This window comes from Camponotus floridanus, unplaced genomic scaffold (assembly GCF_003227725.1).
Source record: "Camponotus floridanus strain SB8 unplaced genomic scaffold, Cflo_v7.5 scaffold121, whole genome shotgun sequence".
In the NCBI taxonomy this organism is placed as follows: Eukaryota; Metazoa; Arthropoda; class Insecta; order Hymenoptera; family Formicidae; genus Camponotus; species Camponotus floridanus.
In genome coordinates, this window is record NW_020229239.1 from 1 (window position 1) to 242500 (window position 242500).

At 36.8% G+C, this 242500-nt stretch overlaps 20 protein-coding genes across 43 annotated transcripts; 14 read left to right on the forward strand and 6 right to left on the reverse strand.

Moving 5' to 3' along the window:
- Nucleotides 1-11201: 11201 nt before the first annotated feature.
- On the forward strand, nt 11202-15076 carry LOC105259230 (methylcrotonoyl-CoA carboxylase beta chain, mitochondrial). 2 transcript variants are annotated; one of them, XM_011271054.3, is made up of 9 exons: nt 11202-11583; nt 11861-12114; nt 12191-12462; nt 12544-12691; nt 12760-13175; nt 13262-13396; nt 13466-13602; nt 14718-14803; nt 14877-15076. In XM_011271054.3, the coding sequence occupies exons 1-9, from the start codon at nt 11470-11472 to the stop codon at nt 14992-14994; spliced, it is 1680 nt and encodes a 559-aa protein (XP_011269356.1). In that variant the 5' UTR covers nt 11202-11469; the 3' UTR covers nt 14995-15076. The 2 variants fall into 2 exon arrangements, with proteins under 2 accessions (XP_011269356.1, XP_011269358.1); XM_011271056.3 differs by having other exon boundaries at nt 11861-12080; nt 12319-12462.
- Nucleotides 15077-15370: 294 nt separating this feature from the next.
- Nucleotides 15371-38234, reverse strand: LOC105259229. The gene is made up of 8 exons (XM_011271053.3): nt 38162-38234; nt 21965-22066; nt 21775-21884; nt 21418-21593; nt 17564-17794; nt 16834-16981; nt 16558-16702; nt 15371-16463 (listed from the first exon to the last, which is right to left on the reverse strand). Exons 1-8 carry the CDS (start codon nt 38232-38234, stop codon nt 16216-16218), a joined length of 1233 nt encoding a protein of 410 aa, XP_011269355.1. The 3' UTR covers nt 15371-16215.
- Nucleotides 38235-41179: 2945 nt separating this feature from the next.
- On the reverse strand, nt 41180-49620 carry LOC105259234 (chaoptin). The gene is made up of 12 exons (XM_011271060.2): nt 49385-49620; nt 45600-45854; nt 45193-45480; nt 44725-44962; nt 44404-44650; nt 44075-44329; nt 43654-43970; nt 43288-43585; nt 42723-43203; nt 42346-42609; nt 41904-42132; nt 41180-41784 (listed from the first exon to the last, which is right to left on the reverse strand). Exons 2-12 carry the CDS (start codon nt 45847-45849, stop codon nt 41445-41447), a joined length of 3207 nt encoding a protein of 1068 aa, XP_011269362.2. The 5' UTR covers nt 45850-45854; nt 49385-49620; the 3' UTR covers nt 41180-41444.
- A 1053-nt stretch (nt 49621-50673) lies between these two features.
- On the forward strand, nt 50674-51686 carry LOC105259228. Its single transcript, XM_025415513.1, has 4 exons — nt 50674-50774; nt 50855-50892; nt 50982-51247; nt 51386-51686. Exons 1-4 carry the CDS (start codon nt 50738-50740, stop codon nt 51510-51512), a joined length of 468 nt encoding a protein of 155 aa, XP_025271298.1. The 5' UTR covers nt 50674-50737; the 3' UTR covers nt 51513-51686.
- Nucleotides 51687-52397: 711 nt separating this feature from the next.
- Nucleotides 52398-59945, reverse strand: LOC105259233. The gene is made up of 3 exons (XM_011271059.3): nt 59933-59945; nt 55007-59863; nt 52398-54917 (listed from the first exon to the last, which is right to left on the reverse strand). Exons 1-3 carry the CDS (start codon nt 59943-59945, stop codon nt 53098-53100), a joined length of 6690 nt encoding a protein of 2229 aa, XP_011269361.3. The 3' UTR covers nt 52398-53097.
- A 2332-nt stretch (nt 59946-62277) lies between these two features.
- On the forward strand, nt 62278-63943 carry LOC105259227. Its single transcript, XM_011271051.3, has 3 exons — nt 62278-62615; nt 63050-63190; nt 63664-63943. Exons 1-3 carry the CDS (start codon nt 62393-62395, stop codon nt 63834-63836), a joined length of 537 nt encoding a protein of 178 aa, XP_011269353.1. The 5' UTR covers nt 62278-62392; the 3' UTR covers nt 63837-63943.
- Nucleotides 63944-65223: 1280 nt separating this feature from the next.
- LOC112639956 lies at nt 65224-66668 on the forward strand. 2 transcript variants are annotated; one of them, XM_025415511.1, is made up of 4 exons: nt 65224-65769; nt 65965-66199; nt 66262-66347; nt 66429-66668. In XM_025415511.1, the coding sequence occupies exons 2-4, from the start codon at nt 65995-65997 to the stop codon at nt 66642-66644; spliced, it is 507 nt and encodes a 168-aa protein (XP_025271296.1). In that variant the 5' UTR covers nt 65224-65769; nt 65965-65994; the 3' UTR covers nt 66645-66668. The 2 variants fall into 2 exon arrangements, with proteins under 2 accessions (XP_025271296.1, XP_025271297.1); XM_025415512.1 differs by having other exon boundaries at nt 65224-65649.
- Nucleotides 66669-69607: 2939 nt separating this feature from the next.
- On the forward strand, nt 69608-71055 carry LOC105259232 (protein lethal(3)malignant blood neoplasm 1). Its single transcript, XM_011271058.2, is given in 6 exon segments — nt 69608-69662; nt 69665-69726; nt 69797-69926; nt 70049-70180; nt 70263-70472; nt 70556-71055. Coding segments are annotated over 6 exon segments (948 nt in total). The 3' UTR covers nt 70915-71055.
- Nucleotides 71056-73243: 2188 nt separating this feature from the next.
- LOC105259225 lies at nt 73244-76472 on the forward strand. The gene is made up of 2 exons (XM_025415530.1): nt 73244-73726; nt 75954-76472. The coding sequence occupies exons 1-2, from the start codon at nt 73399-73401 to the stop codon at nt 76286-76288; spliced, it is 663 nt and encodes a 220-aa protein (XP_025271315.1). The 5' UTR covers nt 73244-73398; the 3' UTR covers nt 76289-76472.
- A 2220-nt stretch (nt 76473-78692) lies between these two features.
- LOC105259224 lies at nt 78693-79994 on the forward strand. The gene is made up of 3 exons (XM_011271048.3): nt 78693-78923; nt 79024-79230; nt 79423-79994. Exons 1-3 carry the CDS (start codon nt 78819-78821, stop codon nt 79651-79653), a joined length of 543 nt encoding a protein of 180 aa, XP_011269350.1. The 5' UTR covers nt 78693-78818; the 3' UTR covers nt 79654-79994.
- A 1557-nt stretch (nt 79995-81551) lies between these two features.
- LOC105259223 lies at nt 81552-88559 on the reverse strand. 2 transcript variants are annotated; one of them, XM_011271045.3, is made up of 5 exons: nt 88143-88559; nt 83641-83887; nt 83123-83317; nt 82634-82780; nt 81552-82229 (listed from the first exon to the last, which is right to left on the reverse strand). In XM_011271045.3, the coding sequence occupies exons 2-5, from the start codon at nt 83767-83769 to the stop codon at nt 81711-81713; spliced, it is 990 nt and encodes a 329-aa protein (XP_011269347.1). In that variant the 5' UTR covers nt 83770-83887; nt 88143-88559; the 3' UTR covers nt 81552-81710. The 2 variants fall into 2 exon arrangements, with proteins under 2 accessions (XP_011269347.1, XP_011269348.1); XM_011271046.3 differs by having other exon boundaries at nt 88129-88559.
- Nucleotides 88560-92433: 3874 nt separating this feature from the next.
- On the forward strand, nt 92434-96078 carry LOC105259222. The gene is made up of 5 exons (XM_011271044.3): nt 92434-92620; nt 92859-92930; nt 95126-95248; nt 95596-95697; nt 95796-96078. Exons 2-5 carry the CDS (start codon nt 92859-92861, stop codon nt 95871-95873), a joined length of 375 nt encoding a protein of 124 aa, XP_011269346.1. The 5' UTR covers nt 92434-92620; the 3' UTR covers nt 95874-96078.
- Nucleotides 96079-98843: 2765 nt separating this feature from the next.
- On the forward strand, nt 98844-119328 carry LOC105259220 (zinc finger CCCH domain-containing protein 13). The gene is made up of 8 exons (XM_011271042.3): nt 98844-99191; nt 107792-107838; nt 110699-110829; nt 111869-112084; nt 114781-115460; nt 115598-115797; nt 115870-116038; nt 116421-119328. The coding sequence occupies exons 2-8, from the start codon at nt 107799-107801 to the stop codon at nt 118252-118254; spliced, it is 3270 nt and encodes a 1089-aa protein (XP_011269344.2). The 5' UTR covers nt 98844-99191; nt 107792-107798; the 3' UTR covers nt 118255-119328.
- A 2145-nt stretch (nt 119329-121473) lies between these two features.
- On the reverse strand, nt 121474-128621 carry LOC105259219. The gene is made up of 3 exons (XM_011271041.3): nt 128113-128621; nt 122360-122581; nt 121474-122025 (listed from the first exon to the last, which is right to left on the reverse strand). Exons 1-3 carry the CDS (start codon nt 128189-128191, stop codon nt 121844-121846), a joined length of 483 nt encoding a protein of 160 aa, XP_011269343.1. The 5' UTR covers nt 128192-128621; the 3' UTR covers nt 121474-121843.
- A 294-nt stretch (nt 128622-128915) lies between these two features.
- LOC105259218 (protein abrupt) lies at nt 128916-130355 on the forward strand. The gene has a single exon (XM_011271040.3). The coding sequence runs from the start codon at nt 129154-129156 to the stop codon at nt 130309-130311; it is 1158 nt and encodes a 385-aa protein (XP_011269342.1). The 5' UTR covers nt 128916-129153; the 3' UTR covers nt 130312-130355.
- A 379-nt stretch (nt 130356-130734) lies between these two features.
- Nucleotides 130735-131907, forward strand: LOC105259231 (tetratricopeptide repeat protein 12). Its single transcript, XM_020029974.2, has 5 exons — nt 130735-130870; nt 130949-131152; nt 131249-131641; nt 131721-131742; nt 131871-131907. Exons 1-5 carry the CDS (start codon nt 130735-130737, stop codon nt 131905-131907), a joined length of 792 nt encoding a protein of 263 aa, XP_019885533.2.
- On the reverse strand, nt 131828-133629 carry LOC105259217 (UPF0415 protein C7orf25 homolog). Its single transcript, XM_011271039.2, has 4 exons — nt 133447-133629; nt 132699-133131; nt 132084-132610; nt 131828-131996 (listed from the first exon to the last, which is right to left on the reverse strand). Exons 1-4 carry the CDS (start codon nt 133594-133596, stop codon nt 131910-131912), a joined length of 1197 nt encoding a protein of 398 aa, XP_011269341.1. The 5' UTR covers nt 133597-133629; the 3' UTR covers nt 131828-131909.
- A 249-nt stretch (nt 133630-133878) lies between these two features.
- Nucleotides 133879-138315, forward strand: LOC105259216 (zinc finger matrin-type protein 3). 2 transcript variants are annotated; one of them, XM_020029984.2, is made up of 8 exons: nt 133879-134064; nt 135896-136387; nt 136566-136639; nt 136792-136944; nt 137036-137130; nt 137404-137711; nt 137781-137846; nt 137954-138312. In XM_020029984.2, exons 1-8 carry the CDS (start codon nt 134025-134027, stop codon nt 138103-138105), a joined length of 1380 nt encoding a protein of 459 aa, XP_019885543.2. In that variant the 5' UTR covers nt 133879-134024; the 3' UTR covers nt 138106-138312. The 2 variants fall into 2 exon arrangements, with proteins under 2 accessions (XP_019885543.2, XP_019885542.2); XM_020029983.2 differs by having other exon boundaries at nt 137404-137846; nt 137954-138315.
- Nucleotides 138316-147689: 9374 nt separating this feature from the next.
- LOC105259214 (ephrin type-B receptor 1-B) lies at nt 147690-237376 on the forward strand. Of its 20 annotated transcripts, none has more exons than XM_011271026.3 (16): nt 147690-148861; nt 180000-180404; nt 200233-200312; nt 222403-222688; nt 222931-223467; nt 223761-223921; nt 224054-224318; nt 224437-224625; nt 224723-224834; nt 224997-225100; nt 225633-225650; nt 226280-226345; nt 227316-227492; nt 227615-228084; nt 228199-228536; nt 230222-230972. In XM_011271026.3, exons 2-16 carry the CDS (start codon nt 180275-180277, stop codon nt 230511-230513), a joined length of 3225 nt encoding a protein of 1074 aa, XP_011269328.1. In that variant the 5' UTR covers nt 147690-148861; nt 180000-180274; the 3' UTR covers nt 230514-230972. The 20 variants fall into 20 exon arrangements, with proteins under 20 accessions (XP_011269328.1, XP_025271300.1, XP_025271299.1 ...); XM_025415515.1 differs by having other exon boundaries at nt 227343-227492; XM_025415516.1 differs by having other exon boundaries at nt 147691-148861; nt 225030-225100.
- A 2005-nt stretch (nt 237377-239381) lies between these two features.
- On the forward strand, nt 239382-240701 carry LOC105259213 (60S ribosomal protein L34). The gene is made up of 4 exons (XM_011271022.3): nt 239382-239447; nt 239612-239683; nt 240077-240274; nt 240493-240701. Exons 2-4 carry the CDS (start codon nt 239619-239621, stop codon nt 240587-240589), a joined length of 360 nt encoding a protein of 119 aa, XP_011269324.1. The 5' UTR covers nt 239382-239447; nt 239612-239618; the 3' UTR covers nt 240590-240701.
- Nucleotides 240702-242500: the final 1799 nt, after the last annotated feature.

The window sequence follows — 242500 nt, forward strand, 5'->3', positions numbered from 1 at the left end:
ACGATAAAACACAATTATGACTAGTATTAAAACATAATTCGTTAGGATAATTATAATTAGTACTTGCTAAACTTTTAATTGTAATTATTACGCGATCGGGAATGCCGTGCAAAATGTCTCGCGATTTTTGTGTATACTAATATTAATTAACTAATCTTAATTAATCTTGTTTTCAGGAGTGAAAGTGAGTGCAACGAAAAAATAGTGAAGGAGAGGAAAAGCAAGTCTAAAAAGCACTGGACCACGTACTAAGCAACATTATCCGGTAAATAGTTTATAAATTATTTATCATTTATATTTATCATTTATATTCAGATTATATATATATATATATATATATATATATATATATATATCATTTATATTCAGATCATATTATATATTGCATGTTTTCTCAATAACGATTCTCTCTCTTTCCCTCTCCCCCTCTCCTCACCCTCTCTCACTCTCTCTCTCTCTTCTCTCTCTCTCTCTCTCTCTCTCTCTGTCATTGTAAATTATTTAAATTATTTAAGTTTTTAAATTATATTAGTATAACATATATATAAAATATTCTGGATTATCTTATTTTAATATACTTAAAATATCTATAATAAAATATTCTTATATTATTTAACACTTTTACATAGATAGTAATATTTCATAAACTGCTTCACAATAATATATTTAAATATTTTATGCATAAAGGATTCCATAATGAATAAATTGTTTAATAAATAATCAATTTTAATCAATCAATTAAAATACTTCTATAATTCAATATTCTATGCGTGTGTATTTTATAGTACATAAAATATTTTGACAACGAATTATTAATAAAATCATGACTTTGGCAAGAGTAGTGCGTTGTTTATATATTACAGTTTTGCTATCATTTGCTCGGTGATATTCAAGCAATAAATAATGATACGAAACGATTCGTATACTAATTAATTGTTTAAATAATAAATAATCATTTAATTAATCTATAAATATAAAACTTCTACAATTTAATATTTTGCGTTACAATCGAACAACTAAACTTCAAATTTTTCTAAAATGTGAACATAAATTAATTATTAATTAAATGACTGCTATCACAACTTTATTTATTATTTTAATATTTTCATTCTTATAATTCGTATTACACAGCATATAATATGCGTATCAGTAGCATACGCATTGCTGTAGCAAGTAGCGAATGATTTTAATCTCGTGTAAAGGTCATGTTGCTCTTTTATCATTTAAGTATATAAGTATAATTATTTTGTATGATTATTGAGAGTTTCGTGCAAAGTGCGCCACGTATTTGATTAATTATAATTAAATCGTGTTTTCGTGAGTGAGTGAATGCCACAAAAAGAAATAACGAAAGATACGTAAGAGAAGAAAGGAAGTTTGGAACATACGGAGTAAAATGAAGTAACATGAAGTAAAACAATCGAATAATATATGCAAATAATTAGCATAACGAAAGACCCCGTGACAAATTGTTTAATAAATAATCAATTTTAATCCATAACTTAGAATGCTTCTATAATTTAATATTTCACGTTAATGTACAATATATTTTATAATATATAAAATATTTTGGTAACGAATTATCGATAACACGATGTTCGAGCAATTCGATGTTTTTGGCAATGTAAAATATAAACAGTAGCGCGCTATATTACGGCTTTGTCATTATTCGCACGGTGACTCTCGAGTAAAGTAGTGATAAGAAACGCTTCGTATACTGTAATTTTTTTACTAAACACGATTACGGTTAGTATCGAAACATAATTTACTATAAATATTGACAAAAATTAATTAATTAAAGATTAATTAACGACATGAAACTGTATCGCAACGATACAGTTAAATCTTTATCGAATCGTAATCATTCATTACCGCGATTAAAAATTGAAACAGAAAATACATAAAAAGGGATAGGAGAATTAAACATAATCTTTCGATCATCGATGCTTATTATATTATTTCTTTAATAATATTAAACTTAAATATATTTCGATCAATGCTTTAAATTTTCTCAATCCTTGTTAATTAAACAATATACAATTTAATTGAGAATCGATTAAATGATAGTAATCCAAAATATTAAATAATCATTTCGATGATTGCGATCTTTACGGACAACAATTATTATTTCAATACTTAGAGTCACAAATATATTTCATCCGTGTTATTTTATCGTTCTTCAAAATCTAAATATAATTTGGATTGTGAGAGAAGACGAACTAAAACAATTGAATTATACGTAATTATATATGCATAACATAATTATATATGCAAATAATCAGCATAACAAAAGACTCCGTGAATTGATCGATAAATAATCAATTTTAATCAATAAATTAAATTCTTCCATAAATTAATATTCCACGTTAATGTATATTTTATAATATATAAAATATTTTGGCAACGAATTATCGATAACATGACATTCGACTTTGGCAATATAAAATATAAACAGTAGCGCTTTATACGTTACTGCTTTGTCATCATTCGCACGGTGACTCTGGAGTAATAAAGTTGTGGTGAGAAACTCTTCGCTATATTATAATTTTTTTTGTTAAACACGATTATGATTAGTCTTGAAACATAATTTGCTAAGAATATTAATAAATGTGAATTAATTAAAAATTAATTAACGACATGAAACTGTATTGCAACGATAAATCTTTATCGTATCGCAATCATTCATTACTGGGAACAAAAATTGAAACAGGTTATACATAAAAGAGGATAAGAGATTATGTTGCGATATTTCGATCATCAAAACTTATTACAATATTTCTGTATAATATTAGAATATAATATTAGAATTAAATATATTTCGACCAATGCTTTAAATCTTCTCAATCATTGTTAATTAAATACACAATTTAATCGAAAATTGTTTAAATTATAGGGATCTGAAATATAAAATAATCACTTTGATAATTGCGATTTTTACGGACAATAATTATTATTTTAATATTTAGAATCACAAATATATTTCGTCCGTGTTACTTTATCGTTCTACTTGATAATCTAAATATAATTTCGATGTGAGAATACGCGATGTAAAACAATCGAATTATAAATGCAAATAATTAGCATAACGAAAGGTTCCGTGATAAATTGTTTAATATATAATCAATTTTAATCAGTAAATTAAAATACTCCATTATCTTAATATTTTGCGTTAATGTATATTTTACAATTTATAAAATATTTCAGCAAATTATCGATAATACGGCGTTCGATTTTGGAAATACAAAATATAAACAGTAGCGCTGTATATGTTACCGCTTTGTCATCATTCGCACAGTGACTCTCGAGTAATAAAGTTGTGGTGAGAAATGCTTCGTATATTGTAATTTTTTTTTGTTAAACACGATTATGATTAGTCTTGAAACATAATTTGCTATGAATATTAATAAATGTTAATTATTTAAAAATTAATTAACGACATGAAACTGTATTGCAACGATAAATCTTTACGATAATCTTTATCGCAATCATTTATTACTGGAAACAAAAATTGAAACACGGGATACGTAAAAGAGGATAAAAAAATTAATTATGTTATGATATCGATCAATGATGCTTATTGTAACATTTCTTTAACAATATTAGAATTAACTATATTTCGACCAATGCGTTAAATTTTCTTAATCATTGTTAATTAAATACACAATTTAATCGAAAATCGATTAAATTATAAAGATCCAAAATATTAAATAATCACTTCGATAATTGCGATTTTTACGCATAATAATTAATATTTTAATATTTAGAATCATAAATATATTTTATCCGTGTTACTTTATCGTTCTACTATAATATATACGATAATCTAAATATAATTTCGAATGTGAGAGAACGCGAAGTAAAACAATCGAATTATAGATGCAAATAATTAGCATAAGAAAAGACTCCGTGAATTGATTGATAAATAATCAATTTTAATCAATAAATTAAATACTTTTATAATTTAATATTCCACGTTACTGTATATTTTATAATATATAAAATATTTCGGTAACGAATTATCGACATCAAAATGTTCGTCTTTGGCAATATAAAATATAAACAGTAGCGCGTTATACGTTGCCGCTTTGTCATCATTCGTACGGTGACTCTAATAAAGTAGTGGTAAGAAACGCTTCGTATATTGTAATTTTTTTGCTAGACACGATTACGATTAGTATCGAAACATAATTTACTATAAATGTAATAAAAATTAATTAATTAGAAATTAATTAGCGATATGAAAGATATCTTTATCGAATCGCAATTATTCATTACTGCGAATAAAAATTGAAACATGGGATACGTAAAAGTGGATAAGAGAATTAATTATATTATGATATCGATCATTGATGCTTATTATAATATTTCTTTAACAATATTAGAATTAACTGCATTTTGATCAATGCTTTAAATATTCTTTTTAATAATTATATCTTTTTTAATTAAACAATAGTTATGTATGACAACATGTAATTATTTGAATCTTTTAATCTTACGATACATTAATACGTTAGATATATGAGATACATTAATATGTTAAAAATTTCAACAATGAATTAACGACAATATAATATCCGACATAAACAATACCGCGCTAATGATTTTGTTTTACGGTCTTTTTATGCAAATTTAAATTTATGTACTATATTGCAAAATAAATGTTGCAATTGTATATATTATATTATATATAAAATTATATATAATATAACTCTCCCATGGGGTACACCTTGTCGTGGTGGGAGGGCTTAGTACTTGGATGGTTCCTTGAGATTTATTTTAAATTTTTCTATTTACGATAAATCTTATGGTTCCTGAAAGGGAAGCGAAGTACCCTTTCGCGTCGTCGGTGCCGTCAACGTGCCGCGGACGGCTGCGCTTCGTAACCGCGTTTTCGCGTTATAGTATTCTCGCGTTATCGCGTTTTCGCGTTTTCAAAATCCCAATTTCGTTTTTGTCAACGAGTCTCTCCTTCCGACGCCAACTAACTGGGATGTTTCATCGAGTCGTTGCTTTGCGACGTACTCGCGCCTTGTGCAACGTGGCACTTGGTGATGCCGGCCGCGCAGAACGTAGGTCCAGTACAAAATGTACATGGGCGCGCGGGTTCGATGCTTCGCGCTCGATCGGCTTAGTGATGAACACGCTCTGCTTCGTCAATTGATTTGGCCCGAATCGGTTAGAACTCGATCGATTGTTCGAAATGGTCGTCAATGGGTCCCTTTTCTTTGCTCGTCTACCTTACAGCCACACGCCTAGCGTGTGTTAACCCTGTCGAGGAGTCGAGTGGATTCCCCTAGGCACGATTTTCGCTCGGTAAAAGGGGTTGCCTCCCCATTTTCTAAATTGCTGAATGTTAGCTTTTAAAAAATGTGGGTATCCTCTTCTTTTACCGTCTATCAGCCTTGTGTACTGCGCTAGTGATATAGCATCCGTGCGGGTCACTTGAAATCGTGCTTAGCGGGTCCAGGTTCGATATGAGATAGGATAATTATGCGCGAAAAAGAGCTGGTGAACTTTATTTTCCTCTATTTCGTCAATCGTTTCGTCTTCTTTCCGGTTCGGGCCTAATCTTTGCTCGTTGTATCGTTGCATTCCCGACCTGTTGGCTCGAAATTGATTCTCGCGAAATGAAATGGGATTTTCGCTCGTACCGAAACCGGGAGTGTCGGACAAAGTATATATATATTAAATATATACATCGCGCGACCAAATTTTTAATCCGAATACCGAAGTAGTGCGGGAGTGCCGTTTAGTATCGCGCGTAAAATAACGAAAATAGCGATATAAAAATATCGCTCGTGAGTGCGGGAGTGCCGTTGAAAGTATCGCGCGTCAACAACATGAGAGGAGGAGGAGGCCTGGGAGAGGCATCTTGCATCGGCGGAGCAACCTGATGGTGAATATTTATTATTTGTATATCAATTGTTATAAGTCGTACGCATAATAATTCGATCTTATTATTTAAATGAATTAAAGAGAAAATTAGAGAGAAAGATTTTTATAAAAGTTATATAAAACTTTTTAAAAAACTTTCTTAAAAAACAGTTTTAAAATTTTATAAAAATTTTCCACACGTGTTATCTCTGCTTATTATTTTTCACATCGGATATAAAATTCCGCGCGATAAAAATTTTTTGAAATATTGATTGCATTTTGTGAGCATTAATATAAATGAATTTTATATTTGTATGTTACAGACAACTAGCTTCGATAACAACAACTTCGCTGTTGCGCATCAGTGCCGGTGAGTGAGAAAAACTTTTATTTAACTTTAAGGTAACGGATTCGTAGAGATTGTAGATGTAGATTGTAGATTGTAGATTGTAGATTGTAGATTGTAGATTGTAGATTGTAGATTGTGAATTGTAGAGTAAGTCCGTTGCCTTAAAATGGATGAGCTAGGATAGATTAAATTAAATAACTTTTAATAAATTCTTTCGAAATGCTTTGCATCTATTGCGAAAATATATTGAAGTATTAATTTAAAAAAGAGAATCAAGAAAAGAAAATTTTTTTTGTAAAGACTTGACTAGTTTATTAAATCAAGAGCACGCATTAATAATTTTAACAATTTTATCAATTTTTGATACTACTTTATTCTTATAACGCGCACTTATTTTATTCTAATTTCTTATATCATAGCTCATCCATTGTAGAATTTGTTTGTAGATATTGTTTTTAAATTTTACTTTAACTTAAAATAAAGCCAAACGATTAATTAATTAAATAGTTTGTAATATCATAAAAGTTATACACATACATGAATTTTATATTTTATTAGAAAATATAGTATATAGAAATTTGTAGTAGTATTTTGGCTTTATTTGAGTTAAAATAAAGTTATATTCAAATATTTAAGAAACGATCGTAAAATCGTTACGATGAGCGTGAAATATTTACGCTCATTTGCCGGTAATTAATCGGCAAAAGAAGGAGTGTTTATCTCCTTTTTCGATCTCTGATTAGAGATCGAACGAGAAAGTGGCCAGAATCAACGAAAAGTAAGTTCAATTGGCCTGAAGAAAAGCTTTACGTACAATAGTACGTAATGTCGGACATTTATTCACGCGGTTAGGGCATGCGGTTAGAGAATGTAATTAGGGCACGTAATTAAAATATACGTGATTAGAGATAGGCTTTCCTCGAATAATTTCACTTAATCGAGAAATAGGATTGTTAGAGCTATTAGGTGATCATTAGGTTTTTTTCCTTTCAAATTCCTTTCTATTATGTCATGCTATTAGATCATCATTAGGTATTCCTTTCTGTTATGTCATGCTATTATGTCATCATTAGGTTTTTTTCCTTTTAATTTTCTTTTCAAAAAGTAGAGGATTGTTAGTGCTATTATGTGATTAATTTAGCTGATTTTATATTATATATCTTTTAAGGAATCAGGAAATGTAGGTTTAAATAATATTAGGGAAAACAAATTAATAAATATTTCAATAATTATATTATTAATATTAAGAATTTTTAAGGGATCAATATTTTTTGAGTGTTTTTTTATAGGTATTTTATTTATATAAGAATGAAAATTAAATTGTTAACACTCAATAATTTGTATAGTAATACGAATTCTTTTGCGAAATTTTATGTACTTATGTAATATGAAATTTATGTACTTTTATGTAATACGAAATTTTATATGAAAAATTTAAAATATAAATTTATATATTAAGCTATTTTTTAGTAATATGAATAACAAATTTCGTATATTTATGAATTTATAAGTTATTTTTAAATATAGAAATTGAAAGATTTAAAATAGAATTAAGAATGAGTAGATATTAAAGAATGAATAGAATTTATAGAAAAAGATTTATTATTAAAATTTCAAAAAAAATTTTAATTTAAATAATATTTATAAATAATAACTTTTCAAAAATTTATATATTCATTTATTTATATATTTATGGTTTTAATTTAAATAATATTTTTTACAAAATTTATATATTTATATACTTATATATACATTTAAGGTTTTAATTTAAATAATAATTTTTATATAAAATTTATATGTTTATTTTTTATATATAGATGTTTGTGTATTTATGTATTTAAAATTTTAATTTAAATAATAATTTTTATAAAATTTATATATTTATATATATTTTGAGATATATATAATTTCATTAATTGTATTTCATTAATTTTATTTATATAAATTTATCTAAACAGCTTATATTATTAAAGTTTAATATCGAAGATATTAAGAAAATAATTTTTTTCAGATATTTGTGAATATATATTGAATGTATATAATATTGAATATAGTGAATATTATGAACATATAATAGGATAGTAGTTTGTTAGGGCTACTCCATATAATGCTCCTTATGCACATGGTTCCGGGGACTTGCGCGTTGGAAGACTAAGGAAAGGCGTGTGGGGTTTTTAGTTGGTAGTCCCTGCCGTTAAAATGGCGGCGGGGAGAGCCCAACACTACCCCGACGGGACCGCTAAATAGGTCCTATTTAGCGGTCCTGTCGGGGTGTGCATAAGGAGCATTTTCCCCACGTAAAAAAAAAAAAAAAAAAAATTGTTAAATTATGTTGTATTACATTTCAAATTATATTATATTTTAATAATGAATTTCAACAATGAATAACATAATATCCGACATAAACAATACCGTGCTAATGATTTTGTTTTACGGTCTTGTTATGCAAATTTAAATTTATATACTATATTGCAAAATAAATGCTGCAATTGTATATATTATATTATATATAAAATTATATATAATATAACCCTCCCATGGGGTACACCTTGTCGCGGTGGGAGGGCTTAGTACTTGGATGGTGTCTTGAGATTTATCTTAAATTTTTCTATTTATGATAAATCTTAAGGTGCTTGAAAGGGAAGCTAAGTACCCTTTCACGTCGTCGGTGCCGTCAACGTGTCGCGGACGGCAAGCGCTTCGTTACCGCGTTTTCACGGAACTTTTGGACCTTATTTTTATAAAATTTTTAATCGCATCGAAATAGTGCGGGAGTGCCGTTCAGTATCGCGTGTAAAATAACGAAAATAGCGATATAAAAATATCGCTCGCGAGTGCGGGAGGGTCGTTAAAAATATCGCGCGCCAACAACATGAGAGGAGGAGGAGGCCTGGGAGAGGCATCTTACATCGGCGGAGCAACCTGATGGTGAATATCTATTATTTATATATTAATTGTTATAAATTGTTAACTTGTTATAAACGAACAATAATTCGATCTTATTACTTAAATGAATTAAAGAGAAAGAAGTCATATAAAATTTTCTATTTAAAATACAATTTCAAAAATTTATAAAATTTTTTCATACGCGTTTATCTGCTTATTATTTTACACATCGGATATAAAATTCCACGCGATAAAAATTTTTTTAAATATTAATTTGTGAGCATTATTATAAATGAATTTTATATTTGTATGTTACAGACAACTAGCTTCGATAACAACAACTCCGCTGTTGCGCATCAGTGCCGGTAAGTGAAAAAAACTTTTATTTAACTTTAAGGTAACGGATTCGTAGAGATTGGAGATGTAGATGTAAATTGTAGATTGTAAATAATCCGTTGCCTTAAAATGGATGAGTTAGGATGGATTAAATTAAATAAATTAAATTAAATAATTAAATTAAATTAATTAAATTAAATAATTTTAATAAGTTTTTTCGAACTTATGCTTTACATGTATTGCGATAATATATTGAAATATTAATTTAAAAAAGAAGAGATCAAGACAAGATTTTTTTGTAAAGATTTTGTCTAATTTATTAAATAAAGGACATTAACAATTATTAATTTTATCAATTTTTAATGCTAATTTATTCTTATAATACGTACTTATTTTCTAATTGCTCATAGCTCATCCATCGTAGAATTTGTTTGTAGATATTATTTTTAAACTTTACTTTAACTTAATATAAAGCCAAATAATTAATTAATTAAATAATTTGTAATATGATAAATATACATACATTAATTGTATATTTTATTATAAAATATAATTTATAGAAATTTATAGTAATTTGGCTTTATTCAGTTAAATATATTGGCTATATTTTAGTTAAAATAAAGTTATATTCAATATTTAACGAGCGATCGTGAAATCGAGCGATCGTGAATTCGAACGATCGTTACTAAATGAGCGTAAATATTTCATGCTTCTTTGCCAGTAATTATTCGGCAAAAGAAGGAGTAATCATCTCCTTCTTTGATCTCTGATTAGAGATCGAGAAAGAAAGTGGTCAGGATCAATAAAAGATAGATTCAACTGGCCTGAAGAGTACGGTTAGGACATGCGATTAGGGCATGCGATTAGGGCACGTGATTAAAATATATATGCATAATTAGGTGAGGTGATGATTAGAGATAGGTTCCTCAAATTTCGAATAATTTTAGTTAATCAGGAAGTAGAGTTGTTAAGGCTATTAAGTAATATCATTCAGAATTCTTCTATTAGGGTTGTTAGAGTTCTTAAGATTATTAGAATTCTGTAATAGTAGGATTGTTAGGGCTATTAAGTAAGATTCATTCTTTCTTTTAATATTCCAATAATCCTAATTAAAATTATTTTAATTAAGTTGAACTTATTTTTAAAAACATTGTAAAAATAAATATAACATGTTTTAAAAATAAAAATGTTTTAAAAGTGAAATTTAAATTATTAAAATTATCTTCAGAAATATTAAAGAAATTGCATAATTATTAATGTTTAAGAAATAATATAACATAACATGTTATATCTTATTTTAAAATTTAAAAATATATGTGTATTAAATCAAATATAATATTAAATTCAAATGTTAATGCTATCAATATCAAATAATTATATCGATGTTATTAAATATTTGAATAAATCGAATATTATTATTTGATATTGATAGCATCATAAATTTATAAATTGTAAATTATAAATTTATTAAAAGATTAATTAAAAGATTACAGTATTTTTCGCGATTGAATAATTTATTTACTATCAATTTATATACATGAGTGTCTTGTTATACTCTGGTGCTACTGGCATTTCGTGCACATAGCACGGAACGAAACCAGAAATTGTGCACATTATATCCTCTGAGAACATTCGTGGTCTTTGGCTTTGTAGTTTATGTCTACATTTTCAATGTCCATAGAGGGAGTATCGCTTTCAGGGATCACCTAAAAGCAGGACATCTCTCTGTCTTCTCTCTGATTCACAATTCGATATGAAATCTCGTTGTCTTTCTCGCACAGCGCGTGTTGATATCGTTGTATCCTTGCGCTAGTACGATGAATGTATTATTGATTATATATCAAAAATGCCTACTTCATTATAAACATACAAATGTGTGTTGTGATTTGTGATTGCGTTAGTCAGATAATGCCTCAAATAGCTTTCGAGGATTTTTCCATTAACCTCAAGTTACGTTATAGCATATGTTAAGTGTCTATTGTTGATTTGTGCATTATATTGTAATAGAAAAGTATTTATACATAATGTTGTACAGAAGTCGTTACATGCTGAGGCAATTTCAACCTTTCATGAGATTTTATCATGAAGAAGCGTCTGTTATTGGTAGTACACCAAATTCTAGCTCGCCAATTTATCAGGTCAGTAAAAAATATTCGTGTATTTCATCATTTGTTTCTTCTAATTCTTGTATTTTTAATAATAATATATTTCTGATAAAGATATATTATTACTAAATAGTTTTTATTATTTAATAGTTTATAAAACTTATATATGTGAAATTGTTAACATCCAATAAATATATAATACCAGGTACATATATTACAATACTAGTAATATTGTAATATATATAAATTTAGTATTTATTTATAAATATTTTAAATATTGCATTATTTACATTTTACATATTGTGTACAGGAGAATTATGCGCAAATGAAAATCCTTGTTGATCAGTTGAAGAGCACTGTGGAGAAGATAGTTGAAGGTGGTGGACAAAAAGCAAGAGATAGACATATAAGCAGAGGAAAGCTTTTACCTCGAGAACGAATAAATACCCTTTTAGATAAAAATTCTGCTTTCTTAGAGTTTTCACAACTGGCAGGTTATAAGCTGTATGATAAGGAGGAAGTTCCAGCAGGTGGGATTATCACTGGTATTGGAAGAGTAGAAGGGTAATCTCTCTCTGACCAAATCAATATTATAATCTTTTTTTCTAATGTCATTTTTATATGATATTTTTCTTTTTAGTACTGAATGTATGATAATAACAAATGATGCTACTGTAAAGGGTGGCAGTTATTATCCTATATCAGTTAAGAAACATTTACGTGCTCAAGAAATTGCGGAAGAAAATGAATTACCTTGTATATATTTAGTTGACAGTGGAGGTGCAAATTTGCCTAGACAAGCTGATGCATTTCCTGATAAAATGCATTTTGGCAGATCTTTTTATAATCAAGCAAACATGAGTGCTCAAGGAATAGCTCAAATTGCAGTGGTTATGGGAAGTTGCACAGCAGGTGTGTCATAAAAATTGATATATTTTTATATATTTTTCTTATATTTTATATACAAGTTTATCATATATAATCATATTATAGGTGGTGCATATGTTCCTGCTATGGCAGATGAAAGTATTATTGTCAATAATCAAGGCACAGTATTTTTAGCTGGTCCACCTTTGGTAAAAGCTGCAACTGGTGAAGAAATTTCAGCAGAGGATTTAGGAGGAGCTGCTCTTCATTGTCGGTAATTATTTTAGATATTATATTGATCTCTTACAATATAGATATTGATTTATAATTCTTAAACTCCAGTCAATCTGGTGTCATTGATCATTGCGCGATAGACGACACTCATGCTTTGCATCTGGCACGTCAAATTGTGAAAAATTTAAATCGGCAACGAGCTATGGATGTAAAAATAAATAAAAACATTGAGTTGCCTGTACATGCCATCGATGAAATCTATGGTATTGTTGGGACAAATATGAAACGCTTGTTTGATGTGAAAGAAGTTATTGCAAGAATTGTGGATGGATCAAAATTTGATGAATTTAAAGCACAATATGGTGAAACTTTAGTCACGGGATTTGCTAAAATTTATGGCTATCCTGTAGGCATTGTTGCGAATAATGGTGTGTTATTTTCCGAAAGTGCCCTGAAAGGCGCTCATTTTGTGCAACTTTGTGCTAAAAGAAAAATTCCTCTCATTTTTTTACAAAATATTACTGGTACAGTTAGAAAGTTATGCATTATTTATGCATTATTTTGTACTTTAATTTGTGTTATATACAATCATACAAATTTATCAATATAGGATTCATGGTGGGTAGAGATGCAGAGTTGGGAGGTATTGCCAAAAATGGTGCTAAACTGATAACAGCAGTATCTTGTGCACAAGTTCCGAAAATTACAGTAATAATCGGGAATTCTTATGGAGCTGGCAATTTTGGTATTTTTTGTTACTGTAACTATTTTAATTATTTTTGGAAAAAAGAAATGTAATATGAATTTATGATAGGAATGTGTGGCCGATCTTATTCTCCACGGTTCCTTTATTCTTGGCCAAATGCTAGAATCTCAGTAATGGGAGGAGAGCAAGCAGCTAACGTATTGGCTCAAGTTAAAAAAGACCAACGTGCAAAGGAAGGCAAACAGGTATGATTTAATTTTAATTTTTCTTTTTCTTTTTCATATATCCATATATATATATATATATATATATATATATGGATTTTATATATATATATATATATAAAATCCATATATATATATATATATATATATGGATATATGAAAAAGTTTAATTTAATATACAGGGTCTACCAAAAGTGTGGAAACCCCTAAATATCTCGGAAAATATACGTTTTACAGAAAAGTGTTTCCAACAAAAGTTGTAGGGTTTAAGAAGATCTATATACTGATTCTATCAGTTTGACCTTGGATGGCGTCGTCAAGGTCAGGTCAAGGTCACATTGACTTTTTTAAATGACACCCCCTACATTTGATTGCATATTCTTATAGCTTAATTCAAGAGCTTTCCAAAACACTATAATAATGTTTATTTTTATTAAGTACTTTGCGAGTTATGAGGGTTGAAATAATTTCTTAATTTTACATAAACCATAAAATATCTAGTAAACCATTCATTTTTCGATTATCTTACCTTCATACTTTTATGTACAAAATAATGAAAGGAATCAATTGGTGTAAAGAAAACATACAGTTGTTTTTAAGAAAAAATATGGAATTGTTAATTGCAAATTACATATTTTTTCTTAGAAACAACTATGTGTTTTCTTTACACCAATTGATTCCTCTCATTAATTTGTACATAAAAGTATGAAGGTAAGATAATCGAAAAATGAATGGTTTACTAGATATTTTATGGTTTATGTAAAATTAAGAAATTATTTCAACCCTCATAACTCGCAAAGTACTTAATAAAAATGAACATTATTATAGTGTTTTGGAAAGCTCTTGAATTAAGCTATAAGAATATGCAATCAAATGTAGGGGGTGTCATTTAAAAAAGTCAATGTGACCTTGACCTGACCTTGACGACGCCATCCAAGGTCAAACTGATAGAATCAGTATATAGATCTTCTTAAACCCTACAACTTTTGTTGGAAACACTTTTCTGTAAAACGTATATTTTCCGAGATATTTAGGGGTTTCCACACTTTTGGTAGACCCTGTATATATATATATATATATATATATATATATATATATATATATTAAAAAATTCATATTGTATCTTGATTGTATAGTGGACTCAAGAAGAAGAGGAGAATCTCAAGAATCCAATTATAAAACAATTTGAAGAGGAAAGCAGTCCATATTACTGTAGTGCTAGGTAAGAAATAATCGTCATTGTATTAAAAAAATTAATATTTTATCTTTATAAATATTATTCTGATATCTATTAGACTGTGGGATGATGGTGTGATCGATCCAGCCGACACGCGAGTTGTGCTCGGTTTGAGCTTATCTGCGAGTCTTAATGCACCTATACATGACACCAAGTTCGGAATTTTCCGAATGTAATGCATACAAAATCTTAATGAAAGTATACAAAAACACTATATTAATGTTAAATTTTATATGACTTTATATCTAATATCTTACCAAAGATTTTATATTTTATAAATATAATATTTTTTTATTGTTATACTATACATTCCAAATATATGTTTTTGTTATATTTTGCATAAATGATTTTTTATGAACTACAATAATGTTTCCCCTTGATGCATCTTACTATCTAAGAGATCTATTTAGAAATATTATTTATTTAGAAATTTACTATATTTTTCATCAATACATCAAAGCAGTATACATTTGAAATCGGTTTAAAAATCTTCCAATACAACTTAAATTTTTCATATATATCTCCATTATAATTAATATTTTAATTAATGAATATTAAGAGTGTTAATTATATGATCACGGTCAAAGAATAATCACATCGCATCTGTTATCTCGTTTTATTTAATTATTTTACATTTATTTATGTAATAATTAGACTGAGATTACGACATACGCAATTAATAATTACTTACTAAGTAATTAATTAAGTCGCATTACAATATTACACCTCGTCGCACGACTAGGTATTCCGCTTTCTCCGCTCGCAAAGGCCAATTTTCTTTTGGTTTCATCAAGAAATACGGCAGTCACTTGAGATACATAATAAAAAAATATAGTAAAACTGATGTCACACATGACTGAAAATTCGGCGGTCGCAAAGCGGAGAAATCATATGTTATTGCTTATTATATTACGCTAAGATAGTATATTAATTTTTTAAGCTTTTTTCGGATTTCAAATTTGACAATTTAATTTTGCCAAATTTCTCGTTTGATAACTGAATTTTTCTTAAATGTATTTTTATATCACAAAGTACTTTAATGCGGATAATTTATATTTATATTGAGATTTTATATTGTCTGGTATACATATAAATTTTTTTCTTGAAAATGGAAATTACATTACTTTAAAGTATTACAAAACAAATTTCTTTCAATGCTCTTCTATATAGGCACATTTTAACTGTATACAATCGATGTATGTGATCACCACTATGCATATATGTACGAATAATTGATGATCCATTGCCATCATGATCGATATTCCGATTATTAGTGAGCAAGTTAATTATCAAGTTCTCAGAAGCGATACCTTTCGCTTCCTTCACGCTTTTAATGTCAGACTGCGTCTTATTTACAATTAGTAATTACTTTTCAAGAAGCACGAATTTCAATTTCTCTACAGGAATTTGTAGAAGCACAAAAGAACCAAGAGAAGGCTCAAACTCAGCGTACTACACGAAGAACAATTGACGACCACCTCGGTGACCTTGTATTTGAACTGTTCTTTGATTTCTTCCGCAAGAAATGCTCTCTCGTGCGTCCTAATTGTCGTCGGGTCGGGCTGCTCTCTGATTTCTTCGGCAATTACTGCCCTTTCCTTTGTGTGCGTCCTGTTTTTGCCCTTCCTAATGAACTCCGAGAGTACTAATAACATAATTGCGGAACAAAAACCATAAACATGATGAATATGTAGTAATTATTCAAACGTTCATTCACTTTGCGGGATGATGAATCTTACCTTGATCGATCATGACGTCATCTGAGGAATCGACCCTGATGAATGTCGACATGGTTACCTCGAATAATTTGTTCTTATCGGTGCTTGACATCTCAATAGCTCGCCTTTTTCGGCCGAAACCGACTTGGCCGTTGCTACATTCAATCTAAAGTATAATTGATCCATTTAAATACACACATTTTAATAAACTTGTTGAAAAATATTAACGGAACGAAAAAGAACTATATTTATCATTGACTTAATAATTACGCGTTTTATGAAAAAATGAAGCCATACCCCTGGACATTTATCTAAGCAGACATTGACGGTCCCGCGAAACTGGACGTAAGTACTTTCCGGAAATTTGAAAGCTCGAAATTTCGCCGTCAGGAAATCGCCATCCACGGTATTAAAGTTTTCGAACAAGTAAGGATCGACGGAACACCTAAAAAAATTTCATATATCATCAACTCGTTATAAATTATTGTAACATTTTTTCAATAATTGAAAAAACGCTCTATTCTCGCTAGTCGAACAATCAAAGGATTATTAAAGAATTGTAGTCGACCAAACTAGCCAAGAAACCATTAATTTATTTAAAAATTACGACGTTTCGACCATATGGTTGTGGTCCTTATCAAGTACACGATGGAAAGATAAAAACAGGCATGGCACTTAAACCAGCACAAGTCACAAATTACAATTTTGAGAAATAGTTTTTTGACGAAGTCTCACACGGACACATCAGTTCTCTCAATTTCGAACTTTAATCAAATAACGTCTTTTGTCTAATTAATTTTGTAATTCTTAATTTCTCAAAATTGTAATTTGTGACTTGTGCTGGTTTAAGTGCCATGCCTGTTTTTATCTTTCCATCGTGTACTTGATAAGAACCACAACCATATGGTCGAAACGTCGTAATTTTTAAATAAATTAATGGTTTCTTGGCTAGTTTGGTCGACTACAATTCTTTAATAATTTTTTCAATAGTTTAGTTATATCTGCAACAACATTGTTGGTCAATTACCCGTTAATAATAATTGTTTCCTCCTGCGTCTTGGTATCGGTAACCAGCATGTAAGTCACAAGGAGACCGTATATTGGAGCTGAGTCATTGTCTAAAAATATTTCCATCTGCAACGGCGTGCCAGGACTAACGTTGAGTTCGCCAGTCACCAAGGCTCCACCCTGCCTTACTCCAACACCGAGGATCGGAACTGGCGCCGTTCCCGAAATTTCTTCGCGTATATCGATCGATCTAAAGTAAATAAAATAAATCTCTCTAGTCTGTCTCTAGAACCATTAGACATAAGAAAATTATAGGAGCTTGCTTGTCACGGATGTAATGTATGCCATATGTTTTGAATTGCGCGATCAACTCTTGTGAATCATTGGAATCTATCGGATTATCGCACGTCACGAATTCGCTACGGACTACGCGCTGATGGAATCATAAACCGTATAATTCGCAATCGCCTACTTTTCAAAATGAAGTCACCAGGATGAGCACCTGGCCGGTACGATGATGAATGTTGCGTGTCCAAATATGCAATTCTAATAGAGCGTCAGTTTATGCACGCCACACCAAAACGCAAGAACAACACGATGACCTGCGATTATCCGTTGCCGCAGTTATCTCCGTAGGAAGATTCGACCTACTTTACGGTCTTACAGAAATCACGGAAAATTATGCGTGCGGTCGCTTATCGCGATCTATTTTATTGAAAAAAAAAAAAAAGAAACATCTCCGTAATGCGTGTCGCGTTCATCGAACGCATAAATCAATTTCAAAGCCAGTGTGTATGCTCCAGTTTTCTGCAGACTCATCTTTCGCTTCCACGACATTACGGCCTTGGATCACGAAGACGGGCGACATAGATCGTCGTCCAGCGAAATCGCGTAACGACGACAGATGAAGTAATGAAGACGAATGTTTATCTTGGAATGGGTAGACCATGAAATTGCTAGCGGCAAAGAAGTCAAAGGTGGCGATGAAGCGCGATAGAAATGAGAGAGATAAGTTGTGTTTTAAAATAAAAAAAAAACATGCGTACACGTATATAAATTCACACACTCGCGAACGCAATTCGATAATAATGTATGAGGGTCCAACGCGAGAATTATTAGTTATTATCATGACTATGACTTGTATTATGCGATTCCATTCATCTAGCGATTTCTTTCATTTATTTCCTTTTTTTATTAACTCCAAAGCACAAAGAACACTTCATTAAATCTTTTCGACTTATATAACGACCTTTCATATACGCGCTTACAGTGATGTAAGAACTACTTCATTACACGACTTATTCTGTGAGGAGATACGCAATGTATCAGACATCCTCGGAGAAGAAAACTACCCGAGTGTTCGAGCCCGAAAAGTTCCTCATACTCGGGTACCTCCGCAGTTTCTCTTCGAAAGAACAACACTAATCGAATGATCGTCTTTCATAAATCAGTAACAGATTCATCTTAGAGCAGGTTGAACATGCGCAATAAGGAAATCGTGCAGTTTCATTGACAGGTAGAAACAGTTAGAACAGTTGGGGAGACTCTACGTCGCGTGACCAGGAACTCATGACAGCGCTCCACCACGTGCGATAATCCAACAATAAAGATTTCATTCTCGGTAAGCGAAATCCGCGGAATTCACGCAAAATCCAATGCCAAGATATACGTTCAATTAATGCCAATAAATTAGTGCCATGGCAGCTGGCACGACGCGCGATAAAAATTCCTGTCGTGCTTCCTCGAGAGCACGTTGTCCGCAAAGGGTACTTGAAGAATGTCCGACTCGCGGAGCGACTTTCGTCGGCGACAGAGGGGAAAGAACATGTGAGATCCACCGACAGATCTCTTCTTTCCGGCAACCTTTGTACAACGCGCTAAAATTGCGCGCGGGTTCCGTGACTTTTCCACCATCTGTGAAGGAACCGTTGCACAAAGGAATCAACTACTTTGTAGCGCTATAAAATCGAATCTCGTATTGTTATCGTGTATCTTAACTATCCGCAGAATGTTCCGCTATTAAATTTCTCGATAAACCTTATGTCGATCTCATCGAAAGAATTTCGATGGAAGGCTGTCATTTGTATTGTAGCTCTTAATATTCAAATTTCTTTTCCTAAAATTTGTTCAATATATGTCTATTCAAATTCTAGGAAAATAAAATTAATTCGAATTTAATATAAATAAACCAAAGTGTGTGTGATTTAATTATATTGCAGACATGCAGTTCTATAACATTTTCTAACAACGATTTGATTAAAATCTTCCTATGCCGTAAAGGAAGCGCGTAGATGATTAAATTTTCTTTTTTTTTTACATTGTCAGATACAATTTTCTTCGTATCTCAATTTCATTTCTTGCCGATTTTACATATTTGTTTTCTCGAGTAAACATAGACTAGCTGGAATAGATTCTCACGAGATGTGAGTGACTCGTCAAGTGATTTTCGACGTGAAGAAGGAAAAAGCAGGAATACTGATTATAGGTCTCACGGATTGAATTATATTACAGGTTTTCCAGCAGCTGCGCGCACATTCGACCGTTGTGCAAATAAATCAGACGGCGGCATCTTGACTTGTTTGCAAATTATAAACTTCTGGCGATAACTCCCGTAGTCGTCTAGCTGGCTTCTACGTGCGTATTCAGGTCAGGTTGAACGATTTATTTACTCGAATGTAGATCGGCCAGTCGGTTGTTCCGTAATCATCGAATTTTCCGCACAATTTTGCCGTCCTCGATAAACTGTCCTCGCATTTGTTTTTTCATCGTTATATATATTTGTATAGATCTGTTAACCAGTTTTACTTTTTCGTTAATAAATCCAAATCGTCGCTCAATTTTCGAAAGAAATGTCGATGCGTGTCACGTAAAAAATTACTCGATTGCGAATTTAATAAAAATAATATGTCTATCTAATTAATTTCTATTTTGTGAAATTAACGACGAGATCTATACATATACTTATGATGACACGATAACGTTAGTATGCTTCGATGCCGACTGAAAGGAATACTGTGTAATTACTGCGTTATACTCAGTGATCTCAAACTCATTTGTTACATGTCATCGTCAAGGTATGAAATGTTGAGATAAGAAACGTTGATATGAAATACTTTTCGACTTCTCTTCTTCGGGGATGAACGGAAGAAGTATATCACTTGGCAAATTATATTCCCACCTTACGTTTAGCAAACATAAGTAATTGCCAATAAATCGACTAACAGGAAGGCAAGTTAATGCGATAATAAATTTTCCTGATTGAAACTCTATTCGTAGAAAGTTCTTTTCTACATCTCAGCTCGATAAGAAACACCGCTCTTTGCGCAACGAATCGCGCTCGTTGATCTGGCAAGACCGATTGTTGTATTCACCAAAATGATGAAGCATCTGTGTAAAAAACGAAGAAAAGTTTTTCTCTCACACTCAAAGTCGTATAAGAGGCGCAACTTCCGGGTAATTAAAACTACTCGTTTGAATGCCGAGGGATCGTTTCGTAAAGAGGAAGTGTGAGAGGTTCTTGTCTATCGCATCGTACAACGACGCGATTAACGCTGTCGGATGACTAGCGAAATGAAAAGCCGCGGTCCAAGAATCTTGAGACTGCCAAGTGAAGCTCTTCTACTCTATCTAATAGATTTGATAAATATCACGCTCATTAGCACGATACCTTCTTACGCGATCTCTTCTATTTACGTTGCTTATAGAACTTACAATCTCCAACTTTATTGGACGTCATTACTTCTGCCACGATGAATTATAGATATTTATCGTAACAACAAAATGAATGAGATTGCATTCATGTCACGACGAATGCCGGATATTTTATGTATTGCAATATCAAATACTTAATATGCTAAATGATTGATGACTTACTCAGGTTCCTGAAAGCCCGCCGGAAGAACGCTCCGGCGTACCATCGTATGATTGGACGCGATGGCGATTTCTGGCTCCACGACAACTTCGGTGATTACACATTTCACGGTGAACGTGTGTTTGCTGGAATCTGCTGGCTCCTCCACTATTACACGATGATAGTACATCTTTTGACCCTACATCAACAGCCAAAACTTATAATTCTGATACAACAATTTAATGCCTCATTACGTTTAATGAAGAAATTTCAATTTATATAAACGCAATATTACGTTATGAAACGTTATAGAACGTAATAGCTCAGAATAGTTTGAAATTAAAACCAAGATTCTTTCGCAATGAAATTGAATAGATTACCGTGACTTTATTAAGAACTCTTGTAATACCGCATCGCAACATGTCCTGTTCCAGCAATGATAATTTGAACGTGGCAACGCCATCGTGAAATTGCGGTTTACAAGCCTCATCTGTAAAAGTAGAGGATTTCATTATGAGCTATATTTTTGATTTATGCGCGGCGCGTAAAGTATTTGAAGAGATATTTTACCCGGAAAATGTTTAAATTGTTGAAGATATATTTTTGCCTGCGGACTACTTCTCACTATATCCACTTCCATCATCTGCTTGGTACATCTCACTTTGCTTTGCACTGAAATGTAAGTATAAAATATTTTATAAGAAATTGAATCAAATGAATATGATTTAAAATATTGAGAGAAAAGAATAAGAAAATAATAAATAATCTTTACAAAAAACAAAGATTTTAATAAATTTTTTATTTAAGAAAATGTATAAAACGTTTCGATATATTATATTACTAAATAACACAAAATATACGATACACATTAATATAAATATTAATATAAATTAGCCTTTTTTCGCGATCGAAACTTTTCTTTCACTATTTCACAATTTTTGTATATTTTTATAATAGTATACTGTTCATTTATGCGATTAATTTTCGACTTGGGTGAAAAAATATATTTCGAGTATATCTCTCAAGACAATTTATGATTTCGTCTTATAGAAGAATGAATGGAAGTTAGCTTTATCCGTAAAGTAAGTTGCAGTATATCACGGTAATTGCCCCATAAAATCGTAAACGTCTCGACCTTGAAAAGCGAAGAATACAGCTCGGGAGATGCATTCGCGGTGATGTACATCCCACTGGGTTAGGCACTGTTTATTCGCGGAGCCTCATGATAGGTACTTTCACCGTTATTGGCTGACGTCAAGCGGTATATATCGAAAGGAACATATCTTTGATGTTGAAGAAGAGAGCTTGAGTGTTAAAAAATTTTACATAATTCACGAAATAATCCACGTCTCTATTGCGTTTTCTTTCACACGTACATATTCCTCTAATGATTTCGAAAGGATTTTTCCTGAAGAAAAATACATAAGACAAGACTTGTAATCAAGAGTTACGTCTTCGCAAACGTCAAAGTAGGAAGCGGCGCGAGAATGATTCCGAGAAGATATCGTCGCGGGTATAATTCAACATTAATCTCGAAAGATACGACGCGAGGTGGCAATATTTTCTTCGCACTTAATGTACGCACTTCTTGGCAAGCCTTGCGCGCATCGAGCAATAATTTACAGTGAAATATCATCGTCACGTGCGCAATGCGCAACTGTTGGAGAACGTGGCGAATGTTCCCTACGCGGATAAGGCAACCCAAGAGGTGAACCCATGCAGTTCACGCGATGCATCCGACTCGGCCGCGTCCGCGAATAAACAATCGGCCTCCGACAACCAAGCCTTCTGTCATGTCACGATTCTCGATAATGAATGACAAGGCAAACAATCGCAAGCTGTGACGTTTTAATAATGTTCTGCAAACGTTGCTGGCATCATTAATTTTGTAAAAAGAATCAATATTAAATTAAAAGTACATTATTAAAGTGCATTTTTACGTTTGATATATTTTATGTGAGCGATATTTTTTGTAGCTTCTGAACTTTTTCCCATGATTTTATGTAGTCGCGATGAAACAACACGGAGCCGTAATAAAGGAGGATAAATAACGCAACTAGTAGCTAAGATAATTCAATGAGAAATAACATCGAGTTGAAGTTTTTCAGCAGCTTATTTGATCGCTCGAGGCGATACCCCAGAAACCGGACAGGGAGAAGACAGCTTCAACATATGTTCCGCGCAGAAGCTCCGCAGCAGCCGTACCCGCTCGCGAGAGGCAAAGTTAAACAAGCGTCGACTGACGAGCGTTGAACGACTGGTAGAATGTTTAATATACATTGTAGGCCAGCGCGCCTGCATCAGGAAGTGCAGGCCGGGGAGAGACTAGCGCGTTTCCTTTTATTACCTCGGCAGACAAATTGATGTTCAGCGGCAGCCGGTCGGGAGTCCGCTGCGCTCACTGCGCTCGGCGATTGCAGCACTACGGAGGATTAGCAGGTACTGTCTGACAGGCGTTGATCAAGTCCTCGACGAGTCCGTGCTGCGTCGTTTCCGCCGAGACGACCGGACGGAACGAAATGACACCGAGTATGAGACCGCGCGGAAATCTTGGCGATGTTTTAACCGCGGCACCATCCGTCCCTCGTTATGTCAGAAAACATGGAGAAAAGAGATTATCTCGACTCGCAAGCGTCGATTTTCATCTCTATCCACGCGATATATTCACGTCACGTATGAAGTGACGGCTACCGGCGAGAGAGAGACAGTCGAGAGAGTTTCTTCTCTCCTCGTCTCGTTGAAATTGTTCTGTCTACTTAATATGCGACAACTCGTTTTCATCAGCATACTCGCCGGCTCGCCAATACTAGCGGTGCGACGCGACGATGTCGTCGCTCTTTTCTACGTTTCGCGAACCAGCGAAAAGAATCATTTTCTTACTTCTTTTCGCGAGGTAAGCGTCATCCTTGACATAAAACGTGCTACGAATTAATGACTTCCCTTCTGCCGGTCGTCACCCCCGAGCCTAGACCCTTATCTAGACGAGCTTTATGCAACGTCGGTCAGTCAAGTCGTATCCCGCGCGCGCAGTTAACGCGTAAATTACGTGACTGTGCAACGTGTCGCTTTTAAACATCGCTAAGAAGGCACAGCGGTCTTTTACATTAGCAAGTTTAAGCGAAGTCTCGCGAAGGTAGCAAAGGCGCGAGCCGCGGCCGATCTTCTGCCGATCTCGGAGAGAAGAAGGTCCGTGACCTTAGTTTCTCTCCCTCGGCCGTCGCTCCCCGCCGAGTTGGCTACCACTCTTCTACTTCTTCTTCTTCTTCTTCTTCTTCTTTATCTTCTTTCACCCACTGTTCTTCCCTTCTTCCTGTCATGGCGGCGCGGTTTTTTTCTCGGCTTGGTCACCGTCGTCAAAAGCAACAATCCAGTATTACACTTCCGCACTTGCATTGTTCTTCTACGAAGCTATAAATTGGCTGCTAGATTGACAATTATTGAGCGTGCAAAGAAAATTCTGCACTGAGCAAGCTCGAGCGGATTCTTTCTTTGGAGCTTCTTCTTATCTCGATATAAGAAATTTTCAAAAATTTCAGAAAGATATTTAGAAAATGTAATTTAATTTATGTTTTTTTTTCAATTCTAGTTCCAGACAAAAGAGACTTAATTAAACTGAGACTGAAATTAACCGACGTTGGCGAGATCACTTTCAAATCAATCAAAATGTGTCAAGGTAGAGCAGAAACTCTTCACGTATTATTATCTGCCGCCCTGTCTGTCCCGATCGCGCCGCATCTTCCTCGCACATTAACTCCGCCCGAGATTATTCGCGGCTATACTCACGTATTATCGGGCGTAATTATCAGCTTCAAATGTGGTGCACTTGCTAATCCCTCGATCTCGGCCGGAGGTCCGTGAACCTGGCCCTCTTCCTCCTTTTTTTCCACGTCTCTCCTCGCGCCGCCCTCTATCCCTCCTTATTATTCGATGTTTCTTATTTTTCCCTCCTTATTTCTTCCTGCACTTCTACCATTAAACTCAAAGAAGGTACCTACATACACCTCTGATCCTCCCGTCGATCCTGGGAGAGTTCCACTCCTTCCTCCTTCTTCCATTATTTCTTTCTCCTTCTCCTTTACAACATGCTTAGTATATTACCATGGCCACCCCCATTGCCATTCGCGCACTCTTCGATGCATCGTTTCCTTCAACTCTTGCAAGATTAAGATTTCCGCAAGATAACCGATAATGACCTACGCCGACTAATGAGGAAGATCCGCGACCTCCGACCTTCTCTTCTTCTTCTTCGTGTGTCTTCAATGCGCAGACTCTCGCTTTTACATACTTTTTGACTCGTAACTCGATTCGTTATTCACCTCGCCAAGTCGATTAATTTTCCACCGATTCCTCGTGACCTGGTTCACTCGACCCACTCTCTTATACTCGCTTCCATTATCTTCGACGCGGTTTTTGCTCGACAAGCTTACCTTACCACGTTGCCACTTTACTTTCATTTTTGTATTCCCGTTAACGCGCCTAAATCCTCTCAAGAGTAACGAGTCCATCGCGCCATAAAACATCGCTTTTTCAGATTCAAGCCTTCCTCAAGGTGGATAGAAATCAATGATGATCCTAGGAAAAATTCGTGCCCTTCCTTTTCCCTTTGCTTGCCTTGTTGAATGTCATTTTTCATTCTAGTGATAAAACCAGCAATCGACTACTCGATTCTCGGTTTCGCTGATAACAGTCGATTTCTGACGATATTTTCTTTCTCTTGAATGGGCGAGTGGCTACCTTGTTGCGCTACCAAGAAGAAGCGCGGGTAAATTGCGCCAATTTACGATCGAAATTATAATAATTTGTGGCTATTACTGCGATGTGTTAAGATGAGAACCGAGAATGCATAATTACATTCCTGCGCGGTTGCGTTCGAGCTCTCGCGAGGATCGAACGCGCAGGATCGACGGTCCGTACGTGCTAAGCGCAACTTTTCCGCTTGCCATGACGATGAAGCGAAAAATCAACACGTTGCCTGACTATTGCATTTGAATATTTTGTTGCTGTAGGAAGTGATTAAGTTTTAGATAATGTAGGCACTAACACTTAAATTGGTTGGTCCTTGGGGAACGTAAACATTCGCGTTTGCGAAGATGCGGCTTCTTCTTCTTCTTCTCAAAGTAATTATTTTTGTACTAGCGGCGTAATAATGGTCCGCGTAATTTTCTCTCTCTTCATACGTACGAAAACGAAGAAACCGGACAACGGTAATCACGACGGAAGGAGACGATTGTATATTACAGTAATCAATTAGTATTCACACGGGGAGTTATCGCGTACGCATGCTAGCGGTGCATAACAGTACCGAAAGATTGGAGAAAAAAGAATGGGCAGCGGGCAAGTTTTTTCTGTAAGTTTTTCGCGAGATCGACCCAAAGCGATAAAATAAACGGCGCAGGAAACTCTCATCTCGCGGATGATATGACTCGGCGCGTTATCGATTAATATTATTATAATGTTATCGATTAATGTTACTTATTGTACATATATTAAATGTTAATCACGTGAACCGGACCGCACTTTGAAAACCCATCATCTCACACAAATAGAAATATGACAGTAACTGTGGAAGATAATCTTCCATAGTTACTATTATATTTTTATTTATAAGTAATTTTCATAACGGAAGAAATATTTTGCTATACGTGTATATTCAAAAACTATGATTATGCAAAGAATATATGATTATCACATCATTTTTTTATAATTATACGAAATATGTTTCCTCTAAAATAATACTGTAATAATAATTGACGTTAATTAATTACTTGACACTTTGTAGATATACAAATTTTTATGCATAAACGCCGTATAAGTAAGCTATTAATCAATTTTTTTGTGACCTCCGTTGACTTATTTTTACTCACTCCTGTTATATCTGGTGTTTCGAAAGAATATAAAAGCATCGCGAATCGTTAAATGATATGCCTCCTCTCGTAGCGTAATTACAAACGCTTCGCATTAATCGGTGTAATCTCCAGCCGCTACTGTTCCGCTACTACTTGTATTTATCCTCTCCTCTATGACCTTGCTCAAGTAGTACGAAAATCATAGACCCGTATACCGGATCTTATTTCTTACGCTTATATATTCCATCTCATTGACTTAATTGTTCACTGATTGTAAGCGATGTGCAGAAAAGGTTACCTTTTAAAAAATTTCAAGCTTCTCTTCATTGATTCTGATACGAAATTGTTAGCAATTGATAAAATCACTTTGCGAATCATGCGCTAATTTTGCTATTGGCAACAATTATTCATTGCTATACGTATGATTTTAACATCTATATATCTCTGTCAGCAGGAAAGTTAGATAAAGTACGAATCATATGCATTATTACTCATGGAGTGTTAAGAAGATGATCGAACTTTGTGAGAGGATATATATCAGTAACGATATAACAGGATCGAAAGTTCTTTATCAATGCAACGCGTCGAGTGATAAAAGAAGAACATAGACGAGCATCGGCGAATATCCACGCGGTAACGGTGATTTCATTCCGGTTGCTCTTGCCTGCCGCCATTAATACGCCAGTTACAAGGGCTGCGAGCACAGTAAATCACTGATCATCAGTGATCATTAGCGGTTCACAATTCTGCCGATCGGAACTCGTAGAAATGACGGAAATCGCAAGACTGCAGGGGGAGGAAGACCGGTACAGATCGTCGGGGATTAGTGCGCGCGGAGCATGAGGTACATCGATAAGTATCTTAGTTAATGCCCCCTTCGGTACTTTCGCTGCCGACTTCCTGGATCCGACTGGATTATTATGCCCAGCAGGGGAACGATGTTTCGGTTGCAATCGGATTGGCACGCCCTGACGGCTCTGTGCAAAACGCTTTGCAAGGCAAAACTTTCTGGGAGAATGATAATTATGATGCAAATTATTTTACACAAATAGGAAAATATAATAATTTTGCTTGATTAAATTAATAATTATTAATTTTTTTCAAATATATACATGTATATGCATATAAATTAATTTTTTAGTATGAAAAATTTGTTATATTGGATTAATCAATTTATTTTTGTGATTGTGTGTTATTTTTTTGATAAAAAATATGCATTACAATATTTATATTTTATTTACCAATATATTGATCGTTACATTTTGTAAACTCTACGTATGAAGCATTCTTACATGTTTCTTTAAAGTAAAATACGTTGAATCCTTTGTGCCTTGATATGCGAGTCTCGTGTTGCGTGTTATAATTTTTATTTTTTGAGACATGTGCTGCATGAAGGGCAAAAGGAATCGCTAATAGAAGCGAAGACGCGTTCAGTGACAGTAATATAAACGGATATCACGATCGAGGATCGCGAATCTCGTGAGCATCGACTGAATGATTACAAATCGCAAGAGAGCCATTTCCTTTAAAAGCGACGTTCACTTTCACTTTTGGAATTCGGTATTTCGATTTCTTTAGTAGTGTCGTTTATATTAACATTACGTACATACTTGCTGTCGTGAGTAATCGATAACACGGAAGCGACCGATCGCGCATTACATATCGACTCTCTCGGGAAAGCTTAGGCAAAGAAAAAATGGACGAGTTAAAACGAGTTGCAATAAATCCTCAGGAAATTCTATATACATTATATAATACCTTAATTATATAATATCTCTCGAGTTTGAAATTATCGTTGTCTTTTAAATCTGATAATCAATTTTATTCTTGGCAAATTATTTTTGATGTCTTTTTTGATTTTTTATATTAAAATTAATTACAGAAAAATATTTTATATTCTGTTATTATATACTCTATATCTTATATTCTGTTATTTCGTGGATCACTAAATATACAAATAATATGTCTTACAGAAATTGAAATATTTTTGACGAATTCATGTATTTTTGAATTGAATTAGAATAATAATTGGAACGTATCTTAAATTCTGTTTTCTGTTGGAGCGCTCTTATTACTCGAAGCGTGTCGATGCAAGAGATGCTGCGAAAAAGCAATGAATTATTTATAGCGTCACGCGGTATACAAATTATACGCACTATTCAAGAATTACCGTTATGCAAGCATTTTCGGTAATCTTAAGAAGATAATTAAATCGATGTCCCGCCACAAACATGACCACGTGATTATTCAAATAATTTTATGGTTTGTCACATAAAACGTTCGCGCGTGTTGTTATTTTATTATCGCTCATTATGCACACATACATACATTTTTTTTATCTGCATTCCACAGATATTACCCGCGAATCATAACGAGCTATGCAAACTTTTTTCCTATGAAGTTCCGTTCCTGATAATCATGTTATAAAAATTATTAATTTATTTATTTTGATGTTATTTCAATTTATTGTCAAATTATATTCTATAGAATGTAATTTATTTATTACAAAAAGAAATGATCACGCATATATAAAAATCATAAGTTTTACTTTTAAATTCGCAAATTGCATAGTGTTTGTCTTATTTCTTGAAACATTATATGATTCAAGACTATCTATCCTACGCATCTCACGATAGCTATGGTTGTAATCAATTTTCATTTACTGCTTCATAATTATTGATTATTGACATTATGCTGACAAATATCGCTCGGCAATTAGTCATTTAGTATCGATTTATACTCATGAAGCAACCGGAAGGAAAAGAGAAGACAAAGAATAAGATCTTTTATTATCCCAGATGCTTCCTTGCGCGTGTGACTGTCATCTTCGAGATATTAAAACGAGTCCCAAGTTTATCTGTACGCGACTTCCGGTAGTCCGCTCTATTATCCAGACTGTGCTAGACACAACGAGCACGGAATACATTTTCCAGAGGATACTTCGCACAGTGCACGGCGCTATCTGATCACAAGATTTAATTGTTTCCTCGAGTCCCTCTTTCCCTTGAAGGGGCTCGGCAATAATGACGTAGTACCGTGGATTTTTAATCTCGTTAAAAAAGATGTATATAGATAAATTATTTGATAAGCAATCAGATCAATCGGATCTGTAAATAGTATCTTTTCCATTTGTCGACAATTTGCAAACAAAGAAAGATAAAAATAGATAAATATTCTTTGCATCGAAATTCGAGATAAAGAAACTCATATAAATTAATTATTGCTGCAATGAAATAACTTTCCAATTATTTTAGTTATTTAATTAGGTCCATCTAATTAATCATTATATGATAGCTGCTCGAAGTTAGTTTGAAAAGTATAACGAACGAAAGTCGCGGTTGATGGACTAATGTTAACATGTAAAGATAATTATAAGATGTGAGTCAGAGAAAAGATAAAAAATGTTGCAATTATAACGAATACATCACGTAGGGAGGAGGAGGAAGGGAAAAAGTCCTTCTTGCGCGCAATGCAGCGATAGTCGCGTATCCACGTAGGTGCAGCAACAGGTGCAAACGACGAACGATAATAATAATTACAGGTAATAAAGTGAAATGATAGACTATAACGATCCGCACAGATCCACCGTTCGTTTAACATATGATAATCAATAGGTATATCGATAGAAAATAAATTTGTGGTGGAAAGAAAAAACTGCGAACGAAGCGTTGTCTTCTCGATTATTAAATTAAATCAAGATTCAGTCTAGCATGTTGTTTTCGTTTCATTTAATAATTTTTTTACCGATTAAGATTAATGCAGATCAATATACATAAGTGTTTGCTTCGCTTTGCACGCTCGAGTTTTTACTTTTACTTCTACATCATTAAGATCTTATTTCATACTTTACAAGATCCATTAATGAATCTTCCTTATCAAATAGCTGTATGGTTATTTTTTTTAGCATTAATTTTCGAATATTCTACATGTTTGTATGTTTAATTTATCTATATGTTTACTTGGTTATATTAAAAATAATCGTGAATGCTGCCAAATGCAATTATGTTGAAACGCATCCTAAACTTTTACAACTGTGTGCACTCACGCACACATCTTGTAATTTATTGCACACAAACATGGTCATCATGGTGCAGTTTCTTAGTGAGTTTTCTCCTTCGTTGCTCTTACTTATGTATGAATATTAATGTTGAAGCAACTAACCGAGTTAATGGCTTATTAAGTATAACCTGCATGTTGGAAGTATAAAATTCCAATCTTTTGGTAATCAAGCTTTTGCAATTAATCGAACGTACATTATCGAGGATTTTGCACTTGAGTGTATATTTAATTAAGATATTCACGTCATGGGTGCGATGTCGTTTTTATTAATAAAGCAGGAATGAATAACGGATTTTTCAAGGATCGTCACTCCCGGTGTGTGGCATCCAACAAAATAAAAGAGCACATATGATTGATGATTAACTGATTATACATGTGTCTAATGACGAAGTTTGCGTGTAACCTGTGGCTCGCTGCTCACCGGATCATTATCAATCACGAAAATGAACGCTCCTGACAGCGAGAAAGAGAGCATGGGGTATAGAGGAAAGAGCGATTTATATGAATTACTTCTTTTACCGAGGGAGAAACGAACTGAAACCGCGGGGAAAGTAGCAGGATAATATCAGGATTATCACTTCGTGATAAATGACGCGTGTTCGATGAGCAAACAATTTTGTTCCACGCATCATTCATCGTCACATTGAGCGCAATTGATGCTCTACGGATGCGGAACAATTCATGTAAAGCCAAAAATTTTTTTCTTTCGTTACCGTATCCTCACCGTATCAAATTGCCAGATATTACGAAGAAATTATGTTGCCAATGAAAAAAATATCATATATTTAATGACCGTCATTAATTGTGCATTATCGAAAAACTGATTCCTTATGATGAAAGTTTGTAAAGTCTTGATAGATATGATACTCGGATGGTTCAAGACGCGCTATTTCCCTGGCAGCCTTAATGATATAGTAGAAGAAAGATTTCATTCGAATCTTTTTATAAGACGATTACGAATTACCATCTTAATGCATCTCAGCACAATTCTTCAGGTAAATTTATCATAAAATTTTCTATTGTGTAATTAATGTGAAATGGGAAAAAGTTTTTTATTAATTTCTTTAATATATGAACAGCATTAAGAAATCTTGCCTCCGCAAAATTATACGCAACATTTCTCATAAACGATGCATTATCGAGGTGGAAGAAAACCATAAAAAAATTATCAAAAGTGTATTTATTAATTTAAGACAGAAAATTCGTTCATATATGCTCTTGTCTTTCATGTAGACATGCACGATGCGTGCACACGCGTTCATCCGCAACGCTACGCATGTACCGGGTGACACACGTGTGCACGAGTGGTTCGACCGGTATCCGCCATATTTGGCTGGGCCCCACGCATACACGCATAAAGTACAGACGTAGAAACCTCTGGGAGAAGAGGTCATGCTTACGAAAGATATCGACGTAAAGATACGATATTCCGCAAGACGATGACCTGGCGATATCTCACAAATCATCAAAAAAACCTCGAAAAATGCTTGATATCCGCTCTTTTATAAATATCTAACTGGTATTACGAGATCTTGGATAAGTTATCAATAAATCAGTGAAGGAAAAATACATTGCAATGCACATTAAACGGATATAATTTACATACATGACAAACATATAAACTTTGCATAATTACAATCCACATTAAAAAAGTAAAATTAATTCGTATTTTTTAAAGTTAAAAAAGATTTTTTATATTTCTTATTTAAAATAAATTAAATTTGCAACTAACGGTGAACACATTAAAATAATATTTATCAATTTGAAGGGGAATTCCTAGATTGCGGGTCTGAAGGAACGATTATGAAAAAATGATGAGTTTATGGTTTAGGATACGTCGAGATAATCGTTAAAGACACTATAAAGTTTGTCTCTCTCGATGGGTTGGGTTGCTATTCATAAAGCTATCGCAAAAAAGACATGTCAGGATTCACTATCCATCCACTTCGTTCTTTTCTACTTATCACATCGAAGTAACTGTTCAAGACGTTAGTTTAATTTGTGACTTACAAGAAATTGAACGTTTACTGTCGTTGCTTGTTTCAGGCGGATTCGACATACCATATTGACCTTCGGTCACTTCCTTTTTGATGTCTTTACACTTGCGGCAAAATGCATATTATTATCTCTCGCTTATAAATAATCATACGCGGAGATGCTTGATCAAATCAAACTAGAATCGCCGAGCGAAAGAATATTGAAAGGTGTTACGAGAAGCGCTAAGAGGAAGATACGGTACATAGTGAAGAAACTATGGTTTTAATCGAAAAGAAAAAAGATCTTTGCCGATAGCACGTCTGGATAGCTTGACAGAAAAAAACGTGGCCGTTACATCAAACACGCACGTTAGTGCACATCGATTACCTAGTACATCTATGCCGGCAATCGGTTCTAAGATAGTTATCTTAGGGCTTCGAGTCCTCTGATTAATGGCATTTTAATAGATCAAGTCACGCATCCCTTTAGCGAACAATCACATCTCTGTTTAAACATTTTTTTTATTAATATCACGTAATTTATCGGCACATTATGCACAATTCAAAGACATTGACTTGCAAATACACATGCACAAACTGTTTCATTATAAATTATTCATTTTTTGTAAAAATGAAAACAAGCGATGTGATATTTCACAAAATAACTTTGCTATCATTATTACATATTTCTATCTGTATTGCAATTTAATTAACTTTTTTATGTTGTTTATATATATATATATATATATATATATATATATGTATATATAAATGTGAGATTTTAAAAATTCAAACAGCAGTCTTTTTTATCGATAAATATTCTTTGCCGATCCATGGGTCCGTGTCGGACCTTCGTGTGTCGGGAAAAGCTCCGATCCAGCTTTGCTGGAAACCGGAGCTCGGTCTTTTTGGCCTTTTCTCCACGATACGCTGTCCAACGCGTCCGTGCAGATCGGCAACCGGTTTTCCTATAGCCTCTCCCAACCGATCCTTCACTCCTACTCTCACTCCCACTTGTGTGTTTCTCATTTCAGAACTGTGCGCATTCTCCATATTCTACATTCTCATCCCTCGCAGTGCCATAACATTACGGTGCCAACACATCTCCCCAAATTTATGTCTTCGAGGATGAGTACAATCGGCAATGTATTTTGTATTGTGAGTATATTATATATTGTGTTGAATCATCGTAAACAAATGTAAATATATGTAATCTCATGATTTTAATTATCCATGCATGAGAGAAAGGAAAGAGATAAACACTGATGATTGAGGGCATTTACCTGATTCACTTTTTCATAAGTACTTATTTGGTACACAAGCGTCATCATTTAAACATTAAAATAATTTAAAAAAATTAAGAATTTTTGTAAATATTTTTACACGTGCGCGAAATCACCAAATTTATACAATTTATTTGAAAAATGATCGCGCTATTACTTTTTCCATACAAACCAAGAGTGACTTAAGCAGGGAAACTTCGTTTATTCAAACCCTATATCTTTTTATCATTCACAGAAAACTCGTATATGCACATAACGATGTTATGCATGTTGAAATGCAATTTCTTCCTGTAATCTTCCAGTTAATTTTTTTAATTTGAAAACACATCTAAATATTTCAACGTTGGACTTATAGCGTCTAATTAGCATGCTATGCAACTGGCTACTCCTCGTAATTCTCATTATATTTTATTTTACGCATTGGAGAGCGATCATGAAAAGCAAAGACGACTTGGTGAAACTATTTTGCCTTATCCTTTTTCCACTCGGCGAACGTTTTCGCTTTCTGATAAAACTCCTTGCGGTTTCTAGGCTGGATAATGAATAAATAATAACTTTATGACTCGCACATGGGAAAAATTCCGCAAGTAACAGCTATACAAAAACACTAGGAAGCAAGTGGTTTTGAAACCGCGAGAAATCTCATTATCTTTGAACACGCGCGAGTGCGGCCTGACGCTTCATTTTAACAGAGCGCGCGTCAATTTTCTGCATGACTCCATTCTCTTCACATTGTCGACTTTTTTAATCCACCATTGATAATATGCGCATAGCTTTGTGACGAAGATACTATGAAGAATCTGCTCGCGAATCGAAATACTTGCGGTTCGCACATTTGCGATCTAGCAATTAAGTATAATGTTAATAGCCGTGATATGACGAGGAAGAAAATAAGAGGATAGGCGCAGCAAAAGTGAGCTACTTAGATCGAGAATTCCACCTTCTCTTTCCTCGTCATCTCCTACTCGCACACATTGGCCATATGAGCGGACCGAAGTGTTCCCGCACCTCCTTCTGCAGAAAACGATGCAACTTTTCAAATATTTAAAAAAAAAATCTGGTTAATGAAGAAAAAGAGGAGTAGAACTTTTGCGATTCTACAACAAGCTGTCTTATTCATTACTCTATAAATTGATATACTTTTCCAAATAAACCCTCTAATTAGAAAATGATTATTATATAAATTATAATAATAATAATAATATTATTATTATTATTATTATATTAAATATATTATTCGTAGCTCTACGAGAGAACATAGATTTCTTTTATTGGCACACAATAAAAATTGGCGCGACATCGTTAAGATAAGAATGACAGATTTAATATTAGAATTTATTTTTTAAAATCATTTTGGATCACAAAAGTTTAATTTTTTATATTATTTATTAAAATTGTATTTATTAAAATTTATTTAAATTATAGACTCGGATACGTTTCAAAAGAAAGAATTGCCAACGCATAACCTTTAATCTTCGTTCTTTCCCGTTAGGAACATTAATGCGGGAGCTACCTTATATTGTTCAGTTCTCCCTTTAATTCCCGGACGGTAGCCAGTTAAGATCACAGCGCGGATTCTAGCAGAGAATGAAGGGTGAGTGAGAATATAAGTGCGTAATCACAAGCATGGAAAATTGTATTCCCGCTCACCTTCCCTTTCTTTCTGTGGCTCTCTCTCTCTCTCTCTCTCTCTCTCTCTCTCTCTCTCTCTCTCTCTCTTAGTATATTTTATTTTTTCTCTCTTGTATCTGCAATTGTAAGTCGACTTAATTACGGCTATTACATATGTGCCTGAATAATCAATTTTGCCGACTAGCGAATGAGAATTCAACGAAACCCTCGACGGGGGGTAGAATGATACGAGAAATCAATCGTAGTCTACTTATTACTAAGAGAAGTTAAACAAACATGCGAGTTACAACGAAGAAGAACGGATAGGTGACGAGAATACGAGATCGATTTTCTTTCTTATTAAAAATCTATTAAAAATTTATTAAAGATTTATGTTAAAATTAAAATTAATCAATATAGAATTGATTTCTTAAAATATCACAAAAGAAGCATAGCGTATTTTTTACTAAACCTTGATACGTTACACCGGACATGATTTCATTAATCACTTTAATTTACGTAACGATTGGCAATTTTCTAGTACAAATATAGTCATGGCAATGTTGAAAGATCTCGATAGAATGATTCACATCGCTGTTTGATTATTCAAATACGACGAGGTAAGTCATACGAGACGGGTGCACAAATTTCCGTGAAGGAGAGAAAGAAAGAATCGACACGCGGAGTAATTATTTTCCATCGCATGTTTTTTTCTTATGCAATTCTGCGCGCAATCGCTCTAATTTCACTCTTGTGAAATCACACAATTCATTCGACGTATCTAGCTATTATTAGGATTAATTAATTGTACGTCAACACGAAGATCCAGTGCAAAATATTGGAGCAATCTTGATTCCCAAAGCAATTGAACTTGCAAATGGGTTATTGCAACTATTATAATGTATGTTAATATAATGTGCATAGAATAACACATCTAATAGTATGTAATTAGCATTACTTAATAAAATATTGATAGTTTTCAGTCCATTTTTCGTCTTATTTATCTTTTTATTTATTTTAAACAGTGCTGTCCTTAACGGATAATTAACCCCCGTCTTGTTCTAATTGCAAATGTCGCGCGATTACAAACTTCGTTAACTATGGTTATTTTTTAATTGCACATTACACCAAGGATGATGCCATGTGAGCGCGCATTGTTTGTACAGCTCGCAAGAATTTCACTTCCGACAAAAGTGTCTTAAACAAGAAGATATGCCTCGTAATATTGCGTGACAAACATGAGGAAGGTTTTTACAGCTGTTAAATATGATCCGGAAACATATCAGTGAATTCATTCTCTTTGCGCTTGACTATTTTTAAAACGCGATATCCGCGCATGTCACGTCGTGAAGAGAAGTTTCTTAGGTAGTTGCAAAACTATCTGCATTCTTTGTGCAGTTTCTTGGTTGTCGGTTTGTTCTATCTTTGTCGGACATTATGTATTTTTATAAATAGTCGAACCGTGAAGCGAGTAGAAAAGAAACGTCACAGTAACGAGCTTAAAGTCAGTCATAACGAGCGCATTGCGCGATGCATGAGAGAACGTTTTAACCTTGACTGGCGCTTCAGGTAACTATGATCCTCGTGATACTTTGTGGGCATCGCAATCTAGGACATGCTATTTAGATGCGCGCACGTCAGGTGCTTCGAAACTTTACGATGTATTCTGACAGCTGGATTATACGGCTTATTATTCCCTACCGCGATTGGTATTATAATCGGTAACAAAAAGAAGTATGTCACTTTCACATTCACAACTGTCCTAGAAATTCATATTCCTTATTATCATAATTTCCTACAGCTAAGCGTGGCTATAAGATCTGTTAGCTGTAGATAAGTACATATGGTTTCGATATATTTCGCACAAATTATTTATTTCATATTTCTTACAAAATTCCTCCGTTTAAAACTTTTATTATTATTAAGTTAAATAAAATCATCATAAAGAATAATCACAAAAATTACTATCGCTATTAAACTTAGATTGCTCACCATTGGCGCGTGCTAGTCCGACGATGCATATCCAGCACAGGGCCAGTCTCCAGAAACGGTCAGCCATGTCCATTCTCCGGATAATTACGAAACGCTCGCGGACTGTGTACTCGCGATCGAGGACAAGTAAATAAAGAGAAAAGAAAGAGGAAGATGGGAGGAAAGGAAGAGGATTCGAATATTTTCGTATTATTCGCGAGGAACTCTCATTTAGTTGGGCATGCTCGCTTCTCTGTAGGAGCGGCTCTCCTTTCTCACCGATCGCGGGATCTTGCGTCGCGAATAAGCCCGTCGGTGGAAAGGATCGAAGACCGGAATGGGCCTTGATAAAGACGCGCGAGCGATGTTCCCCGTGCGAGCACGCGAAAGACACTGACGGGCCCAGCGAGTGGCGGAAGAGTTTGAACCGTCAGCGGACCCAGACTGCAGCATCGGCCAATGGCGTAGAAGTATAGACACATTAGACACATTATGGTACAACAGATAACTTTATATAACTTTAATTGAATATTAAAATTTATTGGTGCAAATTACCAGATTGAATCTCTCACTCAGCTTCAGAAATTCAACAGAGATTTAAATAAAAATGGGATAAATAAGTAAATATCGATAAATTGATATTATGCTTGAAGATAGTTGTAATAGTGATAATTTCTTATTGTTCTTCATTTATTACAAAGAAAAATAATTAAAAATATAGAATTTACTTCGCTTTTGGATCCCTCATCAAAAATTGGATCACCATTTATTAGAATTAAATTACTTCTTTCTATAATAATTACATTAGCTAAATTAAATCATTGAGCATGTCTAGAATGCCATTGTAATGGGCATGATGGATCCCATACCACGCCATTGTCATTGAGAAACAAAAGATACATGAATGAAAAAATGGCAACCGCGAACCAATTGCAGAGGTAGAAATCGTGCGAATGTGTATGTGCTGGCATGTATTAGTATACGCTTATCTGATAACTGGAATGTGCTCGCGGGGCTCTAGAATAATTACAATAAGATATAACAAATCTCACGTTAATTGATTTATAGACCGATATATCGAGTAGAATTCATCGATGTATCCTGAATAAAGGCGGGTTCTTCCATCCTGCGGTCGATCGCGCAGATAGAATAATACGGGATCCCATGGTTTCGGGCCTTAGAGAGAGACGCCGTCTTAATATACTACGATGAGTCGAAAGTCGACCCGGCAAAAGAACATTTCACACAGACTCGTACTCAATTCTTTTTTTATCCTCGAAGCACGAACAGGCGATGTTTTTAACGTAGGCGTGTGGGGCCAACGGCACCTCTCGCTCTGGGCCTTACATGGATGCATCGTGAGTCACTGCCCAAAGCGGCGTATGTAAATGTATTCTGCTTACTTTATTCATATGCTCAGGGTATGACGACTGTCATAAATAAAGAGCGAGTTTTAAAAAAACATAAGAATGATATATATCATGATAAAGTAGCATAATTTATAATAAATTAAAAAAGTAATCTCCAAAAGTATAAATTAACTTAACACAAAAGAAGATATAAAAAAATATATAAATGTATAATTTTTTTTTATCGACGGAAATAATAACCACGTAAAATCTGAGTGTATTTATCTTCCTCGAGTCACATCTTTTTACAACAAAAAGTCAGTAATGTCAACGTTACCGTAGCAACGTTCTCTCAACAAGAGAAGAGGCAAATGTAAATTTACTTGTGCCTCAAGGAACTTCGAAATCTCCGAAGTCACAATGAAGGCCAGACAACGTCTGTCTCGAGAATATCATCGATTCATGGGAATACCATTTTGTGGTACACACACTTTGTGAGAGCTCGCAAAAGCTCATGTACTGTATTTTTAGCCATTATTGAGTCTCGGGTGAAAGTGTTCGACTGCATGTTTCGCAACTTATACGATATCAAAACCGCAACGAGAGACCTCGAATCAATACAAAAAAAACTTGTTTTCTCAATGTTATTTATGCTTCCATTTCGGATTCATCCTTACGATAATTTACCGTAAATGGAAAAAAATAATATAACAATTACAATTTATATTTTTCACGTAAATATATATCAATCAGAAAAAAGATAATCTCAAAAAAGGGAAAAGAAAGATAGATATCTATTATTGCCATAAGATTATATCTTTAATTTTAATGAATCCCTCCTCCGGAAGATGTTTAGTGCTTTGTGCCGAGAAGAACTTGGTTAATTAAGCATTAAACCAGCGTTAATCTCGATCGAGAGGGGCAGCCGACCGAGCAGAACGCCCAGCAAGCGGCGGCGTGTGTATAGTTTATTGTTTTTTTTCAGTATATTTGACCAAAGCAATATTAATCAAACACGTCGTGCGTCGTACAATTTAAATTCCCGTTAATCTGCTAGAGACTTCGAGCGAGTATTGTCTTTTCTCCTCTCGCAGATATCTAGCCATGCAGGGGGTAATCGATAATTGTTATTGCGCGACGGCGTTAATGAAATGCTAATAATCGACGAAATGAAACGAAAAATCTCCAACAACGTAATTGTCTCCGATAATGCTAATAAATCCACGATAATGGGATATTCTTTGCGGAAATAACTTCCACTGTTTCTCGGCCTCATTAGAGAATTCTCCCCCTTCTTCTTTCACTGCGACGGAACACTCTGTGCTTAATCGTGGATACTAATTACAACCTTCACAGGATAATGAAATAATCTTACTACGCGTAGCTCGGGAGGCTGCTGACTTCCTTGAGAATTTTTTCAGCGCGTCGCACGAGCGTTTTATTAGTCGCGGGATAGAAACAGGTAGACGACGTGATGGCGAATTAATCTCGTGGGATTATAACGTGGATCGTTATTAAGACGTATCATTCGCTAATCAACTAGTCTTTTCATTCATTTAACAATCATAAATTATTGGCACGAAGCTATTATGCACATTTTCTTTATGTATCAAATCTCGGTTAATCAATGTGAAATAATAGAATATGACTTGAACAATATGTATATTTTACAAAAATAAATACACGACGTTCAACGTCCTTATCTTCGAACGATATATAATACGATTTATGTACAATCTCGACGATATTCACATATATATATATTAATTTATTTTGCAATCATATCGTTTCGAACTTCAACGTGACATAAAGCGTATGATAGAAGCCTAAAATAGTTGAAAATTTTAAACAAGCTAGCATACATAAAGGTACTTTTGTACATTTTACTGTTTCTGCTGAACGTAAAATATCTCTTTAAATATTTTAAATATTAATTTTATCACATTAATAAAATTTCATAATATAAATATGCAGAAGGAAGCAATAATTATCACGAAGTACAAACTTGTCCTAAAGCTAGCGGACGAATCGGAGCTATGTTGATTCAAGATCTGACACTGCGAATTTCTATAGTGCTTGACATTTCCCTCGGAATCGCGTGCGAGCACGCAAAGTTCATATTTGATGTTCGATTCGGTGAGATCATGGATCCTGAAGGAACGGTCGCTATAAATGACGTCCTTCTCGATCATGGATTTGCTGCTGCCGGATTCTCGAACCACTACGTAAAAATCACCGATGTCCTCGCGGGACGTCACATACCACGTCGCTTTCCAACTATTGTCCTCATTATTGCTAAAGAGAATTATATAATTTATAATTTTTAAAAAATTATTTATCAGAAAATAATTTTAATTTTAAATAATAAAATGAAATAATGAAATTAAATAATGAATTTGACTGAAATAACATACTATTCGATACTTCGATATTTCACATCGGGTGTAATATCGAGTTCAGGTTTCTCTTGAATGTCTCTCTCGTTGCAGCTCATAAGATCCTCGGTAATCTCCGAGATAGGCTTGTTTGCGAGATAATTTGGACTCTCGCACGTCACGTTCGACCATTCTGTCGGGAGCAGCGTTTGAGTCTTCAGCCATCTCTTTAACGGCCGCGCATGACAATCGCAGTGCATGGGATTTCCTAAACATAAAATATCTATCTTAATAATGATAAAAAAATTTCATCAGTACGATAATTCCTTTTATTAAATATAATATTAATTTTTTAATATTAATTTAATATTAATCCCTTAATATTAATTTCTAATTTTTCAATTTATTATTAATTAATCACATATATATAATTACTAGAGTCTCATTATACTTTGTCAAATTTAATTATTTAATTTTTTACCAAAATATCTGAGCATTGTGCCATTTTTGATAATCTTCATAAATCTCTCATCGAAAACGCCGATTTCGTTTTCTTCCAGATTGAGAATTTTTAAGTTTGGTAATGGTAAAATTTTATCAAGAGGCACATAACTTAGATGATTGTTACTTAGATGTAAATTGGTTAAATTTAACGGCGGTAGAAAAACATCTTGATCAGAGATATCACTTATATCGTTGTACGACAGATCCAAAGTCTCCAAAGCTGTTAAATTTCCGATTACATCTAAAACAGAGCAATTCTCTAATAAACGAGTTTTGGCGAAAAATGTAAATGGTAAAACGTTACATTGCTAACTAATTAATTATCGAGACTATTAAAAGCAATTTATTACTCACATCTCCTAATCTCATTAATATTGTTATGAGAAAGATTCAAGTATTGAATCTTCTTGGCACCGGCGATAAGGTCGAAGGTCACAACCGGCATTGTGTTATAAGATAAGTCGACTTCCTTTAGCCTATAAGGGATCCAGGGATCGTTTGGCAAAGTTTTCCGAGTAATAAATGAAATCTTGTTGTGGCTAAGATTGAGCCTCTCCAGAGACAAACAGTCGTCGAGCAGTCCATGCGTCTTGTTGTCCAGTTTCTCTAAACTATTGTGCGATAAATCGAGAGTCCTCAGAGACACGAGACCCTGAAATGCGCCGTTCGGTATGTGGCTGATATTATTGCTTGTCAGATTCAGTGTCAACAGCTGCAATAAACCCTCGAACGCACGGCTCGTTACATTATTTATCCTATTATTCGCCAAATTAAGTTCAAACACTATTGGCAAACGGCCGAAGGCAGCTTTCTCTAGCTTTGTCATATAATTATCCTGCAATATTTTCATTAGATTAGAATTTGCAAAATTATTTGTACTAAAAAAAAATCAATTTTCTATGAAATTTTTTTGTCTTACTTGTAGATAAAGATACTGCAAACTACTTAAACCGCTCAGCGCTTGCCAGGGCGGTTTCGTGATATTGTTAGCTTGCAGATTTAATATCCTCAAAGTCAGCAGATTTTCAAAGCTTTTTTCTTGCAGATTATCGCCTAGTTGATTATGCGAAAGATCTAGCGAGAGTAACGCGTTCATAGTAGGCCATACATCGGTGCTTGGGATTTCTTCCAGTAGATTCTCCGAGAAGTCCAAATGACTTAGAGAAATTGGCAGTTGGAAAATCTTTGTCAGACGATTGTTTCTCACCGTCAAACTCCTAAAATTTAATACACATTTATAATATGTAAAGATATTTTTAAATCTCATCAATGTACGATGATGCACCTGCAACTAGCCAGTCGAGTAAGACTCCCTCGCGAGACATCGTTTAATTGATTATAACTCATATCGAGTTCCAAAAGCGTCGGCAATGGCCCGAAAGTCGACGGTTTTATCTTCTCCAGAGAATTATGCGACATATTTAAAAATCGCAGACTGAAAAGCGTCTGAAATACGGCATTGTAAATCTCAGATAAATTATTGTGGGAGATATCGATCGTGTGAAGCTCGTACAGCTTAGGAAATGTCTGCCGTGGAACGGAATGTATTAAATTGTAAGAGACATTTAGTACTTTCAATCCCGTCATATTGTGCAATGGAATCTGCAAAAAAATACTTTTAACAAAGTTAAATATAATAAAGTTGGATATAATAAGTATGTCTCGATAGGAAAATCGTCCAATCGCTTTTAAAGAAATGCACTCACTTGATTGAGAGACGTAAATAAATTATAACTGAGTTGCAGCTCCATAGCGTATGACACGCTATCGAAAGCATATTTCGAAATATTCTCGAGTTTATTGTGGCTGAGATCTAATGACGTAATATTCACGCAATTCTCGAAGGCACCTGGTTCAATCTTTGAAATTTCATTATGAGACAAATTTACTTTTGCCAAGTAAATGTCTTTGAACGCTAATTTTTCCACGATCGTCACGAAATTCTCGGAAACATCTAGAAGCTAATAATAAATATATTATTAAGAAGAAATGATGAAACATGAATATAATTTTTCGAGTACTAATGTACATATACCTCAATAAACTGCAATTGATTAAACATTTGGAAATCAATCTTCTTGATGAAATTCCGAGAAAGATCGATGGTGCCGATCCTTGTAACAGAACCAAAGGTTCCACGACCCACGTCATTGATTTGATTGTCGCTCAAATACAATCGCCTGAGAAAACGCATGCCACGAAAAGTATTGGAATCCAATTTTCTGATTTTATTGTGACTCAGATTCAGAACTTTCAAGACGGAATTTCGGGCAAAGGTTCCTCTAAAACGAAAATACTCTTAGATATTTCATATCGTAAAAAATCGTAAAAAATTGTTCGTTTTAAGCTTGTCAACCTCTTCAAGTCGGAGATAGCATTATGCGACATGTTGCACCATCCCATCTTGACGAGATCTGCCAAGTGAGATGTGTCTAATTTGTCAATCAAATTGTGAGAGAGATCCAGAAATTCAGTATCTCTTAGACCTTTGAATTGATTCTTTTTTAGATCTTTTATTTTATTATCGTGGAAATCGAGCGTTTTCAACTTTTTGAGCGGTGTCAGTGCTTCGGCGGGCAAAGAAGATAGCGTACCTGAAAAATATAATCTAATCTGTCAAGAGTTATGATTAATTAAATAATTTATATTTAATTAAACAATCTCTATAAATACAAAAAATTGATATTAAATGCAAAGTGTATCTCTCGCAGCATCACATCAAAATTCAGAGCTTGCAAATTTATGTTGTCTTCAAACTCTGCTAGGATTCATCTAGAAAATTGTATTTTCTATCAATGATACTTTACGATGAAATCATATTTACCGTTACTAATCTCCAATTTTTCCAATTTTGCAGCCGCCGCGCTTTCACTGAAACTATTTCCCGGCAAAGTAGACATCCGGTGGCCGGTGATGCTCAACAAGCTAAGATTGCCGAGAACTTGCAATGCTTCTCGTGGAAATTTCTCTAGGTTGCTGTTTATTATATGGAACTCCTGAAGAGTTCTATTTACACCGAGAAAGCTGTGCTCCTCGATCAATCTCAATGGCGTGTCGATAAACCTCAACACTCGTACATCCAACGGATACAGAGCGGGTCCGTAAAAACGTACTATGAAATCGCAAAAGTGGATTAATTAATTCTAATTAAATTTTTCCATTTTCCACGATATGATAATCATATTTTCTTCGCGCACGTTTTTCTTTCTTCAACATGAAATTAAATCTCACCTATGTTGCATTTATACAGAACCAGTTCTTCGATCGGCATGCCCTCATTCCCCAGATTTGTGAAGGCGAGGCTGAGACTAGCCAGATTCGTATTTTCACAGTAAATGTATAAACCCCTATCGCTACCCCGAAGACAAATGCAGGGGTAAATATAAATCGGGTCCTTGGGACATGCGAATCTTGGTCCAGGTGGCACGTAGCCGCCTATTACGGACAAGGCCATACCCAGTAACAATAGCGGCGATAGCATTTCACCTACACAAGAAATGTAAAGAAAATAAGATTTTACTAACTCTTTTATAATTATATTATATAATTATAATAATGATATTGATGTATAGTGCAAATGTATACCAAAACATTTTAAATTTTGTGGAAAAAGTACAAGTTATATATATATCGTATGAAAGCTGCATTAGATTTTCTCTAGCATAAATTAAAATCAACAAGAAGTTACGTTGGGAACCTTTTGTTACATCTACACCATATTATTTCTTATATACATTGCTTATATAAGATTAATAATGATATCTTTCTCCCTGTCTTATACAGAAGGTACAAGTAATATCTTTACTAGGACGAATATTTCGATTAGTCATACCATGATGCAATGCATATGTGAAAAGTGGGAAAGTTTTCGCTGTATGAATAACTTCCTTGGTTAATCGAATACGCAACAGACCGATAACCATACAAATAAAGATTTTCTTGAAAATCGCAACTGTTCCTTCGCAAAATCTTTGGTAAGCCGACAAATCATTAAATCGCTCTTTCAAAGTTCTTTACCCCGTGCCTGCTTTTTTTTTTAAAACTGTTATATCGGTCGCTTAATTCACGATCTGATCTCACCGTCTATTATCCCACGCAAGCTAACGAGAACCCGCGATTTTCTCGATACGTGAGACGCGGAGGTGACTAACCGCTAAGATCATTATGATAGCCCAAAAGTGTCCTTGAAGAAGAGTCTCCGTTCTTTTCAGCCGTCGACGCGACCTACGCACGGCGTGATCTACGCATTACGGGATAAGGTGACGCGAGAAATTGAGACTTCATGGACGACATACTAGCTTTACCGATTCATTATTCAACCATAATTAATTCCACGTATCGATGGCGATATCACGCGATCCCAATGAAGGAAAGCGTGTAGCTGCACGATCACGTTTTCGTTACGTCGCAAATTATAAACTACTGTAGCAACATTTAACCTGTGCATCAAATGATTTTGCTTAATATGTTGCTTACTTTACGTCAGAGAATTATGAAAGCGACATTTGTCCATCCGGAAATGTTAATGCAATTAGTCGAATTATTAGTTTTCACTGTACACCTACACAATATATTATTCACAACGCGAAGAAAACATCCGTGAAGCTACCCGTGTAACCGTGCATGAAATTTCGATAGAAAATCAACTATTACGTGCAACGGCGCTACGTTGCAGTTATTGCAAATTGATCGTTTTTCTTTCGAAACTTGTCGACGATTAGCAAATACAATCTCCGTATAATAACTGTCCTCCTTTCGAAGATCATCATCTGGCCTTTATGCTGATCGACAATGGGTGGATTTGGAAAGATCATTTAGCCATGCAGAAAAAATATAATCATCGTCATTTATTAATTAGATCTTGATGCAACTGTTATAGATCATTATTTCCAATTATTTATTTTGTTGAATTCGAATAAATTCATATTTCCTTTGCTAAGGAATATTTGATTTAATCTCAGTTTTATCACTTTAATTAAAAATTGCAGTAGCATAGAAAATTAGGAATTATCAACTTATACTTTCGATAGCCCAGTATCTGCTAATCGAGATCGTAACAAAGTTCTCGCAATTAACGGCAGCGTGCAATTAAAGTAATTGTGGGATCCACCGATCTGAGACATGGAGAACTATGCCTTATTATAGCCCTAGTAATTCAGCGAGCAAGAAAATAAAAAGAAAGGCACTATGATCTAGTTTAAGCAACATTTATGCAACGTTCGCGATATAATATACTGACGCTATATGTAGAAAACACAATAATATCTGCATTACATTTATAAGCGAAAGAGATTCACACATTGTTCTTATAGATATCAGAAAAGATATATCCTTTTGAATAAAAGTATGCTTACAGAATTATGCAAAGCTTTTATTAAGCTATTGTCGCACAAATCTGCAAATTTAAGAGACAATGTAATGGTAATCTCTATAAGCAAAGTAATATTACTGAGAAAAACACATGCGCCTTTCACTTATTTCAATTGATCTCTTTCCCTCGTAAATCAAGGAACTAGTCGTTGAACCGAATCATGTTGATCTCTCGTGATTTCAAACTCGTAAGAAAACTTGGACCTAAGAAAAATAAGCGTCATTGACGTAAGACACTGGTAACATTCGATATCAGTTATCTCATATACCTGAATCGCAACTCGAAAGGTTATTCCTAATTTATATCTGTGGATGCGAGAATATTTAGAAATTCGATGAAAAATTATTAATAATAAGGATAGACTTAAGAACGTGAGATAAACACGACTTCCGTTTCTTGAAAACGGAAAGAACAACGGCAGAGAGAAAAAAAACTTGTGCCACGCTCTACTTTCTGAAAGTCTATCAATTAGAGCTATTGTGTTAGCGTAACGAAGGTAGTCAACTTACGTAAAAAATGCACGACTACCTTAAAAAGTACTATCGTATTATCACAATTAAATATTATAAAATTAAATTTTATTACGAGAAATCGAGAGATCGCACTTTTTCTATCATCTTTTTGATGTAGCAGTTGTAGATTATTTTCGTGTTTTACCACTCGTCCTTGTGAATACCGTGCTATCTACAGTATTGTCCATATTTTTTTATAATATGGAATTTATTCCTAATAATAAATTTTTATAAATTGGAAATAAATTAAAAAAGAAATTTAATAATTAGAGATTTGGCTCAAATAATCAAAAAATCAAAAAGAAAATGGCATAAGCGCCAATGCGCGGTAGTTGAAGCGCAGAGAAGCAACACTTCTTTCTTTTCTCAATACCAGTTTATTAAAAACATATTATAATAACAAAAAGCGAACGTTTCGGATCGCTTTTTGTTACTATAATATGTTTTTAATAAACTGATATTGAGAAAAGAAAGAAGTGTTGCTTCTCTGCGCTTCAACTACCGCACATTAGCTCTTATGCCATTTTCTTTTTGATTTTTAAAGAAGAAATCTTTAAAAAATAAAAAAATTTGTAAAATTATGTTTATAAAATATGTAAACAATATTACAAAATTCTAATCTAAAAATTAAAATATATATACACTAAATAATGAATATAATAAATAAAATATTTAACAATTTAATTTTATTTACTTGCATAAGAAAATAATTACAAACAGTAACAGTAACATTATTATAAATAAATAAAATTTTAAAAATTGCGCAGAATTTGTTTTTTCAACTAAATATTGAAGCTATTTCAAATAATAGGTGAAGAAATATAACGTTTTGCAGTGATTAAAGTCACCGTACGGTGAGAAGCGGAGAGCTGACGCACCTAACAATACACGTGGACGCTCAACCGAAAAATGTCACGGAGTTAGCACAGCATTGTATTTAAAAATATAGCAAAATTAATGAATCGCTTAATTGATCATTTCTCATCAATAATAAGAAGTGAACAGTATATTTGATTACTTCAACGATAATCGATAAATTGAGAAATTTCTAAGAAATGACATTTCAACATTTTTTAAACAATTTTAAGATAATGGGAACAAGTTTATTAATCGTCAAAAATATGTCACATTACCTTATTGTGCACTTTCCCCGAGAATCCTCAAAAATACGAAAATCGTCTTGGTCTTTTTTTTAAATACACTGCTGATATCTTCAAGGTTACATGTTTGCCTGCGAGCGGTTTATCTTTTTTCTTCTACAATGCAAGGATGGAAAGAATGAGAGAAAGAGAAGAGCAGAAAGGAATACACACGAGTGTTTTAGCCGCGTATCTTTAGGACATTCTGTATGTGGTTCCCGGGAGAAGCTGTCGTGAAAACTGAACCGAGGCTCGGAGGCGAAGAGAAAGGCAGCCTGAGAAGTAAGGCCTCTCTCATTGGCAGTTGATACCTGCTGTCCTTTCGTGGACGTCCTATCTTTTGCTACCGACTTGCCGCAAGCGCGATCATATTTTGATAAAATATGACCGTATCTCGGAAGGTCATGGTTGATTAGAGCTGCATTTTAATCGATCTTATAAATTTCCTATTAAAATAATAACTATGAAAAATACACAAAATTCTATCATTTTTATAAATAACTTAAAAAATATTAATTTATATATTTCTAATTTTTATTTTCTTATAAAAAACTGATAAAGATTATTGAACACAAAGAATTATTATAAATTTTGTGAATTTTTTTGCTCTTTTAAATTGTTTTTCTCTCCTTTTCTTTGCCCATTTTATTTAAATTATAAATTTAATAAATGAAAAAATTGTGTAATTTTAATATATTTATATACGATATACGATTCTGGCAAAATCTCATATAAAAGAAAGTTAATCATATCGAATAGTATGTGCTTAGGATTCGTTGGTGCTAGTGGTTGGTGAAAGTATCTTTAGAGCCTGGTGATATCCAATTGAATCAAGCTATTCACAGCATGAAGCTGACATCTGTTGGTATATAGACAAATTGAAATAAACATTTTCAACCAGAAAGTTTAAATAAAATAATAAATTTAACAAAATTTTTGTAAATATTGTTTTCTTAATATTACAAAATTTCGATAAACTCATTTTATTAAAAATGCATGTTCTTTATTTTCCTCTTTTTTTCTTTTTTTGGCTAATTTGTTTAAATATCTTTGATCTCTCCTTGAAATTATATTTCTTGAAAATTTCTTGAAAAGAATATTCTTTAAAAATACCCATCAACACAACAGGATATAATAGTTAAGCATCGTTTAAACGATAATGAAAAAGAAGGAGAAGTCTTTTAAGAAATTATACGGTTATTAAGATCATGGAGCTCTTCAAGTTCTGCAGTTTCAAATAAAGAGCTCACAATGCAGTCGGTTATATTATCCATCGAGTCCGGTAACATCCAACTATAATTTCGGTGTTAAGCAAAACTTTGTATTAAAAATCGCGAGTTTTAAAAAATGAATTACTTTATATTCATGTTAAACTTATTATTAAGTGAGTCAAAATTATATAAAAAAATCGTATAATATTTGCTTAAATTTAAGAAGTTTCGTTTTGTATATTTTTCATTACAGGTGCAAATGTGACAAATCAATTCACTTTGGGTTATTTTGTAAGAATCTTCTTTTAATATTGTTCTGAAAATATTTGCAACAAATTTTATTGTTTTACAATCAAAAATTATGAATTGTATTGTAATAGGATAGAAATCATTTGGAAACTTACGAGGAGATATCGAGTGAACAGAACGATATTAATATCTTTGGCAATTTATCTTTTCGTTTTACCTGCGAGGGTATGCCGACTGGCTTTTATGCAGATGTGGATTACAACTGTAAGATATTTCACGTTTGCGAAAATTCCGGCGATGGATTTCCAGTGATTTGCGCTAACAATACAGTGTTTGATCAGAAACAACGAATTTGCACGGATGAAGAAAATATTGATTGCCAGCATGCTCATGAGTGGTATATGTTCTACTTAACAAAATAATAAAAGAAAATTGTACATTTCTCTATAAATATAAATAATTATTATAAATAATAATTATAAATAATATATAAATTATAAATAATAATTACAATATTAATTATTCATTATTACAGGTATCACTTGAATGAATTAATTTACTCAACAGAAATCGAATCAAAAACTGAAATCATAGAGGAAAATGAATCAAAAGTGGTTCAAGAAGACGCAATACCTTCCGTTTTGCCACTTATAATTGACTAAAGATATTCTTGTTTTGCTATGAGCTATATTCACATCGTTTTAGCGCTATACAAATCAATTTATTGCATGCTAGAAGCGTTTTATGTATGTGTAATGACAAGCATTTAATTCTTTTTGCTTTATTCAACATAAAGATACACAAGATAGTCAATTGCAATTATGCAATTCTACATTATTTGCAAAACTTCTTTCTTGGTATCAATTACTAGTAGAATTTTAAAAAAGAATAAATATTTCTTTAAGAGTCTAGAATAATATTTTATTTTGCTTTTGTATATTGATTCAATGTTCCAGTGATCGCGTGTACTCCTATAATCTTGACTCTGGTCTCCTTTGTGCTTGTGTTCCGATACTCCTTTTGCTACATGCAACGCGTAGAACTGAAACTGGTAAAAAAGAAAAATTAAAAGAAAGAAGATATGCACGAAGAAAACCTTCGATGTGGTAGTTCGAAGTAATCTCGAGTCTATTCCTGACCGTTTAAACCTGGCTTCTCAAGGTTCTTTCTTGAAAGTTGTAGAGCCAGTATTTTTGATATCGATGCAAATACATATGCAAAATTTTATTATATATATTTATTTATATATTTATATTATTTTAATTTATTATTTTAATATATTTCTTAATCAGATTCTATAAAATTCTTTATTACCTGTATTATAAATATCTACCTTTTTGTTTTTTTTAATAGTTTAAACAATTTATAAGAGCAAGAAACTATATCAATTACAATATAATTGTATTTTTACAAAACTTTGCAAATTCTAATTAAAGATTCATATGATATTAAGTCTAAAAGTGAAATGACTTATTAATTAATTAATAGTTATATACATAATATGTGTGAGGAGAGGGACAATAGCAATTGTACAAAATAGTTACACTTCATTTATTTTCAATCAAATAGCATAAAGAGCATATTTCGTCAGTTTTAAAATCTATGCTAATAGTTCAATATCTATTCTGTAGTATAATCGCATCATTTTTAATGCCATACTTGTTATATGATCTTTAAGAAAGAAATGTCACCCTCCACCGTAAAACCCCATGACAATGAAATAAATACTTCCTGCGAAATGGTATATATTTTTCCTATTTCACAATTCATTTGCGAGGGATGTTTCCACAATTATCTAGGAAAAAAATACCGTTTCTTCAGGTTTTAAATTATCTATATTCTAACTTTAAAGAATATATATTCTATTTTCGAAGCTTGTATTACTATGTAAGATTAACTTTATCGACAACTTATAAGACATATACGCATAAAATGCGTACAAAATTTTATGTCTAATTTTGTCTGATTTTATTTTCAGGAAATAATAATGCAAATATTTGTTAACGCAAAGATTGCATTGAACTAAAACATATAATTATCTCAAAACTATCTTGTGATATTAATGTGAAAGTTAAAGCTAATCCAATATAAAATTCGATTTGATTTAAACTGTGAGGAAACAACAGTGATTGTATTAATGTATTAATAATACTCTTATAACGAGATACTTAGTACAAGATTTTAATATAGTTTACATCAAAATAGGATAAATGGATTTAATCAAGCGAATCAATACTATTTTCCATACTAATTTCCATTATGATAGGATCTATAATGGTGTGGCCATGTAATACCCGGACCGGTCTTATCATTGTCGTAGACGTATTTAATCTTTTGATTTTCATCTCCAAATAAATTTTGGCGAAGCATACCGAATATAGCCGATGCAAGGGCCATATTACTAATCATTCCAGCTATAGAAGCGGCGGCTCTCGCATGAGCTAAAGCTGTTTGAATGAGGAAGCTTATTATAAAACCGATCCCAGGCATCATAGCGGTCATCTTCATCTTCAGCTCTCTTCCGAGATGTATCATGGCGCTCGTAATTTTCCTGGACATAATGTCTTCTCGCAAACGTGGCAACTGAATTCTCAATTCCGAATGCGTTTTCTTGTCGAGGAATGGCTCAGTGATCTTATTTTCGTTTTCTGAATTTTCGATTTTCTCCAATTTCCTTACAAGCTTATCAGAATACTTATTGATGAAAGATCTGAATTCCTTTGCGCGATGTTCTCTTTTGCGTTCTTCATGACTCTCTGTAGACTCCTTTTCGAGATTGTAAGCTATCTCTCCTTTTAAGGGTATTACTTTTAGTTCTTCTGCGTTTAATTCCGTCACATGGTCCTCAGGATTATTTTTCTTCAAATTTTCCTCGGTGAAAATCTTTAATCTGTCTGCAAACTTTTCGTTCAAGCGAGTTCCAAAGAGTTCGCCAAAAGCATTATAAGCATCTTCCGCATTGAGGAATTGAGCAATATTACCATCAGCAAAATCCGTCGCATTGGCCTTGATCTTATCCAGAAACATTGTGATTATCTGATCATCATTTATAGATCGCTTAATGTCCGCGTACTCGTCGCTGTCTTTCAAAAATTGAAAGTCTGTTTCTTGCACATCGACTAGGCTTCTCTCTCTCTTTTCCTTCTCCTTTTTAAGTTTTTCATTGTCCGGTCGTTGATCCAGTACTTCCTCCATGATGTCGCTAATAATTGTCAGTATACTCGGTAAATTCTTGTTGTCTTTGATCTTCGTAGCTCTACCCTCGCGGAATCCACTGAAACTGATGCCCAGTTCGCCATTTCCATAGCCCTTGATTGTCAGAAAACCTAGATTCGTCTGAAATTTATCCTCCATCGCTTTCTTATACCAATCTAAAAGAATATTTTCCGTGGATTCTTTTCTCATTAACAGTTCCTTCTCGAAATTATTCGTGGACATGCCAAAGAAACGCTCTACTTCGGTTTCTGTTGATCTTCCAAGAAAGCCGAAACCAGGCAATGATGGCAAGGACGGTAAACCGATCAAAGATGGCACGGCATTGACAATCATGGGCCAAACAAAAATACCTACGCATCTGATGAAACTCAAGCTGAGTATGCACTGAGCTACCTGAGTCATAAAACCTCGATTCGCGGTGTGCTCGTTAAAATCTTCTACCATTTTTAAGATCTCGTATTGATCGGCTGTCAGAGAATTCTTGACCGTAGAATTTAATGTATCCACGAAATATTCCTTTGGACTCTCGGGGGGTTTGTTTTTTAAAGCTTTCCTAAAATTCGAAATATTAACTAAAAGTTGAAGAAATTCAGATTCTGTGATATTCGGAAACGTGTTATTTATCATCGTTTCTGAGATAGGTTCAATCTCTTCGTCGATCTCGTAGTAAGAATTTAATAATTGATCGGCATTTCTTTTTTTTCTTTCATGTTTCTTGAACGATAAATCCGCAGGAACAAATTTCGAATCTTTTTGTTGCCGAATATCGGATAATTGGATTTTCTCTTTAGAAATATCTATGAGAATGTCCGACGGTTGTCCCAGATATCCAGGAACGACTCCTTGTTCGCCTGAAAAATAAAAGAAAATTAAAAATTGATAAAAATTTAATACTGAGAAAAAAAAGTCAGTCTATGTTTAACGGATAAGATTGATTCACCTACTGACGGAGTGTTTGCAGCTCTCGATATTCCACTTATCTGGTTTGTCTTCTTATCATTTGCTACTGTCGATTGAAGAATCGTCTGTTCTTGTGACTTTGGTTCCTGTGATGCATCCGATAAGATTGTAAACTGCGGGTAACTTAAACTGCCAAAGCTAGAAAGTCCTGGAACCTGAGGAACTTGAATCCCACCTGGTAACATTTGAGGGGGAAATGAAGGAAAATTAGGTAAGTTAGGCAAGCTAGGTAAGCTAGGTAAATTAGGTAAGCCTTCAGCGAAAGTTCCGGGAAAATTCGGAATTTGACCTGCCACGCCAGGAAGTTGACTTATGCCTGGAATCTGATTAATACCTTGACCCGATCCGGGAATTGGAAGTTGACCGAACAGCTCTTCAAAGTTCGGTAAAAATTGTGAAAATTGTTTCAAGGTCGGCCAAGTAATGTGCTGAGTGCAAGTTATAAAGTTATTATTCCTTATACACTCCAGCATGTTGGTTATATATGTGGGACGTATCGAATCCGGTATCGCTCTCTCTGTTAATCTGACGATGTTTCTTTCTCGAATAGTCAAAAGATCGTTTATTATAGGATTATTGATGTCTAAATAAGAGCCTTCAAAACGAAACGTCGAATCTTTGTTCAATTCTTTTAATATACTTTCTATTCTATCTTCGATCGCGTCAACATCAATCTTCGATGTATTTTCGTTAGACGTTGCTTTCTCTGAATAAGTATTTCGTAGCAAAATCGACGATGAATCGAGTTTCGATCTCAGCACGTTTTGACTTCCAAAGTCGGGGAAATTCGGTAGTCTTGGAAAGAATTGAGCGATAGTTGGCCAAGTTATGTCTCGCGTGCAATGGAGAAATGAATTTTCTCGAACGCAATTAACTATTCGCTCTACGAAAACTGATCTCACCGATTCCGGCAGTAGGCTTTCCGCGACATGAACAATGTTAACCTGCTCTTCCGTAAAGTAATTCTTCGTTTCCGGCAATTTCGAGGTAATGGAGTACAAAGTGCCCGATGTGGAGCTCTGTACGGCCTTGAGAATTTTCAGAATCACACCTTCCGGATGTTCCGAAAAAACGGGATAGAATCTGGTGTCAGTGATAGTAACAGTAGCGTCTCCGTGCTGATTAACCTTAACATCAGTCTCTGAAAATGGTGATGAATCAGTCAGATTCTGCGGTAAGACAGGCTTAACATTGCTCGTTTGAGGTTGCGCTCCGAAATTTGGGAAGTTGGGCAACCTAGGGAAATATTCCAATAAAGCAGGCCACAATACATTTCTTGAGCAAGTCAAAAAATTATTCTTGCGAATACATTCTGTCATCCGATTGACGAAGCCAGGACGAACTGCATCCGGTAACAAGCTTTCTGTTGTATTAACAATATTCAACTGCCGATCGTTAAGCAAATCTGCTAATCGCAACGTACTAGCAAGCTTGACATGGTGATCATCTCGTACATTTGGCGATGACAGCTGGATTGACCTGAGAATGTTGAGTATCACCGACTCGGGATGTTCTGTAAATATCGGCACAAATCGAGTACCGGTCACGCTTATCACAGGACTATTACTTTGCGGAAATTTCGTTCTAGAAATAATCTTCACGTTAGAATTCGCTTCGTTTTGCAATTTATCCCATTCCTGCTGGCTTTTTATATTCGAATGCAAAGCGTTCTTGTCCTTTAACGACGTTTGATCTTCTTGTTGCGGAGGTTGTTGCAAATCAGGAAATTCTGGTAAGTTAGAAACATAAAGAGCAACTGCAGGCCAAATTACGTTCTTTGTGCAGTTGATAAATTCATTGTTCTGAAGACAAGATAAAACTTGTGCAACGAGAGCAGCCCGTGCTGTAGGTGGTACAAGACTTTCCGCTAACTTTATTATGTTGATCTGTTTCTCGGTAATGCTCGTTAAAATTATTATATTTCCGCTAATGATCACAGGCGTATTTTCCAACGTTGACATTTTCAAAGATTTACGTACTCCCGTTAAAATTTCCGTGACTTTGTTCTCTAATTCGCTGGATGCTTTAGAAGATGCTTCCTTTTGACGTAACAAGATTGTGGAAAGACGACTAGGCGATCCTTCTGGAGTAGTATTACCCGATTCCGGTGATTGCTCAGTGGTTGTATCTCCTCCGCTACCAATTCCTGGTAATGATGGTATAAATGAGGAAATATTAAATACATTTGGCAGCTGAAATTGCGACAGCTGAAATTCCGGCAGAAAACCGATAACACTGGGCAACTGCCAGTTATCGGTTATCCAACCGGAAATGTCTGGTAGACTGGGATATAACTGTTTGATCGTTGGCCACGTAGAATATTTGATACATGTTACATAATTTAATTCCTGAATACATTTCACGGTTTTTTGAACAAATTCTGGTCGATAAGGAATAGGAAGAAGCTGTTCGGCCATCTGAATCGATAATAATTGTTCTGGAGAAAGTAGAGCAACGTAATCAGCGTTATGAACAATAGAAGGAGGCGGTGCCTTTGCGTGTTCCTTCAGGGTATTTTGAAGAATATTGATAATTACCGCTTCCGGTTTTCGCATTCTCGTAGCGTCGGCCTCTATGACTTCTGGAAGCTCACCTGAGGTTTCCGCGAAACTTGGAAACGGAACGATGGGATATTGCGGGTACAATGCTATAGACGGATACCAACTCTGATAATCCGGGAAAGCCGGTAGAGCTGGATAATATTGCTTTACCATCGGCCAAGCGAAATACTTGACGCAGCTAAAATACTCGAATCTGCGCACGCATGAGAACATCCGGTCGGAGTACTCGCGGCGTATTTCACCAGGTAGAAGTTTCTCGGCCATCTGAAGAATCTGAAGCTGACCGATAGTGAGAAGTCTTCTCAGAGTTTCATTTTTCGGATCGATAAAAGTCGGTGCTAGATCATAGGTGGCTATCGATTCCAAGGCTCCGCTCAAAATACTGAAGACGACAGACTCCGGTGTTAACAATCTCGGATGATGGACGCTGCTTTCCGATCTCGCAGACTTTGTTCTGTTACCCTGAAACAAATCGATCAAGTTTATCTCAATCGGTAAATTGTTCAGAGACTGGCTGACTGATTCCGGAAGATTATCGAGTACGATAGGCCAGACAAAGATGCGCAAACAATTAAAAACACTAAGATTGCGAATGCACTCTGCCACGTTCGCCACGAAGGACTGTCGCTGCTTTGTTTCTATCAACTGCTCGGCACATTTTATTATTTCTAATTGATTCTTGCTTAGCTCAGTTGCGTTCAAATTGGCAAGATACGTTTCATTCGATGCTGATTTCTGCGATAGTGCGATATTTTCCAAAGTTGCCAACAATTGGTTTTCCGTGAATTTCGGAATATCAGAAAACACCTCAGTTGTTTGAGCCCTTAAATATTGAAGAAACGTTCTATTCTTGATTTGTTCCTGAAACAACGTTGCTTGAACCTTCCATTTTTCAAGACGGTTAGGCACCTCTATTGATTGATCAATATTCTCACTTTGACTCGATTTATCTTTCACTTCACTGCTACGTTGATTGCGAATCTCTTCGTCTTTTTCAACGATATCAATCTCGATTAATTTTTCCGAAAGAAGACTTTCTTGATCAACTTTTTCCGATTGTGTCGCATTATTATCAACAGATTCTAGAGCGTCGTCTCGTATGGATATCAATTTCTTTATCTGACCGTTCACGATCGATTCTTGCTCTTTACCAGGCGAATTGCCTTCTTCAGCATTCAAGTAAACAGTTGAACTCTTATACTTGGACTTAGCCAAACCACTAGCTAAGTGTCTATCCTCTCTGTTTGGATCGAGATTTTGGACACTGATATTCTCATTATTTGGAGTCTCATCGGCGATATGCTTCTCTTGGCTCCTTTTACTTTCGTTCGCATGGACAAGTTTCAAGCTTCGCAGGTCATTATGTATTTCCTCGTTTGCGCCATCAACGTTCTCGATTTGTGCTGCATTTAAATTATATTTCGCCGAATTTTCGATTCGTCCCGTCTCTTTTTTATTTAAATCTACTTTCTCTGTCTGTTCCAAACTCGCGACGTTTTCCAAATTCTTTCGAAGGTCGGGGGAAATCTCTGCATACTTTTTTCCTTCTTCATCGCTAGACTTTACGTTCTTCTCCGCGTGCGATTGCTCGACATTGACTAGTTGCTTCTCACGTTCAATAGCGTCTCTTTGTGAATTCGGGACATTCGCGATGATATCAAAAATCTTTCGTTGACTCGGTTCCTCAATATCATCGGACTCGATCTGGGCATCAAATCGTCGAATACCTTCGTCCTTTTGCACATTCTCCTCCTTATCCTGCAACACAAACTTACCAGGAAGACTCACATCATTCCTCCGCCGTTTTTTCGCCACGCTACCTTCATCACCAACGGCTTCGACTTGAATCTTGTCAGGATCCTCGATGAATATCTCTACCGCTGGATTTTTCCTTTCTTCCTCACTAACATTCTCGTCGTTAACGTATTCTTCTGTTTTTATCAAGGTCTTTCTTTGCGCTTGATTCGCGTTCTCCACGCCGTCAGACTCGGGGTCACTCACCTCCACGAAAGGCTCCGAAATTTGACCGTGCACTTGATCCGCAACGATGTCGCTGTCATCATGAAGCACACTTCGCGCTTGTACGTCGTGAAGGATGCAAAGCAGAAGAAGAAGGTAGATAGTATAAGGCACGAGACGATGGATGCTCGTGGATGACCGTGGGCGTCGAGAGTTGAGTGCTCTCATGGTCGCGGCCGAGAGGCGAATGTCTCGGCCACTTCTGAGCCGGTCCATGGTCAGCCATACCACACGTATGGTGATACACATACCATCTCCTAAAGCACGGCACTGAGATCACCGGTTAACTCACAGACGAAGAAGTGAATCTGTAGATGAATAACAACCTGGCATTTCCATTTTTGCGATGCCCCTCTACGTGCCTCTTCGGGGTTGCGGAGTAACGAGCTTCGCGCAGCGGACGAGTTCGCTGTCGCCGACCGGTTGTGTTTCCTGCGCGGAAATGGCAATGGAATGCATCGATCGCTCGATTTATTCAAACACGCGATTTCCGCAAGTAATATGCGCAAATGAATGTGTATTTATGATATGAATTATCTATCCTCATTAATCTGAGAAAGTTTATTTCAGATCGTTCGAGAGACAATTAAGTAGATTTAATAAATTTAATACAAATGTACATATAATAGGAAGAATGATATTTATAAGAGAATGAGAAATGCGCATCGTATATATAGTTAGCTATCCAGCATTTTTGTATGTGAAGATCGACTTATATACGCATCAACAAACATACAAATTTAGAATAAAAATTCAAATACAATATTTTTGCTGGTATTTGAATAAATCTCGTATTTTGTTTTATAATAATTAAAATAAAAAATGATATTAATTATAAATTATTATTTATTATTAATAGAAAATTAGGAAAGATAAAAAGTATTGTTTTGGATGTTTACTTTGTAATATACTTTTAATATTCCCTATATTGATAAATAAAAAATCTTGTCTATATTTTTCAAAATAGGATGTGAAGCTATAATTTGCATGCAAAAAATCAAATTAATTGATGATGTGCGAATATCTAACATAACTCTTTAAATAGATAAGAGAAAATCGAAGACGACAAGATGAATCTGTAAATTTGGGTGGTATCACATAAATAAACCAAGTTTCAGATTTATATTTAATATAGTTTCATTCGCCAGTTTCCAATGCTCACTTTGTAAAGGGTTGAATTTTTAGTCCTTGAAGAAATCGAGTCTGGAAGGAATGGCCAGAAAGAAGGGGCATCCTAGTAGAGGTGGCTGGAGAGCGGAGAGCAATGCATTTTTATAGGAAACTTTATTTTCCAAGATGGTCGGCGCGATGCTCCCTACTTTTTCCCTCTCTTCGTTCCTTCCAAGTACTGGATTCACTATACAAAGACGATGCAATAAACCTGTATTGCATTTCTTAACTTTACCGTCTGCTTGCTTACGGTGCGTCCACAACGTTCAAGGCGATTTTATTACTCCAACCATGATTGTTTTGCATAATTAATTCTATTTTATTAATAATTTTATGTCATGACATCTCTATTTTTGTTTTTAATTTCCAAAATTTATATTCTGTGTTACAAAGAAGACATTGCAATTTCTTTAGTAGTAATTTTGACTTTTTTCCCTTTTACATATTATTTTTACTTACAAATAAGATATGTGGAAGTAACGTAACTAGTTGAAAGTAAAAAAAATTCTATTACTTGATAATATTAAATATATTGAGGTAATCTGTGACGTCAATCATTGACCATGACCATGACCATGACCATTCTTTGAGCCACTTAACGTCAGACCGTTAATAAATTTTATCAAGCACAACGCTCTTCATATTATCTCGTTATGAGGTCATGTCAATAAGCAATTTTTAAATTCAAAATCATCCCTGTCATTCTCATGCATTATTAAGGTAAACCACTTATTTCTACAGTTACAGTAACAATAAATTCTACAGTTACAATAATATAGCACATATGAATAAATGTTAATAACGCGCTTATAGAACCTTGCAATATTTGAGAGAATAAAAATACTTAAATAAAGTTAAAAAAATGTAATTAAAAATAATATTAAAAAATATATCTGCTCATTGTTTGCGATAATGGATTGTAAAATATTTTTACAATAATGTATGTGAAAAAAGTTACAAAAATTTAGCGAATTTCATCGGAAAATTGTGAAGCGATGCATTGCTTCTAAAAACATGCTCTTGGCATTCCTACATACTCTTGTAATTATTCCTTTTCTAGGTGATAGTCGCACATGATCGGTCATTGCACGATAACCGTGACACTGATGAAATGAAAGTCTGAAGAAATAAAAGAGAACAAATTATTCCCAAAATTTCTTCTTCTTCAAGATATAATATTGCTCAGATAAAAATAATATATTAAAGAAATGAGAATTAATAATTCTAAGTAATATTTTACATCAACAACAGATCGGCGAGAATTATTGTAAAACGTAGTTTTATTATAAAAAAATAGATGATATTAAGAGAATGCCTCCTGACATTACATTGCAGGTCGACGATTTTTAAGTTCTCCAATCACTCAAAATCGGCACCGAAGAAGTCGAAAGAGCTGCGCAGAAAGTTAATGCGCAGCGCGAGCGGGCGATTCTCTTTCGAGTTCAAACAGCTCGGTGATTGTTGGAGGGATTCACACTGTGAGGCGTACGGGTCCGAATAACATTTCGTGTAGTCCGGCACGAGAGATTCAAGAGGAGACAGAGCGAAAAAGATCGGTCAAAAGAAAAAAGATCATCAGTGTCGATGAGTCCGGATGGTGGAAAACCGGTCTGAGAATGAAGGCGATTGGCCGGATCCTGGCGTGCGTGCTATTGGTACTTATAATAACGAAAAATGTAATTGCAACGAGTGCCGCGAATATTAAATTTTCAACGGGACAGAATAACAAAATCGTGCGATTCAATATTACGAGACTAAAATTAGTTTCGAAGCCATCGCTGCTGAATCCTGAACATTCTCGAGATATACTGGATAGCGTATTCAAAAATAAAGATAAAGGTAGGATATAATTTTATTTATATCCATTATAATAAGACAATATATTATGTGTAAATTAGAAATATTAGTCTGTGAGTTAAAAAAATTATAATTATATGTAATTTTATTATTAGTTTCTTTTATATATAATTTTATATGTAATTTATATTCTTTTATATGTAATTTATATGTAATTATATGTAATTTTATTATTAGTTTCTTTTTATTAAAATCATTTTTGTGCAAAATATATAATTATTTAGTACAGTATTTACTTTTTTTAGAATGTATTAATGTATATTATATATACTGTTTAAATTATATATATATATATATATATATATATATATATATATTGTAAATAATTTTTAATTATCAATTATTCTTATTGCTATCGCAGCTATCGTGTAAAATATATTATATCTCATTATTAATTATTAATATTTTTATTACAGATATTGGGAGATTTGGAGAAGCTCGTACTTTTGGGATCAGAAGATTGCAGTTGATGTTGATGCCAATGATATATAAAATGGGAGTAATGATGACAATGTTGATGGTATTGACAGCGATCTCTGTAAAGGGACTTTTCGTCGGTAAGCATCGTTACTTTCGTGCGCAGTGAAAAGTGTCAGCCACAGAAATGTATAACGGTATCCGTGATATCTTGTGGATAGCGTAGCCTGCATACATGATTAGGTGATATTGCTGGCCCATTTTTTCCTATGAGTTCAGTATCTGAATAAGCATTAGATTTGCCAAATAACTCTGCTCCTTCCGTTAGTTCGTACAATTAATGATAAATTGTTTCAATTAAGAATATATCTTTTTACGTTGCTCATTTCTTATTACAAATAATAAAATATTAGATTTTATTATCATGAATTACAAGACTGTATCATAATCTTGGAATTTTTTATTTTAATTTTTATTTTTTATAACAATTTATTTTACGTGATATTTAAAAAAAATTTATTCTTATCAAATAATTTTAATTTTCATGAGAATATTTCACTTTATAAGAAAAATTTAATAGCTTATTTTAATATGTATCATATTTTTTTTACAGGCATTATACTGCTGATACTTAAACTCAGTACTTTTCTAGCGAAATTTCATTCCGGTTGGCACACATCATCGCAACCAATTCACCTACACATTCATAATAGTCCTCCATACGTTCACCCACAAATGTATCATAACTGGATACCGGCAAGTGATTCCGAGAGTCATTATTATTAAAAAGGATAAATCATATAAAATTTTTTTTTCCGTTATCAAGTCTTTATATTAACGAATCCGTTATCAAGTCTTTATATTAACGAATCAGAACAAAAAGAATATTTTAAAATCAATAGTACTCAATAGAATCTACATTATTTGTATAATTTATTCTCGTTTTTTTTATTTATTAACTTTTATTCGAATAATTTTATTAATACCTGATAAATTTATGAATTAATATTTATCCTAGCCATATTCTTCGTTATCCAAAATATTTTTTGCAAATATTTATTTGTACATATTTCGTCTGAGAAATAAGTACGTGGATATACATTAATTTAAATCTTAGATTTTATGCTATAACGACGGCTCTTTTGTGTGTTTTATTTGTGTGTAAATGTAAGCTACACTTTTATGAATATACCAAAGGAATCTCATAATTTACTAATATAAGATCGCCGAAGAAAATAATTAATCATTATAGATTTCTTTTCCTAAAGGAAATACAAATAACATTTTTATAACACGATAAATATTTGATTTTTAATAATTTATTAATAATTTATAATACAATATAATATTTTTGCACACATAGATTTGAAATATGCCACATAATAAATCTTCAAAATACGTAAATATCCTATGCACTTTGCATGACGAATTAAAAAATGTATATATCAAACAGTAATTTAATACAGCAAATATTATAATTTGGTTTGTAAACAATCGTGAAAAATATGTATAATTTTAAATCTCAAATTTCTTACTACATATATGTATACCAAAACCAAAAATATTTATATATTTAGGAATTAAAACCGCATACCTCACATGTTACCAGTAAAAATATTTTTACCAGAAACCAAGCTGTTACACAACACACGTTGACTTCCTATATTCGAGATGCAATCACCATATTTTGAATTTTAACACTTCGTGACTGAAGAGATGCAAGTAAGCATCGAAACGTCTCACTTTTAGTCGCTCTCTTAATAAATGCGATTTATCGACATTTTTCTACTTTTTTGTTTTTTTAACTGACCTATCATCCGCAGTTTAGCTCGTATTAGGCTGATTATTGTATCTATGGTTTTTTAATTCTTATTAACGAGCTATATCATTAAAGAATTGTAATTTATATCAGTAAAAATATATTTATTGGTCACATTGTAATAATATGTTCTCGAATATATTGTAATATATTTATTATAAATTATATATATTTATTTATTGTGGAAACAAAGAAAATTATTATTATACCATATATGATAAAAAATTATATATCTTAAGGAAATATATCTTAAAATATTATAATATATAATATATATAATATTTTAAGATATATTTTTTAAGATCAATAAAAGACTAATGGAAAATTTTATAATTCGTAAATACAATAGGAAGATCTTAAAAATTATATAAAACATACGATCTTTAATAAAGTCTTACCCAAAGATTATTAAAAACGATATGTTTACCAGCGAGCGGTTACTGTAGCGAATCACTAAGTATGATATATCCACATTTCTTCTGATAAATAGCGTTCTCTAGTAAAGGGGACCCAGTTTTCCCAGCTTAGTGGGGTACCTGAATAAAAAAAGTAAAATATCTCTGCTGCGCTTCGCGTAGCATAGTGCAGTCTGCGTGGCAAGCGAATACGAGAACAACGCATTTTATATTTGTGCGAATCAAAGAAAAGATCGTTTAAATATTTTGTGAAAATCGTCAAAAAGTTTTTCGATATATATGATTTCGCATATTAGTGAAATGTTTGTGTAATTAATATAAGCGAATCTCGTAAAAACAATAGCCTCACTTTAATAATGTTATAGTAAGTTAATAATAATATAATACACACACAAATGTATGATAATTGTGGAAGTAATGTGAGTGAGAATCGTCTATCATATCTAAGCTTTGTTGTAATAAGATAACATATATTTCATATAAAGTAAGTTGTAAAATTTTTATTATAGAATAATAATAAAGCTAAATTATATAAAATTGCATTATATTTCTTATAAATAATTATTTAAGAAAACATAGAATTGTTATTTTCTATAAAAACTTGCAGATATTAATATTTTTAAATTTAATTAGGAACAAATTATCTTTTCTGAATATTATGTAATATTCATTATTTCAGTCAACATAAATCCATTCTAAACTCGAAAACATGGTTGGGACAAAATTATTCATTTACAATATTATTATTTGGCTGGTAACATCACCAAAACTGTTAATTCAGGCTGAAGAGAAGCTAAATAACACACAAATAGGTTTTAATAAAACGCAAAGTTTAAAAATCCTCCCGGGAATCAAATTTTTGTTGACGGATGATAAAATCATCATCCATGTGAAAATTCAAGACTTATTACAAGGTATTTGCTCTATTTTTTTCTTGTCATCTGAAAAATACCTAGAGTATATTTTTCTTTTTTAGGGACGGAAATACAGAGTTCAAGAAGCAAGAAAAATTCTTTAAAGAAATTTGGATACATGATGATGATGGCGCCGTTTGTTATGCAGGTTTCTTACTTTATCTTTTAATATTCTCTGTTAGAAAAAAAATAAAATCTGTGATGATATAATCTAAAACTTTTTTTTCAGATATTTTCCCTACCGGGTGCCATAGCATCTGTCAAAATGTCACTCTTAAAGACTATTATGGTGGCGCAATTAGCAATCGCAATAATGATTTACAATTTGATCAGAAATGCGCAAAATTCGGAGGTAGTTGTGATTCACAAAAAAAAGCATCCAGCGCATTATCATCATAATTACAATTATCAAAAAGATGACGAAGATGAATGGTTTGGTAGATGAAGTATATAAATGAATGTACAATAATATAAGAACAGAATGCATATTTTCATCACGTAAGACTGATCAATTGTGGCTTTTGAATGTTTCCGAATATATTAAAATATATAAAAATTAAATATTTAATATATTCAAATATATAAAAGACATCTGTGATATAGAGAGCAACTCGTCTAGCAACAAAGAAAAACTAAAATTAATTAAATTATTATATTAAACTGGAACCCCCTTTCAAAAATAGACCGTACGGGACTCTGGTATACTCCAATGGGTTACCCTCACTACTGTTAAATTCAGGGCCGTAGAAGAATCATTTTACGGAAGAGTTCCTCGCGAGATTTGCATGAATATGTCCTTTCTAAATGGTTAGGAGTGATATTGCACCCACAGTTTAATGCATTGCTACGTGAGTGAGTCGTTTCTCCTACTCACATCCCGGAATGAATAGTGGAAGGGATGTAATATACTTTTAAGAGGTATATTTTTGAGAGGTTTCAGTGTATCCACTTATACATGCGTTTATATATAAATTATTTATTATATATTGATATATATTTTATTATTTATTCGTTTTCAAAATATAATTTGAAATATAATTTGAAAAAAATATATAATAATCTCTCGCTGTTTGCATGTTCATCATTTTACCTCCTATTAATGTCGGTTGGTCGGAAGGTAAGTACGATATCAAAGTGCCGGCTGACCTACTTTGAGCCTCACATAACGGCATTTTGGTCCAGATTCTTGCAGATATACAGACGCGTACCCATTCAAGTTTTCTCATTTCTCTTTCGGTAAATTCGACATCGAAATCGAAATTAAAATTCCACCGCGCTTCCCATCAAACATGTCGTAAAAACTTTCTTAAAGACAAACAGAACTCTGACGCGCGAACAAGAGGAATAAACAAACGATTAAACACGTTAATTATAGCGTGTATTAAAAGTTCCGTCAACGGTGAATTGAATCTTCGAAACTTCGATATTCGCGAAGCGTATACGTGCCAGAAACCCACCTTCAGCGAACAATGCTTTTAGTATGCTGTGATGATCGTCGTTCGTAAATCGACACCTTGTCATACAAATCAGATCGGTATGTCGTTTTCTAGAGTATATAGTGCACGATGCACAAGGCATACCTATGCGACAACTGAGAATTAAGCGTTTGCTCATCACGGAATAGTCAGATCGGGTAAACATCGAGTTACAATACTACGTGATGGTATTTGGATCCATTGATTTTCCATCGATTCGATATTCCACGATCGAATGTCTCATTTTTTTCACTTTGTTCTAGATTGTCGCGAAAAAGTCGAACAACAGGCGAATATATTTTTATAGATTAAATATCTCGAACAACATTTCACTTAATACAAGTTTTAAATGTTTGTATTAAAATCTCTCTTTTTCTCTTAATATTCATCAAATGTAAATTAGATTTAATTACATTTTAATGAGAACAATAATTTCTTTTCGCTTCTTCGCATAAACACATTATCAATTTGTGAGATATTTGATATGTCTTTTAATATGTCTAATTTGTGAGATATTTGATATGCCTTTTAATATGTCTAATTGTATTATCAATTTTGATTACGACATCGAAACTTTATTTCCGAAATTGTAATTCATCATGATTAAAAGGATATAACGGTCACTTTCGATAATGGTGCGATTTCTAATCTTAGTCACACATATACATATATATCTCGTGTGTCATATATTCAGGAACAAATTTTTGAAACACAATTTCTGAATTAATTCGACTATTAACATTGATGTATATCAAACGAGAGAAAGATTCTTTCCAATAATAAAAATCTCATATATTCATATATATATATATATATATATATATATATATATATATTTCATATAATAATAAAAATATTATCATCTACTTATTTATATATGTATGTCAGATGATTTCATTCAATATTTATTTCAATCAGAGCCAATTATTTATAACGAGATTTTATGTATATATTATCCATGCTGCACACAGCATTAAAAATTCCAAGACTCTGACATTATGTGGCAACATGTCGCATTAGTTGACCTATACGTATTTGAACGTGCATTAATTTAATTTAATCTTGCATTTAATCTCGTTTATCCGCACAACATTCCTACAAGTATAGTGTTCATTCTTTAATAAGATATGTCTATTGATTTGTCTATTAATAAGATATGTCTGACAACGTTAAATGTAAAAAAATAAAACGAAAGGTCATTTAATAAATACGAGCTTATCGCCATATAATTATCTTTTCACGCTATGCTTGTTAATATCTATTATAAAAAAAAACATTAGTTAATCTCTATACATCTGCAGCAATAATAATTTTAATTAATTCCATACGATAAATTAATTTGATTGCAGTAATTAATAAAATTTAAATAAAAATATTATATATTTGAAAATATTCAATCTTACACTAATAAATATTAATATATATTATCATCAATTTATTATATCTAGATTCTACAATTTAAAGCAAAAATTTTGATATTAATAGAAAAAAAAATATTGCGTTTTAAAAATAATGAAAAATAATGAAATAGTACGTCTAACAATTTCTAAGAGGATACGAAGTGTTATGTCTAATAACTTGTACAAAGAAGATTGATAAATATTAACAGTTTTTTTCTTGCATATTTGTGTCATTCATAATTTTCTATGTGTTTGGAATGTCATAATCCAATATTGCATATGAACAATAATATATAAACAATAATAAAGTTTTATAATCCAGAATTGCCATTCGCACTGACAATACAATTTGCGATTTACGACCGTTAATGATCTTCATGTAATCATTTCTCAGCCAGATAGTGAATCAGAAAGCATTTGCTTGAGAGAAACGTTAAAGGCCTTCTGATTTTTCTATCTTGTCGATTCCTTTTCTCGTTACCTCTTCTCTTACGATGCGCGTCATCGAATCGTTTCATAGATCCATGGAAAAGATGAGAATCTTTTTCTCGTTTGTTGCATCACCAATGCATGCTCGAAGGATTCGCTCGACCATCATTCAGTCGCGCGAATTCGAAGCAGCAGGAATCTCCGCGGGATGTCGTCCGTCGTGGTAAGGATCTAAGGCTGGAGAAGATTGGAAAATACATACATTTTCACGCCTAAAGCGATTTTTATTGCAGAAGAAACGATGCATCCTTCTGTGCTTGCTGTGTTATATGCTCGCGCAATATGGGATTCTTGCGGATGATAACAATCCTTATCAATTCTCCTTCAATATTGTTGATTTTCAGCATAGATATGAAGAGAAAGGTATATCAATCAAAAAGAAGTATTAGAAAACAAAATTTTTATCATGCAAAACAAATTTATATTAAGCGAATCTTCTCGAATAACTAAATTAAGTGTGACATTTCTGCTTAATTTTCATCGAGATGCTGAGGGGCTTATTAACGGGGAGTATGGTTTCATTACGGCCGATGGTGTTTATCATGAGACTGGATATGCCACGGATAAAAATGGCGATTTTATTATCACCAAACAGAGACACCGGAAAATAACGAGTTGTGAGTTTTAAAATGATAAACCGAAAGTTTTCACGTGACTCTCATCCTCAATTTTTGAACATCTTTGTCTATTCTTAATAAGTGAAGGATGCACAAGAAATATTCAAGGATAGACCAGAAGCGGCAAAGAAATTGGTGGAAGCTGTGATGAAGGCTTGTGGAGGATGTAAGATTCCAATTGTGGATGAACAACCAAAACCTGCAAAGACAATCACAGAAACGCCGTTGCAAAAAAAAATGGAGCCGATATTGAAACAGATGATAAAAATATTGTCGGAAAACGTAAAACATGGTAAGATAAAAAGTAAAACAAGACTATTAAAATTGAATAAAAATAAAAAAAACTTAATTGTACATTTCCCAAAAACATTTCAGAAAGGAAGCAACCAGCGGAAGACATTGTGAAAAGCATGATACGAGCTGCGAAGTTATTGCCTGAAGAGAACAATCCGAATAAAATCATGAGTGATCGAGTGCTGGAAAATATGGCAAATGATTTGTATTATCGATTCAACTATACAATAACGACGCATGGTCATCACGAGGATGGTTATCGAAACGGAAGAAAAGACGGCAACTATCAGTCGCGAAATGAAAACGGTGTCGACACGCAGGTGAAGTATCTGTCGAATGAATTCGGGCATCAGCCTAATATCACGTTCGTCACGCGGACGAATACAACCGAACAAAACCATGCTTTCAAAGGATACTTGTTTCGTTGGTACTGGCCGTAAATTTGATTTTATATAATGTGAATTTTTCTAACTTTATTTTAAATTTTTTACAAAAACTGTACTAACATTTATTTAAATACATAATATAAAATACATAATCAAGCTATGTTTAAGAATTCGTAAAATTTTAGATTTTATAAATGTGACCATTCAGAGATAAAAAAATAATAAAATATACAATTAATAATTACAATAAAAATAATTCATATTATAAAATATAAATTGCACATATAAATTAATAATTTATCATTTTTTTATTATCTCCTGGATATTTTTCCTGGCTCTTTATAATATTAACTTACATCTGTGCAAAAACTTTTGACTCAAATTAAGTTTTGTTATAAATTCAAAATAAATTAAGCTATGATAAAATAATTTGTTAAATTCAAGTTTTCATTTCCTTAAAATTCTCGATACGTTTCGTGGAACAAATTGTATATGAGTGGATTCTTTCTTTACTTCCTAGCAAGAATTCAAACAGGCACAAAAATCATAAAAATGTATCTAGACCGGATAAAAAAGCGGTAGGACTAAAAATATATTTGCAATTAAAAATATTTTATCAAATTTATACATATTTTTAAATTGCTCGCAAAGAAAAATCATCATGTTCACGAAGCATGTATCTTTCTCTCTTTAGCCATATAAAGTAATAATAAATATATATCATTTATACAGAAAGAACGAATATGCTACTTGCATCGACCAGATGTTTCAGAGATTATTATTATAATAGAATGACTTGAAATTCATCTTCGCGTGATTGAATTTAGTTATAGCGATTTAGCTGTCACGTAAATAACGGTTACGATAGTAAAATTTACACTGTGCACTGGCATTTCTGTTGCATCAAATTTATTCTTAGTTTATAGTTTACATGATTATCCTCTTTTTCTCGAATTGCCCAAGTATTGATTACATTTCTGGAAAAAAAAGTTTTAAACGAACGTATAATAAATGTTTGAGTGATAGGACTTTTACATATTACACGTCAATTTCGTCTTATTATATGACAGGTTTCATATACACTCTCACGTACATACGATTTATCATAAGCTATGATCGCACATCGCAATGCCTATTACGTCTTGTAATTGAGGATTAAGGCGACGCGAGCAAAATACGTAAAGGGCGAATATAATCGTGCAGTGAAAGGTAAGACAAAAATTCTCAAAAGATTGATACATAATTCACGAAACGGTTGACTACATGTTCCACGGTTCGTGTTCGCGGTTAATTAACGGCACAAAAGTCATTGAGAAACATTGTGACAGTCGAGCTGTCAGACGCGTGCGCGTGACTACGAAGTTTTGAAGAGCGGTACGCCATTCTTATGATAATCGAATTAACGTTGAATAATATTTCACTCTTTCTAATAAGAGGTTGAAGTAAATTTAAAATAACAACGTACATCTCGACATAATCGAATGATAAATCAAGCGGATTAAACCCGATTAAAAATATAATCGAAGTATAGTGAATATATTTACAGAAACGTTCAAAAATATATTGAATGCATGCAATCTGCGATTCTTTTTTCGAAAGTAACGTTTCACTGCGATTTGATATCTTTTAAAGCGATAAAAACAGCCAGAATTGGGTTGTATTAGCATACGCCGCTGTCTAGAATTTCTGTCTTCGATCCACGTTCAGTTTGTCGAACACATGTGCCAAGTCACTTGTAAACTATTTTAAAATTGCCATTAGAATTAATTAGAGATGCAACCAATTATTCAATCTTTAAGAAAATTGTTGTTTTAAAAAGTAAAAAATATTTCATAAATTTCCTAAGATACCTATTTGTCAATGATGATTAAATAATAATAATATTAAAAGAAACGCGTATAGATTTATTTTGATTATTCTCGTCTTCATATTAAAGATTAATAAAATAGAAAGAATATTCAAAGATAGAAATTAAAAAAATATAAATATTGAGAGAGAAGATAAGAGAAATGTAGAAGTGTCTGAAATAGTGTCGTGAAATCTAGTAAAATAATTATATAGAGAAATATTGAGAATGAAAGTTGCCGAGACTTTATTGCTGCTGTATAAATCATTTACAAAGCCGTGCCGCATTAGCCGACATTTATAGCGGCTATATCCGATCCGACTCGAATTCCTTTTCATTCACATCGCGGACCCACGATAAGACCCAGAGTCCCTCCAGGATGATGACTTACATTTCGTCGTGACGTCCACAAAAGTCCACCATGGTGGAGGGGTTTTGCCCGCTAGACTTGCGCGAAACCAAACCCACTATTGGCGGAAGTTGGGATGGAAGGGACACCAGTCTCATATATGTTCGACCACGCACGCTCCATAACCACTTTGAGACTGTAATACACGACCCAAGGCCACGATCAGCGGTCAAGATCGAAAAAAAACGGAGCACGAGAAGGTGACAGTCAGGAATTTTCGTGGTGATCCTCAGTGCGCCTCGATCTTGGTGAAAATCGAACAAATTCGGTGGAAAAAAAAGCCATGAGAATAATCGCGTCAATTGTTTTGATCCTCGGACTTGCTCTGTATGTTCACTGCGAAACGACGGAAGAAAGCAACCAAGAGGAGGATGGCGTCAGCATTCTTGATTGTATGTTCGTAAACAACGCCGGAAGTTGCCTAAGGTCGAGACTGGCTCGAAACCTGGACCAAATCGAGTTGGAAGTTACCGGAAAAAAAAGCGAACCGCCGATGAGCGCGGTGGTTGCACAGGCTGGCAATATCATCGCGGAGGTCATTGATGATCTGCAGGAGACTGGCACCGAAGGAATTATCGAAGAGGACGATGGTGGTCAAGACGATAACGTGGGTAAGAATCAGAAATCGAACAACAAAATATTAATAATAAATTAAATAATTTTATTTATTTATAATTTTTTTATATTTTATCGACATATTAATTCGTTATCGTTTTTTCTTCCAATATATCGATTACATACATATATAATTCTCAATATCAAATTTTCTCATCTTTCTTATCATTATTCCAATAATATATTATACTTGATATATATGTTCAATATATGTACAATATCATTATATTAATTTATTATTTCGAATTTATATAATTATTATATTTATATAATTTCTTGTAAAATTTTTATATGAATATAAAACATTATAATCAATTCGCTGAATAATTAAGTTATCGTAAATCAAAATCGGCAATTTTGCGATTCAAATTTTTAATTAATGAGCACGGAAATGCAAAACGCGTATCACGCGTATGTTCGTCTTCTCTTGTACTTTCAGAGAAGCACCGTTGAACAAGGCTAGTTAGCTCTTGTTCGTCTCGTAGTTGCCTTCTTTATAGAAGATGTAACGACAGGAAGTCAGTTCATCTAGGAGTACTAAAAATTACTGTGACGATTTTCACTTCTTATGTATCTTATTTTCTTAGTTTCCCCAAATGCTATTGTAATCGACTTCCCATGAGTCTTTAAGTAAAACGAGAGAAAGCGGATGTGAGAATTGAAATAATTTTAACGTAAACTTCATCTATATGATAATTAGCTTTTTCTGCGATTTCTATTTACAGTAAAGCTTACTGCCACTATTAGTAAAATATTAATTGACATCATATAAAAATACTGTACAAACTCTAATACAGCAATAAATGTTGTTAATTAAAAGTATCGTAATTCAAGTAATAAATAACGTCGTGAACGCGGAATGAAAATGTCATGCAATGCCATCGCAAATGATTCCAATAAAAGGAGATGTGCTATCGATGATCGTAAATGGGATCTATAAATAAATAACATTCAATTGCGCATCGTATTTTAGATCACGCAAATAATAAAGCAAATCCTATGGCAAATCCTATATATTGATAACAGGAGTGAGTTTCGCGGGTTCGGAGACGTGGATATCGAATATAAATTATAAAGGTGAACGAACCATGTCCCGTGTATTTTGCATAACGTTAACGTCGGCTGGACGCGATCGCGTGGTAAACGTAAAAATTAGAACTAACGCTCCGAAGAGACAAGGTGAACCGCAAGTTAACGCGTGATCGGTCCCACAAAGTCTCCCCGTCTGGGTCAATAGTGAGATGTTTAAATGTTTTGCACGCGATTGTGTTCGCGTGCGCGTGTCGATATTGTAACGCAGTTTACTCTAATTTAATGCTATGCGACACTTAGGCAAATCGATGGTAACGGTACCGATTGCATTCGTTCACCTGTCTTAGTTATTTTTTCCAGCAAAAGTCAACAGACACAAATCTTACGAGAAGAAAAAATGTCGATCTGGAGGGGACTTTTATTTACCGAATAGCCGCGACGCCACGATTGTATTAAAATCGCTCTTTCTCTCGTCTCTTTATCTTTCTAAGATAATTATTTATTTTCCCAAAAAAATCTCAATTAGTCAAATAGACAATAACGGTACCGCAAACATTATCTTTGTTATCTTTTGGAGCGTACAAAAAATTGTACGGTACTTCTGAGCAAATTGTCGACGACAAATTGAGTAATTCGACGGGGACATTATGCTAATTCGCTGCGATTCATATCGATTTAATATTTTGTCAACGAGCGAAAATGGAACGGAGATCAATTATGACATTTCGCAGATTATCCTTTGATCGTTGCATATAAAAAAAGAGAAATATTTTTAACATTGTGAAAAATTTGGCTACGACAAAGCGATCTGCACGACTCTTTTCAAGAAAGTCATATCGGTTACGGACGATTGCATGACCCGAAAGTCAGACAAAATCTACTATAGGTTAAGGTGGGTATAGGTTTGTGGGTCAACCGACACGGAGACTACGTTCCCATATTCTTGCCAGATTGCGTCTTGTTGAGGTTTGGTCAAGGAATTAATATATAAGTCCATATATTACAAATTCAAAAATAAAATAATCATTATTGAAGATGCTAGAATATCACTTCTTAAAAAAATGTTACTCTTTATATTCACTTTTAATTTGATTTCAATTATTTGCTTCCATGTTCAAATTACTTTTTTCATGTGTAAATTTGTGTTGCAAAGGAATTGTATACTCTAACAGAGAATATATAATTTTCTAGAAGAGGCGCGTAAAAAGAAATATGGCAAAAAGAAGAAGAAGCATATACAGAAACTCATGGGATTGATGATGTTGATAAAAGCGAAGATTGGCCTGCTGCTACAACTCATCAGCACGCACTTCCAGCTCAAGTTTTTCGTAATTGCCGTCATCTCGCTGATATTAAATGCTGTTAGGTTCTGGATAGAGATCAAGAAGAACCAACCCTCTAAAGTTATCTATTACGAACACGCACAACATCAGCATCACTACGATCACGAAGATCACGATTGGGGAAGATCGTCGAATGAGACACCTCAAAATCTCGCTTATCGTGCTTACGTACCCACGAAATGACATCAAAATTGCATAAATCTGACCGCAGAGACAAGAGATTTTGCGCGAAAAAAATCAAACAAGAATAAAAAATAACGCAAATCTCATTGTAAAACAATTACAGTCAGTCTTTATTTTAGAACTAGCGAATTCTCAGTCTGAAAATATTTAAGATACAATGCGCGTCATGCAATATTTATTTTTTGTATTCTATACATTTATTTATTTATTTAATTTATTTATTTAATTTATTTCGAAACGAATTATCCGATCGTTTCGAGTTTATTTAATAACAAATGATAGCAGATTTGTAAATCTAAATTGTAATTATCAAAAATTATTACAAAAAGAATATTTCTTTCTTAATTGCCTTAAGTCATACCAAAGTTGCTTACGAGTACCTGTTCTATCTCGCTACACAGAGATTTTTTTTAGAATCAGCTAATTATAATTAAAAGAACATGCGCTATTATTCATATTATGACTTAGTGAACACTATTAAATATAAGTTTAACTTTCTGTATGTGAACACTTAGCGTAAGATAATAATATAAAATTATACAGCCTCTCACAAAAAATAATTTTTCGTTACATAAGAAAATAATAATTTATAGTAGCAACCAAATAATTTCTATAGAAGTGTGTATGTACTAAAATTTTTGATAATAAACTATACGAGTATATGATTTTTTTCTTTCCTTTTAAAATACAATTACAGATATTGTATTTACCAACGAAGGAAAATGAAAAATTATCGTTACTATAAAGAGAAACTTTTGGCGATTTCGATGCACGAATTGCACGACCTTCTTTAGACGCACTGGTGGACCATTTTGAAATCTTTGTATTCCTCATCATAGCATAGCGGGCAATGCGACTGGAATCTTTAAGGATGATACTTTCAGGGTGTTCACCTTGCTACTGATCGATTCAACGATAGGCAGACGAAATTTGTGCGGCGATTGCGGCCCATCGATGCATCATCCGATCACAGAAAAATAAAATTTTTGGAAAAAACTTTAAAAGTATCTTTGAATTTGAAGAGAAAAGTATCATATACAGGATATATAAAATTAAAAGTAAAAAATACGTATGTGTAAATTTATTAAAATTGTTAAAATATCATGGAAAAAAGAGAAGAAATTATATATACATATAAATAGATGAGAAAGAGAGAGACTTAGTGGCAAGCTTATTTATAACAAGTTAATACTATTGACAATTTGAATCTTGAGATCCGAGGCACTGTATATCATTTTTACCATTTTTATCACGTTTTATCATTTTCATATATATTTTTTTATGTATTGTGATTAATGAAAATATACAAGTAAAATAGCATGTTTTTTTTTATAAAAATCTTTTAACTATTGAAAAGCTATCGAATCCTGAGAAAGAACGTATCAAATATTATTCGTTATCTCTATTGTCAATTGCCAAAAGCAGATGCGATTTCGTAATCGGATATACATCACCGTGGAAACCATTAAGTATTCACATCCCGAAGAAATGCCACTTGCGATGCGACCTTAACAAAGATAAGGCCCGATTGGGACTGCCCTCGAATTTCGACGGCCGAATTTGCGCGACACATCTTTGAAGTCTCAATTGGAATAAAGCCAATAGCGGAATGAGATCAATGTGTTGAATTTCAGATAGAATAAATAACTACGATCTAAAGAAGAAATTCATGAGATTAAAGAATTACGAGAAAATTTGAAGCGTTTCGTTATCTTTTAACACACATTTATTCTCAACGCATATAATTTATCCGGCCTTCGAGCCGCACGTCTTTTTGAGATCCTCATAGATTAAATATACTTGATTCTTTTCAAAAATAAATCCTTTTCAGCAAAAGAACTTGTCTGACTACTTAGTGTTTAGATAAATTATCAGTTGTCGTTATTTGATGTCTCGCAAAGACAATTTTCATGAACAGAAACTATTTTCTTTGTTTGAGAAATTTTAAAAACACAAAAATGCAATAAGATATTATGCATGATAATATATTATAAAAGCATTTCCGTGCACAATTTAATTTCCATGCATAGTTGTTCAATTAATTTGGAAATAGATTGAAAATAAAATAATTTAAGAATCAATAAATTTTAAAAAATACTATTCTTTCGCATATTATATATAATTATGCAAAAAATTGCAAGCGATACAAGAAAGTATTCATTGTGAATATCTTCAGGAATAAAATAAATAAAAATTGCCAAATGAGTACATTAAGCCGTAAGCAGCATTTGCATCGGGCCTTCGATGTTGATGTGAACGTCTGATGATGGTCATTGGCAGACAAAACGTGATAAACTTACTGATTTCAATTTACCGAGAATCTACCATTCATACAATATTCAAGATCCTTACGCGCAGTTTCGCTATATAATACCCTTCTGCAGATCACATCATCAGTCTTCTCAAAATCTTCAAACAGAGCTCCAATAAAACGTCACAGTCGCCGAAGAACTAACCGCAGTAACCAAGAGACCATCGTCTCTCGAAGAAATACCATACGAAGACACGTACTTTATACCTCGTTAAAATTATGACGCGAGAGAAGTTCCTCGTCGTGCTGTTCCTTGGTTTTATTGCAATAGTCCTGAGCTTGCCTCAGCAATCGAAATCGAAGAGACCCATTCCAGTGTTCAAGGTTTTTAGACATCTATTTCTGCGCTATTTTATATCACAACTTTTCAAAATTTATAAATGCAATTTATAAAAATATCAAATTTGTTCAATTACATTTCTAGCAACCTAAAATTGGTGGTTTGCTGCTTCCCGATAACGCGACGCTCATTCGCGAGAACATCGTCGATACATTTTCCTGCCAGAATAGAATTTATGGATATTACGCTGATATGGAAAACGAATGTCAAGTGTTTCACGTATGCTTACCGCAAACTAGAGGCTCGATTAGATGGAGTTTTATTTGCCCTGCTGAGACAGTTTTTAATCAAGTAAATTAATATTTGCTTTTTATACATATATATAATTATTCTTTTATTTTCGAAACAATAGAGAAAGATAATGCTTCCCGATAACGCTGAAGAAAATGCTGATGTTAAACAATGGCTATTTATTTATTAACATGTTGTGTTCAAAAAAAGATCAATAATATTATAAAATCTCTCTTATTTTTCGATTTACAGGCGACATTTGTATGCACACAAACGGAAAGTTCGATACCATGCGAGGACTCGGAGAAGTATTATGTTTTGAACGAGGAGATCGGAAAGGAAATAGAAGAAGAAGAGGAAGCAGATCAGGAACTAGGAAAAGAAAATACCACAAAGATTTCTGAATTAGAAACGGTGTCGAAGAAATCATTTTCGAAAAATTCTAAATTATTAAATCGAGAGAGATTGTTCCGGCGTAATTAAAAAGAATACATCTTTTCTACCCTTATTTGTAAGGGACTGCTCTATAAAATACCGTGATTATGACTAGCCAACATCTCGATTTAAGAATAAAACAAATTTTAGCTTGCCCAATTGAGATTGACTAAATGCTCATTTAGTCTTTAAGATAATCGCTTATAGATTGCTTATCGTCTTTGTAAGAGTGCTCATAATAACAAATAGTAGGGCTAAAATTTAAATTATTGTTAATGTAAAATATAACATTACATGTATAAAATAAAATTTCTGTACAGTGCCAGTCAAATACGAATAGAATAAGTCGTATATATTACGTAATTGTGTGCAAACATATTAAACGCTTATATCTGTAATTATTAATTGAATAAAATAAAAGATGCGTAGAAAAAATAATAATTGTTTTTATTTTTATATTTGCAAAAACAATAAAAATAACGGTGAAGCACTTATATGATTATTGTCAAAAAGAGTTTTTTACAGTAACGCAAAAGAGTTTTTTTTATAGTAACGGAAAATATATTTTTAATTAAAAATTTTTAATTAATTGTTAATAATATATAAGTACAGACCAACAAATATAATTATTTAATATTGATCTAGAATACAAGGCCAATAATTATATAAGATTATACAAGAAATTGAACCAATGATTATACAAGAAAAAGCGTTACACGAATGTCCCAAGCCTAAAGTGCACAAGAATCGTGACGCGATAGCCTCGCAAACATAATAAAGAAAAAGAATAAGAAGAAAATTATTAATTAAAATGAAGCAATATATACATAGCGATAAAAAAGTGTCGTTAACAACATTACGCACTTGCAGCGATTGATATGTGTCGATATTGGTCTCTTGTGAACTTAATATAAAATAACTAAAATATATAAAAACGCACTAAATAATAGCAGAAAGTTTTCTGTTGCTATTATATATAGCTTTTGCACTAATATTAAAATGTAGTTTCGGAATATAGAACTTAAACTAGAAACACACACACGTAAAGCGACTAAAAAATAAATCCAAAATCATCGTCCGATTCGTCGACCATCATCATCAAATTTTCGTGAAATCGCACAAGTCGCGACGCTTGAAACATCATCCACAACTCCCGCGCATTCCATCGTTTTATATTCGATATCTTTGGATATCTAGCTATTATCTCAGACAGGCAAAGCCCATCTAGCTTTTCGCAATGCCGATAAAATAATAAAATAAGCAACAATTGTACACGAACACTCATATCCAGATAACAACACTCTAAATATCTCTCTGTTATCGGATTGGAATATCAAATCGTAATATGCATACAATTTAAACAATTGGGTACAATTTAAAACATTAAATAAACATTAAGTATAAATCCAAAATATCTACATCATTAATTCATATTTAAAAAGAATTATATGTTGTAAGACATGACTTTTTATAATGTAACAACTCATTTCTTTTCAATCAAGTTGAAATTTTAAATAGAATATGTGTTATGCGCGCGATATTAGTAAAAAATGTTGCACTTATATATATAATTATTTACTTAATATAATGATTTCGATTATATCAACAAATGTATATAAACTTATTTTAATTTTTCTCTATATTTGTATTAAAAATATATATAATTATTAAATATATGTTCTCTTCAATAATCTATTTCCATGCAAAAAAAAATATATATTAAATTTTCTGTTTTTTATGTACTTATATGTATATAATATATATATATATATATATATATATATATATATATATATCGAATTAACTTTTCATTGTAATGCATCAAAAGATAATGATGTTTGTTTGGAAATTTAATTTTTTACCCTGTATATTATTATTTTCAAAAAAATCTTTTTCGAATTATAAAATAATTACCTATAAAATAGTTATAAAATAATTATTCTACATCGAGTTAAAACTTTCCGAAGTAAATTTCCAATCAGATTTGGATCGAATTTTTTTTACTTCTTTACATAGATCGAAGATTTTTCAAAATTTTTTGATTAAATTAATACCTATTCATACCTATTTATACTTTAGTCTAAATCAACGATGGACTTTTCAAGCTACGCCTCGGAATCCATCGTAAGATCCGCTTCGATCTCTTCAGGGCTTCTCAAGTCGATTGCGAATCTCTTTTTGGCGGTGTTATTTCCGGTCATCTCGGAAAGTTTCTCCTGTGCCTTCACAGTTTTGGAGTAGATCTCGAAGGCCGTTGCGAGGGCATACGTTAATTGCCTTGCGTAGTATTTGGACTCGCAAACGAAACCATGACATTCAAACGGTGAGATCCTCCTGAAGTTCTCTGTCTCGCGAACGACTATCATAGAGAAGACCCTAGTATAAACGAGATCTTGTACTCCATAGGAGATCGTCTCGATAGGATACATTCTGGTATTGGCATCTTGCTTCCTCTTATCCATTGGTAGCAAGGCAACTCCTTCTTGAGAGACCACCAGCTTGATAAGAGGAAGCATTGTGTTGGTCGGCAAAGCCTTTGCAGCAGAAACCATATTATCGACGGGCCTTCTCGTATGCTTGATGCCCCAGAGGCCTCTTGCATCGTGGGATCCCAAATATTTCACCTGAAAACGGTCCACTTAAAGTCTCGGACATTCAACGAACTTTTCAAGGACCTTTAATTCTTGACGATGCGCCCTTTTAATACATTCTTTTAAACAAAATTTTAGCCTTCAAGAATTAAAACGTTAATCATAAAGACATTTTACGAAAGAAAATATTTGCAAATATTATAAACAATTAATTAATGAAGTTTAATAATTTTTGCGTAGAAAATTTTTCTCTTTCATGATTTTTCTATATTATTTTTATTTTAAACAAAAAAATATATTTTTTATGAAAATGTTTATATATGTATATATTACAGTATGATTAAATTAACTAGCCGTATTTTATTGAAGCAGGTAGAATATAGATATTAGTGCAAGACTTTTCAAAAGATTTAAGACACCTTGCTTGAAAATTATACCTGAAATACTTGCGGTAGATCGGTGGAGCCTTCAAAGACATTATTGTCGATGGACAAACGCGACAGCTTTGACACGAAATCTTTCTTTTTGTCATCGAAGGATACCGGGCTCTTTTCCTTCTTCATTTCATCCAAAGACTGGTCCCTCTGTTGCAAATTTATATTTTTTAACGTGCGATCCAGAATTATAATTTAGGATCCAATTATTAAATAATCCATAAAAGCGATCGTTTATCTAATAATGCAACAGAAATTTTTTTAACAAAAAAGGACGATATAAATGACGCATATAAATGACAAACAAGGGAGACATTGAGTGATAAGATCAGAGATAATTTGCGACGATACTACTTGACATTCTTGGCATATATTAAAATTAATAGCGACACTGATATATATGATAGATCGATCTCTTCTCGCGATTTATGTGATTCCAAAGCACGTTTTTTTACCTGCGCTCTCCGCGAAAGAACCTTAAGCACTACTCACAGGAATGTTATCGTGGCGGCAATATTTCGTCGTTGATCTAGGCTTGACTTTAAGATGATACTCCACCACGTTCGGTATGTTTGGCGTGTCGGGCACGACTGAGTCGGCAGCGGTTGACGCGCGTTCACGACCCTCGCTTCCGGCCCTGGTCGGAGGCGCTGATGTCGTTGATCCACCACCACCAACTTCCGACGTCTAATGGCATTTTATCAAGCTGTATAGACGTTAATCTATTCTCGTATCTTCACAACATGCATCTTAAAGCCTGGATTTATGCACTTTGCGTCACCATATTACGAGATTGTGCAATCTTTGTTTTCGTATTCAAATACGTACTATTTTAGTAATTTTTAAACATTTTCAAGATATAATTAGATTTTATAAGATTTTAGTCTGGGTCTTTATTAATGTTAGTAGAAATATTTTAATCGTATTTTGGAAGAGTTGTGATCATAAACAATTTATACGAAAATAAACGTACAAAATAACAATTCTTCGCGACATAACAAGAAACCAACCTTAGATGAAGAACAGATTCGTTGTTCGTTACGAATTATATTGTCGTCTGTTTGTTCATTGCTAACAGTGTGGATCTTTCTCATAACGTTATCGGATCTTTTCGCAAAACCAAAGTCCTCGTTTTCCATGACGGTCGGTTAAATCAGCTTCGTGGTTAATAGGAAATTTATCGCTTCCACCGTTTCTCCTTTTATCTTTTCTTTTTCTCGGTTCTTACATTTATCTTAGATTGAAGTAACGGGCTATCTGCAAATAATTCGTCGATACAGAATGCATTATTTTCTCGTGCTTTAAAATTCCATTGAACAATATAATACAAAAACACAAGATCTGTAATTCTTATGATGATCTACTTCCTCCGACATGTTTCTTGAAATGCGATCTCTATATATGAATAAACCGCGAATTTCAATGAATGACTTTGAGAATCTATGACAGACATGAATTTACCCCCTGTTACATTATAATTATTGCTATTTGAAGATGCGCCCGGGCGCGAAATTAAAAATGGACTTAACGTCTGAATTTCGACCGGAAAACAGCTGTCGAGCAGCACGTGTTGCACCTTGCATCGGCCTGCTTCTACCAAGCTTTTTTCTTCCTTTCTTCCACTTCAACGGATATTTGTGCTATTTATAATATATAATTGCTTGGATAGAAAATTTTTATTCATTTTATTGTTAATTCGATGAAAAATTAGTAAGAAAAAATTACATCTGTAAGTCCTTGAAAAAATTCGTGCGATTTTGAAGCCATTTTCATTTATTAATAATAATAATGTTAATAAATGGATTTAATAATAATAATATAAAATGATATATAATATTTTAAACAAAGATATTGACCATATTATCAACAATCTTTTGTCTTTCAGACAATAGTTTTAACCCGCACCGATAAAATGACTCATCTTTTAAGATTATCTATTCATTGACTTATTTTCATGCTTTCTCAATTATTTAAAACATTTTTTCTTTTATGATTTAGTGTAAATATCATAATTGTTGACTGTAACTCTTCTGTGATTGTCTATCTCGATGATAATAGCTAATAATAGCACCCGGTGATAGTAGAGCTTTTTGATCCACCAGATACGCAGAAGAATTTTATAATAATGTATGTTATATTTTGCAATGGATACCGATGAGTGGCCAGAGTGATCAATTATCATGATATTTTATATTTTAAATTGTCAAAATAAATCCATTTTTCCATCATCCGTAACTATTCACAAAAAACTTTTTTCTTATCTGGTAAACAATAAGAAACAGATGCTGAACCGATTCGCAAGCAGAAATGGCGTCATGCTGAAGTTATTTATTTTCTTTCACATTTTTTCGCCTTCCTTTTAAATGATACTGGATTGATTAGATACTGGATTGATTCATCAACTCCAATTTGCCTCTTTTAATGTTTGCATTTGCTGAGTTTTCATTGAACAATGTTTCCAATTCGTCATTCTTTATCTTATTTGAACAATCATAACATAGATTGTCATAATTACCATTTTTAAATCTTTTAAATCATTTTTCGCAAACAATAGCGAACACGACATTTTTTTTCTTTCATAGATCTGATAAATTATTCTTTTAGTTGTTGTAATTTCACCTCGATTAAAATAATAAAATATGCAAGATGAACTTTATCTTTTCATTTTCAATTGCGCTAAAAATTTAATATTTTCTTCAGAACTATAATTTGTCACACATCAATTGAGTTCGAGTATCAATACTTAAAAATAGAAAAACTTAAAAAATATTATTAAGTAATTATTACATCATCTATTTATGACTTTACGATCTTTTGCGAGCACCTATTAATTCCAACTATTATAGCACATAATATTTTCGATTATGCTAATTATACTTGTTACAACTTTCAATAATAATTATTTATACTTTCTTTTCTTCTTCGAATCACGTTCTTTGAGACAGTCACACATTTTTACATATTTTTACATATTGGTATATTAATTTATTTATGAGAAATCGTAAACTTTATATTTATTAATTTACAAATAAGTAAGAGTAAATGTATGAATGAATTATACGACGGACGGATGTTCACTGTTTTAACTTTCGCTGTTTTCTGTAAACGCACAGTGACAATGACAGGTTTTTGTTCACGTCTGTGATTACATCTCGACAGCGGATGCGCGGAACGCAATTGTATCGGCGATTTTAAACTTTACCAAGGGGGGGCTTTTCAGAGCCGACAGGAAATGACTCAGGTGACCGATAGTCAGGTGAGGAAGGATTCATTAATGTATTCCGTCCGTTACAGGTGTGGCGTGTTTCGGGTGTTTGGCTTTGTGTTTACGAGGCATCCGCGTGTATAAACGTTATTTCGAGAGTATACACTAAAAGCCTCGATGTATACATGCAAAAATGGAGATTTGAAACTAATAAATAGCACGAACAATAACTTCGGTGAAACAGTTCACGAATATATATCATATTATATTTTAAAGTTCAACAAATATTATTTTTTTACAAAAATATTTTATAATTGACAAAACATATAAATATATTTAAAAATATTGCAGAAGAGAATTTTTATTCAGATATAACAATTGTCTGTGCATCTTAAAAAAAAATAATTTTAACTCTCAGGAAGAAAATATGTGTGCGAAAGCGAAATGGAACACCAGGTACGTAACCGCATCTGTACACCTGTCGTCGAATTACACCCGCGTACAATAGCAGAATTGTTAATATGAACTACTATTTAACGGGTGTCTATTATAAACTGAAAGAAAGATCTTCTTTTAAAAAACATTCGTTTTACACAAGTATTTTATCGATATCAATAAATCGCGATTGCCTAAAATGGACATTTGCATGTTAACATTACGATTGTGTATAGCATCGAGAAATTGAACGACACGTCGATAATCAATCAGCACATTGCACTGTGCATGTGCATAATGTGAGAAGCAATAGAGAAGGTTCGGGATGTGTCCGATAACGGTAGCGTTAGCAGATGAAATAGAATCGCTGCTCGTTATTACGGTTTCTCCTAGATTTCCGTTATATTCGATGTTATACCTTGCAGAATCTCTCAGAATTTTTTACGTAATAAAGGAAATTGCAATGAAGCGTAAAAAAAAGTTTTGATGTAGCGAGCACACACAGTAGTGCTATTTATATAATATTACGCGATGGCGAAGCGCATTCCTCATCAATATCGATGCGACCGTCGAAGAAAAAATCGCCAACGTCGAAAACTTCACAGACATTATTCGCGACTCGTGATTATATCTGACAACGCGAAATCAGCTAATTCCCTCTTTTCATTTGCAGCTCGTGGAAGGGTGGAAACCGGAAGCGAGCGTCGCTGGATGTCTGACCGGAAGTTATTATGGTCATGTCACGAAGGAGCTCCAACGATGCGTGCCACGCATCCGTCCTCACGGAATTCGAACGGAATTCAGCGGATTGTGAATTCGTTGAGGGAAATCTAACAGTCGTGTAACGATTAAATCGCCACTCATTTCAACATAAATTCCTAAAAAAATCACATATGTTCCCTTATATCTTTTATACATATCAAGATCTTTGATAAAATAAGATTGATAAAAAATATAGTGTCTGATAAAAATTATCTGACATCCATCCTTCTATTTGCGTATGCATATGTTACTTTATTCCATCAGTACTCGCAATACTCAACGATAAACAAGTCAGGTGAATAAAATTCGTTTAAGCAGAATCATCGATTCTTGTAATTAAGATTCTCTTAATTCGATAAATAAAAATTAAAGAATAATTAAAAGTAGCATTTAAAAAAATGAAGTTTAAAAGCAAAATATTATATCAGCGAATTTATAAGCTTATTTACATATATAACTATTTCGAGTAAAAATTTTGTCTAAAATTTTGTCTAAAAATTAAAAGAAGCTTTTAATTATTTCGAGTCGAAAATTATTTAATTTATTTCATGTTATTGTGTAGGTCTTATTATTTTTCTTGAAACAATAATTAGGGACGCCATATATACATCTGCATGTATTATCATATCTCAAGATTGCTCAGTCAACCTTTGATAAAGATGATACGTCAGATGTCACAAATTTACGATCGAAAATCATTGTTGACAAGAAAACATACGCAATTATTCTCATAATCGCGAAGTGACTTATCGTTTGGCGATGCAGGGATGCGTGCGATTGCACAAGCACGACGGGAGACTATCAGCAGGCGAAACTATCGGGCGAGGAATTTACGACAGCCACGCCAAGCGCGGCACCGATCGTTAATTTAAACAATAGCCGCATGCTAATTACGACGATCGGACTCGCGGCGATGGAAATCAACTGCAACAAATCGCAACGAAATACAACGGATATTTTATCGGGAGAATCACGATCTCCGCTCGAAACGAAAAGGATGGATCGATTTATGGAGATCGCGATGAATCGGTCCGCCATCAATTATGATTCACGGGCGATCGGGACCGATAAATATATCGCAGGCGGCGAATCGTACCTTCGGCTATTTACCTTCACATTTCCTGAGGCGGTTGACATGATCGGCGAAACGCATACGCACATACACACGTAATAACACGCGCGCACGTTCTAAATCGAGATGGATTCTATGGCGTGCACTCCGCCCAGGTGCGATCGTTCGATCTCGATCTTACCGTTCGACGCACCTGCGGCGAGCGACGACGACGGTGGCGGCTGAAAAAGCCCTCGCTTCCGGAAACATCGTCGCATCGACGGTGCATCCGCGTGCGACGAGGCTCGCAGCGGTTCTGTCCGATCTCTCTGCGCGAATCCGAAACCGGAATATATCTAGGGAAACGATTGACAGGCACCTGCGGTATGCACTGTCGCGTACGTGCGACTGAAAATGTGGGACAGCGCGTTCGCCGCGCCGTTCGTTCGTTCGTTCGTTCGTCCGGAGTCGCGCTACTGATAAAACGGAACGAGCCTCGATAGAGCTGTATACATCCATACACGTACCCACACGAAGTGGCGTCAACTTGCGTACCGGCATACCTGTAATAAACTTGAGGTTGACACGAGCGATAAGACACGCACAAGCGATGCCGCTAGAGATTAATTGTATAATCGCGCGACATAAAAAAGAAATTTTTTCAGGTGCTCCGAAATTGGGGGATCTCTTATTTCGAATAATTATCATAGAATGCGGAATCGCATGAAATATTTCGATTAATCGTAGAGTAGAAATTATAGCTGTTGTATAAATTACAACAATTTCGATACCTAAAATTATATCTTCTTAAGATTATTCTTCTGTATAAATTTAATGATAAAAATGGGAGTCATCAACTCTGTTGCAGAACAAAGTGCGGCAAGAGCTTCCGACATTCACTCTCATTACGATCTTTAATGTATTACTTACGTAAGTAATACAATCAAATTCATGCGACAGAAAAGTAATCTTACGCAATAACGTTGGCAACTTTAATCGCGAGAAACAAAACTTATGTCTAAAAAATATTGCTATCATTCGACAAATCTATGCATCTATCAGCTCTCTTTCTCTCTATACTTTGTTCCGGATATCAATCACAATTGCATTGCGTAACATGACGTAATAAAATACACGCGAGAGCTTGTGATTAAATGAACATTTACATATGCAATTAATGTGGATCGGTGCCGCCATCGGTGCAAACAATGCGTCTCCCGTGAGTTCGTTTCTTCTCCCAAGAGAGAGAGAATTTAAGATATATTATATAATAAAACGGTAGGTTACACGATATCCTCATTTATTTTATACCATCGAATTTATCGTCGACGATCGACAAATCTTCAAAGAATCTTTTTTCTCTCGAAGCTGCCATCTTGATCCATGATGAATTATTTGATTCGCTCAGTGAACGATAAAAACGTGAGAATAGCTTTCGTGCTTCTTTGTTGGCATCTGACGACAGGGAAAGAAGATGCTCGGAAGTCAAGTCGTTATGAAATTACGGATTATATTGAATGAGTAGTCGTGCGAAGATGCTGGGCCGTTTTAAGAATGTCACGAAAGTGAAACGTTTCTTTGGAAACTTCTCTTATCAGATACATAACACAATATAATATTTCAATATAATATTTTAAATATTATTAGAAGCGAATGTGAATTATTTTTAATTGAATTATTTCGAAGCTAATTTGAAGGTTTTAGGAGATTGCTAATAAAATCTTGTTAATATAATTATGTTTCAACAAAAAGCTTTCAAATAACGCTTTCTTACACTTAATTTAAAAGTGATGTATATGAATTTTATCTTTCATTGCAATATTTTATTTGTTCTTACGCCAAATTCTTGCGAATAGATCGTTAAGTTCTCAGTGCAAATTTAGATTAGGAACATTTTCGAAAACGACACGCTAATGATGAGTTATTCAATAGAAGAGAATAGAAGAGACATTCTCCAACAATGTGTGTCGGTGTTCTTTCAAAGCTGTTTCGTTGGCGCCTGGTCGCAAAAGTAATAAACAGACCTTCCCACGATTGCCGCGTATATTTTGCAATCGCTCCGATATGTAATTAACACAAGCAGACAGATAATTTAATTAAGAACAATATTCTGCACCCGCGCTCCTCATCCGCACGTAATGCGCGCCGCAATACGATCCGTGCGAAATCGGCCGTAAGGAGAGAGGGATGCGTTCTCCAAACACTTGTTTCCTGTTGTTCTTGAAATGCATCACATTGACGCAATGTTTCAATAATATAAAATCGACGAAGCATAACGCACGCAATTAAGAAATTTATTCATGTAGCGTGAAAAATGCGTTATTTTTTTTAGAAAATCTGTTATTTAATCTATTTATTTACTGTTAAAAGAAAAGTTTTCGAGTTAAATTAATTTGATAATTTTAATTATATATAATTATTTATATATAATGTCTTTTATAATATATAACAATCAATGTAATATAAATGTAAAGTAATGTAATTATAAAAAATTTAATTAAAATGAAAAATTTAATTTTCTTTTGCTCCAAAGAAAATAAATATAGTTGTACGGTTCAGTTCATGATGTATGAGTCATTGACGACTGGGCATCTAATTATCTCAAGTGTTTGCATGTCAATATGGAAAAACTTGTAGGTGCCAATTATACATCGTTAATTGGCATAAAACGTGTTTCGAAAATTAAGGGTTTCGGAACGGAAGATGCGATGCGCTCGCGCAACAGAATGCAAATGAACGACTCAGCTTCGCGCGAGATGCGATTTGCGATTCTTAATTCCGCGATGTATCTCAAGGTCGCATCTTTCGCGAGCACACGAAGACTTTTTCGTGTGAAATTCAAACGTCAAGCTCATAATAAATGTCATCGTTATCCCACAGGCAAAAAAAGAGAGGCCAGCATTCATCCCCTCAAAGAAGAATTTTAGAGGTTTTGTTATGTCTTTACATCGCACGAATTTATGTGATCTATCGCGATGCCATAATTGCGCGATATAAAGCGAATCGCGCAATTACGGCATCGCGATAGATCACATAAATTCGCACACTGTCGCGACATCCATCATGGTTATTAAAGGATCATTAAAGGACCGCGTTAGCGGGTCACAATAAAACGCGTAATTATCGCTCATTGTGATTCAGGGTGAAAGCGTTAGTTGCCAAAATAAGAATTGTATGTCACATCACGCCATTGTACGATCGCGAGAATTTCAAAGGATGATAAAAGATAGACGTAGAATCAAATTTGTTGAAGCGTGATATGACAAATAACTATGAGTGTTGAGCGACAGCGCAACCTTGGATCTATTGCAGGATAAAGACGAATCATTTCGGAGTCCGCCCTGTTGACGAGCATTTCCGTTTCATGGAAAAATCTAAAATCAAAAAAGAAAAAAAACCCATATCTGATCGAAGAAACCGACGCGGTGATCTCAACCCCTCCAGCGTAGATGCACAAAACAGTAATTAACGATACGATCACGCAATCTAAGAATATTCGATTGCTTATGTAACAAATTGATACGTCAATCATACTTTAGCGAAGTGGAAAAGTGTTGAATTCTAATGTTAAATATTACAAGAATAAAAATTTGTATCTAATATAAAAGTTTTTTCTATTTTTTTTTGTTTCAATTTAGAATCTGTATTTATGATTCCACTAAAAATTTCGTTATCAGTTGGAAAATAAAATTATAAAATTTTTATTGCGAGACGATTTTAATTATTAATTTTATCTCTCTCTGGCATAAACTATACTTATAATATAGTCTTATATAATCTTATAAACTTATTATATAATCATACGATATTTTTCTTAGTTGTTTGCAATTCGAAATAGCAGCTGGAATAATTAGACACATAATTCTCAAGAAAAAGTAGCTAATTTATTGAACACATCTTGATCGAATAAAGATCAAATGAAGCACATACCGAATTCAATTAAATTCCATTGATTAATTATGAGAATGATCTCTTCTCTCTTTCTCTTTAAATATGGGTAAAACTTTAGCAAAGTTTTATGCAAAAATTTCAAATATAAGAGAAAAAATAAGAATAAACATAATTGCTTAGACTTTCTTCTATTCGGAGAGAGATAAGAAAAAGAGCAAATACATTACAATGGTTCAAGTACAATGGTTACGAATATTTTCACGGGTGTTAGACCACGAGACAACGATTGTGTAAGAACAGAATCTCTGCTGCATCACAGGGGAACATCCCTCCTTCCATCGCTCTGGGATCTTCTCTTTCTCCGTTCGTCTGATGTGGGAGCCCCAAGAAAGAGAGACTCTCAAGAATCCCCCCTTTTTCTTGATCGAAGTCTAAAGCCATATATATACCACCACTTCGTAGAACAATCCTTTGAGAAAGATACTTTGGAAGTAGCATCGCCTTGCGAACCTAAAACACTTGGGATAAGTCATCACCTTTCGTAAGTGCAGTGCACGGAAAACTGGAAAGACAAGGAACACGAAAAGATAAATGATCACCACGCAGTACGATACTGCGGATTAAGGAGACCAGCTTTTTCGAAAAGGTAGGCACCTGTGACTGTAATTCTCTATTTCATCTCTCGTTAACTTTTCGTTACTTTTTGTTCCTAAAAAAATATTCCATCGCAATGCCTTGAAATTATGTGACAGAGAAATTGACAAAGTAAATATATTAAGTATTTAAATTTCTCTTACACATATAAAATCAAAAAGGATTCTAATGTATTTTTTATAATTTTTTCCTAATTAATTATTTAGTACTTAAAGATCTTGCATTTTTAGATGATTTCGAGGTATCAAGTAGTCTGCGCTGTTTTGCTTTTTGGCGCGGTTTTAATCTATCAAACAATGGCGGTAAGTTAAAAGTTTTACATATTAAATTTCTCAATTCAAATCATCCCCTTCAAACCTGATAAATAATATCGTAAGAAATCTTTTCATAAACTAACAAAAAATTATATCCTCAAATGATTGTGTGCATGTGCGCAACATGTATGACATTGGTGGGAAGGTATTTCGTAAATACTTCACTTTTACAAAACTAGTACGTTGAATTAAAGCACCAAATTATTATTTTCATCGCAGCTTCCCACGATGTATCGCGTAACAATAACAGTGAACCATATCTGCACGCATCATCTTTTTCCAGGTGGTAACATTAAGTAATTCATTAATTAACCTATGTTACGCGGACGTGCTTTCTCGCTGGCATACGAAATACCTTGTTAGGTAAAGTCGCCCAAAAGCACTTTAACTCATGAATACTTTCATCATTTCAAGATTCTGAATAAACACTGAACTTTCAATATCGTGTAATAGTTAAAGAAAATTTGCCGCGTAAACTTTTTCTTATTTTAGTATCACGAATAATCGTAGAGAATTCATACATATTTTTATAAAATATTAAAATATTAAAATATCAAAATAAAATATGACATATCCTACTATATTAATAAATTTGAATAAAAAATAATGTACGAACATCCAGATTCGCTGTATTCAATATTGCAGTTAAAAGACATATTTCACCGGAAACGACAACCGTGGAACCGATGAAAATCGGGATAGAAAATAATAAGCTAAGAAACACAGCTTCAATGCCGCGAGGCTAACAAACGGAAAGATAAGATACTTAATTAATTTCAGCTCGCGTAGTATCCTGCTTCCACGCGACTAATGCATCTTTCACCACATTATTTTACAGCGCGATAAAATAATTATTTATGTTTACGAGTAAAATTTAATGTTTAAGACATATTTTTTTTCATATCACGTAATAATTTTCATCAAAACAAGATATAATTATAAATTCTACTACATCCAGTAAAAATTAAAGTATACAAAAGCTCGATGAAAAGAAAATACATGTATGTATTTTCTTTTCATCGAGCTTTTGTATACTTTAATTTTTACTACTTGCATACTACGTACATGCTTTAATTTTTGCACATGTTAAGCTTTACAAGTAAAAAACACAGTATAATGGAAATGGATCCTTTCGATGCCGTTTTCTTTTTAAGCGTTAGAATCATCTATTAAATTCGATGCGAAGAAAGAAGGGATATGGATCATATATCTGCATACATACACGTGAAATCGTAAACAAGAGATCGTATACAAAGCCGCAGAGATGCGCATCCGCTTGGGAGGAACAATGTAACCCAACTTCCGGTCAGACATTGGCACGTGCACGCACTGAAGGGTCTCGAGCCGGCGCGTTGTGTGTTGCAATCGCCTCTTTATTCCTTCTCGTTTTGACTGATGGTCAATTGCGAAAAAGATCGCGCCCTCTTTCTAAGCTCGATGTAAAATACAGAAAAGGACTGCACCTTAATTAATGTCATTTGATAGTGTTCATTAATTGTAGATATTGATTGCAAACAAATTATATTTGTATAATAATATGATAATATTTACTCCAAAAAGTGCACATAAACATAATCATTATCTTATTAAAACTTATATAAAATAGAATGTGAAATTAAATAGACCATTATACATAAAAGGCAATAATCAAAGGATATATATTATTATATATTCATTACGTGCTGCGAGCTATTAATAATAAAATAATTAAATTTATGTGAAATAGATATATAATATATAAATAGATATATATTATATAAAATTTATTGACATATATAAATTTTATGGCTCAATGTGCGTGCTCGCGTTAAAGAAAGAGGAAATACAATTTATGGCGCGTATCCTCATTCGTGCCACATTCCATTGTCGAGATGATACATGTTGAAATGTATTGTTATTTGTTCCAACGAAACAATAACGGCGGCTATGTGATTATGCTACTCCAAGTTTCACTATTTTCGCTAATTGTTTCGACGCAATCATTGAAATTTGCAATGGAAATTGGTACGCAAATACAATCCACGAAAATGATGTAATCGTTGCGCGATAGAATAAAATTATAACAACATATGTTTAAATGTTAACAAAAGTTTTTCTCTGGAAAATGGCTTTCAAGTCTATTAATAACAACTTTATAAAAATCATGGTTATTTATAACACGCATAATCATTGGTGCATTGCAGCAAGTGGACGGTTATACACCTGGCGTGGACTATCCAATTTACAACTCGGTGCCGTTCGGACTCGCGTTTACCTGTGGAGGAAAGTTACCTGGATATTATGCCGATCCCGAAGCCAGATGTCAGGTGTGTCCATATGGTCACCGAACATAGTCTCATTTCAATAATCGAGATTATTCAAATGTGTATACGCACACGTGCATACCATCATATTCCTATCTGTTGAACTCGTTAATAAATATAAGAGCGAGCTCGTATAACAGATCATTCTTAAACAAACAATTTACAAGCTATTTTAAAAATTTAAGTATAAAATGTTAATTGTAGATTATTTTAAGACATATAATTTTCTTTTGTGCGCTCGCAAGTTTAAAACATGAGAAGATTATGAGAATTTATTTATTTGGAGAAAATTGTAAAATTTGTTATAATCTAATAATTGAAAAAAAATAGATATTGATATTTGATTCAAGGTATGGCATTGGTGCTTGCCAAATGGACGTCAATTTAGTTTCCTCTGCCCAAATGGTACAGTCTTTAGCCAAACAACTCGCGTTTGTGACTGGTGGTTCAAGGTATAAGCGTATAAAATATTTGACATAGATATTGCTTTCTTAAAGATAATTATTTTTAATTGACTTTAATTCTCTTCATTATATTTTTGACACTGTAGGTTGACTGCAGCGATTCACCGAGACTTTACGGCAACAACGATGAACTTTATAGAGATGTGAATGGAAACAAGATCTAACAACTCCTATATTTTAATTAATAGTTGATTGTGTACATTAATAAATTTTTTATACATAATTTTTCGCGAGCACAACGCTATCCAAGGTACTATTCATATTCTACGAAATATGTACTGCGTACTGAATTCCTAGTTTGCCGATGCAGGAAAGTAACAAGGATGTCTGCTTTATTTATCGCTGTTAAATAAAATAGAATTTGCTCAAAAAGAATTAAAAATTTCTTGTAGCTATATAAAATGAATGCTAATGTTTTTTAAGAAATATCTTTTTTTTAGAAACATATGTTTTTGCTTCCTAGTTACATGCTAAATATGAAACTTTCGAGGATTGTTAATCTCATATATACATAGATGTAGTATATAAAGAAATTATAAATTAATTACCACACAATTTCTATTTAAAAAAATAGCAAATTAATTGTAATTAAAGAAGCGCTATTTAGAGCATTAAATAAAATTCACGTCGGGCAATTTCTTGGCATGATTGGACAATAGAAAGTGAGAGCTCGTCGTGGCTGACCAGGCGAACCCCACCCTCTTCTCTATCTTTCTCCCTCAGATACTAACTTCGACACTTATTGCTACACTTTTCTATTTGCGTTTTGCATGCGTGTCTCGTTACGCGAAACAGCTTTTCATCTTGTTTCGCAATTTTGTCTCACCTATCCAAGAATGCACTTAACTTTACAGCACGTTCGTGCATCATGTTTTAAAGATCGACACAACTTTTACCGTTATCAATGAAGATTTATCAGATTCGATTATAAAGTCTTCCGCATAAAAACATATATTTATAGAACTCCAAGGATAACATGATAAATACTCTCCTAACTGATCTTATAAACATGATGATAATAAAAGTGAAGAAGAAATTAAGTGGAGAAGAAATTAATCGGCTTTTATGATTTCCCTTTCGATCTGAGGAGATAAGGAAATCACAAAGAAAACTGAAAAATAATAAAATACAGATATATAACATAAGATTTATATATGTTAAGATATAAAACCGCGAATGCGCGTGATTTCTGACATTTTATATATCAGAAATAATATAACGCTCTGGCATCGAATAAGTCAAATAAAGCTGCATTCATAAAAATCATTAAGGATGGCAATCTTTCAATGACAAAATACAAAAAAATCAAAAAAATACTAAACCTGATTCCGTATATTCGACCTTTCACGCGAAGAAAGATCACATTCGCGAGCAAATGTCGAGTCTTAAAAAGAGGAAAAAGAGAAAATGAAGAAAATGAAAAATGACGTCCTTGGTTATCGATAAAGGAAGACAGGATTCGTTGACCTCTTAAAAGATTAAGAAAATGCCATGGATCTCGTATAATGAACAAAACCTGTGACACGAGGTCAGACACTCCTTTCTTTGTAGTAAACAGGATCCACCTCACTTAACCAATTATTGATGAGATCCTTTCAAGTATATACAATTAAAGTTTATTTTAATATTTATATTTCATTTACTAATTAACAATCATCTACTTTTTATCAAGAATTTATCCTTAACGAATAAATAAAGCTGTAAATATGTAAATTAAACTGCCAGAGTTTCCCTATTTAATTCATAAGGAAGGAATAAATTTTATGCAAATATAAATGTCTCAGAATAAAATAATATGGCCTTTTTTCGTCCATTATTGTGTAACCAATGCAATAAATTTTTCACAGTTATATGATGTAACATCGAGATATGATAATTCTTATAACCAGTTTCTAATGATTATTACGCTTCCCACATATAATACGAAGGGGAAAATCTTCCCACGTATAACGCAATTGACGTATCGCTATTTTCTTCAAATGTCATTAGAAGTCTATGATAAGTGACATATAAATCCTATGCTTAATGTCGTGTTAGCAGCGCTTTAATCCCATAGTCCACTGGAAGATCCGGTTACTTTCCTTGATATCGACGACAACATCCATTTGATCCGCGACCGTGATGATAATTTATTTTAAATCCAAGGAGATGAGAATCCATGTGTGTAATGTCTCTACGACTATTACGAAAGACTCGTCCGCGGAAGAAAACCAGCTTCCTACATTTCGCTAGGATTCATATGATATTTTTATCGATTTAAAAACTCGATTGAGACGCGTACATGTCATCTGTGCGACTATTTCTGGCATCTATTGTTAAGATATTAACGTTCGACGTTCCACTTTCACTCGACGCATCTCTGATTGATCTTTCGTATGTATATTCTTTGAAGTAGACAGGCTGAGTTTATTCGGTGACAGATGACGAAGGGATCGCGGCGAGCTTGAATCCCTGAAGGCAACGAAAGACCTTTGAGATCAAAGTCTCGATATTTGTTTCCATTTCATTTGATACACGCATATCACCTATTCATCATGACAATAGGTGTCGAACCGCTCGCGTTACAAATGTCATAAAAATTTAAGTGTGCTCAATTTGACCGATTCCATCCACTCCCATTTATCATTCAATTAAACCTGGATATCACAAAGTTCGAACATAACAGTGACACTTAATACCTCGACCGTAATGGATCAACAATAGAAATCAAACGATCGCGGCTATAATCATATCCATATATATGTCATACCCGTGATAATTATACGTCATGACGGTTCGTTGCAAAACGGAGTCGGAGATTAATTCTGCCGCAGTGCGAGAACAAATATCATCGCACGCAGCAATGACCTTACCAATTCGATATCGAGCCCGCTTTCCGAGTGTGTATGTGTGTGTGCGGGTGCACACGTCTGTATGTTCTTCTCGTTCTGTCAGGTGGCGACGCAGGTGTCTGTCTCTCTACGTGTTGGGCCTATTCGCGGCGTGCGTGCCTTTCTCTCTCGACCTGGGGCCTCAAGTCTCCGGGAAGATTACGCCAATGCTCGGATCGGACCCCAAAGACGCCAATGCGCCGTTCGACTCCCTCCTTCGCCTTGTCGTCGGTCGTAGAAAGCTCTCAACCAGACGACGGTGGTCAGAGCACAACGCTCCTGCTGGTGGCTTTTCCACTTCCATCGTGCAGTCTTCTGGCCGGACCGGACGCCGCGATCTCGCCCCGCACCCGCACGAAAAGCCGTCTCGCGCGCGTATCGTTTTGTCCTGTCTCGTTTAATTTTCGCGGTCCCACCGAAAAAAAATCAAACGGCGAACATTTTCCCGGGGTATCCGTCACAGTTTAGCACGACGAAAAGTGCATCTGCCCGCTCTTGTTCTCGTAATACGCTAGAATATACCTGTGAATTTGCATTTCAAGTGCCAAGTCGATGTGAGGACGGTGGTTTCATGAGGAATTAGCGAAGAACTAGCGGAGCCGAGAGAGACAGGTTTGGTCCTCTTTTCATCCTTCGTTTAATTTTAAATACGCTATAAAATATTAATTGTATTTTCCGCTCTCCCAAGAGCTGCATAGTCGAGAAAATGGAGCAATTTTACAAAAACGCGAACTTCGATCGTTCTCCATTTCGAAGTAAGGCTTTCGCGGCTCTCGCGATCTTGCGAAATCTGCATAGTGTTAAATCGTTCGTTCAATCTCCCGGTGAAACGCACCATGTGTATACGTGTTTTATTAATTTCAAGCGCGCAATATTAAAGTTTGTTTCATATCTGTATACGCGTTTTGCTATTAAAAAGAAAGCGAAGCGCCGCGATGTTTCGACGAACTTAATGAAATTTATGTTACCTCACCGACCCTAATCACAGTGTTTATTTAGAAAGAGTTCTCAGCTTCTGCCCGCGGTCAGAATATCATTGTTCTCTTGCGACAGTTCATGTAAGTTGGCCCGGGGAAATAGCCTTAGGAGAGAAATCTTTCGAAAATCCAAAGAATAAAAGATACAAAAGATTTGAAAACATTATTTGTGCCTGATATTTTTACTCATTTTACATATTTAATTATACAAATATAACAATCTCTGCTTATTTCTGTCTACTTAAAAAAAACTGACACGCGTATGGTGAACACGAGTCATCCGAGTGAATCGAAGAAAGAATCTACAAAAACGCGAGCATTAAACCGAGCCGCTTCGGAGATCGCAATAAAGGCAGGACTTTCGCTGCTCGTCGCATCCTGTGAGTCTTCCTGCTCGATCGTTTTTTGCATCACGATAGCGAGATGATAATGAGAGCGAACTGGTTTTATCATCGAATTTGTCATATCCGATTTTCCACTGAACCGATGAGAGCGAAATCAACGGAGCCGCACGAAGTGCAGTCTAAAAAAAATAGCGCAATATCCTAGATCCTTTTACGCGATATTTTCCATCGCGAGTAATCGAGCGATTGCGTTCTCCAGCAGAGTCACGAATTTCTAATCTGCTCGTCGAGAATCGCGAGTAACGAGAAGAGAGTTCGTTCAGCTTAAAGAGAGACGTATACTCGATCACGCCGCACACGTGCATGTACCTTCACACATGCAACGGCACGCACGCATCGGGCACGCACGATGCACTCGCTCCACGAATCTTATTCCCGATGGAAACTTTCGTCGGTCTTATGGTAATTTATTCGTATTTATCACAGCACAGGAAATAAATCATACGCTACTGCCATGAAATTGCGAGAAAAGTTTTTTCGTCGACGAAAGATCTTGAAGATAAATGGACGACTGAAATGATTAGCTAATTTAGGCGATTGCATAATTAATCCATGAAAAAATCATAGAAAGGTAAAGATTTTCAAACGCTAACAATCTCTCTATCGTCAATCTGTGTGATAAAATACGATTGAGATGATAAATATAAAGACCTCACTGATTTGTTTAAAACAAGACATTCCGCGAATGAGATTTAATTTTCAATCAAGTCGTAATAGATCGCTACGATTCTTATCGCACATTTATCTAAATCGAGAATTCATTTCGCGCGTATGCGCAAGTTGCCACAATCGACCACTTCATCGATTGGGCGGAATAAGTTTTCCGTAACCTCGACGGTACCAATCGGCCGTTCTCTCTTTCCTCGCCTCTCTTTTACTCGTATAATTCATCGTCTCGCTTCGTCCAACGCGTTCTAACGCGTCCACCACGTTCACTTTCAATCGGTGGATTCCGCGAGGCGATTGTATACACGTTCGAAAGTGAATTTAATTTGCGAGAGAAGCGCGTTAGACGAGACACGCCTTGCCAGCTCTTCCTAATGAAATTCGTTCATTTTTCTCAATTCCTTCGACCAATTCTTGCATTCAAAATGGCGATCTTCGTCGCATCTCTCGAGAAAATTGCTCGATTTCAATTACTAAAATTAAAACCTCATCGCCAGAATTGATGATATTTTAATCAACTTTCCAACGTTTGTTCAACTCGCGTAGACTCTTCCTATTCCTGTAAGGATCTTTAGGTATCCATATGCGTCTTCTCGTAATCATTTCGGACTCACAAGGGGCAGGACCGATACTCGCGAGAATTTTCGCCACGAGAACGTCGTCTCTCGTTATGTAATTAAAAAAGTTTCATAATCATGCGGTCGGCCCATTTTCTCGGCGCGTCGAAGGATCGACGAGGGAGGAAGGGTGCAGCAACAGCAGCGACACGTGGTCCCCCCGATGTGGCGTTTGCAGGATCTTTTTCATAAACAATATTGCACAGCTCCACAGCGTTACGACATAATCCATGTCCGCCGTCGCGAGCAAGCGCGAGCGACGGTCGGCTTTCTCCCGATACGCCGGCGGAAAAATAAACCAACGACTTGGCCATAATCGAACGCCCGGATAGTTTTGCGATCCGCGCGATTTGCGACGACGGCGACGGAGCGAGCGAAATTCCATTCCGATCCATCATTAGTGCCAGACAAATTTGCGCTAAAAGGGCACGACGATTAACGGAGAAGATATACACTTGCGTCTAAATAGTAAAAAAAAAGTGTGCTGAAAAAATATAATATATAACGGTAAAATATCTTTCCCATTTAATGTATTTAACGCACTATCGCAGTATCTTTCAAATAATTGAACGGTTACAAAAGAGAATAATTAAAATTCTGATCGCGTGTGTTAATGATGACATAGATGGCTTAATTAAAGCCTCGTTAATTATTATCTTATATTTTCCAGCACACACACACACACACACACACACACACATCTCATTGTAAATAATCTCTTAGAAAATATAATTATATTGACGAAGAAGAGGATAAATAAACAATTAAGATGATAATCCGAGCAAAGATGTATGAGAATAACATGGAAATAAAAATAGAAATACGCACCTGAAGATATCGCTAATCATTAGTAAAGTAAAAAGTCATCATATTGATTCAAAGTAGAAAAAGCCAATATTCACGAGTTTAATGAATGCTTAATGAGAATGATTATTATATGTTAATAATCATTCTTTCTGTTTGATCGTTTTTTGCCACTTCGATTGTTTTAATAGATGGTGTCGTAGAAATTTGAGAAATGAATTGTTGATGTAACAGGCGAATCTTAATTGTTTGATAGAAATCAGACTTTTGAAAGCTCGTGACGTATTGCCCGAGGACAAAATGAAATTTGACCATCAGCACTTTCATAGAGTAAGAAAACCAGACCAGTGATCGAATGCGTCAACAAGCAAAAAGTATGTCACACCTTATTTGCGCGACATGTGATATTGCGCGAGTTTACTTTCGATAAATATATTTATGTTGTTATCAAAATGTGGCCGGTAAAAGTAATAAAATAATTTATAATTATTACTATACAAACGAGCGATACATATGCATATATTTTTATGAGACTTGTTATAACGACGTCTACTATTCGTAAAAGTTACATAAAAGTTACAAAAGTTACATATGTAAAAAGCTACAAAAAGCTACAATAACTTACATAAATTTATATATTTATATAACTTATATAAATTTATAGCGCGATAGGAAGTGCCATCGAAATGCTATAAAGCATCTCTTATATGGGTCTCCATTGATCTCATTGTGCTCCAACAAACAATTGTTCGCACGGAATAGGAAGAGCAGGAAGAAGATGATGGTGAAGCACCGGCTTCACGACACATTAATCGCGTTAATTATACACAAAGCACAGACCTCTCTTCTTAAGGGAGAAATTCGTAGGAGGATTCGAAACGCCGGATTCATCCAATTTTTTCCTCCGCCCGCTCTTAAATAATAACTTTCGAATAGTTTCGCCGGATATATCAAAATGATATCTACCACGCGTTATTAGCACCTCGCACTTATGTAAAAGTCTCGTAATGAAGCGTGCAGAATTATTAATCATGTTTATGTTATATTAATGCCTGATTCTTGAAATTGAATTGACGTATGTTGATGACAAACAAATGTCTAGTTTCTACCATGCATATTTAAAAAAATTTGCAAAATTTCATTTTTTTCAATAGTTATTATCTACATATTTTTATATTTGTTGTGTAGATCTTACACAATAAGTCAATAAAACGATGCGGATGATGCTTTACGGTCAAATAAGTTTTAATCTCAGCCAAGAGTGAAATTGTTTTTTCCGAAATCTCTCGTCTAAATCAATAAAAACAGCCAAAACATTTTTCGATTGAATCGACCGAATGACTTCTGAATCATTGCCCAAAACTGCAATTTCTAATAAAAATTAAGATATGCTTTGCTAATGTATTTGACTAATGACAAATTCGAAAACAACATTTTAAATGTCAAAATAGGAAAATAGAATTTTACAGTTGATAATATTTTAATCAAAATAACAATTAATTAAGAACATGAAATATCACATTATTGCGCAAGCAATCGATTTATAATAAATAAGCTTGACTTTTTTAGTCTGATCATTGGAGTATGCGAAACTTCGTTGATGTGGATATTAGAAACTAATTTACGATATACCACTACAACTAAAAGCTGTACGCGTATATTTACTCGTTAAACTTGTTTTCCTGCGAGAAAAAAGTTTTTTATATTTTCTTTATACATAAATTAATAATTAAATTGTAATTAATAATTAAATATGTTATTTACAAATAATATAACATTAACGAAATATACACCCTTGCAGAAAAATAACTTACAAAAAATTATTTAAAAATTTCTAAATTCTAATAGGAGAAATCCTTCTAGCATTAGAACGGAAGCTTGGAAACGCGATATATTGGCGAGATAGAACGAAAATTATAGAACGTTAAGAAAATCTAGCAGTTCATGGAAAATTCATAGCAAAATTAAAAATTCAAAATGAATAAAGCTTCATAATAGAATCTCTTCCTGTTTATCAAATAAAAAAAAATAAAGATATATTTTATCAAAATAATTTTATAAATTTAACTGCTTACAAATTCAACTTTTCTAATTTAATTTACTCTTTTACTTAGCGTTAAGAAATGCGAAAGAATTCTGATTTATTCTGATAGTAGCATTACAAACTTTGTTTTCCACTCTACTTATTATACTTTAACACTCTCGAATGTAGAGATCATTCTATATAGACGTTTTTTACATTTAAACATAAAACGATCTAGTTTATTGCTTTATTTAAACATGAAGCCATAAATCATTCGCAAATATATATTCGCAAAAAAAAAAGTCAAACTCGATTCTGGCGATGCATGTTTACTTCACTTTGAACACAGCTGTGCAGAATTTCGTTTTGCTTCTATCTCTGGAAAAATCTCGATGCGGCCCTGGCGCTCGTCCAAACAAGTTCAACGTTTCATATTCAACTACTGTAGCAATCTACATAATTTACGAAAGATATTTCTTGTGCACACGCACGATCAACAGCTCCCGTTGCGATTATTAACATTTGCTCTGCATATGTTTGTCTTACACAATTGCACACTTTCTACCTACAAGGCAAGCGATGCTTATAACTATTGTAACGGATACCCTACGTGCAATGGCATAATATGATATGAAAATTACAATAGCGAGAAGCGTTATGTTCATGATCGATCCATTGATTTGACGAATCACGATAAATATTTCAAACTGATCTGCTTCAAGATCTATCCCATCGATGCTCGTTATGTGTCTGACTTAATCTGGTTTAGTTCACTGTTTTATACGAAAGTGGGCAAAACTTCTTGCAATAAGATCAATAATTTTTCCAAAACTTTCGTTATTTTATTGCAAAAAATGTCAATCATCATTCATCCTTTTATTAGAAATTTTTGCAGAACAATAAAAGTTAGATAGTAAGACTATGTCCATAAAATACATTTGTATCTTGGTTTGTCGTGATATTCAGCTTCTAAATGTCAATCACCAGCTAATTATGTAAATTACGTCTTATCTATATAGTTTTTTCCATTATTATATTTACAGTACATATAATATATATAATCTATGTATACAATCTTATTTTATTTCTGTGTGTAAATCACAGCAATTTTCGTTAATGAGAAAAAAATGATATTCTCGAAAAATAATGAAAATTTCCACATCAATCTTTCGCAACTTGCAACATGTAATTAACACATCATTTAATTAACGTTTTTCTCATCGCATTGCATTCGACATCAGTAACATAGTTTTTCTTGATTATCGATTAATTTAATACGCCTCGAAGCGAACATTCGAATAGCACGTAGGAAATGAAAGCCTGTTATTTCGGCATACTGTGCTTTTGAAGGCTATCGAGTTTTGTAACCACACCTTAACGCAACGCTCATTCGAAAAATTTTATTTGACACAACTGCAAAAACGAATATAAAAGTGTTATATAAATTATTGTAAAATAGAAATAAAATAACTAACTCAGAATTGCAAATATTGCTCTCTGAATGTTATTGCTTATTTTATAAGAATATTTGTTCTCTTTCAATAATTCTATCTTAAATTATTCAAGTAAAGGATTGAGAAAATCTTTCAGAAATTTTTCACTATATAAGATTGATTTCACTCGCCAAGATTGATTTAAGACGTCCGATGATCAAGTGCCTCATCGTACGAGCTATCACTTCCGGTGACCTTTAGTGAGCATGGATGACCGTTATTCGTATGTCGTAACATAACGTAATTTACCGTAAGATAATGTTATGCGAGTAACGCATTCCGCACACAACTCGACAAAGAAGATATCTCAACATTCCGTCGAGAAAAATGTTAAATATGTGAAAAGCAACGGATGCACTTGTATCTCTCTCTTATTTTTCACATAATGCATAAACTAAAATCTTTTTGCACTATGATATTTCTTTCTTCGGCTTATATGTTTTTTTCTTCGCCAATGTGCATCAGTAATAATCATAAATATAATAGATAAAGATTGTAAATGTTGTGATGAAAAATCAGATAAATAATAATAAATTATATTATTTATTACGAAACGCAGTAATATTTTGCTGAGCAAAAGTATGCACATCTATTAATATTCATAGATATCGTTAAGATGCGGGTTTTCGCAGCTTCCGGATATAATTAATCTTTAATCTGAGGAAGGGATGTTTCCCATGCTGCTTGAGAACTTGTTCGCGTTGTGACACGAACATGGGGAACAATTATAAAAACTTGTGTAACCGAATAATGTAGTCTTGTATAGTTTTTTGCCAGTGGGGGAAGCATCCTCTCTCTTTCTTTCCTACTTTTACAGAAACGATAAGAATCTGTCTGAGAACTAGAGCGCGATAGCGCACTTAATTAATGCGAGCATGTACGCGGTGCACTGCGTGCGATTGGCTCGAGCGTTCCACATTTCTGTGCGGAAATTGAGAAGAACGTGCACGGAATCGCGTGTGTGTACGCTTGAAAATCACATGCTGCCTTTCTGCTTAATTAAAGGCGATAGATCGGAATTAAATTCTGTTGTGCATTTTGCTTAAATCATTATGTTGGATTCATTTATATAATCAAGATGCATTGTATGTATATAGGGTGATCTGTTATATTTATTGTCGAGAGTATCAAACTTATCAGATTCACTGATTCAAATCTCATTAATCAATAAACAAATCATACAAATTTTAATAAGTACATAATTAAGTAATATATATAAATCGATGTAAATGCAAATAATTACATCAAGTTCATAAAATTGATAATCTAATTTAACGCTGAAAGGTTGCAAAATTACTTTCACTAGACAAAATAAAAGAAATAAATTTTAAAAAAGTGATGCCAGTATGTGGTATAAATTAACAACAGTGATTGATAGTCCGATAAATAAATGTCATCTACGAAATAATTTAAAATAGAGAGAAAATATGAAGAATATTTTTTTTAACTTCTTAAATAAATAAATTTTACAAGTAAATTGCGTGTATCTATGTATGTGATGTATAAGAACCATGTACAAAATTTAAAAATTCTAATGCAAAAAAATTCAAAGATTGAGAAAGCATACAAATCCGATATTTCTATCAAGAATACAATACCTATTGCAATATATACTCGTGTGATTATCTAGCGTAATGTGTTATTGAATCAACAGACATTATCATTATTATCGCATCAAGAATCTCTTCCGAAAGATTTCCCTAAGCAAATGCGTGCGCTGCAAAAGTACACCCTCTAGTAATTAGACATTCGCAATTGCTACTACAAAGTCACACCCGATATTACGTGATCGCGCATTTATATAACACTCGCATTATCCTTGCATTATATGGTTAGCAGTGGTGACAGCACAGAGAAAGTTCCTATCCATTCCCATATGCTCAAGCACCTCTACAATCTACGGCTACAGTGCTAAGATTCTTTGCTTTGATTATGTTCGCCATTTACAGTGTCGTACGATTGACTTTCAACACTCTAAAAAATTTGACCGATATTTTACAAATAGAAATTTTTTCATCTCTCACGATTGCGTAAAAAAAAAATAATAGCAAGAGGATATCAATGGAGATAATAATGGAATTTTAGTAATTTAAGTCTTATATGAGAGATTTACTCTTTTCTTTTATTCTGCATCAAATGATTCAATTTTTTAATATCTTAACACATCTTTTAAAATAATGTACAGACTATTCCAGCAGCCAACACGATTAATTTATTATTTTTTACAGTGCCAACATGCGGGAGAAACGATGGCTGCTGCTGCTCGCTCTGTACGGTAAGTATAGTTTCTGGAGGATGATTCTTCGTTTCTCGACGATCGTGTTTCCCCAATACTAAGCGGAGCTTGTCAGCGGGACTTTTACTCGATTTCTACTATTTCTTGAAATCCTGTTTGTGCCGCTCCGTAAAAGAAAGAATCTCCCTTTGTCCATCTCGCGAGTCCCCCTTGTGTCTTTAGTATTTTTGGACTTTTCACGGCCGTAGTGGAATGTCGAAGGGGCAGTGGACGACCTTCTACACCTGGGAATTTTAAATCGCGCACGTAGATCGATTCTCACCGCAATTCCTCTGTGCAATACAAAACAACGACTACTTTCCACGACGAGCGCATTACGTGTATGTGTCTATGATGGATAATTTAAAAAAAATTAAATCTCTCAATATCAAAACTGAAGAGAACGAGATTGAATATTTGAAAGTATATTTATAATTTAAAAGTATAATTACAATTTAATTGTAAGATAAAATATTTCTCTCTTATTTTGCTTAAATGTCAATCGTTAATGTTAATAAAAAGCTTACAAGAAAGTTTTGAAAGTTTCGAGTTTTATGGATCGTTCATTAAAAAGTACCGAATGCAAAGACTGAACACTGAATTGTCAAGTGAGGCAAGTTTCTTATTAATTTCTTTCACCTTACATCAAACACATATTTAGTATTCGTCCTGCGATCACGGCCGTATGTAATTCGCAAAAGCATTTTACAAAGAGGTTCCACGAAGAAAGGGGGACCTGTTGTGAATGTCAAGAGAACCATTTTCTTTGTCTCGCCGTGAGACATGTGACGAATAATCTTAAGAGAAATATATTCGGTAAAACGAATATTAATATCAATCATTTTATTTCGATAATAAAAAATTCAAATCTAGTAAAAATAAAAAATTTCGTAAGATTTAATGTAGCGGAAAAGATTATTTTGCGATTGCTTACGGCATAGTGCAAATGAGTATCACTATCGACTTCTTTCCCATTTATTAATATCCATTAAAACAGTTAAATCAATCATTATTAGCATTTAAAATGTTTCCTAATATTTTCTGCTTTTCACGAAAAACGTTTAATTCAAGATCTTTAAAATTTCGCTTTAAAATCACGGAATAATAAAAGACTGCTATTCTTACGACATCGTAAAAATTTTACGGTAATCATATGATGCTATATAAATTTTACGACGATAAAACTAATGTTTAATCATCATTATATCAGATGCAGTAATATATTTCGTAGCATCACAATTTCTCAATGAAAATCACCGATAAGGTACAAAAATATGATAAAAAAACATGGTCACGCCCTTCGAAGAAGGAAAATGTCAGGTCATTCCCATTCAATCGAGATTCCGCATCGCCGAGAGACAATTGGATGGAGCAATTTATTTATATGCGGATACAGAGAGAAAGAGAGAGAGAGAAGAGAAGAGGTGTAATAGTAACAACGATGATTTCGTCATGAAAACAGATTTACCATAACTATGCATGGAAAGAGAGCACGCCCACATTAACATTTCCCACAAACGGAATGCGAGAATTCTCATAATTCATTTTTATACAATGTCGGGGCTTGTGCAGCACGATTTCTTATCGATCGCGTAGCCTGGAAAAGTATGATTCCGTTATACGATCGGTCTATTGTGCACATTTTCAACATCACTTTCGAGGACATCCACTTTCCGGTCCATAAGGCCGCATTCACGCAGCCCTAATCGAGGCGCACGAACACGTTTTTCCGCATGTATGCACACCATATTCGAGAAATTAGAGTGTCGAAAATAACGGGAATGAGGGACATAAAATGATCGTAAAAATAATGATTAGCATTAGAAAAATGTTTACACGTTACTTGCTTGTAATTATTTCTTCATTTTAAATATTTGTTAATTAATCCGATAAAGTATGTAGCATTTATTAGTTCTTGCTTCTCTTTCTTCGAAAAACGTACCAGCGTGTTGATCGAATATATTCTTACATGAATTATTGATTACATTCATGCATATAAAAGATATGCGACCTCGGAAAGTAAAATGTAAAAAAGCGAGAAACAATATTTACCTTAATCACACTTTACAAACTGTCCTTACGTCTCAATTTCCTTAGCTATTAGCTTTCAAAACAACCTTGAACTACTTCAAAATAGTTACAAATATAATTCAGTAACAAAATTTACGGAATCTAATAATTGGAAATAGCCATTAGAAATTTCAATTTTTTCGCTCATTTTAGATAATTAAATATTAACATAATATAATACAATATAAAAAATAAAAGAATAAAAATAAAAGAAAAATAATTTTTAAAAAATGAGAAAAAGAGAGAAAGAAAGAGAAAAATAATATAAATTAGACGAAAAAATAAATAAATAAGAAAAAATTAAAAAACAGATTAAACATTCATGATGTATATATATTGATTGTAGATTTGTAGATTGATATAATATATTATAAGCTTATTATGTTAACACATATATGGTTCAGTATGATTTACAAATCAACGAAATATGGAAAGGAAACGATCAATAGACAGCCTTGATCCGTTTAAGAACAATTACCCAACCGAATGCACTCGCTCTCGGCGAGAGAAAATTACAACACTTATGTTAGATTCTCACAACGCTTCACGTCCACGTTTTGCAACGCCGACGCTTCTCCATGTTTTACGTAATCCGTGGATGCGTAGTGGCCTTTTTCCTTAATGTATCAGACAGCTCATAGAGAACTATTCGTCGATACTATTCAGGCAGCCTAAGCAAATTATATTTATACTTCGAATCGATTTGTAATTATTCAGTCATGGCGCCAATCTTAAATTCTTAAGTCAAAGTTCTCGACAACGAGATTGGTCTATTGTTTTATATTTGTAGGAATATTATTGGCCCACGCGGTCTGCGCAGCACTCAAGACCAGACCGAAATTCAAAATTGCGACAACCTCCACGACGACGACCACAACTGAGGAGCCTCACGTGGAGGAAAATGAAAATGCAAATTCGGAGGTATAAAAAACTACCATATTTATAATAGCTCACAAAAGAGTAAGGTCGTTAATTCCAATAGTCCTATAAACTCGAATTTTAATTAAGATTTACGCTCGATCGATTTAACTTCATTATACAATTCTATATCCGCGATTGAAGTTGATAAATTCAATGAATTCAATTTATGACACTATAAATATTTCATTATTACTTAAAATTTCGTATTAAAGAACCAATTAAATCGACATTGTGCCCAATTCTGATGCTAGATGTAGCAATGTTATTCACGTAACGCATGCGAAATACAATTCGTTTGTCATTGAATGTTGTAAAACCGATTCCACAGTTACTATGAACATTATGTATGTATCAAACAAGTTCTGATTTCGCAAAACAGCGCTTCTTTGTGTATAAAAAAGGAATCTCGCGATATATGTATGTATATACGATACGAGTGCAGCAAATAAATTAATCGCTAATTAAACATCTTGCACAGGGTAGCTGCTTTCTGACAAGATAATGATAAGATGAACATCGTACATCGTAATCTAAATAATAAAAACATCACTGTATGTTGCATAAATTTAATTTGATCGGTTCATCAGTATCTGTATCTGCGGAGGCGTCGAAACACTTCGATTAATTTATGCCGGCGTCAAATTAATTAACGTTAAACTCAGACGCGCGCGACGAGTTCACCTTCGCACACAAACGAGACATCAAATGTGACATCATCAAATCGAACTCATCGTTAAACGTTATTGCACGGCGGCTTCTTGGAGCGTAAAATAACTTTTCTATCAGATACTAGTCTGTCGGACGTGAGGGCTTTTCCGTCTACGATGTACGGAAATTGTTATTATGACAAAATCGAATCGATTTCCTCGTATTTCCTGCAGAGAATGAAAGCTATTTTCATAAAATATGACATACAGGCATAAGTTTACATATTAATGTCTTCAAACTTTCGAAATACTCAAGCCTGTTAATTTTGTAAGATTAAGAAATGAAAAGTTGGAAGTCTCTTTTAGAAAAATTGTAACATTTATTCTTCCAGACGACAACTGTCGCGATCGAAACAAACGGGACGACAGGACACACTCTAACAGGAATTCCGCAAATCGATTACATATGGGACCCAAATCTACCGCGCGAGTTAAATGGCTATAATCTCAGTGATTATCCATTCTATAATAGTATACCCGAGGACATTGACTTCAAATGCGACGGCTTACATGACGGATTCTACGCCAGCGTGCCGCACAAATGCCAGGTAATTAATTTAATGACACTTATGTTGTAAAAATAATCAGCAATATCAGCGTTTCTCACATGTTTCTTTAGAAATAAAAAAGAAAAATATACACAATCGTAGTGTGCGATTTTACAAATGTCAAAGGATGCCTATTACACCAAACGACAATCTGACCAAAATCCATTTTTTAAAGCTTTACCACTATTATTTTGTAATCAGAAATATAATTAGAAACGAATGACAAACTAGAATTATTTTTTGGCAAAAAAACTGATGCTGTCAACGTTAACCGCAGTGACAGGAAAGTTAGTGTTGCCCGAATAAATTCAAAGAAAAGATCTATTTGATACGGCGATGTCTCTGTCGCGTAATAAGCAGGTGTCAATGATCTGAGAGCGTTACCTCGAGTTTATTGACGTTTCTAACGTCGATGAAAAACAATAATCACGATCCGATTTGTACCAATAATAGTATTTACGAAGAACTTGATTGATAAGCATCGACACCGACGCGAGCAGCCATGAACGAAAGCGAATTCTCGAACGAGATGCGAATGCAAAAAATGCGTATCGATTGAGCACACTTTTACCAATCATCGCTGAGAGCGATCGTTTCACCGTGAATCCTGGCATGACGGGATCGGCCTGAAAAACGACCAATTGAGAAATCAGTTGCAACGACGCAAATTTATTTGCCTCGTTTGAACAGACTCGAACTATTCTTCCGATGCAATTACGATATACAAACGAGTGGCAATTATTGCAATATACGTATAAAAGGAACAAGCGTAGGCGAAATCTGACGTAATATTCATTATATAAAATCAAGAGAAGATTAATTGTTTATCCTAACTTAAATCATCGATGACAAATTCTATAATGATACATTCGCATAGACTAATGTAGGCTATTTCGATGATGGTCAACACGAGTTTATAACAAGTATAATAACATATATTATAGTTGTGCACTCTCTAATTCATGCTATGATAGAATGATCGATATTTTCGAAAATTGTCGAATAATCGGTAAATATATCGCGTTGGTTATAAGCAACGGGGCAATATGAGTAGAAATCGATATCGAAAGTGAAAAATATTTTACCGGCCGCAATAACAAGGTCGCCGTGGAAGAGAACTTTCGTGGTTCGCTACGCTTCCCGTCCCTGACCGTTCTGCGATTCACGTGCGCGCGAAAATCCTACGATTGTGAAAGCGAAGGATTGCAAAGCAGCCTCTTTTCGACTCGGCTTGATCATCTCTTATCGATCATTTTCACGGGGCTGTAGAGCGAACGTACTATTGTCATGCAAATACCGTAAGCAAGATTCGCCGGCCGAGACGCGTGTGACTAAAAAAAAAAAAAGACGTCGAAAAGACAATTTACATCGTTGTGCAGCTTACAAAGGATTTGTCGCGGAAGAGAAATTGGGAAATGAGCAATTAATTTGCTGTGCCGGCTTCCTGCCAGGAAATCACTCGTGATCGCTTAGATTATTTTCTGATCTTTCTCGTAACTCCGAGCGGATTTACAATTGTAATGTCCTAGTGATTAATGTTTCCAAGCCTGAACGATATAAAGATCGTTGTAACGTCTACGAGTTAACTTAAAGTTTGTTAAGTTATTAACAAAACTAAGGATATGAAAAATTATACGGAAGAACTTGACAAATAAGAAGAAACGTTCTGAATAATTCTAACATCAGTTCTAATGCAAATAACCGCAATTTGTTCTCAGCATTCGGCATAAAGCAAGTTCTGACAAACATTTTACCAACTTTCCACCATAAATTCTTCACAGAGTTGAAACCGAGAACCAGAATTTCCCGAGAGAATTGATGCTTCGTATAAAATAAATTTCGCCGAAAAATTTTATCAAATATTTAATAAAATGTATTCTTAATAATGCAGCTAAAAGATAAATTGGGATAGGGATATATTTTTAACACAAGTTTTATATAATGACTTTAACTATACTGAAATTATTCTATACCGCACGAAGCTCATTAAACACACGATTAGGCATTCAATGATCGTCTGACATTTACATGGTGAGTTGAGTAAGATTCATGATCTATTATTGAAGAAGATTAGCAGCTAGACGCTTCTTTTTACGAGAATCTCAGTGAAACGGTGTCGAACGCTTACCGAAAGGATGTGCTCTGAATGATTCTAGATAATTCCCCAGATAATTCACTGATGTTTGTATGTTCCAGATAATACGGCGAGCCCTCGCACATTAACAACTCCTTTTTTTCTCTGTCTTTCTTTTTCTCATATCGCAGGATGCACATTTATATGACTCGATGCAATTATTTACTGTCGCACACATATAACCGTCGTGTGAAAGCTACGTGATGGCGTGCGGTAAGATCGTTCGCGTTTGTTCGCGGTGAAAAGTGTGCTAAATTGTCATGCCGACGTTTCTTTATGAAGAAGATGTAACAAAAGTCGGGAGTAAAAGTCGCGAATAAAAATGGAAAAAAAAAAACGTCTTCAAAAATCTCGAGAATCTGACATGTGGCGCCAATTCGTCGCCCACTTTCACTCATCGATCGATACGATTTCATAAACATCCGTCCATCCATCATAATTTATTTCGCCGATCTTAACGATCGTCGTTATAATTAATACGAAGCTAATTTTAGAAATCAGTTGATAATGACCGGCGTGTCACGCAATCATTCTTATATCTTGCTTGAATCTCTTTTCCAAGGTCTACCATCACTGTCTCTTTGGTACTCGCTACGACTTCCTGTGCGCCAATTTCACAGCATTCGACCAGAAGACCTTCATCTGTCACTTCGTATCCGAGGTCGATTGCGCCAACTCTAAGAAATACTGGCACAGAAACGATGCGCTTTATCAAGCTATCACGACTACGACTACTACTACGACCACCGTGGCGCCGGTTACCGTATCAACCAGTCGACCGGCTGTACGCGATCGAATTCCACCCAGGAGAAGACCACCAGCGAGAAGGAGACCCTACGATTACTACGAGGAAGACTATTACGACGACGAGTACGGTCGTCCGTCGCGAGATTTTGGTCGAGACGAATACGAGTACGAAGACTGGAAGTACAGGCGTGACAGGGATCGCGAATTCAGAGACCGTGATCGTGATCGCGACTTTCGGGAAAGAGATCCGCCATCGCGCAGCAGAGACGATAGAGAGCGAGATGCCACCAGAGATAGATATCTGGGTAGAGGCAACAGAAGAGATCCACCAAGATCGAGAGATCCGTTGGAGGATGATGACTTGAGACCGCGGGGAAGAAATCCAGATCAAGGAGTCAGAGCGGCGTCGAGGGAGGTCGATGATTTAGATGTGTACGATAGACGAACGGAATCGAGAAACAGAGATACCGATGATCGAAGATATTCCGATAAGAGGTGAGAGAGAAGCGTTGTTCGTCTCATCTGAAAAATCTCTGATATATATTTTACATGTGATAATATTTACATATGTCTTTTGATATCTCGTATTGTTTGAGTAACATTTACAAGATTTAATACGTTATTCACCCTAGGTATAGAGATGATTACGATGATAAGGAATCTGCAGCGCCTTCGGCGAGTGCTTCATCCAACGCGGAAGGGCTGGTAAAGCCAGCTGCGCCCAGCAGTTCGGTTTATGCAAGACCGAGAACACCGCCCAAGATTAGGCGACCTGTACCGCTCTCGGAGCAAGATAAATATGCATATAAAACCACTCCTGCACAACCAACAGGTAAAATTTATTTTTCTTGGAAAAATATTATTGAATCGCTGTTTTAAAAAAATAATAAAATTATAATTAAAGAGGAACCACGACGACGACCGGCAGATTTGACGGAGGATGATTATTACGATGAAGAAATAGAGGATGTTAGACCGATCAGAAGACCGCTCAGAAGAAGACCTTCATATAGAGACAGAGATAGAGACAGGGACAGAGATTTTTATGAAACTCGAGACAGAGATCGTTCCAGGTAAGATGACATTCACAATACCCTGCTACAGTTATATGTAATAAATTACTAATATAAGTTATATTCATATAAAAAGAGTTAAATTTAGAAAAATTAATGTATCATAAATTGATTGAATTGTAATATCATCAGCAATGAATCACGATAGTTATAAAAATATTTTAATAATGTAAATATCAATTCAATAACACCAAGATGGACATTCTTAATATATAATCATCGATATTTTTCCATTAAGTTCTAAAAAAATTTTAAAATTATTTATTAACTAAATGCGGTGATTGCAAAAATCAATTTATAAATCTTTAACGTGACCATTAATTTCACATTAATCATTAATTAACTAATAATTATTGATTATAGTAATTAATAATTTTTCTAGAACTCGTTATCATTCATCGCCGGAAGAAGTACGACCCAGAACACATCAGGATCGCTCCAGGGATCGTTATTATGATCGAGATAGGGATCGAGGTAGGGATAGATCTCCCGATCGTGGAAAAGATCGCGGTTCCGAGAGACCCTCGGATCGTGATCGAGGAAAATCGCAAGAGTCCGAAAGACTCTCAGATCGTGATCGAGGAAGATCGCAAGATCCCGAGAGATCCTCGGATCGCGATTTGCGCGGACGATTGCAAGATTCTGACAGGCAAGAACGACCACATTCGCCTCGGCTTCTTGACCGCGAAAGAGAATCCGAACGATCGCGATCGTCCTCGAGATCGAAGGATCTATCAGACGCCACTGAAGTATCCAAACGACCGAATTCGTACGATCGAACAACAGAGAAAACAACAACTACTACCACAACTACTACTACAACAACCTGCTTACCGGAACATCTTATTCATAAGTCCGAAATAGATGTCAAGGATGCGGTGACTGATCGATCGGAAAAGCCATCATATTCTGAACGACCATCCAGACCTACTCAGACCCAAAGCGATCGCGTTGCGAGTGATATTCAAGATTATCAGAGAAATTTGTCTGAGCAATCTCAGAGAACGTCTCAACAAACAGATTATCAAGACAGAGATCTGGAAAGTAAAAATGAACAGAGTCAGGTAACATATACGGATGAATACTTGTCGGAATATTACGATGAACCACTGGAAGATCCATCTCCGTCTCCTCCTCCACCTCGAACTGCCGTTCGAGTCGTAAAGAGGCCCTTCTTACCGTCTCGAGGTGGTAATCCTAATCCGAGAGGCTTGTCGCCAGTCGGTTCCAAAGCGCCGCATTCATCTAGAAGAGAGGAAGAAACAACTACTGATCATCAAAGCGCTGTAGACGAAAATGAGCATAAGACTTATTATGTACAAGAGGAACAAGAAGATGACAGAAACATCAATCATCAAGAATCACACCTGAAATCAGACAACAAACAGTACGATGCTTACAAATCCATTCAAAGTGATCAGAAGAAGCAACAGCAAGATGAATATGATAGCGCGATATTTAGACCTGTGTTACGAAGACCGGTCGAAAAACACAACGAAAAAGAGGAAGAAGAGGAAGTTTCAAGAACTCCGGAAGATCCATCAAATTTCTCCAAAGGATACTCCACTCAGAATCAATCTTACGATTTACGGAATCATCAAGATGAAAGTCTAACATCCAAGTGGACGGAGGATTATTCGAGTGACAAGTACGCGAATGCCGGCAACGTACAGACCAGTTCTCCGATTCGCAGTAAAGTCAGAGCCGAGACCACGCCGAACATCTATAGCTCGACGTACAAAAACGAGGACATGCCGGACCACCTGCCTTCGGGACCTGGCAATAATTACAGAGTCAAACAGAGAATCAACGAAGTAACGCATCGACTTCAGGATATCCCCGAGAGTGAATACGACGTTACTCTAAACGATGCCCTGACGCCGACCTTGATTCAGGAAACTAATTTACCAAGCGGATTCGTTCTACCTATTCATAGACAGCATCTGGGTAGAGACGCTGTGCTACAACCTTCCGAAAACAACTACAAACTGTCCAGGCCGATTAATCATCATCATCAGCAGCAGCAGCAGCAGCAGCAGCAGCAACAGCAGCATTCGCATCAACAGAAATCGTTCGTTCCGAGTCCTTCATTCCTGCCAACAAACAATAATAATGATCGAGCTCGAACGACGTATTACAGAACACCGGAAGCTATACAGGTCAATGGAGCGCAATACAGACAGCAGAGACAATGGCAAGACTACACCGTATATTGACAGATTATAATATCGAATGATGTATCGTATACGAAGGAGATTTGAAATTTTATCTTGTTTCACGAGCGACAAACGATTAATTTATACTGCCACCGATCGACTTACCTAGGAAAGGCACTTTTGTGAAAGAAATGCTGCTCACTTCTTTCTTTTATGAAACTGGCTTTCCGCAGACAGACACCGCGCGTTCGACACTTAGACTTGTTGTAATTAAAGATAATCAGTATCATTTGTTCCAAGACGTGCGACGTTTATCTCGACGCGTCGCATTGTTCCGAGGGTAGGAAATAATCTGTAAACGATTCAGTTAGTTACGCGATTCTGATCGCGAGGTTTCAAAATGATAAATTATTAATTAAAATTTAAAAATGAATAGAAATGAAAGAGACAGATTATATTATATGTAAATCATACCACGCTATTTCAAAAGGAAAGCATAATTTAAATATGGAATACAATGAGATATTAGTCATTCTGATACTTATCGATATTCATTATTATTCATGCATATCGCAATAAGAAATAAAAGCAGGATTAATGTTCAATAATCACATAGATAATTTGATCAATAATATTCTCCTCTTTCTTATTGCTAGTTGAAGAAATTCTATATGATTATATGATTATTAGATTCAATTGTATAATTATGTAAATGCTACAGAATAAGTTCGATGTTTCCTGCGAAGTAACGTGATACAGAAATTAAAGTTAAAACATGATATAATTTAATAATGATTTTTGCGATAATAATGCATTATTAATGATACTTGATCGAAATCGAAATCTTTATTGGAATGTTAGAGGTGCTGAAAACATTTATATAATATATATATAATTCTATTCTTCCTAATTCAAATAAACTTGTAAATAATTGTATGATTTTGTCCTATGTATATTCGTTATATACTGCAAGTTGCAATTCAAAATATAAATATGTTTCCCTGAAATACTGTATACATTAAATCCTATCGTGTTAAATTTGGATATTACTAGTAGATAAGTCTTCCTGAGCGTGTATCTTGTCTTAAAGCTATGTCGATATTTACGTATGATATAAAAGAGTGAGAAAATATACGTACCATTGTGTTATTCATTGTATTACACTGCCTTTCTTCATATATCTTAACACCAGCTGTAATACGTGAATATAAAAAATAATATCTAAAAATATTCAGTTGCAGAGAATTTTGAATACCTTTATTATTATAATACAAATGACATAAATTATACAACGGAATATCTGATACTACAAGAAACATTCATAGACATTATAAGACCGAGTCGAAAAATTTTGCAATCGTAGAGGCCACCAAATAATTTCATACTAAAGTTTCAAGCGACAATCTCTTTTTCCAGATAGCCTTAAATAACTGCTACTTACACTGCCTGTTAATGTGCGAGAAATATATATAGAGCAAAAATAATTATATATCGAACATTGGTATCAGTAACAATATGTAATATTTACATGAGAGAAAAATACTTCAAGATTAAATCGTTCATTGTGCCAAAGAAAATGCAGTGGTTCGCGATCAACGATAAAAATTCAGTCGATAATAACATAAAATACATCACAGAATCATGATTTAAAACTTAACAGAGCCACGCATACACAAATTATAATCGTTGTAAATATCTAGTTTTCCGACGAAAAGAAAAACATCTATAAACATAGATTTCTGGCGAGAAACCAGGATATTTAACAAATATCTACTATGACTTTTTGTATAAACGTGGCTGCAATATATATAGTAACAGTTAGATATTCAGTCAAATCATTGAAATGCATTGACCTCATAACAAATAAGCAGACAGTACTAGCCATACTTTGGATATGGTAAAAGTTAGTTGTCGCCGTACTAAAATGCAATAATAATTCGCCAGTACTACTCGTCATCCTTAGATTTGTACTTGCGAACTATAAAAATATCAAATCTCGATCGAGATGATTTGATCAAAGTCACTATACATTGAATAATTACTACGATTTAGGTTCTAGTGCATAATTCTGTACAAAAATGAGATAGAGTACAAGAATAGGATGCGTATACAATATATATATATATATAACTCTCGAAAGTTTACTTTGTGTATTAATCTTTCACGAGTCAGGGCTCGTACGATATACAGATAATATCTTCCTATATATCACGATTAGATTAAATTACAGGAAGAAATTGTTGGCAAGAGTTAGCATTCATGTGAATAGCGAAAAGTATTTACAAACTTTATTACATCGAAGAGATTAAAAGGTGCAGCATCGATTCTTTTGGTATAAATACAATCGCTTCCAAATTTCTTGCAGTTTAAAAGGTAACTCTGTCAAATTCACACGTTCATTATAATTTATTAGAATATTTCATATTACATTATCTTAGATAGCAAAAAGTAAGTACTAATTTAGATTCACAAAAATTTTGATTCAGAAAAAAATTTGGTTCATTCCATGATTATTATAAATAAAAAAAAGAATTAGAAAAAAATATTCAAAATAAGAAATTAACTGAAATATTATTAATATATGAAAAATTAATTGAAAAATTGTGTCGCCTGGAAAATGCAAAAGATCTATTCAAAAATTATTCAGTACTTATCATATATTTTAAGAATACTTTCTAAATAAAAAATTAAAATTATAATTTAAGAAAATATTTTTTTAATAGAAGAATTTAAAAAAAAATAAATTGACCCGTGCGTATAATCATATTACTACATCTAAATATTCCTGCAAAGAAGAATAATAGTATTCTATAAATGATGACAATAATAACGCAATGTTTAATATACACAAAATTTAGGAAAATTTTGCATATATAAGGAAGATAGTGACACAAAAGGAATAACCACTGAATTATTATATACCTATATTAATATTACGTAAAGTTTACTGACCAGCTTAATATCAATGTAAAAAATTATGCTCTCAGTGAATGCTTAAAATTATCATAAACGCAGTCCATTATGCCATATTCTTTACAACCATCACATATAAAAATTTGACGACTAGTGCGAGTAGCAACATTTTATATATCTCCGATAAATGAAATAAGTCAAAGTCTCATGAAAAAATATTTCTTTACCTTGTAATTAATTCAAATAATTAATTTAATAATTAATTTATTATAATTATGTATATATATATATATATATATATATATAATTATATAAATTATGTAATTATAAATATATAATTATATATTATTATAATTATGAATTTTATATCAATCAACAAACTTGACAGTTTGATCCTGCTTATAAAAATGTAATTACTCGCGCGAGTGCATCTTTGCATTTGGCCTCGTAATTCATTTCACTCTCCATCTCTTATGTAGTAGAACCTTTTCCGCTGATGCTTGCACGCAATTACATGGTAATGTTTCTTAAAAGTAAAACACACAAGCGTCGTCGATCAAATATATGTACGTGTATCAAAGTTTACTAGAACTCATCACACCCGTAACTACGTACATATTATCAAGAGAAGCGTACATTGCTCTCGTTTATTCCCGCGAGTTTTGGTCAAGTGCCTTTTATACACGTTATATGTGCATTTGTTCGCGTTATAAAATGTTTTCTTTTCCTTTTTTACTTATGCTATCGGCGGATCGTCGTCGTCGTCGTCGTCTCTCGTGACTAGGACATTACCGTAACGATTGTGACGATACTGCCGAAATCGTTGTAGCCATTTGTATCGTCTCGCACCAAAATACAGTAGTACACCGACTACTATGAGGAAGGTTGGTATTAGCAAACCTGCCGCTACGGAGTTACCTGAATTAATTGATTGAGATTTTAGTCACCAGCGATATTGTCCAATTGCTGCTGATTTATTTTTAGTTTGTATCAGCTTTTCTATTTTCCTTATCATATCAATAAATAAACAGTGACGAAGCTAAACAAAATTATCTAATCGCGAGCTAAGATATCCATAGGGGAACCAACTATGTTGCTTCCTAAAGAATATTTTTGAAAAAATAATAAATTTTAAAACATCCTAGCAATGGGAGAAAGCCTTTAAATCTTTCACAAGATCTACATTTTAGGAGCAAAGGAATATTCAACGACGCATTAATTTGCTTCAATGTGTTTTTCGGCGTGCACGTACCTCCTGACTCGGATCTATGCTCAGGCTTAAGGGTGGTAGCATCGACACTCGCTGCCGCAGATGTAATTCTAATACAATCGCCGTTAACTAAATGAAAATCTCGCTGGCACTTGCATTGCGGCTTCTCGCTGTTGATGGTTACACATCTCTCATTCTTACCGCACTGCACATTCCCCAGCGCCGATATATCGCACGACTTCAAATGCGTTCCATCGTCGCTTTCTGAAAAGAATCGCCGTCAATACATTAAAGCTGAATGAATCGCTGAGAAGGAGTTGCGACCCAAGCGCGGCGCCAGCATTCTTTCAGCTTGCATGTGAACTGAGACTCATGATTCAGATCTTCATTTCATGTACTGCTCTGTACGTATCTCAAACGAATTAATAAAACATTAAAACATTTCTTCTCATCATCTCAATACAATTTAACATTTTATGAAAAACTACAGAATCTCAAAAATATATATACTATAAAAATATATTATAATGAAATAATTGTATAATGAATGTATAAATAATATAACTCTCTTAGACGTACCATTTATATCTAAATGATAAGAAGAAAAACATTAGATATCGGCAACATATTTCAAAACAGGAAATAGATTTCCGAAATAGAGAATAACAGGAAATAGATTTGTGAAATCAAAAATTACAAAATAATAATCAATAATATGAGTCATCACGTTCAAATTATATATAGAACTCAATTCAAACATTTTAACTAGTTCACTGGTAATGGCCCATATATGTCCAAAAAAAAGTGCCACAACTGGTAATGGCCCACTATGAATAATTTTGCCAATTTTCAATGGATTTGCATGAAACTTGATACACTCACATTTTTCGGGTCGCTGATGACAAATTTGGGATCAAAATTCTAAAATTCAAAATGGCGGATTTAGTATGGTGAATTAATTTTGTTATTCTATTATTATATTTGTTATTCCATTAGAGAAGATTCAAATTCGATATGTTCAAGTTTGAATGTTTTAAACTAATCCGTTATCTGCTACCAAAAAACCTGCCGAGTGTTGAATTTTGAAATTTCGACTCTTGATTCATCACCAGCGACGCAAAAAACCCCATATAGATAAATTTTCATGTAAAATATGAATTTATTTACTCTCACCAGTTTTGGCACAAAACATTGATTTCGGGTGTACTAGTGAACTGATTAATGCCTTAATTTATTTAATATGAAGCACTTGTTACAACTAGCTGTTACGGAACAAAAAGAAATCCGCCTTGTTTATTATATGTTGTTTATTATATGATGCTATTAAATATGTTATATGATACTAGAATGATGTTATTAAATTAATCACAAATCATATTCAGATAATTATAAGCATAAGACAATTTTAAAATTATAATTGCAATTTTTTTAAGGTAACTTGATTTTTTAGTCCTATATTATTATTATATTACCCTACATTATCCTATATTATTATTTATAAAATAATAATAAATAATAATATAAGGAACAATTAAAGGAACAATTTGATAAACACAACAGAAAGAGAAAATTTGAATCATATTCTGGTTATTGCACACCCTATTCTTGTAAGAGATTAACTATTCCAAGAAAACATTAAACACATCATTTCATAAAAATATTATTAAAAAATCTTGCATTCAGTATATACAGGTTTCATGAAATGTGTGTCATACAAAAGCTTTGTTTAAATTAAACTTCGTAAGAAGATAAAGCGAACAATTACTAAGCAATACAACATACATCCAAACATACATCAATGATTGCATGCATCATGCTAGAATTAATCAAACGTATCACGTTTCTTATTTCTTATCGCCGACCAACTGTTTCGTTATCTAATCCAGAAGACACAAAGAAGCACGAAGATGAATGACATTTTCATACTACTCTATCGAGCCCGCGTGATACATGATTGGCTGAATCAGTTAATTGAGACGAATTCGTTTTATCAACAGTATACACGGAGGTTAACTGAGGCTGAGAATCAAGCGTATTAAGGGACCTGTTTTTGATTTAAGATGACTGGTGTGGCATTAATTCTATAACATCATTCCCGACATGATTTGCTTCGTTGAAATATTGACAAGGAAATATGCGGAAATAAACATTGTTACTGTTACCCGTATAAATATGTCCGTCGTAAAATACATTAAAAAAAATTTTTAATCATTATGTCAATATTTTTATCATCGCGAATAATTTAATATTACATTATAAATACTATTCACATTATAAATATGATTTTACAATGCTATCAGATTTTACATCAATCAATCACAAAACACGCTAGATATAACTGCATAATTCAGATCGAAATTTCTGTCATCGATGTCAAGTTTTGACAATTCCGGAGGTTCAAAGTATCGTATTCGGTTTCGATTCGTTTATTATTCTGTAGAATCGCGTCATCAATACAATAGGAGGGAGAAACGAACGTTTTTTCGCGATAACGTCGTAAAATCGGACTGCGTGAGCACAAAGAGTCTGTTCAGGAAATATCACAACGGCGAATCTTTGTTAAACTACTCCAGAATCGGAAGTTTCCGTTCGAAAAGATATTACTCTTTACCGCGAGTTAAGAATAATATATAAACACAGATATATTTATGTATGAGAATTATTTAACTCCATTCTCTTTTCTCTAAAATAAAATCGGATTTAAAACGATATCAAAACAAAAAATGAATAATTGTAATCATTATGAACAAATAATCGTTTAAAATCAAAACTCTAAAATCAAGACTCTAAAATCAAGACTCTAGATTATTTGCGTACAAAATAATTTACTATAAAATCTTACAATTAGTCCATATATCAGAATCGGAATTCCCAAAGTAAATAAAAAAATTACAAATACTAATATTAAGAAAAATATAATTAATATAACAATAAAGTGATTATGATTATGTATATAATATTTAATGCCTATTTTTATACAATTTGAACGATAGTTATTTTGAATTATTATATTGAACAATGTATTGATAACAATAATATCAATACAATCAATATCAATACAATCAATATCTTAAATGTATATTTCGAATAAAATGGAAGATATAAAATCATATCAGTTTATTGTTATTATTATCATTTGACATTTTATTATTATCATTTGACATTTCTAGATAAATAATTCATTGTCGCTGATACAGTAAAAAATAATTAAAAAAATACAAAATAAAGACCCAATGCCTTGGCGCGCGGATTCTTAAAGTAACGCGTTATGACGATAAGACTTTCAAACTCTCGAAAAGAAATATTCCTCGCGTGTTTTCGCTCAATTTCAACTATCCAATTTCGCCGGACCGAATTTCGCCACGTAAACGCGAGTTCGCCAAAAGATTTCATGTGTGCAAGCGTAATACAATACTCCACTATATACTTATCTCGTTTATTATGCATAAGCCATACACGCAAATACAGTAGTACATGTACACTCGCGTAAGACAAAAATTTTGACTTTTGAATTTAAAATATCAGGACATATTTTACATATGCATATTTTCTTAAGAAAATTAATTGAAGAAGAAATACAGGAAAAAATGCGAAAGACGCTCTGCATCGACCGATATTATTAAGTAAATTTATTTTTAACCGATGATTATATTTCGCGTTATTAATACTTTGTATATTTTTTTATTATTCCGTACAAATGCGTAAGGAATGGGCCACGTGTGGTACGTGCAATTTAAATAAACCAATGTATATAAGAGTGCAAGGTGGGCGAGGGAAGTCGCGCATTTCTTCGCCTACTGAAGGCACTTTAAAATATGCTGCGAAATATACGAACCGATGTTTGCACACTCGCGAATACCGTTATGCCAGTTTTCTTTTCGATGAATTCTTTACGTATATACTTATATAATCTTCCGGTTATTTAAATTAATAGAAGGAGTTTCGCGCTGCAACGTGTAAAAAACGTGTGCAAGAGCGTCGCTTTCGATGATGATTCAATCGACACAAATATCCAATTAATAAAAGCGAATAAAACAAGATGATCGGCATTATAAAACCATCTACGACATCCATCCTTATTGTTTTCGAAAAAACATTTATAAAAGAACAATTTTTTAAGATGAAGAACAAATTTTCTTTGATACATCATAGCATTGATGTGTATTGAATAGTGCAAAATGTATATATTATATCAGTATGCGTATAAATATATGTATGTATATGTATGTGTGTGTGTATTCTTAATTGAAATGCGTATATTTAAAATGTAATCTCATCTCTATTAGAAATATTTTTTTGTTATAAAGTGTCAACACAAAATAGAGAGTGAAATAAAACAAAACAACCATAAAAGATTAATTAATTTATCTTACAGAAACTATCATGTATCAAAGTATCAAATATCAAAACTGACAACATGGAAAGAGAAATGCATGCAATAATATATATATATATATATATATATATATATATATATATATATATAAGATAAAAATATCCAGCTCGTAAACATAATTAAGCAGAAATAAATATAATTCGATATTTCATAATGAACTTATGCATCACGATGTCGATTTCTACCCCGAAGCTATTAACGATTATGTCATGCGAGCAAAAGGTATATCAGATCGATGGATCGACAACGCAACACAAGATAAAAGAACACAATTCGTCTTTTTAAAGAGAAAATATTACTTGTATTTAAACGTCATTAAACGTCATTAAAAGTCATTTAAACAAAGTTATTCGGGAAAATACGCTTTTGCAACGAAGCGTTTCAAATTAATTTTAATTTCGCAATGCGACTGAAATGTAAAGACGCAAGAAATTCTTAATTGATATGTGTATAAGTTAGTTCTAAGCATGATGCAATAGTTATTTAGTTGATTATTTTAAAAAATTGATATGAAAATGTATGCATTTAATGGATATTTAATTACAAAAACATTATAATACAATATATACATATTTCTCTATTTATATGTTATTATTTATATATAATTTATATATTAATATTTATCTATTTTGCTTCGAGATATTTTATCTTGAAATTCAACGGACATTATGTCAATAGCGACTGTCGCTACTCAAACGAAATTTCCATCGATATCGAAGTTTTTCAGAGTAACTCGTATTTTTAGTTTGACTTTGTCAACCTTGGCGCCAATTATATATGTACATTTGCTCTTCTATCATATCACATGCAATTATTATAAAGCGCGATATCGCTAAATTATCGCTACATGTATTTCCTGTAATTCCTTGAAAAAAAATGCAAAAACTACATATATTAATATATACTAATATATACGTAAGACGTATTTCAAATAACTTCGAGGAAAATTACCAGAAGTGTATTTCCGTGGAAATTTTTCGCGTAGCAAAAAGTACATTCCCGACGCTATATGTGAAATTACCGGAAAGAGAAATGCGTCACGTGTCGATCTCGATTCCGCGTAATAGCGCGGAGGGTGCTCTCTCGTTTCTCGAATCGGAGAAAGACAGAGATGAACCGTAGAAACGGGGAGATGAAAGGGACAAGGGGAGACCGAGAGAAAGAAGGAGGGAGAGACAGAGAAAGAACGACGGGAGAGAGAAGCAGAGAGAAAGAGAAAGAAAGAGCGGAAGAAGATTATTGTGACTAAGTTGGGGTGACTGCCGTGGATTGCACGGACGAGCTAATTTCGCTTCAATTTACCAACGAGACAACAGAGAGGCTCGACAGAGTCTCTCGCAATTTTATGCGGGGATATTTAACGAAAATGAATATTATTCGCGCTTATGCGTGTACTCACCTGCACGGTCGAGCGCAGACAGAACAACAAGAATCGCCACGATGAGATAGCGGAAAACGTTGGTCCGCGTGGTCTGCATTTTTCCTCGACTTTCTTCCTGTTTTCCTTGCGTAGTTATCTCGGGGCTCGCCGATCACATAATAACAAACGCGGTTATTCAAAGGTCGCCCGCTACGCTCACTCGCGTCACGCTCTCTCTATCGCTCTCTCTGTCGCGCACTTGCCGCCGCCGCGTCGTCGTTGCCGTCGTTGTCGCCCCGTCGCCTCGTCGGGAAAACGGAGTCGCGCTTCTCGAGTCTTACGCCACGCCGGTTCCAAGCTCAACGGACGCGCGTCAGCCGGCGGCGCATCACCGTTCGTCGGCCGGCCGCCACCGCTTTTGACAGATAAATGCTACGCCGCGCGCCGCGGAACGCGTTCAATCATCTGTTATTAAACGACCATTTGCAATTATTGAAGCCAATTGCTCCGAGGAGTCGCCGTCGTCGCCGCCGCCGTCGCCGCCGTTGCCGGTCGACTGTTCGTTCCGTGGCTTCGCGACTGCAGCGCTCGAGATATCAAAACACGCCGCGCCGCGGCGCTGCGCGGCAATTTCGAAATCGCAAAAGTATCGCGCGGATTCGCGACTCCAAATTCCGTCTACATCGTTTAACTTTCTAATTCGATGCATTATACATTCGCTTTCTAATATCCGCGAAATGCTAAACGATCCTTGAAAATGCACCCTCGATTCGATTTATAGTCTCGTGTGCGAAAAACAATAAACATTAAAATTAATTGTAAGAGAATGGAAGATTTTATATGCAAATTGTAGGGTTTAGAGGATGTACTGATGTCATTTATAAATAGCGACATTTTAAATGTATATATATTATGTGCTTTACGGAATCCACCTATATACGTTGACAAGGAAGTAGCTTGTATAGAACGACAACAGCGGCACGTGTGTGTCATGGCGAATGCTGTTGTCAGAAACGCCGCAAAGTGAGTCTCGCGTTGCTTGGTTGTAAAATTGACGTAAACTGACTTAAAAGCGTCGCTATGAAGGAGGATTCCGTATTGAGTTTCAAATGGCAGAGCTTTCCCTCACATATGGTGGTTTCCCTTGACACATGTTACGAAAAACAACAGTTCGTCGACCTTTCGCTGGTATGTAAAGACAACACGATCCTGAAATGTCACAAGATGGTATTAGCTAATTCCAGTTCGTTCTTCCACCGATTAATCATGGCCAACGATCATCCGCATCCGATGATCGTCCTGCACGACGTCGAGGCCGACGACCTCAAGACTCTCGTAAACTTCATGTACTGCGGCGAGATACAGGTAGTTCAGAGCGAGGTTAGAAGACTGCTCAAGCTCGCCGAAACTCTGGAAGTTACCGGATTGCGGCATATCCCATTGTCAGTACTATCCGGAGAAGATGCCAACAACACTGTGAAGGAGCACTGCGATATATGGAAAAAAACTGCCACGGTGTCACGATTAAAGTTGGAGGAAACTAGAAGCTCGCCCAGCAAAAATAACAGTTCTGAACAGGACATAAACACAAAAACGCAGAGTAAAGTACCCGTACAGCCAAAGCTTATTCCGAAAATAAATCCTCACAAGACAGCGATTAAAGTTCCTCATGATACGACAAAGAAAAAGGAAGAGATCAGTATAAATGAGCTATATCAACGACTGGAGAACAGCAATTCTGGTATCAGCATCATAGACATTAATGATATGCCGAGTACAAGTAAGGGATTACCAAATATACCTACATTACAAAAAAGAAAAGAACCCTCGGATTCTGTAATCAATTGGCCGCATGTGTTATCCACGATTGATAAATCGCTACCGTTCAAGAAATTACGTTGTATCATGGACGAAATAGAGATTACAGCGACAGGAAAATCACCTGTTCCTGTAGTAGACAGTAAACAAAATGACCCTTTAGACAGAAGGAAAATTAAGAAGAGTTCCAATGAAGATCACAGTATGAACACAATTTATATAAAGGATGAAATCGACATATCTTCGGATATGGAGGAAGATGTGGATATGGATCCTCTTGAGGTTGACGATAATGACAATGAGAATTCGGAAAACAGTAAAACGCCCACACAACAGTTCTTTCCACAGATATTATACTATACATTAAAAGCTCCACCTCCTTACCCAGAATATTCTGCCAGAAAAGGTCCAAACAGTTAATGCAAAATTTCATAAACTGGAAAAGAATTATATAAAAGTTTCATTTATATATTACGTGTTGTCATATATTTAACATTTACATGACAATGATATGACTTTGATTATTTATATGATATTGCTCTCAATTGCTGTTATTTTCTTCAATGTTTTGTTATATCGTAACTTTTCATAATAAAATTATACAAGGTAAAATTTGTTTTACAATCCAAATCCTGTTTAAATAATAATCTACCAACACTTGCAATAATTTAATTAATTAATACTGGTTAGTATAAATATATAATAGATACATATGTAGCACAACAAATCATAACTATGACAACATTGTTATGTTTCTATAGAAACAAATTACTTGATATTTCTTCCTATATAGTGCATTTGCCAGCTTTCCTCATTGTTTATACAATTTTTATATAAAAAGAAATGGATGTGAATACAAAGAATGAAATAAATTATGATAAAATAGAAGAGACAAGTCATATTATTAATAATTTAAGTTCTGATAAAAATGTAACTGAGGAAGAGTTTCAAAATTTCATGCATCGTGTTACCGAAGTAGGTAGGTGTTCAGGTGACTGCGTGTCACAAATTTATATTTTTCAATAATATTCCTTATTCAATAATATCCATATTCAAGAAAAAATAGTTAAGAAGTTAGCATCTTCTGATCCAAAGGAGCAAGAATATGGAAAAATGTTAGCCGATGAAATTTTAGAAAAAAATATTCAAAAGGAAATTTATGAAGATGGAGAGATAAAAATTAAAACTAACCGATCAATAATTAATAAACATTCTTCAAAAGAAGATAATTCCTCCAATGATTCAAACAAAATGTCGCGAGGTAAGTTTGAATATTACAGTACTATCATTAAACAAATGCAATTATAAATCGATATTCAATTTACATATAAAGAGAAATGTTTTATAATTTATGTAGAAACGTTTATAAAGAGCATAGAAGATGACGCTAAAAAACGGACTGAAGATCGCAAAATTAGAAATGAACGAGCAGAAACATTAAAGAGAATTGCAAACGGTGCATTCAAAGAAGGGGATTACGAAAAGGCTGTGACTTATTTTAGTAAAGCTTTAGAACAACGTAAAGATTCGTCTGTACTGTGGAATAATCGCGCGTTATCGTATATACGTCTCGGATTATTCGAAAAAGCCTTGCACGATTGCGAATGGGCGTTAAAAGTGAATAATTCAAATTTAAAAGCTCTTTTGAATAGTGCTAAGTGTTATATAAATCTTGGAAACAAGGAGAAGAGTAAAGAATACATACAGATAGCCAAAGAAAGGAATCCTCATTTCAACAAATTTATTAATGGTATTGTTGAATATATATAATTTTTTTAAATAACTTAATTTCATATCACTTTATATAACAACTACTTTGTATTTTACAGAATTTGAAGAAAATTTAGAGATGCAAAAAATTTAACCAATTCAATATTCATATAATTAATGAAATATAGTAGAATATCTCAAAGAGATAATATCAAATATTGTTTCGTATAAAGTAATATAATAAATTAGCAATAAAAATATATTTGTAGCATATACTTTCTTTGTAATTGCCTAAATATTAAGTAATATCAAGATGGTTCTGTTTTTACTGCATTACTTTCTTTCATTTCTGATAAAGATCTTGGTTCATGTAAAAAAACTGTACACTCAATGCCCTGGAAAAGCATATAATGTGGTTAATATAGTATAAACTTGTAAAAAAATAGACAAAAAGATTATTCCTATATGATGCATATGTTTACCTGCATACGTGCCGCTCTTACAAATCCTTCATTGGCAGAAACAGTGATACTTTTCATATTTTCGCCCGTTGCGAAAACCAATCGCGATCGATCTTTAATTTTGCCGCCTAAACGCAGTTGCATAACTCGACCAGTAGTTATATCATCAACAATTCGAACTTTTTTTAACAATTCGTGAGCCCGCAGCGTCTCTTTTGGACCACCAATGACATCGATGATATTCATAAAATTACTGTATGCTGTCTGACAAATTATGAGTTCCTTCTCATGAAACAAATTTTCCAGGATTGGTTTTATGGGACGTTTTCTTTCCATCTCAGATTGTTGCGTAAGCAGTGGTTCACGATAAATATAATTATTACATCCATTAGACATATTTGTAACATAAGCCAATAGCGTCGATACATCTAGATTTAGGAGTTTAATCTCAGTTGAGAGTGCAGATGTATTTAACGAATGTAAATCCAAGTCCTGTTCGGAATCATTCACAGAATCTTTTAGCAACTCCAGTTTATCGTGTTCTACCTCTAAAGAATAAATATATATTAGTCAAATTATTTTCATACACTATATATAACTGACTTTCTTTGGATATTTATCATATATTATACTGACTGTTTAAATTCTCATTATCCACATCTATTCTATCTCCTTCAACTATAATGCCCATTTGTTCCAAACGTAAAGCTAGAGGAATCTCTATGCCATAAGCAAAGTGGAATATCACATCTGGTGGCTTGTAGCGATATAGATGATATTTGCTAGACATAAGATACGAATTAGCTTGATCTAGAACAGATTTCTGCCCATATTCTCCTTTACCAAGGGATATCAAAGTTAACGCTCTAGCATTTCTCGCTATGACTTTTATCCATGAAGCACCATTATTACATACTATATCAACTTCCAGACGTGACTTTTGATATTTAAAAGGTCTCATCACACTGATGAGATCCTTAGCGCAGAATAATCTAGTCACTATAGCGTTAAGGTGAATCAGATTTGTGCTCTGTAAGTGTTTCTTCTTCAAGTTCCCTGCACAATGCACCTTTCCAAAGAGAAGATAAAATTATTATTAATTATTAATCTGCTGGATAAATTTGTACTGATTCTATTCCATCAGCATAGCTTCTGGCTTTTTATCTATGTCTATATATTACAACAGATTTTACTATTATCTTAAATACATTTGTCCATTGTCTGCATTTAAAATAAATAATGTATGTATACAAGCTTTACAAAAAGTAAATTAAAAAAAGAGAGCAACATATTTAACATTGATAATAAGATATATAGACAATTTAGTCAGCGATTTAACGCTACTTAATTTTTAGCAAAATCGACAAAAATATACGTATCTTACTTTCTCTAGAAACTTTATCTCTTGTTGAATCTTTCGTATCAGTTTCTCAATCCCGTCAATCTTATCCTCGAGCTTTAATCGCTCGATCATTTTGCGGCCATTGGCGATTTTCTCCTCGAGGCACTGAAACAGCTCGTCCTTGTCTTCCATGGTCGCGGAGTCCCCATCGACTGTCCGAACGAGCGAGTCCTTTCTATCGTCGCACGTGACAATTCCGTGCGGTGTGCGAGAACGTCGGCGAGCGTAGTGCGCGCGGCCATCTTACGCCGCAGGTCAATATCACGCGCCGCGTAATGTCGTCGGTTTATGTCAAAGGTAGCTGAAATTAACCTCACAACTTTTTCGCTCCGACAAGTGACAGTCGATGCCGACGTGCGCGAGTCACGGTGCGACGTTACGTGCCGTTGCAAAACGGTGACGCGGGGCAGTGTCAGTGAGTGCGAGACGACGACGCGCCGACAGCTGACTTGCTCGAGCGCGACGGAGTCACAGTGTCATCGTGAACCGCGCCGCGAGCCCGTCAAGCCTCTGGCCGGACGGAGATAGTTATCGCTCGAACATAAAATTTCGCGGAGGAGATGTCCAGCGCCAAGATCATAGAGAATCCAGAAGTACCGGGTGAGTTGGTCGGCTCCGGAACGAACCCTTCTCTCCCCCTCGATTCGTTCCGTCGCTTCGCAATAGCGTGCGCCTGTGTGTGCGACACAGCGGAGCACAAAAACGTCGGTGTCACGAATAAAACGAAGTAAAAAAAAATCGGCTCCCGGCCGTGACGAGATTATTCGTGGAATATCTTGTCGGTCTACCAGATGTGCAAGTCGGGAGATCGACAAGCGTGGTGCGGATTTAATCCGCCATCAGTTGGATAGTACTCGCTATGAAACTGCCATCGTGATCCGCCGGACGATTAGATGATTAGCGTGTATGCATTGACGAGTAAATTGTGAGCATCGTACTCGCAGGAGCGCACGTAGATCACGCGATATGCGAACGCGTAACACATTATATACATTTATATAGATTTGACCTGTAATATGATTTCCGGTTTCGGTCAAGGTTTTATTAAGCATAATCACAATATTTACTAACGCTTTACGTCGATTCATAGCAGAAGTTTATCAATTAATCCAAGGCATGTTTAAAAAATCCAGATATCCAAATTTCAAGATAAAAATAAATTAATATAAAATTTCAAGTTTATATGTGTGATAAAATACTTAAATATGGATATACAAAATATGTATAGGCGTATATATTTAAATTATAATTAAAATTAAAGTATAATATAATGACGTTTAAGTAACAGAGTCAGCAAAAAATCATGCTCAATAATTGTAAAATATATTATATAATTCTAAGTATAAATGATAATAAATAATGATAATAAAGTGATAATAAAAAAGATAATAAGATAAATAAGATAAATAATAAGATAAATAATATAAATAATAATAAATATTAATCATATCATTTAGATTAAAATAATATAAATGATAATAAATATTAATTTGCTTATATCAGAATATTCCAAAAATGAAAAAAAAATGCGACTTGGAGTCTTTTTTGTCTGTCATCGTACAATATTCATATTTATATAGAAGCTGTGCTATAAAATATGTATCTGTTATGTACATTAGTTTGCAAATAATATTCAAGTCATCAAGCATTTAACAAGCGTTCAAATAAATTATGCTATAACTATGACGTAAACGTGTGATAAGCTAAATATATACAGTTGTCTGGACGCTCGGGACGTATTATCGGTGAAAACTTTAAAGAATGTAACGTCGTGTTGCTTTTGTACTTAGCCGATCGCGAATTAACACTACGTGAATGTATTGCGGGCAATTAAATACAATTCCCTCGTAAATTATAAACGCGCGATAAAGCATCTCGTCTTAATCGCCATGCAAAGCCATCGCTTGTTTCCTCAGTCACTTTTACATTTTTCCGCAAAACCGGAAGCAATTTGCTCGCCGTGGTAATTAACGCGATCGTAAATTTCTCGAAATTTTGGCAGATTGAGCACCGGTTTGTTGTTGAATATATTATAATCCGGATGCACTAATAAACTCACTGTTCGGATGCACTCGATCAAAGTTAAACAACTCTCTTTATTCGCTTATTTTACTGTTAGAGGCTAAATAATGGCGGAAATAAATTTAAATAGCAGCAAATAATACAAAACGTGGACCGCTACATAATTATTTTACGTGTCGTAAATTTGAGAACTTTTTACGTGTCGTAAATTTGAGAACTGTTTTATGAAAAGTTTGAAAAATTGTCGCACTAAACAGCGGGATACGATTTTCAAAAATGGCTAGCCTTTTTCCTTTTTTTAAGCGAGAAAAATGTGCTACTGTTCCGGGATGAAGAGCCCATTTTTCTTGCCTCGAGACTCAGATGATCCTCCAGAAAACTTCCGTTTATTTCAACTTTCTCGCAATAGGATTCGAATGTTTTCTGCCACCGCCACCGCCACCGCCGCCACCGCCGCCTCCCCCGCCACCGCCACAGCCTTCTTCTTGTTTGAATAAACCCTTGGACAACAACAATGGGCACTCGACAACGACGCAACAGCAACGAACGACGAGCGAGAACGTGATGACCGCTGCAACAGCACCGATAGCGACCGGCAACGACGGGGTTCCTTCGACCCTTGGTACGTTCCCGAATGTACTCCCTGTGCCATCGAGTCCGTACATGCTGCATCCGACGATGCAACCGCAAACTCCCGGACAGACGTCAACCCCAACCCCATGGTGGATACCCACCGACAACGATACCTCGGACATTTACGCCCAATGGTACGATCCGACCTATAAGGGTGCATCAGCCGCGACAACGGTCTCCCCCGTGGCGACACCAGCTATTGGGAAAAACAAGAGCAAGAATTTTTACAAACGCAAGAACGAGTTTATCGATCCCGCACAGGATGCAGGTAACTAAAGGCAGTAGTGCGTTTTGAAAATATATCCGACTATGTTGTATGATGTAAATTTAAAAATGGAGAAAATAACGAGTTATTATATATATATATATATATATATATATATATATATATTGTACTATATAAATATTTAAGCGAATATTAACTCTTTTGCATTGATTTCTCACAGAAAAAGTGGCGAGTGCGCAGAGGGAATTGTCGGGACTGATGAAACCGCTCAAATGTGATCTGTGCAATGCAGTCGTAAGGCTCGGTTGTAATCATAATTGGATAATTAAAATGAATCTTTCCATTTAAATTTAGTTTAAATTCCAACAATAAGTTCGCGATGTATAGATCTTTCACATTGAAAAAATTGAGTATCGTGTATCGACGAAGCAAATCGTACTTTGCAGATGAACTCCACGTTGCAAGCGAAATTGCACTATGACGGCAAGCCGCATCAGAAAAAAGTATCCATGTTTCTCAATCAGAGCGTTAAAAAACAGAAAACGGAAGATGGCCAAGTGAGCAGTACGACCAATAACGACTGGCAAAACTACTGTGATGTAAGAGGCCTCCAAAATGTGTTTTGCCTAAAATTATGTATTTATACATACATAAATTAATATGTACCTCGCATACGATCTGCATTGCTAGATATGCAAAACGTGGTTCACTTCGCAAACAGACGCCACGCAACACTACGCGGGCAAAAAGCATATTAGAGCAGCAAACGGTGGGCCACGTGCAAGGTATGTAGGTGCATATGCACCATGTTTCTAAATTAATTGTTACATTAATAATTTATATATATATATATATATATATATATATATATATATATGTAGGTGTGTGAGTGAGTGCGTGTGTGTATGTGTGTGTGTGTGTGTATATATATGTATATATATACAATAAGAAATTTGATTTAATAATATCAATTTCACACACTGTATAGCGCGCACGTTGATACTGTAGAGTGAGAATGCGATTTCATAATGACAATAATAAGATGTTGTGTTTCATAGGCCCTCGAAAAAGTCGCAGAATCAAAATCAATACAATCAGGTGGATTCGACGGGTCGCTTCGGAATTGGAATAGCTTTCCAGGCGGACACGCCCGCACCGGCCGCGGCACCGCCAGTGGTGACAGAAACCGCCGCGACGCCAAGTCCAGCGGCTGCATCCATCTTTGCAGCATCATCGTATCTCACACCGTTGCGTTGCGATTTGTGTGGAGTTTCGGCCAACCGTCAGGATCAACTAGAGACGCACAAACGCGGAGCCCGACATTTAAGGATGTTAAGGCTCAATGGACTCGCTGTGCCTGAAACCGGTAATATCCGTGAACGAGATACATATATATTGCGCGATAATTTGTTGAAGCTTCTTATTCCAATTTCAGTTGAAAACGAAAACGTGTCCAACGTCTCGGAATCTATAGATTATTCTATTTATCGGACACCATCGGGTAAGGAAATATATACATATAATATATAGAAAAAATTCGACAAAAGAAAGTTTAGTTGCACGATTAATAAAATATTAGCAACAATGGATTCTTTTTTTGTTTTGCAGGTCAATATTACTGTGCACCGTGCAACCTATCATTGAATTCGGAGACTACGTTTGCTCAACATGTAGAAAGCAAGAAACATAAAAATCAGTCTAATCCAAAGTTGCCCAATGCCGTAGTAGCGGCAAAAAAAGCTAGATTCAAGAAAAAATAAAACCGATAATTACTTTTTAATGCAATAATGCATAGTATTCCCCAGTTCCATTTCTTTAATCAAAACCTTGATTATGCTTTTGTTTTCATGTATGCGTGTGTTTTTATGGATTTGTCACATGGATTTGTATGATAAGAAGACGACCTTCGTTTGAAATGTTTGAAATGTTAAAAATGCAATAAACTGTGATAAACTGTTAAACATTGAAGTATTTTCGAAATCATAGTCGCGTCTTTTGGAGGGCAGATTATTAAAATTTTCATACGCCACTAAATTTTATTAAATCGCAGACGGAAGAGTATTGCAAATTAACGTGAAGATAGATCGAGCGACTGGCACGACTGATGAGAAACGTAAATGTGTTAGTTACGCGGAACGAGTATATTTAAATTAAATACCGATTAACTCTAGATTAAATTTGCAGTAAATCGAGCATGATGATTTAGACGGTGGCTCGTTAAAGCGCGTCTCGAGCTTCGCGTAATCGTCTTCCACATATTTATTCAATTACTGAGATTAACTCCACTACCACGTGACAGAACTGTCGCTAGATTCACGAAATTCTCGCGTGAATATATTGTGTGTGTGTCTGTGAATATGTGTGTATGTTATACTGCGCCACTATGTAAAATTTATGCGTCGTTCGGTTCTATCTCGCGACCTTCCACCGCGTTTTATGGGCAAGCAAACGAGCCGAATTCTCATAAGACACGTATGACGGATCAACGTTTGCCGCTTCTTTTTACTGTCATTTATCTGCGACGAATATATCTCACGTAGAACGGCAGCGAAAATAAAAATGTCGAGTAAAGCATGAATCAAACAATAAAGTACCTGTAAAGGCGGCGGCAACAGCAGCAACATTTATGATAGGTATCCAAAAATGGCAGTAGAAAACGGACGGCCTTCAAATCGTCCAGCAAGGAGAATGGATGAACATCTCCCGGTGTGAATTTAGGAGAATCCTTGATCATCGCAACGATAGCGCATCGACCAAATCGCGTAATTTCGAGATACAAGTTTTCAGAGCGAATGAGAACTAAGAAAAAAAAGGAACAAGAAGAAACGGTATACGAAGAAAAGGTTGAAATATCTAAACGTCAAAGATGTACTCGAAATTCCTCCGGACTCTAATATTCCCCCCCAGGTGTGCGGCTCATCGCATACCAATGCTTTTCTAATGAACCTCAGCAATTTAGCGTCCGCGCTATTCGCCCTTTTCAACAGTATCTTTTTGGTTTTCGTAGAAATCTCTTCCTCCCCCTCACCAGTGCGATGCGCAAGATTAGGATCGCTCTCGCGAGTGGACTTGTAGATTGTTGGTTTATACCTGCGCTTCGGATTTTTATGATCTCCCTCGTTTCACGTGTAACGTGTATTCGTCTCGTTTTATTTTCTACTACGTTCTCCCGAACGGCCAATGTCCCTTTTTCATTTTTTCGTCTCCCACGAATAAATGTGTTGTTTTCATCTTGGATTTTACAACCTGAGAGCTACGAAAACTCAGTCGCTTTTGTACCGTACTTTGTCGTACAAATGAAATTTATGAAAGAACAGCGCACGCAAACTTTTCGTCAAATGATGAAACACGATCGTACGATCCGATTTCCAGCCGCTGGAACGAAGAGAAAAAACAAATTAATCTGTGACGCGGCGGAGATTTTAAGGAACGTATAAACCCATTAATTGCCCGCCCTAAATTCCGATGGAATTCGTCTCGATGACTGGAGAGAATTTCTGAGAAGCCTCGGGTCAGAGTAAAGAGTCGCTTCCACTTGCAACGGGCAGTAGCGTGCAACCAGACGCCGTGAAAAAATCAATCGATCGACCGATCGACCGATCAACCGCTCCTCTTCGTGGTCCTCCTCCCTTTCCCTTCTTCAAGGCTCCGCGATCGTCTTCTTGTTGTTCTCTCTCGGACTCGGCTCGATTTCTTGGATCGAAACGCGCAAAAATCACCTATCTGCTATGAAGAAAATCCCAATCACTACGCAACGTTACGTGCTGTTAGGAACGCATGAATAACCAGAGAACAAGAGAGAAAAGAAAATCTTGGTGATTGCGATTACTCTATAAAAACACAAAGAGATTTGTATAATCAAAGAGTTTGCATCACAAACAATGCATATATAATATAGATATAGATATGATATGGATATTCTGAAAGAAAGTTTTACATCTTAAAAAAAATTCTTGTATACGTATGTGTGTATGTGTGTGTGTATGTGTGTGCACGGTTTTTTAAAAATATGATAAAATATATTATAACAAAAGAATATAATAATATATATAAAAGAAATAAAAAATATAATAATATATAATATAATGAGAAAGTATAATCTGGGAAAAGATTCTTTTCTAAGAATAAAGTGAAAAATTGCAAAAATAAATATTACTGAAAGGAAGTTTTACATCTTAAAAAAAATTCTTGTATACGTATGTGTGTGTATGTGTGTGCACGGTTTTTTAAAAATATGATAAAATATATTATAAGAAATAATATATATAAAAGAATATAATATATAAGAATATAAGAATATAATATATATAAAAAAAATATAATAATATATAATATAACGAGAAAGTATAATCTGGGAAAAGATTCATTTCTAAGAATAAAATGAAAAATTGGAAAAATAAAAATTACAATTATATAATTTTCAATTACGTATTCATGATTACATATTAACTGGTAATTATGTGTATTTCATATTTTGTATCTGCGGATTTCGCAAAGTCTAGCAATTTCCCGACGATACCTACTTATTTTTAGCATAACTCCATTCTATTTCAACGTAGCTCGGTTTGCCTCTGATTTCGTAACAAACGATGAATGGGATTAACACGTAAGGAAACCAACGGATGCCGAACGGGACGTAATCGATCGTTACGGAATCGTTCGCGCAGAAATCCTCTTCCGCGGTCCGCGTTGGATCTGCTCTATCTAAGAGGGAGTAATATACCGATCGTTTCGGATGATTGGTGACCCGGATATGGACGAAGGGTTCAACAGTCAGTTCTATTGAATCTGAATACGTTTTCAGGTGTAGACAAAAATTATTAATAAAGAAACAACACACGTGAGTAAGTTTGCCCTTCGACATACTCGCCTTCATAGATTACACCGTTATCTCGAGATGTTTCCCATTCGAAGTTACCGTAATACAATCTTGACTTAACACTTTGAAATATATAAGATGTTCAAGAATTCTCAACCTGAATTTTTATCAATAAAATTTATCATTGATACATATTTTCTCTTATGAATCGTGATCAATCGCTAATTTTTTAGACGAATCGTCAACGCGTTAAATTACCTGGAAAATGAAAATGTGATCTATATCTGCCTATATCTGTTTTCGACGCGAGAAAGTTAACAGAGAACGCAAATAGCTTCCATTTATATATCCATTCGCGAGTTTTCTAAAGCTCTAATTGTGTGCCTCGAGCGCTTCGTTGGCAAATCAAGCGGTCAGCGACATTTAAAACGTGCCATTTTTCGCGATCTTTTCTAATATCGCTAACAAATGGTTAACCGAGTTAGCGGTCGAACGGTACCGTGCATAAACCGAAGGAAATCAAACGAGAGAGCGTAGAGCAACTCCTTTGTCTCGACGTCGATTCCATTGTTCCGGACCGATGCGTAGAAAAAACTTGAAGAAACAACACAACGATGGTGAACGGGCGCACGAATTTCTTTGACGAGACGACGGCAACTCAGCGGTCGCTCCGACAAATTCGTACAATTATTTCTCGATTAGGAGAGCAGAGGATGATGCGCAAGATTATATCGCCGGTGCGTTAATGGGACGAGCGTGCATCGGTCGATTTTTACACATGCCCTTCGTCGTTCTATGTCATTCACGATACTTGTCTGATTGCAAAACCATCCTGAACAATTTCGAAATTAATGACATCTTTTTTTTTATTTAATACGTGGTAAAGATAGAAAAAGAAATTGTAGAGGAAAACATATAATTTATTGTATGCAGGGTTATTGTTTTTAGATAATATGTAGCATATAATATATATATTTTATATAAGTATTTAATAGAATTTTATAACGACAGTAAAATCGTATGTATATATTAATTCCTAATAAATAAATTTTAATAGGAAATAAAATACTTATTTGAAAAAAACATGAGACGATGACAGGCGATGATATAGGCGCGATAATGACAATGAATTACGGTCATAATTTAAATTAGTCTGACTTGACCCTCAACATTATCGTGATACAACCAAAAAGTCGTAATCTCGTACAAGATCACTAGATCAGGAATTTCCTAACTGCAATAAACAATTATAGACTTTCGTGAAGTAAGAGAAAGAAAAAAGAGGAACGTCGTTCCGAACGAGGAACGATGCACCGCTGAGAGCAAGTCGTAAGGACAGGATGAAGAGGAAAGGGGCAATAAAAACTGATCGAAACGTGTCTCCCTTGGACCGACCTTGCGGGCCACAAATGTCGAGAGAGCCGTCGAGAAAACAGAAAATTGTGGTGCTCCCTAAATGCGGGCGGTGTGATGTCATGCGGAAATAGCCGTCCGTCTACTCTCTTGCCAATACGCTACCACACTGTCGCCATCGCGGCCGCAACCACACAAGATAGAGAAACGATCATCGATTACCCCTCTTAGCCTCAACTACGAAAGCAAAGTCGATAACTCACAACACGGAGTCGAGACCGGCATAATCTCGATAGATTCAAAGTTCGAGGTTTAGTCCCGAAGAAACGTATCTGACGACACCATCGCGTTTTTTATCGACTTTAAAACACCAATGAATTTTCACTCTGATTGGATAAATTTCTTGATGCTAAATATTAATTTAATACTTAGCATTAATTTATTATTATGTTTTCTTCTCTTTTCAATTTTTCTTTCCATTCTGATTATATAATTGTAATACCAAGAAAGTGAGATTTGCTTAATTTCATTTTCTTGATTAGTTGAAGCATCGAATTAGAATTCAAAAAGTAATTTCTAATTTTTAAATATTTTCAATTGCACAGAATTAATTGGTATAATCTTAGGTGACGAGTTTACGAAATAAAGCGTAAAATGTGCAATACATTATTAAAGTTTGATAACTGAGATTATAAAAATAATTGTATAAAATTGCTTTTATGTTAAATTTGTCTTAAAAATTGTGCAACAGAAACGAAAGGAAAATTTCTCTATGATGTAATACATGCAACAATCGTTGATCGCTAAGTTATCGTATGTTTTCTGTCATTTATATCGATCGTTCAAACTATTACTATCCATCGTTTACGAGCCCCTAATAACCATAACTCGTATCGTCCGCGACGATTACAATTTTCCCTGCCGTATCTGCCGCAATTATGGCAACTAATTTAATGCTTCCGGCGCACCCCGAACGAATATAGGTATCGGGCCGGATCGACGAAGATCGCTAATCTTTCTGTTATCGGAAATTATAATTCAGTTGCGGCTAGAAATAGAGAGCGATGGAAACAGCCTCGATGATCGAGATATTTCCCATTTTGCACCAAATCATGTGAGATAAATCTCTATATTGTAATTATATGTTTTAATAATATATACTGATTGATAATAATGCAACTGTTTATTATAGATCAATTTTGGCTCCAACACTTATACCAACTTCGCGATCGAAGTATCGTATCGTATTTCACGTAATTCACTTTTATTAGATATCTCAATAATATTTATAAGAAAAACTAATGTAGATTTTAACAATGTCTTTATACTTGGCTTTAAAGGGCTGCGGATTATTGAAACTTGAGTACTTTGATATGTGAACTTCTCAGTTGAATTTCTTTTTAGAATATGAATAATATGAAGGTGCGAAAAGATCCCAAGAGGCTTTTACGACATTCCTATAGCCAATGTAGTTAAAAGCACTGCAAAGTCTCGTACGACATTTTTCCCAGTTCGAGCTGACAAAGAGACTCAGTTACTTGCGAAATGGTGTCACAAATGTGAAATCATAAGTATTGCAAAATATTCTTACGGATTAAGTATAATGTATTGAGAAAATTCGGCATTTTTTAAACATTGTATCACTCAAAATATTTGAGCATCTTATAATTTTTAAATAAAATTATGCTTCTCTTTTCTCTTCAATACAATTATTTTATTAAAATTATCCATATTTATTTATAAATATACTAGTAAATATTGTGTAGTGCATAAATAATATAAATATAATAATAAATAAGTATTTTTCAATAAAATAATTGTATCTATAAAAAATGTAAATTTATTATTTTAAAAATTTTTAAATGATAGTATATATATATATATATATATATATATATATATAAAATAATGATTATATTTCTTGATATTTTTTTCTGTTTGTTGAAACGCACATCATTATTAAGAACAATTTTCCTTTTATCTCTATTGCCATTTAATTAATTCGATGTTCAATAAATTAATATTTAATTCCTCATATATAATCATTTACTTGAATAATTCAATAAATTTAATTTAAACTCATTACAAAATCAAACAATGATCGCCTCAATAAAATCTTTAGGATGAATGAATTTATTTTATCATGTTTATATCAGAATATATCTAATCATTATAGATAGTAAATCCAGACAAAATTAGATTAAAATCCAAAAGATTTACCTTTATTAATTTTTTAAGATTCTATATGTTTCGATATAAAATATAAAAAGTTAATTTTGATATAAAAGATTAATTTTATTTTTATTTTTTTAAATAAAAAACCATCTATAGATATAAGCAATTTTGATAAATATCCGCAGGATTAGAAATCTCGTGGATTCTATTGACTAATTCATCTGATTAGATGCAACTATTAATTATGATAAATCATTTATAATACGATATGTATCAATTCATAATAATAAAAAAAACTCAATCATTTTTTACTCTATATATATGATAAAAAATTATTAAATATACTTTTTTTTATTTTAATACTTTACTTCATTAATATACAATAATAAACAACAGTTGAATAAAACAGTTGAGTAAGAGAATGTATTAATTTAAACTGTGTGTGTGTGTAGAAACATTAGTTAATATTGAGATATACACTAATAAAAGAGAATTTATAAATGATATAATGTTATGTATTATTTATCCTATAGTTTAAATGAATAATTGACATTCAAAAATATAATAAATAAAAAAAAGTATTTCTCGTTATAATTATTTGGAGGCCATAAAAAATGAAGCAATTAAATCTAGAGATATCACAGAGTAAATTCAAATTTCCCACATTTAATGATATCACTGTAAAGATAATAAATAATTTATATATAATTTTCTCTTACCTTGATATTGTTGAAAAAAACATTACCTTTAGATGCTCCCAAAATAAATTTACCTGAAAACATTCAAAAATTAAAAAAATTAATATAGAATTCTACGTCTTGTAAAGTTTCGCGATTTTGAAAGGCAAGTTATATACTTACTTGTAACATCGATGTCCTATGATATCATGATGCAATAAATCGACGCAGCTAAGGTTATATAACGATGCGATCCGATGCAGTCGAGGATACAAAGTATCAGGAGATTCACTTTTATGCACTGATTTCACTTTTATGCACTTCTTCGAAACTTTTCGCATTCGAAATGAAACGTACGTTTTTCCAGACGCGTCCCGGAAACTATATCATTATTATGTTGTACTTTCGATGCACGCGATTTGGCGCCGCCGCGGAATATCCAATTTTATAGATGCATTTCCCAATATTTTTTTTAACGTTTATTTGAAAACATTTATTTGAAAACGATACGAAAATTGCGATCTACGATTAATTTTACGACTGACAATTGATGCCGTTCTCGAACTTTTTGCATTCGAAATCAAACGAAACGAAATATGTACATGTCTCGCGCGTCTCAAAAACTTGCGTCTTTATTACGTTGCACTTTTGCACTGTGCGCGCGACTTGATGTTACCACAGAATATTCAATATAGATGCACTTCGCGATATTTTTTTCTAATATAACCAACATTTATTTGAGAACCATATAAAAGTTGCGATCTGCGACTACTTTTACAATTTCCACGATGCTTCTTTCGAATTTTTTAAACGAAACGAAACATGAAATATATATTCTACATGCCTCGAAAACTACGTTAAAGATTCGATGCGCGGTTTGGCGCCGCCGCAGAATATTCAATGTTATAGATGTGCAAACAATATTATAAATATATACTTCTGATATTTTTAATGTAGCGAAAATTTATTAATATTAAAATAAATTTATAATATCAATTTATATTATTAACTATTTTGCCGATCCTTCAATGTGATATTTTATGTTCTTAAGCGGATTAACAATTGTACTCGTACTACGTATTGTAAACGAGACTCGTATTTTCGAAAAAAGTGTTTTTTCCCCACACGTCGTTCTCGCGTTTGTCAACATAGTTTCTCGTTCAGTATCATTTAGATGTTTAGATTATCGCGGGAGTTTGTCCGAAATTCTCTCGATTTTCACTAGTCATACGCGAATGCTCACCCGATTTATCACGTTATACGAACAATGAGAAATCAATTATTCAATGAATATTGCAACGCATGTTATCAACTAGTCATAAAATTATTACGTAACATTCGCGTTCTATATTCAACGTATTTGTATACGTTAATGTCACGTTTATATTCGATGTACATACACATTCATATTTAATTTATGTATGTACAATACACTGACTCTATGGAGTTAATCGAAATTCACGCGATGATGTTCGGATCGTTGAGATAATCAGATATTTTTAGTGATAACATTGCTGCGTTTTATCTTTTCCTGCAATTTTCTGATTCGAAAGGGTAAAGCTTGCGCACTTTCCGCCACTCGATTTAAACATAGAGCGCAATCTCACCGCAGTTTGATTTTAAAACTGAAAAATTGAAAATCAGACTTTCAAATCGTATATGTGCATCACGAGTATTATTTAATCTTTCCGGTCATTAAAATTATAGAAAAATATGATCTCAATTTTCAATTATTCCCAATCAAGATATTTTTCGACATCATTGATTAAGCCTATTTATTTTTCCAAATAAAAATACTAAAAACTGAAATATAACAATCATAGACATTACGTTAATATTTTACACGTAATCATTTCCCAACATGATAAAAGTTTACGGCAAATTATAAAACTGAAATTATTCTACCGGAAGGAAAAGTGGCATTTTTTTCAAATTAATTTATCACCGAAGACACCCTGCGTCTCGATCACGCGATCTCAACGCGGGATAGAGGGAGGGGGGGGGGATATGTGGAAATCCGAGCAGATTTCTAGCGACAGTTGGAAAGTGTCGTGGCAAGGGTAAAAGTCGACGACGCGCGCGGGATATATTCGTGCGGCCTAGGACACATTCCGAAGTACGAGAGGACGACCGGCCGATATTAGTGCGCATGTGCGCGGGTTACACTTGACGGGCTCAAAAAATCAATGACCTCTCCCTGCCGCGAGATACGTCATAGTCATCCGTCAACGGGCGACGCTCGTCGGGGTATCCTCCTGCGATTCTCTCGCACGGGGATCGCGAAGATCGCCCCGACTCGTCTCGAGGCGACGTCGCGCGTCGCGCGCGCGATGACACGCACCGCGCCGGGCATCGACGACACGCGGGACAGGAGTGGGGGGGAAGGAAGAGCGCGAGAACGCGGAGAGAGAAGAGAAGATGGCCGGCGCGGCGAGGGTGCAGCTCGGATGGCGGCGCTAGTGTAAGACGGCCGAATAGCGGTACGCGGTGGAAACCAGCCGGGCAACCTCCACCGTTCGACACCACCGCTCGGCGCTTCAGTTCGTGTCCTCTCGCTGTACACGACGGTTGCGTTCGCGCCGGCGCTTCGTCCCTCGCGCATCGCGAAGTACAAACTGAGCAGAACGAGAAAACGTGTGTAACAGAAGGAGAGAGAGGGAGCGAACGGACTTGTGTGTCGCGCGACGGAAAAACAAACGCGTAGTCAAAGTCGATAAACAAACGTCGGAACAGTAATAATATACGGGTGTTGTACACATCGAGAGATTGTTTTGTTTTTTTTTCCACGCTCGGAGTAAGTCCGCTCTGAAGGTGTCCGCGCCGGTTACTTCGCAGTGAAGCAGTCTACAGTGTGAAGTGGTGATATAATCCAAGAGTGCGCGGATCCGTTCGCGACGCGTCCCGTCCCCGCGAAATTCCTCTCGCTGATATATATTATACGGTGCAACGATTCGCGTCGGTACGCGGAGTGGCGAGCCGTTGGGGCAAAAGGGAGAGAGGAGAAAGGGGAGGAAGAAGGAGAGACAGCGCACGCGAGAGAGGAGCGCGTACACGCTCTCTCTCTCTGTCTCTCTCTCTCTCTCTCTCTCCTCGTCGCGTCGCGCGCGCGGTGCACCGCCGCCGTTCGTCCACCTTTCGCGTTGCCGCGAATGCACGGGATAAAATGGCGCTTGCTTTCGTCCGTGCACCTCTATCGACCGTGACGAACTGTTCGACGGGATCGCGTCGGCATCGCTCGCCGGGGCCCTTCTGAGGGAATCAAACGACGTCCCGTGTGTCTCCCGTCGTCGTTCCTTCCCGTTCCTCGCCCGGATCGTCGACGTTCGTCGTGATCGTCGTGCCCCTTTCTTTATCTCCGTCGCACCGTCGGGGTACCGTGCGCCAAATAGCGTGTGTGTATGTGTGTGCAAATGCCAGAGAACATCGGGAGCTATCATCGCGAGTGCGGCAATTTCGGAGCAAAGTGCCTGCCGACGATGGAGTGAATTCCAGGTGAGTCCAAGTTACATTTCCGCGATAAGCCGTTGGAATTGCTGCCGATATCTCGCAGGATATCTTTCATCTTGCCACATTTCGAGCTCTTTATTCGCGTGAGAGCCAATGTGTCGAAAACGAAGATACGAGGTGGACTTGTGATAAGAATCTGATAGTCGTAATGGCTTATGAACTAAAGGTCAACGCAATATGTGCGTGTGCGTGTGCATATATATATACACACATTCAGACATAAAATATATATATTATTGTGATAAGAGCGTTAATCTGTGACTTTTTACGCCCGCAGTGGCCTCTAGATATCACAAGGCAGCAATTCCGAGACGGTATATTTTGTACTTGATTCGTGCATTGTGAGAATGTAGATGCATCGCGAGGAATTGCGAGACAACTTCGCGGCGACTCACGTAACGGCGAAGTATTAACGATCGGTATCACGGTGAAAGGCATTAATTCGCTTCTCTCGTTCGTTCGACACTCCTAGTAGATTCCGTTCTAGCGCGTTTCCTCGCATTTTCTCGCGTACTTCATCGCACTACGTTCTACGAAAAATTAAAGAGTCGTGAAGTTGTACGTGTGAAATTTAAAAAATCGCACAAACGAAATTTCACGATATTTCTCTCTCACATAAGAGAATAAGCGAATGCATTTCATGAATTTTTTTTTACATCGTTTTTTCCTCTTAAAATATCTTAACCTTCATCAATTTTCCTCTTGAAATATCTTAACCCTCTACATAAAATCGATCCATTCTGTGTGACATAAATTTTCCCCGATCAATGCTCGATCAATATTATATTTCCAATCACATGTCATCAAGGAGCCCATGTGAAATTTCTTGGAATTATATAATCTTTTCACGATTTTTAAAATTACCTTCCTAATTTTCCTGAATTTATTTGAGCTTAAAAATACAAGAGAGAGGATGCGCATTGTATAAATAAAATGCGATTAAATGTCAAGAGAGAAACCGAGAAACGTACTCAGTTTTCTGCAAAATACTATGGACGGTTAATGCCATTTGTACGTTCGTGCAAAGAAATTTTGGGGCACCTAGGGTCACGCAACGACACATGCGACACGCGATATACGTGTGCATGTATGTACATAGATAATACGCGTGTGTGCACAAGCGAGCGCGAGCGTAAGGTTTACGCGCGCGCTTTCGCACGCGCCGAAACGTGCCGAAGAACGCGCCTTTGGCATAGCGCGCGGCGCACAAATACGCACGATGTTGTACCACACGGAAAATGACAGGCCGACGTGTTTGAGCTCGACTCTACGCGCAAATATTTTACGCGGGCAAACACTCGCCGCGACGGATCGTATCGTTTCCTCTTTCTCTCCTTTTCTCTCCCTCGCTCTCTCGTTGCGCGGCGAGAGAATTTTCTTCCTCGTTTCGTGTTACGTAATCCGTCAAACGTCAAAACGCGATTCCGCGTGGAGTCATTTTACGGAGTGGTTTGCGTTTGGGGTTACCATCCAATTTTTTTTTATACGGGATACTAAGATTTCCCCTTTTACGTTTTCTTCGAAATTAGAATCGATCAAATGTTATCCGACATTTGTCGTTACAAATTTTTCATTTGCACTATTTATTCGATGTATTTCGCGATATTTTACATATAATAGTAGAGAATTCACGTTAAAATCTTAAATATATCGAATATGCTTAGCTTTATTTTATTTCAATAAATTTCTTTTAATTTATACAAATTTATCTGTATAATATGCTATTATGGACGTATTATATTATTTAATCTTCTGATGTTTAAAAAATCATATAAATGATGCAGTAAGCTTAACTTGAATAAAAAAAAAATTTATGACGACGAAAAAAATTAATGACCAGATTAAATTCCAACAAATCCGCCTAATTAACGTAGGAAATGATCGTAACAATTGAAGAAATCGGACAGAGGAAAACGAATTTTCGTGACATAATTGTATCACAAATATGTTGAACGAACCGATTGTTATCGCATGGTTGACAATGGACGTTTAGGTAGAAGCGTGATAATCTTTCGGCAGGCTATTAGATGAAACAGGTCACACAACCTTCCGCTTTTCTACCTGTTGTTGATTTGAACAGGTAACGCAGATCCTATACACAAGATTTACCTCGAGCTTACGGAGCGTGTAACCTTTTCAAATTTTCGTTTGTGAAACGTGAGAAAGCGTTATTATCAAATAATATTTTTTCCAATGAATAAAGATTTACCGTACGATTGGCTGGGTGGTTTGACACAAACTGTATTTTAATTCAAAATTTACACGCTCGAAATACGTATTCTTTAAAATGTATGAAAAATGTATAACTTTAAAGATCTCGGAACATATAGTATGTAAACTTTGATAATTTAATGAATGTTCAACAAAAATGATTAATATTGCAATTTTCTATTTTTGATCCATATTTCTTCTCTTTTTTGTTGAAATTGGGATCTAGAAAAAATATTTTTAAATATGAAAAATTGCGTACGATTTTTTAGTTTCGAGTTTTGTTTTGGACATGTTAATTTTTATTTTTAAATACTTGATGAAATCATTTTTTTGTAGACAAAAAATCTTGTGAAAACAATTTCTCTACATTTGTGAAATTTTGGTTCAACTAAAGAAAGACGTGGATGAAAAACGATGGAAAAGGTGTACTTGCTTAACATGTTCGTTGCAAAACGTTTGTCGCGTTTCACGAAATAATCGGAGAATCAAAGGGCTAAGCAGAGGAAATACGCACGGTGCGCAAAATGACGACAATCTAGTTTATTAACCATTAACCTCTCCATTAACTATTATATTCGCAACATTTAGCGGTTCGCGTGCAATATCGCGTTCTCGCGCGTTCATAAAACACGACAGTTTCAAAACAGTTTCCGCTTCGTTCGCGAGCGCGTTGAAGTAGCGCCGGTGGCCTCGTTTTGCGATATAATCGTGTAATCGATTTGGTAACGATTGAACCGCTTCTCGCGATCCACGAATACATTCTAATTACAAGGAAATAAGGTTAATAAAACAAAATTCAAACGTTGTCGCGTTACGCGTGCGTTAAGTATAATATCGCGTGTAGACTTTAAATTTCCATATTTTACATTTCTTTCGTGCTCCAATTATTGTCTCGTTTAAATAAAAACATTCGCAAAAATATGTTACATAATTTTTATATATTTTTACAAATATCCTTTAAAAAAGTATATATATATTCGTTTTCCTTATAACGTAAATAAACTTTATATTACTTGCAAGAGTCGTAATCAGATAAATCAAAGAGAAATTAAAACAGAAACAGAATTTAGTAAATAAAAATGCATCCATATATAGTAGTGCGATTATACAAAAGACATATCCGGGCAATTTTAAATCGTAAGGTGTATCAGAGGGAGGATTATAATCGCGCGTGCACGTAGAATATAAACGTTCCGCAGCGACTTACTCGTGTCCCTCGTTTTCCCTCATATTTACACCGACGTGACTCCGGGAGCTTACGCAATTTCATAAATGAATCGACCCGCTTCCGTCATTAAGGCGTAATTCCATTTTCGGTGTCCCCCTTCTTCCTCGCTCAGCTCTCGCGATTAGCCTCAGTTTATTGTAGAACGTATAAAAGCCGCTAATTGTCCCGTATCCTCTTTCTTTTTCGTCCCAGACGCGTCTACCGTCTTTCATACGTCGGACATGATGAGAGAAAAAAAGAAAGAGAGCTAGCAACGTGAGAACGAATTCCCTATGTTTGTCTCCACGACGCTATCGTCGAGATCTTGCCCGATAATCATCAATGGACCGTTAGACGAAAATGATCGCGGACTCTGCCGAGATATCGCGTTATTCCTCTCCCCTCTCTCTCTCTCTCTCTCTCTCTCTCTCTCTCTCTCTCTTCAGATCTCTCTTCTCTACTCACTCTTCATCTCGCTTCGCATACATACGTAAGTTCCCGGGGGCGAATCTGCGCGAAAATTAATGAAACCTAAGCTTCAGTTGTCAAGAGATCCCCATAGGCATCCCTAGAACACTCGAGGCGAAACGTTATCCGAAATATTATTCCCTTCGTTTGACTTTGACAAGAAGAGTTAACGCTATGATGTGGTCTAGAATTAGGGCAAAATAGGGTCGTCGTATCAATTCTGCTCATGCACGATTTCTGGAGATATAATTTAATTTTTCTAGATATAGACAATTTTAGAAAAATTAAATATTGGAGAAGCATTTCACAATTTCGCAGAATAATCTTTATAAATATATCATGAACGTAAAAGCATGCGCGTGTTATCATTAACATCATCGTGTGTGTGTGTGTGTGTGTGTGTGTGTGTGTGTGTGTGTGTGTATTTGCTTACGTATCAGAAATTATTAATCCCCAGGCCCCGAAGAATTCTCATACTTCACTGCACGCTCCTGAGAGGCAATCTCATCGGCCTGGCGAGGATCGGAGCAATTAATTATGATTACTGGTATTATTAGAGACGCGCACTAGCGTGTCTATCGGCGGTCGACGCGTGTGCGTGCGCGAGTGCGTTCGTCGCGACGCGCCGACTCGGCTCGCTCGCTCTCGCACACGCTCGTTCGAAGCGAGCTTACTCGCCGCTGGTGTAATTGCATCGTGAAAGTGTTACAAAGCGATCCACGTCGACTCCGTGAAAACGTGTCGCGTTGCATTGCATTGCATTGCGTTGCGTTGCATTGCGTTGCATCGCGTCGCGTCGTCGCTCGATCGACCGCGGACTTGTGGACGTAGTGAAAGTAGTGCAGCCACCTGGCTCGTCCTTTGAAAACCTGCAACTCGTACGTATATAACCGTCGCCATTTATACGCAACAATCCGGTCCCGCGAGATAGACACAAGCTAGGATTGAACTTTTCGAACGCTCCGAGAAGAGAAGATTGTCTCCTCGAGTTTCACAAAAACTCCGACAGCATCCATGGGGGCTCGAAAAGGGACCGCTGTGTTTTTAAAAAAATTTCTTTGTATATAATCGGTTCTACAAATATTAAAATGAAAATTGCATTTTCTTTACTTGTAGCTTTTACATGTATATATTAGACGTTCTTTGCTTTTATTCTTTCGCTTTCATCTTTTCGCGTTTAAATGCTTTGAAAGGCCGAGATATATTCATAAATATAGCAACGGTTTTCGGGAATCTCGGAATAATCTAAGGATTATGCAGGGTATTAAGAAAGTTCTACAAAACGGAATGCGTCGTCATGGACAGGGAAGGGGCCGATTATAATCTCACCTTACATTTCCGACACGCCGACAGGTCCTTCTGCAACCGCGCGTAATCTCGCTCGCTCATCTGGGATGTAGGGTTACCCGGTGGAGACCGTCGCCGGCGTCAGACGAGTGCATGTAGTTGGAGAGCATTGTGCAACTACGTGCATCTCTGGGGATATTACTGTGTTATTCGTGAGGTCCCATTTCGACCGGACGCGGAAAATATCTACGAGAGCGGATAAAATCTCATCATTTCCGACGAGCGTATCTGTGAAAATTCAATTTTTCGAGTCGGCCAGTTGTTTATATTTATAAAGACTACGGTATGTAAAGAAAGTTTGCATTTTTAATGAGAACTCGTGACTACAATGTCGTAACTTTTAATTAGAAACGTTACTTTTTTGCATCAAGCCACTGACACAATTTAAAGTAATGTTTGTATTTTCTTTTAATCGCGAGCTCTCTTCGTCAAAAAAAGGCAATATAGTCCTTGTTTCGTATCCATGTTCGAAAAAAAAGAAAACGATATTGAGTATAGTTACAATTTAATATGCGCAAGCACTATCTGTGCGTACCCGTACATTTGTTAAAGTCATCAGATACCACTCGGACGATTAATTACATTCCTGATACGTTGCTAATCCTCGTCGTTTAAAATTGTACGTCATGGTGATCCGAGTGTACGCTGAAGATCGTTAGATCTTTTAGATGATTGATATCGAGGATTTCTTCATGGCCGTTTAAACGAGACGAATAGAAACGTCACCTTATCTGCTTACGAGAGAGTCGACGAGACGTTCAATGTGTTTCCGAGATGGCCGCGTCTCTTCGCTTCTTAGTCTACAAATTACACGCGATACGAGATTCTCGTATAGCTACTGGAATTTTTAATGGATCCGCTATGGCTATTTGCATATTTCCATGACATCTGCCATGGACTGATTTACTGCCTCGTGTCGAGCGATACGTTCGCTTACACAAGCGAATTGATAATTATTCCTGCTGGAATTAATAAATTTCATTAAAAATAAGGGAGAAAAAAAGAGAGAGTAACGGGAGATTTTCTCATTCCTGCCTAAAATAAAAATATTTGTGGAGACGAATGAATGGCAAAAGATTAACGCGATTGCCGCTTGACAGCCTTTAAGCATATGAGTTTTCTTGTAACATTCGCTTCGGATATCAAATTTCTCTTACAAAATATCCGGTGCACACGTCGTTAACGATCGGACAGCAGAAAAGTAAAAGAGAGGAGGAATCAGCTATAAAAATTGGTTACGTAATTTGATTTATTCGCGATTTTTGCTCGCGCGATGTTACGAGCGTCGAGAAAGAGGGACGCTAATTTTTTCGTCTTTTACAGCGCGCGAGTGTGTGTCGAAATACTCGCGGGGCGTGAGTTACGGCCGCTCGTTCGTCTGTCAGATTGCGGTTCTTTCAGGCGATGGAAATCATTCGAATCGCCTTGAGTGCCGTGGCGATCGATTCCGCGGGCAACAACGATCGGGAGCATAATGGAAAAAGAGAAAGAGAGAGAAAGAGAGAGAGCACCACCTGTCTGCGGTATAGCAATAGTAATTACGACAGTGTAACGTGCTGAATTACGAAACACCCCGTGGATATCGCGACACCGCGCGTCACGGGGTGAAAGGTCTCCCCACTTTGATATCCATAAGAAACTTACCTCGTGATCACACGCTTGCATGTGCACGTTATACGCGCGCGCGCACATACCCGCTCGGATGCAAAGTCGACAGCGAAATTATTGGGGAATTCGCAGATGGTTTATCGGTGGTCGATTTAATTAAAACGTTCGGGCGGACGTCTTTTATAATCGGCGGCCGATATTCGTCGCCATCGATATTAATTTGCGAAATCGGCCGTGAGACAAATACTTTCGTCGACCTAATTGTTCGACGCTCGGCCGCTTTATAAGCGGATTCGCATTTACATACATTACGTCGCGAACGACGACGGATACGAATGTCGGTAAACGTTATCTTCGATTTTTCGATAGACCGCCTCCCAGCTTCCCCGTTAGTCATCGGGCATTACGTACTTTCTCTCGCGCCGATCATCACCGGGGAATAAAGCGATCGTTATCGTCCTTGCGAAAGAGTCATTCGTCACCCCACGCGCGAGTAAGATCGACGGGAGAGGACGGGTGTCTTCTTTTTTCGCTCATGAATTTCTCGCTGGGGTAAACTGGTGGCTTCATTGTGTCCACGTGGCCGACCTTTTGCTTTAACGATCGACACGCGCATCCCTTTGACAATGATTACTGTGATCAAGAGCATTGTCGGAGATACGGGCGTGCGAGATAAGCAATTGTTAGGACCACCGATGTTAACGAAATACTTTTTTAATCTTATTTGGAAAATCTTCTTTTATCTTGTTAAATAATGAAATCGCGTCGGTAGTATTTCATTTCTTTCAGGAGCGAGAGAGAGGACGGGAAACAGCAGAAAGTTGAATCAATTGTAGAATGAAAGGTAGATTTAGGAAGCTTAGAATTGGTAGATTAAGAAGTCAGATTCGTGTCTCTTTTCCTAAAGTAAGAGTTCCGAAATATAACGATCTCGCGAGAGATAAATTCGGCGAGAAAATATTCGACTCTCGTCCCTCGCCGAAACGAAGATCCGATCGTCGATTCACGGAGGGCCTCGCGTTGCATTATTATTCGATAGCGGTTCCAGAGGGAGAGAGCTCTTTCGTTGGTAGGTGAAGAATAAATTTCGCACTGTCACTGGAGGAGATAAATGTGGCAGCCGTCGCGACGAATGGAGAAGTCTGGCTCCGATTATCGATATCATTCGCGGCCCTTCGCATTACGCACGTGTATAACGACGCGATTCTTTTTTGCATTTTAATCCTCTGAATTCATTCCGGAAATTGCCTCGAATCGTCAGGTATAAACATAAATCTCTATAAAGATTTGCGTTATTTGAAAAATTCTTCGTTTAAAATACATTATTGGAAAACGGAATACATTATTGACGAAGCACACTTTTTTCCCCGCCACTAACTTTATTAAATATTTGTGCTTATATAATGTAAAGCGGAATAAAAAAATTGTATTGCCATCGAAAACCATAATTCCAATATCAAATTACACGATGGAACGTATATACGACTCGCTAATGACGAGAGGATTAAGACGGTGGTATAATATTTCCTGAGAAAAGCGGCGCCAAGAGAGGGTACGCTACACGACAAATTACCGGCGATAATTACCAAGATTTCGTTCGTCGAGGGGCGATGGATCTAGGTTTATTTTCTTGTTGACGGCTCGCCGTTGAATGAACGAGTCTCGCCTCCTTCGTTCGTTCGCTGCTCGAGTTTCATGGGAATCTGGCCAATGGTGGTGTCTCTCTCTGTTTCTCTCTCTCTTTCTCTCTCTTTTTCTCTCTCTATGAATCTTTCTTGCGCGCGTCTTGCGTCGCGCATATGTTCTTTCGTTCTCTTAGCGTCGTCGGGCCACTTTTTGGGAAGTGGGCGTACCTCTTTCCGGTTTTCGGCCCATTGTGTCCTGCCTCGCTTGTTGCGCTCGCTCGCTGAGAATGCGAAGCTGCATTCGCGAGCGCGTGCAGGCACAGGACCGGATTATCCCTACCTGTTTCTGCGCCACGCACGCACGTATAGATGCCTGCTCCTGCCGAGGTACGCAGCATTTCCTACATGTCGTATGGGAGAGGTATTTTCGCACTGAAATACACGCGGCAAAACTCGCGTTTTATACGACGATTAACGCGACGAATCTATTGACTGTAAAATTTCGTCTAAAATCAAATCTGTGTAGCGTAAAATATTGTGTAAAAAGAAAATATTTGTGAAGGAAAGTGATTTATTAATTTAGAATAAATTTATAATAATTATTTAGAATATTTATTTAAATAATTTTATTCATTTCGAATATTAAATTTTATTAATTTAAAATATTTAGATATCAATTTAGAATATTTATTTAAATAATTTTATTCATTTCGAATATTAAATTTTATTAATTAAAAATATTTAGATATCAATTTAGAATAATTATTTAAATAATTTTGAGATATTAAATTAGAAAAATTATTTAAATAATTTCACTTAAATATATATCGTACAAACTTTCCAAAATTTATCTATTTAGCGCGTGAAAAATTTTTATACGGAACAATCGAAACTTTCGTATAAACTTATGAATAGCAATCTCGCCGGGGTTCGACGTCACTCAACTTATCATTCTGTTAATCGCGATCACAAATGCGTGACATTAGATCTAAGCCACTATAAATCACGTATCTGCCTCGGCATCTTTACGAATCTAGACTTTCGAGTTTAAAGATTGTTCATCGCGCGAGTGATCGATCCAGTTCGCGCGCTCCGCTTTCTGAATTTCCTAATAAAAAGATGATCGCGTCAGAATATAACGTTTGAACAGGAGCCGTTGAACCGGAAAGATTTAAACGGCTACCTATTTATGCCGTCTATGGTTAATAGCAGCGCACCGCAAATAGCCGATAGTCTGTCTAACTGTTCAGTGGCAAATAGATATTGAAGAATGACGACAGCGTGCCGCATTTTGATGAAGGATTCTGTGCAAGAAGGACGTGGCCACACGAGATGTAGGAACCGTTAGAACTAGTGCTTCTTTCCCGTCTCCTCCTCCTCCTCTTCCCGGCCTCGCGCGCGCGAACGGTTATCTCGTCGAGAGGATCAAAAGATTCGGGTCGAGGTTAATCTCTACCTCGTCGTCCGACAGGCACCTGCGATTAATTTTGTATCTTTTCCTCCAGTTCCTTGATATCCTTTTCCTCGTACGTCTCTCTCTCTCTCTCTTTCTCTCCTTTTCTCCCCTTTTTTGGACACGCAATTTTCGAGAAAAAGAACGAGGCTCGCGTTCGTGATATTCGAGCACGAGGCTCCAATTTACCTCGACTCTCGCGCATCTTAATACTCTGTAATTTGGCGCGTAAATATTTACCATAAGAATATCCGCTCGACCGGGATTTTTGCAACGGCGGGGCATTTTTTCACATGGGAGATTATTTTCCGCGATCGCAACGAAAAGGAGCACTCGTTGTTCGGAAGAATTGAGCTCGTCGTTTCCTCTTCCGCGATTCGTTCGTCGCTCTCTTTACCTTGCAAGCTCCGCTGAACGTGTAAATTTACGGATCAAACGGCATGCTAATCGATCCGCACGACATCGTTCGAGCCGCGCGTATGTTTGTTCGGGATCTTTATTCGCTGCCGGCTCGTAGTTTGCACCGTCTAGCGCGATGAAAGGAGCTCGTAGGTCGTAGAAGGATCCAAAGGCTTTCGATAACCCCGTCTTCGCTTCTCCTTTTTATGATCGCGCACGTTTCATGCGTAACATGTGTCAGCTTCTCTTTTCCATCTCCCTCTCTCCGTCCCTTTGGCCGGACCTTCCGAGTTTCTACTGCCTCGGGAGAATCCTTGGCTAAATATTTGACGTGCGAGCGCGCGCAGCTGCGACGAGATTCCGAAACGCCGAACAAACGATCGGGGATCGGCAAAGATACCGTTCATTATGAAATTCCACCTGGTAATCAGAGGACGGAAGTTCCTCCTTTTACAAACGCGATGAATCGAGCTTCTTTTAACGCACCGCCGATAATAGCGTCTTCGCTTATATATGTTTAACTTATTATGCACATCTAAGAAAATTTACGCAAAATTAGAAGAGTTACATTTCTTATTAAAAAAGGGTTTACAAATGAAAGTATATGTTAAAATTGTCCAAAATTTTGATTCTGACATTTCGCATACAACAGTCAAATAATCTCGCCATTTTCTCTCTCTTTCTCTGCTGAAAGAATAAATTATTCATTTAAAAGAGAAATTCGCGCGATTCAATATACAAGAATCAATGACCAGCACGATCACGTGCAGCCGATGAAAAAGCATCGAGTTGGAATAAACGATCTACACGGTCGGCGCGCACTTGGAAATAAAGCATCGCGGTGGGAGCGATGATATTCTTTTGAGAAGAATATCGAGCGATTTGGCCGAAATTTCACGCTGTTTAACCAATCGCGATGATCCGTCACCTGCCCGCTGGTAGTAGCGTGTGAGAAAGCATCGTTTAACGCATAAACTCGGCAAAGCGGATCGTTTTCCTTTGTCAATGGATCGCGCGCGCGCGTCATCCGGAAATACCGACGTCGCGCATTTAGCAAGATGCCAGCTTAGGAGTATATATCGCATCCGAGGGCCTTTATGCCTCGACATGGGACACCTGGGATCATCTTTCTCTCTCCGTCTCTCTGTCTCTCTCGTTCGACGACATTGCCGATCCGACACCTCTTCGTATTGAAAACCGTTGTCCATCCGCTCGTGTAAGAGTCGATCGATCGAAAGTAAAGAGAAGGCGGGTCAATTTGTCTCCGGATGATTTGGAGAGAGCTCATGGGGTGTGTGTGTATCGTACTTCATGCCGTGTAACGTTCTCCTGCTGAGAACAAACGTTATAACGCCGTTGTATATCCAAGATTCACTTAACACGTGATATATACATACCGATTATCGATCGCGTGTATTTCGAAGTCGATTTACGTTGCTCTTTCGCTCTTCTAAATTTATTCTTTGTTTCTCTTTTCGCAAACTTTATTTATCTTTTAAATTCACTTTTTAAATTTATTTTTTAAATTTCAATAGCAATTCTTAAGTAATATTTAAAATTAATTTTAAATGAATAAAAAGATGAGGGGTCTTTAAAATTAAAATTTTAGATATTTGTTTAAAAACTGCCGAAATATTAAAAAAATAAAGCTCGCGAAAAAAGAATAAAATATATATCTATCCTTTTTATTTTTATTTATATTTTGTTTGTTAGTTATAAGGATATCTATTAAAATGACTAGCTCATCATTGTTAGATAAATAAAAAATGCAAACGCTCATAAATTACAAAGAATAGAATCTTTCTTAACTGGAATTTATCGATAAATATGATAATTTTATCATCACCTTTTTATCAAACAATAGTTGGTTTAAAAATAATTCTCGATGCAAGGATCAAACTCTGGTTGCGTATTGATATCGGATATAGATTAATATCTCATCGCTACGAGTTTTCTTAGAAACGGTGACTCAACTTTTTGTATCGCGCATCGCCGCAGCGAGGTATTATTAATTCCTAGAATCGATGAGAATTACAGAGTAATCAGGTTCTTATCGTGTTTATTATCATTAACGTTGCGAAAGATAGGGAGCAAGAAAGAAAGAGAGATAGAGAAAGAGAGAAAAGTAGTTCGTGAGAAGAAATAAGATTCGTTAGATCTATCGCTCTCTCTCTCTCTCTCTCTTTTTTTTGTTTTTTATCTTCGGCTACTTGCGAGTTACAGAAGTGGGTTAAGTCAATGTCCGAGAAGGGAGGTGATTTAAAAAGGCGTATTTACTGAATTTCCTTCAATCGACCTGTGTGCGTGTGTGCGCGCTCTTTATTCCTTCCTGTTCCTTCCTTCTCTCTCTTTTACGGTGTCTGATAAGTTCGAACTTAAAGATCTCCGATGATTGCGATAGTGTCCACTCATCGACAAACAGATTCTTTCAAAAGGTTAATGATTTCAAGCCTTGCCGGTCGCTCAAAGAAAGATGAAAGAAAAATACATAGCTTGCATATTTATACGCGCGAGAGAGCACATACACATCTCGGCGCTATTTAAGTATGCACGCGCGTCGTCTTCGTCGTCTCATCGTTCTAACGGTACCCACGTCTCTCCCCTATTTGTTTAATAATTATCGCGCGATCGAAGAGAGTTTCGCATCGGAGAGAAATCCCGACGCTTCGTTAAATATGATTTATGAATGCCGTTACATTATCATCGTGCCGCACGATTCACGCGTAGGCGTAAAAGCGCGCTCGCGCGTTAGAATTCGCGACACATTTTCCATAAAAAAGAATTATCCACCGGTGATTTATTCGTCATAAATAATTCGACTCGGTGTATTTATAACGAGTCGGTATTTCGCGATCGTGGCTCGCTCGCGCCAGAGAATATAAGAATTTTATAATCCGTAAAGCTGTCGCCTTCGATTATTTATAACGAATAATTCAGGGAATTAAATCCATCGGAGATTGTATTTTCCGAAATCATTTTCGAATTTACATGTACATCTGCGTGTTTTAATAAATGAAAACAGCTAAATATCGATTTATTTAATATCTACTAGTGTACGTCGACTAATAATTATTTTTACGTCTCTTGAATTTTTTAAACTTTTTAATTTTACAAAAAATTGGGCCAATTAGAGCGTGAATATATTATTAAATTTGCTTAAAATTATCCCGAATATTTTTCTAATAATTCAGAAATTCGATGCAAATATAAAAATAATATTGTATATTATTCAAATGTCACGAGAGCAGAAGATCAATAAATTACGGAAATCAATATACAATTTCTTAATTAGCGGTTCTATTTCTTGATTAGCCTCAACAGACGGCGATCTCGAGCTTTTGTACGTGTCGACGAAGTGAAACGCTTAATCGGCATCCGAGTGGATCCTCTCGAAAATTGAGAAATCAGAAGCGTGTATACGCGAGAGAAGAACGTGCGCACGCCATATGCGTGTTTCCTCTCCTCCTCTCCCCCCTCTCGTCCCGATTCTCCTCTCTTTTTGCTGTCTGTCCGGGCTAGGTTATATACAGAGAACGTGTCCACCTTTCCTTCCCTATCGGGCGGCTACATTAGCCTTTGTAGATAGCGTTAAGTGCTCCTGAGTATATCCAGGCCCGCCAATGCTGGTGGATCTCCAGCTGTCTCGGTATATATCGGTACGTGCGAGGTCTCGTCACACGAGCCCGAATACCGACTACTGGCTTCGAAAACCGCTTCTTTTCGGACATCGCGTGTTGCTTAAATACAATCGGTGTCGCATCGATAGATTCCATTCGAGGGATCGTTTGCATGCAATTATAATAATTATGTTAATTTTTATTTACGCGAAGTGAAAATTTGCAGGAACTACGTGTAATCAATATTAATGAATTTCGAATAACAACGACAAATATATATTTATTTTATTAATAAATATGTATTTAAAATTTCATATTTGAAGAGAAAAATATATAAGAGACATATTCAATATCGAATACAAATAAATAAAATGTTGAAAAAACAACGCACGCAAAAGTAGGAAAAATTCATCTGACGATAATTATCTTTTCTATTTGAGAAATTCCTTTGAAAATCGCTTACTCTTTATCGGGAACGCAAATTTCCTTGAAATCTCACGAATCATCAGAGGACTCACTCGCGCGCGAAATCACTAATTATCGCTTTCTGGTGGGAATAGCAGTGATTACGCGCGTAACTCGTTATAATTCTAGCGAATACGTGACTTTTTATTTTCGCCTCGGCTCGGGATCGGCCTCTTGCGCGCGAGTCATTAGTATTGCTCATCTCGATGTTATAGTACCTCGATAATACGCGCGCCGAGAGAGTCGGCCGCGCGTGAATGTACCAATTATTGAGCTTGAATGAAAAATGGACGGATGGTGCAAGAAAGATGCCTTTCGCAGCCACTCCTCCGGAGAGTTAGTATAATCTTTATCGTTCTCGAATCCGGCTCGCGCACTTTTCCCGTCATTCGCGTGAGACGCGACATTTCGGTAGATGAGCGACCGTGTTCGCGTTCTTTTCTCACAATGTCTGAAAAAAGGATAGACATACATACGCACACTTATGCCCCGCTCTCCCCGGACTTTGAGACGCGCGAACTAATAATTTGTCTCTCTGTAACGAGTAGAGGTCTAATAAAACGTAATGGCAATGTCGCGTACCGAGTGAAGCGAGATATACGTGTCACGCGTCGGACTGTAATCTCGTATGTAAAGCAACCCGCCATTGTACACGGTGTCCCCGTAGTTATGAGAGAGTCTACAAGCGAGCCCTCTTCCTGCCTTAGGGCGACCGTGTGATTCTAACGGCGTCCAGGCGCGACGATGCGCGCCGCTCTTGATCGACGATCCGGGAACGGTTTTTCATTGCTCCGCCAAGATCTCCCTGTGCGGAGCAAAGACTCGGAACGTGTGTCGAAAAAATTAACGAAAGGAAAACAGCAAGTAAAATTTAAAAATAAAAGAGATTTTCAATCGTAAAATGGATCTCGATACCAAAATATCCCGTTGTTTTTTACTTTTCACACGTTTTAAGACTGTGACTTCGAAACTTGAGACTCTCCGTAAAGTATCTATCTTAAGCTTATAGATATATACGTCGAAAATTTCGTTGAGGTAACTGCCGCGGGTATGAAACGCGCATGCAATGAAAACAAGCGACGAGTGGCGAGAAAAATTGTGGAGGCACGATACGACTCGTAAAAGTCTCGCTAAAAGTCGTAAAAACCATAGGCCGGTCGGCGTTAAAACCGTAACGCGTCACAATGACGAGTTACAGCTTTGACGTCTTTGCTTTCATTTGTGCTTTAATGAAGGAGACAAAAGAATTCGCACAATTATACGCATGGTAAAAAAAACGCATTTAGTCGTATCAAAAAGCGCAACGTTGATAATGTTGAATTTTTATTATTCTCTCTGATCTTCAAACATTTAATCATCTTGTATGACTGCATAATTACATTTGAATATGTTACAGCGATTTAATATGCATTTTACGTAACAATATAAAAAATCATTAAATTATTAATTATTAAAAGTTATTTCATACAGTAAAACAGAATTATTTGCGAGAGATTTAAAATTGAAATACGGAGAAATTGAAATATGGAATTGACATTGTTATATAATATTATAATATTGAATTGTAATAAATTATGCAATGTAAATTATTCACGGCATATTTTTAGATTTATTTCCTCGCGAGTCATTGTTCTCTCGCAGGGTGCATTGATTTTTTTCTATGACTTTTATAACTTTGACATTACCGATGCATCAGCTTTCGTAAAATACACGTTAAAAGTGTCTTTTATAGTGCTCTTGGGAGGATGCGACGCGACAGTGTGTACGCGTATATACGTTTGTGTGTGACCAGAAGCAATTCGAACCACGTATACGCGATCACTCCCCGATGACTCGGTCTATTTTCGAAATTCCATCCCTCTCGGCCAAAGTGCACTCCTGTGTAGTGCATCGCACCGTTACGATTACTTTTTCTTTCCGTTACAGCGTTTCTTCCTTAAATGCGCACGCAAGCATTCATGCGCACGTTAATTGAGGAGAGAAATCTGGTATCATAGTCCTACGAATTTTTATTCTGCGACTTGTTAAGGCAGACGTTAAGAAACATCTCACGTATCTTGTAAATTTTAATATTTTGTTAAATAATATATATAATATATATTTTCAGATCTTATTTAAAATTGCGTATTATCCTTAATGTCTTTTTAGCAGATTTCGAATGCAAATATTACAAAAATGTGCTCCGTTTTTCTCGCTTTCCGCGCAAACGTAATTCATCTCGTTTCTCTGATTAATTAAATGCCAAACCTTTTGCTCTTGTAATCTCCGAGTGTAACATCGCACGATTTCTTTCTTTTTGCCCTTGATACGCGAAATGTGAATTCAGCATATGATATTCCCGGGCATTTTAATACCGAAGGAATTTTAAAAGGTCCGATTTGTCATAGTTTCCGAGAGCGCGAGCCCGGTCGACGATCCTCTTAATTGGAGAAGCTATATGACACTGAAGAAAAACGGCTTGGGAGGAAGATGGTTAGTTTATTCTGGCGGTAATTAAAAAATTCGTACACCTTGCACGCCCACTACCCGAGCTACTATTCTCAGACCTCGATTAATTACCGCCCGGAGTGCGTTTCATTGTTAGAATTATTTATTCCTAGGGGCTGTTGCAGCGCAAAAGACGAAAAAGGCAAGACTCGCGGAAGACAGGGCGCGAAGATAAAGGAAGTACGGTTCGCAAGGGTCACTCTACCGTAGAAGCGAAATTGTTTGGCAAGAAAATGCTCAGGATGATGCCTCGGTAACCGAAGGTTATCTTCGAATCTCGTTCAAGGTATACGAGAGGTGTCCGTCTCTCGCTCACGTGTGTCCCGTTAATTCGGTACGGGCGCGAGGCCGAGCACATATCGCCAAGTATAATAATTAATAATTATCGAGATAAGAATAATCCCTCGTTACATACTCTCTTACCACGTGCACCGGCGAAACGAGAGAACGGCGAGTATCTTTCAACAGCGTGCGATCATAATCGCGTTATCTCTCGAGAGACGCCATCTTTTTCTCCTTACGTCTGATTTAGCCATTCGCCGCATTTGCGATATCGATCTCTCGAGTGCGGATCATAAATTAATATATAATGCATCTCGTACTTTCACGAGAGGCGCGCGACTTTCGATGGCTCGTTAGGTCGCCTCGATGCGTAAAACACCAAGAGAGAGGAGAACGTCAGGCGATGGAAAAAGCAGCAGCCGGGGGAGAATCGCGGTGTACACGCATGCACGCGTTCTTTATGGCGGAGAGAGGGGGAGAGGGAGAAAAAAGGAGAAAGAGAGAGAGAGAGAGAGAGAGAGAGAAGCATATTGTAGTGTCCGTGCATTAGCGGGACTCCGGCACGGTCGAGTATATCATTAAATATGAGAGCCGCTGAGTCGGGAGCAGCTCGATCCTTTCTTTTTTTGTTTCCTCGTCGAGTCGCGTCCTCCGTTCTCCGCCTAGCTCGGTTTTCCTCCTCGCACCTTTGCCTTCTTCTCTGCTGTCGTCTCTTCCTCTTCGCTGCGTTCCAGCGTCTCTTCTCTCTTGACCGGCGAACTCTCCTCTCTTACCTCCCATCCTTCCTTCTCGTTTCACTCGGTTCACTCCTTTATGCTCTCTCCGTCCTTCACCCTCTTTCCGTCTCCTTCTGTCCTTTTCGCCCTAACCGACTTAGTTCTACCTGAGTCGTCCAAGTTTCTCCCGCGGCTTCGCTACCCTTTACTTCTCTCTAAAGGTGCGTTTATATCATGTGAACGCATGAATAGAGATGTGATTAAAGCCGAACGAATTTGCTTCTTTGTAAAAGGTATAAGCTAATAAATTATTAACGATATCCGTATTAAAGTTACAGTACTACAGTTGAAATTATGCATTCAGAAAGAAATAAATTTTACATTACTTTATATCGTTCTTAATCATAAGCTGTAGAATGATAAAAATTTGCATGTTTAAAGCGGAAATGATAATTGATTCTTGATGTAATTGAGAAATACGAAACGAGCTTGCATGAAAAAAAAGAGAGGGAGAGATCGAGTTTACTTTACGATTGAATTTTAATAACAATAAAAGTTCAAATCTCCAAATTGCGATACGCGATAATCGAGGAATAAGATGCGATTCCTAGCATCTCGCGGTGCATTTCAAATAGGGCACGCCTGGACCGTTGCCAGAGAAATTCATTCGCGATGAGTGCGGACGCACCTTTACCTTTTCATTCTCCGTCTCTCGTTCTCTTCCTCGCCGCTTTCCTCTTTCCGCTAGCGATGCCTCTCGTAATTGGCGTGACACGCTCTCCCATTCCTTCGTTCTATGAGTCGCGGGAGAAGCGGAGCGTACGGACGATACCCTCTACGTCGTCCTCCGTCCTCGAGGACCCAACGCGATGCCAAGGTTAGCGGCTCGATATACAGTGTCGCGTATATTCTCGATGACGGATACAGCGAGAGAGGAGTTATCTTCCGAATTGTCCCGCTTTATTTTGCACGGAGACACGTATTTGTCGCGTTCGGCGGTGATTCTCCACCGAAAATATTCGGACGAAACGAGGGGAAGAGCAAATTCGTCGCGGATTTTTGAATGAAATTCGCGCTACAAACAGCCGTGCAATCCAGCTAGAAATACATAGCGAAATCCGTAATGAAGAATGCTAAAGATGAATTCTACGTCTCTTCCCCTCCTCTCTTTCTGGAGAGGAGTTCCCGCATACTTTTCAGCGCACAACCACGGCTTTGTGTGTATCGCGGTTTCCCGCGACGACCCGTCGGGCCCTATTCACGTTTATGTTAATTCCACAAACGAGCGGTATTCATAGAGTCGAGATACGCGACAGAAAAATTTCGCATGCAATTTTCCCTGCGATTACGCACGCGTATGATCGCGGAAAAGGACGCGCAACGTCGCGAACGTAGCCGATCGTCGTCCGCATTTTCCCGTGGCTGCGCGCGATCGGATTTTTCGCGCGCGCGCAAAACTCGATGATTTATTATTAATGAACGGCGGACCTGACTTTCGAAGGAAACCATTAATTATCGAGCCGTGCAGATTGCCGCGAAACCGCGCTCGCTCGACCGGAGACCCGACCGAGACTGTCGTGACCTCGTTTCCAACTGCAAATTATAACTTACGGGCTTTGCATTATTTCCCATCCCTCGTATCTCGGGCTCCTTGAATGCACGAATACGCTGTCGCGTGATCCGTGCGCACGGTGGGTCTCTACAATTTTTTTTTTTTTGTATCTGGGGCCGAATTAAATTGCGAAGTCATCTATGGTCTCTCTCTGTAATTTATTCCGAGAAACTCCGTCAATGTGTCCACGGCCATGAGCCATCGAGAGAGAGGTGGCTTAAGCGATGCCAAAACGATAGCTCGATTTCCGATAATTGCTCGATCGATCCGCCAGTACCACCCTCTCCTGACGGACGCTCCCTTTCGACTATCTAGTCGGTTTTTTGGCTTTTTCGGTAGGGAAAAATATCGTATTCGATACCGCATCCGACGCGAATTGCGTCTCGTCAATCGTCTGCTATTATTTAACCATCTGTATCGCGTGAATAACCGCGCGCACGTTTACTCTCCACTTTATCCCCTTTTCTTTTGCCTTCCCTTTTCTTCTCTTTTATTGCTCACCGACACAGCGGGTAACCGATAGTTCGATCATATATTGCATACGATCGATTCAACGGGGAACCGAGAGAAAAGAGGGTCCCGCCGCGTATGGGTAAATGTAAAAAATGAGGTCACCTGGCGGGAGATGGGAGGCTCATAACAATACGATCATAATAACTCAACCAGAAATAACAATTATTTTGATTACAAATACTAATATGATTTATTTCTTTGATCTATTAAGCACCTATTTCATACGTGACGTATCGTACACATTATTGTGACTTATTTAAATGAAGTCAAATGCATGTTTCAAAATTGCAGTTGTACGTATATGAATTTTAAAAAATAATTTTCTACTTTCTTAGAGTCAAGATCCTGTCAAAAAAACAAACGTGCGAGTAACAAGTTGATCGGGAACATGTGGAGGGGAAAAAAATGTGTTGCTCAAGGGACTAGTTTCTCAAATCCTCGAGACCCCTCCCTCGCCAAAGATTTTCGATGGAGGGATTAATCGTGACACGAGTACGACATTATAAACTCGCGTCGTCTCGGTATCGCGCGCACGAGAGACTTGGATCTAAAGTCTCTGCCCGTCACGACCCAGTAATCGCGGCCGTCATCAGTCGTCGGAAGAGAAGTGTAGCGAGAGTATCAGCTGTTGCTTCACCTCTCTCTGGCTTCTGCCCGGCTGACTTTTCTCGCTCGTCTCTGCCGCCCTTCAGGATCATTAAGAATCCATTAAGAGTTTTCCAAACTCGGGAAACTAAATATAAACTAGGCGGCCGCGAACGTAGCAGGTGGCGTCTTAAGCGACCCTCGTACAAAAAGATACGGAGCGAAGGAGAGAGAGCTTTGAGGAGACGAGGATGGGAAACGCGCTCATTCTTTCTTCAGGGACAGCCCCTTCGCGTTGATGGAAGGATTGTAATATTAGGCGCATAGATATCTGGGTTCTCTCTCTTTTTCTTTCACTAGATTGATCCATAGCGCTGACACTTTCTTTAAGATAATTATCATGAAGGCGTGTCAAACAGTCAATAATTCGTTTAGTAACTAGACAATATATTCTTTCAATAGATGTTAATCAATCTTGTATGCAGTTAATTATACGATTACACAGTTTTATCACTTGGATACAATTAGCTGCAATTCTTCGAATGTGTAAAGTTGTCCGGTGGAAACAATAGATTCGCGATAATAGAGAATATGGGTCACATAATACTTGACGTCATTCGAACGAGAATTTCAATCGCATAAAAATCGCGCGGCACGAAACGCATCGGGTACTTGTAGCCGCTTGGAATGTAATACTTGTAACATCTATCGCAGGAGTCGGCGAGTGAAAGTTCATTTCCATCATTTCTTGATCGACGAGCGATCCTACTCGGAATAGAGTTTTATTTTACCGTCGAGTGAAAGTTTTCCTAGGGACACCGCACGGTGAATTTAATTGAAAACCGTCCGGAAGATTGCCGAGAGATACACCATCGAGATTCGTTTTACAGACGCGATCGCGCGTTTATACTCGTGTAAATGTACATACATCTATAAATATACATATACGCGTTCCCTTCTCATTCACGGGAAATTAATCATCTATTCACGCGCGTCGTGCCTTTGTCCTTGGGCGATTAAGTCCAGGCGATATTCTCACAATCTCCTCGGACCGGTAGATATCTGCCGTCGCACGATTTCGACATGTACGCGGTGTACATGTATGCGTGTATCTCACGAAGACAGCCCGACCGGAGCTGGATAACATTCCTTCGGCATTTTTCACCGATTCCTTTTTGCACCGGGGCCCCTTTCTTCGTCATCGTTGGCCCTGCACTCTTTGCGGCGTTCTGATTGTACCGGTAATCGAGGTCGTTAATCACTGTTATTTGTCGCACGACCACGCCGGAAGCACCTCGGTACTGTCGAGGTCGCGGTTAACGAGAAAAATAGACATCGCATTTACAGAGCGGACGAGTGAATGTCGGGGAACACGAGTGCCCAGCATCGGTACGAAGGCGAAACGAAATTGAGAAAAGACGAAGGAAAATTTACTCGCGACCAATTTCCTCCGGGACGTCGTCGACTGTTTCTATTTCCGTTTCATAACAGATATACGAACTTTTAATGCTTGACCGCGAGTCGCTTATCGTTTCCTATCTTACGTATGAAAGAGACTCCCAATCAGTGAGAAACTTTACTTTTTCCTCTCTCTTCCCTCACAATTTCCTATATAATCTGTCAATATTAATTAAAAGTTTTGAAATGTATAGATTTTATGGCTAATTAAAAAGTATCCAGCGATTAATATAATTGCTTTGACCGTTTTAATATAAAATAAAAATTTCATGTCTTTATCATTAAATAACTCTCACTTAAAAAATCGAGCTTTCATTAACTCTATATTTGAATTTGTATATGTATTATTTCTAAATTAATTAATTCGCAAAATATAAGGATTTTTTCTTTAATCTATTTTATTTCATCGATATTCGAGATCTGTGAATTTTTGGAGGGGGAGTTATATATATATATATATATATATATATATATATATATATATATCTTTATATTAAAGTGCCCCCATAAACTGGTATAGTAAGAGGACACTGTTGCACTATAGCCTAAAATGGCGGGGGAACCTCGTTGGGGTCATTACGATCGAGTGCATGTCTAACGAACGGTTACTCGTTAATGGAACTATTCCCCCATTGAGGATCATCCGTGGCACCGTGTGTGGGGTTGTGAACGGAAACCCCATGCTGTCTTCGTTTCCTCTGGGACGACCCTGGGCGTCTGGAATCCCTCTTCGATTTCCGAATCTCTCTCTTCCTCGATCGCATCACATGTTGATCCCGTTTAATTAGAAAAAATAAACCAGCACCCGTTGTTTTTCGTCCACCACTGGTTGTTTACGGATTCGAAGTAACGTTTCGATTCGATGACGTTGGCGAAAACAACTACTAATATCCGTCATGACATTACGATCCGACTTCTTTTTATATTTTTTAGTTGTGACATACATTTTTGGAAAAGTAAAACTTTGAGTATAAATAAAGGATTGTTGACATTGATTTAGATTTGTTTTTAAAATGCAAGAAATTTACAAAAACTATACTGTAAAAAAATATTACAGAAGATTTATATGAAGAATAAGTATAATTATATAATAAATAATAAAAATATATAATATATATTCCTATTGCCCATTATAATTTTGCATTTATTCTTCATATAATTTTAGATGTTTCTTACAGTATAAAAAAAAATTTATTTCGGTTAACAATTTGATGACATATTCGATATCTTTATTCTAATTATTATTCTTACATGTACATGATAAAAAAAAAGTCGATAACTGTGATAAATTCGCATTCTAGCACATTTTTTTTCTATTTTTATATCTTTTTACATCGAACTGCAGTTTAGATTTAAAATTTCTATACATGTAGAATTTTTTTTGCAAAATTATCTCCTACAAACGTCTGCATGATTATCATCAAAATGCATATTGTAAAAACCTATCGCAATATAATCTTGTAATTTCTGTGTTTTCTGAAATAAACAAAAACTTGCTTCTTTAAACTCGGGGGGGATACCTGCTTTATTTGTCACGATACTAAAGAAGTAAACTGGAATTTCGTCGGAAAGACCGTCCCAATAGGATCGAAGGGCGTACAAATCCCGGGTCAGGGCGAAACCACGGTCGTAGCCGATGGCGCATCTTAGGAGGGGGAAAGTAAACGGAGACGAGATGCGAATGAAAATATTTCTCGCAGGAGCGTGAGGTCGTATACGTACCAGAGGCAGGAGGGTGAAGTATCCGCTCGGTCAGTTAGGAGAAACATCCCGAGAGAAGCCTCGAGGGACCGCGCGGGGAAAACAGAGCGTTCAGGGACCCTCCATATGTCACAGGACGATGCTACCCCGATGTCGGGACACGGTCCGATCTGCGCAAAAATGCGGGGAGAATTGTGGGAGTACGGGAGATTCGGGCGGAAGATGAGAGGAGGCGAACAGAGGGAGAGAAAAAGGAGAAAAAACTCTGGATAAGCCGGAAGTGTACGCTACGAATTGCGCGTCAGAGAATATATACATGGTTTTTTTTTTCATGGCAAACATCCTTTTCTCCTTCCCTTTTTTTCCTTCGTTGCTGCGGTAGATCATCCGGATAAGGGAAAACGAGGAGAACGAGGCGGAACGGCAAATTGTGTCGCCTTCGAGAAGGAAGCGATAATTTCTAGGATTCGTGTATAACTCGCGTTATAACTTGGACTGAGACGGAAAGAGAGGCCTAATAATGCCCCGAGGGTACAAAACAGAGATGTAGTCCTTTGAGGAATAATTTTATTCCGAGGGAGAAAACTTGGATCTCTCTTTCTCTCTCTCCCTTTCTCTTTTTCGCGACGCGACGGCGACTGACAAAAGCGTTTTAGCCCATGAGAAGCTTCAAACTTTCCAGTCGAGAACTTCGTCTTCCGCGCCTGTTATTTATTGGATAAAGTAAGTACGCGTCGTTTCGCCGACAACGACGACGGCCGAAGATACGAGCTCCTCCCTTTGACCCTCGCCATCGCTTGTAGAGTCGGTTATAATTTAACTTGGGTATTAATGCCCCTAATTATTAAAAAGTAGCGAACGCGATGAGAGACCGTGTCTCGATTTCTCGGAGAGCTTTTTTAAACACGCTGAGAATTAGTTGAAATTTATGCGCGCGGAAGGAAAAAAAATGAGAGGAACAAATTTCCCTTTACCATTCACACGTCATATTTATCTGTCTATTTCTGTCAAGTATACATCATAATTATCTGCCTAGTTGATAATGTATCCAGAAATCTCTTTTACTCGTAAAAAAAGAAACACGGTCTGTGTAATGTCTCTAGGGAATGATGAACTATACGTCGCGCGCCGAGCTAGCATAAAACTAAATATAGCGGAAAGAGACAATTCAACAGTGTTGCGTAGGAAGAGGGAGAGGAACAGGGGGGGGGAGGAGAGATACCCCAACAAAGGGACAGGAAAACTAAAGGGGAAAGAAGAGAGAGAAAGGCAGAGGGAGAAAGAAGAAACGAAAGCCATATGGCCCTAGACATAGTGCGTGCCCACGAAAGAAGCAACCGGAGGAAGCGCCGGCAACGAACAACGACTCTCGGAGTTTCGTTCGAGCCCTCGTGAAATATAGAACTGTTGCGGCCCCTTGAGTAAAATTATGAGGCACGCGAGAGAGCGAGCGGCCTCGTGAGAGCCCATTGCCCGAAAAGACGGCGGGTATATCATCGTGCACACGCACTCGCGCGTCGATACGGAGATGCGTGTGCGCGTGCACGAAGACGCGGGTGTCATTTCACGATACTTAACGCAATCCGGGGACACGAAGCCGCGACGAGGAGCTTATCGTCGAGATTAGAGACGTATAAATTACGAAGAGCGTAAGCGCACCCTGTCGTTATCCGCGTGCGTACGTCTTCTTTTTCCTTGATTTCTGACGAAGAGAGGAAAGGGGATTCCATCCGCCGTGCGAGGGGCTCGAGAAAAGCCCGAAGAGACCGCTAATGGTCGAACTATTTTGACGTATGCGAACAACGTACGGAACGTTTGTCACGACACGTCACGGATAAACGGAGGAACGTGGATTAGGCTATCACCTGGCGGCAGTCCCAGATTCTGTCCTCCCGTCGTTTTCTCGGAAATCTCTCGTTCTTTTTCTCTCTTCCTGTCTCTCTCATTCCCTCTCGTTCCCTCCGTTTTCCTTTATTCCTCGATTTTCCCTTCTGGTGAAAACGCGATAAAGATTCGCTCGACTCCGTTGAAGCAGATTCTTTACCGCGAGTAGAAAAGGAATGGAGGCCAGGATCGCGTGACTGATCACTGATGAACTCCGCGGAGGCCATTAGCTTTATCATCGGCTGTCCAGTTGCATGCTGGACGACTCGCGATAAGAAAAACGTACTGCTTTTTCTTCGTTACTTTTAGTTCCGCCCGAACGACTCATATTTGTCTCCCTAAGTTTCACAATATATCGCTCGAAAATGGTGTTCTTTGCTTTCGTATCACGCTCACATACATTACATATATATCGAACAAGTTCAATTGAGCTTTCTAAATCTTGAGGATATTGAAAATGGTTTCCGTTATCTTTTTAGAAAAAAATTTCCATTATTCATTATATACATATATCTATCCTTTTATTATTTCTTTCTATATTACGATTTCTCGTAATAAATTTATATTTGAAAGATAATCGTGTGTGCTATAAGGAAGCGGACTAAGCTAGTAAGGAGAAAACGTATGTATAAAAACGTATGTAATCAGGAATGCCAATGCTGATTATAGCGGAATGCTAATGAATGGGGCGAGTCTTATTTCTTATATTTCAGGCGCTCGCGTAAACGTCAGTTTCCTTTACGCGGATGGTTCGTTTAGATAATCTCTCCGACCCTCAATCACGAAAGCTATTTATGGATCATGCGAACTTCAGCGCACACACGCGCAAGCGTCTGTGTATATGTGTGCGTGTGTGTGTGCCATCTTAGCATTTAAATCTCTTCAATGCGTTTCAAACAGTTTTCGCGCGCAGTCATAACGAACAGAACCGGATGTTTTGTCTATTAAACGAATGCATTATCGCGTGCGCGAGGGAGAATGAAAAATTTTTCCGATAATATGTCGGAGAAATCCGATTGAAACTCCCGAGGATCGGATGAGCATAATGGATTCTCGATTACACGATAGTGATATGACGCTGCATTCGGATTACGAAATCTTAATTAAACATTAACGAGAGAATCGATATATGCTGCGTCTGTCGATCGGATCTCTATCTTGCTCGATGCAGCGTTACGGGAGCTCGCATGGCTCACTTTCACCTGGCACAAACGACCGAGCGAATTGCGAAATCCTCGCGGTTTTATATATCGACATATGTGGATTTGTTTGCGTTCGCAAATCTATACTCGTTCGCATAATCACACTATACGATACTCGCTGCAACTTCCGCGATTATTTAATTCCCACGATACGAGCGTAGCAATTTTATAAATTTGAGCGCAAATAATTCAATTGACAAAATTCTAGCAACATTAAATCTTATTTATTTTTAATTGCGTATATTTAACGCGCGACATAATAATTTTGTAGAAAAAGAAAAATAATTAATTTATTATACAGTATAATTTACAAACGATATTTCGTGGATCACGTTTATAAAATTTGATTATGATAGAAAAGTATCGGCGATGATGTGTTGAAAGAAAATCTTTTTTTTCTATTCCTATTCTTATCAGCGTAAATGCGCGATTCTGAAATCGACAAGACAGAGACACAAGCGACCTAAGCTAGAGAGAAAAAATAAATAACGGAATTAATCAAACTAAGCAAAGGAGAGGTTCAAAGGAAGAAAAAAAGAAAAAAAGACATAATAAGATTTCAAAGCGCGTTGTTTTAAAATTCTTATCGCTACAAACACAACGCAATAAAATCTCGGATAAGAAGATCGTAGACGAAGATTCAAAAAAATAGACCTGATCACGCGATGGCCGCCTTAACGACGATGTTCTCTCATTTATCAAGGATGAAAGTTGTCTCGCTTCTTGTGTCTATCCGTCACTCGTTAACCGAACGATCGTTACTATCGTAAAAGATGAGACGGAACAAGAGTGTAAAAAAAAAGAAAGATCGAGTAGAGACGTAGTTTCGGAAAAATAATAGAGCCTGGATCGCCTCGAGAGTGGCAATCGTTCAAGGTATAATAATTTCGAGGAACCTTCTCTTTTCTCCTACACCCTTTGCAGGTTTCCTCCGCTCTTCGTTCATGCTTGCGCTGCTTCTCCTTCCGAGTCTTTTCTTTGTTACGTTTACGAGCCTCTTTGGATTCGAAGTAAAACCGCGTCGCTCCTCTCCCGCCCGCGTTTCTTCTCTATCTCTCTTCGTCCGCACGCGGCATGCCGGTGAAATAAATCCGTGTATTCCGGAGGGTCTTAAATTCAACCGGAAATAGAATTTGTCCCGGGGCGGTCACGAGAACCGGCACGAGAAAAGTCTGACGAAACGCTGGAAACAAGAAGAATCGAACGACGAGAGCCCGCCCGAGTAGCGGTGAAGAACAAGAAGAGGAAAACGGAGATGAACGAGAACTTACACGTTGCTCGGCGAAATTATTCTGATGCTTTATCTAGACGGCGAAAAGATAAAAAAATTACATGTTTCGTAAGAAATATGAGAATAAACTTTAACTTATATTCCGTTAATTGAAATTTAAGATTGTTCCGATTGTATCATACGAGCACTTACGAAGCGAAGCCTTCGCAAGGCCCGAATGTTTTATTATTTACTTTTCGTGTGCGGAAAGATTACTGGAAGTAAAAAATTTCTCTATAAAATTTTATGACTTATTACGAATTAAAAGAGCCGTTATCGTTCTAAAATTAATTACAAAGAAATTGAACGACGGAGTTTCCGTTATATGCATGATTGGATATTTTTTATCTTCATACAACGTGACAATTAAACTGTCATCCATTATGTTTCGGAGATAAAGTCTGTCTTTCGGATAACAAACTTCTTTGGTGTAAGCCCCGTAAAAGAGCGCCAGGGACCGTCTTAATCTGGATAGAAACCTGGCTGCGGCAAAAGTTTTTCGCGGAGTTGTGCGGGAGGAGTGGTCGGAGGGTTTGCGACGGATGGATAGAAGCGCGAGAGCGCGACGTCACGAAAGCCAAGGAGGGGAGGAAGGAGAAAAGCTTTTCACCTTGAAAGGAGGCAAGTGCACTCAAAGATATCCCCGAAAGCCGAAGAGAGGCATTGTGTATACGTATGTATCAGAGGCGCACTCTCTCGCGCCAGCCTGTGATGGGCGAGTATCGCGGCTTGACGCGAAACTCGTTGGAAGAGACGCGGCATCGCACAGAGGCAGGGCTTAAAATTTTCACGAGCCACTCGAGAGTCGGGAGGCCTCCTCCGCCTCCCGAAATCTGCAATTTGGCGTACCTACCTGCCTGGGTGGCGGGTACGCGGAAAGAGGTCTGGCCCGGAAGAGGACGCGAAGCGAGACGAAGAGAGAAAGGGAGAGAGAAAAACGCGAGAGGCCTTTGCTCGTTGAAGAAGGTGGCCAACCACCTACCGAGTGGACGACCTGCTAGCGGGAGAAACGATCCTCGTCGTGTTTACGTCTGCTTTTCGAAGGAAGTAAAAAGTACCGGCAATGAGACGCGGAGATTGGGCAAGGGGAAAAAATGGAAAATAGTGGCTCTTCTCAAAGATACTCGCCTACAGGGCAGCCATCCTTCTCCATCGCCACTTCAGTCCTTCTCTCTCTTTCTCGTGCTTTTACTTGAGGCAAGTGAAGCTGTTTTCGGCAATTTCTTTAGCGGGTCTTATCAAAAAAATGAAAAAGCGGACAGGATGAAAGAAAGTACTACGCATTTGTAGCCCGAAGAGGAAGTCGTTTTCAAGTGGAAAGGGATGAAACGGAAAGGACGATGGAGGAGGCTCGAGGAGGTGCGCCGGAGGAGAAGGAGGACATCTTAAATTTTTGACGAGACCACTCGTCGGGCAACAGTAGAAAACGAATGGTACCACAAGCGGTTGGTAGCCGAGCTAAGAGGCGCTACCTGGCGCACCGACCCGGGCCGAGCCGAGTCGCAACAGCGGCGGCTGCGGCGTTTCACTGAAGTCTGCAATTTCGCGGATGCATCTTGGCTGACCTGGCTAGAATCGGAGAGAAGGGGAAGAAGCGAGAGAAGGTCTTTGCCCGCTTTAGAAGAACTTCTAAAGAGTGCCTACCGTCTCTCTTGCTCATTCTGTTTTTTTCCTTTCTCTCTTTCCTTCTCTATTCTCCTTTCGTCTCTTTCTTTCGTTGTTTCGTTCTTTGACACTCTTGCTCTTTTCCATCTCTTTGCATTTCGGCACTTTAGAATTTCGTTCCTACTTACGGATCCTCGTGCCCGCGCTTTCTCGTACGCGGCACCCTCTGTCTTTTCTCCCTTCTGCCTTGTTCCTCTCGTTTTATCGAAGAATGGCGAGACACCGACCAGACCTTAGAGCTTACCAAAGCGAAAGCGAAAGACAGAGTGTATCGAAAAGAGACAGTCGACACACACACTCTCTCTCTCTCTCTCTCTCTCTCTCTCTTTTTCCCTGCTATATCGCGTCTCTCGAGCACGAGAAGAACAGAAGTCGAAGATGGTGGAAGCGAGAAGGAGACGGATAAACGCATGGTATTGATCCTAAAACCTCTTACCCTCTCTCCAGTCCTACCTTATCCCGACACCCTTCCACTATCGCGATGAACCCCAAAGTTTTGTTCCGAGTTTTCGCTCCTTTTCTTGTTTTTTTTTATTCTTACTATTCTCCCATCCTATCGTTGCTACTACTATTTTCCTTTTCACGCACGGTAATTGAGTATTGAATACAAAGTCCGGTATTACCGGAACTCTTCGCCAATATAATGCAAGTTGACCTTGAACTCTATATATGTCGTTCGCGGCTTTTACTTTTCTTCTTTTATATGACATATATTTTTGTCATCATTGCCAAACCTGAATTAGATACTAAGTGCTAGCATTTTTAAAAAAACAGCGCGTATAAAGAATATCTTACAACTTTATTCTTACTATTTTTATATTAATGTTTAGCAATTTATTTTTTTTAATAATTATTTATATGTATTTTTATAATTACCTACAATTATAAATTAATATTAAATTTTATGTTTATATCAAAAAATGAAAAGATTTATTATAGATAATGTTGATTTATTTTAAAGGAAACAAAAATATTTTGCATTCAATCAACGAACACTGTATAATTAAAGCATGTTTGTAAGAGAGAAAATAATGTTTTTATGAAAAGTTATTGGAAGAGTGAAGAAAACTAATGAATGTAATTCTACCTTTTCAATCAAACAAGCGATAAAAATCATATTACTTGTCTATGTATATCGAAATTTTGGAGTATGTATATATATATGATTTTTATCTCTGTATGATTGAAAAGATAGAATTACATTAATTAGTTTTTTTCACTCTTCCAATAACTTTTCATAAAGATATTATATATATAAAGGGAAAAATATAATAACATAACAAGCAGAATAAATGGTATATTTTTAGATTCTAATATGATTAATATGATTAATTTTTATTTTTTTCAGGTTCATCAGCCAGTAAAACCGCTCTTTGTTTATGAGGCTTTGATCCACATGGAAAGCTGTGGCCGGTGAAGAAGGCGGAGGTGGTGGGTGACAAAGAGGGTGGAGGAATTCGATCGGTGGTAGCCGGTGACGAGCAAAGACGACGACGCGAGGCGCGAAGCGGATCTTTGAGGAGGCATGAGGAGGCGAGAGTGACGACACTGCATCCTCGCGCTGATCGTGAGAGGACCGACGGCCGTCCACTGCGGCAGTGTGGGGTCCACACGGCGATAAGAATGGCCCCCTTCAATATGGCGGGCGTAGCAGGCCTCCTAGCCACCTGCGCCGCCGTTGCTGCTTCCGCTGCCCACCTTCTGCCGTTGCTGCTGCTGCTAATCTGCCCGCGAGGGATCCAGGCGGATCAAGGTAAGCGCTCGTCCGTTCCCCCCTACCTTTTACCCTACCTCTTGCTGTCTACGTACTTACGTAGGGCTAATCAAGCCGAGATGATAGTCCACGGCGACACCCCGGGTCGCGATATATCGCGCCAATTGCCATTCTTGGATGTATACTTAGCCAGATGTATCGAGGTTGAGTCGAAATGCTTGTTGCCGCCACGTGATCGATCGATCTGTAGTCTCGGGAAAATGGAGTCTTTCGATAACCGTTTGTTAATCGCGCAAATGACTTAATTATCTCCGTATTGTCCACGCGATGGCTTTTATTCTATTAAATTAAAATATTTTTAGCTCTCGTTAATTATGTCGCAATTCACTAAAGAAAAATAATACGAGATACCTCCAATTACGCGAGAGCAATTTTTTTCAGAGCATATGACACGATGGAAAGTAATGGCACATGTATACCGCGAAAATAAATACAGTAATATGCGGAATATCTCTTTTGTTCTCGATCCAAGACATTGGTACGATTCTTTTTTCGACGACTAACGGAGAAGCGAACGTAAGGGACACGTTAGCTCGCATCAAGTCGACGTTTCCTGACGCTCCAATCGTAATTTCGCGGTGCGGCACGGCACGGCACGTGATTTATTGCGCGGAGACGCTGAATACCAAGGAAAGAGAGAGAAAGAAAGAGAATGACCAAATTGCCACGACACTAATTACGTACGCACCGCTATACTTACCCACACGAATATTCTGGCGGCCGATCACGTGGCGGCTATGAGTTCCTCGTCTACTTTAACTCACATTAGGCTATTATTTTATATAATCCGTCCTCCTTTTTTTCTCATGAAACAAAAGCCTCCAACTCTTGTTCAGCATTTCTTCTAATATCGTATCGTGATTAATACAGCGCGGCGCTTTATACATCGTGGCTTTAATAAGGGTTATGAAAGAGCCATCATTATAAATTAGCAAAATATTTTACTCGGTAATTTTTTCCAGCCTAAAATACCTCGGACACACTTTACTTTAAGTATAGTCGCAAGGCCAAATATATGTATATTGACGGGAAGAAATTTCAGATCCATTTACATCAACCATGCGCTTTGTCTCTTGTCCACCCTTAATCGCGATATAATTTCTCGTCGCATCGAGATTCACGGCAAGGCACTTTTAATTTTCTTTTTTCTTCTCCCCTTGTTTTTTTTCTCCTTTTTCTTATGAGCGTCGAGTCAGTATCTCGAGGCGATGGATGTTGTTTGCTCGGATAAAGAATTCTTCTGTGCGCACTGCCCTCGTCTCGATCGTTGCGAACGTGATTTAACGGAGCCAAGATTGGCCTTCCAGTCCCATTATGCGTTTCTGAAGATCATCCACGCAGGCTACCCGGAACGTTTTCCATATTTTAACCGAAAAAAAGCCTGGCGCCTCGGGCATCTCGATGGCTCGCCCTCTCCGCGGCCCCTCTTATTCCCCCCTTTCGTAGAGGGGAATAACGATAATTTCGTAATGCGGACCAATCTTCCGAATTGCGAGATCGTCCGAGGTGCTGGTAGTTAGCGTTCGGGGATTAAAAGGGGATCGTTTCGTCGCGCTTTTGGGGACGGTCCGGCGCGCCGGCTGCCCGAGACGTAGAGACGCCTCCACGAATTCGGCCAGCAGACTCGCGGCATCCCGTCTTATTTTATACGATGCGATTTTAGGGCGTTTTATGAAAAATAAGGTGCATAAAAAGAGGGGCTGAAATCCTTACATTTTAGACGAGAAACTATTAATATGGAAAATGCATATGTGTGTGAAGGGAAATTTTAATTTCTATATTAATTTTTTTGCGAAATATCTATTATATACTTTTGACCTAAATAAACGGAAATAAAATTTATAATGTATGAATATAATTTCACAATATATATACTCCTGGATAAAATTAACGCATAATTTTTTTTCACTTTTTCTAGCCAATATTTAAATTTTAACGAAAAATTTTAAAGAAAAAGTGAAAAAAAATTATGCATTAATTTTTTGTCCAGGAGTATGTTATATAATTTGATAAATTATATCATATATATTAAAAGAAGTGTGTGTCTTCTAGCGCTATAGAACTGCGCTGTTTTTTTACATAATCGATTAGATAATATTCGACCACGTGTTCCTTGCTTCTGGCGAATTTCGGGACCGACTCGGTTTCAAGATCTCCGGGTTACATCCTGCGATTGCGGCCACCGCGGAGTACCCGCGGCAAGTTTCTCCGGTGGCCCCTCGAGAGTTCTTCTTCCCTCTCCTCGATATGTAACGCGTTTAATGGAACTTGCCAAGGATCCGTTCCCAGTGGACCGTGTCTGCCGATGGAAGCGGCTAACTTTGTTTCCCTCGACTCGCACGAAACGCGAGCTCCTCGTTATCCTTAGCCCCGCGATATCTTTGCGAAGCTCGCTTCTCTTCCTCTCGCCCTCCCCTCCTCTCCTCCTCTTCTTTCTGTCGTCGCTGCCGTCGTCGCTAACATCTGCGAACTTTATCCTTCGATCGCATTCGTGATCCCTAAGATGCGCGTCCATTACTTTAGTTCGCGAACTTTCAAATTTACAGGTACGAGCACCGCCGGCTCCGGGAAGAGCCTGGGCCACGAGATATCGGGACTTAAAATTCTTCATCGGTGCGTGACGTCTCGCGAAATCGAATTCTTAACTACTAGAATCGTAGTTGCACTCGTGCCTCCGATCTCTCTCTACGATAACTGATCGATTTAGCTCAGCAGTTTTTTATCTTTTTCGAACCGAAAGAAAATCTCGTCGATATAAAAAATATTGACAGTTACTTATAAATGCATGTATCTATTTTCTTAACATTATAAATACTATTTAAATTCGCTTGAATTCAAATAATTAAAGAAGTACTTATTTAAATTTGCTACTATAAACAAAAAGAAGCTGATCCATCATGTCTAGCTTAGCCTTCGATTTTTCTTCTCGATCGCGAACGAAATCTTTCGAGAATTTTAAACGAACCGAATCCCGTGTAATGTGGCGGTTCGAGATTCAATTACTTTCTCGAAGTAAGGCCCATGAACATTCGCTACCACCGTCCACTCGTGCCCCGAACTCATTTACCGTTCAGAAGCGAGTCCATCGTTCTGCTCTCCGACGATGCGATCGCCCGGAGAGAGCCCGATGAAACCCCACCCAAGGCTCGAAACTTCCTTTCATTCGATTCCGTTGTACGTTAACAGACATTAGCCGAGAGCCAACGCGAAATCAGAAATGGACGAACGAATCGGAATTGCGATAGCGCGGAAGTCCCATCGCTCCTATAATTGCGTCCCTCGCTAACTTCTCCGTTGATCCGTTTACCGTAAACGCATTAATCGATACCGCCCACTCGATGTGCAGCTGTCTTCGGGTGGCCCGAGACGTTGATTAAATTTTAGCTAATCCCGCTCGTAGAGCGGGATCCTTCATCCTGTCTTTCATCGCACCACGCGCGCGCGCGCGAGCTTCCGAAGCTCTCGAACGTCTCAGCGTGGAAGAAGTTAGCGATTCCCCGATGCGGGAGCGACATCGGGATATCGGGAGCGAGAAGCGAGAGTAGCCGGGAACGGGTCTCGCGAGAAGCAGTGCTCTCTTGCCGAGCAAACTCGATTGCCTCCGCGAAAAGGTAGAAAGACTCGTTCGAGTTGCGCTCGTGGTCGTGCGAGAGCCCAGCTCGTCGCTTTTATTCCTTCCTCCTTCGGCTCCTTGTCTCTTCCTTTCTCTTTTTCTCTCTCTCTCTCCCCCTCTTTCTCTTTCTCTCGGGCTGCTGCCTTCCTCCTCTCTCTCTCGTTTCTTCCTTTCTCTCTCAGGGCACGGTGAGTAAGAGACGCGGCAACGCCGCAGGAATGCCCCCGGCCAAACCTTCCCCCCCCTCCCTCCGTGTGCATACCTGTACAACCTACTACTCTGATCTCGGGCCTCGACTGTACGCGAAGGAAGCCTGGCAGCATCCTATCGGTTCGACAAGGACGGAATAGGACTTGTCCTCTATCGTCTGAGAAATGAAGGAGAGAGAGAAGGACAGAGACAGAGAGAGGGAAAGACTACGCGCCTGGCTCTTTTTATGTGTGTACGCAAAGATTGGGCTTATGGCTTAGGTACGCTTCCTCATACGCGAGGAAAAGATCACACGACGAATGTAGGCTACTATCATTGATCGAGTCCGATGGAAGACGGACTGTGACATTGCGATTAAAATGGGAGAGAATGGGAGAGAAAAGCAAGAGGGCAAGAGAGGAAGAGGAATTCGCAGTGGTACTTCTCCAGATGCATCGATGCATCGCGGCGAAAATGCCTCTATCGCGAAATTGATGGTCTTACGACCCGAGTACTATGCACTCTTCTTGTCCATTACGCAACACGGAGCGAGATATGCGTTATCTTGTATTTAGTATCATTCGAGACATCGAGAAACGATCTCGTAAATAAAAATCGTTAGACGATCCCGCGTAAGGTGTTCGAAAAGCTGGAAGAAAGCGTGATAGCGAAATTTACGGGAATCACCTGTTCGTTTTCGGCGTCAATTAAGAATGAGAATGACGTTCGGCGAGTTAATATATTCGAGCTATCGGGCGTCATTATCGGGAACCTGTCAACGTCTCGATACGACGTTTAACTTATATCTTTGGAAGATGTTGACTCTATCGATGCCGACGGACGGGACTGATTCTGGTTATCACGCCGCCGATCGATCTTTCAAATCGGGTTCTGGCGCGCCGAAAAAACTTCATATTTTTAACTCGACGTTGTCGCGCACCCTCCCTCGCCCTCGCGGAATATCAATGCGATTTAAATATTCAATATCATCGGCGACGTGCAATATCTGCCCAAGCTGTGGCACGAGTCACAAAGGGTCGCTTCGGTATAACCTGCCAGAATAAAAATCAGTATTTTTTTATCCCGAAGCTTTTTGTTTCGTCGGATGATTGGACGAAACCGCGCCTCTCCGCCGTCCATCTCTCTCTCTTTATTTTTTTTTAATGCCATTCTTATTTCTATAAATAGCAGAGCGAGCTTCCACGACGGAATCATCGCAATTCCGCTGAAAGGAAACCGTCATCGGTGGTCCCTTTGTCGCGCGCGTTCGCTCTTGGTAGATTTTCCGTCCGACGACGTCGACGAAATCCCGCCCGATCGCGAGCCGCAGAGACAAATAAACTTGTCAAACTCAGAGCGAGATGGGAAAAACGCGAGAGAAAGACGGGATCATATCTCGGAGCGTACATTCGTGTATGTGTGTACAAACGTGCGCTTTGAACGTGTGCGTAAAACGAGCATTGCGCGAGACGAAACGCGATATGCATGCACCGGGTACGCGAGTGAGCATAAATTTTAATCGCCGAGAAAAATCTCGGAGAGTGAGAGGTAAGAAGGGAGAAGGACGTCGGTCGAGAAGAGGAGGAGACAAGTATAGAGATATATAGAGAGGTTAGGCATGCCGTCCAATAAAACGCCTCGAATAGCGGGGCCCGAAGTACGCCAACGACGAACGACTCGTGTTAGCCCCGTGTTACGTGTTTCCCCATTTCAGCCAGGTATTCAAACCGGTATAATTTCCGTGAGTTCGAACCGCGATGCTGTAGGCCACGAGTGTCAAACTCGACTCTCCTGCGCAAACTGTCGTAAACATTCAATTTGTTTATAATTGCTCGCCAATTGTTTATAAACACGGCGCCGATTTGCGACATAACGCTTCGTTATAAATTTATAATAATTCATTCGTTATAAATTTATAAACGAATGAAATATGCAGGGTCCACAATATTTAAAAAAAAAAAATTTTTAAGTTATAATTAAAAAATCCACAAGCCAATAATTTATACATTTTAATTTTGACGCGTCGTATCATGTGTTTCACGTATGAATGAAATATACACCGTGCGTAAAAAATTGAATCTAAATTTCTTTTCGCATGACGCAAAGTTACTTGCGCACGAGCAAGGTAATCCCACGGAGAACGATATTTTGAATAATTTTATTACGAAACGAAGGGCAAATAACAATTTCTTGAGCGGGGAAACAATATGTGGGGATGAAACGAAGCGAATTGCTCCTCCAAAGTGGCGTATATCGACGTGTACACCCGACACTTTATATACGTATTCTCTCTCGGTTTTTACACCTCCATGCGCGCCCGCCTTCTAACTCTCTTTCGTGTTTCTTCTCTCCGCGCGTCTCCGAAGAAAGAGAAAAAACACTCTTCTCTTCCCTTCCCTCATCCCTCCATAAAGTCTCTCGAGGCGTCGCGACGAGGGCGTGAGCCGTCGGCCGGTTACATTTCCTAGCAGACCATTATTTCTCTCTTACACCTACGCGCGCGTGCGGCCAACACGCGCAGACACACACGAGTCCCGGCGGTTGCACGTGCACACCGGGCGGGCTCCGCATTTTCTCCCTTTTTGCCCCCGCTACTACATTACCTTTTCCGAGCAGCAGGGAGTTAGGAGTGTCTCGCTGCATATTAATGAAAAAATTTGTGACTTCCCTCCGTCATCCGGCAGCAGCAGCAGCAGCAGCAGCAGCAGCAGCACCTGCGAAAAAAGAAAGAGTCGGAAAAAGAAACGAGAGATTTCTCATCGTTGTTGGATCTCTTCTATTTCCTCTTGCGGCCGCGTCTATCTCTCCTGCGTCTTTTGCTCCATTCGGTGTGAGACCAGCGCCGTTATAACGACACCGTAAATAAGATATTTCGTGATGCAAGACCGACGTTTTTCGTCTCGAAGGCAACAGTACTCGAGAATGAACATGTACGACACGTGTAAGGAAGACTCCAGTCGCTTAGCGCAATCTTAAATAATTCGAAATGTTTTTCTTGAGAGAGCCAAGTCGCGATCGGGAAGCAGAAATGTTTCAAGTGGTACTTTCCATTTCGGAAAATTAAGGCAATTTTCTCGAACGCTCTCGCGATAAATTTTAATTTGCGCGATCAAGTGTAACGGTTGCACTAACGCGATATATAACTAAATAAGGCTCGGGTTCGGCGAATAAGCGGAACAGCCGGATCAGGTACACACGAAGGTCTCACGTTTATCGGAACGAGTTTGATGTCGTGTATTCGTACGGAACACGATCAGGTGTGCGCGTAAATGCACTTCTAAGACAGCAGTTAGGAGGCAAGCCGTTGTTGCATTCACACGGGGCTCACATTTAAACGCGAAGGATGCATTTAATGTCGCGTTTAATGATAGTACACGTTAGCGATGAATTTAATGCGTCCGCGCGCGCGTAAATATTCCAAGTGTACGCGAAACGTCGAGGTTTCGAAATTTTAACACGCGGTCGTATTTCAAACTCGCTAATCCGGCCATAAGTCAATCTAAGCGTTAAAACTTCGGCACAAAATGGCTCTGTGAGCTTATATCATATATATATGTCATATAAAAATATGTCGATATTAAATCGATATTTTCCGCGAGATCTCAAATCTGTATCACGCTAGAATTCCGGAGCACGACATTTATCGTCTCGCTTATTTATTTTCGAGCTTTTTAATAGCCGCGTCGACGACGTCATCGATTATCGGGCATCAGGATGACTTTGGATGACCCGAGTTTTAGGCGCATTCTGACAAGATGGTTCGCCATTTCCATCGCATGGACCACCGAGGTCACCGATGGACGGAACTCGACCGGTCGATTCGGGCGAGAAACGAAACGAGATAACTTATGCGCGTGACTGACTCAGGTTCCTCGTTATTTTGGATCATGTCATAAAATCTCGGTCTTAACAACGCACGCGAGGATACAACCCCATCCTGTAGACTGGAATTGAAAGATTCCTGGGAACAGCGGTCGACCGAGAGAAAGAGAAGAACCGGCGGGAGAAAGAGAGAAAGATAGAGAAACCGCAAATATCTCCTTCGACCGCGAGAGCGAACGCTTTGCTAATGAACCCTCTCATCGCCCTCATCGTGCTGATTAACGACTTCTCGAACGAACCGGCCAGTCTTCGCGCGCTGATCAATATCACGTTTTTTAGGAAATTATCTCTGCGTGAATGTGGTCGCGGCTCTATTTAATATAATTATTTCTACGAATTTACCATCCTGTCTTTGTCCGTTTAAATCCGTCTCGTTATTTTAAGGATGCTAATCAAATTCCTACATCATTAGCAAAAATTGCGACATTTCACATGATTTGTCGCGCGAGGTTTTTTTATGACATGCAATAACATTCCGGAATTTTATATGTAAAAATATATATAATTTCGTCTGTTTCGCATTCTCTTAAATCTTTGATTATATTTAGTATCACGACGACGTATTATTGAGGTAATTTATAAGACAACTTTTCCTTCTTACGGGATATCGTGCGATTAATCGAACGCATTTATAAAAGCGAGCTTTCGTCATCCGAATTCCAAGGATACGTTCTCCAACAAAGCGGATGCTTTTATGGTAGGTGCTGACATTACGCGGAAGAGCAGTAATGTAGGCAGAGGGGACAAAAAGGGATCAAGGAAAAAAAAACGAAGACAAATAATTGTAATCACCTTCGCTCGTCCGTAAAAAGGAATATAATGAGCGAATCGTTAATAAAATAATTATAATATTGGGAGCCCGATAATAGATTCTCGGAACGCATTAACCCCGGTTCCCCCCTCTCTTCCTCCCTCTTTCCTCCTTTTCGAGATAAATCGCACTCGTTGCGTGTAGATACCAAGCGAGAAAGAGACCCTCGCATGCTCTTATGCACGCGTACAAGACACGTGCAAAATCGTGGCACGTCGCAATCGAGTACCTATATTCGTGCACACACACACACACACATACTATAATAATAGCTACACGAACGCCTCTAATATTCTCAGTATGTGGAATTTATCGAACCGTAGGAACTGCCGATCGGACAGGTGGCTGACAAATCGCATTGAAGAAAATATATAGGCCGTGCCCCAAGTTCTCGCACATTGCCTTTCACATGTTACTTTCCTTTTTGCCTTACACATATATATGTGTCCCGTCTAGGGACAGATCAAGAATCGTCTTTTCCTCGGCATTGTTGATAATACGCACAAAATACACAAAATATATACGTTTATGTGTGTCGATTGCGTCTTGTTTGCATATGAAGATTATCAATATACGCGGATTACTGACCCGCATAAATCTCCGATAAAGGCAGAGCATCGCGACGCGACGCGGCAATTTTCCGATGATTCTCGCTGATCGCTTCGGCGAATCGACGGCCGACCGGCGCGGTAGAAAAAAAAAATAATAAAACGTATAGGAGAGACGGACGATAGCCCACCCGATTCTAACGAGATATTTATCCTCTTTTTGTCGGTCGCGCTGGTGAGATCGTGCCGGGCCAATTAAAAAGAATAACGAGAAATATAATCGCCCGAATCTCTCGGAGTCAGCTCCGCTGTCTCTCTCTCTCTCTCTCTCTCTTTTTTTCCCTCTTTCTCTCCCTCTCGCTTTTTTAAAACAGAGGACGAATTTTTTGGCGGGTATTTGGCCCGATTAATTTAATTATCGCGATCACAGCATAAGGATCTACCTCCTTGTAGAGATGGCGCGGTAATTTACATAGTGATGCGAGATTCTCGACCGTTTGAGAAACCGGACCGAAGCACGATGCAAACACGGAAGAGATCGAATCGATGGGAGGCGATCAGGATCGGCAAAATCGGGCGTTGTCAAGCGAATTTATTTTTCTCCCGTGACTACGCAAACACGCGAAAGAGAGAAACAAAGAAATCGGACGAGGATCACCGATCGGTTCGCTTTGTCCGACGATCGTTTGGGACGATTAATTTGATTATCGCGATCTGATAGCAATTTACATAGTAATACGCGGCTCAAGACCGAGAAAAAAAAAAGAAAGAGAAGATGCGAAGAAACGCTCGGTGAATCGAGGCAAAGAAACGAAGAGCAAAGAGAGAGGCGACTCTCGTAGTCACCGAATCCCCCGCTTATACGTCTCTCCTCGTTGTTTTAGATTAGAGAATTCGATTATCGCTGTCGCGTCTCGGATGGAAGGTTTCTATTTCAAAAAGCTTCACTCGGTGATTTACATGCTAATACCGAAATCGCTCTCTCTCTTTCTTCTCTTTCTCTCTCTCTCCCTTTCTAGCACACAGCCATACGCATTCGAGCGAACGGTATATAAGATAAATTAAAGCTCTTTTCACACCGCGATACTGCGTATCGTCGCTGCCGTGCATATCATTCGCCGTTAATACCGTAGGGGAAATTTATGAACGGGTGAACGATGAGGATGCGAGAGAAGGGAAAGGATGATGGGTTTTATTTATTCAGATTTAGTCAAATTACGATGCATGGAAACAAATAAATACATATTTCGGCGAACCAGCCCCGTTCCAGCACACGAATGATTGATATCTTGGCTCCTGACTTTCTTTTTCATTTGTTGGTCTCATTCACTTTTATATTTGTTTGCTATAAACGCTAATTTGCATCTAAAAAAATTCAATACAGAAAGCTTCTTATTCAATATTGTCGCATTGTCATCAACTTCTTCATTCCATTAACAATATGAATCTTTTATATCTTGCATTTGAATACGTTTCTCTTTAACTACTTTAGTATGATAAGATACTGTTTCTTTGTCACGTGTGTCACTCGCACACAATTTTAATTAAAGGACTCAGCCTAAAGTGTTAATAAGGGCTTTTCTTTTTTTTCATTTATCTTCTTCTCTCCTGGCAGAAGCGCCGAAAAAAAAGAAAGCGATGAAGAGGAACGAGAGAAAGGCAAAGAGGGTGACTTTGGGAAGACAGTCGGGGCGGGCAACGGGAAACAAAAGAATAGGGGCCCCACTTGAAAAGCACAATTGAAATTTAAAATCCATATGCAAAGAGCGCCGCTGGCAGAAATGGAGAGGCGGTTGGAGGATAGGAAGAAACGAAGGAAGGAAGAGAGAGAGAGATTCTATATTACTTTCTCGCTAACTCTCTTTATTTCTCTCTCTTTTCTTTATCCTTCTTTGAGGAGACGCTCGATTTCTCGCGAAGCTAAATCAATTATTTAACGAATATACAGCTCTCGAAAAGAATACTTTTCTTCTATCGAGAAGAGTATACTTTTCGAGAGCTGTATTCCTTAAATAATTGATTTAACATGTGTATACATTATGCGCCAACATAATAACGCTTTGTAAATGGTAATTCCACCCATGCGTCGCTGGCCCATCCACGACGTAGGACGACCTTCGAACCGCGTCTACCATTCCATCCTATCGTTTGTACTCCCTTTTGCTTTCTCGCCGCCACCGCCACCTTTCTTATGCCGCCTAGTCAGACTTACGTTTGTGAACCTACGTAGGTCTACGGGATCCCGCAGAGACAGCGGGAGAAGTCGGGGGTTAAGTTACCGAGCACCTCATATTTTTTCATCCTCCCGGGGAATCTTCCCTTTTACTTCCCCGCGTCACCTTCCCCTTCGTTCTCCTAACATTTGAGAAGGGTAATAATTCCGCCTACGAATTCGGAGATCCACTTTCACAATCGGGAAGATTAGGGAGGGATGACGAAGTCTTGACGCGCGCGAGAAAAACTGAAAAATAAATTGTTAGATGGAAATCAACGCGTCGGTGCTGGATGTACTTCGATTGTCCATTAATTCTTCAGAACGTAGTTCACGAGACAACCTTTTTTTATCTCTGTACATTTGTGAACAAAATTTAAGGCATGGCGGTATATAATTATTATTGGAATTTTAAATTAGACCCTAAAAATACCAGATAAAAATGATGTAAATACATTTAAGTATATACATCTCGGAAGATAATTAGATTCTAGAGAAAATCACTCATTTTATTCGCAATTTGCTTGAAGAGAAAGCAGTTATGCTTTCATAATATTCACATGAAGCTGTACAAAGGATGATTGTGTTCCTAATCGCAATCTCTTTCGCACACAATGCGAATTCGACAGTAAACCTCTGGATGCCCCATTGGGGCTACACCGGAGCGCGTATGGGTCAATGACACCCCAGCAAATGGTTCGAGGTGCGATAGGCTACATCAATGCCGGAGAGGGGATGCACGCGGATGGACGGCAGCGGGCGGCGATCGAGAATGAAACGAAAGGGAGACAAAGAAAGGATATATAAACGATAAAGAGAGAGAAAGAGTGAGAGAGAGACAAACAGGGATCTTGACAAATTGGAAGGCTGTTAAAGCAAAGGCACGGAGGCGTCGCTCGTTGGAATCGGAGAGGAAAGAGAGAGAGAGAGAGAGAGAGAGAAGGATCTCAATGAGAGAAAAAGAGAGAGAGAGAGAATAAGTCGCGGGAAAAAGACGGGCCGCGCGACACTCGTGTCACGATGGACCTCGTAGCGGCATTTTTAGAGCCGAAATAAAGTGGAGGAACTAACGTACACACACGGTCGCTTGAATATCCGCTGGGCGCGCGTCGTAAGACGTAGGTGGTCTCTGTTTTTGATGTCTTTCTCCCTCTCTTTCCTTCTCGTTTCCTTCTTTCTTTTACTGTCATCTTCATTCTCGTTCGTTTCTTCGTTCATCCGCTCCATTCTCGCGCTCGTCTCTGAATCGCTAGCCAGCGCATGTGCCGGCGATTAGATGAGCGCATACGCGCTCCTCATCACACGAGCTTCTCGAGACGTGGAATTGCGAGACCGCGATTCCCTCGCGAAAACCGGACATCCCCGGTTCTCTCTCCGTCGATCGATCGCGCGCAATCCCGATTTGCATTTGACACGCCAACACGAAACCTTTAATACTTGTCTAATGGTACGATTCTAACTAGCGATTCTAAGCTTCAAGTATAATGATTATAATAGGAATTTATTGGATGATTATAATGGGAATTTATTTAATTGTATAAAAATTGTAATCGTAAGAGAAAAAAGAAAGTTTATTTCAATTTAATTTGGAAGATTACAATCTTTGATCTGTCTACGATTATGTATTAGTTATATTTAGTGTTTGATAATATATCTCTATTAAAGTCATGAGATACAAAGAAGCCGAACGAATGATAAAATCGAATGGATCGGGATGGCCAACGGGATATTTCGTTAAACCCTAAGAAACTTAGAACGAAGATGGAGGCGAGATATGAAACGACCTCGCTCGACGCTCCGACGTATGAAATGCAAATCGACCGGGATAAAGATGAAATCTGGATAACGGTATCAAAATCTGGAATATACTTCCTCGATGCGCGAGCACGATGGGAAACGCAAAGGACGGCGAGCAAGTAACGTCGCTTGTTCGCGTTTATGTGTCCGATCTTGATGAAACCGGCGGCAGTCGCGCTCGTCTTCAGAGAGACAGAGAGGAAGAGAGCGAGACGCTTAACCTGGAAGCTGCGGATGGAACTTTGTTGCCGCTCGTGAGAGTCGGGCATTAGCGGGAGTCGACACCGCGGGTGGGATTCGGTGGATGATAATCGCAGAACGGTAACGATATTATACCGAGTGAGATCGGACCGAGTTGATCTCGTGTGCGTGCACGCGTGCACGCGTGCGTGCGTGCGTGCGTGCGTGCGTGCGTGCGTGCGTGCGTGCGTGCATTTGTTCGTGCGCCCGCACGGAAGACGAAATCGTAATCTTAATCGTCCTCGTGACGGGCAACAGGTTCTCTCACGCTCGCGATTCAATCGTACCGCCTCTTTGGACATCCAGCGCGCGCGAGAGGGTCGACTCCCTCCCCCCCCCTCTCCCTTTCCTTATACGAGGATCGTATACGGTAAGAACAGGCTCGTTACGTCACTCATCCATCTACTTCCTCTTGCGCGACCTCGGCTATTGATTTATCGGCGCGAGAAGGCACATTCGATTTCTTCTATCGTAGAGAGAACGACGTGCACGCGGGTCGTTTCTCTGATTAAACGTATGCATTGTGCATCGATCGATGGCTGATGGACAGAGGGAGAGAAAGACAGAACGGTGTCGCCTTACGCAAGCTCGATTGAAAGTCGCGGGAGCATAAGCTGATCAATCGACATCGATGACCGAGCCAATCACTCAGGGTCGACAGATCCCCGAAGGTTTCCGACTTCGGAGACGAGGAGAGGAGGTCGATCTCGATTCTCCTCGCTCGTTAACTACCGATGGGATCTGACCTAAAACACCGCGTGTCAGAGATATAATTTCAATATTTCTCCAATAGATCTTCGAATCTTGAATTTTGTGAGTACAATCGATTACATAGGATTCAACATTGTAACAATAATATGATGCTTTTTTTAATACTTCGAAAATTAATTATATATTTCATTTTTTGCAACTTTAATTAATTTTCAATTTTTTAAAAGAATTAATTCAGAGACTTGCTTATTGCACAGAAATAGATATTTATACTTTATGTATGTGTGTGTGTTACATTTCACTAACGTCGCTATCGTAAATTATGCGAGCATTTTGGCACCGATACTAATTACTATACCCGATATTAATCAAAGTGCGTCAACTGCGGTAGATTTGTATTAGTGACATAGTTTCCATTTTCAGTAAATAACGAATCGATTTGATTATGGCTGATAAATTTTTCTTGAGAACAAAATACAAATTTTCCTTCGAACAAAATTAATTAAAAATTATAAACATTAAAATACTGCTTAAATATAGAACATTCTGTACGATACTTTATTTAAACGGGCGTTCAAACGGAGACTTCTTTCGCCGATCGATAAGATCGGATTCCTTTCTTGTTTGAATAATATGAAAAATCGAGATAGATAAATGGAAGGAATAAGAGGAACTGTTGGATATATACCGGGTGGACTCGGGAGGAGGGGGGAACCGCATAGACACAGTGAAAGGATAAGGGGAGGGAGGGGACGAAGACGCATCATCGGTGGAGTGAGTTAGAGCTGGCGGGCAACGCTATGCATACCGTCACACCCTGCGACACGCTCCAAATTTGAAATTTAAATTTGGTACCTCTCACGGGACCACGTTGTACACCAGTTACGCACACATATATACATATACACACGCACAGCGACACGCATACGATAGAAGGATCCATGCATGTTCACGAATGCGTATACAGGTTGCTTCAAAATATAATCTTAATATTTCTTACTGAAAATGTTGTCTAATTAAATGGTTTAACATTGAAAATTTAGGGATCAATAAAAAGAAAACAAATAGAAATATAAAATTTGATGCTTTATTTAACTAAAAATTTGTTTTAATAAAATATATATTTTAATAGAATAGTTTTCATTTAATAGAATTTTTGACAAACAACATATATTTCACGTTGGACATTATGAAAAAAATATAGCATCTAATAAAACTTTCCTCAAGAAAAAATTCTCAATATTAGTGCAGGATATAGTGTAAATGTTAAAGTTTTCTGGGACGTCCTGTGCAACCTGAGCGAATCTGAATATTTGCAAGAGTAAGATAGAGTGAAACGAAAGTAAGAAAGAGAGAGAGGAAGTATATCGTCGTTTTCACCGACCTGCCCGTTAAGTCGTTTCCGCTCGTCGGTGAACACACGCAGGAATAGTAATTCGAGACAGGCCCTGCGTCGTGTCCTTTCACCTCCCGCGTTTGCCCTCCTCCCTCTCCTCCTTCTTCCCGCGACTGGTAAAGTTGTCTCGAGTCATGTATGATTGTCTTGTCTGCTTGTCGCTGTCGATCCACGATTGCGTTGAATTCGAATGAAAGGGCGCTCTTTTAGAGGAAGCTTATTTTTCAGATGTCGACCAAAAATCTGAACGGACTTTTTCACGAATCTCGATCGTTGCACGTTAAACACGGTTATTTTGTTCTCAAGGAAATAATTTCATACAAAAAAAAACTGTAGACTCAATTGAATGATACTTAATAAAATGATTTATAAATGATTAATAATTCACGATCTCATGTATGATATTTATTGAAAAACGGATGCAAATGATTTAAAAAAAAAAACATTTATTAATCACCTTCTCAGCCTCTCTATAATGTTGCATTCTATTTTTTTTAATATAATGCAAAATTATCCGATGTTGAACTGTTATTAGACGACGATATTCCATTACGATAAACTTACATGGTATCATATAGTAACCACAGAATATTCTGCAAAATAACAGTTATATTGCTGGCATTGGCCGCGAGATGAGCGCCGCGACATCATTTTCTCTTCCTGCTCGTTTAGCTGCAAACTTTTACCGAATACGCGTAATCGCATTTTCCTCGGTTACGGTCGATCCAAGCCGCGAGAGAGGAGCACATCCGTTCGTTGAATGTAATTTCTCTCGTTCTTGCTTCTCTTCTCTTCCCGACATTCCACGACGCACACGCCGCGAGTGGTTCGCGTTACGTGACACGTGTCCGACGAACGGAGGCGCATAATGCACGTGTCGCACGCATGATGCGTGGCGGCTGCACCGATCGTCTCGTACCGGCGGACACAACTGTACTTTCTCTTTTCTTGTCGATGATTGCATCGGAGATGATGCGGCAGACCGGCATGAAATCCTTGAATTGTACCATTACGCGATTACTTTTTTCCTCACAAAGATAGCATATGTGATATGTTAATTTTATGATGTAGCAGTTTATTAATGGGAGAAAGTCATACGAAATGTATATTAGTCTTAAAATAAACCCTCTAGAAGAATCTAAAGATCTAAAATATTTAAATTAAGACATATTGAAATATAAGTCACATGGCAAGAAAAAATGTGACACAAAAAGACAGATGTATATATAGAATTTATTTTAAAAATTCTCTAAAGTTATTTTTTTTTGTATTTTATATATGCTTTTTAACACAAATTTAAACTAAATTTTTTTTAAGATACAAACAAATTTTTTTAAGTTACAAAAAATAAGCTTGTTTTTTTTCCAGAAATAAACCATAAATATATATATATATATATATATATATATATATATATTTATGTTATATAGTATATGAAATATACAGAAATACATCTTATATATACATTATCTTATATATATGTTTATTCGTATATACTATTATCTCAAAGACGTTTAACATAAAGCAATAAAAAAAGGTTTAAATTCGACTCACTCAAAATATGAAAATATTTGGCATATCTTCTCTTATCGTTGAAAATATATACGAATAAAATAACTTTTATCACAATGAAAACATTCGCTTACGTCTCGGAGACTCAAGAAACGTAAACATTATTTATTTAGAACGAATCAACCATACAAGGTTACCGATCGCTAGAATGGGTGGGGGACTTTGATGCGTAAAACGGCTTATTGTTAAATCAGTTGGTTATCAACTTTCGACTAATACGAAACTTAGTAGAGGCTGAAACTAGTATCACTGCAATCAAGAATAATACTATGAAAGGTATTGCATTATATATATATTATAGCACACATAAATATTTGTGTTTAACATATCATCATTTTATTCTATTAAATTTTTGACAAGGAAGATTAATTCCAAATTTACCGTTAAAATTGGATAAAAGAAGCGTAAGGAATTTTTTTACAGTAAATAAGCAACTCATTTGCGGTTCTCTAATAGCCGTCTTAACGATACAGTTGAATAGTTGCTAAAACATTCTAGTAATCAATTGAAATTGTTTCCGTATTCATTGAAATTATTATTGGATACTTTAGTGCGCCTCTTTCCGCGGTCATCTATAGTAGAGAGAAGCTATAGTTATCTATTATCCCGGAATTACCTTACATATAACTGGTACAGCGCATCTGATAGCCATGCACGTTATATACATATATAGATTGACAATAGCCACGCTCAGAGTAACTCGATACGTAGTTTCTAGAGACACGACTTTTTCTTACGTGGCTCAAGTTTGTTCGCGTCGCTTCGGAATATCAAATCGACTCGAGGAGACTTTGTTATCCCGTAATTCATTTTATATCTCTTTGTATATCCGACCGGCGGGAGATAAATATCTCGGGACGAAAGTATAAATAGTGTCGTTTAAAATGCAAATTTGAAGAAACGCGATTATCAAGCCGCGAATTGAATCTGGCGGATATTCGGCGAGAGTAAATCTCATCTCGACGCCGACGAATAATCCTGAGGTCAATCCGCTAAGGCTTTCCGCGAAGTTTATTAGGAGTGATAGAAGATGGAGAAGGGGGAGGGAACTCTCGCGCAGATCTTCCTTCGCGAATTCGGTTGTGCAGGCGCGTGCCTATATATCCAAAGTTCTTCACGAAAGCACTCGAATTAGACCGGCACGCTTGCATTGCAAACTCTACTACGAGATACTCTTCACAATGAGACGGCTTAGAGGGCAACTGATCCTACGGCTTAAAATGGAGTATCCCCTCGCGATACCGATGCTCGTCCTTATCAAATACTCGCATTCCAGAATGTACATATCCCGTAAAGCCTTTTCGCCTTTGCGAAAGACTGACTGACCTTTTTGACGGGCGTGAAATTTTGGTGCACATTTATCTCTTTATTTAGAATGCATTTCTCTCTTCATTTACATAAAAATAAAAATTATCGCAATAACACTGTAGATGAAAGAGATATTTCATTTTGCAGCTTGAATTAAAGTTGTCTAAAAATTTAAATCTCTGTTGCGCTATATTTCACAAAATTTTATCTCAAATTAATCTCGAAATATTTTTTTATTTCTATGTTTTTATACAATATTTTTTTAAAATACATCACTCATATCCTACTACGTATCGATCTGCAGCGAGATAATCGCAATTCGTACAAGTGCCTCTGTCGACACGTTCGATGACGGGATAGAAGATCGATGAGAGGCGAGGAAATAGAACCATGAGGAGAAGTGGGGAGAAGGAAAAAAAGACGGATAAAAAGATCGGATAGATTTTACAGCGCACAGTTTTCACCTTTGAGATTCCACCCGGTATCAGAATGGATGGATAGGTGGGCGTGTTGCATCCATATCGGCTGGAGCGCTTTAGCCTAGAAATTCAAGGATCTTGTTGGGGCGGCAACGCGGCCAGCTGGGCTCGATATTCGGACAAATATCGCGAAATGGATGAAAACGCAGAGGGGGGGCGAAATAACGACAGAGAGAAAAAGAGAAGGAGCACGAAATGGCACGATGAGGGGAACGCAGGAAGAAAGGAAGGAAGAACGGGCGAGTGCCATAGCTGAAGAAGGAAAAAGCACAAGAGATACAAAGAATGCGAGGTGAAAAGAAGAAAGAGGAATGGATGAAGAAGAGAGGAATGCGCTGAGCGCGTAGAAGAGAGGCGAGAAGAGCAGGAACGGATCGACGAAACGAAGAGGCAGAGAAGAGACTCGAGGGTTGGTAGCAGCCCAGACCCGGTCGATACGACTACTATCATCAACATCACAGTCGCCACCTCTACCACGACACGATACAGGACACGACGCGCAACCTGGTCCCCTAACGTGTATGCACCCGATACGCAATGAGATCTTTTCGTTTCTTTTTTCCGACCCTCTGTGCCTGCCTCCCTATCTCCCTCGCCCTTCGCCTCCCGATATTTTTTTCACCCCTCGCAATGCGCTCTCAACGATCCGCCATTTTGAGAGGTGGCTTGCTCCCATTTCCCTTCGACTTCCTCACAATAACTTCGACGCACTTGTTGTCTTTATCAAGTTCAGCTCAGTCTGAATACAGTATTAATTTTGCGTCATATTGCGTTATATAATATTTACGGCGTGTATTTATTATTATATTTACGAGAGATATGATACGATTGCATGGTAAAGTTAAAAGGATTACACGTTATAAAAGTAGATAAAAATATAAAAAGAGGGAGGAACTTTTAATACATTTTCTTTAAAAATTAAATTTATTAATTTTAATTTATTAATTTATCTAGAAAAAAAGAAGAAAATATATTATTATGATAGATGTATATAATACACAAATTACGATGATTGCATACTTTAAATTGCATTTTATTTCTCATTGCAGTTGTTCTCTTGGACACGACGACGGAGGAGAAACTGGACTGGACGAGATATCCGTTCGGGCCTCAAGCTAGCACTCCTGGCGTAAGTACATTGAATTTTTTATTGCTCATTAATACATAGAAGAGGCACCAAGATTCCTTCCTGTATTTACCGAAACATTTTTACTTTTTTCAATATGAAGAAGGGAGAAACTATTTCGTTGAGATATTCTCGATCTTTCAAACGATGAAAATATCAAGAATTCAAAAGTAAGTCGGGATTCGCGCCCTTCTTCGACGTAAGGATGAAACAATTTCTTAAATATCGCGAATTTTCTTGGAAATATTCGACGTGCCGGCAGCAACACGGGAAAATTCCCGTCGACGCAAGAATTTCGCTTGCTCGCGCGCGCGCGGGGCATCCTTTTCCACGAGGCCAAAGAAAAATATTAAAAATGTCTCATAAATTAATACTCCCTCGCGTAAAGTGCGTTCGCTGTTCAAGAATGGCCTTCGAAGCTCCTTCTCCTCCGGCGATTACAACAAAGGGAAGAAAGAATGGCCCTAAACGGGAAAAAAATTCCAAGACTTCTCGATATTTTCTTCTCCCGGTTGCTTTTTTTTTTCCTCGCGGAGGAGAAATCTTTTTTGATTCAACCGGCCAGGTTCCGGGGGTACCAAAAGCACTTTATAGTCTCGGTGCGCGCATACATGGGCCCCCGCTGGTCGATGCGTTCTCTCGGCGCCATGTTTGTTTTTCAGTTGTTAAGCGCGCAGCGGGTCTCCAGACAGGTTTAAATCAGCCTCCACTTCTCTCTCTCCCTCTCCTTCTCTCTCTCTCTCTCTTTCTCATCTTCTACATTCCTTCTCTCTTCCTCTCTCTGCCGATTCTTTTCCTCCCGGCATCTCCCGCCTCCTTCCCACCATCCGTTCCTCCTGCGCGCTTCTCGAGCGAACCGCATATACACTGTTCGGTCCATGAGTCAGTCCGACCGGGTAACAAATTGCTTTTTGTTTGAACGGACAAATTAGTGATACGGCCACGCCGGCTCGGCAGAGATGCCGGTCGAAAGAGGGAGAAAGGGGGACACACGCGGTGTTTATTTAAATATCGTAGGCACCGAGAGTGCAGTTTCGCGCAAAGGGGACATCCTCCTCCTTGACCCCACGTGGGTGTCGGTCGAATATCTCGCGTTCGCCTCGATCACGAAGATAAACTGACGGCTTCGATCTTTTTGGCAACTCGTTGGATCCCTCGAAACTCATCGTTATTTTCATTATACTTTTATTACCTTTCTTCTTTATTTAACGTTTATTTTTATTTAATACATTAGTAGTATTTATACCTAATTATATGTATTATATAACACATATATAATTAGGTATAAACACTAGTAGTGTATTAAGTAGCATATTAAAAAGCAGTCTTTTTGGGAAAGATGTAAAAAATTCTCAATTATCAATATAATTATCTTGATTACAAGATGTCAAAAATCTTTCATATAGTTATAATGATACGTAGTTAGTATAAAATTTTATTTTTTTAAATTATATATTAAAAATTAATTATTAAAAATCTTTTATGAAACAATCGAGCACAAAGGAAATAGCACGTGTTGCGTGCATTGCGTACTCGTCCTCCTTTTTTTATGCTCCTTTTTCTCGAAGAGTCGATCGTTAGTGTCGCGGCGCTAATCGGCCACCGTAACGCTCTGTTTGAAAAGGTTCTTTGAGGCTCCTGTTGATTTTTCTGGGTGCTAAACGTTCAACGCGCGCCTCCCTCCGAACCGAAGAGGGATGGATACGAGCCGACGAACCATACACGGGAGTCTGACTTTTTTTGATTTTTTTTTTATTTCTGGAATGACCCGAAAAAGAGCGTTCTCGCTGCATGCCTCGGTCCCCTGAACCATACGAGTTCACTTTGCACCTCCCATTCCATCTAGTCCGTTGGAAGTGCTATGTCCAAATACGCGTCCTCGTTCTCTCTTTCTCTTTCTTTGTCCCTCTTTCGAGGATTCTCAAACGCACGTGCTCCTCGTAAAAAAAACGACCGCGATATTAGTTACACCTACGAGTCTTTAAAGTTCCTCTCGAAAGCCAAAGGTCGTCTGTTCCCCGCCGCATTTTTAACGCTAACATAAGTGTTACCGTCCGTACAATTCCATGTGATCGCCTATTGACATTGTGAACGTCTTGGTCAAATTGGACAAATAAAACTCAAGCAGACTCAAGCGCAGACAACTATCACATTTAGCGTTAGAATACGAGACAAAGTTTCACATGGAATATCATTTTTTTTTTCTCCACTACTTTTATCGACAATTTCATATATTTAATCGGCACAAAAATTCGTTTGAAATTCCACCTCTCGTGAATCATTTTTCGTGAATCCACTGGCAACAAAAATTGAATAAATTTTCAGTTGCTCGGATCGAGAAATTCACACGTCTTTTGACGTCCTTGCCGTACGAAGAATGCGTCAAAGTACGCTTGAGCCAAAGTGGAGAATCCTCTTAATTAGACTAGTTCAGGTTGATCCGCTTTCCCGGGTCGACCCTTTTCGAAGGAAGTTGAGCTATCCGAAAGCAAGATCGATAAAAACGAGAGTGTTTTCACGGCTCGTTCTTGCCCCACGACCTAATCAGTTATCTTGGACAGGGATTAGCGTGCCTTCTCACGCACACCATTAGCTTCGATCATATATGACGGGAAATTTATTATCGAGATTGAATAATTTATCTGGGAAGACGTAGGTCTAATTAGCCGAAAGTTACTATATTAATAAATAGTAGGGTGATATTTTTGCAAACAGAGAAGATTGTAAAGATACTTCTAATTAAACATACAAGCTACTTAGGAAAAAACGATGATGTTCTTTAATTTCATTTTCAATTCTCGTTCCACTAATGTATCGTTTAATAAATATTCAAATATTTCATAATTCTTAATTAAGCGAGAGAGGAAAAAGGACGGAGGGTTACGAGCTCATCTATATCTTAATTAAAAAAACATAATCATGTATAATAGCGGTACTTTGTGGATGCTCTTACGTCATTTTAATCACTCTTCTCAGTTGGCATTAATATCCCACGATAAATACGCCGTGGTCTTTAATGCTGATAGCAGGGCGGTTATTAATATACAAGCAAACGGAATTAGCTCGGAAGTATTTGAACAAGCCAGCGGTGGGGGGGATATGGCAGGGCGAGTGTGGATCCGGAGAGTGAAAAGATACTTTGATGCTAGCGCTGGAGGCGAGGGTCAAAACTCGCATAAAGGATCGAAGATACACTATGCGTTCTCTCTCTCTTTCTCCTTCCGCTCGTTGTATTACATATTCTATCTTGTGCCCTCGACCTTAGTGCGATGACTTTCGATGAAAGATGCGAGAAAACGTCACTGGAATTAATTAAGCGTCCCTTTGGCCTGTAGCTTTGAATTGATTTAAATTTCGTTTCAGATTCTTAACTTAACGTTTAATAAGAATCAACGAGAGAATTAGAATTTTGATATTTGAAAACTATACGTGAAACGTTCTACTCTTTTTCTCCATTACTTCTATTAATTTCCAAAAAATACATGAAACTCGAATTTATCTCATCGAGATATATCAGTAAATGGGATCTTAAAAATAGAGAAAGGGAGGAATTCGAAAACTTTCTTTAGAAATTCCTAGCTACTTGAGAAAGAGGATGGTGTTCTTTGATTTCATTCTCGCTTCATTTCAAGCTAATTTTCATACTTAAGAAGTCATAATCCGATCATGACCGTCGAAATGAAGAAGTTTCGTTCGCCCTTTAGAAACATGGACTTGCATTTGCGCTAAAGTTCGATGAAGCCAAACGATTCGCGAGAGGAGAAACACTCTCCGGTCCAGTTATTTTCGCAACGAACGACACATTTCGGATATCCCGGGTATTTTCGCGAAGGGATGAAATCGTCCAGTCGGATTTTCTCCAATAACGACTCTGAAATCGGATAGATTTTCCTCTCGCGTTTCGTCGAATTTATTCTATGAATAGGGAAAACGTCGGGATACGATGCGATCGCGCGCGCTTAATGGGAAGGCGAGAAACACACAGGGGCCATTGGTCCATTGAGAGTAACGGGGTCCCTTCCTTCCACGAGCGTCCATCGATAGTTGGAAGGCGAATGCTACATAGTGATTCTCTGCTGGGAGATCTCGCTGTCCTTTCCCGTAAAAATTTATCGTCATCCTACTGAGAGTCGAGCTCCATTTCCTAACGCCACGATCGATTGTAAGGAAGGGAGGGGGAGGGAGAGGAGTGAGGACTGACGTTTAGAAAGTCTAATAAACAATGACGGGACAATTTTAGGGAAATAATGGTATGTGTGTGTAATACTTTTATGCTTTCGTGTCTCGTTAAAAGTAAATTATTGAATGCCCGATGCACGGGCCCGAGGGCGTGTACAAGTATCCGGATTTCCGAGGATATTGAGGAAAAATCTAGTAATAGGTTTCAAATAGATGCACCGGGAGATTTATTTTCAAGAAAATAAAAAGAGCCGAGATAGTATTAATTTCGGGCTTAATTCCCGACGATTTTTCGATTCTTAATCGGTTATATATAACTCGGAAATCTATTTGAAATTAATGACTATGTCTAAAATATCACCTAGGATTTTGAATGTTTATTGAATTGTACGCAGGTCGTTATTTATACGTATAATACTATATGTAATCATAAAACTTGTAATTACAAATACGTGATATATATGTATGAATAATGATTTTTTTTTTATATAATGCGAGTCAGTAAATCTCGCAATTGTATCTTCACGAAACAACAATGAAATCGCAACAAAGATTGATCCTCAAATCCTTTTATGAACGGCTTTTTGAAAAAAATGTCCTCCCGCCATTCGCTTTCGTTGAATGCTTATGGTAGCCAAGTTCATCTTACGACTGATGAAACATGGCTGATCGCGGTCGCAGTTCCGACGAAAAGACCTGCTTGCCTCGGTTCGCACGTGGCACTCAGACTTCTATCTGACCGTTTCATCTTGCGCTTCCTTCATCTTCATCTATCCTCGTCTTTCACCCCTTCTCGTCTCACTCCCCAGTAGCCTTCTCTCCCTAGTTCTTCTTTTATCTCTCCTCTTACTGTCCCTTATACTACCAGCTCCCTCTTCTCGTTATTTTTTTTTTCTTCTCTCTCTCTCTCTCTCTCTCATTGTGACTGCGGTTCTTTAACCGCTCCCGTATCTTCATCTAAATGCGCTCCCCGAATGCAAAATTCGCGTAGTGATATGTGACTCGAGTAATCGTGTCTTTTTCTGAACACTCGTCTCGTCTTCTGGAAATCTCCTTCCCGGAATGCGATATAACGCCCGCGGGAACATAATCGCCGCCAATGAGAACATAATGGACGCGCAATGCAATTTTCTGTGGCTCTAAGTTAGCATTTTCTGCTTAACTTAATATCAGATACAAAGATTCATAGGCATATTTACAAGATTACGACGCACATATGCATACATATATATTTATTTATTTTTATTTATTTATTTATTTATTTTAATACTTATATTTTTTAACAACACGTGCAAAGAAGGAAGAGACGCGTAAGCATGTTGCACAGTATTTTACGTGGACGCAGCTACGAATATTTTACGACGTCGAGTGGCAATAATAAATATCAAGTTACTTTCAGGCCATATCTGGAATAGACTCTAACTGACTATTAGCTAAATATTTATTAGCTAGATAAGCACCTGATTTATTCCCCCTTCCCTCGATCGAAGCTTGTTATGAAAGCCCATCGACCGCGCCTCATCAACATTGACCCGTCGTCAAGTATTTAAAAAAACATCTTCATCTTCTGCCGGTGGCACGATTATCGAAGAAATTAACCGCACATGGGATTGATTATTTAAGACCGTCTTATCCGTGACGCGGATTCCTAAGTCTTCCGCTTAACCATGATATCTGATGACGATTAAGGAGGAAGTAGAGTTCCTCTGCCGTTGTTCGTCACTCGCAATCTTATCATCCCGAATGGAAATTTGAGACTTGTCATTCATATTCCGCCCCCCAGATCGTGTCTCTCACGAAGCTATGCATGTTTGTAGCGTCGATTTCGGCAATCGAGACGCTCGATTTCGCGTAATGTAATCACATTTCCGTTTCTTCCGAGTAAACGTGACTCGATATTTCCTTTCACCTCGTCATTCGCTATCGCACGAACGATAAAACCGCCGACTGTACGATATGAGATGATCTCGAACGCCGCTCTTTGATGAATCACGTCGAGTTTTATCGATAAGAGGTTCTTCTAAAATCAATAAGCGTTCATTGAAAAAATATGATTAAAATATAATTTTTCAATAAGTTTTTTTTTTCTAAATTTAGATATTTCATATTTTTTATCACTTTATATTTTTTATATATTATCAGTGATATTTTGCACACTTTATCATCCTCTCATTTATGCGTCTGGAATGCGAAATGTTATACGTCACATATCAATGCGATGTAAAAGGAGAAATATATCTTTGATACTTAAAGCGATTGGCCTTGTTTAACGGCGGGATATCGAACGGTCGGAATAACGCGCGAGAAATAGTAAAACTCGTTCTCACGGAAACGTGTCGGCGAGTTCTCAAATTGCAAAACTGCCGCGCACCGCCTCTCGTAAAGTGTCACTGGGGCCGCGCGCACCGGGAATACGCCGTATAATCAAAGAACCTTCTTTGCATGCATGCGAAACTCGCGTTGAACAAAAAGTATCGATTACAGAGATTTTTCATTGAACTTTCGCGGCGCGAAAATAAATCGTCTGCCCTTTTTAATTGCACCTTTCTCTCAAAGCACATTTTGTCAAAGATACAATAATGGTAGATTTCTGTTTTTCACGTCTGTCAATTCTGAAAACGATCTCAGGAAAAGCCCTCAATCGATACAATAGATCTGCAGCATTTGCATTTTATATGGAAATGTAATTTACTTGTATAAGAGACAAATTATAAATATGAAAATATGTATAATTCATTTATTAGGTATTAAAGTTGTCATGTTGTCATATATTTAAACAAGATAAATATAGTTCTTGAATGTTTTAAAAGAAAAAGAGAGAGATGATATAAAGAGTGAATACATTTTTTTACATTATAAATAAATATAAATTATATTAGAAAAGATGAATTTATTTTTATCCGGTTTAAGGTCTATTTACACATATCCATGACGTATCAGTATCGTATCCGTTTAGTTCCGTGATTTTTCGTCAGTATCAGTGATGATAAATATCGTTCTTTTGTTTTTAGATGGGCATGTGTGTGTGTGTGTGTGTGTTGTGTGTTTACACATGTCCGACGCAGTATCGTATTCGGATCGTTCAGTTTCAGTTCAGTATCCGCATAGTAATATTGTGTTTATTGCAAACGATATTTTTGCTTTTTCACGGATACATTACGACGGTCAGTAAATTTATTTATAGAGTATTTGATGCCAGCAGATCACTTGGATCAAATCGTGGATTTATGCTTAATATAATATTTTATTTGCATTCAAATCCACATCTTGACTTAAAAAAAGTAATTTGCTTGACATGGAAAAATCTTTATAAGCTTATACCTATATTTATACAGACATTTTTAGGCTTGTAAAAATGAATGATGAACAACTTATTGAATTAGTGCGTCAATATCCCATCAATGAACCATCTTGAAAATCACTGAGTTCAAACTGATCAAACTATACGGATATATGTGAATAATCACTGATACATTACGGATGTTACTGACACGACACTGATACTCACATGTCACGGATATGTGTAAATAGACCTTTATTCGTTTTGTTGACTATTTACATTACATAGTTTAAGAGAATTTACTTTCGTTTAACGTAGAATCGTTAAATTGAAGTGACGTGCCAGTCGTAAAGTCAAGTTCCTTCGCGAAACGATCATTAATTCATTTCTGAATTAATTATTAAAAGATTCGCTGAACAAGACTCTCATTTACGTAGAAACTTTCTTATAGCTAGTAAACGTCGGCTTATCTATTAAAAATTAATCAGGACAATTCTGAATATGGACAGTCGCTTTTTAAAGTGTACTCGTCCGCAACAAATTTGCCGTCAGTACGAAAGAGAGATAATAATCGTCCAGCATGACTTTAATTAGGAAGAACCGGCCAAAGTACAAAAGGGAGGAAGAAGCGAGACGTGACGCGAAGTGCGTAATAAACTTCACGTGCGTACGACTTCCCAAACCAGGCACGTTTTTCACGTTCGTTAAATTCTGCGTACTAATTATACGGAAGCCAATCCAATCATTTGCCTTTGCCGGCTACTCTCACCGGCGGCTCTCATCCTCCGTAGGGCCGAGGGCGATTTATCCGGGACCTCGCAGAAAATCGCGAGCCTTCGGGAATCCGCCTCGTAAATTTCTTCGTGTACACGTGCGAAACGGGATCGAGCACTTTTCTCGACGTTGACTAAAAAAGCGGCGTCGACGCACAAAGGGTTTAACCACATACGAGGTATAATAAAAAGCTTCACGTCGCTATAAGTGTACGGTAAAAGTAAGTTATTTAAAGTCTTATACTGTTTACATTGTAATTCCATTCGCGTTATATTCGATCGGCAAGAAAACGCGATAAATTTCTGTGCTTTAACTGATTCGATAATCATGGTCTCTCAAACTGCCGCGCAATTGATAAAAGATCAGAATCCAGAATGCGATTTCGCGATTTAGTAGTAGGTGCGAAACTACAAGATAAATCTCATTCTCTACACATTGAGTACGCGATACTTGGGCATTCTCCGATAACGCGAACGCGAATTTTATCGGAGACATAGACCGGGGGGGGGGGGGAAAGGAGGGATGGAATTTTCGTTATCTTCGTCGCCATGCCGAACGGTCAGAAAATGTCTGGAATTCCGTTTTCGCTTTCGCCGATGTCGCCTCTCCTCCTCCCACCCGGCGAATCTCGGAGACAGTCGATTGACCTCGCGCGGGTATGCGCGCGGAACGAAATTAATGCTAATCCCTCGGAATTAATCCCACGAGCCGAATGATTGAATGGAGGTTGGATTATTCTGGTACGCGCCATCGGTCACACGAGTCGCGCAGCGAGCCGTTTCCACGGGATTAATCACCCCCGGTGCGCTTCTTTTCCGCCACGATCGTAGGGCTTTTTTTTCCACATTTTATGACCTCGGGTGGATTACTATCGACTTTTTCGAAAGCGCGTCACCATGCGCTTTGACAAATAATGCATGATTTTTCCCGGCGAAGCCGCCCGCGGGGCATTTCACAGGGTTTTTTTCAGAGTTTTGCAAGAGCTGACAAATGTCAATCGACACCATCGATTCTTTATATAACGCGAGATTAACGGCAGCTCGATTATAACACTCACGATAACCTGTTATACGAAAACAGATAATTAAATCCTTTGTCATAACAAATAAACAAACAAATAAATCTATATTTAGTATAAAAAAATACCACAGAATTGCAGTATAATTTCATTATAAAGATTATAAAATTTTCGTAAAATGTCAATTAAAAAGAATCTGATTTAAGGGAAATCAAAATATATATCCGCTTTTTAATCACATTCCCAACTTTAAAGATATCAATTTGCTAAAATTTTTATTCTGCGTATTTAATTATCGCATGCCACGCAATACAGGCCGGAGTTATTGTAAATCATGTTAAATTTCTGATAAAGGGCGACGACTGAATTGGGCACGGTGAGATTAAGTCGCATTAATGAATCGCGCGACCCTCGTAATCTTGATACTTTATAATATCCTTTGTTCCCATAACGGGAGATTGTCTTATCTACTAACCACGCGGATGATTCGGATGATTTACACTGATACACGCGCAAGTTCTCGCGGTATTATTTATTTATCGAGTGACATTGACCCATGCGATGATCGTCATCGCGCTCGTTCGTTGGATCATCACCGCCGATCTTCGGCATCTGGATGACCGATCTCTCTCTTTCTCTCTCCCTCTCGCGTATCGGGTGACTGTGCAAGTTAAAAAAAAGTCGTCCCTCTTTCATCCTTACCTCTGTCGTATCCCTCGACATTAACGATACGACGGGAGAACGAAACAGACGAATGATCGTTTATTAGAACTGATAGCGTTTTAACTGGCTGAAATATTTCAGGCGAGCGAGCCGACATGAAGAAAATGCCGAGAACGAGGGAGGGGAACGAGAAAAGATCTATAGCTCAGCCAGTCTGAACCATATGCGTGTCTCCATATTCTTGCCTGCGTGTGTGTGTGTGTGTGTGTGTAGCGTGCGTGTCCGTGGATACGAACGCGAAGCGTGTGGGTCTGAATTCCGTCCGATTAAGATTTAATTTTTAAATCACGGCCGTTCGCCCTGCGAATCTACATGATTGCCGAGACACGTGCCATCCTGCGAAACGTGATTGTGCTTCGTTTGCCATTCTCTACGACCGCAATATCTATCCAGCGGTGTTTATTCCTGCAGGGGTGAGATTTCGCGACAGATGGCCGAAGCCTCGACGAGACGATTTGTCGATACGGTTCAGCGATTACATTCGATCGGGCAAATGATTCGTTTTCTGTCGAACAAATATTTGCAACCACAAAGTATATAACGATTCCCGCGTGCAATTTTTACTCGAAGATGTCAAAGCGTCGTATTTACAACGAGACGATTATCATTAAGTGTGCGATACGCACACAATTGAAAACAGTCAAACGTTTTCTATGGAAGAGTAATGATCTGTTTTGCACCAAGAATTCGCTGTCTCATTTTGAACAAAGTTCTTTGAAAAAAAAATCCGAAAATTCTGAAATCATTACACATCGTTAATGGATCGATTCCTCGAGCATTTTCGTAGACAAATGCTGACCTAGCCCAAGTGGTCACAAACCCGGACCGACGACATAATAACCGAACAGTTCCTGGGAACCACGCAAGCGCGGCATTATGTACGCGTGTCAATCTCCATTGTCGGGCGCCTTCCGTTTTCATGAGGCTTAATAAAAGCCTCGTCCAACGGCGAGAACTGTATACAGACCGTCTTGTGTAAATATTGATTTTCGGTGTTATCGCCGCTGAAATTGAGCGACCAGAATTTTGGGCGTTTGATACTGTCATTGAGCTGTCATGTCGCGCTTACGATATGACAAATATCGTGTCTATAAAATCGCTTTGCGATTATTACGTCAACGCGACTAGTCATGAAATAATCTAATCCATTTCGCTCGGTTCTCTTTCATTTTAAAGCGAAACAATTATATTTAAATTTTATATATATATATATATATATATATATTGAAGCAGAGGCACGAGACACAAATATTCTAGGAAAATATAGAAAACATAAGTAATAAAATATTATCCTCCATTTATGCTTATTTTGAATCTGTAGAGAGAGCCTATAGAATATTCTTGTCTTCTGTCATCTAAATGTTTCATCGCTGAGCAGTGACAAAAATCAGAGCTTCCTCGATTTCTCGAGTTTAACTTTCAAGTCGTGGACTGGCCACGAACAGTTCGCATCATATTCGAGAAACGTGGTTGCTCTCTCAACAGACACGGCGCGTTTGGGCCGAAAAGTAGTTTCTAGGAATTAAAATCATAAAGACGGCGACTACGGTGAATACGAAATCTGCGGCTCTCCATCTGTTTCTCAGGCGAAGAAGCGGCAAATGCAGTCGCAGGTAGTCTGTCCGCGTCGCATCAGCGGCATAAATCCAGCCTTATGGTGCCCCGTTTTTTTTTCCTGACGGATCTCGATGAATTCACGATGAATTAATGGAACCGCGAGCGAAATACGGTAAGAGGAAGAGGTCAACTGTCGGTGCTCACGACCGAGTTTCGGCCGTGGAAAGGTCAAACGCGGACCGAGATGCACGGGACCTCGCCACGTCCGTCGCTGCATTTTACGACATCAATTGTACGTGAGCCAGGTTGCGGACTCTACTTGCACAGTCGATGTCGCGTTTGGCGTACGTCGACGGCGTACATGCATTCTTTACCACGCGTTCGTATGTCGTCTTTATCGATCTGCCCTGCATTAAACAAGTGTGCGACGATGCTCTCAGACACTTGGTTTATTCGCTCGCTAAATCCGTGGTCGTACGCGAAGAAAAGAGAAGTTTAAAGGTATTGATTATTACGTGATAAATAAATAAGATAGATAAATGATAAAAGTACACATAGACTTATATCTATTTATACAGATGAAATCTATAGAATTTGCGACGGAAATTAAAACACCGGGATTTTTAGTGTAGTTTCAAGCCCTTTTGTGGCCGCAAAAAGGATGGACAAAAAAGCTTTCAAAGCACAGGAAAGAATGCGAAAAACCGACAGTGCCTTTTCAAACGCGTCGTGCCTACCGACGAGATATCTATTAGGATGGCAAAGCCTCTCCTAATGCATCTGTACGTTTCCCATTACGATTCGGTGCGCGTTGGGTTAAACTAACGAGACCGGGCGACCGGGGAAGCGAGGGTTGGAGAGGATTGGAGAGGGTTGGTTTCGCAACGGGGCGATCGGAGGAAGAGGACACAGAGAGGCCGCCGGGTGGTAAGAAGGAGCATGATGGGGCGAGAGATAATTTGGAAATGACAAGGAGAGAGAAAGGAGCATGGATAAAGCGAGGACGAAAACCAGAGAAAGAGAGATGGAAGGAACAAAGAGAGAAAGAGAAAGAGAGAGACGGAGACTGAAGAGAGTGCCATGGTTGAGTTTCCATCTCGATTGGCGCGGGTTTCCATGACGACCGGTACGTGACCACGTTGCCCATGGGGAAAACAGCGGAAAGAAAGGGGTGGAAGCTGGGGGGAAAGGGGATTATACGACAAGGGCACGAAAGTAGTGTCATGGGCGCAGCGAACGGTGCGCGTCTTCGTCTCCCTTTCATCGACTCGTGTGTGCGGGGAGGATGACGAATAAATGGATATAAAGGTGCGAGGTAGAGAGAAGGAACGGTTAAAGCATTCGCGTGAGCTCACGTGCGAGCGGTGGCTCCTTGGAAAACTTTCGAGTCAGCGCAAAGTCCGCTAGTCGAGCGGAACGGATCGTCGCCGAGTTGCCGCAATTGAATTCGTAATTGTCGCCGAGACGGTGTTGCTTTGAAATCGACGGGATCGATTGTATATTCTTTCCGCTCATCTAATAACCTTGGTATGGATTATTATCATAATAAAAATACTCCAATCATATTGAAATAATCGGAGAATTTACTTACAAATGTTACTATTGCTATTAATTAATATCATTATAATTCTTATACGTGCTAATAATTGACGCCATTATATTCGTTACAACTCTAGAGTCAAAGTGTTCTTAATTACCTTACGATGTTTTACAATGTAATAAAGCGTAACTTTTCTCTTTTACAAAGTTAAACAACCCGCGAATGAAAGCCTTTCGGAATAATCGTTGACGAAGCGATATTTAGCGCGACGCGCAAGAGAGGAAGCGTAACGATTCGAGCGGATCGAAACATAGCCGACCGACCCCTCGAATCTCTCTCTTCACACGGCGGTGGTGGATTGCCAATTTGTCGGAGGGTCGAGCGGCAGGATTCGCATCGCGCACTTCTCGCTACCCCCTCAAAGGACCTCCAACACGAGAACTCTGCGCGACTACATCTCGAGCTCTCGGTATGCCGCTCGTGCACTTGCGCGAGACGAAAATCCACACGCACGCATGCACGCACGCACGCACGCACGCAGGATCGATGATTCATCTCGGGGAGCTGGCATCGCCCCGAAATAAGGAGCCGACCGACCGAGAGCGGCGGCAGAGATAGAGAGAGAAAGGGAGAGAAAAGTAGCGCTCTAGACCAGCTTTTCTTCCTTCGGTGCGAGACGCGCATACCAAGCGTTCTTTGGTAGCCGAGGGTCGTGCGGAGGAAGCGGAGAATAGAAGTGACAGTCGGAGCGAAAGTCAATTTGGAAAAGCCTGACTGAGCGTACCGAAAAGAGGGACAGGGAGGTGCGAGCATAGAAAGAGTCGAGACGGACGTCGGGAACGCCGATCGACCTTTCCTTCTTTCGCCTCCCGTCGTTCTCGATCCTTCACCATTTCCCGACGTTTCGTACCGACACACGTATCGGATCCTTCCCTGTCCGGAGAAAGCTATTCTACGTCAGCTTGTTGCGCCCGAAAGCGAGATCTAATTCTAAATTCTCGCGAAAAGAGAGGAAGCGAATTTGAAATTACATTGCGATGAAATATAACAGAATTCACGAATGTTGGGAAAAGGACTTGTCCACTCTTATTAAGAAATTTTATATACTTGTTGGTCGCGATATAATTCTTTCCCATTATATTCATCTCGAATACATTAAAATAATCTTTTTTATAATCGCGAAATTTTTAATGCAATTATTTTTATGCAACACAATATTTTGAAAATAGAAAATAATTACACAAGGATTACTAATTGTAAACATTTCAAATTATTGCTAACGCATCCGATTTCCAACACGGTTGAGTTCAAACTTTGGATGTGTAATCATCCTATGTACACCAAATAGTCCGTAAGCGCATCAATGAAGCAGCAATCTTTCCAAGTATAGTTGAACGAAACGATACTCGTGTATCGAATCGTTCCGAGTACATATTATCGGACCTGATATCAACCTCAGCGAATATCTCTACTTACGGTGTATACCTTGCCTCCACTGCTGACCTCGAAACTCTGTACTATATTCGCCCGCTGCGTTTCTCGAGTAAGAAGTTTGCGTTGTACGCTGTATCGGTTACAAAGAACCAAGTCCATCTAGACTGGAGATATATCTCGATCGGTATCGCGATAGGTGTTCGTTTATAGACCGAGCCAAGACCGGGAGAAAGAGAGAGAGAGAGAGAGAAAGATATCTTAAGGAGATCGTGTTTAACGACCTTTTAGAAGCGACCGGTCGGCCGGTGGTTACCGCGCCCGGATACCGTCCTACCTGTAAGCACGCGCAACGAGAGTAACACACAGGGTTAAGCGTGTACCCCCGGTTACATCGTATCTCGCGGTGGTCCAGCCGGCACCGCGAAGCCCGGGTAAGATTGGATCAGCGAGTATCGATCATGCATCGAGATGAGACCTGGGCCGGAGCTCTCTCCGCTCCATTCGAGTACTAATGGAAAGACTGGTATTCATGTGAACGGCCTTCGGTGCCTCTGCAGGCCGTTGCCTCCGCATTCGTTCCTCCTTCTCTTTCTCTTCCTACCTTGCTTCTCCTTTTCTCTCTTTGTCTCTCTCTCTCTCAATTTCTTTATCTCCTTCTCGCGCATGCTTCTTCTTGTTCTTATCGCACTCTGCCTCTCTCTCTTTGCACACACAGCACTCCGTCTCTCTTTCGCGCACACTCTCTGTCTCTTCCTGTCTCTACTACTTTCAGATCCGTATATCCGTCATCCGGACCGCGTCGTTAGACGAGACTCTGTTTATTGACGCGAGTCCTCGAGTGGCTCCTTGCTCCTCGTTTCCTCCTCGATGCCTTGGTACTGTTCAGCGTGTGCAATATATACAAGCCTGTCCGTGTAACTCATAGTGTGTCAAGATGTATGTGTGTGTGTGTGTGTGTGTGTGTGTTCGCAGCTTAATGCGCTTTCATCTGAAATCTCGACGATGCCACACGCGTCTTTCCACGAGAATTTCGTACCGCGGGATCAGAGATAATGGACTCGAGGGAAAGCAACGGAATATATCGACGGTACAAAATGAAGGGTAGGCGAGAAGAAACGACGGTGAAATTCGAGTCTTCGTAGGCTTGTTTCTAATTTTATTAAAGTTGGCCGAACTTTCCCGCGAAACATAGCCGTTGAAATGTCACAGCGGAGAAAAGTACAGGATAAGGGATGAATCGGACGGATTAACGACAGACGGACCTAAACGATTTTCCTAGAACGCACGTCAATGTCTCAACTTCTTTGTTTTACACGTAATAATAATAAAAATGATAACGATTTGTTAGTAACTCATCATAATCATTTTTCATTAGCTTTTTATCCACAAAAATAATTGTGTGAAATTTTTTAGAGGTTTTTTTTGACAAATATATTATGAATCAAATTAATTAAGATTGATTAATAATCTATGAGCCTTATCGCCATTAATATATATATATATTCTTATTTTTTCAATATTTATAAGTAATTTATAAGTAATTTATAGAGGGACAATAATGTTTTTTTAATGAAATAAAATAGTAATTTAAATCTTCCATCGTTATTGTTGGAAAAATATACAACTATCTTATTTTCGTGAAATTTCTTATTTAACTTGAGATATTTACTTAAAAAACTTAGAGATGTGTGTGAAAGAAAGTGCATAAAAAAATCTAAAATATTTTCATTTTACAATATTAAATTCTACAAGTGCAAAACACACAATCCAAGTAACAGTCTAAAACATAAAAAAAGAGAATTCTTCTCTTTTTCAAGCAATAAATATATATTTTGAAAAATCATCGGGATTCATCCGGGATCATCGTTTGCCGATAATTATTCGTGATGCGGCGAGCGGGTGCATTCGGATCACATCCTCGACCGGCGTGTTCCGCGCGCATGGAACGAATTTATGTACATGTATGTGCGGCGCGGCTTTGGCGTGAATGCACTAAAGGGTCAGAGAGAGAGAGAGAGAGAGAGGGAGAGGGAGAGAGAACGACAGTCCGTTGCGCGCCGCGCTCCCTATCACGAGGAGTAATTGACTATATAATGGATTCCTGCGACTGCGATACGTCAAACTGACAGGTCCAGGGGCGCGCATCGAGAGTCTCTGCCGCTCGACGCGCGCGACCGGGTCCTTCGATATTAAACCTAACCCCTGGGCGAGAGAGTGTGGTGGACCCTCCAGCTAATTCGTGACGATTTTATAAAGCTGTGCCGCTTCCTCCATCTTTTAACCCGGGGTGAAGCGGGGATCGTTCGAATTAGCATCAAACTATGCTAGTCCATTGGCGAGATGATAGGAAAAATTGCATCCGACGTGCGGATTATATATTGATTCTGATTAATAGTCGCGAGATAGAGTGCAACAAAATTAATACCGAGCAATGATAAAAAAATATTTATCTCCATAAATCATATAAGTTACATTGAAAAATTAAATTGCGTGTACGATATTCCAGAACAGAAACAAATCGACGCGATGATGATTTCATAATATTTGGAAAAGTAGCATCTATATCCTATATGAAACAAAGCATGTGACGCTTGAATTGTTGCCGTTTTTCCGCGATGCCGATTGGTTCTTTTATTACGCTCAATTCATGTTGTGAGCAGCTGTCATTTGCGATTATTACAAATTTTGACAGCTCGTGTGACAGTGAGAAATGTTGTCTAGTATTTATAAAATACTCGTTTTTAAAAACATTCTTTCTCTTCGTATCTATATGATCGATAATTGGATTCTTAACGAGATGGTATCAATTTCAATCTCTAAAAGATTCTCGAGCGGAGAGACGGGAAAATTCAAGCCTGATTCAGCCCACGTGGCTCCGTGCAGCCCTTCTCGTTATCGCATGACGTGCGCTGTCTCGTCAGGGGCGTTCAGCCCTTCTGACACGCGAGGACGTGCACAACGTTAACTCGAAATATTACGACGACGGTTAAGCTCATTACGGACGGGTGGTTATCGTAAGGCACACGAGCTGTCGTCGACCGCCCGACAAGTAGCAAGATCCATCGATGGATTTCGGACAAAAAAAGGCGACGCGCTCGAAAACCCGTTTCTTCCTCAAATAATCATGAATCCTAGAGAGAGATATTCCCAGCATGTCGAGAAACTTAATGAGGCCGGCATAACGCGCGGTCATTAAGTATTATAATCTGGTGTCAAATGACGCGAGGTAGATTCTTCCAGATTAAACGAAATACGGTTCTACGCTTGACAAATGATTATAAATTCTCAAAAAACATACATCAGTGGCCAATATAAATCGAGAATTATTGCCGAGTGTGATGTCTTCTTCTTCCATTATTATTCATGTATGGGGAAGATACTTTTTTTCATCATTGGAAAAAAGAGACGGCGTCTTCTTTCCTACGCTGCTAGCATTCCTGAAGACACCGTCGTGTACCATCTCCGATACAATTTTGCCCCGCGCGGCAAATAGAAACATCGGGTATCGGATATCGGCATAGGCGAATTTTGCGAGATCCCCTGCGAGGAGTCGATCTTCGCGTCGTAAATCTCGCGGCTGGAAATTGCTTCTCCCGGCAGCGTTTCGATCCCGCGGTGGAGAACGATTTGTCCTTTTCTGGAAGGAAGATCCCCACCTCGAAGCCGTTTTCCCGGCCCGAATAATCTGGAAATAAATTCTCACCCGACACCTTTTCCCTCCCTCGAGTTTCTTATTTCACCGACGATCTTTTTTCCCCTCGCACGCATGGATATACGCGTATATATTCGCACGTATATGCGTATGAGAAGAAAGAGAAAGAGAGAGAGCAATCTCGGTTAAGCGTCGAGGAACCGTGGAAATGCTTCTTAAACGCTCTTCCTGCCAATCTTTCGCCCCGAAATACGGTTATATCGGCTTTGGGGTGCGCGGAATAAACGGTTACATAAAGTTTTCGATTGGCGCGTGGCGTAACAACCCCTGTCTGTTCATGTCCGAGGGATCGCCGCCCATCCTCCCCTGCTCAGGGATACACATATGTGCACTTGTTCGCCCGTAACGGACAAACTACCCTCGACCGGACGCTGTATTATATCGCGGACGATATCTGTACCATTGTATTTAAAGCGGCAACCATTTCGCGAGTCGGGCATGCTCGAGTTAATGAACTTCCTACGACAGGATAATAACGGGGGCACTCGCTATTAAATTTGCTTCTGTATATACGCCTCTACTTATTTGCTCTCTATCGCGAAAAGATATTCGTGCCTTTAGAATTCTATTACGATATACAGGAATATATATGAGAAAAACAAGTGGACTGGTATAAATTTATATCTCGTACATTTAATACTCGTATGATTTAACAATAATGAAAACAATGTACAAGAGAGATAAAAAACAAATTTAAATCAATATTAATATTTAATAATAGAGTAGATTTTCGAAACTTTAATAATAACATTTTTTCTCATAACTTTATTACGAACGCAATTAGCGTCGGTTCTCGCAAGTTGTCGGCTTAGAAGAAGAAGAACGGAGGAAAGTTCGATCGCGTCTGGATGCGGTACGTGTCCGTCGTGAGCGGTCCATAACGTGTCGGATGCACGTAGCTCGACGGAGGAGAGAGCCCCTACGTGCCTGCCGATGCAACCTCACCCCAAGGGCGAGGGTTAACCCCCGGCACGAGAGCTCAATATATATTAAGATCCGCGAACCCCTCGGACTAAAAGTTCGTAACGCCCCCTCCTTCGTCCAAGTCTTCCTGCAGACTCTCGCTAACCTCCCTATTCGGAGCTACGCCGTCGGAATTGCGATTATGGTGGCGATATTACTGGCGCAGGGGCAGTTTCCCATCCGCAAGGGTGGCGGCATCCTACGTCTAAGTCTCTCGTTCCTCCTCCTCTCTTCATTCCGAAGCGCGCGCGCGCGAGCTTCGAGCTTATTGGCTTTACTTCCGAGCCATCGACTCGTATCTATTTACTGCCACAGTTTGATCCGCGGGAAAAGTCATGGGCGGCGGATGATACTTTTTTTCTCAGAGAGCGCACCGCAGGGTGGCTCGCAGGTAGCTTTGACCACGCCGACCGCATGGTCCCCAAAGTGTACTACTTCTTGTCGGTTGGCCTTTCTCGAATGAATTGTGAATGTCTAACCGTGAAAAAACAAGACAAATAATTTCTAGTTTGGAATAATATGAATCGGTCGGTCGGGTCTTGTATTTCCTGTGATTTTATAACAAAAGGATTACGGTTTATCGAGGGATGAAAAGGCAAATAAATATTTTTATCTCAATCCGAGGAAAGCAACAAACGAAATGTGACGCTTTAATTCGGTTTGTGATTTATCATCACCGACGGTAGCATCGCTGTATCTCGAAAATGAAGATCGAGGAAGACCAACGATTTGCACGTGCTGTTGCTTCGCTCCGTGCTTTCGGCGTGGAAAATAGCAAAGCACGTCTACCTGCTGCGAGACTGCGAAGCGAGGGCGTGCGATCGATACTCGACCACAAAGTGCTAACCGCATAGTTTTCGAGACATCGATCGATGCGCAATCTCTCAGTTATACTTAATGCAAACGGGCAACTGTACGCGTTCGAGAGAAAAGATCATTGTCCTCTTCTATTAATACCAATGACATTTCCCTCATAACGTTACGTAATAATTTTCTTAATTTAGCGTAAAGAAAATTGATAACAATTTATCAAAATATGAGACATTTTTAAAAATCATCAACATAAAGTGCGCCAACAAATATTTGTTCCGTAACGTTCTTTAGACTTTTTTCTAAATTATATAATTTAATTTATGAATATAGATAATAAGAGAATATTAATTTAACTTGGCAATCTTTAAATCGAAGCCAAAAAGAGAAAATATCTCGTCCCATTTGGATGCATCTGTGCGTGCACTGACGAAAATGACGTAAGATTGCAATGAGATACGGCAGAGGTTAATCGTCTTTTTTTGCTTCATGCGATGAGTAATTTCATGGGACAGACACACCGAGCGGAAAATCCGCCTCGCCGAAAAATCGACCGCGACGTTAAAAAGAGGACGCGATTTCTTCGCGACGCGATCCAATTAAATGCCGCGCGTCGTTAACGTCGCGCGGCCTCTCTTGCACCTTTTTCTCGCGGCTTGCAACGGGATAAAAGCAGCAGCAGGCCATAGACATAGACTCATGGAGCGTTGGGCGAAAAGGAAGCTGAACTTCACCGTTTTAATGAAATTTCGTAGACGATAAAGAACCTCGGTAGAGACGTTCAAATAAACGCGCGCGATGGTGTGTGTGTATATCTGAAAGCAGATTTTTCTCGTTTTTTCAATAATCCTTGGACGAAACGAAATGAATATCGATTGACGGAGGGAGAAGTTCAGGAACAATAAGGGAAAATAATTGTAGAATAAAAAAGGGGATATAAAGTGCGAATCTGAATTTTTATTTTCAATTTTCGCGTAAAACGCGATGACAGCTTCATTGATTTAATTATATCTGTAATCGAGGATATATTTTAGGATATCGTTCAAGGAATATGCGCGAGGTGATCAATTTAAAAGCGACGTAAATTTGGTTTCGCAAACCTCGCTAAAAACTATTAATTGCGATCGGAGGCGTGCGAAGGATACCGGATCGTAATTCGATGCGCGGACGACGGCGAATTGCGAAACTGTTGGTTCTCCGTGATTCCCCGGCTGCTCGGGTACTTTCGAGCGTGCGGACCGCTGAAAAAGCTTTTTTTCGCCGGCAGCGCTTTAATGAAATTTTTTCGACCTCGTCATCGTCCTCGTAATAATCTCCCTTTTGCAACCGGGTAGCCGGCGCGGCTTGAATTTATTGCAGCCCGCCTGCCGGAAACACGTCCGCGAGGAAATCTTCTGGATAAGAGGCTCACGGCTCTCTACCTCGGTCTACCGTTTTTTATCATTCCTTACCTGCCGAGTCTTTCCTGGTCCGAGTATGAAATACGCGAGAGCGGAGAAGCGCGTAAAAAAAAAAGAAGGAAAGAGCGACGAGAAGAGGAGAGGAGGACAACTGGAGAAAGAGAAGAGAATGAAGGAAAGGGAGGGGAAAGGGAACGACGAAGTTCCGGTGACGACGAGGACGACGACGACGACGATGGATCCTTCTTGCCCCGGTCGGAACTTTTTGCGGTCGCTCTCGGGACGAGCCCAAGAGCCGAGGGGAGCAATAAAACTAATGGTAACGCGCGCCGGTAATTCCTTGCGGTCTGTTTGTCGCAAGTCGACGACCTGGTCTCTCCGCCTCGTCATTTACCGAGGGAGGATTCTACGGCCAATGTCGACGACAATGACGACGGTGACGGGGGATGATGTTTTCTTCCTTTCGCCACGTAACGTGGCGTAACTCTTAGAATTGGGTTAGAAGAGACTCGCGGATTTTAACTATAGGGAATTGTACCTTCGAATACAACGAATACGATCACTTTCTTCGAGACTGTCGAAATAGGATCCTTTTCGATCGCTTCGTTTACACCGGTCTTATTAATGTCAGTTAAGAATTAAAAAAAGATGTCTCTGAAACGTAATCTGTCTTCATTCTGTTTCTTTACAATTGTTCTTACAGTGGGTAGAGGAGTCTTTCACGAACTTCGACAAGGGTATCAATTGGCGGAGTTACGTTGTATGCGACGTAGCGTACCACAATGTGAACAATTGGCTGTGGACGCCATTCGTGGAGAGGGGTCCGGCGAACCGCATGTACATAGAAATAAAATTCACGACCCGCGACTGCTCGCTATTCCCCGGGAATGCTCTCAGCTGTAAAGAGACCTTCAGTCTGCTCTATTACGAATTCGACGCTGCTACTAAGGAACCGCCTCCGTGGGAGCCAGACAGTTACAGACTTATCGGTAAGAGCGCAATGAGGTGTAACTATTGACAATTTTATCTCAGAAATGAAACGATGATATTCTAAAATATTCTAAAAATATCAAATTTAAAAGCTTGCGTAAGCAAAAGTTTGCTTAATAAAAAAATAATTGCTGAGAATTTGAGAGATGAAAAAAATTAGAATATCGTTTAATTCCAAAGTTGCATTTTTTTAAATAAAATATCTACTCCTCATGTACTGACATATTTGACATATTTGCAGGTCGCATAGCCGCGGGTGAGGGTAGATTCAATACAAACGCCGAGGTGGTAATAAATACAGAGGTAAAGTCAATTCCGGTGACGAAGAAAGGCGTCTATTTCGCTTTCCGTGATCAGGGCGCTTGCATATCAATCCTAGCCATCAAGGTGTACTACATCAATTGTCCCGAGATCTCGGTGAACTTTGCCCGTTTCCCGTCCACGCCGACCGGTCGCGAAGTCGCGCTCATTGAACAAACGGTCGGTATTTGCGTTGAGAATGCCATCAAAATTGAGAAGCCGACTTTCCTCTGCAAAGGAGACGGCAAATGGTATCTACCGACAGGTGGATGTCATTGCAAACCTGGTTTTCAAGCTGACGTGGAGAAGCAGCAGTGCAAAGTGTGCCCAATAGGCAAGTTCAAGCACGAGGCGGGCTCCCACACCTGCGAACCATGTCCGGAGCACAGCAAAGCCTCCGATTACGGCTTGGCGGAATGTCGTTGCGATCAGGGTTATTATCGAGCGGAAAAAGATCCTAAGACTATGCCTTGTACGCGTAAGTATCAATCGAATTTTATATAGAATGGTTTCTTTGCCGAGATTTAAATAGATAAAATTGTTCAAATATAATCTTAAAATCTAAAAATTATTTAAAAAATTTGAAAAAATTCTCCGGAATATTGTCGTTAATATGTTTGAATTCTGTATTTTATAATTGCATCATTAAATAGTTTGCATTATTTAATACTCGTGACTTATTTATTACTTTAATTTAAAAGTTGTGCGTAAATATGCGATATGGAGAGAATTGAGGGAGGAGGAGAATGTTGAAAAATATACTTCTTGTAGAACCACCTTCGGCACCGCAAAACTTGACCGTCAACTTTGTCGATCAGTCCACGGTGATCCTTTCCTGGAACGCGCCGCATATGCAAGGTGGCAGGTCCGATACGACATATAAAGTGGTCTGTGATGCTTGCAGCACGGATGTCAAATACATTCCCAATACTGTGAGTTTCTTTCAAAACCGTATATGTATGTATGCTTATATATCCGAGGCAGATTGCATAATGGAAAATTATTCTTAATAAATTATTCCTTGATCAAAAACTTGACGCGGAATCGCTTTAATTTTACAATAGGAAACTTTCAACGACACGAAGATCACGATAACCGGTTTGAACGCGGTGACTACTTATCGCTTCCAAGTATTCGCCCAGAATGGCGTATCGTTGTTGACCCAAAAGAAGGAATACGTTGACATTACTGTTACAACGGAAGCCAGTGTGCCGAGTCTAGTGAGTAACGTTAGAATCACGAGTGTCAAGAGCTCGGAGCTCAGCATCAGCTGGGACGCGCCGGTCATCGAAGTCGGCGGGGACAGCGATCTCGTCGAACGATACGAAGGTAAAGCTAAAGTCTCACTGTGAAAAGTTCTGCCAGCAATGCGCGGCGATATCAATTCTAAATTGTCAGTCGATCGCGCGGCAGCGGGATTAATAATCGTCTCGATATCTGATACTAGTGAGGTGTTACCCGCGCTATGACGACGCCACTAATGCAACCGTCATTCAAACGTCGGAGCTGTCCGCCACGTTCAAAGGCCTAAAGCCTTCCACGGATTACGCGATACAGGTTCGCGCCAAGACCACCCGTGGCTGGGGCGAGTATACGCCGGTGGTATTTAAGAAGACACCCCACGCTATGGGTTTAGGTAAGCGCGCGTGAACGACATTCAGAGCCGCGTTTCGCAATCTCCTTCGTATTCTCCTTATATTCTATATCTGTATGTTCTCTATATCTGTGCATAGACTACGTTGGCGAGGACGACAACATGCAAGTTAGGATAATCGCAGGGGCAGTCGTCGCTGTCGTCGTACTTCTTGTGATTATTATTATTATGACTGTTTTGATCCTTAGAAGGTAATTGAATCATTTTCAATATCGGAAAGAAATTCTTCCAAGATATTTTGCGTTTTATAATATAATTAAGAAAAAAATACTTGCGAATTATCGAACCATTTATCGTATTAATGCGCGAAAAGATACTTTTTTTTTCAATTACTTTGCTCAATTTTATTGCAGCAGATTCATGCGATTCATGCGATTTCGTTGCAGCAGGGCCTCGGACGAGTGCAACAAGAAGCAGCCCAGCGATTGCGATACTCTGGAGTACCGAAACGGCGAAGGTACGTTCGCATTTTGTTCAAAGTTTCTCTTCCTCTTTAAAGATTTATTATCGCTGCTACCCCCTGTCATTTTTATAGTTGTTTCATTACGCCCTCGTGTCTTGTGACTAATATATATATATTGGAATCACTGCCCCCCCTCTCTTAGATCCAGCAAGTGTCGAAGCTATACCCCGTATGCAAACAGACTGACAATAATACAATTAAACATCCCTCAGTAGAGATTTTTTTACGAATGAGAGTGAGAGAAAGAGAGATAGCTAAACGTTAACACTGTAGAAAAAAAATGTACAAAGAGAAAGCAGTCGGGGGCTCTGAAATACGTCCATCTGACATGGGACATAAAGAGAAACGATCGCTTTCGTACCAAAATTTCCACTGATCTGGCCCGCGGCCCAAGTGCGATTATTCTAACCAAATTCTTTCGATTCTTTCTTTTCATGTGCGATTCCCTAATCTATCGAACCTGCCTCCATGAAAAATCCATGAAAAAACCCAATGAAACAATGTACACAATCGCCTGCTACTACAGGACTAGTTGTGACCTACAGTAAGTCTTCTCCAAACACCTCAAGTTTTTTTGTTTCTAGGAACTCAATTTTGTGTAGATTATTTTTGCAACCCCTACATGCATTACACTTTCAGACTTTTACGCTTTTGCACATACACACACGCATATACATATGCACGCACAGATCCACGTACAAACGTGCACACGCGCGCACACATAACAATTTTGCACGACACTAATTCTCTTAAATACACATTGTGCGTGCTCAGCGTGCATTGTGCTTGCGTATGTTGTATCGCATTCTTTGTCAATATTGCATGAGTATTGTTTATTAGTAAATGTTATATCGTATGCCTTTTATATCTGGATATATTTGATTCATAAAACAAGAACATACCCGACGAACGTAAGAGACGAGAAAAAATCAAACTGAAAATGCATTGTGTGAAAGGATTTTTTTAAATTAGAACGTCGAATTGTCTAATACCGGAAATATTGTTTTCACATTTGAATTCAATTACACATTTGATAACTTCGTATAAATTCCATTTTTCGTTTTACATCATTAAAAAAAAAATAAAACAAAGAAGTATTCATGATTGAACACCCGCCGCTTTTTTTGTTTTTCTGTTTGTCAATTAGTGTGTTGGTTGTTGTGTTGTTCACAGTGCACTGCAAAATGGACAGTTCACCGATTGTGACAACCCATACCAACAACAAGAGCAAGTCCTCGCGTAAGTCCTTTGTTTCCCAAAGCGATTTCCAAGCCAAAACTCTTGTGCGACCGCAAAACTCGCGTAGACACATTCGTATGACATATTAAAGACATAACCGAACGCACCGACATTCGCATACACTCACTTCGAGTTCTCCACGTTCATTATAGTTTCGCTTTATAGTTACGCTACACTCTATTCTATTCTTTCTTCACTGTCCTGGATATGCGATATGGATGAAAAGTACGGAAGTAATAAAAGCATGCCGCGACCCCGTCGTATTTCGCATGCAATTGCAGCATCATTGTGTTCTTGCATCCAATTTTTGTCTTTTTTTACTTTTACTTCTCTTTAGATGATCGTTCCTTCTTGCATCGATATATTTGGATATTTTAAGACTATTTCAAGTAGAGAACTAAATTGATTTGAATAAAAGAAGATTGAAGAAATTAGATTAAAATTAAGAAAATGCTATTTTTAAATCGTCTCAATAGTCCAGAACGAACAATGTTAATTGCTGGACTTTGCGGATGTATAATAATAGTTTGGAAATAATTCAGCATACAGGCATGCGAAAATTGTGCATTTTTGGCATGTGGATTGGCTACGCGCGAGATTTTTTTTTTTAGCGTACATAGACACCGCCGCTCGACATTTAAACATACCAGATTTAAAAAATAGATAAACACATACAAAAGTAAAAGGATGACTCTTATTGATCGAATAAAGTAGGATTGAAAGAGGAGGATATATCTTAGAATCCACCTGCGTTTGGCTTTCTTGATTGTGTCTTGTTTTATTTTTTTTGGAAATTTTAAACTCGTTGACGAGGGAGAATGTGTGAGTGTTACTTTTTTGACACGGTATTTGACACGGTGGCCGAGCGCGATAGAGCGAATGTTGAGACGCGCAGTCTAAAGTTCTGTCAAAATTTCGCACCACCGGCCCTCGTGTTAATATAATGAACTCTGTTTTCGTGACGTTGCAGTGACCACGCCGCTATTCACACCTGCAGTGGGGGTCGCCGCGGCGGGCGCAGGCGGCGCAGGCGGTGCAGGTGCGAGGAGTTACGTGGATCCTCACACCTACGAGGATCCGAATCAGGCTGTACGGGAATTCGCCCGAGAGATCGACGCCGGATACATCACGATAGAAGCAATCATAGGTATGCGACTTTGTATATTATTACACGAGCGGATTATCAACACGACAACTGATGCGTTCTTCGATAGCGTCTGTAAGATAGTTTTAGAACTTGCTCTTGACAATTTGTTTTTACGGTTACAGGTGGCGGAGAATTCGGCGATGTCTGCCGAGGGAAGTTGAAATTGCCTCCTGATGGACGGACGGAAATAGACGTGGCTATAAAAACGCTGAAGCCGGGCTCTGCGGATAAGGCGCGTAACGATTTCCTGACGGAGGCGTCGATAATGGGCCAGTTTGAGCATCCCAACGTGATATTCTTGCAAGGCGTGGTGACGAAGAGCAATCCGGTGATGATCATCACGGAGTTTATGGAGAATGGCAGCCTGGACACTTTCTTGCGCGCTAACGACGGCAAGTTCCAAGTGCTTCAATTGGTGGGGATGCTACGTGGCATTGCCAGCGGTATGCAGTATCTTGCGGAGATGAATTATGTGCATCGTGATCTCGCCGCGAGAAACGTGTTAGTCAACGCCGCTTTGGTTTGCAAGATTGCCGATTTTGGACTCAGTAGAGAGATCGAGAGCGCTACGGAAGGAGCTTACACGACCAGGGTAAGCGATAAATTCGAAAAATTTTTAAATAAAATAAAATTTTTAAATAACATAAATATAAATACGACTACAATTTCTTGATTAATATCTATCTTCAACCTATCTTATGTTTAGGGCGGTAAAATCCCGGTACGGTGGACGGCACCGGAGGCGATAGCCTTCCGTAAGTTCACCAGCGCCTCCGACGTCTGGAGTATGGGCATCGTGTGCTGGGAGGTAATGTCATATGGCGAGAGGCCATACTGGAACTGGTCGAATCAAGATGTGATAAAGTCGATCGAGAAAGGCTATAGGCTTCCAGCGCCGATGGACTGTCCGGAGGCTATTTACCAGCTGATGCTCGATTGCTGGCAGAAGGAGCGCACTCATCGGCCGACCTTCGCCAATCTCACGCAGACTTTGGACAAGCTTATACGAAGTCCGGACACGCTAAGAAAAATTGCTCAGAACAGGTAAGGAGTGCCCACTTGTTATTGTTTGATCCACGAGTAGCGATCGCCAAATGCTGATACATGATAAAATTACGAAACAATAGTCTTAGGATATATTAATCATAAAAATAATGTTAGGAAATTTATACCGCGAATCAATTGTCTAGAGGACAATGCGATCATCATCACTTAACGTAAATTAAATTTATACGACGGAATGCATAAGATATAATCGGCACACAACGAATGAAATTTGTTCAAGTGCTTCGAGCGCACGTTCGCAAATAGTTTTCATTGGCATCATCATCAATTTTCCTCTCTTTTTTTAAATCTTGTTAAGTCGTTTGTTCATTAATATCTTGATAAGAATTAGGCCGCATGCTATGGAGTCATATGTATATCGTGTCCATAAATTAATTTTTCTCGACAGCTAATACTTATTTTCATTCATTCGCCGAAACGCTCACGCACAAATGCCGTGCCATATCTGTTCACGCTACTTACAATGGGCTTTGACATTATGGCTCATTGATGTATAATGCACAAGCGCACAATCTTGTACACATATATATTACGTATATGTGTATACGGTAAAAAAAGGGATGTGTGCATACTCATGCTCGCGTCGTCGTGATATCTCAACCTGATTGGCATTACTGGAAGCGAGCATATACATACTGGACTGTCATTATTCGCATTATTGCTTATGTTTTCGTACTTTCTTCTGTTTTTTTTTAATTTTTCATTGTTTTCTTGATGCAACAATCCCTCTAGATAATAATCGTCAAAATTCATTTCTGTCTACGCTACTCCGATATTTATTTTCTAACAAGAGAAAGGACAAGGTGATCATTAGATTCGCTTTAAAGAATTCGAATCTCTTTTGCTTCTTGCAATAGCATACATTTTCCGCATGATATCTCGTTATAAAAAATGTTCGATATTTTAATATCGAAGCGTTACATTTGCATACTTCGAAAAAGCACGCTACTTGGCTGAAAAAAGTTCTTTTTTGCGTTAATTGGCGGGAAAATTAATTTATGGACGAAAGTCTACGTCTTAGTTGCGTAGAATACTTTTATCGCGTTTTAGTATTCACGTTCGAAATCGCGATGATTTTTAGCAGAGCTTTCATAATCGCTTTCGCCGCTTATCGTTTCTATACTTCTTAAATCTATGATTCGCATTTTACGCAATTATTTCTTACAAGATGCAGTTACGTGTAATATAAGCTCATTTTGTCTACTTTGCATTGCTCTTTTCTTTAATGGATTTCAATAAAATCAAATTTTGTTGCGACCGAGAGTAAATTTAAAAAAAATATATATTTGCAAGACAAAAATTTCTGTTTATATTGCAAATTTCGTTATAATATAATTTATAATTTCGCGTTAATACGAGAATCGAAACTTATAACCGCAGCCGAAAAATCGGATACACCTCCTTCCTATGATATTCTCCGAGTGTATCCCGTTGGCATGGACGAAATAATAATATCACAAAGTTTCTTTCTATGCCAATGAGGTCGCAGTATTTGCATTTGGAAAATCTCGTTTCTCTCCTGTTCCTTCCGATCCGCCTCTTTTTCCCTGGGCTAATTCTTTGTGCTTTTGGTTTTGTGGTGTCCTTTGGTACCTGACTACGCAAACTACTGCAACTGCAACGCAACTGCGACAACTATCATCGACGACCACGACAACCAACAGCGTGAGGCCGCCTGCACACAATCCGTACTATGTCACAAGCCATACGGCCGTCCAGGCTGCGGTGGCGGCTGTGATGCCACCAGGCCCAGCCGCGAGCACGGCGGGCCCGTTCGTAGACATAGTCGGCCATCAGGCCCATCAACAAGCCCAGTCAGCGATTGCCGTTCCAGTAATGCCACCAGGAGCCGGCCGTAGCTTACACTATCACACACACGCAGCGACACACGCACTGCCACACCAACAGGCACCGCTCACCTATCCCAATTGGGTCCCGTTCTCCCATTTTAACTGAGACAAGGATCCCGTTTGTAAAAAATTTGAACGAGCAAAAGCATCTCGTTTCTCCGCCCGTCTTTCTAACCGTCGGAACTAATGCTTGGCATTGGAACGCCTGACGTTGAATATCAAAAGACTGCATTCTATATCGCTATGATTTTACATTACATTACTTTTCACGATCGCGCTAGTCGTAGGGAAATTGTAGGCGCTCTTCCAGCGAAATAGTAGAAGCGTGTAATCCAAGTTGTCAGACGGAATAGTAAATGTAACGAATATAGGTACGCGCAGCATCGATAGGAACATTATTGGCGTGCTATAGACTATATGTACAAGAGTAGTCGCAAAGAAATCTCTTATATAGTGTTTTATTATAAATTATCGACAAATGCGAGAATAGATGACGTAGATATGTATTAGAAAATATAGAGAATTTCTATGTTGCATAACTGAGCAATAAATTTTGCCATATAAAGAGTTAGAGTATATATTATCAATTTATATATATATATATATATATATATATATATATATATATATAAATTGAAACGAGATATATAAATTGAACGTTTAAAAATTCCAAATTTTATAGAAGATAAATTCAACCATCGAATAGCAATACACATACACGATTCAAAGCTTAGAGAATAAAAAACGATTCAACATGGTGTGCATGAAAGCAAATAGTCTTTCAGATATTTTCTCATTAGTGATAAATTTTATGAATATATAAAAAGAAAAAAGACGAAGAAAGTATATACGTATACATGTATACAAATTTATTAAGAGTCTCAGAATTAATATCATTCTTCTTTTTCAAGATTGCGAATTCTTTGATCAATTCATTCGATAAGACAAATTTTGATACGAAAAAAATAATTTGTAAATTGCTCAAAAAAATGTAGTAATAAAAAAATAGTTTCTCTGATATTCTATATATTAATTTACATAAAATTCATATAAATATTTATCGTATAATATTTATTAAAGCCATCGATTTTATCTTAGTAAAAGCCGCAAAGATTTATTAGCAATTATGTACAATACGCGCGCGTGCAACCAGTTGACCATATTAGAATAGTATTTTTATACGTAATGTGTGTTAAAAATAAAAAGACACGATATAATTATTCGTGTACGGTGTCGGTTCATATTTCCGCATCAATCATATATCAAATCGATCATATATAATCGTAATATTAAATCTTAAAATATTTCCACAGAGAATGTGATGAAGAAGTGTCACGACACGCCATTTTAAAACAGATGATCCATTTATTAGCTTATCGATTGTTGAGAAATTCGCACTTTAAACTATTTCTCTTCATGTTTTCTACAAACTTTATACTATATATTAAAAGTTTTTAGCTTTGTGCAGATTTATCAAAGAGCCGGAGGTGAGCATTTTATTAGTCTATAGCAGGGATTAAAACGATTCGTCTAAATTTCTCTTCTTCATATGTTTTATTTGAATACTAATTACACAGAATTGTTTTTATTTTTTTTTTTTTATTTTTAGGTTCGAATATAAACTACTCTTTATTTATTGAAAACTTAAATTACTCAAAGTTGCTTATGAAAGGTAACGTGAAGAGGTATTCGCGTCAACATATATGCGCGAACGTTAGGAAGGAAATCAAACTTCAAAGAGTCAAAGCCAGATAGATGAAACTATAGCCTGCAGTAACACACATTCGGTATAATCTCCATCGCACTAACAAATGCTAACAATTGTCAGAATCAGAGAGAGGGGTGCTCCAACCCCACCCCCATCCGCCTCGTCGGCATCTTCCAACGTGCGTTTGAGAAACAGGTAAAGGAAAAAGAGAAAGAATGAAAAGCGCGGCATTCTCCTCCCACCATCCACCCACACACCGAATTCCCTTTTTGCGGATACGAGAGAGGAAAAAGAAGCGCAGAAGAACAAAGCGCAATCATTTCTGTTTCGTCCAGTGCCCTAAATAACACAAAGCTCCTTCGCCCTTTAACGTTTCGACGATTCGATTATATTGACTGTGCTTTCACGTTCTGCTCTGCTTCTTTGACGTGATAATGAAATATTGCCGCCACGTAGACAGCAGACCTCTTGCGCTTAGTAACCACTTTAGTTTGCGTTGCACTGCTTGCTTTCATACGCACCGTAATCCATTCACGTGTATAAACCTCAACCGTAAACTATGTATCAATAACGCGTTACATATGACACATTCACGTTCATCAACGATACTAGTGACAATATTAGTAATTAGCGTTATTACCGCCCTTATTATTATTGTCATCGTCATTGTATTATCACTATTATTATTATTATTATTATTATTATTATTATTATTATTATTATTATTATTATTATTTATGTTAATTTTAACACAGTTTTTGTATAGTATTATTTGTATTATATTCATGCAAATTGTTATTCTATTAACATTATTTTTATTATATTACGATACTTATTATTTAATTTTTATTTTTATTATTATTATAATTTCTATATCGAGATAAAAAAAATTGTATGACTGCATCTGTATTAATATATTCTAGCGTGTACGCAATATCTCGTGCAAGAGAAAATGTACGAAATCCTCTACGGATTAATATCATATATAATACACAATAACATATTGTTCATTTTTTTATTACTTTTATAAGTAATTCGTTTATCTTTATCATTTATAATTTATACGACATCGATATAATATACATAAAAAGTGAGCCAAGTGTACATATTTAAATAGTTTTTTATTTAAGTTAAGACGCTCGTTTCATGATTCTCCTGCTTTATATTTTCAATAATTTAAAATAAACTTAACCTACCAATTATATAATTATTTTAGAATTTTTCACAGCTATTTAAAAATCTGTAGATCCATTGTGTGAGTGTTTTGATTAATTAATTATGCATTTTCGTTCCAATAATTAATATGACGATAAACTCGTATATAAAATGTCTCTTACAAACTTTGTATATATCGAACATTTATACATATCTTTTCCCATGTATATAAAATTAGGAAGCAACACGGTCTCGTTTTACAATCGAAAAGTTAATTCATATCGACAATATCGATAATAATTTATATAAAAGTAAAATACGATTGTTTCAATTTGATCTACTTATTTGTTGATAAAAGAACGAGATCTTGTTTATGAACAGTATACTGTATTTCGATATCCCTCGAAATGGCGAAGATATACCAATAAAAAGTATCATGATAAAAAGTATAGAATACGATTTACAGATGAATAGTAATCTTCGTTATTTCATTCTTAGCTTCCATCATCAACTTGTAATGTAGTCAATAGTAAATAAACAAATTTATTCGCAAAACATACATATAAATTATGCGAATGTGAATGTATTTCCATAGTAAGAGGGTATGATCTAAAGAAGCTTGAAATCACGCGAGTCCCTTACAATCTCCCCATTTCCAGTATATATTATTTATTCATAAAAAAGAAACATTTCTTAACTTATTATTGTTAACAGGGGCACCAATCCACTGGCGCCGGACGCGGTGGACCTAACGCAATTGACTTCTGTCAGCGAATGGCTGGCTTCCATCAAGATGTCACGATACGCGGAGAGCTTCGAGCAGGCAGGCGTGACAACGTTGGAGGCTGCGGCGCGTGTCACCGTCCAGGAGCTCACGGCTCTCGGTATAACGCTCGTGGGACATCAGAAAAAGATTATGAACAGCGTGACGGCGTTACGGGCGCAGATGTCGGCCACCTCGCAGGGTTTCCTCGTGTAATAGACCGCGATATATTAGGATTACTCAAATCCTGCAAAGGGATCGTATGTAGGAATCGGTCGATCGGCATAGAACTTCACTATCTTAAGGATCTCACGAATTTCCAACCTTCTCCGAGGTGTCCCGTGAGACGAACCACGGGAGATGACGAACCATGTAACATCTAGGACTCGTGATTACCTAGTCAGAGCGAGAATGTCCTCGAGAGAATATCTGTTCGCGCGCAAGTAGATCCGGTAAAATAGTCCGATGGTTGATTGAGATGAATATTCTTGAATATCTCCAAAGTAACACGCAAACGCTGTCTCACCGAGAGATTCCAAGTACTCGTACTGCAGACATTCCACGTTAATGAGAATCGAAGAGATTCATTCATTCAGAATTCCCCTTGATAAAGTCAGGAGAAAACGAGAAAGTACGAGAATCATGCATTCGTTATGTTGCATTTAAACTACATACAACGACTTATCAAACTCGTAAATAACTCGCGTAAATAATATCTATAAGTGTCAAAGGAATTATTTATGAACGAATAATGTCATTCTCACGTTCAGATCGATCAAGACGTAAAAATCGCTCTAAAATGCATTTGGCGGGATCAATGTAACACACTTTCTTATATGAATAATAAGCGCCGATTTAATCTTTCGTTTCTTAGGCCATTTTCATAATCAATGTATCTAAAGATTAGACTGACAATGGAGATGCACGAATCATCTCTGTAATTACTGCCACAAATCTCATGTTACATCTTTCAATGTACGAACAGCCTTTTACTTTAAAATGCCTGTGTAAATCGAATTGTATATGCTGTATATTTTTCTTCGAAGATTCATTGAAATTTGCAGCCAAATTATTTTTTATTCGTCGCGTTTGCATTTTGTATTGAACGAAAGTATTATAATACGTATTATATATATATCTGCGATATATAAAACATTGAACGGCGAGCTATATGTCGGCCTAAATGTCGTTTGAACACGTCTGCTCCTGGGCCTCGCTTTTTCTAAGTATATTAAAATTATGTCTCTCTTTACATAACAATCGATATAGTAATATGCCTGAAAAGAAACAACGCGACGATTTAGAAAAGTAGAGAACCGTATCATGAACTGTACCAAAAACTGTAATAGATTTTCTGAGATTCATTATTTCGTGTAGCGAATGTAGCAAATACATTATTCTACGTCGCCTCGACAATGTACACGATTGAGAGACCAAGGACGATGAGAATGAATGTTTACAAGACGTCTTTTATTAACTATAACTTTACGATGACGATAAATTACGTTTCGCTTTCGCGTCATCTATATAAGAACGTCGTATCACGCGGCCTATATGGGACTATATCTTTCGATTATAAGAAAAAACGACAAAACGAACAAGGCGGAACATGTGCCAACGCGAGTGTGCAAAAGTTATTTTAGCGCGAGACACGACGTAAACGAGAGGATGCGTGAATGTATACGAGTTGTGTGTATGAAATTGGGAGAATCTGCAACCCGCTCTTCGCGCTATATTAGTATGTACACGAGCGTGCAATCACGAGAAATTATTCTATATATACGTATAAAGATATCTATTGTACTATAAATATGCGAGACATGTCGACTAGGAAGGACGAACAAAGAAGGAATCTCTATCGATAAGAGAAATTGCCTAACGTGAAACCACGAGAAAAATCTATTCTCGCTTCGAAAGATAAAGAGCACGAAACGTGAGAGAGTGGATAAACAGTTTCGAACGCGCTTCCCACTATAGCAAGCAATGCGTCAACATATCAACATTATTCGGAATGCAAAGCGAGCAAAGCAGAAAGGGATTTGCGTGCACAAACTTATCGTTGCTCCGAAATCTCGAGTCGACACGACTTCTCGTCATTCTTCGCTAGATTCCAGCGAATGACGAAAGAGAAAAATTTAAAAAGAGAGACATGTAAAAAGAAGAACATGAGCGCGTAAAGCGGGTATGAAACAAAATGTGTGGACAAAATACACGCGATACGTATATGCGAGCGACTCTGCGCTCGATAAAAGCATCGAAGCTCGCCGACGAGATGATCTTCATCGAACCATTCATTTTTTCACTTTCAGTCCGATCGAGGAGTTTCCTCATACAAAGCAACGTCCATTCCAATATACAAGTATCCGCATAATAGGAATTTTTTTTTTTTTCTTAGAGAACAAAAGAGAGAAAGGCAAAGAGAGAAACAGGAGCTTGCTTCATCGTATTTTGTTATCTAATCGTAAAGATTCTTACTCGAACCGATATGTACCCGAGGTATATACGTTATCGGCTATTTGTTTTTAAAGAGACCAACAGAAAGAAATATATATACATATACAGAAATATCACGCATGAGATTAAAACAGCTTCCAAGTGAGTTCGGCAAGCCACGAAAAAATTCTTTGTATTCTTTAATTTAATGATTTAACGTGTTTAATAATGTATAATCGACGATATCGAAATGATGAATAAAAGCGGAAGGCGCGCTTCAATAGGCGAGATTTCACGCTCGATCAAAGATACAAAGCGGACAACGACAAAGTGAATGACGTAGCGTTTACGCAGCCAGCCAATTCTCTATCCATATTGCTCTCCCTGTCTTTAATCATAAAGAGACGAGAGTCTCTCCTGCGAAACGCGCCGAATTAAAATCGTCTGATTTCGCTCCTGTCTGGAAGTACGATCCAACGATGCTTCGACCGTTCCCTCGTAAATAAAATATTGCTCGAGGTTAAATTAATACTCGGAGCGTTAAAAAAAATATCGAGATACGTCCTGGTGTCTTTCGGTTCGCCATGCTACCTTCCGCGTTCGTTTCGCAAAAAAAGAGAAAGAGAAACGGAAAACGGAAGACCGCAAGCAAGACGAGAGCAAAATCTCCCTTAGGAAAAACAAAAAAAAAAGCGAGAGAGAAAGAGTAAACTACTAAAAATGGCGACGATTAAGAAGCAATAAGTGAATACACGCAAATGCAGATTTTTATATAGAGAATGTTAACAAATTTCAGATGATATTAATTATAGCGCTATCTTCCTAAATGTTCGTATTAAAGATTAAACGAAAAAGTACGATAAAACGTAAGAGAGATTGCGTGGAGTCTCGACCGAAAAAGAATGGAGAAGACAAGAGGTCGCACGCGAGTCGAATTCGCGCCGCGATCGATTGTAATAACGTTCGGTCGAGACCCCACGGACGAGAGAAAGAGATTCTTAAGAATTTTCAAACTGTAACTATATCTGTGTTTTAGCGATGAATCTGCGAGTGCGACCTGAAGTTTTGAGGATGTTGTTAATTTCGACAAATCGATATTTAGATTTCATAGAGCTCTATCAATATCACACATATACACACACGGCCACGTGTAGGCGCAAGAGAAAAAAAAATATGCGAAACTGAGGATCAATCTATAGCGAAAGTATCTCATGTACGACTTCTCAGATTTTTTTTTAGTTCGCCGACTTTTCCCCGAAAATCTTAGATTCCTACCCTTATATAGATTAAATTTTTTTTACATAAAAAAATACGCGTTACACTTTCAAAGCTTTCGATCGTACTTCATATGTCACGTATATTTTGGTATATATCATGGTTATCTCGTATACACGTAAAGCGCTTTATTAAAAAAAAGTGTGTGAAACGAGATCGAATATAAAGCTTGAGAAATCAAAATTGCTTCAATGTGCACCCTTGTTGCGATGAATTTTTGTTTGTTCTTTTATTTTTCTACTTTTTATTTTAATCTTCTGATAGAAAAAGAGAGAGAGAGAAAGAGGAAACGAAAACGAGATAAGTAACTGAAAGAAAAAATCCTCAAATCGTCTCTCGCGTTTTGCTTAACTCTTTAATCGACTTTAATTAAATTGTATTACTATTTATTAAAAAAAAAGAAACTTATTTATTGTTTAGAGATCTGACTAAATTGAAAAACGTTTTAATTATATCGTAAATTATCTATTATTATTTAGCGACGAGAGATGATAGCCAGAATGATGCGATTTTTCTCTACTGTACGGATTTTCGAGAAAACTCTGTCGTGTAAAAAGGAAGAATTTAAGCTACGTCTACAGTGATAAATACGATCATCGTATCGAATCTGTGTACATGCAGCTATTATATTATATTATATTTAGTTAAGCGTTTTTTTTTTAAATAAATGATTTACGCGAGCGCATTGTTTTTTATCCTTATTTTCTACAAATCTGTTTACAGCGAACTCTGTCAAAGTACCTGCTTCGAAAAAAAACGAAAACGATAAAATCTGCGAAAAAAGCAAAGCACATTAAAAACAGGTACCGTCCCATATATTAAACATAACTCAGAGAAACATGCATACATACCATATCCACACACACATGCATACAGTCATACACACGTCGCACTATCATACACACACATACAATAATTTATATACACTCGCCGAGCTGAGTTTTCATAAAAATTGGTTAAGCGAATCGCCTCCGTGTGTCTTCGATTCATTGTATAAAAGAAAATGCGAGAAAAAAAGCAAGCAAAGAGTTACTGTCGACAAATTTTGGAACATGTCTAAAACATTTTTCCTATGGTGTTGTCAAGACGATGTTGAATGTACATAAGATATAATAAATAATATACCTTATACGATGTAAAAATTGGGACAGAGACTTGTTTCATCACCTTTTTACATCAAAATCATCTTAATAATTATTATTATTAATAGTTGAATAAAATATCAGAAAAAGGTAAATTTACATATCTTATAAATGAATTCTACAAGTCTTGCATTTCAGTCATGGATGCAGGCTCTCAATGATAATTAATTTGACGAAAAACTATAGTTTAATAAGAACGTAAACGAAACTTTAAAGAAAATGTAATTCGAAAAATAAGAATTTGAATTGAAATTTAAAACTGACGTTATATTTTTGATTTATTTTTATATTTAATTTATATTATATTATTTATATTATAGATAACTGCACATGAAACTGTATAAAGATTCGAGTCAACGAATTCTAATAATTTAGCCGAGATTCAAACCCTGTCCAACAGATATTTAAATCCTGCTTGTTAGCGGAGATTCGAACCCTTCTTAGCGGAGATTCTTATTTATCTCTGACAGATAATCCCCTGATATCACCATGCTTGACTACGCATGCGCGGAACATATCTCTTTGGCGAACGCTCGTTTCCCTTTCCGTTTGATTCCGAAGAAGGTTTGTGACAATTTTCTGTAATATTCCGATATCCACGCTTTGCGAATCAATCGTAATATGCATTGATATGATATGATTTCGATGCAAATCTACAATAAAAATTTAGGTGTCGCGATAAGTTATAAATTGATTTCTCTCGCTAACAAGTGATTTTTGCGTTGCAGAAGCAAGATGGTACAGCGACTAACCTATCGACGACGCTTGTCGTACAACACAAAAAGCAATAGGAGGCGTGTGTAAGTATGCTGTTACAAATAATATTACCTTTGACAATGTTCTCTTTTTCATTAATTTTCGTTCGCGATAAAATTGACATTAATAATTCGTGTTATTCGCCAAACATTTTTGGGAGTTTTGAGGTTATGTTTTGGACGTTTGCTTAAATTCGCACAAGTTTCAAGCATAACGGACAGTGAAAATAATCGTTAAACACGAATAAACATAAATAAGTTATTTTTATTAATATTGTATATATTTTTGATTATCATTATTGCAAATAGTTAGCCTATTCTCTAAAAAATATCTAGAATTGTCGCATTGAAATAAATTTTCTTTATAAGATTTATTTGAGTATTATTTTTCATATTATTCTTTAAGATTAATTTGATTTATGTTGAAATGTCGAATAGTGTACGTACGCCAGGTGGCAAGTTAGTCTACCAATATCTTAAGAAACCTAAGAAGATTCCAAGATGTGGACAATGTAAGGATAAACTCAGAGGTATTCAACCTGCTAGGCCAATGGAACGGTCACGTATGTGTAGACGTAAGAAGACTGTCAAACGTGTATACGGAGGTGTTCTTTGTCACAAATGTGTAAAAGAAAGGTATAAAAATAGTTAAACTTTAAATAATCTATATTGAAAAAATAGTTAAACTTTAAATAATCTATAAAAATAGTTAAACTTTAAATAATCTATATTGAAAAAACCAATTTATTGTTTCTAAAGGAAAATTAGTCATTTATTAATTATGCAATCAATTAATTTTGTTTTTACATTAAATTTCATGCTTTTTTGAGCTTACACAAAAATGTAATTTTCAGGATTGTACGTGCATTCTTGATCGAAGAACAGAAAATTGTCTACAAGGTTATGAAGGCGCAACAGGCTTCAGCAAAAACGAAAAAAGTGGAGAAGTAAAATTCCGTGCTTTTTATTAATTAAATAAAATAAATAATAAATTTAAAAAAATTTAACTATTGCTCATATTATGTATGAGCCCCATTTATTGTACCAACACCACATTTGTGAACTATATTATACACTATATATTCACATGATAAAATCTTTTTTATAATAATTAAAAATTATATAAATATATAAAAAAAAATTTTGCAACCTAATTGCAAATCTATGCGTTTATATACGAACGTGCGTGCATATGTTTTCATATGTACAGTGAAATATTAGATGCATATAGCAGAGAGAAAAAAAAATATATATGGTTATTTATACATAATATATACTCATTTTTTGCTCAAGTTTAATTAAATTTAATATATATTCAATTACTACTTGATAATTGTTATCTCTGCTGAATATATATATATATATATATCATTATATCGAATGATGTATCTTTCATAATGCTATCATTTTTTAACTTTATATGCACTTTTTCTTAATTTAATATAAAATATTTTTACAATTTTAATTTAATTAAGCATCATTATAGTAGAAAAAGTTTATTGCTAGGCACAATAAAGTTTAACATGATGCAAATACGCATAAATAGAAATATACGGATACGAAACAAACATGCATCTATCTCGTATGTGCGTACGTGGCTGCATTTGACAGGCGCACGAGTCAACAGTATTCTATTCCTTGTAAAATTATTGATTATTGATTAAATTATTGATTAAATTAAAAATTATTGAGTAAAGAAAAAGGGCATATTTCACAATTCTGTGGTTTGAATGTGAAATCAAATGCTTTGCTTAAACTATCGAACAAGTAGTTTTTACGTAATAAAATAAAAGATTTGAATATACATAATTTTATATATATATATATATATATATATATATATATATATATAATTATTTGCTAAAAAATATATTATTAAATATTTATTAATATTTAATAATATATATTAATATATTATAAATATTTAAATATGTTCTCATATTTCAATTTAATATTTTTTTATCAAAATGTTAAATATTACAGATTTTAGAAGCAGCTAAATATGACAGTTTTTTTATTGCCTCATAAATTAAAAAAAGGATTGACATTAAAATTGCATTCATAGTTTCAGAGATATTCAATACAACATGGAAGATTCGAGTATGCTCGTCGAATGCGTATGACTATATATTTACAAAAATGTCGATGGCTTTGGGGCAATCAGTCTTATAATAACGAAGGACAGATATTGTGCTGCCCAAAAGAGGGCTGCGCGCAAAAACCTGTCTCATAGGGATGTCCATTGCGAGTCGCTAGCCTCGAAGCGTCTAACAAGTGCCTTATTTGTTGAGTACACCTTGATATCTACTACGTATGTACTTATATGTACTCGAACCGCGCTATAGTTTCCACGATGGCGCAGAAACGCCGTGTCGGAGAACGGTGAGAGCTATAAAGGGGCTTGTCACCTGAGAATGCGGACAGCTCGGCGAGGCTTGGCATTAAATACCCGCGTTCCTTGTGCTACACCATGCCTATCGTTTACAGCGACCGCTGTTCCTGAAAAATCTGGCTAAGAAAACCCACCAGATTTTTGTTTAGCATTAACTCGTTTACAGGTAAAAAACAAATTTTGTCTTAAATGAACATATTATTTGTATTCTCGAATGTTTATTTCGTGTGTCTCACTCTTCTGCCATTTGATTTTTAATGACAAATTTTTTACGCATGAAAAATCTCACAATCATTCTGCAGTTAATTTTAAATAAATTTAATAGAATTTTCATATTTAATATAGAGATATTTGATATTTAAAAAAATTGCTAAAAATGAAAACATTTTTTTGATGTTTCATTGAAAATAATTGATTTCAAATTAATATCAGAGAATTTATCATGATCAATAGAGGAGTGGAATACCTTG

Bases quoted from the DNA above. Each gene is read 5' to 3' on its own strand.
- LOC105259230 (XM_011271054.3), top strand. From the start codon at position 11,470: ATGTTGTACAGAAGTCGTTACATGCTGAGGCAATTTCAACCTTTCATG. The intron at 12,692-12,759 runs GTAATTATTTTA...CTTAAACTCCAG, and splicing joins GGAGCTGCTCTTCATTGTCG to TCAATCTGGTGTCATTGATC. The intron at 13,603-14,717 runs GTATGATTTAAT...TTGATTGTATAG, and splicing joins GTGCAAAGGAAGGCAAACAG to TGGACTCAAGAAGAAGAGGA.
- LOC105259229 (XM_011271053.3), bottom strand. From the start codon at position 38,234: ATGGACATGGCTGACCGTTTCTGGAGACTGGCCCTGTGCTGGATATGC. The intron at 21,594-21,774 runs GTAATCTATTCA...CTGTTGATGTAG, and splicing joins GAGTTCTTAATAAAGTCACG to GGTCAAAAGATGTACTATCA. The intron at 16,464-16,557 runs GTAAGATTCATC...TTATGTTATTAG, and splicing joins TGACGTCATGATCGATCAAG to TACTCTCGGAGTTCATTAGG.
- LOC105259234 (XM_011271060.2), bottom strand. From the start codon at position 45,849: ATGCTATCGCCGCTATTGTTACTGGGTATGGCCTTGTCCGTAATAGGC. The intron at 45,481-45,599 runs GTGAGATTTAAT...GCGATTTCATAG, and splicing joins TCTGTATAAATGCAACATAG to TACGTTTTTACGGACCCGCT. The intron at 43,204-43,287 runs GTAAGACAAAAA...AAAATATTGCAG, and splicing joins TGCAGTATCTTTATCTACAA to GATAATTATATGACAAAGCT.
- LOC105259228 (XM_025415513.1), top strand. From the start codon at position 50,738: ATGAATTACTTTATATTCATGTTAAACTTATTATTAA. The intron at 50,775-50,854 runs GTGAGTCAAAAT...TTTTCATTACAG, and splicing joins CATGTTAAACTTATTATTAA to GTGCAAATGTGACAAATCAA. The intron at 50,893-50,981 runs GTAAGAATCTTC...GTATTGTAATAG, and splicing joins AATTCACTTTGGGTTATTTT to GATAGAAATCATTTGGAAAC.
- LOC105259233 (XM_011271059.3), bottom strand. The intron at 54,918-55,006 runs GTGAATCAATCT...TTTATTTTTCAG, and splicing joins TGCAAACACTCCGTCAGTAG to GCGAACAAGGAGTCGTTCCT.
- LOC105259227 (XM_011271051.3), top strand. From the start codon at position 62,393: ATGAAGGCGATTGGCCGGATCCTGGCGTGCGTGCTATTGGTACTTATA. The intron at 62,616-63,049 runs GTAGGATATAAT...TTTTTATTACAG, and splicing joins ATTCAAAAATAAAGATAAAG to ATATTGGGAGATTTGGAGAA. The intron at 63,191-63,663 runs GTAAGCATCGTT...TTTTTTTTACAG, and splicing joins TGTAAAGGGACTTTTCGTCG to GCATTATACTGCTGATACTT.
- LOC112639956 (XM_025415511.1), top strand. From the start codon at position 65,995: ATGGTTGGGACAAAATTATTCATTTACAATATTATTATTTGGCTGGTA. The intron at 66,200-66,261 runs GTATTTGCTCTA...TTTCTTTTTTAG, and splicing joins AATTCAAGACTTATTACAAG to GGACGGAAATACAGAGTTCA. The intron at 66,348-66,428 runs GTTTCTTACTTT...CTTTTTTTTCAG, and splicing joins TGGCGCCGTTTGTTATGCAG to ATATTTTCCCTACCGGGTGC.
- LOC105259225 (XM_025415530.1), top strand. From the start codon at position 73,399: ATGAGAATAATCGCGTCAATTGTTTTGATCCTCGGACTTGCTCTGTAT. The intron at 73,727-75,953 runs GTAAGAATCAGA...ATAATTTTCTAG, and splicing joins TGGTCAAGACGATAACGTGG to AAGAGGCGCGTAAAAAGAAA.
- LOC105259224 (XM_011271048.3), top strand. From the start codon at position 78,819: ATGACGCGAGAGAAGTTCCTCGTCGTGCTGTTCCTTGGTTTTATTGCA. The intron at 78,924-79,023 runs GTTTTTAGACAT...TTACATTTCTAG, and splicing joins GACCCATTCCAGTGTTCAAG to CAACCTAAAATTGGTGGTTT. The intron at 79,231-79,422 runs GTAAATTAATAT...TTCGATTTACAG, and splicing joins CTGAGACAGTTTTTAATCAA to GCGACATTTGTATGCACACA.
- LOC105259223 (XM_011271045.3), bottom strand. From the start codon at position 83,769: ATGGAAAACGAGGACTTTGGTTTTGCGAAAAGATCCGATAACGTTATG. The intron at 82,781-83,122 runs GTGAGTAGTGCT...AATTTGCAACAG, and splicing joins GCCGCCACGATAACATTCCT to AGGGACCAGTCTTTGGATGA. The intron at 82,230-82,633 runs GTATAATTTTCA...GACCGTTTTCAG, and splicing joins ATCTACCGCAAGTATTTCAG to GTGAAATATTTGGGATCCCA.
- LOC105259222 (XM_011271044.3), top strand. From the start codon at position 92,859: ATGATTTCGAGGTATCAAGTAGTCTGCGCTGTTTTGCTTTTTGGCGCG. The intron at 95,249-95,595 runs GTGTGTCCATAT...ATTTGATTCAAG, and splicing joins ATCCCGAAGCCAGATGTCAG to GTATGGCATTGGTGCTTGCC. The intron at 95,698-95,795 runs GTATAAGCGTAT...TTGACACTGTAG, and splicing joins TTTGTGACTGGTGGTTCAAG to GTTGACTGCAGCGATTCACC.
- LOC105259220 (XM_011271042.3), top strand. From the start codon at position 107,799: ATGCGGGAGAAACGATGGCTGCTGCTGCTCGCTCTGTACG. The intron at 107,839-110,698 runs GTAAGTATAGTT...TTATATTTGTAG, and splicing joins GCTGCTGCTCGCTCTGTACG to GAATATTATTGGCCCACGCG. The intron at 112,085-114,780 runs GTAATTAATTTA...CTCTTTTCCAAG, and splicing joins GCGTGCCGCACAAATGCCAG to GTCTACCATCACTGTCTCTT.
- LOC105259219 (XM_011271041.3), bottom strand. From the start codon at position 128,191: ATGCAGACCACGCGGACCAACGTTTTCCGCTATCTCATCGTGGCGATT. The intron at 122,582-128,112 runs GTGAGTACACGC...GATTCTTTTCAG, and splicing joins GTCTGCGCTCGACCGTGCAG to AAAGCGACGATGGAACGCAT. The intron at 122,026-122,359 runs GTACGTGCACGC...CAATTAATTCAG, and splicing joins GCATAGATCCGAGTCAGGAG to GTAACTCCGTAGCGGCAGGT.
- LOC105259218 (XM_011271040.3), top strand. From the start codon at position 129,154: ATGAAGGAGGATTCCGTATTGAGTTTCAAATGGCAGAGCTTTCCCTCA.
- LOC105259231 (XM_020029974.2), top strand. From the start codon at position 130,735: ATGGATGTGAATACAAAGAATGAAATAAATTATGATAAAATAGAAGAG. The intron at 130,871-130,948 runs GTAGGTGTTCAG...TCCATATTCAAG, and splicing joins GCATCGTGTTACCGAAGTAG to AAAAAATAGTTAAGAAGTTA. The intron at 131,153-131,248 runs GTAAGTTTGAAT...TAATTTATGTAG, and splicing joins TTCAAACAAAATGTCGCGAG to AAACGTTTATAAAGAGCATA.
- LOC105259217 (XM_011271039.2), bottom strand. From the start codon at position 133,596: ATGGAAGACAAGGACGAGCTGTTTCAGTGCCTCGAGGAGAAAATCGCC. The intron at 132,611-132,698 runs GTCAGTATAATA...TTTATTCTTTAG, and splicing joins GGATAATGAGAATTTAAACA to AGGTAGAACACGATAAACTG. The intron at 131,997-132,083 runs GTAAACATATGC...ATGCTTTTCCAG, and splicing joins TAAGAGCGGCACGTATGCAG to GGCATTGAGTGTACAGTTTT.
- LOC105259216 (XM_020029983.2), top strand. From the start codon at position 134,025: ATGTCCAGCGCCAAGATCATAGAGAATCCAGAAGTACCGG. The intron at 136,388-136,565 runs GTAACTAAAGGC...GATTTCTCACAG, and splicing joins CGATCCCGCACAGGATGCAG to AAAAAGTGGCGAGTGCGCAG. The intron at 137,131-137,403 runs GTATGTAGGTGC...TGTGTTTCATAG, and splicing joins AACGGTGGGCCACGTGCAAG to GCCCTCGAAAAAGTCGCAGA.
- LOC105259214 (XM_011271026.3), top strand. From the start codon at position 180,275: ATGGCCCCCTTCAATATGGCGGGCGTAGCAGGCCTCCTAGCCACCTGC. The intron at 223,922-224,053 runs GTGAGTTTCTTT...ATTTTACAATAG, and splicing joins TCAAATACATTCCCAATACT to GAAACTTTCAACGACACGAA. The intron at 224,835-224,996 runs GTAATTGAATCA...ATTTTATTGCAG, and splicing joins ACTGTTTTGATCCTTAGAAG to CAGATTCATGCGATTCATGC.
- LOC105259213 (XM_011271022.3), top strand. From the start codon at position 239,619: ATGGTACAGCGACTAACCTATCGACGACGCTTGTCGTACAACACAAAA. The intron at 239,684-240,076 runs GTAAGTATGCTG...AATGTCGAATAG, and splicing joins AAAAGCAATAGGAGGCGTGT to TGTACGTACGCCAGGTGGCA. The intron at 240,275-240,492 runs GTATAAAAATAG...TGTAATTTTCAG, and splicing joins CACAAATGTGTAAAAGAAAG to GATTGTACGTGCATTCTTGA.